At 32.7% G+C, this 205000-nt stretch overlaps 2 protein-coding genes across 2 annotated transcripts in view; both read left to right on the top strand.

The window, feature by feature from the left end:
- Window positions 1–29016: 29016 nt before the first annotated feature.
- LOC145256401 (N-acetylgalactosaminyltransferase 7-like) lies at window positions 29017–154029 on the top strand. The gene is made up of 12 exons (XM_080115264.1): window positions 29017–29299; window positions 61713–61902; window positions 76064–76202; window positions 87534–87706; window positions 96123–96333; window positions 98051–98224; window positions 103246–103363; window positions 110804–110923; window positions 117279–117500; window positions 126865–126966; window positions 130808–130930; window positions 153783–154029. Exons 1-12 carry the CDS (start codon window positions 29162–29164, stop codon window positions 153918–153920), a joined length of 1848 nt encoding a protein of 615 aa, XP_079971390.1. The 5' UTR covers window positions 29017–29161; the 3' UTR covers window positions 153921–154029.
- Window positions 154030–200518: 46489 nt separating this feature from the next.
- The window catches only part of LOC145256398 (uncharacterized), a 37890-nt gene continuing 33408 nt past the window's right edge, over window positions 200519–205000 (top strand). The window contains exon 1 of the mRNA XM_080115258.1: window positions 200519–200820. Within this exon, the coding sequence (XP_079971384.1) occupies window positions 200703–200820 (118 nt within the window). The 5' untranslated portion in view covers window positions 200519–200702. The remainder of the gene's footprint in view (window positions 200821–205000) is intronic.

The following is a 205000-nucleotide window of genomic DNA, read 5'->3' as shown; positions in this document are numbered from 1 at the left end:
ATATATATCCATATATATATATATATACATATATATATATCCATATATATATATCCATATATATATATATCCATATATATATATATATATCCATATATATATATATATCCATATATATATATATCCATATATATATATATATATATATATCCATATATATATATATATATATCCATATATATATATATATCCATATATATATCCATATATATATATGTATATATATATCCATATATATATATATATATATATATCCATATATATATCCATATATATATATATCCATATATATATCCATATATATATATATATCCATATATATATATGTATATATATATCCATATATATATATGTATATATATATATCCATATATATATATATATATATCCATATATATATCCATATATATATATATCCATATATATATATCCATATATATATATATCCATATATATATATATATCCATATATATATATAAAAATGTAAATGTTGGTTCGTTCGGAATGAATTGTCTAAAAAACCACTGGACGGATGGCTTCTACGTTTTGGTATAATATGTTTACTATATCCATGTGTGTTTTTATATATTTCTTTTTAATTATAACATTATACTTAATTTTTTTATGATAAAAAGATTGATTTCTTTTTACCGAGAGACCATTTTTTTTATTTAGGGACAATTATTTATTACCGCTTCCTGTCACGTGACCAGTGTTACAATTTAGCGTTTTTCCTGCTATATCTAGAGATTTTGGTTACAATCTAGCGGGAAATTCTAGAAAATCTGGAGGTATTTGGCACCCACACACCCGCATTAGCGCTTGAAAATATTCAATGTAAGTAAAAAAAAAAGTAGCATTTATTGCCTTTGGTAACAATTATTTATTGATTATTTGTTTTGTTTTTAACCTTTTTTTCCGACTAACCATTCTTAAATCTAACAATAAAATCGATTTTTCCAAGTACATTTATTGTGGGGGGGGGGGAGGATTCCAACCTCCGAAGTTTGGGTTCGTATTACTGTACACATAGATTCGAAAAAGTTGTCAAAAAACAAATATATAACAAATAAATGTTATCAAAGGCAAGATAAGCTACTTTTCTGCCAAACTGGATATTTAAATTAACCACACGTGGTCGCAAAATGAATGACGATGCTCAAAGTGTATACACATTTTGACTCCTCCCTTTACTTAAAAATTCACCAAAAATCAGGAAATTAACGAATTTTAATGAAAATTGCAATATTTTTTCAAATAATGATCGCAGAATATAATGAACTAATTATTTTTACTTAACTCTTAGTGAAAATATTTTATTTTGTTTAAACAAAAAATACCTTTACTAAAGTTATGGTTTTCAGTAGTAAATAAAAAACGCAAGAATTTATTTTTGCTTTTTTTAAAGCATCGTAATTTGTAACAATAAAAAATAATTTTTACAGTAACATTACGAAAAAAGCCCCTAAAGTCCGTATTAATGTATTCGATATAACTCGAAGAAAAATGAATTATTGGATACTATTCAGGAAATTAAAGATTCAATTAGATTCCTATTTTAGTCACCTAAATTAGTTAGGGTGAAATGAGCTTAGGAATTTATAGCCGAACCTAAATATTTTTTTTTTTGTAAATATCCACATACGCTACTACAGAACACCGACCACTCTAATTTAGTTTGGGGGGGGGACAAATATATAACAATGGATATATATATATGGATATATATATATATTGATATATATATATATGGATATATATATATATATATGGATATATATATATATATGGATATATATATATGGATATATATATATATATGGATATATATATATATATATGGATATATATATATATGGATATATATATATGGATATATATATATATATATGGATATATATATATGGATATATATATATGGATATATATATATATATGGATATATATATATATATGGATATATATATATATATATATAGTAGCTGTACCCCGCCACGCGTTGCTGTGGCTCAAATTGACGCAATGGAAACAATTCCAAAATTAGAAAAAGCATGTTTCTTATAGGTTTAAATTTCCATTTTGCATGGGTACACAGTTTTTGTTTTTCCATTTTCTTAGCTGATATAGACATTTTCCGGTTTGGTGACTCTTGAATATGTAACATAAATTATCCATTTGAAAAAACAGTCAGTGTGTAACTGTAAGGCCCACAATTGTAAAGATTGTTCCCTGTGCTTTGTTGATGGTTATTGCAAATGACAATAAAATTGGAAAGTGCAATTTGCTAAAGTGTAATGATGTATTCGGTGGAATCATAGGAATGCATGGAATGAAGATATATTCATCTGTGAAAGGTCCTGTTAAGATTGTTGTTTCTATTATATTGTTTGTTAATTTTTTTTTACTGCAAGCTATGTGCCATTGCAAAGTTTGGATTGGTTTATATTTCACAACATGATAATTAGTACACCAAATTTCAGTTGCAATACATGCGTTTGCATCCCTGGCAAATATAGCTGTTGGATAATTAACCACTTTATCTGCTTTCACAACAGTGTCGATGGATTTGTATTTGACTGCCTCACTTGGAATTTTACATTGAATAATAGCGTTAAGTTTATGGGCATCTTTGTATTGACCTGCAAGAATAGCTCATTCACTCAGTCAAATGGAATTCTTATAATTTGAATATCTGCAAAAACCTTTTAAACTAACTATTCTTTTGATGAAATAAAATTACAGAAATTACAGAAGTTAAAAGTCGAAGAATTTTGCCCTTAACTCTGATCAGCTGGCACTTTTTCGTACCCAATTTTCCACAAGTGATGTAAAAGTTTTTTCGCAGATCGAACAGTCGGCAACTGTACATGCATATTTTGAGTTAAGTTTAATAGCTTCACATGGAACAAAAAAGTAGAGTATTTGAGGCAAGCATTTATTTCATCTGCTGGTGTTGATTGAAGAATAACAGGTAACATTTGTCTGAAATCTCCTGCAAGCAATATTACTGCATTCCCAAATGGTCTGACATTGCCACGCAAATCTTGCAAGGATCGACCAAGAGCCTCAAGTGATTTTTTGCGTACCATTGTGCATTCATCCTAAACAATAAGTTTGCATTTTTGCAGTATTTTTCCCCATATTGGATGTTTTGGAGATGTCGAACATGAGATTTTTGAAAAATTGAATGTTTTAAAGTAGAATAAATAATTCTTCTACTTGGCAGCAAGGTCGCAGCAAGGGCTAAGGCTATGTCATTTTGTTACCAAATGGCTGCCAAAATCAATTTAATTAGAAAGGTTTTACCAGTTACTTCTGGTGCTGTTCAAGGTAGCAGTAATTTCCAAATAACTTCTATTCTCACAGTCAGTAAATTAGGTGACTAAAATAGGATTTATCCATGTTTTGACAATGCCTTATTCACTGTAATTAATTTAGGAGACTAAAATAGGATGAAGGATTAGAGATGGACAGATAGAGAGGAAGATATATAGATAGAAAAGAGAAAGTGAGAGGAAAATAGAGAAAGAGAAGGAGATAGAGAGATAAAGGGATTGATAGATAAACAGAGAGAGGGGGAGAGTTAGAAACAGAGAGGGAGGAAACAGAGGAAAGGAGAGAGATAGAGGGAGTTAGAGAGAGAAAGGGGCTCAAAGAGAGATGGAGAGGGTGATATAGAGAGAAAGATAGATTGAGAGAGGGAAAGGGAGAGATGGATAGAGAGAGAGATGTTAAGAGAGGAAGAGAGAGGGGGAGAGAAAAAGAAGGTGAACTACACTTCACCGTTTTTTTCCTCGTTCAGTAGAGAAGAAATCTTTCGAGACTGAGGCAATTTTAATGTTTTGTTATTATCCAGAGTACCCCTTTTTTGGGGGGGGGGGCTAGATTTTCATCACATGAGAAACCGACCGGGTTATCTGTACTTTCACCTAACAAATTAATAAAAGAAAAACATATTGTAAAATTTGAATTTAACATGAAAATACTATTTTAAAAAATAGCACGATAACATAAGTGCATAAGTGCCACTTTAGGTACTCCTTGGGCGTTGAGTTCCATGGCGACCAGCATAATTATTTAATGGTCGCTCCCTAGTCAAGGCTAATGCATGCGCACGTAACATTTTTTTATTTACTGACGTTGGCTTAGTAACTAAACGATTTATTGATAATTTTGTAACCCTTAAACGCATGCCAGAAGATTATATTATTAGATATGCCAATAAGAATATCAATGAATGATGTTTTATGATTTATGTTTAGTTTCAAGGTAAATTTAAGAACAGTTTTTTTTGGAGGGGGTAGTTATGTAGCTTGTGTATTTGGTCATCATTATTAACTAAAATAGAATATCATCGCTATAGCGTTCGTGAATATAGGGTTTTATAATGTTATTAAATATTTTTTTATGTTTGCCATACAGAATTTGCTAAACGCTGGCCCAATAACTCATTAAAAGTAATTTTTTAATATTAAAAAAAAAAAATTACCATGCCAGTCGGTCTAAATTAAAATTAGCTACTTCTTGTTATTTTTCGCATAAGAACCACAGGTTACTGGAATGACGTGCTTAAATATTATATGAATAGAGAATGAGCAAGAAGAGTTGCCATGTTTTTTTGTGCATTTGTCGAGCCTTAATTTGATGTTAATAATTGATAAGCCCATGTTAAGATGATTTGGAGTTCATTAGCGATTTTTTTTTTACACTGGATTGTTGTCTTGTAATATTTTCCATAACAAAATAAATGTCTTTTTGTGATACATCCTCTTCGTCAGTGGTAGACATCCTTGGTCAGTGGTCACACAAAATACGACATTTTTATGAGCGCCCCCACTGAAAATGTAGGATAAAAATTCTATCAATATCTTGCCATATTGAAGAGGTAAAAGGAGAGAAAGCCAAAGACGAGCTTGAAAAGAGGTATCATTTGCTGGTGGTGGGAAAATTAGAAACATTGTTGGGAAGTTACTTTTCAACAGAATCAACCTTAGTTACTTATAACCCTTAAAGACATGAAGGCTGGCATTCGAAGAATGTCGAATTCGAAGGCACCTGGTCCAGATTGAATGAGGGACTTCTGGTTCAAGCAGTTTCAATATCTTCATTTCCCAATAGCTGCTGCCCTGCATTCCTGATTGGCTTGTTAAGGGAAGGACGACATTGTTTTGGAAGGAGCCGGTGAGAGGAACAGTTGGTAAGAATTACAGGCCGATCGCATGTCTATCAGTGATGTGGAAGCTGTTAACTGGAATCTCTGCAGACAAGGTTTATAGCCATCATTTGAGCAATGGTGTCCTCCCTGATTAACAGAAAGGGTACCTGTGTGGATCTAGGAGTACCAAGTATCAACTAATGATTGATAAGACAGTGTTGCAGGATACAAAGAGAGAGGAGAGGAATTTGAGTGCAGCATGGATCGATTACAGATAAGCATATGGTCTCTTACTCCTGGATCCACAAAATACTGTTGATGATGAAGGTTGCTAGGAATGTTCCATGGCTTCTGGAGAACAGTATGAATCAATGGAAAACTGTTTTGACAATGAACAATGATGTGCTTAGTGAGGTTGGCATGAAATGCGGCATATTATCTCCTTTTCTTTTTGTAATGATGATGATGCAACTGAGCATCTTCTTGAAGAGAGAGATGGCTGGTGCCTCCACCACTTGCTGTTCACGGATGATTTAAATGTATTTTGTAGAATGAGAAGGAAAGGGAGACACTGGTGGAGCTCATCCGGACATACTCTGAAGACATAAGGATGGAATTTGGGATTTGCAGTGTTGGTAATGAAAGAGGGAATAAAGATGCATTCAAATGGAATTTTGTTGCTTGTTGAGAAGTTATGAAAGAAATAGAAGTATTAATGAGTGTTGGAGGGTGTAGATATCGTGAACAGGGAGATGAAAGAAAAAGTCAGAAGAGTGAAATTAATTATGAAGTTGTACGGAGGAAAAGCTAATCAAGGCAGTGAATGCTTGGGCTGTCAGTGTTTTGAGGTACAGTGCGAGAATTTTGGAATAGTCTGACAGGGAGTTGCATGCAATGAACATCAATATAAAAAAATGTTGCAATGTTTGGTAAGTGACGATAGCTATGTGGAGATATGGTGGGCCAAAAGTGTCATGACAACAAAGCGATTTGAACATAATCGTCTGGATTTGGTAGTCATTAACAATGTCTCAAGGAGGTGGCAAACTGTAGACTTTTTAGTGTGAAGACTTTTCAGGGACAAGAATGTGATTGAGAATAAGAACGAAAAGTGTCATGTTAGAGGTATAACGTATGCATGGAGTTAAAACCCAAGTAATCGCGGTGGTAGTAGGTAGACTACGTTGGTATCAAGGTGTCTGGAAGGACATTTGAAAAACCTATGAATCCTTGATATATTGGGAGCACCGCCAATATCCTTTGGAAAACCCTTGATCTTTGAAGCTCCTGGTTTGGAGCCAGGATTGCGGGAGAGTCCTCTGAGAATGAATTTCATCTCTTTTCAGGAAGACGTTATAAAGCGAAATCAGGATTATCTTTATTGTTATAATTGCGATTTCATAGTAATCCCAATTTTTGGATGTTTCTAGCGTTTTTTTGTTTACTTGAACATTGATACTTTCTATGCAAAAATATTGTATTATAAAAATAACAAACAGTAAATTATTTTAGCTTAAACTTCTTCAGAGTAAAACCACAAAAAATAATAAAATCATTTATTAAAATTAAGGCTTTTTTGTTGCTTTTTGTTTTTGTCACATTTTGGTTACACTTTGAATCATTATTGTTTTTAAGTTTCCCAGCATCTCTGATCACTGCTCGGCCTTTTCTGTCGGTTCTTGTCAATTGTTGGTTGCATCCACGCCAAAATCACAAAACCTCCGGGTCAAATAATGCATAAGTACCCAGGTTTGGAATGTTCAAAAAACTTATCAACTTTTTTTTTTTTACATGGGGGTCACCACTTATCAAGGCCCGGAGGCCACTCAGGGATAAGGGTTATTGCGTGTACAGTAATCAATGAGATAGTATTGTAGTAATCATTAGTATTGGAGATTTGATAGTGTGTCTTACTTAAGGGGGCGGTTTGTCAGGAGTTTGTTTATGTTGGACTTGAAGACGTCCAAGTTGTAGTCAGGTGGGAAACAGGCAAACGGAAGAGAGTTCCACAGGCGTGCACTTCTGAGAAAGAAGCTCTGCTCATGGAATCTACGTTTGGATTTAGGCAGAAATAATGATAAAACAAAGACAGACTCACAACGTCTCTTCTGTGGGAGAGAGACTGCAGGGAAGAGAAAAGGGCATCCCCCACTAAACCACAAAGTCTATTTTGTACTATGTCAAGGGAGGATAGGCTGTTTTTAGCAGCTCCTGTCTAGATATGGCAGCAGTACTCCATTCTTGGACGTACTTGGCTTTTATACAAATAGAGAATTGCATCAGGAGTGAGATATCTTCTGGATCGGTAGAAGGATCCCACCATTTTCCCAGCATCCTTGGCAACAGACCTGATGTATGTGTTCCATTTCAGATCAGGAGTAAAAGTCAACCCCAAAAGCTTGTCAAAGCATGGAGCCTCCCCAAGACGAGAGCCATCCATTTCAATTGATGCCAGATGGGGATCAGAGCGTTGATGATGTAAAGATAGAAGCTTGGTTTTGGATGCATTAAAAGTGACCAGCCACCTCTTCCCCCACTGTACCACACGCTCAAGATCAGAGGGGAGAGAATTAGAGAGAACTTTGTCATTTACGACCTTTGATGTGTTGCCATAGATGGTCGTGTCATCAGCATAGATGTCAACGAATGATTTAAGTATGTGTTTTGGGAGATCATTGATGTAGATCAGGAAGAGAGTTGGGCCCAGGATGGACCCCTGGGAGACTCCAGCATTAATACTGTGGGCCTCTGATTTTTGCCCATCAACCACTACTCTTATGACCTATTAGAGAGAAATGATTTAATGATTGAGAAAACATTTCCAGTGATACCGTAGCTGGAAATCTTGTGAAGTAGGCCCTTATGCCATACCTTATCAAAGGTCTTCGATATGTCAAGAGCAATTGCCCTAGAAAGGAAGCCTTTGTCAAGAGATTCACTAATCCTATGAGATATAACTGTTTGCACATCTACTGTAGATCTAGCAGAGCGGAAACCATATTGCATGTCACTAAGAAGGTTGTTTCTGTTGAGGTGGTTAACTACTTGCTTATTTAATATGGATTCCAACAACTTACTCATGGCACACAGGAGACTTATTGGTCTGTACTGAGAAGGAGATAACTTTTCACCTGAATTCTTAAATACAGGGCATACTGATGAGGCTTTCCAGGGTGTTGGAAAGCACTTCTTAAGGCAACGCTTAAACAGTTTTGTAAGTATGGGGGCAAGTTCTGGTTGGAGCTTTTTCAGCACTATAACTGGAATGCCGTCAGGGCCAGTTGCTTTACTGGAATCAAAGTTGATTAGCTTGGTGACCTCACGTACAGATATTTGTTTGTTGCATCGCATGTTGTCTGTTATAGGATGAAATACAGGGAGTTGATGGTCATTGTCGCATAGGGTAGAATTAGCTGCAAAGTTCTTGGCAAATAGTCTGGCCTTGTCTGATGCTGACGAGATGACCTCAGGTCCATTGATGATAGTTGGGATAGAACGCACGCTTCTGTTCAAGATCCTGTTTGCTATTTGCCAGAACTGGTGGGAACCAAGCCGCTGCTCAGCTACTTTGGATTTAATAGACTGAGCATATAGCTCTCTTGCATTTTTTATTACTCTTTTACAGTGGTTGCTGGAAGTCCTGAAAGCAGCTTTAGTCTCAGTACATCTATTACGTTGTTAGCTATGGAAAAAGTGATTTCTGTGCGCGATGGCAGCAGCACATTCAGGGGAGAACCATGGCTGGCTGTTAAGTTTTTGTTGGAATTTTTTGGATGGTATGAATCGGTCTATGCCTGCAATTAACCATTCGGTCAGGTCTGATACTATAGAGGACATATCCTTTTTAAACATGGAATGCAGAGGTAGGTCAGATATGCATGTACGGAAGCTATCCCAGTCAGCCATAGAGTATCGATATACGGTACAGTGGAGAGGTATGTCTGAAGACTTATTACATTTCATTTTTATCTTAACTACTACAACAGAGTGGTCAGAGGATCCCAGAGGAGATAGAACGGAACATAAACAAAGCTCAGGGGAAGTTGTGAGGAAAAGGTCTAGAAGGCTTGCATGTTGACAGGTAGTATCGGGCACCCGGGTAGGTTAGTGAACAATCTGAGTGAGGTCATAGGCAGTGGTAAAATCATGACAGAACCTCCCCTCATCATCGGTTTTATTTGAGTGGGTCAGGCATTCCACATTATGGACATTGAAGTCACCGCAAATGTGAATGTTAGCCGAGGGATGAGCAGACAGGATGTGGTCAATTTTCTCAGATATACTCTTAAAGATAGTAACTCCACTGTTGTGGGGGCGATAGAGGGCAAATATAAATGCAGTGGTGTAAGCTAGTGCAACCCGAAAGCACATATAAGGTAAATTAGGGTCTTTTTTGGAGATATCCCTACCACATGGAAAGTCATCTTTGATGTAGGCACATATTCCATGCCCATGGCGATCTTGGGGGTCAGATTTAGATGTTAAGTTAGAGTATCCTTTAATTATGAATCCATCTAGGGAAGTGGTTGGCCCTATGCCAGTTTCATTTAGAAAGAATATGTCCGGTTTCATCTGTAATTGTGTTTCAACCTCTGGAAGGTTGGAACGTAGACCCCTGATGTTGGAGAAGGAGACCTGGTAGTAGGAGTCTACGTTGGAGGATGGGGTTCTAGGTTTAATCGTGTTTTTTTTTTGAGATGTGTCATGTTGAGGTTTTGGGATTTGTGGAGCAGGTCGGTAGATTTGGTTGGAGTAGGACAGAGAGAGAAAGTAAGAGAGAAAAAGACAAGATTTTTTTTTTTGTAGCACATAAGGTAAAGCCGTAACAATTACCCACTAGTATGGCATTGAGAGGCCCTACCAGAAACTACTGTATGGTCCAGAATCCATTCACCAAATGGCAATACAGCAGACCCGGTACTTTGCACCTGCTGATAGGACAGCCTCCTTAGTGGTTAATCCAAGGTTCGGGTCCCTGACTATCAGGCAGGTAATGTCAGCCCAGATGAAACGTTTACCTCCAGCAGCCTTACTAGTGACATGGCCACAAGGATAGACATAGAAACAGAAAATTTCCGACATCTCAGGCTACTGTTCACGAAGTACTACCGATCTGGAAAGCAGCTTTTTCTTCACACTTTGTCAGAAAAATCACTCATTGGAAATGAGGACTGAAGGACAAAAAAGGAGAAGCGAGAGTTACTGGAGCTGCCGATAACACATCCACATGCATTATCTACTCTCCATTAAAAAAAATGGAAAAAAAAAAGGTGAGAAGGACTTATTAATATCTACTTAGTATAAGTCCGTTGACTCATTCTCAGCTTAGGATAGTACTTGAAGATAGTCTCCCTTCCCATGTTAATGCATGGATACTTTTTGCCTTTATCTACCTCAAGCTAGGATGTTCGACCGTTCCAGCTCCACCCCATAATAAATATGCTATAATGGAACTTTTATCAAATTGGAAAGTCTGGTTATTTTTAACTCGTTTAAAAATCTGGTTAAGAAGTGATACCTTTAGGGTTACTTATTAACTTTAGACTAGCTAGAAGTAATGCATACTTTAGAAGAAAAAAAAAAGCCGCCTGTTTTTGAGTTCAGATAATATGCAAATATAATTTGGGAAATGTTCAATTTCATGGGAGACTTTTTTTTTTCTCTCGTTTTAAATATAAGAAAAAGTATTCGTTAATAATAGTATATTTGACAAAAAAGATTTAGGAAAAAGATAAAAAGAAAACAAGACAGATATTCAGGATTAAAGTCAAACCTGGAATAAGGAAAAAGAGAGAAAAAAAGTAATACATGTTAGTGTTTTTTGATTAGTAGACTTCAACAGTTACGAACAGAAAAGTTTCTTAGCTTTTGGGACTGCGGAGTTCGACTTAGCTTGGACATATCCCAACAAAATTTGACATCGACGTTTTCCTGTACCACTTCTAGTTTATGTTCATACCACTTCTGGTTTATGTTCATACCACTTCTAGTTTATGTTCATACCACTTCTGGTTTATGTTCATTCCACTTCTAGTTTATGTTCATACCACTTCTGGTTTATGTTCATACCACTTCTAGTTTATGTTCATACCACTTCTGGTTTATGTTCATACCACTTCTGGTTTATGTTCATACCACTTCTGGTTTATGTTCATGCCACTTCTGGTTTATGTTCATACCACTTCTCATTGTCATGTAATTTATAAAGTTTACATATATTCCAATAAAACCTGAGCGACTTTGTTATGTTTCCATGTTTATATTGATGTTGAGCTGGCATATGGGCATTCTGATATAATATGCGTCAATGTTCCTTCCCTTTCATTACACAATCTGCATACTGATGATTCTGCACTTTTGTCGATGTAGTGATGCACTTGTTGCAAGTGGCTTGTTCTTGGGTTGCCATTAAAGTGCTTTCGGTAGATCTTGTAAGATTACCCTTGACCAACCATTTCTAGCTGTCGTTATCTCTAAATTTTATATTCCTAAAGAATATACTGTGTAGTTTCTTTTGAAATAGTTTTTATCCTTTCTCTTGCTGAATCTTTTCATCCTAAATCTTACTATCGTTTTCCTTTACACTTCATGAAGAAGATTTTCATTAATTTCAGCAATATATTTACTTAGACTTCCTTCCTCTATATATTTGACATCTTTAACACTAAGTAAACCTCGACCACCTTCTTTTCTTGGTAGAAAAATCAATGTACATCTCCTTTCTTATCAAAAACCCCATAAATTGTAAGTATTTACGTGTTTTGCATCCAAACATTTTAATTCATCTACATTCCAGTCAAGTATATCAGCAACTGCTTTGTCATTGATGGCATATATTGCATTCTGACTGTGGAGTTGCGATTTAAGAATAACCTGTTGTATTCGGCTGTTGTGACAGAAGATTAAGGGTTATTCTTAAATTGCATCTCCACAGTCAGAATGCAATATATACCACTGTCGTCGTCATCGTCATCATAAAAATTTAATATTATATCTGTTGTGCATAAATGACTACACAACAAACTAGATGAGATTCGAGATGGGAATTGCAATGGAATGTACAATATAACTTATACTTTGCATTTTAGCGATGCAAATATTCTCAAAGCAGCAAGAAACAATGCAAGCCCTAATACATTAAATGAAGAATGCTAAATGACACCATTAAAGGCTTTCATAGACGATACCACGCTCCTCACATCAAAAAGAGCTGAGACCTGCAAGTTACTCAGCATTATGGATGAAATGATGGTTTGGTCCAGAAGCCTCTGCTTCAAATAGGGAAAAGTGCATCAAGATATCTGCTTGGCAGTGGGTGGTTAGAAAATGCCTACTATCTCAGAAGAACCGATAATTGACAGTACCTTATGAGAGCCGGGTAGAAAAATATCAATACAAGATAGAGAAATATGAAGATCTAAAAAGAAAGCTGATCCATGAAGGTTACGTTACAATCCTTCAAGCTGTTGAGATTGGAGCAAGAGGTTTCTAACTTTTAAGTCAGCTTGAAATTAAAGGCCGAAATAGAATTGCAGCCAGTAAACGCCTTACAGAGGTAACTAAACGATGCATAATGTGGCTGTGGCTAAAAGAAATACCACATGAAATGGTAGCAAGTGTCCACAGTTATCTTTGTAATTAGATTTATTTATTCATTTATTTACTGATTTTATTCATTTGTTTATGTTTTTTTAAATTTATTTTTACTTGTTTTATTTTATTTTTTATTTATTTATATTTTTATTTTCATTTTTTCTATTCTTTTCAATATAAGCACATCTTAACTTAATGAATATGTTAGATGCAGCCTTTGAACAGTTAAATGGCACACGCAAAGCTGTTGCTTGTAACAGGAAATGCTAAGTTATTAAACAATTTTATTGTATCGAGCAGTTCATTCAAATGCAATTCAGATAATCAATACTATATCAATTCTTAAGCTTGGAATTAAAGGCTGAAAAGGAGTCGCGGTCAGATAGAGATAACTGAACAATATGCAGTGTAGCTTTGGTTGGAAATAAATACTGCATGAAATGGTAGCAAGTGTCTGAAGTGTAGTTATCTCTGTGAGTAGATTTATGCCTAGAAGACAGAAATCCTGCCAACGTGTCTCCAATTGATGCTCTCATCTTCACTGTCAACGGTATCCCTCTAAAGAATATCAGTAGCTTCACATACCTTGGCTCCAATCTCTCATTTTCCTGCACTCTTAGCAATGAAGTTCAGCGCTGTCTTAATCTCGCCTCTTCTGTTTTTGGCCGCCTGAATGACTGAGTGTTCGTCAACCACAATCTCAGGACCCATACAAGGGTTGCTGTACAATTCTGAGGCATGGGTTCCATATCGCCATCACATCACGCTGAATCATTTCACATCAGACGACTACAGCAGATCCTCGGCCTCCATTGATGGCACAAGGTGTCCCATTCAGAGATTCGCAGGAGAACTGGAGTTGCTAGACTAGAGTCACTACTTATCCGTCGTCAGCTTTGATGGTTGGGCCACATCATCAGGATACCCTCAAACAGACTACCTCAAAGAATTCTCTTTGGTCAACTCATTCACAGCCGATGAAATGGCTGCCCAAAGAAATGCTACATAGACTGCATCAAGCTCACCTTCAAGTGTTGCAATATCCCCTTCAATCTTTTGGAGAATTTGGCAGCAGATAGAGACACTTGGTGCTCCAAATGTAATAGTGGGATGGCCTTCTTCAACAACGAGCATGAGCGAGCAGCTATGGAGCATCACACACTGAGACACCGATGAGTGGCAGCCACTCACCATCAAAACCCAAATTCTGTCTTCCTGTGCTTTATATGTGCAAAGCAGTGTAGATCACGCATCGGGCTTCACAGTCATCAATAGAATCACAGAGTCAATCAATAAAAAAAAAATAAAGCGTCGTCATCCTCATGGATGAATTACCACAACTAATTTATTTATTTAATGATTTTATTAATTTATTTGTGTATCATTTTATTTTTTTACATTTTAAATATATATATATAGTTTATTTATTTTATTTTATTTATATATATATATATATATATATATATATATATATATATATATATATCAAATTTTATTATTATTATTATTATTATTATTATTATTCAATATTCGTAACTTAACGAATATGGTAGATGCAGTCTTTGAACATTTAAACGACACGCACAAAGCTGTTGCTCGTAACAGGAACCGCTAATCATCAAATGTCATTTTTTTATTGTATTGAGCAGTTTATTCAAATGCAATTCAGATAATTGGGCCTCACATCAGTAAACAAGCTGTAGAGAGGAAGGCCCTGAAATGTTGCGTATTCTCTCCTGATGACCCAATATTATCTGGAGGATGCTATGAGAAATACCCACAAAAAACATGATTATACACAAGAAAAAACAATGAACACCATTCTATACAAGTCTCCAGAAAAAAAAAATCTAAGAAGGGGAAGGCCTTGAAATGGCCTGTTTTCTTTCTTGACAATCGACATTTACTGTAAGCTAAAATGAATTACTTCACAAGTGAAAACAGCTGATAAGCATTAGTATATACAAGCCTATAAGGTAAGATGGTTCTTTCAAAACACTATATCTTCTGTTGTTCGCTTGCTTCATAGCGAGTTTCTGCTACTATTCTGGTAGTAATTTTTTTATCCTCTGTTCAGCGAATGAAAATATTTAGTATTTATTATATTATTCATTATTTAAAATTTATATCAGTCAATAATTTCTATCACTGGACATTTTTATACCTTTCATTGAATCATTCCTAATTGGTTTAATGTTATACAAATACCGAATTTTCTTAGTTGATTCCTATTTATATATATACGATTACTTGTATTTTGTTATAAATGTGAACATCAAGTGTAATCTTATTTGTATTCATGCAACAAATGTTAATATTTATAGTTTATGTTGATTTCAATTAATAATTTAATTTTATTCATTTTTCAATTATTTTTGCTAGTATTTTTATAAATTAACTTTTAATTTTAATAAAGGTATCAGTTATACATAGTTTGTTTATAAAACTGTATTTGTAGTAACTGTGCAGCAACAGCTTATGATTTTGTGATTTACAATTTGGAATCTCTGCTTAGTTTCTAAGCTCAGTGCTGATTAGTGCAAGTATTTAACTTTCTTTCTGGTTTACCCAATCCGAGATCATTTTTCAGGTGAGGTGAGAACACTATCGAAGTTGAGAAAAGCAACTACCATATAAAAACAACGACAGAAGTAAAAGAAAAGATAGAGGAAAACCACATGGAACCTAGAAAACTGAAACTGCAAAATTGTGAAACTGCAAAATGGTCCAAAAAATAAAAAAAATAAAGAATAAATTAAAACAAAATTGTAGTGTGGGCATCGACTGGTACCACACCGAATAGCCGAGAAGAGTCCAGGAATACGAAAAAAAAAAAAAAAACGATGAAAGAAAACATTAACCAAACCATAACTTGATGAGATTGAAGAGGACTGGGATTTTGAGAATATTATTTCCACCCAAATTTCAATAAAAACTAATGATTATTGGTTTATTGTCAACGAAAATCAATGACAAGTGGCTGCTGCACAAACGTAAATTTATTTGCAAAGGTTATCAAAAACAGTGGACAGTATTTGAAATCTGGAAGACTTATTTTCACCCAGACTCGAGGGAACACCACCGGTTGTTGTCAGTGAGTAATTTCTAGTGAAGTATGCACGATAAACATAAAACTATATTAGATATATCTATATCACTATACAATACTGATCGAACGAAAGATATGTACTGACCAAAGATTTGGGCCACAGAAGCAAGATTAATACTACCATTCCCTTTTGCATTATATTAAACCTTCCTTTCCCTACAATGAAAAAGAGACAATTCTGATTCTTTGGCCTTCCTCTCGCCGGGTGGTCCTGCTTGCTGACTCGTCCCCCACCGCCTGCTATCGTCCAGAGAGACGAGGGTAGGTGTGGGTGTCCTTTTTAACTGTAGGGGACTAGGATATATAAATACCCCAATCCCGTTACAAGAGAATAATGAAACGAATGAGGAATTGAAGGAAACAAAGGCTCAGTTAATGGATAAGATAAACGTGGTTTATTTGCTATTGAAAGAAATGAACGTTTTAGTTACAATATGTCCGCGCGTATGTGGCCAATGTTCGTTGCAGGACTGGTGTTGTTGCAAGAAAGGAAATGTATTTTCATCTCAAGTTCGGGTCACTATTGTTTGTTCGCGCGTGGGAACAGAAATAATTGTTGTAGGAAAATTGAGAATAGTAGTCCAGCGTGTGTATGCATTGATAAGGAATTAACTTCTGTGGGGGTAGTATAATTAAACAAAGCGTACTTATCTTTTCAGACGACGGGGGTGGTAAGTGGCGACCAGTCGCGCTACTTCGGTGATATGTGTCAGGCTTTTAACTGGAGAGCGATGACTACATTTATCAACCTAGCGGCGCGGCGTTTTTGCCTCCTGTGTTTTTCTTCTTTTTCTTTTTTGGTTTGTGTAAGATAGGCATTGTTAGAATTGAAGGCGTCTTGGCTCATAACGTGAGAGCGGAACTTCTTCTTCTTCTTCTTCTTCATCTCTTAAGGTCGGGTGGAAGAATGTCTGTGCGCTCACTGACGCAGCTGGGCGAATCTCCTTTTCTTTTCTTTTTCTTCTTCATTTCTTTAGGTCGGGTGGAAGACTGTCCGTGCGTTCACTGACGCAGCTAGGCGAATCTCTCCTCTTTTTTCTTTCTGGTCCCCTCCTTTTATAGTCGTAAACCGGCTTCCAGCGGCCGTGATAATTTAGGCCTTTATTTTCGGCGGGGAGCTCTGCCATTGGTTCATAATTCTTTTTATGGTTTCTTATTTTTCTTTTTCCAAACGGAAGCGATGCGTGGAGCCATGTGCAAACGACGATTTTTTATTTTATCTCTTATGCTGGAGACGTTAGCATCCGGTTGGCATGTTCCCACACACATCGCCACCCGAAATAGCGGAGCTATTCCGAGAGTGCCCGAGAGGATTTTGGTGGATTGGTTGGTTGGTTGGTTGGTTGGTTCGTTGGTTGGTTGGGTTGGTTTGTTGGTTGGTTGGTTGGTTTGTTGGTTGGTTGGTTGGTTGGTTGGTTGGTGGGTTGGTTCGTTGGTTGGTTCGTTGGTGGGTTTGTTCGTTGGTTGGTTGGTTGGTTTGTTTGTTGGTTCGTTGGTGGGTTAGTTCGTTAGTTGGTTCACCATTTATGACTCGGAGGGTTTTTTTTTTTTTTTTTTTTTTTTGGAGGTTGAGGAGGTTTTTTTTTTTTTTTTTTTTTTTTTTTTTTTGGATAGTTTCATTTAGAAGAGGTAAAGTGTTCCTAGAATGTTTGTAGGTGTGTATGCATGCTTCGTTCAACCTCATCCATCTCATTTAAATAAAGGGGCGGGGTCACCATATTTGTAGGGGACTAGGATATATATATACCCCAATCCCGTTACAAGAGAATAATGAAACGAATGAGGAATTGAAGGAAACAAAAGGCTCAGTTAATGGATAAGATAAACGTTGTTTATTTGCTATTGAAAGAAATGAACGTTTTAGTTACAATATGTCCGCGCGTATGTGGCCAATGTTCGTTACAGGACTGGTGTTGTTGCAAGAAGGGAAATGTGTTTTCATCTGAAGTTCGGGTCACTATTGTTTGTTCGCACGTGGGAAGAGGAATAATTGTTGTAGGAAAATTGAGAATAGTAGTCCAGCGTGTGTATGCATTGATAAGGAATTAACTTCTGTGGGGGTAGTATAATTAGACAAAGCGTACTTATCTTTTCAGACGACGGGGGTGGTAAGTGGCGACCAGTCGTGCTACTTCGGTGATATGTGTCAGGCTTTTAACTGGAGAGCGACGACTACATTTATCAACCTAGCGGCGCGGCGTTTTTGCCTCCTGTGTTTTTCTTCTTTTTCTTTTTTGGTTTGTGTAAGATAGGCATTGTTAGAATTGAAGGCGTCTTGGCTCATAACGTGAGAGCGGAACTTCTTCTTCTTCTTCTTCTTCTTCATCTCTTAAGGTCGGGTGGAAGAATGTCTGTGCGTTCACTGACGCAGCTGGGCGAATCTCCTTTTCTTTTCTTTTTCTTCTTCATTTCTTTAGGTCGGGTGGAAGACTGTCCGTGCGTTCACTGACGCAGCTAGGCGAATCTCTCCTCTTTTTTCTTTCTGGTCCCCTCCTTTTATAGTCGTAAACCGGCTTCCAGCGGCCGTGATAATTTAGGCCTTTATTTTCGGCGGGGAGCTCTGCCATTGGTTCATAATTCTTTTTATGGTTTCTTATTTTTCTTTTTCCAAACGGAAGCGATGCGTGGAGCCATGTGCAAACGACGATTTTTTATTTTATCTCTTATGCTGGAGACGTTAGCATCCGGTTGGCATGTTCCCACACAACTACTACAGTCAGAGAGTTCATGCGACTGTCCAGTACGCACGCGTTTATAAAAACTGCTACATAATGTATCTTACCAATGTTTCGCAGTGTTAACTTAAAAATAAAATAATCATTCAAGTCAGTATTTGTGTTGTGTCTTATTCATATGAGATAACAGCAACTATTTACAATGGTGACCCCGCCTAAAGAACACTGCACCTCATCAAAAGAACTTTACACTAAGAAATGAACAACGAAAACAGGACTCGTACCGAAAAGAAATGAAACACACTTTGGAATCTTCAGGAAAATACAAGTGATTACTCATTTTCGTCGCAAACGTTTCAAAGAAAACCTTCGACGTAAGTACAACAATACTATATTTCCCCCCCTCCTTCCTAGTCAACACACACACACACACACACACACACACACACACAAAAAGAAAAGAAAAGATACACACATATATATAAAAAAAAAAAAAGAAAGGAAGAAAATGGAAGAATCCAGTGTGCAAAAAATAAACATAAAAACTCCTGAATTTATGGAAACGGCAGTAAATGGCTGGTTTTCCATTCTGGAAGCCCAATTCCACCTACGCAACATAACAGCTTCAACAACCAAATTTTACGCTGTCATATCATCACTGCCTGCAGAAGTGGTAGCTAAAATACCGATAAATATTTTAGAAAGCAGGAAATATGAGGAACTAAAATGCTCCTTAATTGAGTCCCACGAAAGGACCAAGCCGGAATTGCTCGACAAACTAATATCAACTAACACTATAACTGGCCGTCCTTCCGCTTATCTTTAAGAGATGCTGTCTATTGCAAAAAGAATAGGTATTGGCGAAGAGATTGTTCTTCATAAATTTTTACAAGCCTTACCTGCAACAATTTCCTCGGTCATTGCCTCACAGAAAGAATTAAACCCATCTCAACTAGGAAAACTAGCGGACGAACTAATGCCCTTGTTAAATAATATAAATGCAACAGCGTTTACCACTCAGCAATCCCAACATATTGACAAAAACAAGAGCAACGTTCGGATACCGATAAGTGTTAAACCATTTTTCCCCGAACAAAGGACAAGGATATGTAGAGCACATATTTACTTCGCGGAACTAGCCAGAATCTGCAAACCCTGGTGCAAATGGCCAGGGAAGCGAAACATAAAAATGTTACCAAGCTCACGCCCACCCACACCCACACCCACACCAAGTGACTCGGAAAACTAGTTGCGCGAGCCATGTCCGTCCCCTTGAGTTCGCAACTACTGCAAGTCAAAGCAAGACTAGGGACAAAAACATTAAACTTTATTGTAGATACAGGCACAAGTATCTCGATAATACCAGCAGCCATGATAAACGGTGTCACATTACACCCAACACCAGTATCGCTAACCACTGCCAACGGTGAGAAAATAGAATGCCACGGCCAAGCTAACCTCGAAATTGGGATACCAAGTTTGAGAAGATCATTTTCCTGAACATTTGTTATCGCAAACATCACCAATCCCCTCCTCGGACTTGATTTTTTAAATAAATTTGGCCTTACAGTGGACTGCAAAAATAGAACAATTTACGACCCAGTTACTACCACCAAAAAAAAGTTACTGTTAAATTCTGCAGCACCAGTAAATGTGGTCATAAATGAAATAGAACTGCCGGTATTCATAAGAAAAAGCCTGGATAAACACCCAGAAATTATTTCTCCGCACACCAACAAAAACAGTGAGTACTGTGGTGTTTATCACAGAATCGACACAGGCAGCCACTCCCCAGTCTTCGCTAAATCCAGACAACTGTCCGCTGAAAAGCTGACGGCGACGAAAGAGGAATTCAAACGTTTGACAAACGAAGGTGTAATAACCCCTTCAGACAGCGAGTGGTCAAGCCCACTACATCTGGTACCCAAACAAAGTGGAGGCTATCGTTGTTGTGGAGACTACCGCGCCTTAAACAGCATCACTAAAAGTGATAGATACCCCATCCCCAATATAAACTCCTTTACGGCTAAACTCGCTGATAAACAGCGATTTTCGAAAATTGATTTGATTTCGCCATATCATCAAATTAAGATGCACCCCGATGATATTCCAAAAACTGCCATAATCTCGCCGATGGGACTCTATCAATATGAATACATGTCGTTTGGACTAAAAAACGCAGCGGCTACATTTCAAAGATTTATGGACAAAATTTTCCGAGATATCGACTGTGTTTTCATTTATATAGACGACATATTGATCTTCAGTGAAAACGAACAATCCCACAAACAAGATATCGACACAGTTTTTCAAATCTTAGAAAACAACAGCCTAAAAATATCTCTTTCCAAATCCATCTTCAATGTGACATCTCTTGACTTCCTAGGATTTAGAATCAATTCAAAAGGAATTACACCAACTGCAAATAAAATTAAAGAAATAGAATCTTTTCCGTGCCCTAAAGATGCAAAAAGCCTACGCAGATTTCTGGGTATGGTAGGATTTTATAGGAAATTAATACCAGGATTTGCGAAATTAGTCTTACCCCTATCTGAGAGAATGAGACTAACACCGAAAGGTTTAATCACCTTAAATACATCGGAAAAAGAAGCCTTCTCTACTATGACAAAAATACTTGGTAATCTAACAGAATTACCCCACCCTCAACCAACTTGTACCCAATATCAACTAGTAATGGACAGCAGCAAAGGTATATCAAGTCATCGATGGAACCCCAGTACCAATAGGGTTTTTCTCAAAAAAATTCACAGCAACACAGACGAGATATTCTACTTTCGACCGTGAACTTTTAGCAGCATATTTGGCCGTATTACACTTTCGCCACATAATAGAAAGTCGCGAAGTATTCCTTCTGACAGACCATAAACCTATTGGTTTATGGTCTGTGCATGTGCATTGGTTTATGGTCTGTGCGGTGCATTTCACAGTCTAAAACCTGCAAAATCAGATAGGCAACAAAGACAACTAGCCATCATCACAGAATTAATTTCAGATATTGCCCATGTGAAGGGTGACCAAAATATAGTTGCAGATTGTTTATCTCGCCCAACATTTGCTGTACAAATAGATATGTACGACCTCCCTGCACTCGCAGATGCACAGAAAAGAGACACCGAAATACAGTCCTATCCAGACTTAAAGAAATTCACATTATATGGAAAAGATCAATTTGTGTTATGTGATACATCAACGTCATACCCTAGACCTTTTGTACCATATACACTACGGAAATCTATCTTCGACAGCTTACATTCAGTATCACATCCTGGAATAAAATCATCTATCAAAATGATTAAGGCTAGATTTTACTGGCCACATATGGATAAAACAATTAAAGAATTATGTGCATCATTCATATCTTGTCAACAAGCAAAAATATACAGACATACTAAATCACCAATTCAAACGTTGGAAATACCATCATCAAGATTCCAGACCGTACACATTGATATAGTTGGACCATTACCCCCAGCAAAACGTGCCAACAATCCTTATACAAGCCCATGTCGGTATGTTTTAACATGTATAGATCGAACCAGTCGATGGATAGAAGCACAACCTATAGCAGAAGCTTTTGTTGACACATGGATTACTCGCTTTGGTGTTCCACTGCATGTCATAACTGACAGAGGCACACAATTTGAAAGCGAACTATTCCTTGAATTGTCAAAAATTATTGGATTCTATAGATTACGAACGACTTCTTATCATCCGCAATGCAACGGACTATAGAAAGAGCACATAGAACTATTAAAGCAGCTATAATGGCCCGAAAAAAATCTTGGATTTCAGCTCTACCAATAGTCCTCTTAGGAATTCGAAGTATGCCCAACGACTCTAATTTTTCCCCATTTTATGCGGTCACAGGTACACAAATGTTATTACCACAACTAATGATTGGTACAGAAAATAAAGAAATAATTACACAAAATTTTACAAGACACACAAAACTATGGAAAAATTTGATCTGACAGACTTTTCAAACAGAGATAAATCAACAAAGAAAACGTACGTACCAAATCAACTTCAAACCTGTGATAAAGTTTAGATTAGGATAGACCGCGTTCGAAAACCATTAGAAGCACCCTATGCAGGTCCTTACATTGTACTCGAACGAACACCGAAATATTTCCTAATAGAAACGAACCCAAACACGCATACACAAGTTTCAATAGACCGTTTGAAACCTTACATTGAAAACAAGCAAAAATGTACGCAAAATACAACTATCAACAAAAATAAAAACAACGACATTTTACTCCCCGAAAAAGTGCAGGAACATGAGATAAAAACAAGAACTTCAAGTAGGAGAGTTACATAGAAAAAAGATACTGAATACATTTATTATTAAAAATTTCTTTTTAAAATAAATAAATAAAAATATATATATATATATATATATATATATATATATATATATATATATATATATATATATATATATATATGAGCACTCCGTCTACTGGCAGGGTACCTCTCTGTACTGACCAAAGATTTGGGCCACAGAAGCAAGATTAATACTACCATTCCCTTTTGCATTATATTAAATCTTCCTTTCCCTACAATGAAAAAGAGACAATTCTGATTCTTTGGCCTTCCTCTCGCCGGGTGGTCCTGCTTGCTGACTCGTCCCCCACCGCCTGCTATCGTCCAGAGAGACGAGGGTAGGTGTGGGTGTCCTTTTTAACTACTACAGTCAGAGAGTTCATGCAACTAAGTCCAGTACGCACGCATTTATAAAAACTGCTACATAATGTATCTTACCAATGTTTCGCAGTGTAAACTTAAAAATAAAATAATCATTCAAGTCAGTATTTGTGTTGTGTCTTATTCATATGAGATAACAGCAACTATTTACAGATATTTCTAGTGAAATCAGTTATTTTATCCATTGAATGTGAATACCGCAAACGAGAAAGGAAAGCACAAAGCATAAACGCAATATATATATATATATATATATATATATATATATATATATATATATATAAAATGGGTAAATAAATTCCAACGAAAGAAAGATGTATATAAATAAATAAGGGAGTAGTCACCAACAATGTGTATTTTTTAACATTATTTTATTATTCCGTGTCTTGGTTTTTCATTGGGAATTATGTTTGGATCATTGTAATAATGTTTTTAAGTCATTGAAATCGTTTACGCGCGTTTCAGACGGTCTGTGATGCGTCCTCGTCAGAAATTATTTTCAAATGTGTAAAAATGGCGATTTTCTTGGTTAATTTGAAGTTTTTCCAAGGGGTGGAGGCTTGTAAGTGTTTATTATTCATTGGTATGCTGAATTTTTATTGCTTTTTTATTTGGCTTGTCCAGGGAGACGTTGACCTCGCTGTAGTAGCTATCTCTTTCTGCTAATGTTTTTTTTCTTTTCCTTTAGGGTGGGGTAGGGTGTGTGTGTGTGTGTGTTTATGTGTGTGCGTGCGCGTGTGTGTGCGTGAGTGTGTTTGCTTTTATTGGTTTGGGAATGTGTATATTGTTTTATAGTATTTTGGGGTTATTTGCTTCCTTAGGAAGGCGGCTGTGGCCCGAGGTCGTTACTAATGTGTATGTGTGGGGAGGGGGGATTGGCTCTTCTGAAATAAGGGTAGGGGTGCTTTCATTCTATTTTGATATTTATTTTTTGGATTCTTGGATTTTAGTATTGTGATTTTTCGTTTTAGTCTTATATTATGTTTGTTTAGAAAGAGGGGTGTATTTAAAATAGGGGATTTTTTAATGTTTCTATTTATTTGTCTTCCCATGTGGGTATGGCCAGACCCAGGATCGGTTCCTAGTGTGGGGAAGATTTTGTTCCCCAGAGGGGGGGCATTGGAACGGGTATAGGTATGGGAGGGGGATGATAGAAGGGATGATAGTCGTTTCAGTCATGAGGGGGTTCTCCTCCACTGACTGAGTAGGGAGCGAAGTGTTGGAACAGATATTATACTATGGTTCTAGGTGTCTCCTAGTGTTGTTGGTTTCGAGGTTAAGTAGGGTTGGTATTGTTCAGTGTGTTGTATTAGAGATAGGGGTGTTATGTCTGTGTGTGGTTGTATGCGCGCACGTGTGTGTGTTTTAATGTGTCGGTTCTGATTTATGTGTGGGTGTGTATATGTGTATGTGTATGGGTGTGCATGTGAGTGTTCCTTGCATTTCATGTTTTTGTGTGATGGTATTAGGTTCTGTTCAGTTCAGGAGTGAATCTGGTGATGAAGTTTTTTTCCTGTGTAAGTAAATAAAAATAATTGTCTGTTTGGAAGATTGGCATTATTTTGAAGCTGTTTCCACTGTATGTGTGTACGTGTTTTGAAACATAGGTGTCTGTTATCTGCAATTTTGATGTTGCTCTTATGTAAGCCCACTCTATTGCTGAAATTTTTGGTGGCGCCTATGTAGGATTTGTTGCATGTTGTGCATCTTAGTGCATATACTAAATTTCTGGAGGTGCAATTTAGATCCTTTTTTATTTTGAATGTTTGTGCTGGGTTTTTGAATGTGTATGTGTTACCTTCTATTATTATGTCACATACTTCACCTCGCGGTTTGTTGCATTTTGTAACTCCTTTTGTAGTATGTGGGACGAGTTTTGAGAAAGTTAGGATGTGTTTTAAGTTTTTGGGTTGGCGTTTGCTTTTTATTATTTTTGTTGTTTTAAGTATGTTGTTTAGTTTGTCGTTCTGATTGAGGAGGATAAGGGTTTTTGTTATCTGTGTGAATAGTTCTGGGTTGTTTGTGTTGTATGTAGAGACGTATGCTAGAATTTGTTCTTTGTTGTGTTCTTTTGGGGTTCTTAGTTGGTCTATTGGAATTTTTTCAGCCAGTTCAATACCTTTCAGTCCGTTCAACTAGACTGAATGAACTACAAATAACACTGCGGAAAAGAGGATACCGACTACCACTAATACAGAAATTCAGCATACCAATAAATAATAAACACTTGCAAGCCTCCACCCCTTGGAAAAACTTCAAATTAACCAAGAAAATCGCCATTTTTACACATTTGAAAATAATTTCTGACGAGGACGCATCACAGACCGTCTGAAACGCGCGTAAACGATTTCAATGACTTAAAAACATTATTACAATGATCCAAACATAATTCCCAATGAAAAACCAAGACACGGAATAATAAAATAATGTTAAAAAATACACATTGTTGGTGACTACTCCCTTATTTAAATATAATATAATATATATATATATATATATATATATATATATATATATATATATATATATATATATAATAAATGTCATCACAAATAAAAAATGATATATCTAAAACATATAATTTTCATGGGTGTAGGAGATTTATAGATGATCTTATATGTATATACGATAACGATGAATTCGAAAAAAAATAAACATCTTATATATCCAAACGAATTAGAATTGAATTATGAACATAGAGGACAGCATTTCTTGATTTAGAGATACAAATTGAGGATGTGATTTTTCTTTATAAAATATTCGATAAAAGAAACTCTTTCCCCTTTCAAATAGTTTGCATGCCGCATAAAGATAGTACCTGGCCTGTTTTTATATTTTATGAAACCATTATGTCAGAGTTTTTGAGAATAGCTCGCGTTACTTTAAAATTAATAGATTTTATACCCCCAGTTTCTAGCTTAGTAATAAGGATGACAAAAACAAGGTGGGGATAAAACTAAAATATTTAAACAGTTAAATAAAGCATTTGTTCATCATCCTGATGCTTTTGAATCGTATAAAATTTACCAGAATATATTAGTAAAGGAAATCCAAAACTATATTAGTAATGTGTAAAATGTATTAAAAATAAATAAATAAATAAAAAATGTATATATTTATAAATATTTTTAACCTTTATATATATATTTAATTTTCAATAAATAAGAATGTAAATATACAAAATACTAACCATAGTGGGGGTGATAAGTAGTCAAATGGATCAATCCTAATCTTATAAATACAAAACAAATATATCCATTTTGAATTTGGAAACAGATGAATCTCACAGGTAAGAAATTCATTTTTATAACATGAATAGGTTAGCTAAATTAATTAAGAATAGGAAACTAGATCTAATATCTGTAACATTTTTTCTTCTTAAGATTAAGGGAGGTGGTGTTTGATCAACACTGCTGAGGAGCTATGATATAATATACTGTTTTGTTTTTAAATTCCCGAAACAGTGCTTCATGGTAAACAACTGATGATCCTTTAAATTACCATATAGTGAATTCGAGAAAGCAAGTTGATGCAATAATTGCAGGTTATTAAATGGCTTACTGACTAAATAGTTTTCTAACGAATAATAAAAAATAAAAATAATTTTTTTTTTGTAAAGTTTTAAAGGTTAAAAAACTTCCAAGACTATATATATATATATATATATATATATATATATATATATATATATATATATATATATATATATATATATATAGTCTTGGAAGATATTTTGTAATTCATATGCAAAACTAGGAAAACAAATGACTATGATTAAAACATTTTATGGCTGTAAAAAAGTGACAAAAAAAGGCTCTGGAGAATGGATGATCCCCTTAATGTACGACCTTAAGGGGCCACTACACAATATCTTTCATTAGCTTTCCAACGAGCCTTCATTTGTTAACTTCTGATCTATAGTCGCTAAGATTTCGAACTTATAAAATTACTAATATATATATATATATATATAAAAGAATACTCATAGCCAAATTGAATATTGAAATATCTTTGGTTCTATTGAACGAAACTATATGAAAATTTACAGGCTTTTAGAAGATCATAATACTATTCTATGGTCAAAATTTTATGACAATTGGTAAAAAGAACCGCTATTTTCAAACCAATAAAATATGCACAAATTTGCCTACATTTGCATATATAGTGTCTTGGCAAGCAGCTTCTGTTTTGCTGTTTCAGTTGTCTCCTCTATGGCCGTGCTAGGCCGCTAATATAACCTTTAAAACTATACAAAAACTTTTTTTTATATAGGCGTCACCACTTATCAAGGCCGATAGGCCACTCAAGGAAAACTTATTCAATTTTTGATTTTTTATCATTCGTTGGAAAACTATTTAGTCAATAAGTCATTTAATCACCTGCAATCGCTGCATCAACTTGCTTTCTCGAATTCACAACAGTCCTAATGATATTCAGGAATCATCAGTTGTTTACCATTAAACACTGTTTCCGAGATTTAAAAACGAAACAGTATATTAAATCTTGGCTCCCCAGGCCCAGCAGTGTTGATCAAACATCACCTTCCTTAATCACAAGAACAAAAAAAATGTTCTGAATATTGGATCTAGTTTCTTTTTTTTTTATTAGCTTTCTTGTTCCAGATCAATTTGGCTAATCTATTCATGCTATCAATTAAATAAAAAATATGTTTTTCTTATATATATAATGTGCTGTAAGTTATATATATATATATATATATATATATATATATATATATATATATATATATATATATATATATATATATATATATATACGTGTAACCATTGATGGAAAATAATAAGCAAACAATTGTAAAATATGAACAAATAAATGTGTAGCTTACTATTTTGTACTGACTGTTTTGAAAGCAAGGGAAATCCCAATTTTTTCGTGATACACACGTCTGTGTGTATGAGAGAGAGAGAGAGAGAGAGAGAGAGAGAGAGAGAGAGAGAGAGAGAGAGAGAGAGAGAGAGAGAGAGAGAGCAAATCGTAATTTTTCAAGTTTATTTTTAACCTGGAAACACAACTACTTTATTTAAGCATTTGGCGGGTGCATATTATTTTTCGGTTCTCAGAACTGAGCTCACTTACCGAAACGCTTAGTATGAGAGTGCAATGCATAGTTTCGATATCGCTCGTGATATATATTATAGTTTTATATTATAGTTTTATATTATAGTTTTATATTATGAATCCTTATTTGAAACCTCTAAAAAATATAGAACTGTTTTTAACAGTAACAGTATAACTAATGATGCTGTATATTAATTTGACTTAAATCTTAAATTTCCACTCGTTTCAAAATCGTTTCAAAATCGTTTCAAAATCGTTTCAAAATCGTTTCAAAATCGTTTCAAAATATGCAATGTTAAAAAACGTTCAACACTAATTATTAAAATGTATACTTGATTGAATAAAGGTTGAAATTAATGTTTTTAAAATTGAATGATTCTCTGATTTTTGGTGATTAAAACAGTGCATTATTTACAGAGAGTTAAATTCCCATTTGTGCCATAGATTGGGAGGGTGGTGGTGACCACCAGCGGTTGCCCTTTGCAATGAACGAAACACACGTGTTGTATCGATCTGTCTGACCAGCTGTTTATCTTGTGTAAAATCCATGCGTTACTGACAAATGTCAATAATACCACATGCGTGAGGTGGATATAGAGTAAATGAATTGTATTCGTGTAAACTTCTTTAAAATGGCCATGTGACAGCAAATGTGAATATGATTAGTTAGCAGCACAACGGAAGAGATGACCCAGTTGCCCAATGCTATTACACAGGAGATAGCCACGGAGATATACATGTATTAAAAAGAGTTACATTTCATTCAAAGTTCTGTGAGTTCGAACAGAACGCATACGTGTGTGAAAAAAATTGTTGGTGAGATGATGAAGCGTCGGTATCTCATTAAACTGGCGACCATTGCGACCGGCTTTTTATTTGTCGTTCCTCTCATGCTTTATTATTTGGATGAAAATCAAAACAATTGGAAACAGCAGTCGTTTAACAGATTCTTGTCGAAGGTACGTCCTCCTTTCATTCAATCGAAACATTGTTTAAATGCGTATCTCGTCGCATCTCTAGCTGTTGGTCGGTCTGTCAGGCTTCACTTCAGTCTGTCAGTTTACAAGAATACTTTTATAAGTTACAAATGTCTCTTCTTCTTCTTCTTCTTCTTCTTCTTCTTCTTCTTCTTCTTCTTCTTCTTCTTCTTTCCAGAAACATCTAAAAGGTAAACCTTCCTAGGCATTACCTCCTTTTTTTAGGAAGGAGATATTACCAATCGCATGAGACGCTTTTAGTGTGATGTCGACGGGTCCGTTCACGGCTATTTTTTGTACCTGCTAGTACATTCCCTTTGAAGGAAGTGGTTTTCCACACTTTTCAAACTTGGCCTTCCGCCACATTTTGTTTTTATTCTCTTGCTCCTGACTGCCAGGAAGCAACTAAATAAAACCATTTGTAGTATTTGATCAATAAAGTTAAAGTATAAAAAAATGGAGAGTGATGAGGATATCTAATGTTCTGTCTTTTGGCCAGTGACCAGGTGTAGTATCCACGACGTAGCATCTGTTTTATCCTCGGTCAGAGAAAGATAAATCCTTCTAGACTGAGACATGTTTTCTTGTTTTGTTCTCAATCTAGAGTGTTCTATTTGGGGAGCTGGACTTTCCCACATTAAAAGCCAACCTTAAATCTAACTTTTCACTCGTGGGGAGGCAAGTAAATAAAACTAAATAGGGTGAAATAATTGCAATCACCAACAATTCGATAATTTTTAATATTTTCATGACATTTTTTTGTATAGAATTTTTAAATCTGAAATCATGATTTAGTTGGAATTAAAGTTTAGATCAACACAGTAACATTTAAAAAAAATATAATATATTTCCCAACAACAAAACATTTGTTGAAAAATAAAATACTCATTTTGATCGGTGCTAGTGAACTCCCCTCCTAATTCAGGAAGAGGTGGGGGCTAAGTGACGTTGGCACTGCCGCTGAATACACTGTCAACGTAAAACTTCCGCTGGACACAAAGTCAGTGACGAAAAAAAAAAAAAAAAAAGAAAAGACGTTTTGTTTGTATGTCGAATTATTGAAGGAAATGGTGTAAAGTCAGCAGTTTTTCTGTGTTTCTTTTTTTTTTTTTGTGTGTTTTTTGTGTGAAAAACGACGGTTTGCTTTTAGGGGAAAATATGCGAAAACGATGCTCTTTGATTGGTTTTGGGGTTATTGGGATGAAATAGAAAACAGAAAAGTATTCAAAATAAATCTATGTTTCTTTTCGATAACAGCAATCATTTATTATCTTGTACGTCCCCGCCCTCAGACACATGAACACAAAATGATAACCACATATACTACTCGCACGCTTGCTAAATGTTTGGGGATTTTTCATTCATTTTCCAAGTGTGTCCCTTTTTGTTCCTTCTGTTGGCTTCTTTTCAGCTCATTTTTTTTCTGGTTTCATGCAATTGTATGCAAAATTGTAATGATTGCAAAAATGACTTCAGAAACGCTCAGGTGTCTGTGCGTTGAGTAAAGTCCAGTTACGTAACAATAGAATAAAACAAAAGGGTGACATGCTCATTTTCGCTGTTTGTATGCAAATTAGATGATGTTAGATTGCATAAAAAAAAAAAAATTTAAAGCAGGCGACCCATGCATACATGCTGTGCTGAGACGTGACAGATTATTTACTTGAGTCAATGCAGAAGGCTAAAGGAGACGAAGAACAGTTGTTCACTGCTGAAGACAACTACAAGCTATTTCAGCTAGGAAGAATTATTCAATGTTAAAGGCGGTCTACTGGTGCAACAAGGATGATATGTCACCTTCCACAGCGCTAGCTGATGCATTACACAGATAGCATGTCTGAGTAAAAGACATTGAAGCTAATCCGCTGCACGAACGAAAGGTGACTAAAGAGAGATATAAAACAGGAGATGACAAAATCTAGCACTGCATGCGTTACTGGGATTATCAGACCATAATCTCTGCAAGTTGATGGGGTGCCTCGTCACATTAAAGACCAACTAGTGGTACGGATGCAACCATCATCAAGTGCAAAAAAGCGATTTTGAGGATAGTTAGTGTTTGATCTATTTGAAATATCAGTAGCTTTCCAGCTGATGCCGTATTTATTTGAAACTCAAGAGTATGTATGAGAATGAAGCCTGTGTGATTCCACTTCGAAAAAAGTACTCGATGAAGATGGCCACTGCTCCTGTACTATTTGATGCGACGATGCTGACTCAAAGGAGTTTTAGCTATGGTGTGTACACACACCTCAAATGATGCAACCTTGTAAAAACTTATATGCTTCTTCTGTTAGATATTTTATTTTTCTTTCTTGTGGGGATTTATGTTATTTTTTCCGTTTCTCCTGAACCCTAGTTTAGTTTAACAACAGTCACAAGGAATTATAAAAAAGGAAAAAGTTGGTTACTGTATGCAAAATTGTAGTGATTACGAAAATAACTTACCTCAGAAACGCCCACATGCATTTATTTATTTTTTCATTTATTTATTTTTCCATTTATTTATTTTTTCATTTATTTATTTTTCCATTTATTTTTTTTTCATTTATTTTTTTTTTCATTTATTTATTTTTTCATTTATTTTTTTTTCATTTATTTATTTTTTCATTTATTTATTTTTTCATTTATTTATTTTTCATTTGTTTATTTTTTCATTTATTTATTTTTTCATTTATTTATTTTTTTCATTTATTTATTTTTTCATTTATTTATTTTTTTCATTTATTTATTTTTTAATTTATTTATTTTTTCATTTATTTATTGCGGCCTATTACCCTCATCTTTTAGTTGTGGTTTCATGACGTTTCGGCCAACTATTCCTCTGGCCTTCGTCAGATGATTACTGTGACAGGATAGAACTCTGAATCTCCTAACTGCGTCCTCAGCAATTACTGCCTTTCATAGTTGTTGTATCACCACGTTTTAGTCAACTAAGCCTCTGACCGGCTTTGGGTAGGATTGAAACCGCTATCTTCAGACAATTCTCACCTGGAACCGTAGAGATTCAACGTCTCTATCCACTGTGCCATAGGCCTCTTTCAATTTCAGTTGTTCTTAGTATCTACAGAGTCAGATAAAAAACCGGAGAAGGTAAAGACATAACTTTTATTGACCTAGGAAGGAAAATCTACAATACTTTCAATTTTGAGAAAGAAAAGCAAAAATTTAATTTGGACAAAATAGTCCAAAAATTTTATACACACTGCAAACCGAGAAAAAAATCTAACTTTTTTCACATATCAATTCCTTAGATGCAGACAAAACAAAAACTAAAGGTTCGACGAATATGTCGCAAAAAGCTAACAAATGTGAGTTCGAACAACTCACAGACTGACTTATAAAAGATATTCTCATATGTGGCATTAATGATACCGTGCTACGAGAAGCAAATAGTAATCAGCGACAATGGCCGCAATACAGATCATTGGAATTTAAGCGACTTGCAAAGGAATGGGAATTCAAGCATATTATAAGTCTGAATTTTCCACAAGCAAATGGATTGGTAGAAAAAAATATACAAACAAAAAAAAAAGGGTACAAAAAATTTTTTTTCGAAAGCAACCAGGATCCATTTTTAGCAATGTTAGCATTAAAAAACACTCTATTAAAAGATAAATTGCCGTCACCGGCCCAACAGGTAATGATAAGAACTCTTAGGACAAATCTATAATGAAAAAGGCATGAAACAAACAAAAAATTTAACTACCAAGTCTTAACAAAAACGACAATGTCCGTATTTGTTTCCACAGAAAATGAAACCAGAAAGGAAAGGTAGTAAAAAAAATGGAACACTCTTGTTTGTATTTAATAAGAAGAAAACAAGGAAGCTATCTAAGATTCAATAGACGCCATCTTCCAAAAACAAAAGAAAATCTTTCTTGCGTCATCACAACTACATGATACAACTATGAAAATATATTTAATGGAAAAAATAGTCAAAGACAAAATGCCTCAGAAACACAAAACATAAAAATAATTACTCGCGTAAAGGAAGAACAATTAAACTTCTAGCTCATTGCTCATTGCCTATATCCATAGGCAATGAGCAAATACATTTAATAAATGAAAAAATTATTTTTTTAGTAAAAAAACCGGAAATTTTGAATATACATGAATTATTACTCATACTGAAACTCCTACCATGTAAGAGACAATGGACGTCGGTTGTCTACTATATTTTGAGTTCAATAAATATTTTGTTGGGTTCACACATGTCCGTTGTTCATCATGCTAATCCGCTACAAACCTAATGTAAAAGTTAATAAGAATTTGGTCATGAAACTCACAATTCTTTAGTTAGGGATGACCCAAATAACCTCTCTATCTGTATCTTTTCTGAATTCTAGCACTAATGGTTATAAGTATTGATGTATGAAAATTGTACTTTGATAATCATGGATGGCTAAAGGAATCTTACAAGCTTCTACACACTAGCCTAGTATGATGAGCGATGACACCATAAGGGTTATGAGCGATGACACCATAAGGGTTATGAGCGATGACACCATAAGGGTTATGAGCGATGACACCATAATGGTTATGAGCGATGACACCATAAGGGTTATGAGCGATGACACCATAAGGGTTATGAGCGATGACACCATAAGGGTTATGAGCGATGACACCATAAGGGTTATGAGCGATGACACCATAAGGGTTATGAGCGATGACACCATAAGGGTTATGAGCGATGATACCATAAGGGTTATGAGCGATGACACCATAAGGGTTATGAGCGATGACACCATAAGGGTTATGAGCGATGACACCATAAGGGTTATGAGCGATGATACCATAAGGGTTATGAGCGATGACACCATAAGGGTTATGAGCGATGATACCATAAGGGTTATGAGCGATGATACCATAAGGGTTATGAGCGATGATACCATAAGGGTTATGAGCGATGAATATAAAACAAAGAAAGCGAAAAAGAGTACAAAAACTCTTGTAAAAAGAGTTGTATATAAAATATGGAAGTTATCAGTTTATATGATGAGACTAGTTTGTTTAATGGAAAGTAAGAAATACATTTAACGTTATGAGTTTCTAGCAATTACGATGCCTAATTTTCATGAATATATGATTGTAGATGTGTTAGTTACACAAAGCAAAGCAATAACCTGCTGCCATAACAATTATGAAATGTTATGTGCTTTTTTTTTTTTAATGTATTGTGTTATATGTTATAAGACTGAAGTCATAATTAAAAAAAAACAAAAAAAAAAAACGAGTCAAGCATGTGTGGTTCCTCGGCGATCACTACTAATTGAATAATATAAATAACGGTCGCAGTGTTTGTGAAAAAAGTAATGAAGATATTTACAAAATGATTCATTTTATCATTTGGTGCTCATTTCCAGCACCTTGGTGGAAGAGAAAGGTGGTCTTCAGTGGGAAGAGAGGGATTAGACCTCAGTCGGCAAAGGAAGGAGCGGATCTTAGTAAGAAAAAGAAAGCAGCGGATTTTGGTTAGAATATGGAGAGGGCGAACCTTGGTGGGAATAGTGGGAAGGGGACCTTGGTGAGAAGAACAGGGAAAGGACCTCAGTAGGAAAAGTGGGGAGTGAGCCAGAGTTTTTGAATTTTGTAAATTTTACATATTTTATGTAAATAATTATTAATCTAACTTTTGAATGAACTTTATGTGAAATATAATGAATTGATTTTTTATTAATTTAAGAAAAAATTCAGTTTTTACCAATTTAAATAGCATTTTGTCCCTTTGTGGAAGGAGTACGAACCAATTTTTTCGAGTAAAAATCGGACTCAATCAGTTTTCTATATGAATTAGTCTTTATAAATCCATGCATTTTTGAAGCACAAAAAACGAATGGAATAAGGGAACAAGAGAATAACGAACAGTGACAAAAAGTCCTTTCTGGTGTAGGAATGGGATTGGGAAAAGGAAAGACACTTTTTTCACCACTTTTCACTTATTTTGATTGCTTTATGGCATATCAACCAATATTAACTCATTTGATGCAGAAACAATGTCTTTTTTGCAATGTTCCTAACCAGTGTTAAGGGTATTACTTTAAGGTGTTTTGTAATGAGAAATGCGTTTTTGTGATGAGCTGGAATCAGAGAAATATTTTCAGTGAAAAAGATTCACATGATTTATTATCAAATGTATGAAGACGAGAAACATGTTATGTGTGATAAACAAAACAAAACAATGAGTTCAGAAAACATATATTCACAAAAGAGATATTTTATATATGTTTAAGATGAAAGTTTACATAGAACGTGAATATTTTAGAGTTGTAAAAACAAAGAGGATTCATTAGATGAGGCATTGAAGAAGTCTTTGTGAATTAACTAAGAGCCGTGAGTACAGGGGACAGGAAAATCGTAATCAAAACTTCTCTGATCATTTAAATTAAGTAATAATTCATTGAAAGTTGTTTATAAGAACCAATGTTCATTTGATTTCGTATTAGGAAGAGAGTTCAGTGAGAAAGATTGAAAATACTTCAATTAATAAAGTTTATACAGATTGGCAGATGATAATGAGTCAATGAGCTGTGTGTGTCTGCGTGTTCGCTAATGTTTCTGTGTTTATGAGTGGAGAGAGATGTTGCAGAGATAAGCACTCAACAGAGGGGTGCCCAGCAACACCGATCTGTGGTCTTGGGTCAACTGTGCCACACTGGTTTATTGAAGAAAAAACTGTCTTTTTAAAAGAATTGAGGTGGTTCCAAGAAAGACTATTTCAAATAAATTCAGAATGTTTTCTGATTGGTTCAAAATATAATTATTCAGGACAGTGTATATGAAGACGATGTACAAACAAATTTATGCATTTTGATTTTGGATGTCAAGGTGTAAACATCGGCCACTACATATCTTTGAACAACATAAGATATTAGCTTATGGTGGAAATTATGGGTTCATACCTTTTCCCTAATTCATAATTGAACAAAATAGATTCCAAATGATTTGAACTTCAAAGTCTTATGGCAGGTTAGAATTATGCTAATGAAGCGCTACATTGGTAAGAAAATCATTGTAATCTATTGAATTTTCTATGAAAATTATTGAATGACTTTAGTTTAGAAATGGAAAATGCTATTTCGAACTCAAGCAATTCAGACTAATTAAAATAATATTTTGAACTTAAGCAATCAAGATCAATGAAAATGATATTTTGATCTTCAGCAATTCAAACCAATGAAAATGGTATTTTGAACTTGAGCAATTCAGACCAATGAAAATGATATTTTGAACTTGAGCAATTCAGACCAATGAAAATAGTATATTTAACATGAACTGGAAGTGCAAATCATCATAACACACAAAAACAATATTATTCAACATTTTTGAAAACACAATCGAAAAAATAAGTTTTAAATTTTGAGATTGTTCAGTAGAAACAAACCCCACAACATTATCGTACCATGTTTGGACAGAACAGATACTACACTTTTATTTATATATTTTTGACAACCAAGAGTTATACTAGTCTGAAGGTTAAGAAGGTTCTTTTAGTTTGAGTTTCATGTTTGATACAATTGCGACTTCAGATGAAATTTTCAAAATTGCTTTTTTGCATTTTGTTTTTGAGATTGAAGGCAATAACGTACGTACGAACATGAACATGCCTTAGCATATTATTTATAGAGACATTATTAATGTTATTATTATTTTTATTAATGTTGTTATTATTATTATTATTATTATTATTATTATTATTATTATTATTCGTATTATTATTATTATTCGTATTATTATTATTAATGTTATTATTATTATTAATGTTATTATTATTATTATTGTTATTATTATTATTATTATTAATGTTATTATTATTATTATTATTATTAATGTTATTATTATTTTTAATGTTATTATTATTAACATTATTATTATTGTTATTATTATTATTATGATTATTATTATTATTATTATTATTATTATTATTATTATTAATGTTATTATTATTATTAATGTTATTATTATTATTATTGTTATTATTATTATTAATGTTATTATTATTATTATTGTTATTATTATTATTAATGTTATTATTATTATTATTATTATTATTATTAATGTTATTATTATTAATGTTATTATTATTAACATTATTATTATTATTGTTATTATTATTATTATGATTATTATTATTATTATTATTCGTATTATTATTATTAATGTTATTATTATTAATGTTATTATTATTAGCATTATTATTATTAATGTTATTATTATTATTAATGTTATTATTATTATTATTATTATTATTATTATTATTATTATTATGTTTGATATATTTCACATTCGAAGTAGCATAGCAAGGCTGTATCAAAAGAGGAAACATGGTTGGAGAGGATTGAAAAGTGTAAAAGATTGTGTTAGAACCGAGGAGATGTCGTTGAAAGAGCATATGGTTAGAAGTGGGGAGTGGATGCTTAAGGTTGTGGCCAATGAAGTGGAGGTATGTGAGACCAAGGCTGATTATGTGAAACGTATGGATAGAGAAAGGGCAGAGGAACTGGCTAGGAATAAAATGCATGGAAGGTTCTTCCAAGATATACAGAAGTGGCTGATGAAAGATCATGCCAATGGCTTAGAGCTGGGTATCTGGTTAAGAATACTGAAGCTTTTGTTTGTGCAGCAGAAGCAGGCATTAGGAACACGATTGTTCAAAAAAGTGGTTCTAGGAGAGGAAGTTGCTGCAGAATGCCGGATTTGTGGTAAGACCTCAGAGTCAATTGCGCACCTTGCAGCAGGGTGTAGTGGACTGGCCCAGAGAGAGTACTGCAAAAGACACGATTGCATGGGACTCCGGATATATTGGGAGGTTTGTAAGAGGGTTGGGGTGAAGTGTGTTGGAAAATGGTTTGAGGAGGTGCCTAATGAAGTGAGAACAAGTGAGGATAGCAAGGTAGAGGTATGGTGGGACAAAAGTGTCATAACAACCAAGCAATTGGAACATAATCGTCCGGATTTGGTCGTCATTGACAAGGTTTCAAAAAACTGGCAGATTGTAGACTTCTCAGTACCCTGAGATAGGAATGTGAGAGAGAAGGAGAATGAGAAGTGGAGCAATTATGCTCCATTGGCCTTGGATATAAGGCGTATACACAAGGTTAAAATACAAATAATCCCGGTCGTAGTTGGTACACTAGGAGGTGTATCAAGTCGTCTGGAAGGACAATTGAAAAAACTGCAAATCCCCAATGTTTTAGACGGCCTTCAAACCTCTGCAATTATAGGTACCACCAACATCCTTAGGAAAACTCTTGATCTTTGAAGCTCCTGGTTTGAAGCCGGAATTAAGGGAAATCCTCTGGAAATGAATCCCATCCCTTTCCAGAGAGATGTTGATGAACGAAATCAGAATTATTATTATTATTATTATTATTATTATTATTATTATTATTATTATTATTATTATTACTATTATTATTATTATTATTATTATTATTATTATTATTATTATTATTATTATTATTATTAATGTTATTATTATTATAATTATTAATGTTATTATTATTAGTATTAATGTTATTATTATTAGTATTAATGTTATTATTATTAGTATTATTATTATCATTCTTCTTCTTCTTATTATTATTATTATTATTATTATTAATGTTATTATTATTATTGGTAATATTAGTACTATTTTTATTGTTGTTATTATTAATTTTATTATTATTAATATTATTATTATTATTATTATTATTATTATTATTACTAATATTAATATTGTTATTATTATTTGTAGTAGTAGTAGTAGTAGTAGTAGTAGTAGTAGTAGTAGTAGTACTAGTAGTGAAAACCCAACTCTCAATTCATGTGTTAAATACTTTGGTTTTAGTAACGAATAAATAAAGACAGCTAAATAAAAATAAAAGTATTTTTTTATATAAAGTAAAATTTTGTCAGCTATTAAAAAGTTATCACGTTTTTGGAGTTTGTCTGTTCGTATGCAAATAGAAACATGTGATTAGTTAACAAAATCAGAATAGGTAGAATACTACTAAGGTAATATGTTTTTAACATTGAATCTCACATGAGTTTAAAAATAATTATTTTTACTTTTTATAGATTTAAAGAAATTAATAAAACAAAATAACATGAAATACATATTGTAATAAATATTTTTAAAACTAAGCGATCTTTTTTATAATCTGCCGAAAAAGCAAACGTAAAGGATATTTGGTTCAAAGCGAATTAGCCTCACTTAAAATATTAATTTCTAATGTATTTTTTGTGACAATAAATACATTCATCGTAGTTATTGACTCTCTCATGCAAAAATTAAGTAGCATATTTTTGTCCACTAAATTTCACAATTATTTTTCTTTGTACTAGTGATACAGCGATAGAATCTAGGTAAGGATGAAAATTGGCATACCAAGTAACTGTATTAACACGACTCAATAATTTTGTTACCATGATCCAGTATGTTTTCGCATGGTGTGTTATGCATACAAAAATTCATCTTCAAATGATCAGGTGAAAATATTTCACTTCCACTAAAACAGGCAAAATTCAAATTCAATGCAAAATCTTGAATTTTGTTTAGTTCAGTTAGTTCTTCAAGATCAAGGGTTGCTTTCTTTATAATTTACATTTATATACAAAATCTTTTTTAAGCATTAATATTATTCTCTTTGAAGCTGCTATCTGGATTTTGCAACAGCTTGGTTTATCAGGGATTGTCTCTCAGCTTAATATTTCAATTTTATTTGGTTAAACCAGTTGCCTCTTCACAATCGACACATTGATCAAATCCATGCAGATGTCCTCTGTGAATTTATTTACAATTTCTATCACGTACGACTAGTTGTTTTTCAGGTTCAGCATGATTTTAAGTTATCCATGAAGAGTAGATGGTGTACAATTTTATTTTGTTTCTTTCTAAGGTTGCCATTACTAAACAACAAAATATCCAAGTATCCAAATGTGATATACCTTGCTAACTGCATGTCTGCACTCAATCCAAACCATCGACAGATTTCTATTTCTTCCACCAGTTATTCACAACAAGTGTTCCAGTTTTCCTCCTTGTTCATTTTTTGTTTTGCATATGTTGAATTAACTACAATTTGTATCAACAACTTGTAGGTTGTTCTAAAGCAGCAAATAAGCCAGGATTTATTGACCAAATGGGCCTTTGGTCTTTTGTGCAAAGTATATGCATTGTTGACATTCAGGTGATCTTCATCATCACTAGAGATTTTATTAAATATCTTCAGTTTTGAAGTTACTGAAATGAATTACTTTTCTGTGGACAGATTCTTTGGTATTTTCTAGAACTTTCATCTTTACTTTTTCCTTATTTCCTCTTTTAGGGTCTTTTGTGATCTTTATGCAATAGTTTCACTTTTTGCATGGCTGCAGATGTCAGCTGCTTTTGATGTTTAATAAAGTTCCTGTATAAGTGCAAGCTTTAGTGTTGGGGGACGCACACGTTAACAGTTTGAGTCTGACAATGTGGCTTGAATAATAATCTCTTCTGTAACTAAAACAATCATTGAAGAAAGAAAATATATATTTTACAAGCAGAAACCTCAACATTACCTGAAAATGTACGACGCGTTTTCTTGACTTCTGCTTCCAGCCCTTAGCTACATCATATTACCACTTTTATCCTTGGTTTTTGATGTTTATAATTTGCAACTGAAAAATACAATAAAATCAAATAAAACGTCATCTTTACTATTTATGCATATCATGTGTGAACAGAAACCTCACATTTCTGAATTTTTGAGATGAGGATTGGTTATTTTTATTATTTGGATTCATTGGACTACTGTTCTCATCTTGAGTGTGATTTTCACAACGTTTCGGTCGATGTAACCTCCGACCTTCTTCAGGTGTATCTTGTTGTACTCAGAAATGTTTCTGTCGAACTCGGGAATTTGAAGTGTGGGCGACTGAAAACTACGATTGCGACTTACTTAGGATGTCTATCCAGTCATGACTGACGGAACAAGAACATGATACCCCCATGATGTAAATAAAGGTTTCTGCTCGAAATTCCATCCAAATTCCCGAGTTCAACAGAAACACTTTCGAGTTTGACAAGATACACTTGAAGAAGGTCGGAGGTTACATCGACAAAACATTGCGAAAATTACACTCAAGATGTGAGAACAGTTGTTTGATGAATCCAAATAATACGAGAAACCTCACAATCTTATTGTAAAAAACGTCCTCATGCAAGTTACACCACAGGATTTATTGGAAAAAAATTATTTATAAAAAAGTTCTGTGCCATTTGAGTGAGGAGCTTTATTTTTATTGCGTTTAAAATAGATAGATAGATAGGTAAAGAGAGAGAGAGAGAGAGAGAGAGAGAGAGAGAGAGAGAGAGGGAGAGGGAGAGAGAAAGGAAAAGTGAGATAGCGACTAGAAATATAATGTAGATTATGGATTTATTTCCTGATCTAAAAGTTGCTTCTAACAGGATTGTCCCAACAGTGGTATGAGAGTCTCTAACCCAACTAAACCTTTCATTATTTGTTTTGTCACGACCTTACAAAGCTCCCTCTGTTAAATTCAAAGCCCACACGATCTTAAGTGATAAAATTAGAAACTAGCGAGGGCACCTGACGTTGGACAGTCATCTTATTTCTTCTGGTTCTTTTTTTATCAATATATATAATGGAGATAACAGAGGTGTGTGTGATAATTAGTTTATAGTGAAATAAAGATTACACAATCTCTAACCAAATTTTCTAACAGCCAGCATTGCTTAAATTCAGTGCAAGAGAAAAATCGAAGACGCATTATGCGATGACAAAGTAATTGAAATTATCAAAATTTGAATACTAAATCTAAAACAAATCAAAGTAAAACAAGAATAAAATCAATGAAATAAAAACTATTGATTTACAAGGTCTTTATAACACTAACGCTTTATACACACAATTGGATAAATAAATATGAGTTTTAGCCAGCAACAGCTGCAGACATTAAATCAGTTTTATTTACTAAATATATTTTCATTGCATTTTTCAAATGGCTAAAGACCCATTACTAGCTGAGCTACAATGTCTATGCAGAGTAATAATCTTATGAAAAGTAACATTTTCGCGCATTATTTTGACAACATTATTTCTATAAGTATTGCATAATTTTGAAAATAAAAACACGTATTTAAACAGCGTTTACATTCAAGGAGAAAAAAACTTCATTATTCATTTCATGTGCGAACTATGCGTTCCTCCTGATTTAGAATATATGAAAATATTGCCGTTGAATAAGTGACACCAAGTCACGAGGAAAGAAAAAGAAAAAAGCACACACACAAACTGATTCTATTCCTGATGATGATGTTATAATGCTGAAACTTAGTTGATTTTAAACAAATAAATGTTTATTTTAAAAAAATTTGTGTTGCACTGACTTTCAATTTAAATTTAAACAACACGTATATCAAGGAGAAAACGTCACAAAAACATGTATTCAATATCAGCATAAATTTACTTGACTTATTTTCATACTCGGAGGTGAAGGTAGTTCGGTGGTTAATAACACGAACTGACATCCTGGATGCCCCAAGTTCGAATCTAGTTCTTTCCACAAAAGTCACTTTCACTTAGGATGTTGGCAACTTCCACGTGGTCCTTTGTGTAAGTATCTGATGTCTTTCTAAAAATAATTCTGACTGAAAAGTATCAGGGAAACCAATGCTAATAACAGAATCTTCGGATTCAAATGATATAATGATGGTGATTTGCATACTTGATGGAGCTTCGGCACATGCTTGCAAACAAAATCCCATGAATTGTCACGATTTTGAATCAGTCTTTCAGGAACAGCACGACAGTCTCAACCTTGATTTGATTGGAGTTTGTCTTTCTGGTTCATCTTGAATTAAATCATCTTACATAGCTAAGAAACATGTCTTAACTACATGTGACGAAACAAAAAGCTCGTACAGAAGAGAAAACATTTTTTTAAGTAAGCAGGGAATATATAAAACTCAGGAAACTTCATAAGTGGCACTGAAAGCACTATATTAGTGCTTTCAGTAGCGCTCTAGAAGACTCCTAGTGTTTTTGTTTTCAGTGCTCACTTAAAAAAATAATTTCTCTTCTATTTGGGGTTATAAACTTGGTTTTAGTAGTTCTCTGGAGGCCTCCTTAATTTTATTTAGTGCTTTCAGTAGCGCTATGGCGACCTCTTGGTTTTTATTTTTTCAGTGCTCAGAATAAAGTAATTTCTCTTCTTGAGAGATGGTATAAAATCTTGGTTTTATTTGTTCCCTGGAGTCCTCTTTACTTTTATATAGTGCTTTCTATAGCGCTTATGCAGCCTCCTTTTATATTTTTTCACTGCTCACTTCAAAAAATGTTTTCTCTTCTGGGGATGCCACTTAGTAACACTTTTTAAACATTTTAGCTGAAAATTATATATCTATATATCTATATCATTAAGACTAAATAATAGATAAAGGCGTGAGTTCATATAGAAACGTTGATTTAATTTGAATAAAATAAAATATGCATCAAGTGCGCTTGAAAGTCAAATCACAACAAAATATTAGAAAAAGAAACAAATATTTTACTTGTTTGAAATTTATATTTTAAATATATTTTAGAGTCAAACTCCATCCTCAGTATGTTGTTTTCTTCCTTTTTTTCTTCTTCTTTCTTGTCATGTTGTAAAGTTGGAAAAAGAAAAGTCTGTAAAGATTTGTATGTTGTCTCTCAGCGATTGTATTTTCAAATGTTGGAATGTGGCGTTGGCTACGCGAGATTAACGTCAAAGGTTCTATTATAGAAACATACTTTTATTTCTCCAACTTTACAACATAGAAAGAAAGAAGAAGAAAAAAAGAAAAAAATGTACAAAATACTGAGGAGGGAGTTTGACTCTGAAATATATTTAATTTATAAATTTCAAGCAAGTACAATATTTGTTTATTTTCCTAATATTGCTTTGTGATTTGGCTTTCAAGCGCACTTGATGCATATTTTCTTTTAGATGAATTTATTTTTTTAAGGACAACAATATGTACATAACATTAAATAAAGCCATTTTTAGATTAAATTTAAATTTATAAATTTTATAAGAAAATTAATAAATTTCAAATTAAATCCTGTACCTTAATTTTTAAAGTTTAGAAAAAAACATTTAGTTAAATCATTTACATGCTTTGCAAGAAATTCTTTTCTAACTTGTATATGTGTGTGTGTATGTATTAATAATATTTAGTATTAAGTAATAATACATAGTATTAAGTAATAATATATAATATGAAGTAATAATTTGTAGTGTTAAGTAATAATATGTAGTATTAAGTAATAATGTGTAGTATTAAGTAATAACATGTAGTATTAAGTGATAATACATAGTATTAAGTAATAATATATAGTATGAAGTAATCATTTGTAGTATTAAGTAATAATATGTAATATTAAGTAATAATTTGTAGTATTAAGTAATAATACATAGTATTAAGTAATAATATATAGTATGAAGTAATCATTTGTAGTATTAAGTAATAATATGTAGTATTAAGTAATAATTTGTAGTATTAAGTAATAATTGGTAGTATTAAGTAATAATATGTAGTATTAAGTAATAATTTGTAGTATTAAGTAATAATACATTGTATTAAGTAATAATATATAGTATTAAGTAATGATTTTTAGTATTAAGTAATAATTTGTAGTATTAAGTAATAATTTGTTGTAATAAGTAACAATATGTAGCAATAAGTAATAATATGTAGTATTAGGTGATAATTTGTAATATTAAGTTATAATTTGTAGTAATTAGTAATAATATTTAGTATTAAGTAATGATATTTAGTATTAAGTAATGATATGTTGTATTCTGTAATAATTTGTAGTAATAAGTAATGTTTATGGCGATAAATGGTAATAAAACGAAAGGAACACAGGACTTTTAGAAACAAACGTGTATTCACATATCTTACAGGCAAAAGCAGGTTGAGCAATACCCTTCCTCAACGATAAGGCGTTTACACACAACCTCCTTGTCCACATGCCAATCTCTGACTCCGGGCACCGGTACTTGATACCAGAAATGACGTCACCAGAGGAAGTGACGTCATGAGATAGTCCATTAATCCCATGGAGGGACTTCTCCAACACCCCACTTTCAAGCTTTTTGTTCGTAAAAGCTGTCAGTTTCTCTTCCTTTTAGGGTTTACCACCAATGACTCGGTAAACTTCCTCTTACGGAATGACTGCCGTAGTTCAGGTATTGGTTGAGGAGGTTCAAGATCAAAAGTTTCGAAGACAGTGTCTATCGGCTCATCTTCCAATGCTGGACTGTCACAGGTTTGAACTGATCGACATCTTCTAAGTTGGTTCTGGTGACGTTTGTTGGTATATGTTGGTTCTTGGACGATATATACCATGTCACCGACTCTCTTTGTAATTGTACCCACCTCCCAGAATGATGTGTTGTTTTTATAACTTTTGAAAAACACTCTTTCACCTGATATGAAACGTTTACTGGCTACACAAGTGGTCACTAGTGGCCTTGACTGTTTGGGTAAGAGCTTGTCAAAACGGATCTCACTTTCCGTGCAAACATCATTTCTGGAGATGAGATTGCTGCTGGTGTGTTCGGGTTGGGTGTAATCTTATACACGTGTAGAAATTGTTGAAATTTTTTAATCTCCAGAAGAGACATCGGGAGTTCTCTGATTGTGTTGCCCATCATCGTTTTTATTTCCCTGTCCGTCCGAAGAGTGGCAATGATGGATCTTCAAACGGATCCCTTTTCAATAGTATCGGCCTAGATAGGCTATCCGCATGGCTAATTTGTTTCTTATCATTTTTGTCAGCCTCCTTAGGTTGCTTTGGCTTGGGGAATTCTTTTGGCGCGGGTTTTTTAGCTTCTGGCTTTGCAGTTTCAGTTTTTTTGCCTCCTTTGGCTGATTCCGTTGAAGCTTCCTTTTTCGAATTCTCTGTTGCTGCAAATGGGACGTTTCTTTTCTTCTTGAAAATGTGTAGAGTGTTTTCTTTTAGTTCGAATCTTGCTGTAGCCTTTGTACATTTTCCTAGTTCTGGTGAGAATACTTCTAGAAATTCCTCTTTTAACTCGTCCTTCAGTTGTTGCTCCTCCATAGATGAGTCTTCTACCTTATGACAGAATTTATTCATAGGTTGATTCCACAATTCGAATCGCTCCATCCAATCAGTACCGAACAGGTTTTCGAATGTCCTATGTACATACACATTCATTTTTTTAGTAACACCATTTAAGGTCACCGGGAGTGTGAGCTCTACCTCAAATTCCACTTTATCACCTGTCACAGCTAGAGCCGATTTGTTCGTCTTCCACATGGTTGGTTTCCTTAGCCCTTTCCACATCTTAAGGTCAATGATGGACAGGTCTGATACGGAATTCAATTGTAGATGCACAATTTTATTTGCAATGTTAACTGTGACATATTTGTGCTGGTTCTTATCTGAATCCAAGTCGAATCTAGTCTGCAGGACGCTGTTTTTGTCTTTGTTCTTCCTGCACTGGGTCGCTTTGTGGTCCTTCCTACCACATTCGTTGCAGTACTTATCTTTGTAAAAACATTGACTCAACCAATGTTTCCCACCGCAGCGATAGCACGGGCTTGTAAGGGATCTGGGTCTTGTGACTCGGTGGAACTTATTAGATTTAGCGTGAGTTTTCTTGCTTCCAGCTTTGCTTCTTCGAGATGAGTATTTTTCCGGTCTGAAGGTCGTCCTTCTAATGAATGTTGTGCCTGACTCCTCGACGTCTCAAGTTGTTTCTTAGGCAGACTACCCGTTGACAATCCTCGGAGGATGAGGCCCTGTTCGCTCTCAAGTCTAGAGAGAACACGTTGTCTAATCTCATCATTTTGAATGAGACCAGACTCTATGCAATATTAAACACTTGAAGTCATTTGCCGATAAGTCAGATAGATGGAAATCATCGCAGTGTTTATTTATCATGGACGTGAAGGTTAGGTAATCGTCATTGTCGCTTTTTGTAGGTTCAAGCACTTCCATCTTCTATGAAAGAGCATAGAATTCGGGCTGAAGAGTTCGGATAAAAGTTTGACTGCTTCAGAAAATTCCAATTCACCCATGTTACTGAGAATATAATCCACAAATTTGTTATGTTCTAGTTATTTTAAGGAACGATTTTAACCCATAGTTAACAAGTACTACCACTCCGGGTCAGAGTGGACCTGGGAGCAATGGCAATTAAAGGGTGGCTCCACACTCCCCAAGACCCGAAAGGTGAGGCCTCACCATCGGATATAGTTTCAAGTCATATCCATTTGACTGGAGAAGAGAGATAAAATAATAAAAAAAAGAACATGTCCTTTCCTGCGTATGAGGAGGGAGCAATGTATCCCTTGCTTATTGGTAAGAACCTTAAAGATAATCCAATATGATGGTGGACAAAAAAGATTTTTACTTGCTAAACAAAAAACAAAAAAAAAATTTACTGTGATATAATATAGTTGCAAAAGAATAAAAATAATTGTGGAATTGTCCGGTAGTTAACCAAAATGGCTAGTTTTTTTTATGTGTGTGTGTGTGTGTGTGGGCGAGGAAGAAAAAACTTATCACTTTAGAACCGACATAGAATATTTAAGAAAATTCCACTCAATGAAAAAAGTATTCCCTTTAATCCAAATAAAACGAAAGGGAAAAAAACATTTCTCTCCCGTTAAAATTAGCAGCAAAAAAACAAAGGCAAAAAAACAACAACTTTTCACTTCATTTGAAACATGTCCAAATTTGCATAAGAATAAACCGTCGACAAGTTACAATTAGAATTGTTCATGTGGTGAAATTGGGTCAACATTTTTCTCTTTTTTTCCTTCTTTCAATAAGCTACCAAATTAATTTTTACGGCCTTAACAAAAATGCGTTTAGTACAGTTCTTTTCAATTTAAATATAGAGACAAAAAGATTAATTTACAATTGGGTGGATAACTTTGCCTTGCGTTTGTTACTTTCTTGTTTTTAGAATTTTTTTTTAGAAACGTAATTGCCAGCCGAATTTTTAGCTTGTAAACCCGAAGTTCTTTTGAAGTCCAATTAATTTCATTCTTTTGTTTTTTTTGTGGAGTTAACCCGTGTGAAAGTCGAATCCGACGTCGCCAGTTGTTAAATGGTAATAAAACGAAGGAACACAGGACTTTTAAGAACGAACATTCAACCATCTCAACAAAAATAACCTTCTTAGTGACACTCAATATGGTTTCTGTTCTGCTAGATCTACAGCAGATGTGCTTACAGTTATATCTCATAGGATTAGCAAATCTCTCGACGGAGGCAACCTTTCTAGGACAATTGCTCTTGCCATATCTAAGGCATTTGATAGGGTATGACATAAAGGTTTACTTCATAAGATCTCTAGCTATGGTATAGTTGGAAATGTCTTCTCAATTATTAAATCATTTCTTTCTGATAGGTTCATAAGAGTAGTAGTTGAGGGGCAAAAAATCAGAAGCTCACAGTATTAATGCCGGTGTCCCTCAGGGGTCCATCCTGGCCCCAACTCTTTTCCTGATCTACATTAATGATCTTCCAAATCACATCCTTACATCATTTGTAGACATTTATGCTGACGACACTACCATTTATGATAGCACATCTAAGACAGTAAACGACCAAGTTCTCTCCAATTCTCTCTCCTCTGATCTTGAGCACGTAGTACAATGGGGTAAGGAGTGGCTGGTTACTTTTAATGCATCTAAAACCAAGCTTCTCTCTTTACATCATCAACATTCTGATCCACATTTGGCATCAATTGAAATGAATGGCTCTCGTCTTCAGGAGGCCTCAAGTTTTGACAAGCTTCTGGGCTTGACCATTACTCCTGATCTTAAATGGAACACGTACATCAAATCTGTTGCCAAGGCCGCTGGAAAAATGGTGGGATCTTTCTATCGATCCGGTAGATATCTCACTGCTGATGCAATTCTCTATCTATATAAGAGCCAGGTACGTCCAAGGATGGAATACCGTTGCCACATCTGGGAAGGAGCTGCTAGAAAGGACTTGTCCTGCCTTGATAGAGTTCAAAATAGACTTTGTAGCCTCGTAGGAGATGTCCTTTTCTCTTCCTTGCAACCTCTATCTCACAGAAGAGATATTGCGAGTTTGTCTCTGATGTATCGTTATTTTCATGGAAAGTGTTCGACTGAGCTTCAATCTATGGTCCCCCTCGCCAAACTTTCACAAGAAACACTCATCTAGCTGTAAACACTATCAATAATTCCCCCCACTCTTTATCTATGCCTAAACCTAAACGTAGATTCCATGAACAAAGCTTCTTTCTTAGAACTGCACGCCTGTGGAATTGTCTTCCGTTTTCCTGCTTTCCGGCTGACTACAATATGGTTGTCTTCAAGTCTAACGTAAATAAGTTCTTGATGAGCCGTTCCATATAAGTTCTCAAATTGACCAAATTTTCATTACTAATGATTACTATATTGTCCAATTTCTACTGTACACTCTTTAACCCTTATCCTTGAGTGGCCTCTTGGCCTTGATAATGTGGTGATGCCTATGTAAAAAAAAAAAAAATTCACATATGTTACAGGCAAAAGCAGGTTGACCAATATCATTCCTCAACTGTAGGGCGTTTAGACACAACCTCCTTGTCCACGTGCCAATCTCTGACTCCGGGCACCGATAGTTGATACCGGAAGTGACTTCACCAGAGGAAGTTACGTCATGAGATAATCCCATTGAGGGGCGTCACCAACAGTAATAATATGTAGTATTAAGTTATAATATGTATCTTAAGTAATAATTTGTAGTATTAAATAATAATATGTAGTATTTAGTAATAATATTTAGTATTAAGTAATAATATTTAGTATTTAGTAATAATATGTAGTATTAAGTAATAATATTTAGTATTAAGTAATAATTTGTAGTATTTAGTAATATGTAGTATTAAGTAATAATATTTAGTAATAATGTGTAGTATTAAGTAATACTATGTAGTATTAAGTAATAATATGAAGTATTAAGTAATGATATGTATCTTAAGTAATAATTTGTAGTAATAAGTAATAAAATGTAGTATTTAGTAATAATATCTACTATTAAGTATTAATTTGTAGTAATAAGTAATGATATTTAGTATTAAGTAATAATATTTAGTGTTAAGTAATAATATGTAGTATTAAGTAATAATTTGTAGTATTAAGTAGTAATTTTTAGTATTTAGTAATAATATTTAGTATTATGTAATATGTAGTATTGTGTAATAATATTTATATTACATAATAATATGCAGTATTAAGTAATTCTTTGTAGTATTAAGTAATAATATTTAGTATTAAATAATATATGCTGTGTTAAGTAATAATATTTAGTATCAAGTAATGATATGTATCTTAATAATTAGTAGTAGTAAGTATTAATATGTAGTATTTATTAATAATTTGTGGTATTAAGTAATAATTTGGGGTATTAAGTAATGATATGTAGTATTAAGTAATAATATGTAATATTAAGTAATAACATGTAATAATAAGTAATAATATGTAGTATTAAGTAATACTATTTAGTATTAAGTATTAATACTTAGTAATAAGTAATAACGTGTAGTATTAAGTAATTATATGTAGTATTAAGTGATAAATTTTAGTATCAAATTATTATGCGTAGTATTAAGTAATAATATTTAGTATTAAGTATTAAATAAAAACATTTAGTATTAAGTAATAATTTGTATCTTAAGTAATTGTATTAATAAGTAATAATATGTATTTTAAGTAATAATATGTAGTATTAAGTTATAATATATAGTATTAAGTAATAATTTGTAGTATTAATAAAAAATATGTAGCATTAAGTAATAATTTGTAGTATTAAGTAATAATATTGAGTGATAAGTAATAATTTGTAGTATTAAGTAATAATATGTAGTGTTATGTAATAATAGTTAGTAATAAGTAATAATATGTAGTGTTGAGTAATAATATTTAGTATTAAGTAATAATTTATAGTATTAAGTTTTAATATATAATAATAAGTAGAAGATTGTACATCTCGAAAACAAAATAGGCTTAATGACGCCTAAAATTCAGACTAGAATTGTCTGCATAATCCTATGGCACAGAGGATAAAGTACTTGGTAAAATTCACTTGTAAAGTTACACTATTCTCGAGGTTGGAGATTCAATCTTCAGTACAGGCGACACTCAAAATACAATTGTAAATTACTTAAGACTTCTACACAGTCATGGATATTGGAACAAAAGCATGCTACTCCTGTGGATTAAGTAAAGGTTCCGTTCAAAATTCCATGCATATTCTGAGTTCTATAGAAAGATCCCCAAGTTTAACAAGATTCACATGAGGAAGATCGGAGGTTACATCGACCGAAACGTTGTAAAAATAACACTTAAGCCCAAAAAATCCAAATAATACGAATAATTAATCCTCATCTCAAAAATTCGGAAACGTAATTGAAAAAACAAATTTCATTAAAACATTTATTACTTGATATTGTGTCGTGGAACAACAGTGAAAATAAGAACAATCAAGTTGAGGTTCGGTTAAAGAACAAGTGTGTTAACAATAATGTACAAAGATAGGAAAGCGTGTATATCTGCTGGGCACTCGACTAGCAGTTGAAGTACAGTCGTATCTTTCTCACCGGTGTGGGAATTACCAGCGCTATTTATAGTGCTAATCGGTAATAAATTCCTCTGTTCAAGGAAGCCGGTATAAAACTTGAAAAATTGATTTAAATTTGACACGTTAATCTAAGGAAAATGAGAATGTCAACTAAAACTGCCTTTTTCTCGCTTTAATTAAAAACTAAAATTGATTGTAAATAATATTTTATTCCATGACATTAAAAAAAAAGAAGCTTTTAACCTTTCACGTTTCGATGATAAACTAAACTTGTATTTATGTTTATTTATAGTTTCTTTGTCTGTATCACATCGCTTCATTCCTTCTCTATCTATCTCTCTTTCTTTCTCTCTCTCTCTCTCTTTCTTTCTTTCTCTCTCTCTCTCTCTCTCTCTCTCTCTCTCTCTCTCTATATATATATATATATATATATATATATGCACAAGCACGCACACACACGCATAGATAGATAGATAGATAGATAGATAGATAGATATAATATTCGGTTTTACATTCATTACACATGTTGACATTGGATGACTTTTAGAAATTTATTTTCAAATTAACCTTTCTCTGACCGCGTCTTTATTTATCCATCTTTTCCTCAAGTTAATTCTTATCACCATGTTATCCTTGACCTTAATCTGTGAACGGAAATTGCTACCTTAACCTTTCTACATCTACTAACCCAGGAACTCTCATCCATTCTTCTAAGGTGGCCATTGAAATCTACTTTTTTGCATCTCCGTATATCCACCAGATAGACTCTTCCTCTGAGACCACTAGATCTAAACTTGTTTTTATCATTCAAATTACACACCCATCGTATCATTATCATAGCATTTCTCTTCATGCAACGCATATCCTCAACTCTCACTGGCAAGGTTTATTCCTATACATCATCGGCAGTGGCAATACCCTGTTGTTGTATGGCAGAATATCCTTGAACATCTACTTGTAACTTTTGTAATCGCCTTTACCAACTGCTCCATCTTGTGCTCCAACAGTATCACCAAGGTGACAAAACCTCAGTAGGTCCGTCATCTAAACATACGTTCTCCACATCCGAGTTATCACATTTCCATTGTCTTAGCCTTCTTGTACACATACGTGTTAACTCTTTCAACCTAATAATAATACCATTGCATTTCTTGTGCATCCAATTCTCACAAGTACCACAAAACTGAATTGTACTCGAATCTGTTTCCACAAAACGATCAGAGAAACTTTTCTATTTCTGGAAGCAATACTACAAACACTAACCATCACTTTCGTTTCAGTAACATTCACTCACAGATCTTTACTTTCTATAGCATTCCTGCGAGTCTTTCATTTAACATGTATACTTTCCATAACATTCCACCATTAATTTAACATCTATGCCGTCGTCCATTGTTTCACGGGCGAGCACTAAATTATCAGCAGAAAGCAGCTTTTCAAAAAAACCCGTACAAAATATTTTGGACAATGCTTTTACGACACAAATGAAAAGCAAACGACATATCACTGATGTATTCCAGTTTTAATATTAAATCGTTGTGTATATAAAAAAAGTAGACTCAATTTTTCTCCTCTGGACGAAACTGTCGTAGGTTGACAACAGATGGCACATAGAAAATTATCATGTTTAGGTCATTAGCCATTACATTATGCAGCTATAGAACGCAATTACATACACATTACTTCGTAATATTAAAGCATTACTTTTATTCCGAAGAGTGCTATGAACATCATCGTCCTAACCTACAGAGAAAGTAGCTAGATTTTCACCCGCACTTACACAAGCCCTCTTACGCTCCCATTGTACACCACGTCCATTTATTCTATTATATATCTTCTTGGATTTTCTCCGTCATTAACTGCATCTCCGCATATTTTTACCACCTTTGACCTACATAAATAATGATTTCTCCCTTCCATAAATCTAGCCCATCTTATTGACTGAGAATTATACATTCTAAAATGCCTTTATTTGATTATTCAGCCATTAAATGAACAGTTTGAAACTAAATCACAACGCCATTTCTCTACGTACACGAGATTCTTACGTTTTACTTATATGATTCTGGACATTTTCCCGCTGAAAAAATCTTACATTACATTGTTTATTTGTGAAAATATTACACAACAAAACAAACAAAACAAAAGTTATCTTTTCCCTAACATGTAAGTTACATTTACCGTTGGCTTAATTGTGAATCCATTAACGCGTTTTCTAGCACAGTACCAAGTGAGAAAGAAAGATAGATACATAGATAGATAGACAGATTCTGAAAGCCGTTCTTAACATGGTAAAGTTGGGGGGTATTCCGAAGGCCGTTCTTAACATGAGTGAGTTGGGGTGTCTTTTTTAAAAGCCGTTCTTAACATGGGGAGGTTGGGGTGCATTGCGTGCGCGTGCATCTCCACTCACATCCATTCTTATCATATATTCTTTTAAGGATGATGCACTTCTCGCCCCAGTTTTTTTTTTTTTTTTTTCAGCAATTAATTTTTTTTTCTTGACAATATGAGACCGCTTGTTCCGGCGTCATCAAATATATTTGCAACTGGAGATATTATTTTTTTGTTTACACAGTTTTTTGAAAAATGCTGTTACATGTGTTAGCTGCTTAATGAATTTAATGATTTTTATTTCCTTCCAATTTTATTTCGAAAAGTTCATCTGCTACTTTGCAGTGCATTGATTGACTGACGACATTTTGCGTCACATTACAATCAAAACCAAAACGTCATGTTCCGAGCAAAGCCAATCGGACGCTGAGTTACGTCTGGTTCAAATTATGCGGACCAAATTCACAATGATTGAAATTTATCGTGTTGTGTAATTATTTCTAAAAAACAAATACAAAACAATTCCATTCCAAAGAAAAAAAAGTAATAATTAAAAAAATATATTATCTTTTATCTAACATGTAAGTTACATCATTGGCTTCATTGCGAATCCATTAACGCGTTTTCAAGCACGGTAACGAGAGAGAGAGAGAGAGAGAGAGAGAGAGAGAGAGAGAGAGAGAGAGAGAGAGAGATACTTATATATGTTTTTTTTCATTCGAATATGCTTTTCATTTATTTTAGATACACCTATCAATTTGATAAAAAAAACAAAGATATTGTAAAACTTGAATTTAACTTAAAATACTATTTTCAAAAATAGCATGGTATCATAAGCGCATAAGCACCACTTTATTTTACATATTTCATTTCCTAAGGACCGTTTAAATAAATTTACAATGATTGAAATTTAAAATGTGTGTAATTATTTAAATAAAAGAATACAATAAATACATGTTACCATGAATAAAATTTCATTATTGTTTAGTACTTATTTTTTTTTAAATCATTACTCAACACTTTAAATTGAAATCATTGTGAAGATTATTGAAAGGGTCCTTTGGAAGTGAAATATGTAAAATAAAGTGGTGCTTATTCACTTATGTTACCGCGCTATTTTTGAAAATAGTATTTGCAAGTCAAATTCTTTGCATTTTTAAAAATTAAATTGTTAGGTGAAAGTACGGAGTAGTTACAATACACCCGCCAGTTCGGTAACATAAGTGCACGCACGCTAAGTCAAGCCCCCCCTGTCAAGAATATATATACTAAAATGATTATATAAATTCAAATTTTACGATATCTTTTTTGTTTATTAAATTGTTAGATGAAAAGTACAGAATAGTTACATAACACCCGCCAGCCTGTTAACATAAGTCCATAAGAACTAAAACAGTGATTTTTAATATCGTATTCAGCTAAATCAGCACTGGATTAAATGGTTTCTTTTATTGTAGTAACACCGTAATCATGTGACTAAAATTTTACCAGACGAAAAATTGGGAGGCAAAAGAGTCATGAGAACCAAGATCGCATTTACATTGTCTGCAAATAAGTAGTTTTTCGAATAAAAAAAAAATATTATCGTTTACCTACGTTATTTGATAAATATTTGCGTTTACATAAAATAAAAACGCATTATCATTGTATTCTAATAGGTAGTTTTTAGAAATTTAATCAGTATAACTTTATTTTTTACTTTTTAGGAAAAAAAATTCCGTTGGGTTAAATCAAGATAAATAAGCATAAAGTTATTTCATAGAAACTACATTTTTATTAAAAAATTAAAACAAAATTTGGGCTTGCATACGTATTTGTGTGATAAAAAGACTAATATTTAATAAAAGGTTTCGGGCAATGTAGTTGCCGACGTTCCCTTTCCTTTCTTTTTTTACAAGTTTCTTTTTCTTGATCGACGCACACTCTATAACTAAAAGTGGATCTTAAAGGTCAACACGGATATCTTGCAAACACGGATTAGTTACAAAATACTCTCCGCTAACATGTTCAAAATGACTTTCAAAATAATAACATTATTATTTCAAAATAATAACATTATTATTTCAAAATAATAACATTATTATTTCAAAATAATAACATTATTATTTCAAAATAATAACATTATTATTTCAAAACGGTAATAAAAATTACATAAGAACCCAACATTTACATTTTTTCCGACCGACATTGCACACCCAAAATTACAAGGTTGGTTCATAGTATTTGCACGTGGGGATCATGATTATCAAGATTAAATTTGGGGCAGATACTTAGACAACCTGCCCTTCACAAAATGGTGTGTCTATTCCTACATTCATTCTTACCAGTGGTAAGTTGGGGAGTGTCCACCCCAAAAGCTATTCTTAGCATGAGGATGTTGGGAGTGTCTATTCCAAAGGCCGTTCTTAACATGAGCAGGTTAGGGTTTTCAAGTAGGGCGTAGGACATAAAATCCAACTGCATTTCATCCATGTCTGATTGGAATTCCATTTATCTACTTATCTTTATTTACTCTTGTAACAGTTCACAATCGTATTAAGATCACACTTTGGTAATAATCACACTAAGATCACACTTACAAGGTAATAATCCCTTCTTTTATGATCTGATTTGTCAAATCTATGATCATCTCCATGCTTGTTTCATCCACGGATTGAGGTTATTGCAACTTTCCTTTCTTCATCTTACTCACATACCATTTCTTTCCCAATTCTTATGGCTGATCAAGATACCAGTTCTGCAACTTCCAGATTTTCTCAGTCTTGTGTAAACTCAGTATTCAACAATCCATTATAATAGCATTTCCAAGCATTCTTCTTGTTATGTTCATTTGTTGCAAGCACCCTGCATTTATGCAGATGACACTACCATCTATGGCAACAATCCAAAGGCTTGCAATAACCAAGATCCCTCTGATTCTCTCTCTTTTGATTATGAGCATGTGGCGCACTGGGAAAAAGTGTCTGGTTAATTTTCATGCATCAAAAACCAATTTTCTATCTTTTCACCACCAACGCTCTGACCTCTACCTAGCCCCAATTGAGGAAGCACCCTGCGTTGATAAGTTTCTGGGATTGACATCACTCTTGATCTGAAGTGGAAACTGTTGTCAGAAAAATGCTTGGATCATTCCACTGCACCATGAAGCATCAAACATTCGTCTAACAACAACCCCCATCAGCACTTTCCCTTATTCTCTATCTGGGCCTAAAATTAGACAAAAATTTAATGAGAAAGCGTTTGTCCCAGAAATGCTCATCTCTGAAACACCATACTGTGAAGATGCTTCCCAGCTGACTATAACATGGCCATTTTCAAGTCCAATGTAAACAAGTTCTTGTTGAACTGTTCTTTTAAATAATTCATTTCTTTCCAATTTCCACTATCACCTGTCAGCATAGTGTTGTTTCACTTGACACTCATTAACCTTTATCCTTGAGTGGCATGCACACCTTGATAAGCGGTGCCTATAGTAAAAAGAAACTGCAGTAGGGAAATGAACTGTTTACAATATTCAATGTTTATTGGTTGAAATAATTAATGCTGATTGGTCAGTTCTATCAAATTACCTAATCGATAGGTTTCCAATGCTGAACTTCAACTGAAAATATTGAAATATTCTGCATCTGTTATTTAAGAACCCTAACCCACAACCCCCAGTTTGAGGCTCAACTTGCCCAATGAACCATTGTCACTACTACACCGATTTCTTGCAGACAAAGTGACTACTAGCATCTTAGCAAGTTTGCATCAAGTTTCAAGTCTGTAGACTAAAAATTGGCAGATTTGTTTAATAGAGACCGTTCCTCACACAGACAGACAAGGCCATTTTTAGTTTGGTAGAGATTGTTTCTTACATAGAAAAGAGTCAAAATTGGAAAAAATTGGAACTTGGTAGGCATAAGTCGAATAAACATGTTATATTGCATATCTCTTCAGATTTACGTATGCAAAACGTTAATAGCAGTACCAACAAAATACAGAATTAGCAGGAGCAGTGATAGTGACAGCAATTGCAGCACTGAAAACCTTGTTCTTTGACATAAACCAATCGGGCATAATTAACACATATGAGGACGTCAAAGACTGTTGTTTTTTTTTATGTGTCTAGTACAATTAACAATTCATTTTAGCAAGAGAGAGAGAGGACTGTAATAGACAAGCGTATGGTTGAAAGAAAAATACAAACAACTGAATAAAATTAAATATATTTTATTCTCACCAAATCAGAGATTTATAGCCGTAGAGGCGTCGTCGTTAGTAGCAACGAGTCTGGTTGATGTTGGCGAGTTACTCGCGATAAGTTAATGACGGTGTCAGCGAGCGACAACAGCGAAGTATACGCAGTAGGTTGGTGTCGGCGACGACGGAGATGGCATTCACAGTAAGTTGATGTCGTCGTTGTCGTCGTCAGTGATGTATTCGCAGTATGTTGGTGTGGGTGATGACGATGCCGAGACGATCCCCGAGGACGGTAAGACTGCCTCGTGGTCGACGGAGGGGTTCCTTTTATAATCGGTCTTTGGCTTGAATCGGATCAAAAATGTTTCATTTTTTGTGTCTCTGATTGGTCAGTAAGTCGCGTTTTCTGAACACGTGGTATGTCGCCTACTACGTCCGCATGGAGAACGCAGTTTTGTTTTTGTTCTTCGCATAGCGTGCGTAGGCGTAATCGACATACGTGACTGAAATTTTAATGTCTGGCGAAATGCGCACGCAATTGCAGTTTTTTTTTTAACAAAGTGGATCATACAGTAATTGAGTGAGATCTGTTATATAACAGGACTATTCAAAAACAATGAAATCATCACAAGGCGTGTAGTGGCACAAAAAAAGATAATTTAAAAGACACCGTAGAAGTATACTTTTTACTCGAATATATCCACAAGTTTATCAGAACTAATCGAAATGGACAAATGAACATACCTACTAAACAGAAAACTCCTTAGCCGTGAGTAAAAACACAGAAACTAACATAACCTGAGATAAAAAATAACTCCTTTCTGCACAAGGTTCGTGTGTCTTAAACTATGTCCGTGCACAAAGTATAAATTCGACTTGGTACCGACAGCAGCAGCAGCAGTGTGCCCAGGCTTCGAGGAGCATGGTCGTCATCGTCAGCATCACTGCATCGATCAGCAACAGCACCGTCACTACCATCATTTTCCACAACCAGCAGCACAACCACTGCCATCACCATCTTCTCAACAGCCGCAGTGTTTATGCCATCTTTCAATGATCAGCAGTACAACCACCGACATCGCAATTTTCTCTGTTGGCAGCAATTAGCAAAATATGATCAACAGCTCCAGGAACAAGAATTACTATTTACTTTAAACTGGCGACCTCTCTAGATTCCGCGAACAGTGCTATATCCTGACGATTAGTGGAGGACAATACCAATCTCATTAACCCATCTGAAAAAGTTTTAAATGAGACTTTTTCGTCTATCCTTCTTGCTTTCATACGCTCATTTATTTACAATAACTCATACCAGTGTTTAAGATACAACAATGGGTATCATTGTAATATAACAGTTTTATTTCTATGCATGCGCAAATATACATTTATATCTTTCACAGCGTTATTTTTTTATTTTTATATGCGTATGGACTTAGATCAGGAAAGATTGGAGAGCTACATGTTTTGGTTTTGATTCTAGCTGATGGCACTCAAGTCATTTTTTTGACTTTTGACGCTTGAAATCACTATTATGTATTGCGTACAATATAATAATCAATTATGAATTGACTCTATAATAGTAAATACGAAATCTTCATAAATTAAAATATATCTAAACGTATTTGTAGACTGGGAAGTGCCGAGCGGCATTCTAGCATATATATATATATATATATATATATATATATATATATATATATATATATATATATATATATATATATATATATATATATGTGTGTGTGTGTGTGTGTGTATGTGTGTGTGTATGTGTGTGTGTTAAAGAACAGCCGTCTATTCTTGTGAGTAAATATGAGATGGGATAGCCGAGGATTTGAACTTGCGAAGCTAGATTTGCAATTGAGAATTCCGATTATAAGTTAAAATAAACACAGAATGTTATTGAAAATGAAATGTGAATTACCATTGTTTAGTTCACATAAAATAGTTAGATATCTGTTTATTAAAAAAAGGAATGTAATGATGTAATTTTGTTTCTGTTAAGAAATGAAATTAAAATAAGGAATCTAGATCAGAACAATAGAAAATATTAAACATATGTATAAAAGTGGGTTATGAAAATTAGGAGACAAATCGGCTTTATAAAAACATGTGAAGAGCGATGCATGCTTGAAAACGTGAGGCGTGTCAAGACACAAGTCTGATATGCACGTGTTGGTCATACAATGACGTCATGAGTCTCAATATAGAGAGCTTTAGAAGTCAGTCAGAGAGTCAGTCAGTCAGTTAGGGGAGGAAGAGAGAAAAGGAGTCAGAGACAGAGCTGACATAGAACCTCGGAAGCGGAGGGGAGAAGAAAGAATCATGTAGAGACTTGAATTCCTTGATGCAAAGCCAGTGACCGGTCGAAATGGAATAAACAAACAACTTAATCTTTTTGTATCTGCGTCTTCGTGTTATGTATTCAACAGAAAAGGTATTGTCAATTTATATAAGAACTTTGTGAAAATCATCATCTCAAAAATAGGTAAAGAAATAATATGCGTCAATGTTATAGAAACACTCCCATTCACAGAACTTTCAAAAGTATAAATGTCAATATCACTATTAATATCTCGGTCTATCTATCTATATATCTAAATATCTTCCTCTCATTGTGTATTACATGTTATCGGCTCTCTTGTATTAACATGGAACCTGTCTCTTTATATATACAGAACTGTCTCTCTCTTGATTTATACGCGATATATCTGCACACAATATGAACACTCTAAGACTCTCTCTAACACGAACAACAAATATATAACATCAGTCCTCTTCTAATAAGAACTATACAACATATATATATATATGTGAAACGTAATGACAATAAAGTCTATCCATACATAAATTTTATAGAACAATCCAACGCAAAAAGGTTTAGAAGAAAAGAGTTCAAAGGGTGTAGACGAAGAAAGTGATGTTGTTCATATGTATGTGTGAACGTTTTAGACTTAAAAGTTAACAGAGCAACGAAAATGCTATTTCAAACTCAAACAAGTAAATCAAAGAACAAATGGTCAAAGCTTCAATTCCTTGAAATCAAAATACCATCCTTAAAAAGTAAATGAGTAAAAATAAATAAAAATAATTTTTTTTCTACATTTTAGATACATCGGTTGGTCGATCGGTCTGTTTTTTTGTTGGTTTATCATATTTAAATTTTAAATTGTCTTTTCATTTCTGTGAATGAACGCTGCCGTAGAATGTCGGTTCTTGTTTCTTCATCAAATATGATGCATTTTTGTTTTCTCAATACCTGACTCAAATATTTTCCTCTGATTATTCTTCAGCGTATCGTACAAGATGTCATTAAACTACACAAGAAAGATGACGAAGTGTTTGTGTTGAAAGCACCGGATATTTTTTTACACGATAATGTTAGTGTGCACCAAGAAACGAACAAGAAAGAGTTAGCTGTTCTTAAAGAAAACATTATTGGGAATTATGAACCACCGGAGAAGGAAGATGTCAACCGACCAGGTAAGAATATTCAGAATATTTTATGAAAAGTAAAGAAAAAAATCTTTGAAAAAAGTACACTTTTATTAATTTCATAATTATATGAAATTCCATATATAATAAAATGACTGCAGAAATTCTCATTTGGACAAGAAAATCGTAGGTCTGCAACAACAAATTCAATACAGCTTGGCTAATAGCCACTATCTTATGTAACTTTTGAACACCTTTGCAGACAAATTTAATCGTGATAATAAAATACTACATTACATCCTAGGAGCAACACCATCACAATCGCAACATTGTTAGAGAAAGAGATACCTATTTTTCTTTCTAAATATTAAGAACTACCACCGCCACCAGTTGATACCGGGAGGAAGTTTACATGTTCCACAGATACTATGCTTACATCGCCTCTAACTGGCTCATACAAACACAGATATACCATTAACTTTCCTGTGATAGAATGAAAAAATAATAAAGTCTCCCTCGGGAAAGTCCGCTGCCTCTGTTTGGTTGCCCACTAATTCTCTCGTTCCGGAATTAGATCATTCTAAATGAACACTTCAAAATATTACAATATGGCGCCGATAGAATAATATATATATATATATATATATATATATATATATATATATATATATATATATATATATATAGCTTTAAGTAAAAGAGAAAAGACAAAAGATCAATTCCACAAAAGGAGACTTATCCGGATAATGCCAAGCTCAACAATAATTATTGGAGCTTATACAATAGGACAACAAGAGAATGAAATGAAGACGCAACACTATATATTTGTAGATATAGAATGGATCATTTATTGAATAATGGAATACAGGCAAAATGTGGGGGATAGAAGGGACTATTTATGCCAGGGCATTTCGAAGCTTACGCTTCTCGTCAGAAGAGTAGAGAAGGTGCTAGGTAGCATGGTAAGGATGCGGCGTCTAGCGTAAGGTCCATTAGGGATGATAAAGATTAAGAGGAATTATAGACTGTTGGGGGAAGCTTTAATGAATTCTAAATAAATAAGAAGAAGCTTATTATATATAGTATGATATATAAGAATATAAATTGTCTTTAACATAGTATTGAGATTAAGGGGTAATGTGTTATGGTTGAATAGGGGGTGTATTGCTGCTGTGTGGTGATTTATTTTAACGGTTTATGGGGTGTCTATTTTCTATGGAGCGGGTAATTTTTGATTAATTTGGTGGGCGGGGAGGGTTATGTAATGTTGTAAAACTGGAAGGTAATATGCTGCAATATATTTATAAGTTTCTACTGTTATGATATAGGGAGTATGATCATAAGGGAGCGGTTGGAGATTAGGGTGGCAATTATTATGAGTGCGAATAACATGAAGTAAGAGGTTAAGTATACATATTGATGTTAAATGGGGGAGTAAGGGAACCATAGCTACTTATGAGAGTGGTAAAATATACCAAATAATAGTAGGGTAATTAGCATTTTTTTTGTTTTTTTTCATATTTAATTTTACATCTAATTTATGTCCAACTTTGTTATTACTACTATTATTATATTTGCCATTGCTATTATCTTCCGTACTATTATAATTACCCTACTATTATTTGGTATATTTTTACCACTCTCATAAGTAGCTATGGTATGTATACTTAACCTTTTACAGCAAGTTATACGCACTCATAGTCATTGCCACCCTAATCTCCAACCACCCCCTTATGATCATACTCCCTATATCATAACAGTAGAAACTTATAAATATATTGCAGCATATTACCTTCCAAGTTTACAACATTACATAACCCTCCCCCCACCAAATTAATCAAAAATTACCCGCTCCATAGAAAATAGACACCCCATAAACCGTTAAAATAAATCACCACACAGCAGCAATACACCCCCTATTCAACCATAACACATTTACCCCTTAATCTCAATACTATGTTAAAGTCAATTTATATTCTTATATATCATACTATATATAATAAGCTTCTTCTTATTTATTTAGAATTCATTAAAGCTTCCCCAACACTCTATAATACCTCTTAATCTTTATCATCCCTAACGAACCTTATGCTAGACGCCGCATCCTTACCATGCTACCTAGCACCTTCTCTACTCTTCTGACGAGAAGCGTAAGCTTCGAAATGCCCTGGCATAAATAGTCCCTTCTATCCCCCACATTTTGCCTGTATTCCATTATTCAATAAATGATCCATTCTATATCTACCTATATATAGTTTTGTGTCTTCATTTCATTCTTTTGTTGTCCTATTATATATATATATATATATATATATATATATATATATATATATATATATATATATATATATATATATATAATAATTTATTAAATATATATGGCGATTAAGCTACACTGAATATTCTGCGTTTCATCCACTATAGGATTCGTCAGTGGATGAAACGCAGAATATTCAGTGTAGCTTAATCGCCATATATATTTTATAAATTACTAACTAGCTCTACCTACGTATTGAGCACTTTTGAAGTAAATACTTAAAGTTTACGCATAAATCTATACGTTCGTATATCAAATTTATGTGAGTAAAAGAAGTAGTTATATATATATATATATATATATATATATATATATATATATATAACAATTCACACGGCATCAATTATAGTTATTAAACAATTAATTCTCAACATGACAACAGCGTACGAATGTTCCACTCCTTTTACGTATATAATGACTGTTTAACTTCTCTGCCAAGACCACAACATACATAAACATACGTATAGTATCTAGCACTAAATGTATGTTCTATATTCTTCTTTCTTTCTTTCTTTCTTTCTGTTCGTCAAAACAAACAACCTACCGTAATAAATTCATACATTTTAATTTTTATTTATTTTTTATTGGCAACTGTCTTTTCTGTTTTGTTTTGTTATAAAAGTTTTGGTTTTTTGAATTAGTGAACAAATATATTTTTTGTTTTGCTTGTGCATGGAAAGTTATTTTGGCATTTTTTACAATGTAACCCAGCATCGCTTAATCCGTAAAAAAGTAAAAATCTACTTTTTTTTTGCTTTATACGTTTAAGCGGTCTTTAAAAAGGTATTTTATACGACCTTACCCAGTGTAGTATAAACAACACTCCAACCTCCTCATGTTAAGAATGGCTTTTAGAATCAACACCCCCAACTTCCCCATGTTAGACCGGCTTCTGAGGTTGGGAGTGTTTATTCCAACAGCCGTTTTTAACACGGGGAGATTGGAGGTGTTTATACTTCGCTGGGATATGGCGAAAAAATACCCTCTTTCCTTCTTTTTTCACTCAATTTTTTGTAGTTTGTTTGCTCGTGTCTCTTTTTGCTCATTCGTTATAATCCATCGGTTTTCATCAGTCGCCGGGCGTTACCAAGCGAGACTCACAGAAAAACGGGATTAAAATGGCAGAAGTACCCATTAACTAATTTATTACGAAAACACTTTCTTTTCTCGTGCTGATCGCCTACAAGCGGAGGACGATATTTGCACAAAACATATATGCCGCGATTTAATGAATAATGTTCACTTTTTAAAAATTTATATATTCATACATTTCTTCTTTGGACATTCATTATATTCTTTTTGGACTTATGCATTTACTGGAGCACACTGAAATAATCATGTGATTAATTAGAAACCCATTACAAACATGAGGAGGGGATAGTGTTTTGCAGCTATTGCATACTTTCACTTTGTAAGATGTGGTGGTCGATGGAGTAACCAAATTATGATGGGGATTTATCAATTTTTAGGACCAAGATTGTGTGTGTCGCAATTTTATTGAAGTCAAAAACAGGAGTGTATCTACGGGACCATTAAAGATAAATTTAACGGAATTGCCGATTAAAAGAAAGGTTTCACCAATCCACCTCCCATAATAAAGAAATAAAAATGAAATCCAGAAAATAATGACACTCAACAAAGAACATGAAATCGCCGTATTAACATGGAATAAACAACATTTATTTACGTGTTAGAAATACTAGTTTAAATAAATTGTTCCAACATAAGTGTTTTCTTGTGTTGAACGTTCATAATGAAGGATTGGTAAAGTGAGGATTTTGTGAGAATCGAACAAAGCTTGAAATTAATGATTTTTTATGATGAGTACCACATGCGAGCTTAAGGTCCATGTGGCTATTTTTGAGAAGAACAAACCATAAATCCATATAACAGTCCATAAACCCATATAACAGTCCATAAATCCATATAACAGTTCATAAATCCATATAACAGTCCATAAATCCATATAACAGTTTATAAATCCATATAAGCAAATACATAGGTTTGTGAAGAAGAATAATTTGAAATAAAATTGTTTAAAGGAAAATTAAAGTCCTCACTCAATGTGGTAAGTTTCCACGAGGGTAATAATATTCATGCCTGTCTTGCGCAAAATCATGCTGGGTGTTTGTATGTCTCTCGAGACGAAGTTTAATTGACACGTGTTGAATTGGGGAAATTGAAGAGAAAAACTGATTTGATTTTTGGCGGACAAATCTTTAGATACAGGCATTCTCGAACGTTCCAGAACGTTCACTGTATTCATGCGTGAGGGAGTGTAACATAGCGGTGGTCGCATCGCAACATTCTTCATATGTGTGGATGTGTCAAAACGATGATCGCTGTGAAATGTTCCTGACAGTCATTTTTTCTGGCCGGGTATAGCGGTTGCTACAAAAAACAAAAAACAAAACAAAAAAAAAAGCACTTTACTATAAGACGCAAGAGTGCTAAAAAAAAAAAAAACAAATAAACATAATCGCTTAAAAACAGAAATTTAACTACTGGTAACCATAAAATTATCCTAATGTTTCATAAATACTCGAACTTGTTTTGAACAATTCAGCATGTTGACATACACAGATACGTAAAAATAATATATACATAGCGTTTTCTAACAATCAATAATCACACAAACATATAAAATTAAACCAACTTCTACACATGCTGCGATTTTGCTAAAAACATATATAGTCTCTTTGAAATCTTGATAATCGCTCAAAATTATTAAAATTAAATACTTGAACCTTAAAATTTGATTATGGTGAACTCGAACAAAAGTTTTAGAATTATTGGCATTTTAATGCGCATTGCTAACTCTTTCCTTGCGCACATAAAACTAACATACAGTGTAATCAAACACATATTGCACTTTCCTTGCTTGAATTGAACACTCTCAAAATGTAAACACAGCATTGGTTTGGGATGTAAATATGCACAAAATACCAACACACGACTACCTTTCCCAACTCCAAAACGGCCCTAAAAAAATTCCCGTTCACGGGTACCAATATTTGATTTTGAATTTTGGAGCGATTATCAAGACTTTGATGATGCTATACTTGTTTTTTTTTTTTTTTCATTTTTTATTCCTGTTGGCGATTAAATTTAATTTTCTATATTTGACCGATTACCTAGGTTACAAAGCTGTGACTTATCATGTCGGCATTTTCTTTTTAGAACTGATTAAACGCTTTCAAATAAGTTAAAACAAAAATATTATACAGGTAAGCTTCAACGTAAATTTTATTGGCTATGAAAACACTTTATTTGTTATATATATATTTTTATTACTTTTAATTTTTGTGGAATATTTTATTATTTAGAAGATGTGCTAGAGTTACTTTTAGAAAAAATATGTGCAGTATATCGAGAAGAAAAATGCTGTCTGACTTGAAAGATACCGTCATCGGTAGAAGGCAGTCATCTACTTGTTGTCGCTCAATCTAAAGAGTTAATGAATGCTTTCTTTATAATCACCCAGCACCTGCAGGTTATCGCCTCAAACTGACACTAATCGACAATAACCAACAGTACTGACAATCACAGACTGTGGCTTTCATTAGCTGTCACTTGAAACAAATGCCCGGTAGTGGGAGCCAGATTATTTTATTTGAACCATGACCGCTAGTGTCCACTATTTTCCAGGGATGGCAGTGGCCACCAACAACAAGCAAAGTTTAATTTGTTTTCGAGGGGGTCCTTTAACGATTCTGTTCTGGATCTGTCAAGTTTCCACTGGATCATGCTAGTTTATTAATAAATAGTTATGTTAGTTTGCTTGAAGTTTCGCTAGTAAATAAGTATAAATAAATTGTTTGCAATGCCGTGAAAGCAAGAACTGTGAAAAAGGAGATGAACAAAAGCATATGCCATATTTGCTTACAAAAACTTATCTATTTATCTTTTAGTAAATCTTTCATGTACTGTTAATAGAGTACTGGACAGCGAAATATATTTTTTATATTTTGATATTTCGCGAGCAACATTCTCCTTCTCAAAAGCTAAATATTCTCTTTATTTTTTATGCAAAAAAAAAAAGTCAAACATTGGTGTTACATGTAAATGCTTATATTGCAACAAAGATTTCATTCGACAGAAAGCAGTAATATTTTCATATTAAAGTTATTAAGTTATGTTTTGTCGTATTTACTTATGCCTTGTAAAATAATTGTGTTTTTACTGATGTATTTATTTATATACGACGGGCGTTCCAAAATTTTTAATTCTGCCCGAATGGATCAGAAGGGATTGCAAATTGCATTATTATGATGACTGAACTTATGCATTCAATATGATGATCTCCCTGTTGCAGGTATTGACGGTGTGAGACTCTAAGAAAATAACGTCTATCATGAATGTGCGTCAAAGGTGCAGAAATGTGTCATTGAATTTTTTCCATACAAAAAAATTGAACCGATCAACATTCACCGACGCCTGTTGAAACTTTACGAAACCGATGCAGTTGATGTCAGCAGTTAAGAGATGTGTTCGTCGATTTCAAAGTCGCAACCAATACGTGAGTGACAAATCACGTTCCAAACTTCATAAAAGCATCAAAATAAGTTGGCAAAATTGCATTGAGAATTGTAGTGATGATGTAGAAAAATATATTCTGGAGTACAAAAGGTCGTTCGTTTTAATGGTACCACTTCCATCTTCGTAGCTCTTCGGTGTTTTAGTTTTCAAATTAAAATATAAGGTTTTCTTTTTGGAACAACTCTTGTTGGGCGTCTTTTATTTCCTTCAATATAATCATTTCAACTTTTACAGAAAAATACTTTCTATATTGAATAGAGTTCTCTATTCAACCAGTAGAATTGAATGTCAAATAAAAGTTCTATAATCTCTCTTACTGTTAGAGTGATGTTCCACGGGATAATGGTTACAGTTTTGACTGTTGCAAGTGGTCTGATGATCGTGTTTCAAATCTCAGTATGAGAAAGATTGTCATGGTTAGCCAGACTGAGGAGTGCTTGTATAGCAAAAAAACAAAAAACAAAAAAAACAAAAACAAAGAAAACAAAACTGTCTGTGGGTCAATATATGTCTACTTAAATAAGTTAGGTATGTTTATATAGTTGTATTATAGGATTAATTCCCAAACTAATTAACAGATCATTATGAATTTTGGAATACAGCTGTTAGGCATAAGGGGTTGTAATATGAGCTAGATTTAGTTTAATTTACTTTTATGCAATGCTCTTTAGTACAATTTACAAACCTCAGATTTTTGTAAAGCTTTATGAGTACGTTCAGTAAGACATCAATTAAGAAAATTTCCAAATTTCAATTTTTTCCCATTTGAAAATTCAAATATGTATTTCAGATTTACATAAAATTTGATCTATCGTCAATAGATCAAATTTAAACAGGATTCCGTGAATTTCAATTTTTACTTAAAGATTTCATAAGCAAAATTTAGGCATTTTCTAAATTTTAAATCGATGGATTTTGATAAGATTTGAATAAGTATTCTAGATGCAAGGTTTAATATAATTATACCTAGTTAGAGGAATTCATTCCCCGAACTAGGTATAATTATGCTAAACCTTGTATCTAGAATAGTTATTAAAATTTTATCAAAATTCATTGGTTGACAATCCACAAAATAAAAAAGAAATATATCACATCAAAGACATTGGTGCTTAATTTTTTCAAGTGAAACAGAAGTGGTATTTCTGATAAAAAAAAACAAATTATGAGAATGTTATTATGTTTCGTTAGTTAAACCAATTTTCTGATTAACAGTCACCAATCGATTATGTTTCGTTAGTAAAACCAATTTTCTGATTAACAGTCACCAATCGATTATGTTTCGTTAGTTAAACCAATTTTCTGATTAACAATAACCAATCGATTATATTTCGTTAGTTAAACCAATTTTCTGATTAACAGTCACCAATCGATTATATTTCGTTAGTTAAACCAATTTTCTGATTAACAGTCACCAATCGATTATGTTTCGTTAGTTAAACCAATTTTCTGATTAACAATAACCAATCGATTATATTTCGTTAGTTAAACCAATTTTCTGATTAACAGTCACCAATCGATTATATTTCGTTAGTTAAACCAATTTTCTGATTAACAGTCACCAATCGATTATGTTTCGTTAGTTAAACCAATTCTCTGATTAACAGTCACCAATCGATTATATTTCGTAAGTTAAACCAATTCTCTGATTAACAATCACCAATCGATTATGTTTCGTTAGTTAAACCAATTTTCTGATTAACAATCACCAATCGATTATATTTCGTTAGTTAAACCAATTTTCTGATTAACAGTCACCAATCGATTATGTTTCGTTAGTTAAACCAATTTCCTGATTAACAATCACCAATCGATTATGTTTCGTTAGTAAAACCATTTTTTGATTAACAATCACCAATCGATTATGTTTCGTTAGTTAAACCATTTTTTTGATTAACAATCAAGAATCGATTATGTTTCGTTAGTTAAACCATTTCCTGATTAACAATCAAGAATCGATTATGTTTCGTTAGTTAAACCATTTCCTGATTAACAATCACCAATCGATTATGTTTCGTTAGTTAAACCATTTTTTTTATTAACAATCACCAATCGATTATGTTTCGTTAGTTAAACCAATTTTCTGATTAACAATCACGAATGGATTATGTTTCGTTAGTTAAACCAATTTTCTAATTAACAATCACCAATCGATTATGTTTCGTTAGTTAAACCATTTTCTGATTAACAATCACCAATCGATTATGTTTCGTAAGTTAAACCAATTTTTTGATTAACAATCACCAATCGATTATGTTTCGTTACTGAAACCAATTTTCTGATTAACAGTCACCAATCGATTATGCTTCGTTAGTTAAACTATTTTCTGATTAATAAAAACCAATCGATTATGTTTCATTAGTTAAACTAATTTTCCGATTAACAGTCACCAATTGATTAGCGTAATAGCACTGATCAATTATTTTTCTGTTTTTTTTTGTTATCGTGTTACTTACATTCATGTTAAAATATATTAATTTGATTTTGTCTCTCCGATGCCAGTCGTCAACGAGTTGAAGTGTCATAGCTGCAAACTACTTCGCTTGTTTTGCTGACAATCTTTGAAACTTAAAGAAATGTAACAACATTGTTATCTGAAATAAAAACAGCAAATTAGTCAGTGTTTTTATTGTCAATTTGTATATTATGTTACTGCTCGTATCGACACATGGTGACCATCAATCACAAAACTGATTTTGATATTTTCAGCTGTTGCTTCACAATCTTCATGATTGTCAAAGTCATCCTGTGTTTTGAGCAAGTGCATGTGGGTCATAACTAAGCTTATGCAACTGACGCTATGGTAAATTTTCCTTTGTGCTGCTGACTTTTGTATAGTTTTAAGAACGATGCTGACCAGCAATTAAAAATGTTAATTGGTTTCTATTTTTCTGCTACAGTTTGACTGTTATTGCTGTCCAAACTATGACTGCTATCCCACTTAGTGTCTGAAACTAATGCAAGCTATTCTGTCTCTGTGATCAGAAACATGCTTGGTTATCAGGGATATTTATGGCATGAGCAATATGATAATCGATCTCTTATGACAGAACAAAAATTTTATTTCAATTTCTGAGTTTCTGTTTATCTAGGAACAACTTTTAAAAAACCATGGAATTTCTTGTGATCACATTTGACTTTGTTAATAATATACTATTGCTGTTGTTTCTGTTGCTGTTGTTGTTGTTGTTGCTGTTGTTGTTTTTGTTGTTGCTACTGTTGCTGTTGTTGTTTCTGTTGTTGTTGCTGTTGTTGTTTTTGTTGTTGTTTCTGTTGTTGTTGCTGTTGTTGCTGTTGTTGTTGTTTTTGTTGTTTTTGTTGCTGCTGTTGCTGTTGTTGTTGCTGCTGTTGCTGTTGTTTTTGTTGTTGTTGCTGTTGTTGTTGTTGTTGTTGTTGTTGTTGCTGCTATTGCTGTTGCAAGAGAAATTTTTTCCTCAGAAATCATGAAAATTGTGCCTAAGAATTGTTTAATCTGCATGAAGTCTTTCTTGTTGGTTGCATTTGTTAACATGCAAGATAGCGAGAATTAAATAGAGCTATTAGCGTCTCCAACCTTGGAGAACAAGAAAATAGTTTTCTTTAGAATAAATCGCCCATATTTTTTGGATGTAAACAAGTAAACAAATATTATTTATTTATTATTTTACTTATAAAACAGCAATCAACAGACACACACACACATGTGTGTGTGTGTTTTTGGAAATTATTAAATGGCAAATTGGAAATTCAAAATTTAAATACTTCCAAAACTTATTAAACTATAGAAGTGAAATACTAAATAGCTGTATACACGGAATAAACATTACTTTAAAATGATTAAAATATAATATGAATAAAATAAAACAATATAAATAACGTAAAATTATTATTAACTAGCATGACCCGTTAACCAACGTTGCCTGGTGAAAGCACGCCTCCTCCTCATAAAAAATAAATTATGGATGCTGTTGGTGGTCAACCCCCAACGCCCTAATGTTATGAACGGCTTTTGGAATAGACACCCCTAACCTCTTCATGTTAAGGACGTCGTATGGAATAGACAAAACCAACCTCGCCATGGTAAGAACGGTTTTCGGAATAGACACCCCGTTTTATGAGTAGGGGAACTGTCAAAGTATTTAACCCAAGTTCAACCTTGATACATGTTTTTAGCATACCCACCCGCATAGCCTATAAACAAAAAAAAAAAAGCAGGGTGGCAGTGTCGATCAGAGAGAAGTACACTTTTTTATTGTGCATGCATAGAACAGTGTATAACAGTGCATAATGCATGCCATTATATCTCAAAAAGTTAAAATAGATTGTCTTATTCAGCAGAGTCTAAAACCTATAGAAGTCGTCAGTTTAAAGGAAATGGTGTAGTTGGTGCTAAGATAAAAAAAGCACCTTAAAAAAAGTGTATGTCTGAGCAGTGTGGAAACTTATTCCAAGAAAAAGAACTAAACAAAAAAACAACGATACCAAAAATCAAAACAAAAAACAACAAAAACCAATATATAGCAAATAATCCGTAGGCAATGTAATAAAAGGGGGATTTGTACTTTAGTGGCATAAATTATTTGACATACAAAGAAAGTAAAAAAACAAAACTGGCATAAATGTAGTCAAATACAAACTGAATGAAAAGTAATGAAAGTAATTCAGGCTTAGAGTGTAAAAATGTGTTTTATATAAAAAGAAATAGTTTTTATGATTTCGAAAGTAAAAAATAATGTTTTTGTTTTTTGCCTAATCACCCCAATGTAGCCTTTGATGCAGGGGGCTACTACAACTCTGTTTTATTAAGAGAATCGGCGGACCATTATGAAATTGACTCCCCTCTAAATTCCACTATTTACATTTTTTTTCTTTTTTCACGTTAATCTCATTGATTACAAACTTCAGTTTCAGACTAAAAAAAAAAAAAAATAAAGAAATAATAAAATAAAATTGAAGAAAAATGACTTATCGTTGGGGATCATTTTTCAATTATAATGTTGAGCAAAATATTGTCGCAATATTTTTTTTTTCGGTAATGGTAACAAAGTATGTGTTCAATTTAGAAGAACGTTATAATTGAAAACTGATCCCCGAAGATAAAGGCCATAAGAAATTTTTTAAATCTGCCAGGTAAGTTTGTAATCGATAAGATTAGCGTGAATAAAGTGTAAATTGTGGAATTTAGAGAGGGGGGGGTAATTTTCAAAACGTCCACCAGAGATTCGTTCATAAAAAAATTAAATTGTTGCTGCAGATTCGCCGCGTTTTGGGTAAAGATTTTCATGCTACGTAAGTATCGGTGGTTCGTTGTTTTTCTGTTAATACTCGGTTACAGAGAACAATTTCTAATCATTTTGTTTTCTTCATCAGTTTTGCTTTCGGTTTCGATTCAAGCTGATGCACCCAAATCATAGGGATATATGTTTTGTTTTTGGAAATCACAACTTTATAATATATGAATCGATACAAAAGTGACTCTATAATAATATATACGAAATCTGCATAAATTAAAATATCATATTTAAACGTATTTTATTACCAGGTTACGCTGGGTGTCCTGCTCGCTTAGATGAATACTTTTGCAGTTTTAACATAAGAGCTACAATAATGTTACGCTGAACATTCACAGAATGCCAACATCAACATATTACATATGAAAAAGTCCGCTGTGGAAATTCCTAGGTCTTATTATTTCTATTATATTTTTCTCAAGATTATTATTATCATTAACACCATTCTTACTATTATCAATGATGTTGTTTTTATAAGTAGTAATAATAGTAGTAATAATAGTAGTAACATTACGATTTTTGTTATTGATCTTCGTATTAACATTGCTAACATTACTATCAGGTAGCATTATTTATTGGTAATAAAGTATTACTATCAGGTAGCATTATTTATTATTAATAAAGTGCTTGTGCTTGCACTTGGATTTTCGTCACTTACACGGGCGACGGGCGGGCTAGTATAATATTATCATGAAGAAACATTAGATAACATTGAGATTGAAATCATCTATACTTGATGAGAATATAGAATTAAAATCATTTTATTCTTCAGAAGTCATACAGAGTTTGAGAGAGGAAGATCAAGTGAAAAGGAAAGAGATAGTGCGCGCATGCGCGTGTGTCTATCCGAAAGTATTTCTTCTAAACCTTAAATACATGTTTAACCGTCTCCGGTTCTCACATTATTGGAGTCTCCAGTGTCGGTAAAATTGGAAGCATTTTATGATTTGTAGTTGTTTTTCCCGTACTTCCGGGGTTTGATAATAGATGGCAGTGCCGAAAAGATATTTAAAAAAAAAATGTCAGCTAATGAGGAAGTAGTAGAGAAAGTATTTCGCAAACATTCAAATAACGAGGACATAAGTTATGTCCGACATAACTCCTTGAAATTAATACTTTTCTATTATTACGAAATGCGTAAGTGGATTTGAGCATTCCAGCCTAGCAGCATTGTGTCAGGCTGATGTAGGTAAAAAAGAAAAGAAATAATATAATATTGATAGTTTGCATTTTTAAATTCAACCTTGACGGGCCATGGCCTCACCATTCCCAACATTGACATAATTTTATTTCGTTTTTCAATGTGATTAAACCATATATATATATATATATATATATATATATATATATATATATATATATATATATATATATATATATATATCAGTAATTAAACACATTTTGATCATTATAAAAAATTAAAATTTTCTACGTTCATAACTTCAGTTGTGTGATCTTTTTTTTCATTTTTTATCGTAACATCATCTATTTGGATTGATTTTAAGATTTTTCTGAGGCCTGGCACCTTTCAAACGAAAGAATCCTTGAGGAAATATGAACTTCCCATATCGAATTATTTTAACCTCTGATTTTAATGAAATGGAAACCATGAGAATGTCAAACTTATTCGAATTTTTAAGGCCAAGGTTAATTGACAAGACCACTGATCAAGATCAAGGTCGTATACGACACTATGCTTCAAGTGGTGAGTCTTTAATTTTTAACGCCAAAAACTGTGACTTTTATCTTTTTCCTTGATTTTCAATTTTCCCAAATTAAATAAGTTCTCAATTAGACAATAACCGATATTTCAACCACATTTCGAAAGATTGATCAAGCGATGTGGACGCTAGACTATACACAAACAAACAGGCAAATTTTAAAATTACGCTGAATACATAACTTCCCTGGCAACAATTTGTACCATTGTAAAAAAAAATCACTAACTTAAAATATTTCTTCAGCTAGTGTAATCTGTTTTCACATTTTTAAAATATCTTTTTGATTGCAGTGAAATATTTTAATCATGCAATTATAAACTGTTCAATAACCGTGTTTCTGTGTCTCACGCTGTCTTTCTTTTCAGGAGAAAATGGTCGTCCAATCTATGCGAGCATGAATGAAAAGTTGGCAGCTGATGCTAGTATCCATGAATACGGCTTCAATATGGTGAACAGTGATAAAATAGCAATGGACAGAAAGATTCCTGATACACGGAGTGAAGAGTAAGTTGACCATTTGAAGTGACTTTTAATCAATAAAGTTTTATGTAAGTGTTAAGTCTGCGATATGTTTAATTTAGTTGTCACCTCCTTCCCAGAATTTAAAATGCATTAGAAAAACATTTTAATGCTATTATTTTAGTATCTTTTTTGTAGAATACTCAAAGCTTCTTTATAATATATATATATATATATATATATATATATATATATATATATAATTCTTGGTTCGTTCTAAATCGATAAAACCATATTTCTACATTACCAATTTAATTGAAATTTTCAGAAAATCTAGCTATAAAGTCAAGGAATGTTTGCATGTTATTAAAATAATTTAACATTGCGAATTATAAAAATATTAATCAAAATAAAATTATTTTTCGTAAGTCGTTTCTGCGAGACTGCCCGGTTTTATTTCCGGTAACTTCCGTTTCAACTACTCTCGAAGTACAAGATAAGTAAAAAAAAAGGTACTCATGCAGAGAGTGATCCATGCTGAAATAATAACGTTATTATTTAAAAAGCCATTCTTAACATGGTAAGGGGAGGGTGTTTTGTACCTATTCTGTACTTTAACCTTACAACTGAATAAAAAAAATATCATAAAACTGTAATTAAACGTGGAAATACGATTTAAAAAATAGAGCGTATGACACTCTGCATAAGTTTTTTAAATGATTAAAATAATTTCTCACTTTTACAAACATTTTTACATGCGCACATAAGCAACTATTTTTTTATTAACTTTTTAAAATTTTTTTATTTAAAAATTAGTAAATTTCAATGAATAGAATAATAAATCATTTATCATTATGTGTTTTTGGTTTTGTGTTGAATGAAACTTCTTTTTTTTCATTACAACAATAATGAACCAATTTAAATCTTCCGGCATGCGTTTAAGGGTTACGAAATTATTAATAAATCGTTTAGTTACTAAGCCAACGTCAGTAAATAAAAATATGTTACGTGCGCATGCATTAGCCTTCACTAGGGGAGGGGGGCTAAGGGAGCAACCATTAAATAATTATGCTAGTCACCATGGAACTCAACGCCCAAGGAGTGCCCAAAGTGGCACTTATGCACTTATGTTATCGTGCTATTTTTTAAAATAGTATTTTCGCACTAAATTCAAATTTTACAATATCTTTTTCTTTTATTAATTTGTTAGGTGAAAGTACAGATAACTCGGTCGGTTTCTAATGTGTGGAAAATCTAGCTCCCGAAAAAAAAGGGGGTACTCTGGATAGTAACAAAAAATTAAAATTGCCTCAGTCTCGAAAGATTTCTTCTCTACTGAACGAGGAAACAAACGGTGAAGTGTAGTTCACCTGTTTCTCTCCCCCTCTCTCTTCCTCTCTTAATATCTCTCTCTATCCATCTCTTCCTTTCCTTCTCTCAATCTATCTTTCTCTCTATATCACCCTCTCCATCTCTATTTGAGCCCCTTTCTCTCTCTAACTCCCTCTATCTCTCCTCTGTCTCGCCCTCTCTGTTTTTAACTCTCCATCTCTCTCTGTCTATCTATCAATCCCTTTATCTCTCTCTATCTCCTTCTCTTTCTCTATTTTCCTCTCACTTTCTCTGTTCTATCTATGTATCTTCCTCTCTATCTATCCATCTCTAATCCTTCATCCTATTTTAGTCTCCTAAATTAATTACAGTGAATAAAGCATTGTCAAAACATGGATAAATCCTATTTTAGTCACCTAATTTACTGACTGTGAGAATAGAAGTTATTTGGGAATTCTGCTACCTTTAACAGCACCAAAAGTAATTGGTGAAACCTTTCTAATTAAATTGATTTTAGCAGCCATTCGGTAACAAAATGGCATAGCTTTAGCCCTTGCTGCATGGGGAATACCTGCGACCTTGCTGCCAACTAGAAAATTATTTATTCTACTTTGAAACATTCAATTTTTCTAAAATCTCATGTTCGACATCTCCAAAACATCCAATATGGAGAAAAATATTGCAGAAATGCAAACTTATTGTTTAAGATGAATGCACAATGGTACGCAAAAAATCACTTGAGGCTCTTGGTCGATCCTTGCAAGATTTGCGTGGCAATGTCAGACCATTTGCTTGCAGGAGATTTCAGACAAATTTTACCTGCTATTCTTCAATTAACACTAGCAGATGAAATAAGTGCTTGCTTCAAATACTCTACTTTTTTTGTGCCCTGTGAAGACATTAAACTTAACTCAAAATATGCATGTCCAGTTGCAGACTGTTCGATCCACACATAAATGTTTGCATCACTTGTGGTTACGGAAAAGTGCCAGCTGATCAGAGATAAGGGCAAAATTCTTTGACTTTTAACTTTTGTAATTTTATTACATCAAAAGAAAAGTTAGTTTAAAAGGTTTTTGCAGATATTCAAATTATAAGAATTCAATTTGACTGAGTGAATGAGCTATTCTTGCAGGTCGATACAAAGATGCCCATGAACTTAACGCTATTATTCAATGTAAAATTCCAAGAGAGGCAGTCAAATACAAATCCATCGACACTGTTGTGAAAGCAGATAAAGTGGTTAATTATCCAACAGCTATATTTGCCAGGGATGCCAGCGCATGTATTGCAACTGGAATTTGGCGTACTAATTATCATGTTGTGAAATATAAACCAATCCAAGCGTTGCAAAGGCACAAAGCTTGCAGTAAAAAAAATTAACAAACAATATCATAGAAACAACAATCTTAACAGGACCTTTCACAGATGAATATATCTTCATTCCATGCATTCCTATGATTCAACCGGATACATCATTACACTTTAGGAAATTGAACTTTCCAATTTTATTCTCGTTTGCAATAACTATCAACAAAGCATAGGGAACAATCTTTACAATTTTGTGGCTTGCAGTTACACACTAAATGTTTTTCCACATGGACAATTTATGTTACGTATTCAAGAATCACAAAACCAGAAAATCTCTATATCAGCTAAGAAAATGGAACAAAAAAAAACTGTGTACCCATACGAAATGGAATATTAAACCTATAAGAAACATGCCTTTTCTCATTTTGGAACTTTTTTCATTGCGCCAATTTGAGCCACAGCAACGCGTGGCAGGGTACAGCTAGTATATATATATATATATATATATATATATATATATATATATATATATATATATATATATAAAAGTGAACGTGTCTGTGTGTGTGTCTGTGTGTGTCAATTTTCAGTCTACATACTCAAAATTTGATCTACGGGAAAATCTTTCTAATCTGTTTTCGGCCAGAAATTTGGCTGTCAAGGGGTCAAAGTTAAACGATTTGACCTTTGAGAACTCTACCAAGCTCCTCCATGTGTACATTTCCCTACCAAACAACTGTGTCAATTTTCAATCTACAGACTCCAGATTTGACATAAAGGGTATCGAGATTTGGGAAAATATTTTTCATCGGTTTTCGGGCAGAAATTTGGCTGTCAAGGGGTCAAAGTTCAACGATTTAACTTTGAAAACTCTACCAAACTCATCCGCCAATTTTGGGTCTAAACACTTTAAATTTTAGATGTAGGTTTTTGGCCGCAAATTTCACTACCAAGGGGTCAAAGTTCAAATGATTTGACTTTTGCGGTCTCTAGCAAACTATTCAGTAAATCTTGGGTCTAAACATTTGAAATTTTACATAAAGGGTATTTAGACATGCAGCAAGCTTTTTAATCGATTTTTGGGCGAAAATTTGGCTGCCAAAAGATCAAAGTTGAAAAAGTTAACCTTTGCAGACTCTACAAACTCCTTCGCCAATTTTGGGTCTAAACACTTGAAATTTTAGATGTAGTTTATCTGGACATGAGTCAAACTTTTTAATATATATATATATATATATATATATTAAAAATGTGCATATATATATATATATATATGCACATAAAGTTATGGACAGTACATAGGGCCAGAGCAAAGCCGGGCTAAACTGCTAGTATATATATATACACTTGTGCCCGATATTATTCATACCCCTCGGATCTTTGAGATTTCTATAAGAATATTGCTCAAACCAGAAGGTAGACAATATTAAAGGGATTTCAAACAATAAATCAAGCATAAGCATTTAATTTAAACTAAACAAATAAATAAATTATGCAAGTTTGAAACAGTATACAAAGAAAAACAATAATGGCACTAGTTCAAAATTATTCATACCTCTCTTACTAATAGTCAATAGCATGCCCTTTATTCTTAATAACTGCCTGTAACCGTTTTGGATATTTATCAACAAGGTTTTTACAAGCATCAACACTGATTTTTTACCATTCTTCAATGCAGTAGTTCTCCAAATCCCTCAAATTTCTAGGTTTCCGCTTTTTAACCTTAGTTTTCAGTATGTGCCAGAGGTTTTCGATAGGGTTCAGGTCGGGACTCTGGCTAGGCCATTCCAAAATATTAATTTGATTATCCTCAAACCATTTCTTGACTATTTTGGTAGTATGTTTTGGATCATTATCCTGTTGAAGGACCCAGTTTGGTCCTAAATGGAGCTTCTCCGCATCCTGTCTAATGTTTTTCTGGAGTATCTCCAAATATTGCTCCTTCTTCATGGTTCCATCTATCTTGACCAAACTACCTGGACCACTAGCCGAAAAGGAGCCCCAAAACATTAGGCTACCACCACCATGTTTCACCGTGGGTATGGTGTTCTTTGGGTTGTAAGCTTCTCCTTTCTTCCTCCAAACGTAAGAAGCATCTATATGGCCAAACAATTCAATTTTTGTTTCGTCAGTCCACAAAATACTTGAGAAAACGGACTCTGAAGAATTCACATGGGTCCTAGCAAACTTTAGACGTGCTGCAAGGTGTTTTCCGGTGTGCAATGGAGTCCTTCTTGGTCTTCTTCCTTTCAGACCATTTTCATGCAGAGTCCTTTGCAATGTTTGCCTTGATATTTTTATGCCAGAAGACTCCAGATTTTCTAAAATGTCCTTAGTAGTGGTGGTTGGATTTGCATTAACACTGCTTACAATATCCCTGGTGGCTCTAACAGACAGTTTCCTTTTCCTTCCTCTACCAATCAAGTTGTTTGTTGTGTGGTGGCTCTGGAATTTTTTGATGATGCTCTGTACTGTTGCTGTAGGGACCTCAAATTTCTTGGAAATTGACTTGTAACCTAAACCATCCTTATGTGAATTCACAATTTTAGTCCTAAGATCATTACTAAGCTCTTTTTTCTTCCCCATTCTAATAATTTTTATTCTTTTATTGGTTTTCAGTTGATATCATTTTAATTTCTGAAAAATGCAAAAAACGAAATGAAATTAATAAAAGGTTGTATAAAAGCATTCAAAATAAGAATCAAACAGGAAACAAACAGTCAGAAACTCGATTAATACTGAAAAAATAAGGGGGTATGATTATTTTTGAACATTGCAGATTTTATAAATAGCTGTATATTTCTTTTATTACAAGTATCCCGAGATTTTAAAATGACGAAAATGATCAGAAGAGGTTTATTAAGAATATGTATCAATATGGACGTAAACAATAAATTCTTACAAAGTTACACCTAATAAACTCAATTTTCAAGGAGGGGTATGAATAATATCGGGCACAAGTGTATATTAACTGATCCATAATGGGACATAATTGCTAAAATGTTCAATATATCTAGGTGTAGTAGTAAACGGAAAGACAGCCTTTGAGTACAACTGAACCATTTTCACACACACACACACACACACACACACGCACGCACGCACGCACGCACGCACGCACACACACACACACACACACACACACACACACACACACACACACACACACACACATATATATATCTCCTAGCAGGCCGCCTGGTATTTCCCTGTCATAAAATACACTTAAATATGATATTTTTATTAATATAGATTTCGTATTTATTATACATATATACATATAAATGTTATATATTATTTTCGTATTTATTATATATATATATATATATATATATATATATATATATATATATATATTACAAAATCCAAGGTTTTATTTATCTTAATAATTAGTTCTTTCCACATATCAAAACTTCCAGTACATTTTACAAGCCTGTTTCGTTTATGCAGAACAATCAATATATATATATTTTGTTTTTACAAAGGTGTCACCACTTATCAATATCCGAGGGCCACTCAAGGATAAAGGTAAATGAAAGTAGGAGAACATGTCAGTCATCGTTAGTAGTGCAAATTTGGTAAATTGGATTACTTAAGGGGATGGCTCACCAAGAATTTATTTATGTTGGACTTGAAGACAACCATATTGTAGTCAGTTGGAAAGCAGGAAAACGGAACAGAGTTCCACATGCGTGCAGTTCTAAGAAGAAACTTTGTTCATGGAATCTACGTTTAGGTTAAGGCACAGATAAAGAGTGGGAGAAATTATTGATAGTAGTTTTGGCTAGACCAATATTTTTCATGAAAGTCAGGTCAAGGGGGACCATAGATTGGAGTGCAGATGAGCACTTGCCATGAAAATAATGATAAAACAGACGGCTCACGATGTCTCTTCTGTGAGAAAGAGGTTCCAGGGGAGAGAAAACGGCATCCCCCACTAGGTTACGAAGTCTATTTTGAACTCAGTTAAAGCAGGATAAGCTGCTTCTAGCAGCTCCTGCCCAGATGTGGCAACAGTACTCTATTCTTGGACGCACTTGGCTCTTATATATATAAAGAATTGCATCAGTAGTGAGATTTACTGGAACAGTAGAATGATCCCACCACTTTCCAAGCAGCCCTGGCAACGGATTTGATGTACGTGTTCCATCTCAGATCAGGAGAAAAGGTTAAGCCTAGAAGCTTGTCAAAACATTGAACCTCCTCAAGATGTGAGCCATTCATTTTAATTGATGCAAGATGGGGATCAGAGCGTTGATGATGGAAAAATAAGTTTGGTTTTAGATGCAGCCACCTCTTTCTCCATTACACCACTTACTCAAGATTAGAGGAGAGGAAATCAGAGAGAACTTGGTCGTTTACAACCTTTGAAGTGTTGCCATAGATGGTAGTGTCCTCAGCATAAATGTCTACAAATGATCTTTGGATGTGATTTGGGAGATCATTGGTGTACATCAGAAAGAGAGTTGGGCTCAAGATGGATCCCTGAACGACTCCAGCATTAATTCTGTGAGCTTCAGATTCTTTCCCGTAAACCACTACTCTTATGGATCTATCAGAGAGAAATGATTTAATAATTGAAAAGACGTTTCCAGCTATACCATAGCTAGAGATTTTGTAGAGTAGACCTTTATGCTACACCCTATCAAAAGCGTTTGATATGTCAAGATCAATCCTTAGAAAGGAAGCCTCCATCGGCAGATTCGCTAATCCTATGAGATATAGCTGTAGATCTAGCTGAACGGAAACCATATTGCATTTCACTGAGGAAGTTATTTTTTGCTGACGGGGTTGACTACTTTTCTATTTAACACAGATTCTAGCAACTTACTCATGACACACGAGAGACTGATTGGTCGGTATTGAGAGGCAGATGAGCGATCACCTGAACTTTTATGTTAATAATGAATTTTTCATTACGTATACTAATCGGACAAAAAAAACAGAATTTTTTATAGAAAGAAATAAACATGACCATATCATATTGGAAATGAAGCATGTAGAGGAATCCACATCTCGTGTTTATTCCAAAAATGAGACAATTGTTTTCTCAGAGGAAACAAAAAACTTACACAGAATGGAAAAGGAAAAGAAAAAACAGCTAATATTAAACTCCATTGACCATAAATAGCAATTAGTGGAAAAAAGAACTTATAAAGCTATTAACCCAGAGGCCACAGAAATAGTTACAACATGAGGCATGGAATATAGAATTAATAGATGAGCAAAAAAAAAAAATGTATTCATAATTTTTCAAAGAATATAAAGACAATTTTAATAATAAGCCAACATATCTTTCAAAGACCATAAAGACAATTTTAATAATAAGCCAACATATCTTTCAAAGAATATAAAGACAATTTTAATAATAAGCCAACATATCTTTCAAAGACCATAAAGACAATTTTAATAATAAGCCAACATATCTTTCAAAGAATATAAAGACAATTTTAATAATAAGCCAACATATCTTTCAAAGAATATAAAGACAATTTTAATAATAAGCCAACATATCTTTCAAAGAATATAAAGACAATTTTAATAATAAGCCAACATATCTTTCAAAGAATATAAAGACAATTTTAATAATAAGCCAACATATCTTTCAAAGACCATAAAGACAATTTTAATAATAAGCCAACATATCTTTCAAAGAATATAAAGACAATTTTAATAATAAGCCAACATATCTTTCAAAGAATATAAAGACAATTTTAATAATAAGCCAACATATCTTTCAAAGACCATAAAGACAATTTTAATAATAAGCCAACATATCTTTCAAAGAATATAAAGACAATTTTAATAATAAGCCAACATATCTTTCAAAGACCATAAAGACAATTTTAATAATAAGCCAACATATCTTTCAAAGAATATAAAGACAATTTTAATAATAAGCCAACATATCTTTCAAAGAATATAAAGACAATTTTAATAATAAGCCAACATATCTTTCAAAGAATATAAAGACAATTTTAATAATAAGCCAACATATCTTTCAAAGACCATAAAGACAATTTTAATAATAAGCCAACATATCTTTCAAAGAATATAAAGACAATTTTAATAATAAGCCAACATATCTTTCAAAGACCATAAAGACAATTTTAATAATAAGCCAACATATCTTTCAAAGAATATAAAGACAATTTTAATAATAAGCCAACATATCTTTCAAAGAATATAAAGACAATTTTAATAATAAGCCAACATATCTTTCAAAGAATATAAAGACAATTTTAATAATAAGCCAACATATCTTTCAAAGAATATAAAGACAATTTTAATAATAAGCCAACATATCTTTCAAAGACCATAAAGACAATTTTAATAATAAGCCAACATATCTTTCAAAGAATATAAAGACAATTTTAATAATAAGCCAACATATCTTTCAAAGAATATAAAGACAATTTTAATAATAAGCCAACATATCTTTCAAAGAATATAAAGACAATTTTAATAATAAGCCAACATATCTTTCAAAGAATATAAAGACAATTTTAATAATAAGCCAACATATCTTTCAAAGAATATAAAGACAATTTTAATAATAAGCCAACATATCTTTCAAAGAATATAAAGACAATTTTAATAATAAGCCAACATATCTTTCAAAGAATATAAAGACAATTTTAATAATAAGCCAACATATCTTTCAAAGACCATAAAGACAATTTTAATAATAAGCCAACATATCTTTCAAAGACCATAAAGACAATTTTAATAATAAGCCAACATAAAGGTTAATAAACCCAGCTAAAAGCGAAATTAGTCTAGATAATAAGTCTTATCATCAAAGAATTAGTAAAAACTATGAAAAGAAAATCAAATCTTAGTTTGTGGGTAAATACAAGCTAAGTCCTGGACTGGTTAAAAAAACATAACCGAACTGCACAGATGCAAATTCACCCAATTAGACATTGTGGAGTTTTACCCTTCCATTACTAAAATTATTTTGGAAAAAAGCATTACATTTCGCACCAACATATAAATCAAATCCTGAAGACCCATTTGATGTTGCGATGAGGGCATATGACGGTGCGTATTTGTAATCTGGTTAGACTTTTCTTGCTAGACATCCTTAAAAACAAATTCTCAGGTTATTGTTTCGGTTTGTATAGATATATTGCAAGACTATAATAGATGCATATTAGACAGACTCAGAAAAGATTTAGTTAAGCTTTTCAAGGAGCTAGGTTTTTAAGATAACAATAATAACTAATTTATATAAAATAGACTTCTTAGATGCAACACTAGATCTTGAGAAAAAATATATAAACCTTTTCATAAACCAAATGAAAAACTCAGATACATAAATAAAGGTCCATGCCATCCACCCACAATGTTCAAAACTATGGAAGCAAAAGGATATCAAGACTTTCTTTGAATGACAAAGTATTCAAACAGGCAGCATCATATTATAACGATACACTGCATAAAAGTGGATTCAGCGAGAACATAAAGTTCCAACAGACTCATAATCAACAAGAAAATTAAATAGGAGGCGGAATATAATTTGATTCTTGCCTCCATTCCAATTTAATACTAAAACTAGAGTAGAACATTTTTTCTGGATAAACATTTCTCACAGAAACACAGACTACATAAAATATTTAATAGGAACACCGTGAAAGTTAATTACTCGACAACGTCATCGATTAAGGTCCATCATTTCTAGAGAATCAAAAAGATAGCAAACGCAGGCTGCTCTTGCAGGTCCAAAAATCAGGGCTAGATAAACATTTCCCCAAAATATAAATTTTTATATATAAATTTCTAATTTTGATTTTAAAATTGATTTAAAATTTTCAATTTTGAATTCAATTTTAATTTTGATTTTAAATTTGGAGTTAATATTAATTTTAATTTTAATTTTAAATTTAATAAATTTGGCCCTTCTGATGGATTAGTTTTTTATAATAAAATTTTGAGGAATATTAAAATTTATATAAGATACGTTGCTTCAAACTATTTAAAAGAAACTTACACTTGACCCATATTAAATAAGGCGGTTGAAGGAAAATATAAACATGTCTTAAATAGTACAATAGAAGAATAATAAAGATAAATAAAATAAAAATAAAAATAACGATTATACATTCGAATTAGGCTTCAAGCTTTTAAATAATTATCTCCCTAAGACTAGTGCAAAAATTGAGTTAGGATAAAAACAATTCTGTTTAAGATTGGAAAAAATTTTTAATTAATAAATTTAAGAAATCATATTTTTTCGTAGGTGACGCGATAAATAGTTTACATATATTAGAATAATATATAACAGAAACTTTTAAGTATATACAAGTTCTCCTTTTTTTTTCTTATTCCTTTTCTTTTTATCTTTTTTGTTTTCTTTAGTGTCCAAAATATTAAACGGACAATTTAAAAAAAATTATCATTTGAAATTCAAGGTTGTTTAAAAAAAACGAAATTTGCACGAGATCTTGTAATGTATGAGTATGTTTTAATTCCGGTTATAAAGCAGATGATTATCGGCTGAAGGGAGCTTGATATGGCGATCGAAAACGGTATCCTTTTATCAGGTTTGAAACCGACAGTACTGGTGACTTATCTCATGTAAACTTTCTGCAAATTATCTTGGCATTTTGCTCCATATAAAAATGTCTTGACTTTCGTAATAATACAAGACAATAAAACTCTCTCATAAACTATCATAATCAATATTTTTTGTTAGTTTTTAACCCCCGCCTTTTCTGTTTAAATTGATAGGTGTAAGTATTGGCATTATCCAGAAGCTTCTGAACTGCCAACTACCAGTGTGATCATCGTTTTTCATAACGAGGGTTTTTCTACTTTGGTGCGAACTATTCATAGTGTGATCAACACTTCACCAGTATCCCTCCTTCAAGAAATTGTCTTAGTTGATGACGCCAGCAATAAAAGTAAGTCTACCAAAATAACACTTTGTTTCTTTCATATGACAATATTTTATCAGATTGATATTCAAAAGTTTGGACATCCTATCAGAAAAAATTATTTTTATTTTATTTTTTTTAATTACATTTTCACTCCAAACAAGGCACATTGCCACTTTGGTGTAGGGGGCTACTATCAAGGGCAACAACTACTGGGGTACTATGTTGGGATTTGGACAGCAAGATGTCGGTTCATGTTACACTTGAACTTCTGCATGTCAGTACAGTTGGGGAATCAGGGACCTGGAATGAATATCCAGAGTCTTGCGGTTCTGGGGAAGAAACTACTGGAGTAGAAAGATCTTTTACTTCTAGGGATCTCTACTGTGTGGGGGTGGGATTTAGCTTCCTGTCGGGTTTGTCGAAGGTGTCTACGTCGTGGGGGCACAAGTGTCTGCAGTTTGCCAAAGCATTCACCATTAAAATACTTGTAGAACAGGCAGAGGGATGCAACATTTCGTCAATTAGACAGAGGCTGAAGCTTAGATGTCCGTTCAGGGCCTATCAGATTGGCGACTCTCTTTTGAACCTTGTCTAGGAGCGAGAGGCTAGTAGCAGATGCACCAGCTCAAATGTGACAGCAATACTCCATACATGGGCGAATGGTGGCCTTATAGAGTGTTAAGTTTGCAGGTTGAAACAAGTAACGTAGAAAGCAATACAAATGATGACTCAACAAAGGTAGATAAAATAAGAAGTGTATTAGGAAAAGGTATATTTACAGGATATTTACATAATGGTGTCAAATAAGAGAGTCTTTGCTGGAGAAACATATCTGCTCTCGGCGGCCTTCGGTGGCTTCTGGTGAACACATACTAACTGAGTCTTCCTATTTATGTGTAATTACTATCCACATATGCAAATGAATGTGTGCCACCACAGCATAGAGGTACAGAATACGTTCGGGTGTTAGTAGTTTTCTAGCACAGTAGAGAGAGCCTACTTTCTTCGCAGTGGCCCTGACAATGCTTTACAATGTAATTGTTCCAACTCATGTTTCCTGTGAACGTTAGGCCAAGCAGTTTGAAAGATGTACTCTCAGATAAAGAGTCACTGGCCATTGCTATTGGTGACAGAGAAGGTTTCTTGTAATTATTAAAGGGAACCAGTTTAGTCTTGGCAGCATTGAATGTAACCACCATTTTTGTCCCCATTCCACTCCAGATTGGAGGTCATCCTCTAGTGTTTTTGCCATTTCTTTAGACATGTGTTCATTTGTTTTCCTGTCATGCCTGTTATAGAGTGTGGTGTTATCAGCATATATACCCATCTCAGAGGCAATTTTGTCGAGGAGGTCATTTATGAATATCAAGAACAATAGAGGTCCAAGGATAGACCCCTGAGGCACTCCTACATTTATATCATATAGTTTAGATGTACGACCGTCGAGGACAACCTGGATTTTTCTCTTATCTAAAAAGGATTTAATCATGTTAAGTATTCTACCAGTGATACCGTATGATCTAATTTTCCTGAGGAGACCCTCATGCCATACCCTGTCAAAAGCTTTAGACATATCTAGAGCTACCGCTCTGCCCTCCCCTGCTTTGTCCAGTGAATGGTATATGCGTTCAGAGATTACAGTGAGGATGTCTGCTGTTGAACGGGCTTGTCTAAATCAATATTGTTTGTCAGTCAGAAGTTTAGCATCTGTAAGGTGATGGACTAGAGTATGGTTAATTATGGTCTCAAATATTTTGGCGAAAAGTGGGAGGAGGTTAATGGGGCGATAATTTGATGGGTTAGTTCTTTTGCCAGAATTCTTGAATACTGGTACAACAGAAGCAGTTTTCCAACAGCCCGGAATGCAAGATTCATTAAGGCATTTGTTGTAGAGTTTGGAGAGAACTGGAGCTACTTCGGCTGAGCATTTTTTAATAGCACAGCTGGGATGAGATCGGGTCCACATGCTTTTGAAGTGTCAAGGTTTTTTATGATAGCATGCACCTGAGCAAGGGTGAATTTTAGATCGTCTAACGTGGCGTCTGTCTGCAAAGGAAAGTCAGGCAGGGGTTGGTTGGAAGGGTCCAGTGTGGAGTTTGAGGCAAGCCAACTGGCAAGCATATTAGCCTTGTCGGTTGCTGAGCAAAGAACCTCGTGATTGTTGGTTAGTGGGGGAATTGTTGATTGCCCATTATTTACTAAACTGTTGTAGATTTTCCAGAACTCATGCGCTCCTAATTTTTGTTCTTCGATGCGTTTTTTAGTGGTTTCAGTAAATTCTCTCTTAGCTGTCGCCATTTCTCTCTTAACGTTACTTCTAGCTTCTATATACTTCTGTCTGTTGGAACTGGACTTATGTCGGTTAAATCTGCGGTAAGCATGCTGCCTTTGAGCAGTGGCAGTTGCGCAAGTAGAAGTAAACCATTGGGGAGAGTGGGGCTTGCTATAAAATTTCCGCATGTTTTTTTTTTATTAAATAATGTTTTATTGTTTTCATAATATACGACCCAAATCACTAGGTATTCGAGCTATAACAGACAAAACAAAAATATTTAAATCATTGTTAAACATTTTTTTTTTATTGATTTTTCATTTTTCATCTATTGTTGCTAGTTTATGCACTTTTAAAATTCCACATCTTTTGACTTGATTTGCAATCAACTGATTTTATTTTATTTATTAAATGAGTAAAGTATTTTGTACACTTTTTATGATTTTATAATTGGATAATTTACATACATTATTAGCGTATAAACGGAATTCTTCACTTTAAGTAGTAAACACGAATATTTTCTGTTGATTGTCAAAGTCAAACGTCAGTATTTTTGCCCATAGACTTTCGTAATTTATTTGTGGCTTATGCACTGACTTTAACAGTTAAGAAAACAGAAAAATATGCAATAAAATTATTGTTTTTAACAAATATTTGACTCAATAATGAAATACTATCGTTGAATTGTCTTTATTATTAATCTATACATTAAGGTAAATAATTTTAAAAATAGAATATCAGCACTTTTTTGTTATTCATCATGGAAAACCAATGCAGATAAACAAACGTGCTTCATTGTAAACTAACAAAACTCATACAAATTTTAATTTTGGAAATTTGTATTACGATACAAAATGAATTTCAGCATTTGACTCAGAAAATCAGTGGTATTTTATTTTCGTGTAGGTCTTCGTTTTCAGTTGTATTCCTGGAGAGAAACAGATGCTACACATATAATATAGACGATACAAAATTCTCAAAACCTGAGAATATTTCCATAATTTTAAGACTGCATGTGGATGATGGTGGTGGGGATCACTCCACAGCATTAAAACTTTATTAAACCAGCAAGGCAAACTCTATTTGTACACAGTTCGAACAATACCAGTATGCATTTGATTGTTTTTAAGTATTTTGTGTGTTTTACCTCTATTATTTATTAACATAATCTGTTATATTGTCGTTAATATAAATAGATTGAAAAGAGTAAGAAACAGAAAAAATACATACGTAACAAACGATTTGAAGTACAATATTATCCTCTTAACACAAAAGTTTTTCCCCATGAGTTTCTATGACCAAGCAAAACAAATGGAACAAAGGCTCAACCAAATATGGTCATTTGATCGTTAGCATATAACAAATTCCTCTTTTTTATTTTTTGCTTTTAAAATATTTTGATTATTCTATTGTTTTTACTTTTTGTAGTTCCGACCTTCTGAAATGTTGCATTTTGTAGCTGGGATGCTTATGATATTTAATCGTGTGTGTTTTATTAATTTGGGGAATATATTTTATAATATATCGATATACAGTGTATCGAGTCGTTCATTTTAAATATCTGTAGTATCGAGTCGTTCGTAGTGACTTTTTTTATACTCGTCGAGTTTGATATCGTTCATAGAGTAATTCTTTATTACTACATGTTTTTATGGCTTCATATCTGTGTTTGGTATTTAGAGTATTTTATTTGAGGTATCCACAAAAATAGAGGATCAGTAGCTATAAGTATTCATGTAGTGTAATTCATGTTGTAGTGTTAATAGAAATCTTTGAATTTTAGGGAGAATTCGAGTATTCTTTTTTTAAATATCGGTTTCAAAAGTTTATGATAGTTTTCGAATAGAAAATGAGTGCCATGTATGAAATTTCTTGCACACAAAACGATGGTAAAAGCTTTTATTTCTATAGGACAATAATTCTCTTCTATTGAAATTATTACTCGTAAGGCCAACGAAATAGGCCGCCATTTTTTCTTGTGTTTTTATTTCATGCTTATAGTTACATGTAGATCCAGGTTATAAAATTGTAGAACTAATTTTCTGATATCATTTCCATTTTTTATTACTTCGATTTGAGGTTTATCAATAACCATAAAATATCATTTTGTAGAAATTGATGTAATAATGTTGTAACTTCAGAGGACATTGAAAGTAATTTACATCGATAGTTTGTTATACCTTAGAACCATTGCAATTCGTTTTTGCATCTCGATAGTGGCATATTAATAATAACTTCTACTTTAGTTGGGTTGAACTAGTATTCTTTATTGCTTATTAGATACACGAGTTATTTGTAAAGTATTCAAGAAACATTTTGATTTAATTGCAATCCGTGCTTTAAAAATATGTTGTACTCTATTTGTGTGTTCTTCTAAAATGTTGAATCAGATTATGATGTCATCTTGAGAATTTTCCTGGATAAACAAAAAATTGCACTCAGCTCTAAATTCAAATTTTATAACAACAACGTCTTGTCCACACTGCTACGTGGAAGGGAAACTTTGCATCTCAAAATCAGACAAGAGAAGAAATGAGATGCGTTTAATTAACAACCAATCTCGTCATTAATCAGCAAACGATGTCTAGGCTAGCTCAGACATACCATATGATTGGCCCCAGATAGAATTGCCAATCAAGTGCTCCAATAGACCCCTGATGAAAAAAAAAGAAGAAAAAGGAACTGGAAACAGACAATCGAAAGATTTGATTGCAACAAGAAGAAATTGGAGGGACGCTGTGGATCTGACTTCAGATTGAAAACGATGGTATACTTTGACTGCCTCGTGCGTTACAGGATGCAGAAGTTCCTTAGTCTAAGTATATCCCTTCAATTACTTTTGCGATTTCAACTGGGGAAACGTCATCAGCACCGTGAATTCCACAAAGCAGTCATATGAAACAATATCTTTCAAATCGAGTTGAACGTTAGAAGACGAAAACTGCTTTCAACTGAAATTTGCCAATTCGAGGCATCAAGCTTACTGAAGTGTCCAAGATTATGTGTTTGTACAAAAATGTCTTCTGCTTTAGGGAGTTTTAAATGTCTCTTTTTATGGATTTGTTCAACAGTGGGAGAGTGTAACAGTGTATATTCAATGTTCACGTAATCGTGTGTATATAATCAAGTGTGCATATTTTGAAGTTTATTTCTACCGTCTAGTGGTTCCTAATTGTTCCTTGTGTGTGTGTGTGTGTGTGTGTGTGTGTGTGTGTGTGTGTGTGTGCGCGTGTGTGTGCGCGTGTGTGGCATACAATACATATAACATTTAATGCACAAATAGGGATAGGACACAGTCTTAGTGTTATTATCTTGCCAACAAAAAAATCATATCTCGTTCGTCCAGATCTTGGTTGATGAAGCTGCCAAAAGCTGAAATGAACATTTCTTTTAAAGAAACGACCAGGACTCTTGGGTTATATTTCAGATAGCTTTTATTCACCATGTTTCCTTGTTGGAAAATCGCCCACTGGTCTTAGTCGACTCCCCTAACGCAAGGCCCCAAAGGTCTGTCATTAGGGACTCCACTGTCCCACTGTTTCTCCTTGACTTTTCCCCACTTTGGACTTCTATCCCGGACTCTCTCTCTCTCTCTCTCTCTCTCTGGCTCTGTCACTAATTCGTATATATATATATATATATATATATATATATATATATATATATATATATATATATATATATATATATATATAAACTAACAGATCCTATTACGTCATTGACTTCCATAACCTGACACTTGACTTCCAAACACGTTTCCGATATTTGATTTAATCACATTAAATCCCATCAAGGCCAAATTCAAGGATTTCTTTGTTCTAAGTTAAATATTTTACTCGCATTCCTTTGTTTCATTAACATTCTTTGTGCATTCCGTTTTCTATATAACAGTTACAAAACAATAATAATGGTCATTATCTAACATTTTACTTTTTTAACAATAATAATAGTCGATTATATAAATCGACTATCCGCAAGGCAATCCGACATAATATAACAGAAAGGGTCCAAACAAACTGGAATTTTCCATTGACTATGAACAATAACTATGAAATTTTAACAATCTGTAGGTTTACTAACAGGTTTTATAATTCGAATTCTGTGATTTTCTGATTCCTTTTTAAGTTTTTCTTTTATCGAAAAAAACAAAACAAAACAAAAAACGTATTTCGGTGGATAAATGACAAGAATTATTGGGGGATTCATTGTACTTGAATGATTGCTGATTTCACCAAACCATTTTTCGTATTTTTCCAAGAGATTCTTTAGAAATTCTCGGAATTAATTGTAGATCGTGTGCTGAATTAATTGTAGATCCTTGACTGCAAGACGATTTCTACAAGAATACATTTTATTTCTTTGTTATTTCTTTGTGTTTTCTAGCTGTTAATCGATTGTCGTTGTGAAGTTTGGGTTGTGGGCTAATTTTATTAATAAATTTTGAATCTTATGTTCGGTTCGTTTATTTTTTGCTTTCATAATCCAAATATCTTTTTTATTTATGAGAGCTTCGATTTTGTCTACACTGAATTTATTTTAAGTGATTGTGCTGGGTACACCGTCATTCAAGTCATTATCCAATTATGCTCCTAGTCTATGTATAAATTTCCTTCATTTGCACATTTTTGCATAATATCAGTTTTCATGCATCTTCTGCATATTTTGTTAAATGCTGATTACTTATTTCTTTAGTGTGTATTACAAAAATGGTGACAGTTATTAACTTTGTGCTTAGATTTTCATGGGGGTTCTTTCACTTATGTCCTATTTATTATGACGTCTCGATTCAACATGGCGGCTTCTTTGAGCGTTGCCACCTTTTCCATTGTGCTAACATTATATCACTGAAATTTCACTTGCATTTCGGATATAGATCTTTGATTAACGTATTGTTTGTTCTGCACGCTGACCTACTTGTATTGTATGTAAATTTAATTTAATTGTTTATGAAATTTGAATGTAGGATGAATATCAGGGCCTTTAAAACCAATGCAAATCAAAGACAGTGAGGTTTCAGCTACATCTTCTTCTCTTGTCTTGTAGTAGCTATCATTCTGGTCAGATTAAGCTGGCTTCCTCCTGAGCATGAACTACATTTCAAACTATCACATTCCAGTTTTGATGATCCTGGGCCATGAAATGGCTAACCACCCCCGATTCCAACTACTTGTTGGTCCGATAATACTTGATTGATGTTGCCCAAGTCTTCAGCTACCCAATGATGAACGACTGTTGTGATAACACAAAATGATTTGTAATAGTTATCGAAAGAGGCATTGAATGTTGGAACTCTGGGGAAACATACTGTCATTTCTAGGGAACACCACTTGTTATTGCCAGTGAGAAATTGCCAATATGTCTTGTGTGAGAACTCCTGGTGAGTAAATAATAAAAATAACTAGTGGAACCTATCACGGAAATACCCAGGATAAATTGAACAGTCCCAAAACTCTTGCTCTCAGCCTTAAACTCCATATTATTATTGTAAGAACCAATGTTCAATTTTTTTAAAATAAAATAAAACAAATCGTTATCTTACATTCAAAACCACAGATGTTACTTTCTCGAACTTTCAAACCAAAACTATACTTATTTTCTTTGGTTATGTAAAATGCACAACAAATATAGCCACCGACAAAAAACAAAAATCGTTCATTTACAGATATTTCAAAACAATATTTTGATATAAAAACGGAAACAAAATTAACAAGCATAATTTTTTCTTGAATCTCGTTCTCAAAAATACTATGAAAAAAATAAATAAATAAAAAATCAGACATATGATTAATCGTTTGTGAAATATAATTGCACTTTTGTTTATTAAGGGTTTCTTACACACATTTGTGTACAACATCATTTCATGAATTTTATATCTTAATCAAAACAATTATACTTTTTATTATGCATAGCATCTATTGTTCTAGCAACTGTCTCCAAAATAAAACTATGTGTGAACACATACTTGCAAGGTTTTTATTTATTTCACACACAGTAAAACCTCCTGTTTCAGCCTTGAGTACTTAACCATTTAATTACCAATGGGTTTATGACCTGTTCATATTTTTTCAATTTCGTGGCGGTGTTGGTAGTGGGTTGTTAGTAGTATTACTAATATTATTACTATTAGTAGTAATATTTTATTTATTTTTTAGTTTCATTGAATTTCAGAAAATTTAAAACAGGAACTTGAGGATTACATTGCAAAACATTTTCCGAATAAAGTGAAGATGTACAGGAATAAAAAACGTGAAGGTTTGATTCGAACAAGGACGAATGGGGCAACATATGCCACGGCTGAGGTCATCGTATTTTTGGATGCCCATTGTGAATGCAATCGAAATTGGTTGGTGCCACTTTTGACCAGGATTGCATACGACAGGTAAGTACCGAATGTAAAGATGAATTAAAGGAAGGAGAGGAAATAGGAATATAAGCACGAGGGGCGGGGGAGACCAGGATCCATTTCCAATATTGGTTTTAGAATAATAAATTTAGTAAAAAAAGATAATGACAATTACCATACGTACACCCACCCCCGTTTTAAATGTTATTTTATTTGTTTGAAATAAATCTGATTATTGATTGTGCATCATCTTTTCAGATTATATTAAAAAAAACAAGCAAAAAAATATTCACCATGTAATAGCTATTTACTTAGTTATATGTATCTTTACATACAATATAAATTTAATATAATTCCATTGTAATTTTAAACACTAATTGTTTTCATTTAAATTACCTCCCTTGAAACTTGATGAGTACAATATATGAAGAAAGGGTTGAGTAATTTAAATTTTTTATTAAATTACTTTAATTAATTACCGTTAATTTGGAAAAATATAGTATGCATATAGAAAATATAACAATAAATTACAAATCAATACCAAACTGCAATTTATTATAAACTGTTTAAAATAATTATACAAATCAGGCATACAAATTTTGATTGGATAATTCATTTCTACTATATATATTTCCAGTATTTCAAAAGACTGTATTAATGATTTAAATGACAGTTTTGTGACGAATGATAAAAATTTTCACATTTAGAAGAATTGTTCAAGTACAAAAGGACCTATGACATTGTGGATACAGTATTTGGTAAAATTCAGTTGTAAGTTACCTTTGGAGGTTGAAGGTTCAACCCTCAGTGCGGGTGGCACTCCAAATACAATTGTGAATTACTTAGGACGTCTACCCATGACTGACTAAAGGAGAGCATGCTACCCCCAATAAAGGGCTCTGTTTAAAATTCCATTTGAAATTGCAGAGTTCAACAGAAAGATTTCCGAGTTCAACAAAACTCGCCCCAAGTTCGACAAGATACATTTGAAGAATGGTTGGAAGTTACATCAACTGAAACGTTATGCACTCAAGATGAGAACAATAGTTCAAATAATCCAAGTAAAAATCATTTCAGTTTTTTATTCTGTTAAAGGTTATATGTGGGCTTAGGTCATTTGAGTAAGTCATGTGAATGTAATTGCTAGTATGTCACATGACCTGCTTAGGAATTTAGTAAGGAATTAAGAGAACATAAAGGTGGCGTAAAATTGCTCTATTCATGGAATTCATTTTACCTGTCTGAGGAGGAGGAGGAGGAGGAGGAGGAAGAGGAGGAGGAGGGAGAAGAAGGAGGAGGAGGAGGAGGAGGAGGAGGAGGAGTATTCTCATAGATTCATAATAATGTTTTTGCAAAAGTTTTATCTGTCTACAATTTCCTTTAATAAAATTTAATCTTTACTTAAACTGAGTGAAAAAATGTTCTGATTTTTAAATTTCATTTAATATGAATCGCCAGGAAAAATTCTTGAATATCTGGAAATGTTGATAAATAATCAATACAATCTATCAATTTCTTTCAACAATATTGCATGTTTACAATGGTGATAAACTGTTTGGAATTCAATAAAATCAATATTAATGTGAGAATAAGACAATACTTTTTTCACTGTATAAAATAATTTCTTTGCGAATATGATGTAAATTTTTTTTAGAAATGTGATACACATATGATACGATATTTGGTTACTGCTAAACACTAAATTTCCATTTTTCTTTTTTCATACTTTGTAATAATAAAATCTCTTCTCTAGAACCATAATGGCCGTTCCTATCATTGAGAGTATCAACTGGGATGATTTCAGCTATCGAAATGTCTACTCATCCCGTCATTTCCGAGGAATATTTGAATGGGGATTTTTATACAAAGAAAGTTCCGTGCCTGAGTCAGAACTCAATCGGAGAGAACATGACAGTGAACCATACAGGTAATTTGGAAATATAAGATTTTTTGTTTGTTATTCTATGGTATTATTACCATACATTAACAGGGGTACTAATTAGAGGTCACCATTTCGGTAGGCTCCCACTTCGGGGTGCCTCCGATAACAGGGAGAACTGGAGCGCTGAAATAGAAAGAAATACTGGTAAAAAAAGACATTGTCTTCTTATAAAAATGAGGACGTGTAACGCGACTTTGTTATGAATTCATGAGGTTTTATATATCCAATATATATGTGTGTTTTCCCGAAACTCGGGTTACAAACAAAGACAGTGCATTTTGTAAAGTCTGTATTAATGTTCAATGCTCCTCTTGGCTACCTAACGGGAGCTGAGGAGTGAGGCGTGTGTTCTGTCTCTAGTCGCCGTGGAAGTGAGGACGTTTCCTTCACTCGAATGTCCCACGTAAACCGTTCTTGCTTTTCATTGGCTGGAACCTCTGATGACGTATAAGAAGAAAGGAAGGAAAAGAGAAAAAGAGTAGGGAGAAAGAGAGAACTAAGGTGAGAATACAGCCTAGTCTCGTAGTAGTAGCAGCTCGCTACAATTCCAAGGTTTTTAATAGATTGTTTATCAGCATATTCTCTAAGCATTATAATAAATTATTATCTTATAAACGGAAGTGTAAACTATATGAGCCAATAAAGAGGATCTTTTAATAACAAAAATAAAAAGGAAAACAAAGAATTAAAGAGGAAGTCATGAATGGAGGGTGTATGAATAGGGGACTGGAAGAGTTAGTTTTATTATACTGAGATCCTGTGGCATACATATTATAAGTGTGGGGGCTTTAGTCTCAACTATAACGACACAGAATAATACATATTACTGTGGTGAAAATTGCTTATTTTAACACAGAACTTAGATCTGATGATCTCAGAGAAAGATTAAATCTGGATAATATAGAGAAAATGTGAACAAGAAACCCCGTTGGTATTATGACATTGAAAGAATGGATGAGAGTTTTCTTGGATTAATAGATGCAGAACAATTAATTGGCAAAGGAACAGTGATAAGGATGGATTTAAAAGAAAGATAAATGAAAACCAAAGATAGGTTAGTTTGAAAGTCATTTTCTAAAAGTGATCCAATACATGGCGGCATGTAAAACGAATGTTAACATCAACATAAATTGGGCAAGTTTATGAAAAAATATCCAAAACAAAAAATTATTATTAGTGAAAATATGATGATACGTAGGTACATACAAATACAAAAGAATTAAAAATAGTTTGAAATCATTATTTTTGTGGAGTTAATTAAAATGTTTTTAAACAATCAAAATTTGCTGAGATTTTGAGAATCTGTTTTATGTGACGTACCGTTTGCTAGTTTAACAGACGTACACATTTGTTGAAACGATACAATTATTAACTAAATTGTTTAACTCCAAAACATATCTTTTTCACAAAAGTTGGAAATGTGTGAATCTCACAAAGAAAGAAGATGAAGACAACACTACTTTTGCTAGCATAGTTAATGACCACTTTGTTGAGCGCTAACAATTTTAAATGTGAATCTTTTCACAAGGCTTGGTATCAGAATGGATGACGAAATCAAAAGGAGCATCCTTAATAAACTAGAGAATTAATCTGGTTTAACGTTTCAACATATCACAGAAGACTACAAACGCTTAATTAACATTCGCCAAGATTAAAGAGACATTGATAAAATAGGAGTTGGAAAAATCTGCTACAATTAATTCACTAACTAAATTTAATAATGGAAAGAAAAATAATTTGCCTCCTAAACTGAAAAAGTGTTTTAATTACTATCGCATGAGACACAAAACTGCACATTGAAAAGTTTAAATAAAAATACATATCTTTATTTAAATTGCTAAAAGCGACAATGTTGAAAATATTAGAAAGTTTGTGCAAGAATTCTGAATTAAATTACAACTTTATCCCGACTCAGATATTACAATGATTTGTCAATCCTAAATCTTTAAACATAGACAACCAGCATTGATGAACAAATAAAAAAAATAGCTAAAAAAGTCATTGATGAACAAATAAATTTGAAGGTGAACTAATCGCTAACGTTTCATTAAAAGGAAAAACTTCAAAATTGAAGATGTTTGTAATAAACAACTCAAACTCTTGGACACAATTATTGAATATGTCTATAAACTCATTTTATCAAATGTCGAAGCAGAGAGACTAAATAAAGTATTAAAAGAAAGCTTTGCAGAAGTTTTTCTGAGAGACTGGCAAGATGTAAAAAATGACTGCTCTGTTCGAATTAAAACCAAATATTCATCCATTAAAAAATGTTTCGTTCATGTCAAATTGACAAGGAATTAAAAAAATGGGAATATTATCAAAATTAGAGATCAGTTAGTAGTCTTCACCTATAGCCTACTTAAAAAGTAAAGATATCCGTGTTTGTGCAGATTTCTCAACAGGATTGAACTATGCAGAAAATGACCACTATTCTCTGCTCACCCCCAAAACGATATTCACTAAACTCACTGTAGGAAAATCTTTTTCAAAGGTTGATTAAAGCAATGCATATCTATAAAAATATCTGTGGACGAACAGTGCTCAACATTAAAAATGTAAAACCCAAACGATTACCATTTTGGATTAAGTCATTTTTTAGTAAGTAATGGACATATTGCTTGACAGACTGGAATTTGCGACAGCCTACCTTGATGACATTTTAGTGATCAATAAATGCACTGATCGCATGTACACAAAATATTTAAAAGAATTGAGGATAATTCAAAGAGGAGAATGCAATTTTTTCATGAAAAAATTATCTTGATTAAATGATGCACAGATGTGTTAGAAGACCAGAGCGAGTGCAATAAACAATGCGTAGGTTCAAGAAAACTGATTGTCATTACAGAGTTTTCTTGATTTTGAAAATGATTACAATGTGGTTATTCAAAATATGCACGATTTATGAACGCCTTTTAATGATAAAAAACGAGGCATTCGGAAAAACAAAAACAAATAATATCTGCACAGCAGAATTATTTTTGAGACATAATCCAGATATTGGAATCATTGTGATTACTGATGCTAGCTCGTACAGCATTAAAGTTTGTATATTACACAGAATGGAAATTAGTTTGCTAAAACCTATGGCGCACACTTCCCGTACATTATTAGCCACAAATAAAATGCTAATGTATTGTCTAGATTTATACAAAATGTTTGGATCCGTTTAAAGACAAAACGATTGCTTCCCTGCAAACTGAAATTAAAAAATACATTGTATAATGCCATAAGGATGTAATAGTTAAAAAAATAAAAAAGAGAATGTGTTAGATAACAATTTCTTAAAGAACATAAAAATAAAATTAAAAAAAAAACACAGACAAAACTCGGAAGTGTATTCAATCTGTGATGTAGTTATGAACGTATTATGTATCTTCTTGCTCAAGCGTTTCATTAATATCACCTTCATTTAGTTCGCTTTTCAACTTGAATTCCTATTTCTTTGCAACTGGTTTTACTTATATTAATCAACTCTGATACCAAAGCATCTTTGCTTCTGTTAAAGAAAATTTTGGCTGCTTACATGTGAGTCACGTATTCAAATGCCGATTCATAGCTTTGTTTTATGTTAGACTTCTTCTCACAGTATTTTTTCCCAGAAATGCAAATGAAACACGAAGAAGGATGTTACACATTAGAAATAAATATCTAGAATAATTGAATCTTGCTAAAAAAATAATCGTAAAATACACATACTAAAAATGACGTCATTTTTTAACGTTTGAACCAAATAATTCTGCAAATCAAAAGTATATATTGCAATCTCAAGATTTCATATTTATCCTTGAGGCCTCGAAGTCGAGATTTCCACAAACTAGCAATTATTGATTGATTATGGAACTTTTTTTAAAATGTTTTTTTTTTCATCAAGATTGCATCTGTATTTTTTTTTTTTAGTGATGTAGAATAGTTGCCGATTTTTTTCTTTATTCAAGAAATATTGAGCCCCAATTTTTAAGCAGGGAAGACTATGATTGGTTAAAAGAAACAGAAAAACTTTTAGTAGGAAACTAAATATGGGTGCTGTTAATCCATATAATAAAATAAAGTCATGTTTCCCTTGGTGAGTCACAATCAATCAATAATTCTGGCTAAGATATATGAGGACAATGTTATGTTCAAGTTTATTCCCCCAAATTATTATTGTTTACATGTCATTATTATTGTTGTTAAATCATTTGTGTTAATTTTTTTTGCAATTAGTAATTTATATATAAGTAATTTATATATCAGTAATTTATATATCAATGTATTTTATATATCAATGTATTTTGGAATATTTTTAAAGTAAAGCACGTAAAAAAGTAACATTAATGGACATATGTCGAAGAATCAAACTGTATCGTTCCTTCAGTCAAGAAATGAAAGTTCCATTTCACCATAAACGACTGTGTAAGTCAATTGAGAACATGAGTTATGGACAAGATGTTTTACTTCCGCTCACCGGACAATGGTAAACATTTAATCAAACTTCAATTTGTGAAATGACATATTAATGAAGGTGCTGCTTAGTTGATATGTTAGTTTAAACTATGCGTATGCTTTGGAGGCTTGATCACAACAAGAAAGAACTTTGCGGTTTCTGATTGTGGCGCCTAAAATCTGAGACTCCATCACCTTCTCTTGTTTGCCATTAGAGCTGCTTTTCCATAACAAGCATTTTAAGAAAAGAAAAATGTCAAAAAAAAAAAAAAAAAAAAAAAAGAAAGAAAAAAAGTCTATAAGAGTTTAATTATAAACTCTTATAAATTTTACTCGACTCTAAATGGTTATAATATGTGATTAGTAACACTTGCTGATCCAGAAGTAGGTGATAATTCTACGTTAAATTTAAATATGAAAACTTACAATTTTCTAAAATTAAAATAATAGTTGTTTTTTTTTTATTAGGAAGCTAATTTACAGATATTTTTTTACTACGAAAATAATTAGATTATTTGTTTTAGGTAAAATTGAGTATCTGTGATTATTTACGAATTTATTGTTTTTATAAATTTCAGATCGCCAACACACGCGGGCGGATTGTTTGCCATGGATAAAAAATACTTTTTTGAACTTGGCGGCTACGATTCAGGATTACAAATATGGGGTGGGGAAAATTTTGAATTGTCTTTCAAGGTAAGTAAATACATAAAGGAAAAAAAAATCGTTGCCTTCTCCGCCTGTTGTCCTTCGCCTGAACATTATAAACTCAAGTAACGTTAAAATCACAATGGTCTGATTTTCTTTGAAACTGAAACATTAAATTCTGCTATAAAAATGTTTTACATTATCAGGCATAAGTGAGCAAAAAATTTCAATTTTTTTTCTTAGAAATGAATGAGACTGAACTGTATGGGCTTTAGTAAAACGAAGTTGTTTCCCTTTTCCAGTTAGCATTATCACATTCTTTTTTCTAAAACTGAACCCTGCTAACATCTAAATTAAAAAAAAATCAATCTAAAACAAATTGATGTGTCATCCAGTTTGTGTATGAATCAATCTGATGATTAACATGTGTTTTGTTTTTGTTTTATTTAAGTGTCTTAAAAGCCTTTCGTCGCGGTTTGCTTGATCTGTGTTGGTTAATAGAATTTATTTTTGTGCGGGGCGTTTGCTCACTTGGTAGAGTGCTTGATTAGCATGCAGGAGGCTCGGATTTCAAATCCCGGGTGCGGATATGTCTGACTGATGAGCCCAAATGAGGGCGAAACTCGAGTCAAACTTCCAGTTCGTTGGCTGGCATGGCTCTTGTGAGCTGCGGCATTCTTTGGACTGGAAATAATTATATATATATATATATATATATATATATATATTAGTTGTAATTTTATGTAACAAGCAAAATATTATATGCAATTTCATGTAACAAGCAAAATGTTATATGGTTGCCTCCCATGCATATCTGTAGTTCTTTTTTTGGTACTAGTTGGACATGTATTTTGACCTAACACACCTGCTGTAAAAGAAATCAAGAAGCAATTTGGAATCATTACAATCAAGAGCTTTTTAGAGAATGTCATTATCCGCTCATGAATGGAATGGGTGAGCATCAATAATATCATGTTTTAAATTGTTTTTTCCACGCACAAAAAGAGAATGCAAGCTGAAAACATTAGTGAACGAAATACTAAGGAAATATTTGCCCTATTATCAAATTGTGTTTTCGTCTGCTTTTACATGGTCCAAATCTAAGTCTTTTCATGAGTTTACTATTAAAACACAATATTAGTTTGATCTCTAATGTGCTATGAATCATAGTAAGACGATTTAATATGTTAACTGTTGAAATGAATCTTATAAGAACAGCCAAAGTTGTGCTTCCTTGTAATTTTTGCACATTTTTTTTTTAAAGTAATGCGATTTTGCTGAATGTATAGACTTGATCTCATAATTATTACTTGGATCATCATTAATTTTTATCAACAAAAAAATGACATCATACATTTGTAAAAATGTTTTACTTTGTTCAAAGCTTGCATTTTTAATTAAATGCTATGGAATTTGGCCTCTGGATCAATAGAACACAAGACGACAAATAAAAAAAAATCATAACAAATTTTGAATGATCATAATTAGGCATAATTGAGCTACCAAAATAAATTTGTTTATGCTTTGCAAAATCTATGTGGCCACATAAATTTCTTTTTTGTTTTAGTTGAGATACGAATATCAGCTTGTGTTTTTCATTGCATACTCTACCCACACATACTCAGATATGGTGGTGATTAAGTGATTTTATAGCACAGGCTGATGACTCGTTTTACCCTCTTCAAATTCTGTTGGTTCCATGGCACCACTGTCATTATTGATCTGGTGGTACCTCCTGTCAATACTTGCTTCTAATTGGTGGTATCAAATGCTAACAAAAAAGAATCAATAAAAAAAAATAGAATTAATAAAAACAGAATTAACATTAATTAATAAATAAAAAAGAATGAATAAAAAAGAATAAAAATGGAATCAATAAAGATATAAATAAATATAAACAGAAACAATTAAAAACAGAATTAATAAAAACTAAAAACAAAATTAATAAAAAAAAAAAGAATTGGCACAAACCGAATCAATAAAAACAGAATCAATAAAAAACAGAATTAATAAAAAACAGAATTAATAAAAAAAATAATGAAATACAGAATTAATAAAAACAGAATCAATAAAAAACAGAATTAATAAAAAACAGAATTAATAAAAAAAATAATGAAATACAGAATCAATAAAAACAGAATCAATAAAAAACAGATAAAATAATAGAATGAATAAAACAGAATTAATAAAAACAAAATTAATAAAAAACTGAATTAATAAAAACAGAATAATTAAAAAAGAATCGTGGAAAATAATTATTTTTAAAAATACAGAATAAAAATAGCATTAAAAACACAATCAATAAAAATAGAATTAATAAAAACCACAATTAATAAAATCTAAATTAATAAAACCGGAATCAAAAACGAATTAATAAAAATTAGAATTGATGAGACAATAATTAATAAAACCAGAATACATTAGGAGAAATAGAATTAATAGAAAACAGAATTCATAATAAAGAAAAAAGAATTAATAAAACAGTTTAAAAAAAAAAAAACGGAATTAAATACAATCCCTAAAACAATTAATAAAAACCGATTCCATAAAAATGGAATTTTTAAAAAAGACCAAACTATTAAAATAAAGAATAAATATAAGCAGAATTAATAAAATACAACATTGATAAAAACAGAATTAGTAGAAAAAAATTAATGAAAGCAGTGTTAACAAAAAAACAAAGTTAATAAATATGGAATTAAAACAGATTTAATTAAAAGCCAGTATAAATAAAAACAGAAGTAATAAAAGAGATATTTACTGAAAAACACAAATAGACCCACAATAAATAACGTTAGAATAAAAAAAAGAATTATTAAAAACAACATCAATAAAAACTAGACTTATTAAATCAGAATAAATAAAAACAATTGATAAAAAGAGAATCAATTAAAACATAATATGAAGAATATTTTATAAAAATCAGAATCAATAACAAACAGAATTAATAACAAACAGATTTAATAACAGACAAAATTAATAACAAACAGATTTAATAACAGAATTAATAACAAACAGAATTAATAACAAGCAGATTTAATAACAAACAAAATTAATAACAAACAGAATAATTAACAAACAGATTTAATAACAAAAAAATAATACTAAACAGAATTAATAACAAACAGATTTAATAACAAAAAATTAATAACAAACAGATTTAATAACAAACAAAATTGATAACAAAGAGATTTAATAACAAACAGAATAGATAACAAACAGATTTAATAACAAACAGATTTAATAACAAAAAGATTTAATAACAAACAGATTTAATAACAAGAAAAATTAATAACAAACAGATTTAATAACAGAATTAATAAAAAACAGATTTAATAAAAAACAAAATTAATAACAAACAGATTTAATAACAAACAGAATTAATAGCAAACAAATTTAATAAAAAACAGATTTAATAACAGATTTAATAACAAACAGATTTAATAACAAACAGAATTAATAAAAACAGATTTAATAAAAACAAAATTAATAACAAACATATTTAATAACAAACAGAATTAATAACAATCAGATTTAATAACAAACAGAGTTAATAAAAACAGATTTAATAACAAACAGAATTAATAAAAAACAGATTTAATAACAAAGAATATTAATAACAAACAGATTTAATAACAAACAAAATTAATAACAAACAGATTTAATAACAAACAGAATTAATAACAAACAAATTTAATAACAAACAAATTTAATAACAAACAAAATTAATAACAAACAGATTTAATAACAAACAGATTTAAAAACAAACAGAATTAATAACGAACAAAATTAATAACAAACAAAATTAATAACAAACAGAATTAATAAGAAACAAATTTAATAACAAAGGATTTAATAACAAACAGAATTAATACCAAAGAGATTTAATAACAAACAGATTTAATAACAACCAAAATTAATAAAAAACAGATTTAATAACAAACAGAATTAATAAAAAACAGATTTAATAACAAACAAAATTAATAAAAAACAGATTTAATCATAAACAGAATTAATAAAAAACAGATTTAATAACAAAAAAAATTAATAACAAACATAATTAATAACAAGCAGATTTAATAACAAACTGAATTAATAACAGACAGATTTAATAAAAAACAAAATTAATAACAAACAGAATTAATAACAAACAGAATTAATAACAAACAAATTTAATAACAAACAGATTTAATAACAAACAAAATTAATAACAAACAGATTTAATAACAAACAGAATTAATAGCAAACAAAATTAATAAGAAACAGAATTAATTACAAACAGAATTATAACAAACAGATTTAATAACCAACAGAATTAATAACAAACAGAATTGATAACAAACAGATTTAATAACAAACAGAATTAATAACAAACAGATTTTATAACAAACAGAATCAATAACAAACAGATTTAATAACAAACAAAATTAATAACAAACAGAATTGATAACAAACAGATATAATAAACAGAATTAATAACAAACAGAATTAATAACAAACAAAATTAATAACAAACAGATTTAATAAAAAACAGAATTTATAACAAACAGATTTAATAACAAACAAAATTAATAACAATCAGATTTAATAACAAACAGAATTAATAACAAACGAATTTAATAACAAACAAATTTAATAACAAACAAAATTAATAAAAAACAGATTTAATAACAAACAGATTTAAAACAAACAGAATTAATAACAAAAAAATTAATAACAAACAAAATTAATAACAAACAGAATTAATAACAAACAGATTTAATAACAAACAAAATTAATAACAAACAGATTTAATAACAAACAGAATTATTACCAAACAGAATTAATAACAAACAGATTTAATAACAACCAAAATAAATAACAAACAGATTTAATAACAAACAAAATTAATGAAAAAACAGATTTAATAACAAACAAAATTAATAACAAACAGATTTAATAACAAACAGAATTAATAAAAAACAGATTTAATAACAAACAAAATTAATAACAAACAGAATTAATTACAAGCAGATTTAATAACAAACTTAATTAATAACAAACAGAATTAATAACAAACAGAATTAATAAACAGAATTAATAAAAAACAGATTTAATAACAAACAAAATTAATAACAAACAGAATTGATAACAAACAGATTTAATAACAAACAGAATTAATAACAAACAGAATTAATAACAAACAGATTTAATAACAAACAGAATTAATAACAAACAGATTTAATAACAAACAGAATTAATAACAAACAGGATTAATAACAAACAGAATTGATAACAAACAGATTTAATAACAAACAGAATTAATAAAAAACAGATTTAATAACAAACAGAATTGATAACAAGCAGATATAATAAACAGAATTAATAACAAACAGAATTAATAACAAACAGTATTAATAACAAACAGATTTAATAACAAACAGAATTAATAACAAACAGATTTAATAACAAACAGAATTGATAACAAGCAGATATAATAAACAGAATTAATAACAAACAAAATTTATAAGAAACAGAATTAATAACAAACAGATTTAATAACAAACAGAATTGATAACAAGCAGATATAATAAACAGAATTAATAACAAACAAAATTTATAAGAAACAGAATTAATATTAAATAGATTTAATCACAAACAGAATTAACAGCAAACAGATTTAATGACAAACATAATTGATAACAAACAGATTTAATAACAGAGTTAATAACAAACAGAATTTATAACAGACAGAATCAATAACAAACAGATTTAATAACACACACAATTAATAACAAACAGAATTAATAACAAACAGATTTAATAACAAACACAATTAATAACAAACACAATTAATAAAAAACAGAATTAATAACAAACAGAATTAATAACAAACAGATTTAATAAAAAAACAGAATTTATAAAAAACAGATTTAATAACAGAATTAATAACAAACAGATTTAATTAAAAAAAACAGAATTAATAAAAAACAGATTTAATAACAGAATTAATAACAAACAGAATTAATAACAAACAGATTTAATAACACACAGAATTAATAACGAACAGAATTAATAACAAACAGAATTGATAACAAACAGATTTAATAAAAAACAGATTTAATAAAACACAGTTTACATAAAAACACAGAAGAAAATTGAATCACAAAAAAAAAACGATTAATAAAAATTGAATTAATAAAAATATAACTAAAAAAAAAGAAAATTATTAAATACTGAATAATTATCTTTTCCTTACCCATTACCTATTTTCTACTTGGAAGATGGAGAACTACTACTACTACTACTGTATTCATTAGACACTAATACCGTTGTGAAAAGTTTGAACTACAATTCCCCCTTCCATCTAGGGCAAAATAGTGATTTGTGTTCAACAAATCGTATCTGTCTTTATGAAAGCTTGAATCACTTCTCGCCTGTTGAAAGCAGATTTATTTATCACAAAGCTTAAAGTTCAACAGTGATGTGATTTGGAATGCATAGATCCCCACAAGGAAACACATAATCAAATAATTTGCTAACAGGTTTTGAGCTGAATTTTTTTTTTTTTACAATTCAAAAATCAAGTTTTATTAAGGAAATATGTGAAGTCTAAAAGCCACTACTAGTTAAGTTCCCCCTTTCTTTCTCTGTATGAATTCTGTATCTCGAAATTAATATAAATGCCTTTGTATTCAATTATGAAATCCAAAAATCCACCTCTATGAAAAATCTCCAACAAACAGTTTTCGGTCAGTAAAACTGAAGAAATCTTTATAAGATATTCACTTGTAACGAACCAACTTTACATTTTTATATATATAGATTCACTTAATTTTCTGAAGCGAAATCGAAATTAGTGAAACTGTGTAAAGCTTTTCGTTGTTTTGTTGATTCAAGTGCTAAAAAACAACGAAAAGCTTTACACAAAGCATTTGTGTCTGGTTTAACATAAACTTATTCGCCTGTCGATCCCTCTGTCTTTTGGTCCCCTTTTCTCTTTCTTGTTCTTCTGTCTATTTATCTATATAGATTACTCTGAGTTGCATAACGATTGACGTCATTTCTATATTTCATTCCAATATTTCAATCTTTAACATATTACTGGTCAGAATCCAGATTCCTTTTCTATTGTTACACTTTGATGCCATCCCAAATTCCTAATTCGACCGTATTTTTCTATCTTTTTGACAAAAGAATTGGTTCTGACTTGTATTATTTTTAATTTTGTATGCTTTAAACTTTAACCATAATTTTATTGTTTCAAGTTTCTCTTCTGCATTAGTAAAACTTTGGACTAAATTACAGTTACTGCTTTATTGTTTTATATTTTCACATAAGCGTAGAAATAATCAAGCGTCCTATTTATCATGTATACAATTGTATTTTGTCTCATCATTAAATTACCTAACGATTGGCATGTTTGATGATGATAATCAAGAGGAATAAACAGATAAATATGTCGGAAAATAGATCCACAAACTTAACATTTTCTTTTTTCCTTTCAAGATTTGGCAGTGTGGTGGCAGTATTGAATGGGTTCCCTGTTCTCACGTCGGCCATATTTATCGAAATCAAATGCCTTATAGCATTGGAGAAATCAAAGAAAAATTGCCTCTTATGTTAGTGGTAAGTGACATATAATCTTCTTGGAACCTTCAAGATTTATTAGTGGATCACATTGAAATTTCACCGTTAATTCATAAATTTTCATTTTATTTTTTATCTACTTTAGTAACTTTCATGTAGACATCATGAGATACTGAATGAGATATATTGATAGAACCAGTAAATATCTCATGAAATTTTTACTTGTGTTTGTTCTTTGTATAGAAATCTGTTTTCAATTACATGTTTGGACAAAGAGACTGGCAAAAACACAGATACCACATTTATTTAAAAGACTAGAGAACCCATTACTTCAAAAATGTTACATTTTCTGAACTTGCTGATGAAGTAGCCATACCAAGCATTGAAAAAGAAATAAGCAAACATTTTATATTACAAATAAATTTTATTTACATTCAAATAATAAACTAAACAGATTATATATATATATATATATATATATATATATATATATATATATATATATATATATATATATATATATATATATATATACACTCGCAGTTCAGTCCAGTTTTGCTCGGGCCCTATGTACTGTTCATAACTTTATGTGTGTATGAATATATATATTAAAAATTTGACTCATGTCCAGGTAACCTACATCTAAAATGTCAAGTGCTTGAACCAAAATCGGCAGAGAAGTTTGGTAGAGTCTGCAAAACTCAACTCTTTCAACTTTGACCTTTTAGCAGCAGAATTTTCATCCAAAAACTGATTAAAAAGCTTGCTGTATGTGTGAAATTTCAAATGTTTAGACCAAAAATTGGCTGAATAGTTTGCTAGAGACCGCAAGGGGCAAATCTTTTGAACGTTGTCCAATTGGCAGTCACATTTTCGGCCAAAAACCGATTAAAATACTTACCCGATATCTGAATACACTTTATATAAAATTTCAACGTTTAGACTAAAAATTGACTGAGTAATTTGGTAGAGACTGCAGAGGTCAAATTTTTTAAAAATTTGACCCCAATTTTGACCCCTTATCATTTACTGTTTTGGGCTCAAGTCGAATTAAAAAGTTAGATACAAGTAAATAACCTACATGTAAAATTTCAAGTGTTTAGACCAAAAATTGGCAGAGGAGTTTGGTAGAGTTTTCAAAGGTAAAAACGTTGAACTTTGACCCCTTGACAGCCAAATTTCTGGGCGAAACCGGATTAAAAATATTTTCCCAAATCTCAATACCCCTTATGACAAATCCGAGTCTGTAAACTGAAAATTGACAAAGTAGTTTGGTAGGGAAATGTACACACACAGATACACAGACAGACAATTTCATTTTTATATATGTACTAGCATTTCAGCCCGGCGTTACCAGAGTGTTTGGAGGCGTATGTTGAGCAAAAAAACAAAAAGCGGTCAATTTTTTTAACTTTGACGCCTATTATGACCCCTTAACATTTATTGTTTGGGACTCTAATCAAGTTATTAAGTTAGATCTATGTCCAAGAAACCTATATCTAAAATTTTAAGTGTTTAGACTCAAAATTGACGGGGGCGTTTGGTAGGGTTCTCAAAGGTCGAATCGTTGAACTTTGGCCCTTTAACAGCCAAATTTCTGGCCGAAAAAGGATTACAAAGATTTTCCAAATCTCAGTACCCTGTATATCAAATTTCAAGTCTGTAGACTGAAAATTTACAGAGTTATTGCGTAGGGAAATGTACACAGACACACACACAAACACACACACACAGACACGGTCACTTTTATAGATATACTAGCATTTCAGCCTGGCGTTGCCGGGGTGTTTGGAGGTGTATGTTGAGCAAAAAAAAAAAAAAGCGGTCAATTTTTTTTTAACTTTGACCCCTATTATGACCCCTTAACATTTATTGTTTTGGGCTCAAATCAAGTTATTAAGTTAGATCTATGTCCAAGAAACCTATATCTAAAATTTTAAGTGTTTAGACTCAAAATTGACGGGGGCGTTTGGTAGGGTTCTCAAAGGTCGAATCGTTGAACTTTGGCCCTTTAACAGCCAAATTTCTGGCCGAAAACGGATTACAAAGATTTTCCAAATCTCAGTACCCTGTATATCAAATTTCAAGTCTGTAGACTGAAAATTTACAGAGTTATTGCGTAGGGAAATGTACACAGACACACACACAAACACACACAGACACGGTCACTTTTATAGATATACTAGCATTTCAGTCTGGCGTTGCCGGGGTGTTTGGAGGTGTATGTTGAGCAAAAAAAAAAAAAAAAGCGGTCAATTTTTTTTTAACCTTGACCCCTATTATGACCCCTTAAAATTTATTGTTTTGGGCTCAAATCAAGTTATTAAGTTAGATCTATGTCCAAGTAACCTATATCTAAAATTTCAAATATTTAGACCCAAACTTGGTGGAGGCGTTTGGTAGGGTTCTCAAAGGTCAAATCGTTGAACTTTGACCCCCTTAATAGCCAAATTTCTGGCCGAAAACGGATTACAAAGATTTTCCCAAATCTCAGTACCCTGTATATCAAATTTCGAGTCTGTAAACTTAAAATTGACAAAGTTATTGCGTTGGAAAATGTACCCACACAGACACGTTCACTTTTATATCTCTCTGTCTTCTATCTTCTATAAATTTGTTTCTCTTTTTTGTGTATTGGTATTCATATTAAAAATCCTCTTTTCTATTTATTTAGAAAGAAAATACAATTTTCTTATATCTTGGTTGTGGAATTGCATTCACTAGCAAAAGATCTAGCTAATTTGTATTTTTCACACACACACACGTCCACTTTTATATCTATCTATACTCCTATAAATTCGTTTTTCTTTTGCGTTTATTGTTATTCATATTAAAAATCATCTTTTCTATTTATTTAAAAAGAAAATAAAACTTTGTTATATATGGTTTGTGGAATTGCATTCACAAGCAAAAGATCTAGTTAATTTGCATATTCTTTTAAACATTCATTTTAATTAATTCCCTATCAGTTTTTTCGGTTTTCTTATGGGATGATCATCTTTAGTTAACTATTACGTGCATTCATGCAGATATTCTACTTGACTTATTCTTGCATAATATTTGCATAAAAAGTTTATAGTAAACACAAAATTGTTTCCATATATATTTATGTATACGTATATATTTTTGTTTAGCAAATTTTGCCTACCAAACTTCTCCTAGAGTGTTTGGTCTACAGACATGAAACTTCATATATAAGGTATTTGAATCCATGTAAAACTTTAAATTTGGGGTTTAGCTCGAAAAAAATCGGTACAAATGTGTGAAAATTAAAAAAAAAAAAATGAAATTTGCTAGATGAAGGTCAAATGCTGGCATTACGAATGCATAAAGTAGTAGCTATTGGTTCATGTTTTAATTTTTAGCCTTACGGTAAATATGTTTTCATAGCCCAGTCATTGACGGCAGAAGCAAAATAAATTGTGAGCGTAACGTTTTGGTTTCGATTCTCGGTGGTGGCGCATGAATCTTTTTTTTTATATACTTTTTTAATCATTACTATATATTGCATCCAATCTATCTATCTATCTATCTATATCTATCTATCTATCTATCTCTCTCTCTCTCTCTCTCTATATATATATATATATATATATATATCTATATATATAGAAATAAACATGTCTGTGTGTGTCTGTGTCTGTGTCTGTGTCTGTGTACATTTCCCTACACAATAACTCTATCAATTTTCAGTCTACAGACTCGAAATTTGATATACAAGGTAATGAGATTTCGAAAATCTTTGTAATCCTTTTTCGGCCAGAAATTTGGCTGTGAAGAGGTCAAAGTTCAACGATTTGACTTTTAAGAACTCTACCAAACTCCTCCGCAAATTTTGGGTCTAAACACTTGAAATTTTAGATATAGGTTTCTTGGACATAGATCTAACTTAACTTGATTAGAGTCCCAAACAATTAATGTTAAGGGGTCATAATAGGCGTCAAAGTTTTAAAATTTTGACTGTTTTTTTTTCTTTGCTCAACACACCTCCAAACACCCTGGCAACGCCGGGTTGAAATGCTAGTATATATATATATATATATATATATATATATATATATATATATATATATATATATATATATATATAGTGTTGGAAGTTTTTAACTTTTAAAACAATACAAAAAAAAATTATCATTCGTTAGAAAACCATTTAGTCAGTAAGTCATTCAATCACCTGCAATCATTGCATAAACTTGCTCTCTCAAATTCACTATAGTACCATTTATTTTTTAAGGGATCATCAGTTGTTTACCATGAAGCATTGTTTCGGGGATTTAAAAAAAAAATAGTATATTACATCATGGCTCCTCAGCCGTGTTAATCAAACACCAACTCCCTCAATCTTAGGAAAAAAACATGTTACAAATATTAGATCTAGTTTCCTATTCTTAATTACTTTATCTAACCTATACATGTAATAAAAATGAATTTCTTACCTGTGAGATTCGTCTGTTTCCAAATATATATATATGCACTCTAGCGGGAATGTCCGACGTTGCCTAGGATTGAATGAGAATGTTCCACACTTACAATACTTTTATTGTCACTAAAATCCATGAAATCGCCCATTTTTCAATCAATTTTTAATTGCCTGCTGTAGCTGGGGAGCTTCACATACCTCCATGCAGTGACTTAGTCTACAATACCTTGTAGTCTACATTGCACTATAGAAAACCTACTGTTGATTTTATAAAATTAATTAAATCAAAGTTTAAATGAAAGTCAAGTACCATAGTTCAATTGTGTGTTTACATGTGATTTTATCCGCTTTGAAAGCATTTAAATATAAGTCAATCAGTAAGTTAGAAATTAATTTACAATGCAGGATTTTTTAAAATAAACTTTTTTTTTGTTTATGATCCAAAATTTCTGTGATATATCACCTTTATCAGAGATTTCCATTCCTTTCTTCCCCTAGTCATAGATGAAATATCTGACATGAAAATTACAATTTTTTACAAATATTTGTAACTAGCAAAGTTTTAATATAATTTAATGCTGCAAACATTTTTTAATTTATGGTTTACAGCCTATTTCATCATTTTGATTACTGGGGGGGGGGCATTTGGCTTTGCCCGGTCATAAAATGTGCTTAAATATGATATTTTAATTTGTCCAGATTTCATATATATTATCAAAGAGTCGTGATTTCCAAAGTAATTAAAAAAATATTTAGGTGCCATCAGCTAGAATTGAAACTGAAAGCAAAACTGGCATTCAAAGCTGGTGACGTTACCACTGTACAAACGTAACACGCATATGAACTGATTAAAAATAAACTAAAATGAATGTACAAATTTATAACGATTTTTTCAATTTTTACCCCTTTTTGTTCCTTAAAATCTATTTTAAACGGCTAAAGACCCATTAGAAAACGCTTCATAAAAAATCCAATCATTTGAGGCCCCTAGCGTTGCTCTGCGACTTTTAGTTTCGGAAGAGATAGAGTTTGAAAATGTGGAGACAGACAGACAGACATAGTGAGTTTTATAAATTAGATTTAACACTACTTTCCTAATATAGAATACGAAAAAATATCTTGCTATAATATAATAAAAACAAAACTAACTGAAAACAAATACTGGGCAACACCGGTTGAGGGCATCTAGTCTATAAAAAAATGTGTTGTCTCTGTATTTCTTTCTTTCTGCTCAATTTGAAGACAAGATCAAACACAACTTTCTTCAGTAAAATTTTCATGGAATCTTATTGTGGTACTAAATTTGTATGTTCTATTAGGGCTTTTCCAATAATATCATGAGAGTGGGAGGGGTTGCATTCAATCTGGACACACAATCAGCAAAGACGTTTTATTTTATTTTTGAACTGAAAAGGTCTGTCCCGCCATTTTTTTTTGTGTGTGTTTTATCTTTATTTACCCTAAACAAGGCATATTGCCATTAAAGTGTTAGCAGCTACTGTGATAGGAGTCAGATTTATGAGGAATCAACCTGGTTGGAAAGTTGGGCAACAAAATATTCACATTACATTCACATTTATATATATTAGCACAGGGAAAACAGGTAGCATGCAGGGAATTCCAAATACAAACAGTCCAAAGAAAGAAACTATCAGAGTAGAAAATCTTCTGGTGTCTAGGGAACTTTACAGTAAAGGGATGGAAGTTAACAGCTAGTCAGATGTGTCGAATGTCTATTTTCATTTATGGGGTACAAGTGCATTAAGTTCATCGGAGCTCATGGAAGTATATTGCTATGGAATTATTCATGAAGTAAACACAGTAATGCAGTGGAGCAATGTGACAGGGGCTGAAGCTTGGAAGACAGTGCGGGACCTATTAGGTTAAGTTTGAATTAGCATTTTTGTCAATATGAAATTTAGTTGAATGGCCCCAGCTGTTTATTTTTTGTTGTTGTTTTCGTTTTTACAGAATTACATGCGTGTTGTGGAGGTTTGGTTGGATCCAAAGCATAAAAAATACTTTTACACTCGGGAACCGTCAGCTGAAGGATATCCGATTGGAGACATCACTCAGCAGTTAAAATTTAAGAAGGATCATAAATGTAAAAGCTTCCAGTGGTTTATGGAAAATGTAGCAACAGAAGTGTATGAAAAGTTCCCAGCCCCACCGCCAAATAAATACTGGGGAGAGGTGAGTAATCTTTAATTAAAAGAACAAGAAATCATATGCACAAGGGTCGTTCTAAAAGTAAGGCCTCCTATGTTTTGCTAAAAACTAAAATGTTGATGGGCTACAAAGACGGGAGTGGTACTGTTAAAGCGGGCGACTTTTGTGCTCTAGAATTTATTTTTCTACATAATCACCACCATTCTCAATGCACTTTTACCAGACTTTTTTGATGCCTCAGTCATAAAATTAAGGTCATGCTTTTTTGATGCCTCAGTCATAAAATTAAGGTCATACTTTTTTGATACCTCAGTCATACAATTAAGGTCATGCTTTTTTGATGCCTCAGTCATACAATTAAGGTCATGCTTTTTTGATGCCTCAGTCATAAAATTAAGGTCATGCTTTTTTGATACCTCAGTCATAAAATTAAGGTCATGCTTTTTTGATGCCTCAGTAAAACAATTAAGGTCATACTTTTTTGATACCTCAATCATACAATTAAGGTCATGCTTTTTTGATGCCTCAGTCATACAATTAAGGTCATACTTTTTTGATGCCTCAGTCATACAATTAAGGTCATGCTTTTTTGATGCCTCAGTCATAAAATTAAGGTCATGCTTTTTTGATGCCTCAGTCATACAATTAAGGTCATGCTTTTTTGATGCCTCAGTCATACAATTAAGGTCATGCTTTTTTGATGCCTCAGTCATAAAATTAAGGTCATGCTTTTTTGATGCCTCAGTCATACAATTAAGGTCATGCTTTTTTGATACCTCAGTCATAAAATTAAGGTCATGCTTTTTTGATGCCTCAGTCATACAATTAAGGTCATGCTTTTTTGATGCCTCAGTCATAAAATTAAGGTCATGCTTTTTTGATGCCTCAGTCATACAATTAAGGTCATGCTTTTTTGATGCCTCAGTCATAAAATTAAGGTCATGCTTTTTTGATGCCTCAGTCATACAATTAAGGTCATGCTTTTTTGATACCTCAGTCATAAAATTAAGGTCATGCTTTTTTGATGCCTCAGTCATACAATTAAGGTCATGCTTTTTTGATGCCTCAGTCATACAATTAAGGTCATGCATTTTTGATGCCTCAATCATACAATTAAGGTCATGCTTTTTTGATGCCTCAGTCATACAATTAAGGTCATGCTTTTTTGATGCCTCAGTCATACAATTAAGGTCATGCTTTTTTGATGCCTCAGTCATACAATTAAGGTCATGCTTTGTCACTCAAATCTCTGTTGCCACTCTGAAATCGATGAACTCTGCTGACATCAAATGCATTGACTTCGTAAACGTTTAACAGGCAACGATAAACACTGATCGGTTCTATTTTTTCTGCAGGGAGGAATTCAATGGGGCATCTCTGTTTCTGATGCACGTCCATAATAATAATAACAATAATAATAATAGTAATAACAATAATAACAATAATAATAATAATAATAATAATAACTAGCGGGACCTGTGGAAATTCCACAGCAGCATTTTTCCTATGCAATATATTGTTGCTGGGCATGCTGTGAGCGTTCTATTCAGCATGAATGAAGGCACAATCATATTCTAGTTTTTTTTTTATTAAAACTGTACTGCCCCCTTACTAAAATAATAACTTTGATATATTTCATGGGCTGATTATTTCATTACAAACACACCGGTCAATTAACTTATATTTGATCCTTTTTCATAATTATTGAATATGTTACTATGTTCGACAATAATTTTGCATAATTTCAACCCATATTATCGCCTCTCCCTTTACTAAAATAGTAAATTTGATATATTGTATCGGCTGATTATTTTATAAAAAACACAACTATCAATTAACTCACATTTCATCATTTTTAATAATTCTTGGATATGGTACTAAATTTGACAATAATGTTTCATCATTTAAACTCACCATATCACACACCTTACTAAAATAATAACTTTGATATATTTTCTAGGCTGATTATTTCATTACAAACACACACATAAATCAACTTACATTTCATCATTTTTCGTAATTCTTGGATATGTTATTAATTTCGACAATATTTTTTTTATAATTTAAACCAACGTTGTTGCCCAACCTTACTAAAATAATAACTTTGATATATTTGCTGGGCTGATTATTTCATTACAAACACACTAATCAATTAACCTCCATTTCATCATTTTTCATAATTCTTGGGTATGTTACTAATTTCGACAATCATTTTTCATAATTTATACGCACATTATTGCCCCCTCTTAATAAAATAATAGCTATGAAATAATGTCTGGGCTTATTGTTTTATTACAAACACACTAATGCATGAAATCACATTTAATCATTTTTCATAATTCTTGGATATGTTACTTATTTCGACAATCATTTTTCATAATTTTAACCCACATTTTCGCCCTTCTCTCTTTACTAAATAATAACTTTGATATATTGTCTAGGCTGATTATTTCCTTACAAACACACCAATCAAATAATATTTCATCATTTTTTCGTAATTCATGGATATGTTACTAATTTCGACAATAATTTTTCATAATTTAAGCCCTCCTTATCTTCTTCCCCTTTACTTATATAATAACTTTGATATATTGTCTAGGCTGATTATTTTATTATAAACACACCAATCAATTAAATCACATTTCCTCATTTTTCGTAATTATTGGATATCTTACTAATTTCGACAATAATTTTTTATAATTTAAACCATCCTCGTCGCCCTCTCTTACTAAAAAATTACTTTGATATATTTCTGGGCTGATTATTTCATAAAAAACATAACTATCAATTAACTCGCACTTCATCATTTTTCTTAATTCTTTGATATGTTACTCATTTCAACAATTATTTTTAATATTTTAACCCACATTATCAACCACCCACTACAAACATAACAACTTTGATATATTATCTGGGATGATTATTTCATTTCAAACACACCAATCAATTAACTCACATTTTGTCATTTTTCATAATTCTTGGATATGTTACTTATGTCGACAATCATTTTTCATCATTTTAATCCACATCATCGCCCCACTAACTAAAATAATAACTTTGATATATTGTCTGGTCTGATAATTTCATTGCAAACACACTAATGCATTAAATAACATATTATCATTTTTCATAATTCTTGGATATATTACTAATTTTGACTATTATTTTTCATAATTTAAACCATCCTTATCGCCCTCTCTTACTTATATAATTACTTTGATATATTTCCTGGGCTGATTATTTTATGATAAACACACAATCGATTAACTCACATTTAATCTTTGTTCATAATCCTGGATATGTTACTAATTTCGACAATAATTTTTATAATTAAAAACCCACATTATGCCTCTCCCTCCTACTTATATAATATATTTGATATATTGTCTGGGCTTATTATATCATTACAAACACACCAGTCAAGTAACTCACATTTCAACAATTTTCATAATTCTTGGATATGTTACTAATTTCGACAATAATTTTCATAGCTTTAACCCACTATGTCGCTCCCCCTTACTTAAATTACTTCGATATATTGCCTGGACTGATTATTTCATTACAAACAAATCAATAAATTCTGGGTATTCTCATAGTATAAATGTTTCACCTATCTTATCCAATCCCGGGTGACACCGCATATTCTGCTAATATATATCGATCCTGTCAGAAGTGAGCCTGTTCATCCCAAAGTGTTCTGTCTAAGGCGATCTTCAGCCTCTCGAGAATAATCCCACTCAGTATTTTTCCTGGTATGGATAGTAGCATGATTCCTCTCTAGTTATTACAAGATGAGAGATCACCTTTCTTTGGCAGCTTTACGAGGTGTCCTTGCTTCCAGTCTATTGATACTCGTTCTTGCCTCCAGATCTTGGTGAGAAGGGGGTGCAGCATCTAAGTTGAGGTCTCGATATCTGCCTTGAGTGCTTCAGGGAGTATTCCGTCAGGACCTGCTGCCTTGCCTGACTTGATTGATTTTATGGCGCTGATGATCTCTGCCTTGCTGGGCGGGTTGGTGTTGATGTCTGGTGGGGTGGGTTGGTGGTGAAGTGTCTAGTCGGGTGGGTGCTGCTGGTCTGTTGAGTGTTTCCTTGAAATGCTCTGCCCATCTTGCTCTCTGCTCATCTTCTGTTGCGATGGCATTCCCATTCTTGTCTTTCACAGGGCGGCTTGGGTTGTTGTTCTTCCTGGAGAGTGTCCTGGTGATTTTATATAGTCTCTTAATGTTATGTTGGTCTGCTGCAGTTTGTACCTCCGTGGTGAGCTCCTCTATGAACCTTCCCTTGTCTCCATGTGCACTGCGTTTAACTTCCTTGTTTGTCTTCCAGTATCGCACATGTAGTTCTTGTTTCTCTACCAGGTCTTGCATCTGGTTGATAGTGTCTTTCAAGTTCTTTCTCTCCATAATGGGTGCCCAGGTGTCCATTGTCAGACATTCTTTGTGCTTCTTCGTCTTCTTGCTCAGGATTGTTTTGCATCAGACCACCACCTGGTTGTGGCAGTGGTGAGAACAAAGCTGACCTCCTACAAAGATAATAATAATAATAATAATAATAATAATAATAATAATAATAATAATACCAGGAATGCATTACACTCAAAGGCGATGTTGACCGACTCTATGTGAAAAGGAAAGACGGCGGGAGAGGACTAGTTTGTATAGGAGACTGTGTGAATGATAAAAAAGAACCAAAATACATAATGCAGAACACTGAAAGCATAATTATGGCAGCGAGAGACACTGAAAAAATCAACAAAACAGAAACAAAGGATAAGACAAGAAAAGAAAAATGGGAAGAGAAATAACTACATGGAAAGTTCATAAGAATGACAAAAGATGAGAATAACGAAAACTCTTGGACATGGATGTGAAAAGAACACATAAACAAAGAAACTGAATTCCTAATAACTGCAGCACAGGATAACTCGATAAGAACCAACCACATCAAAGCAAAGATCGACAAAACAAGAAAACAGCAAATGCAGACTCTATGGACAAAGTACACTGAGAATTATGCAAACAACTGCATCTCAAATGCACAGAAATGGTACAAGGGTAAGCCGGCAACAGTACTTGAAAACAGGAATCACAAAATCCTATAAGACATGGACATACAAACATAAACCCATCCAAGCAAGAAGACCAGATGTCATAATAATTAACAAGAAAGAAAAGTCCTGTCAAATCGTAGACTTTGCTGTTCCAGCTGATCACAAACTGAATATCAAGGAGAGGAAAAACAGAGCTAGCCAGAAAGCTCAGGTTCAATTTTCATAAGTTTAATGAATGTCTTTCTACCAGATTTTTATACCAATGTTTATTTCCACACCGCCAACATGGTCCAGGTGGATTTTTTCCCTGTTTCTTTCTCTGGTTATTTTTTGAAGTCGAATTTTTCTTTTGGTGGATCTTTTTAATATGCGACACTCCGCTTTCCTCTATGTCACGACTGTCTTGTTTCAACACAATAAACCGTTGCCAGTCTTCCAATACATTTTGTAGTTTTAAGTTCGGTTCGTTTTCAAGTTTATTTAAAACATGACGCCTGATTTCAGCGTCTTTATTTAAGACCAGTCCTTGCACAAATATTAAACATTTAAAATTATCTGCTGATAATTCGTCCAGTTTAAAATCGTTGCAATGTTTGTTCACTATACTTGCATAAGTAGTGTAGTCGTCTTCCTCTCTTCTAGTAACATTCATACATTTATATCGATTATAGAAAAGAAACGTTTTTGCAGAAAACAGTTCTGTAAGTAGCGTAACTGTTTCTTCGAAGCTCAACTTACTGGTCTTTTTTGGGAGAATAAAATTCACGAACTTTGTATGCTCGGCTGTTCCCAATTGCCTTAGCAAAAGCCTAACTTTTTTTTGCGTCTGACCAGGTGCTACAATCCAATATAAAAATATCCTCATATCGTCTATAGTACTGGACAAAAGTGACATCGTCTTCTGGATTATAATTGAAATTTTCAATAGCGGCCCACACAGCTGTTTGAGAAAATGTGTTATGATTATTGTCCACTTTAGTTAACTGTGTTGTCTCCAGAATTTTTCTTTGTTCCTCCTGTGTTTTCATCAACATTTCCTCGATGCGTTTCTGTTGTTGAAGCATTTTTTCTTCAAATGCTTGTTTAAATTTCTCTTCTCTTTCTACTTGTTGTTGAATTTGCAGCTTTTGCAACGCAAGATTTTGCTCTGCCTGGAAGTGGAACAATTTCAACCGTGAATCTTTGAATTTCGCATCCATCATATGAATTCAATTTACAATTTACGCTTGTATTAAAGAAATATTCCTTAGTAAAAAAAATCAACCAAGTTTTCTTTCCCAATTCTTTTTGTTTGAAGAACAACACTTTAGCAGTTCTTTTGTACCTTAATTTGTTAAACACTATCTTTCTAGAAATCCAGCAAAATAACATTTGTTTAAATTTTTTTTTATTTGCACGCGTTTTTATGTAGCAAAAATAAAATCTGTCGCTTTAAATATCTGACGAATTTGTATGGGAAACTTTTAGTTGCTTTGTTTTTTTTACCTTCTTTGCAAAAATGACTTGATTCTTTACGTGTTTGCTAAGCACAAATGACGTATGCGAATAATTATTTTTCACAGTCTGTCTCTTTTTCTCCTGACAAAGTCAAGCATGTTTTTTTTTTCAAATCCCAGATGTTATGGAAATAACGATAAGCTTACATGATATTTGCTAGTTGGTTTTGGACATTTAACCTTGCAGAAGAAAATTCTTACCATAGGAAAAAATGGCTTTTGGTGAAGAAAAAAATAACCCTTTTCCCTTTCTAAAACACTTGGTAAGTGTGTTCAGTTATTAAATAATTGACAACATTCGGGGTTTTCGCTGTAGATTCTGGTAGCAAGTTTTTTCCCGTCACCAAATTATATTGTAGTAATTAATTCGCTGTTAATCCTTGCGTATCTAAATATCTGTTGAAATGACAAAGGTGTTCTGCCATAAAGATTTTACGAATCTTTATTTCAATCATTTTTGGTGATTCTCTGCAGTGATGGTCGTTTCGATTCCTTGTCGCTAATCTGTTGTGTCGTGGAATAACAGTGAAAATAAGAACAATCAAGTTGAGGTTCGGTTAAGGAACAAGTGTATTAACAATAATGTACAAAGATAGGAAAGCGTGTATATCTGCTGGGCTCTCGGCTAGCAGTTGAAGTGCAGTCGCATCTCTCTCACCGGTGTTGGAATTACTAGCGCTATTTATAGTGCTAATCGGTGTAAATTCCTCTGTTCAAGGAAGGTTTGTATAGCAATAATAATAATAATAATAATAATAATAATAATAATAATAATATAATTAATAATTATTATAATCGTAGTTATAAAAATAATAATATAAAAAATAATAATAATTTAAAATATTAATATAATTAATAACAAAAAACTTATAATAATGATAACAATAATAATAGTAAAATAATAAAATAATATTAATATTAAAAATAATAATAAGAATAAAATAATAATAAGAATAAAATAATAATAAATATAAAATAATAATAATGACAAAATAATAATAATAATAATAATAATAATGATAATGATAATGATGATGATGATAATAATAATGATAATAAAATAACACAAATAATAAGATTAATAAAAGTAATAATAATAATAATAGAAATAAATAATATTTATAATAATAATGATGATGAAAATAATGATAATAAATATGAAAATAATAATAAAAAACAATAAAAATAATAAAATAATGATAATAATGATAACGAAAACATTAAAAAAGTTAATAATTATAAAAATAATAAATAATAATAATAACGATAGCAATATTAAAAATAAAACAAAAATGATATTAATAAATAATAATAATAGTAATAAAGAAAATTTTTTTTTTTTTTACACAGTGATCACCACTTATCAAGGCCCGGAAGCCACTCAGGGATAAGGGTTATGTAATGATAGTAATAAAATAATTATAAATATAATAATAATGATAATAATAAAATAATAATAATAACAATAATAACAATAAAATAACAATTTTAATAATAGCAGCATAATAATAATAATAATAATAATAATAATAATAATAATAATAATAATAATAATAATTATTATTATTATTATATTAATCAAAATAATTATAATAATAAAAATACTGAGAATAATGATAATAATAATAAAATAATAATAATAATAATAATAATAATAATAAAAGTAAAAATAATAATAATAATAAAAATCATAGTAATAATAATAAGAAATAGTAATAAGAAAAATTATAATAATAATAAAATAATAATAATAACAGCAACACAAATGATAATAATAATAAAAGTAATAATAATAAAGATAATAAAATAATAATATAAATAAAAAATAATAAGAAGAAGAAAAGAAAAATCATAGTAATAATAAAAGTAATAATAATAAGTAGAAAAGTAAAAGAAATAATAATAATAATAATAATAATAATAATAATAATAATAATAGTAACAATAATAATAACAAAAATGTAATAACAATAATAGTAATAATAATAATAATAATTATAATGAAAATAAATTAATAATAATAATAATAATAATCATAGTAATAAGAAAAAAAATAATAATAACAAAAGTAAAAGATATAATAATAATAATAATAATAATAATAATAATAATAATAATAATAATAATAATAATAATATTTGCTTTCCAGCTGACTGCAATATGATCGTCTGGTGTCATCTTCAAGGGTGAAATTTCAAATTTCTAAATTTTGTTAAACATTTTCTGCATCTTCTTTCGTTCAGACATTCTTTTACTTAAACAGTTGAGTGAATATGATAAGTATCTTCAGTTACGGAACTACAAATTTTTTAAACTCATAAACATGTGTGTCTCAAAAGACTTACTGTCATTTTTTACTGTGTTTTGGGAGAATTACACAGCATTAAAACGACATCCGTCCATAGCCTTGAGGCCCTGGGGGAGGGGCATAGGCCATCTACAACTTTTGTAGATGCTTTTGTAGCGAGGAATTCTTTTTACAGAGTGAGGGTGCTGGCCGCACGCCCAACCTTCCCAGAATGTACATACAACGCCTAGCCTTCCCAAATTGTCATCCATCTGGTACTGGCCAGGCTCAACGTTGCTTAACTTTGGTGATCTGGTGAGAACTGGTGTGTCAACGTGATTGTGCCGTATATTAAAACGACATGCATCATGCTAAATCAGTAATTTCACTTAAATAATAATCTTTTCAAAACGCTTAATTTCATTTTTAAGATGTGTTTTAATGAATAATTCTTCTGTATTATTCATTTTTGATTTTATGATCTCAGTTGTTTATGATCTCAGTTGTTTATGATCTCAAATGAATTAAAGGTTTTATTTAATTCTTTCTTTAGATTATATTGGTGAACACTTCCCAATGTTTTGACACTCATGGTCAAAGTGTCGGTGGTGGCCCGATTGGCATCAGTTCCTGTCATCACTTTGGCGGCAACCAGGTATGTTATGTATTTATCATGTTATTTCTAATCAGGTAATTTAATGTTGTGCCATTGTAGACAGAAGTGAATCCAGATGTCTGCCTGTCAGGTACGCATACTCAATTTTTTCTGTACAATGAATGTCTCCATATAGCTATAACTCACAACTTCCGATGGACATTGGCTTGTTATTACATTTGATAACTATCTGCTGTCGGGTTGTGTGAACATAGCACTTGAAACTTAATCAAATAATAATGAGAAGGAGGTAAATGCTTATCAAAAATCGTCTTGAATTTTTGTTGTGAACATCACTTCTGCTGCTGACATCTAAGACGATCATGCTATACCTTGCAGAAAATCATGCATGGTTTTCTGTGTAGGAGTACTCCCTTGCTTTTTTAATGCTTTCTTAAAAGTACCAACATAATGCTCTGCCTGATCGAGGTGTTCTACTAGAAACGACCGACAAAACCGTTTGAATTCACTGGGTGTGAATTGAGTACCGTTATGTGATACAACACAATCCCAAACTCCAAAACATGCAAATAAACCAATTGTTTTTTCTGTGATTTTGTTTTTACACTTACTTATCTGTCGTCATTGATGAAGCTAACCACTGCAAACAGAAAATCGAACCTGTCTAATGGCCCAGCAAAGTTAATATGGATTCTCGATCATCGTCAGTCTGTTTTAGGTTAAGGTTTGAATTTTTTGCTGTTAACATGCACCATTTACATGATTTAACTGTATTCTCAATATCTTGATCTATGTTCGTCTGTAAGTTTCACAAGTTTTATGCCTGTAGACCCAACACAAAATTATTTTAGAATACGTTTTAGCAATGTCGGCAGAATGATCACCCAATCACTGTTTCTCAAATTTCGGTATAAATCTAAACACTCCATCTGTATGACTGATCTTTGAAGAATGGGAGATATTCCACCTTGTAGTTATAATTTAGGAGAATAATTCCACATCTCTCATATATGTTAGCCGCATGTGTAGGCAAGCTTTTAATTCATAATTTGTTGATAATAAAGGTTTGTGATCAATTTGTAATATGAATATTCTTCCGTGCATGAAACGGTGAAACTTTGTTAACATAAAAATCATATCTATCATATCTTCTGTTTATATTTGTGAGAAGCTCTTCTCGGATGGTAAAAGTATATGAGAACCATCGTCCATTCTATGTAAAACACATATTTGTATGCATCACATTGTGGATGATAATAAGTTAAAAATATATCAGAAGTGAGAATAGTCTTCACTTTCTCAAATGCTTCTTGGCATTCTGCCATTCACATCCAGTCGTTATCCTTCCTTAATAATTTGTTTAAAGGCTTAGGTTGTTCATACTAAACATAAATATGATATGGTAATTTGCTAATAGAATTCAACCAAGAAAATATATTTTCTGGTGCCATATTCTTTGGGTTGGCTATTCTCTCATTCTTGTCTATTATTTGTCCCAGATGATTTGTTGCAAAACATTTTTTTTCTTTTAGTTTGAAACGAAATCTAGATTTCTTTGGAAAATGTGCATGTGCACTTTATGTTGCTGATTTTCCTTTGTGGACAGAAACCACACTAGATGATCTGAAAATCACCCTTTCTCAAGTACATGATATCATAAAAAACCTAAACACCTCAAAAGTATGTGGACCTGATCTCATCTCACCTGTGCTATTTCAAAAAAATGCTCTGCTGAGGTTGCTCCAGTTCTCTCCAAACTTTTCAACAAATGCCTTGAATCTTGCTTTCCTGACTGCTTACAAGAATTCTGGCGAAAGAACTGACCCATTAAATTATCACCTCATTAGCCTCCTCCTCTCTTCACCAAGATGATTCCATAATTAATTGCGCTCTAGTCGACCACCTTACAGCTGCTAAACTTCTGTCAGACCAACAATATGCATTTAGGCAAGTTCGTTCTACTGCAGATAAACTTCCTAATTTCGGTCATGGATATGACCTTAAACTATACCCAGTGGTGAGGCCCCAGCTTGCGGGCTTTGGGGAGTGTGGAGCCACCCTTTAATTGCCATTGCTCCCAGGTCCACTCTGACCCGGAGTGGTAGTACCTGTTAAGGTCCCAACTATGGGTTAAATAAAAACCAACTTGAAAACAAATATATTCTATTAAAAAATTTTTCTTAAATCTTTGGATTTGGCATTAAATAACCTGAAAAGGGTTGATATGCCGTAAAACAAAAACCAACCAACCTTCCTAATTTCTGAACATATATACCATGCATTCAGTAAAGCAGAAGAAAATAGGGCAGTAGCCCTAGATATATCTAAAGCTTTTGATAGGGTATGGCACGATGGTCTTCTAAAGAAAATCAGATCATATGGAAGAATACTTAACATAATTAAATTAAATAAAAGAAGAATCCAGGTTGTCCTCGATTGTCGTACGTCAAAACAATATGATATAAATGTGGGTGTACCTCAAGGGTCGATCCTTGCACCTTTATTTATTCCTGATACAATTGTTTCTGAGATGGGCATATTTGCTGATGACACCACGCTCTATAGCAGGCACATGGGGCAAACGAATGGGCACATATCTGAGGCAATAGCGGAAACCCTAGAGGAAGACCTCCAGTCAGTAGTAGAATGGGGACAAAAATGGATGGTGACATTCAATGCTGCTAAGATTAAGATTATTCCTTTAATAATTGCAAGAAACCTTCTAAACCATCAACAACTATGACTAACAATAAATTACCTGAAAGTACTTCGTTTAAACTCCTTGGCTTAACGTTCACAGGGAACATGAGTTGGAACAGATACATCGAGGACATTGCCACAGCTGTTGTGAGGAAAGTGGGTTCTCCTTACTGTACTAGAAAGTTACTTATGCCTAAAAGTATCCTGTACCTTTACAATGCCACAATTCGCCTATGTATAGAATATTGTTGTGATATTTGGGCTGGTGCATCTGCTATCAGTCTCTCGCTCCTAGACAGGGTTCAAAAGAGAATTGCCAACCTAATAGTTAGTTAGGCTTCAGCCTCTGTCCCATTGATGAAATATTGCATCCCTCTGCCTGTTTTACAAGTATTTTAATGGTAGATGCTCTGGCGAACTACAAGCCCTTGTACCTCCTTGACATAAATACCCCTGACAAACCTGGCAAGCAGCAAAATCCCACCCCTATACAGTAGAGATCGCCAGATTGCCAGAAAACCTTCTGCTGTAATAGTTTCTTCCCCAGAACTGCTAGATTTTGGAATTCCCTTCCAGTTTCCTGCTTCCCTGACTGTACTGACATGCAGAAGTTCAAGTGTAATGTAAATAGACATCTTGCTGCTCAACTCCCTACATTGTATCCCTGCAATTATGTCCCAAATTGTAGCCTCATACATGAAAGTGGCACTGTACCTTGTCTGGGGTGAAAATTCAATAAAAAAGAAAAAAAATAATAATTTACTGATTATTAAGGTATCATCCAAATATCATCCAGGTAGGCTCTTGCAAACTCTAGACTGCTTAGTAATACGTCCGTACCTGCTAAAATATAATCGGTGACATCTTTACTGAAAAGCAAATATATTTCAGTGTAACCTGCTAATCTATACATGTGTTGACACAACAAAAAAAAAAAAAAACGTGCCAAGCGCAAGTTCTGTACTCAATCATGTGGTGAAGCATTTCGTTCATTCGTTTGGATTATTTGGACTACTGTTCTCATCTTAAATGTTTTTCTTGCAAAGTTTAAAGTTTGACTTGATAATATTTGGTGGCCACTCCCAATTTGGGCAGCCCATGTGATAGCTTAGCATGCCAAGACTCTAAACATGTGTAGTAATTTGTTTTCTTGCTTTTATTCTCTCTTTTCAATTGGCAGATGTTCCGCTTCAACATAAAGGGTCAGCTTGCATTAGGGGAGAGATGCATCGAATCCCGTGGTGATACACTACAAATAAGTTTCTGTTCTGTTCAGCCATATGGCCCTTGGACATATTCGGAGGTAAGCAGACAACATGGACTTTTCATGATCTTTAATGCAAAACAAGAACACATCTATTCTTAACATTCAGTTGGTATATGTAGCGATAAAAATAATATTTAAAACTCACGTGACAGACAAACTGATGGACATAGATAAAGATAGAAATAGATATTTGATAAAGATGCTTGGACGCATAGCTGGTGCTAAGAATTGCAGCGTTAAAAAACTAATGGTGGCGCCCCTGACATAACAAAATTTATAGATATTTATTAGGGGTGTATCAATTAATCGGCAGGTAATCAGTAATCGGCTTAATCGGCAAATTTGCCAGTAATCGGCAAACTAGCTGATTAATCGGCTGCTTACTAACTTTTCTCCTTCCTATTAAATTTAAATCATTTCATCACTGCCAAGTAACTCATCAGATAGCTTTCACACATTAACATAGCAACTGCTAATTTAGCTTAATATTTAATTAATTGTCTGGTCACTGTTTTGGCTCTTTGCCTTTATAAACTAACATTAGAAAATGTAAAGTACAATTTCCAATTCTTAAATGTATATACTTAAATAATTCGATAAGAAAAAATAAATTACAAACCAATTACAAAGTACAAATTGTAATTCTTTAAGTGTATAAGCTGAAGTTCTGCAGCTGCTGCTGCTCTACTTATCTATTCTTGTTACTTGCCTCCTCTGCTCTCATAGTCTCCTCAATATTTAAAGTTGAATTCTTTTAAGTTGTAATGTAAAAACATTAGAGTTTCTCCATTTTAATGACACAGCTTGTTCCTCATAGGTTTATACACATTACCACCTGTATTAAAGAGCCTCTCACTCTCCACAGATGAAGGTGGTGCGCTTAAATATTTTGAAGTCAGTTTATTCAGCAGTGGTAAGGACTCCTGTCTTCTTCCACCACTGAAATGGATCATCACCTCTTGCAAGTAGTTGTGAAGCTGTGCAATGGTCAAGTTCTTTTGTGCACTTAACCATAAAGGATTTACTCCTTTTGAGTTTAGATCGTGATTCTTGTATTCCTGTTGTAGTTGCAGTCTCCAGGTTTAACTAACTTCTACTTGTTCTAAGTTTTCATTTGTTATTGTAGGTTTATTGTGATCTTCTTGACGCTCAACAGAGTTTGGCAAAGTGTATTCTACTGATTCTGCTTCATTATCATCAGTAGAAAGTAGAAGATGTAGACTCCAATTCTTAAGTGTTTTCCATGTCATTCTTTTGAAATTTACATTTGAATCTTGGATTTAAGAACGTAGACACACAAGCTTTTATCATTTAGGTAAGATGAAAATCTTGTTTCCATTGATTCATTGACAATAGTTAGGATTCTACTGAAGTCCGAAATATGGGAATTAGATTGGACAGCTTTTGAAAGAAATAACTTCAAAGCCAAAATTGTAGGCAATATCATTAATATGGTTGAAGTTCTATGACTTGCTTCTTTAGCGATTTCTTCAAATGGACTCAATAACTGGACAATTTTTTAAACAAGTCCCCATTGGTAAGTTGTTAAGGTAGGAATCTTATAGCATCCCTAATTCTTTATGAAAAAACTGAACGAATCTCTTATTAAAAATATTCAGTGTGCAAATCATTCAGCTTGAAATATATTCCATAAAAATGTCCTTTCTGATTAATGTTTGCCAGTTAAAAAATATTCTGTTATTCTGAAAAAAATATTCTGTTATTCTGAAAAACAGCCAAGTTTGTTTACTTATTTTAAAACTGGTAAACATTTATCAGAAGGGACTTTTTCTGAGCATAGAATGCAAAGCAGAACGGTCCACACGAACCAAAAATAAATCGTAAACAATCACAATGTTAACTTGAACAAAGCTAATACAAAAATAAAATAAAGATGTTAAAGCAATAAAAAAACAATCGGACTTGTGCAGAAAACTTTTTGGAAATCCATTTCTTAATATGTGGAGGAGAGGGTGTTTTTCTATCTAGTCAATACTTTCATCTAACAATTTAATAAGCAATACAAAACAAGTGATTTGTGCCACAAACATTGAAGAAGGAAAACTGAAGTTTTTTTTCTTTATGTGCTTGACTGGGAAAGGAGGTGAAGGAACCACTTTTAAATGGACGAATGTGATGAGTGCCAAGCAAAGAATTCAACAGAATCGCAAAGAAATACCAATTGTATAAAAGACTCTATCCTTGATAGCATGCAGTTCTCTCTTTTATTAAAGATAAATTAATGTTGAACATGTATGTTTACTTAATTACATCGCCATGATAAAAAAATGAAAAACACTACATAAAATTATTATATTTTCTTGAGGATACTATTTAAGAAGTACATGGTGACATTTTGGATATAGCATTCTACAATATGTATTGATTAAACATGTAATATTACAGATCTATATTTTAACAGTTTTTGTGATGTATGGTTTTGAAATTAGTATATGTTTGATATTTGGTACTTTATTTCCGCTACCAAAATTGAATATATCAACAGTTTTATCGACTTATAATGGAGTAAGTTGCGGTTGGAATTGTTTTTGTTTTTTTTAATAGTCATAATAATCATTATGTATAGAATTATATTGAATGTTCATATTTACTGTCATTTAATTCAGTTTTATTTGATGATACTTTAAAAATTGTCCATCAGTGTAATTTTGCTATTATAAATAATGTTCACTTTTCACACCTCAAAAATGAAAGCCGAAATTTAATTATAAATAATTGTACTTTTATTTCTTCTTATTATACTAGGAGTGATGAAAACATCTTTTGTGACATTTTTACTGCTTTTTTGTCAGTTGCTTTCAAAGTTGCCATATTGTAATTTACACTTGTTCGTGTTTCTTCACTCTCAGCAGGATATACTATCCTGCTTCATTATCATTAGTGGAAAGTAGATGTAGAATCCAATTCTAAATATGTTTTTTTATGCCAATCTTTTAAAATTAATATTTGAATCATGGGTCTAGGAAAGTAGATATACACAAGTTTTTAGCATTCAGATAAAATGAAAATCTTGATAATCTGAATTGTTCAACAATGGTAAGGATTCCACTAAAGTCAGAAATACTAGAATTAGATTGGACAGCTTTTGAGAGAAATAACCTCAGAGCGAAATTTGTAGGTATCATTGATATGGTTGATGTTCTGTGACTTGTTTCTTAGGTGATTTCTTCAAATGGACTCAGGAACGTGATATTTTTCCAAATTAAGCTAATGCTGTATTTCAGTTAATTTACTAATTGTTAATAGAAAGTGATTAAAATGAGAAACTGTATTTGTGTTTGATGAAATGGTTGTCTTCACAGCCTGAGTTACAATGTATGGTTGTCGTTCTAAATCACATTACCTGACACCAGCAACCATATTTGTTCCTGAATCCCACAAAAGTTTATTGAAGATTTTATACTCATCCAGAACATTGTGCAGTTCTTCACTTATTCTTGCACCCGTATGTGCAACAAGGAATGGGACAACTCTAAGCATGGCTCTGCACGGTTCAAAGTTATTTAAAAGCTAATTACCTGTTAAATACTGAAAGGGAGCATTATCTGTTGTAGCTGTCCAAATGTCTGTAGTTCAGCAAGAGATAGTTGAATTTTTATTTTACTTTTATAAATATATCGAAAATTATTTTGTAGCCAAGTACTTTTTAATGGAATGCTGTAATTTGAACAAAGTTTTGCAATAAACCTATTAAATCCAATGTCAGATGTTACAGAATATGATTGTATATCAACAGCATTTTTTTTTTATCAGATAATTGATCTCTTGTAACTTGTGGTTATTAATATCCCAAACTTTCTTTTTGGACAATATTGAATCTATATTCGTTTGGTGTTTTACTGGAGGCTCGTAGTTCTTGTTATTTGTTCTTGAAATGCCTATCCCTGAATATTCATTGTGCTTCCTTTTCTTATTTGCAACTTTTGCTTCTTTTGAATGAGCCTTTCTAAGATGGTTTAACATATTAGTTGTTGTAAAAGTTTTTACTGATTTGCCACCCTTTGATGTGATAGATTGACGTAACTTGCAAGCAGTTGTATTCTTATCTTGAGATTGACATCAAAATACTTCCAGCAGAAACTGGTTACCAGAATGGTTGAAGGTTGTTGTCAGTATTTTGTGAATTTTTTATGTATTTAAATTACTTATGTAGTAATTAGTAATTATCTTCATAAAATTTTGTTCCTATTCAAATTCATTAATTATGGATGTTGAATTAACAATAAATTCTGGTTAGTAATGTAGTGTAGTAATTAGTAATTATCTTCATAAAATTACTTATGTAGTAATTAGTAAATTATCTTCATAAAATATATATTATCTAAACCAGAAAAATAAAAATATGTAATGGTAGCAAGAGCCCGAAAATGAGGAACAAGAGTATGACTGATGAAGAATGCTTTATTTTTGGGTCGCACATCGTTGCAATTTACTGTACAATTCATCAACATCAAAATTGAAAGATGAAGTAATAATTTTCGTTGACAATGATTTAAAGTACAAAATAATAATGTTAATTCGACAGGACGAGAAAGGAGGGAAATTTTCCATATGTTTACATGTGTTTTCCTTAAATTCGGTGCAGTTGTAAAAGTCTACATGTTACCAACGCATCATGAATGTTATTTGATAACATGGTGTAGACGATGCATGTCTTCAACACATTTTCACTGGCAATCAAAAGAGGGAGTTAACCCGTCTTTGTTTACAATATAATTAATATTAGTATCATTTATTTGCTGATAAATCGGCATTAGAAAACATATTAATCGGCTGATTATCAAGGGCCGCTTAATCGGTAATCGGTCAATTTGATAATCGGTACATCCTTAATAATTTGATAATCGGTACATCCTTAATAATTTGATAATCGGTACTTAATCCTTAATATTTATATTTCATATAAAAAACCACATACAGACCAACAACAAAATGGAATGAATAAACATTAAATGCTTAGTAAAATAACATTTTGAAAATTTTGAAAGGAAATATGAAAAGTTTTATTGTTTTACTTTTAATATAAAGAAAAATAATTACAAGCATCTTCTAGAAAAATGCTTTTCTAGATTTTTTTAATTGAAAAATCTTTTCAAATTAGACTTTAGACATCTGTTTTTTCAAATTAGACTTTAGACATCTGTTTTTATATAAAGAGCCAAATTACCAAATTATTAAGTTTTAATTATGAGACCATAAACCTCAAGTATGTTTTAATTAGTCTGATATTTAATTTTTTTTCCCTGATGCGGTTATCATTAAATCATCGGAGCAATGAAAACTTAAAAATAATGCTATAAATCTATGGTTAAATCATTTATCTCTGATAGGTTCATAAGAGTAGTGGTTGATGGGCAGAATTCAGAGGCCCACAGTATTAATGCTGGAGTCCCCCAGGTGTCCAGCCTGGGCCCAACTCTCTTCCTGATCTACATCAATGATCTACCAAAGCACATACTTAAATCATTCGTTGATGACATGACCATCTATGGCAACATGTCAAAGGCCGTAAATGACAAAGTTCTCTCTCATTCTCGCTCCTCTGATCTTGAGCACATGGTACAATGGGGGAAGAGGTGGCTGGTCACTTTTAATTCATCCAAAACCAAGCTTCTATCTTTACATCATCAATGCTCTGATTCCCATCTGGCATCAATCGAAATGGATGGCTCTCGTCTTGGGGAGGCTCCATATTTTGACAAGCTTCTGGGTTTGACCTTTACTCCTGATCTGAAATGGAACACGTACATCAAATCTGTTGCCAGGGATGCTAGGAAAATGGTGGGATCCTTCTACCGCTCCAGAAGATATCTCACTACTGATGCAATTCTCTATCTGTATAAAAGCCAAGTACGTCCAAGGATGGAGTACTGCTGCCACATCTGGGCAGGAGCTGCTAAAATAGCCTATCCTGCCTTGATAGAGTACAAAATAGACTTTGTGGTTTAGTGGGGGATGTCCCTTTTTTCTTCCCTGCAACCTCTCTCCCACAGAAGAGACGTTGTGAGCCTGTCTTTGCTTCTTTCTTAGAACTGCACATCAGTGGAACTCTCTGCCACTTGCCTGTTTCCCACCTGACTACAACTTGGACGTCTTCAAGTCCAACATAAACAAACTCCTGACAAACCGCCCCCTTAAGTAAGACACTCTATCTAACCACCCAATACTAATAATTACTAAAATACTGTCTCATTGATTACTGTACACGCAACCCTTATCCCTGAGTGGCCTTCGGGCCTTGATAAGTGGTGAACCCTATGTAAAAAAAAAAAATGGTTTTCTATCGATATTGATAGAAGTGATCTAACGAGAATTTATTGTTAATTCAACTTCCATAATTAATGCATTTGAATAGGAACAAAAGTTTACGTTGTCAGTTGTAGATTGTATCTCAAATAATAAAAAGTGGTTCTGCTGGTGCTGGGCTCTTTCAGGTGTGTGATCTAATTTGATTAAATCGGTCAAATCGGCTTAAACCTATCAGTTTTGACACATCTAAAATAAAATTGTTAAGTTATCGATTGTGATCGACCATCGGACAGAGACTGTTATAGAGGATGACCAAGTATATCTCAAAATAAAATGAAAAAGTATATTAATTATTAAATATACAAAAGTTGTGAAATGTTAAGATTAACAAATAATCCGAAGAATTTAAAAAAAATGTTGTGAAGGTATATAGCATCAATATGCCTTCACAACATTTTTTAAAAACATCTTCGGATTATTGATTAGAATAATTACTTATCTATAAATATCTTCATGTCTATTTTATTTGTTTTTCGAATTGCCCCCCCCCCCTTTCTCTCTCTCACACACACACACACACACACACAATACTGTAATAATTTTTAAATACCAACAGATACTAGTGTTTCATCCTTTCAAGAATTATCAGTACAGAGTGACACAATTATTGCCGATCGGGAGATTCAAACCTACGATACCATTTCTGATTCCATTAGCAAGGAACTAACCTCAATTGCGAATGTAATTGTAAATGTTGTAACATCCGCCCAGAGTGATCTAATGATTATAACATGATGATCTGCACATGCGAGCTTTATATATATATATATATATATATATATATATATATATATATATAACTACTTCATTTACTCACATAAATTAATATACGAAAGTACAAATTTATGCGTAAACTTTAAGTACTTACTTCAACAGTGCTCAATACGTGGGTACAGCTAGTTAATAAGTTATAAAATATATATGGCGATTAAGCTACACTGAATAGAATATTCTTCGTTTCATCCATTCTAGGATTCTTCAGGCTTATCCTCCCATCATAATAATAATGTAATTTACAATTTGGAGTGTAGTTGTGATGCCAACTATGTGGGTCGAACATTGAAATTGGATGGAAGAGTCCTACAGCACGTACCTACGAACATCAGAAATGGGACATACCGAGCAACGGATGTACTTGCCAATAATAAGATAAGCCTAAAGAATCCTAGAGTGGATGGAACGCGGAATATTCAGTATCACTTAATCGTCATATATATTTTATAACTTATATATATATATATATATATATATATATATATATATATATATATATACTTGCCAACACATACGGGTTTTCAATAACTGACCATCTTACCAAAAAACCCATGATGTGCATCGAACTTCAGCACAAACTCATTTTCGATCATGAGTTGTGCTCACTCAACATTCCATCTAAAGATCTTGGAGACTATTCAAGCTCGTTTGAGGAGGCATTCTCTCTGTAAGCAGAGTGAATGTCTTAGAGTTGAACGTGATTAACCTCTAGAATCGTCGAAAAATATCATAATGGTGCTTTATTTTAATCACTCCCCCCCCTTTTTTTTTCACCCATTACGCAATGTAAGTTTATTTCAATAATGTAGATTTTTTCCGATTTTTCTTTTTTAAATCACTCCCACCTTTTATTTTTCTTTCCCCTTTTCGACCCTTTTTCTTTAATTTTTTTTACATATTTTATGATTTTTTTTACACATTTTGTTTAATTTTATGATTTTACACATTTTATGATTTTTTGTACATTTTATGATATTTTTTTACATTTTATGATTTTTTTTACATTTTATGATTTTTTTTTACACATTTTGTTTAATTTTATGATTTTACATTTTATGATTTTTTTACATTTCATTATTGTTTTTTACATTTTATGATTTTTGTTACATTTTATGATTTTTTTACATTTTATGATTACGCATTTTATGATCTTTTTACATTTTATGATCTTTTTACATTTATGATTTTATGATTTTTACACATTATATGATTTTTTAACACATTTTATGATGAAGACTTTTATGATTCATGATTAATTATGAATCATAAAAGTCTTCAATAACGGCTAATTCTCTATTGATTATTATATGCTATATTGTACCCTATATATAGTAATGATAGTAAGTATATAAATATAATCTATTATATACTAGCATTTCAGCCTGGCGTTGCCTAGGGGTTTAGAGGTGTATGTTGAGCAAAACAAAAAAGCGGTCAATTTTTTAAACTTTGACCCCTATTATGACCCTTTAATATTTATTGTTTTGGGCTCAAATCAAGTTATTAAGTTAGATACATGTCCAAGTAACCTATATCTAAAATTTCAAGTGTTTAGACCAAAAATTGTGGGAGGAGTTTTGTAGAGTTCTCAAAGGTCAAATCGTTGAACTTTGACCACTTAACAGACAAATTCCTGGCGAAAAACCGATCACAAAGATTTTCCCAAATTTCAATACCCTGTATATCAAATTTCGAGTCGGTAGACTTAAAATTGACAGAGTTATTGCGTAGGGAAATGTACACACACACACACACACACACACACACACACGTTTATTTTTATAGATATACAAGCATTTCAGCCCGGCGTTGCCCGGGTGTTTGGATGTGTATGTTGAGCAAAAAAAAAAAAAAGAAAGTTTTAGACAGCCATGCAAACATACATACATACATTTATTGGTAACAAAAACATTTTCGACCCAAACCGATTAAAAAGCTTGCCCTATCGCTGAATACCCTTTATGTAAAATTTCAAATGTTTATACCAGAAATTGTCTGAGTAATTTGGTAGAGACCACAGAAGTCAATTTTTTAAAAACTTTGACCCCTATTATGACCCCTTAATATTTATTATTTTGGACTCAAATCAAGTTATTAAGTTAGATCCATGTCCAAGGAACCTATATCTAAAATTTCAAGTGTTTAAACCCCAAATTGTTGGAGGAGTTTGGTAGAGTTCTCAAAGGTGAAATCATTGAACTTTGACCCAGTAAAAGCTAAATATTTGGCTGAAAACGAATCACAAAGATTTTCCCAAATCTCAGTACACTGTAATCAAACTTCGAATCGGTAGACTGAAAATTGACAGAGTTATTGCATTGGAAAATGTACATTACACACACACACACACACACACACACACACACACACACACACACACACACACACACGTTTACTTTTATAGATATAATAGCATTCAGCCCGGCGTTGCCCGGGTGTTTGGATGTGTATGTTGAGCAAAAAAAAAAAAATGGTAGTAGGAAGGCAGACTCGAACCCATACCGCGAAGGAGGAAAAGAATGGAGAAAAAATACCTGACGTTTTTGCTGTTACGACCACCGCCAAACCGGAAGTGACTTTAGACAATCGAAAGCAGAGAATACATTAAAAAAATATCGGCGAAAAAAGCGACCCCCACCCCCCGTAGAAAAGTGCCTAGTTGAAAGTGAAGATAATATTTTTAGTCAATTTTTCGATATTTGTCGACTGAAAGGTCGAACTTGAAAACGATACTGATCTTGGTAAAATCCGTCGCCTCTGTTGAAAGTTTTAGGTTGACATGCAAACATACATACAGATATTGGTAACTAAAAATTTTCGAAGCAAACCGATTAAAAAGCTTGCCCTATCTTTGAATACCCTATATGTAAAATTTCAAATGTTTAGACCAGAAATTGTCTGAGTAATTTGGTAGAGATCGCAGAGGTATAATTTCTTTAACTTTGCCCCATATTATGACCCTTAACAGACACACAGCGACACAGACGGACACACAGACACACAGACACGTTCACTTTTATAGATATACTAGTGGGGGTACCCGGTGTTGCCCGGATGTTTGGAGGTGTGTGTGCTCTTAAATAAAAAAGAAACCGGGGGGGGGGGGTAGGATCAAACCCGAAGCCCTGAGGCGAAGTTTGAAAATAAAATGGGGAAAAAACATGAACCGTTCGGCCAGCTAGAATGAGTTACTGAAAGATGTTTGAATTTATTTAAATAAGAACCAAATTGACAGGTGCCCGCACGGAAGTCGTAGAGTGTTACGACGACGACGACGATGATGACAACGACGTAAGCAATAGTTATTCAGCAAATGGGTCAATGACCAGGTTTGTTTGTTATAAGTGAAGTAAAAAAAAGAAAACATAAAAACGAACGTTAAAACTTAAGGCGGGGGGGGGGGGAGGTAATCAAAACATCGAAAAAAACACAAAAAAACTAACATAAGGCAAAAGAACGATGTTAAATGTAAAAATCGAAAAAAAGAAAGAAAACAGAAAAAGGCACGTTAAAACCAAAAAAAACCCCAAAAAACGTTAAAAATGGCTTAAATAAGCCTGTTTCGATATTAAAATTTAAAAAAATCACTGGGTACCCGGGTGTTTTTGGGTGTCGCTAAGAATAAGCGAAGTAAAAAAAAACAAAAAAAAAAACGAACGTTACGTGAAAAATGGCTTAAATAACACTGGTTCAATATTTAAATTTAAAAAATCGAAAAAAAAGAAGACATCTCACACCACGATTCGAACCCAAAACGTTTAGATAACGAACCAACGCGCTAACCAACTGAGCTAACGCGACGTACATGAAATTTAGTCAGTTCTTCAACTATTTAAAGTAAATCAGGTCATGACATAATCTGATGCATGCATAGAACCGGTCGTCGTCACGAGACGACCGTTTTTGTTGACCCCGCTGTCGAAAATTGTTGATTTCAGGGTGAAAAAATTAAGGTTTTTGGCTAATTTTTCGATATTTTTCGGGTGACGGATGGAGCTTTAATATGATACAGAGTTGTGAATTTTCGTCGTGCCTGTTGAAAGTTTTTAGCGGACACACAAACACACATACAAACATATAAAAATACATACATATATACATACACACATTTTCGCTTTTATATATATAGATATACTAGCATGGGTGCCCGGCGTTGCCCGGGTGTTTGGAGGTGTATGCTGAGCAAAAAAAAAAAAAGGTTCAATTTTTTTAACTTTGATCCCTATTATAACCCCTTAAAATTTATTGTTTTGGACTCAAATCGAGTTATAAGGTTAGATCCATGTCCAAAGAGCTATATCTAAAATTTCAAGTGTGTAGACCAAAAATTGTCGGAGGAGTTTGTAGAGTTCTCAAAGGTTGAATCGTTGTACTTTGACCCCTTAACAGCCAAATTTCTGGCCGAAAACCGATCACATAGATTTTCCTAAATCTCAGTACCCTGTATATCAAATTTCGAGTCTGTAGACTAAAAATATACAGAGCTATTGCATGGGGAAATGTACACAGGCACACAGACACACAGACAGGCACACAGACACGTTCACTTTCATATATATACTAGCATTTCAGCCCGGCATTGCCCGGGTGTTTGGAGGTGTATGCAGAGCAGAAACTACAAAAAAGGGTTAATTTTTTTTAACTTTGATCCCTATTATGACCTCTTAAAATTTATTGTGTTGGGGCGCAAATCAAGTTATTAAGTTAAATCCATGTCCAAGGAACCTATATGTAAAATTTCAAGTGTGTAGACCAAAAATTGTCGGAGGAGTTTGGTAGGGTTCTCAAAGGACAAACCCTTGAACTTTAAACCCTTAACAGCGAAATTTATGGCCGAAAACCGATCCCAAAGATTTTTCCAAATCTCAGTACCCTGTATATCAAATTTCGAGTCTATAGACTGAAAATTGACAGAGTTATTGCATAAGGAAATGTACACACACAGACAGACACACAGACAGACACACAGACACGTTCACTTTTATAGATACATAGATAGATATATATATAATTATATAGATAGATAGATAGATAGATAGATAGATTCGTTTAACAAAAATATATACGTATCTATATATATATATGGAAACAATTTTGCGTTTACTATAAACTTTTTTCGCAAATATTATGCAAGTATAAATCATGTAGAATATCAGCATAAATATAATTACAGGTAATAGTTAACTAAAGATGATTATCCCATAAAAAACCGAAGCAGCTAATAGGGAATTAATTAAAATTAATGTTTAAAAGAATATGCAAATCAGCTAGATCTTTTGCTAGTGAATGCAATTCCTCAACCAAGATATAAGAAAATTGTATTTTCTTTTTAAATAAATAGAAAAGAGGGGTTTTAATATGAATATCGATACACAAAAGAAAACCGAATTTATAGGAGTATACAGAGATAGATTAAACAAAAATATATATGAAAACAATTTTGTGTTTACTGTAATCTTTTTATGCAAATATTATCCAAGTATAAATAATGCAGAATAACTGCATGAATATAATACACGTAATCTATCCATTTATATATATATATATATATATAAAAGTGAGCGTGTGCGTGTGTCTATGTGTGTGTGTGTGTGTGTGTGTGTGTGTGTGTGTATATTTCCCTACGAAATAACTCTGTCAATTTTTAGTCTACAGACTCGATATTTGATATACAAGGTACTGAGATCGGTTTTCGGCCAGAAATTTGGCGATTAAGGGGTCAAAGTTCAACGATTTGGCCTTTGAGAACTCTACCAAACTCCTCCGACAACTTTGGGTCTACGCACTTGAAATTTTAGATATAGGTTCCTTGGATATGGATCTAACTTAATAACTTGATTTGAACCCAAAACAATAAATTTTAAGGGGTCATAAAAGGGTTCTAAATAAAAAAAAAATTGACCTCTGCGGTCTCTCCCAAATTACTCAGAAAATTTCTGGTCTAAATATTTGAAATTTTACATAAAGGGTATTCAGAGATAGAGCAAGCTTTTTCATCAGTTTGGGTCGAAAAATTTTTAGTTACCAATATATAAATGTATGTATGTTTGTCTGTTTGCATGTCTGCTTTAAACTTTCAATAGAGGCGACAGATTTTACCAAGATCAGTATCGTTTAAAGTTTGACCTTTCATACGACAAATATCGAAAAATTGGCTAAAAGCATTAATATCTTCCCCTTCAACAAGGCACTTTTCTACAGGGGGGGGGGCACTTTTTTCGCCGATATTTTTTAAAGTTATCCTCTCCTTTAGATTGTCTAGCCTTAATTTAAAAAAAAAATGTCGTTTCCGGTTTGGCAGTGGTCGTAACAGCATAATGTTAGGGTTTACCCGTTCTTTTCCTCCTTTGTGGTATGGGTTCGAGCCTGCCTTCCTGCTACCACTTTTTTTTATTTGCTCAACATGCACATCAAAACACCCGGGCAACGCCGGGCTGAAATGCTAGTATATCTATAAAAGTGAACGTATGTGTGTGTGTGTACATTTTCCTATGCAATAACTCTGTCAATTTTTAGTCTACAGACTCGAAATTTGACATACAAGGTACTGAGATTTGGGAAAATCGACGTGATCGGGTTTCGGCCAGAAATTCGGCCGTTAAGGGGTCAAAGTTCAACGAACTACCAACCTCCTCCGACAATTTCGGGTCTAAACACTTGATATTTTAGATATTGGTTCCTTGGACATGGATCTAACTTAATAACTTTATTTGAGCCCAAAACAATAAATATTAAGGGGTCATAATAGGGGCCAAAGTAAAAAAAAATTACCGTTTTTTTTTTTTTTTTTTTGCTAAGCTTACACCTCCAAACACCCGGCAAGCCCGGCCACCCATTGCTAGTATATTTATATATCTATAAAAGTGAACGTGTTTGTGTGTCTGTGTTACTGTCTGTTTGTCTGTATGTCTGTGTACATTTTCCTTCGCAATAACTCTGTTAATTTTCAGTCTACAGACTCGAAATTTGATATACAGGGTACTGAAATTTGGGAAAATCTATGTCATCAGTTTCTGCCAGAAATTTGGCTTTTAAGGGGTCAAAGTTCAATGATTTTACTTTTGAGAACTCTACCAAACTGCTCCGACAATTTTGGGTCTGAACACTGTAAATTTTAGATGTAGGTTCCTTGGACATGGATCTAACTTAATAACTTTATTTGAGCCCAAAACAATAAATTTTAAGAGGTCATAATAGAGGTCAAATTTAAAAAAATTGACCGTTTTTATTATTTTTTTTTTGCTAAACATACACCTCCAAATACCCAGGCAACGCCGGGCACCCATGCTAGTCTATCTATATATCTATAAAAGTGAACGTCTGTGTGTCTGTGTGTCTGTGTGTTTGTGTACATTTTCCTTCAGAATTAATCTGTTAATTTTAAGTCTATAGACACGAAATTTGACATACACGATACTGAGATTTGGGAAAATCTTTGTGATTTCTTTTCGGCCAGAAATTTGGCTGCTAAGTTGTCAAAGTTCAACGATTTGACCTTTGAGAACTCTACCAAACTCCTGTGACAATTTGGGGTTTAAACACTTGAAATTTTAAATATAGGTTCCTTGGACATGGATCTAACTTAATAACTCGATTTGAGTCCAAAACAATAAATTTTAAGGGGTCATAATAGGGATCAAATTTTAAAAAATTAAACGTTTTTTTTGTTTTTGTTTAGTTTTACTTTTTTTGCTCAGCATAAACATCCAAACACCCGGGCAACGCCGGGATGAAATGCTACTATATCTATAAAAGTGAACGTGTCTGTGTATCTGTGTGTCTGTGTGTCTGTCTGTCTGTCTGTGTGTCTGTGTACATTTCCCTATGCAATAACTTTGTCAATTTTAAGTCTACAGACTGGAAGTTTGATATACAGGGTACTGAGATTTGGGAAAATCTTTGGGATTCGTTTTCGGCCAGAAATTTGGCTGTTGAGGGGTCAAAGTTCAACGATTTTACTTTTGAGAACTCTACCAAACTCCTCCGACAATTTTGGGTCTAAACACTGGAAATTTTAGATATAGGTTCCTTGGACATGGCTCTAACTTAATAACTTTATTTGAGCCCAAAACAATACATTTTAAGAGGTCATAATAGGGGTCAAAGTTAAAAAAAATTGACCTTTTTTTTTGCTCAGCATACACCTCCCAAAACTCGGGCAACGCCGGGCACCCATGCTAGTATATCTATACAAAGTGAACGTGTCTGTGTATCTGTGTGTCTGTCCGTGTGTCTGTGTACATTTTCCTTCACAATAACTCTGTTAATTCTCAGTCTACAGACTCGAAATTTGATATACAGGATACTGAGATTTAGGAAAATCTATGTGATCGGTTTTCTGCCAGAAATTTGGCTGTTAACGGGTCAAAGTTTTTCGATTTGATCTTTGAGAACTCTACCAAACTCCTCCGGCAATTTGGGGTCTAAACACTTGGAATTTTAGATGTAGGTTCCTTGGACACGGATCTAACTTAATAACTCGATTTGAGCTTAAACCAATAAATTTTAAGGGGTCATAATTGTGGTCAAATTTTAAAAAATTGGCATATTTTTTTTTTTTTTTTGTTCAGCATACACCTCCAAACACCCGGGTACCGCCGGGCTGAAATGCTAGTTTATACTCCTATAAATTCGCTTTTCTTTTGTGTGTATTGATATTCATATTAAAAAGCCTCTTTTCTACCTATTTGAAAAGAAAATACATTCTTTTTTTTTTTTTTTATATATATGGATTATGGAATTACATTCACTAGCAAAAGATCTAGCTAATTTGCATATTCTTTTAAACATTCACTTTAATCAATTCCCTATTAGTTGTTTTGGTTTTCTAATGGGATAATCATTTTTAGTTAACTATTATATGTAATTATAGTCATGCAAGTGTTCTACATGATTTATACTTGCATAATATTTGCGTAAAAATTTATAGTAAACACAAAATTGTTTCCATATATATTTATGTATGTGTATATATTTTTTTTTGAACAAATTTTGCATACCAAACTCCTCCTAGAGTGTTTGGTCTACAGACATTAAACTTCATATGTAAGGTATTTGAATCCATGCAAAACTTTATATTTGGGTTTTAGCCCGGAAAAATCGGTGCAAATGTGTGAAAATTAAAAAAAAAATGAAATTTGCCAGGTGAAGGTCGAACGCCGGCATTACGAATGTATGACATAGTAGCTATTAGTTCATGTTTTAATTTTTAGCCTTGCAGTAAACATGTTTTGCAGAGGTCAGCTAACATTCACGTATGTGGTGACTTCAATGTTCACAACGTCGAATGGTTGACCCACTCTAACAAGACCGATGATGAGGGGAGGTTCTGTCATGATTTCTCCATTGCCTATGACCTCACTCAGATTGTTCAGGAACCCACCCGTGTGCCCGACAATGATGGCCAGTATGCGAGCCTACTAGACCTTTTTCTCACAACTTGCCCTGAACTATGTTCAGTTTCTGTTCTGACGCCTCTTGGCTCTTCCGACCACTCTGTTGTATCAATTAAGATAAAAATGAAATGTAATAAGTCCCCAGACGTACCTCTCCATCGTACAGTATATCGATACACTAAGGCTGACTGGGATAGCTTCCGTACATTTATATCTGATCTACCTCTGCATTCCATGTTTAAAAAGGATGTGTCCTCTATAGTATTAGACCTGACGGAATGGTTAATTGTAGGTATTGACCGTTTCATACCCTCTAAAAAGTTTCAGCAAAAACCTAACAGCCAGCTATGGTTCTCTCCGGAATGTGCTGCTGCCATTGCGCACAGAAATCACTTTTTCCACTGTTTCCAACGTAATAGATGTATGGAAACTAAAGCCGCTTTCAGGACTGCCAGCAATCATTGTAAGAAAGTAATAAAGAATGCAAGAGAGTTGTATGCTCAATCTGTTAAGTCCAAAGTAGCTGAGCAGTGGCTTGGTTCCCACCAGTTTTGGCAAATAGCAAACAGAATCCTGAACAGAAGCGTGTGCTCCATCCCAACTATTATCAATGGACCTGAGGTAATCTCGTCAGCATCAGACAAAGCCAAACTCTTTGTCAAGAACTTTGCAGCTAATTCTACCCTTTGCGATCAAGGCCGCCAACCTCCAATATTTCCTCCTGTATCAGAAAACACGCTATGTGATATACATATATCTGTACGTGATGTTGCCAAGCTAATCAAAAACCTTGATTCCAGTAAAGCAACTGGCCCTGACGGTATTCCAATTATAGTACTCAAAAAACTTCAACCTGAACTAGCGCCCATACTTACAAAACTGTTTAAACGTTGTCTTAAGGAGAATAGTTTCCCATCTTCCTGGAAAATTTCATCAGTGTGCCCTGTATTTAAGAATTCAGGTGATCGCTCATCCCCCCCTCAGTACAGGCCAATAAGTCTCCTGTGCGTCATGAGTAAGTTGCTGGAATCTGTGTTAAATAGAGAAGTAATCAACCATCTCAACAAAATTAACCTTTTTAGTGACACTCAATATGGTTTCCGTTCTGCTAGATCTACAGCAGATGTGCTTACAGTTATATCTCATAGGATTAGCAAATCTCTCGACGGAGGCAACCTTTCTAGGGCAATTGCTCTTGACATATCTAAGGCCTTTGATAGGGTATGGCATAAAGGTTTACTTCATAAGATCTCTAGCTATGGTATTGCTGGAAATGTCTTCTCAATTATTAAATCATTTCTTTCTGATAGGTTCATAAGAATAGTTGTTGAGGGGCAAAAATCAGAAGCTCACAGTATTAATGCCGGTGTCCCTCAGGGGTCCATCCTGGGCCCAACTCTTTTCCTGATCTACATTAATGATCTTCCAAATCACATCCTTACATCATTTGTAGACATTTATGCTGACGACACTACCATTTATGGTAGCGCATCTAAGACAGTAAATGACCAAGTTCTCTCCAATTCTCTCTCCTCTGATCTTGAGCACGTAGTACAATGGGGTAAGGAGTGGCTGGTTACTTTTAATGCATCTAAAACCAAGCTTCTCTCTTTACATCATCAACATTCTGATCCACATCTGGCATCAATTGAAATGAATGGCTCTCGTCTTCAGGAGGCCTCAAGTTTTGACAAGCTTCTGGGCTTGATCATTACTCTTGATCTTAAATGGAACACGTACATCAAATCTGTTGCCAAGGCCGCTGGAAAAATGGTGGGATCTTTCTATCGATCCGGTAGATATCTCACTGCTGATGCTATTCTCTATCTATATAAGAGCCAGGTACGTCCAAGGATAGAATACTGTTGCCACATCTGGGCAGGAGCTGCTAGAAAGGACTTGTCCTGCCTTGATAGAGTTCAAAATAGACTTCGTAGCCTCGTAGGAGATGTCCTTTTCTCTTCCTTGCAACCTCTATCTCACAGAAAAGATGTTGCGAGTTTGTCTCTGATGTATCGTTATTTTCATGGAAAGTGTTCGACTGAGCTTCAATCTATGGTCCCCCCTCGCCAAACTTTCACAAGAAACACTCGTCTAGCTGTAAACACTATCAATAATTCCCCCCACTCTTTATCTGTGCCTAAACCTAAACGTAGATTCCATGAACAAAGCTTCTTTCTTAGAACTGCACACCCGTGGAATTGTCTTCCGTTTTCCTGCTTTCCGGCTGACTACAATATGGTTGTGTTCAAGTCTAACGTAAATAAGTTCTTGATGAACCGTTCCATATAAGTTATCAAATTTACCAAATTTTCATTACTAATGATTACTATATTGTCCAATTTCTGCTGTACACACTTTAACCCTTATCCTTGAGTGGCCTCTTGGCCTTGATAATGTTGTGATGCCTATGTAAAAAAAAAAAGAAAAAAAAAGGTCAAATAAAACGTGAGCTGAACGTTTTGGTTTCGATTCTTGGTGGTGGTGCATTAGTCTTTTTTTAAATACTTTTTAAATCATTAGTATATATTGCATCCAATCTATCTATCTGTCTATCTATCTATACATATATCTATAAAAGTGAAAATGTCTGTCTTTCTTTTCTCTATGGTAGTTAAGGAAGACTATTATAGAGAAAGGCATTACTTTACATATTCACAATTTTTAATATATACATATGCACATAACCTTATGAACAGTACATAGGACCCAAGCAAAGCCAGGCGGAACTGCTAGTATATCTATAAAAGTGAACGTGTCCATGTGTCTGTCTGTCTATGTACATTTCCCTACGCAATAATTCTGTCAATTTTTAGTCTACAGACTCGAAATTTGATATACAGGGTACTGAGATTTGGGAAAGTCTATGTAATAGGTTTTTGGCCAGAAATTTGCCTGTTAAGGGGTCAAAAGTCAACGAGTTGACCTTTGAGAACCCTACCAAGCTCCTCCGACAATTTTGGGCCTAAACACTTGAAATTTTAGATATAGATTCCTTGGACATGGATTTAACTTAATAACTTGATTTGAACCCAAAACACAAAACAATAAATTTTAAGGGGTCATAAAAGGGGTCAAAGTTTAAAAAAATTGACCGTTTTTTTTTTGTCTTTTTTTTGCTCCAAACACCCGGGCAACGCCGGGCACCCACGCTAGTAGTAAACTAAAGATGATTATTCCATTAGAAAACCGAAAAAAAACTAATAGGGAATTAATTAAAATGAATGTTTAAAAGAATATGCAAATTAGCTAGATCTTTTGCTTGTGAATGCAATTCCACAAACAAGTTTTATTTTCTTTTTAAATAAATAGAAAAGATAATTTTTAATATGAATAACAATAAACATAAAAGAAAAACGAATTTATAGGAGTATAAATATAAAAGTGAACGTGTGTGTGTGTGTTGTGTACATTTTCCTACGCAATAACTCTGTCAATTTTCAGTCTACAGACTCGAAATTTGATATACAGGGTACTGAGATTTGGGAAAATCTTTGTGATCCATTTTCGGCCAGGGATTTGGCTGTTAAGGGGTCAAAGTTAAGGGGTCAAAGTTCAACGATTTGACCTTTGAGGACGCTATCAAACTTCTCCGACAATGTAAATTTTAGATGTAGGTTCCTTGGACATGGATCTAACTTAATAACTTGATTTGAGTCCCAAACAATAAATGTTAAGGGGTTTGAATAGGGGTCAAAGTTTAAAAAAATTGGACCTCTGCGGTCTCTCCCAAATTACTCAGACAATTTCTGGTCTAAACATTTGAAATTTTATATAAAGGGTATTCAGAGATAGGGCAAACTTTTTAATCGGTTTGGGTCAAAAATGTTTAGTTACCAATATATAAATGTATGTATGTAAGTATTTTTGCATGTCTGTCTAAAACTTTCGACAAAGGCGACGGATTTTACCAAAATCAGTATCGTTTTGAAGTTCGACCTTTCAGATGACAAATATAAAAAAATTGGCTAAAAATATTAATATCTTCATCTTCAACTGGGCACTTTTCAACAGGGGGATCGCTTTTTCGCCGATATTTTTGAAAATCATCTTCTCCTTTCGATTGTCTAGCCCTAATTTAAACATACGTCACTTCCGGTTTGGTGATGGTCGTAACCGCAAAGATGTCAGGTTTTTTTCCCATTCTTTTCCTCCTTCGCGGTATGGGTTCGAGCCTGCCTTCCTACTACCACTTTTTTTTTTTTTTCTCAACATACACATCCAAACATCCGGGCCACACTGGGCTGAAATGCTAGTATATATATATATATATATATATATATATATATATATATATATATATATATATATATATATATACATACATATATATATATTTACTTTTGAAATCATTACTATATATCGGATACAGTATAATCAGTATAACATTGACACTATAATAATGAATACGAAATCTGCATGAATTAAAATAACATATTTAAACTTCAATCTCTTTATATCTATGTACAATCAATCTGTTCAGATATTTACTTTAAAGTAAACCTTGCTTTTTAAAGGATACCCGTGTTCCTATTAACTTGCCTCCTCACGAGGGCTAAGTCAGGCACAAGATGGATATTTAATGTGGGGGAATCCAGCTTCCACAAAGAGGGCACTCTGGATTGGAACAAAAATAAAAAATTGCTTCAGTCTATAAAGATTTTTCCTTCACTGACTGAACACAAAATGGACTAGGTGTAGCATCAGAACAGATACTACACTTTTTCTTTTGATGTTAATGCCTGAGCTATGAAAGCATGTTTGCTGCAAGGCTAAAAATTAAACTATGAACCAACAGCTATTATATTGCGTGTCGCAGTTTCAAAATAACCGCCACCATTCCCCCCCCCCGTTGTCTCTTCGCCTTCCCTTTCCTTAAACAAAGTGATAGGCTAACACAGGCTAAACGTATGAACATATCCGTGTTCAGTGAATACATTCACCTTCCCTTTCTTTTCATCATCAACTCCTCCTACACATGTCAGAATTCAAATATATCAAACAAAACGCCAATAATTCAGGCAATTGACTTTTTACTTTTTAGACGAAATTAATTTAAATGGAATCAACAAACTCCCAAGCTACTATGATTGCATAAATTTCGTTCTGGAATTAATTAGAGTCGTTTGTTTGTCTTATTGGGAGCGGCCCCTCTAACATCATGCTGGCCAAACGAATACAGCCAGTCTCGGCCCAACCAGGCACTTTCGGCTGGGCACCAGACCCGGCTAGGGAGTGGGAGGAGGCTCCCGAAGCGACGACTGACATTACCAGTCATATCAACTAAATCCACCAGCTGAAGGATTGCCAGCAGCAGCAGCAGCGGCAGGCGTCTCAGCAGCAGTTCAAACAGCCCTTATCAGGGCTAAACAGCCAGCCCTTATCAGGGCCAATAAGTTTTTCTACTAATGCGATTCACTACTGCTTGCCCCCTGAGATCCACCAGCAGCGAACTTCACTCTCGGCATTTCCATTGCTTTCAGTTCACTCCAGCCGCTTCCTGCTCATTTCCACAGCCTTTCCAGCCTTTGGTACCTTCCAGCTCCTGCTGCAGCTTTCCAGCGCCTCCAGCCGGCAACGTCATCTGCACCTCGCTCTTTCAGCCGGCAACCTTTATTGCAACTTGTTCCTCCGGCCTGCAACCTCGCTTGCACCCTGCTCCTCCAGCCTACAACCTCGCTCCTCCAGCTTGCAACTACACTTGCACCTCGCTCCTCCGGCCTGCACCCTCACTTGCACCTTGCTTGCACATTGCTTTTCTAGCCTGCAACCTTGCTCCTCCGACCTGCGACCTTGCATGCACCTTGCTTCTTCTGTCTGTGATCTCGCTTGCACCTGGCCCCCTACCGACTGTCAATTCCTTAACACTGACCCCACGCTCTGTATCGTTTGTTCCTTAACACTGACCCTACGGTCTCAGTGTCCACCATCTGTTCTTGATCGCCCTGACGTCCAGCCGATCATTCCAGATCCAGCGAGCAACCCTAAACCACAAGCCCGGCCCCACAACATGCACATGCATATTTGTGATGTTGTCGAAAAGCCGAAACGATACCCCCTTTTTTTTTTTTGAAAGACAAATTTCGTATTATATAAACCGATGCTAATTACCTAATTATCAAAAGATGTTTATTAATAAAGATGACTGTTGCTTAAATGCTCCTCTATGCTCGAATCCTGTTTGATTTTTGTGCATTTTTCTTTCTTTTTAATTACTATTCAGTTAAGGAAAAACACTCGTATCTTTTAAAAGCAGCGTTCGCTCCAAAAATATTTTTTCCATTTGAAATATGTTATTTATTACCGATTTATTAATTCTTATCTACTTTCAATCGTTTTATATCTATCTACATATTTCTTATTTATTTTAATATTTTTCCTATTTTTAGACATCAAAGGCGATCTACCACAAAAGGTTAAAGAAATGTATTGAAGCCGGCACAAACACAAAACTCTATCTACGGAAATGTGATCCGAGAAACAAAATGCAACGGTGGATTTTCAAGAAAATATGGTCCTGGAAATAACCTTTCCGCCATTGAAACTTCATAACTTGCACATCAGAGAAACTGAATTTAACTTTCTTTCGCGCCACACAGAGAAAGAGAGAGAGAGAGAGAGAGAGAGAAAGAAAGAAGGGGGTGATATATATATATGTATATATATATCTATATATATATATATACAAAATACACATATATGCACATATATATGAATACAAAATATGTTTTATTATACAAAAATATACAATATATATAAAATATTTTTATTATACAAATATGGTTTATTTCAAACATTAGTCTTTGGTGTTTATAACCGATAGTTGCCAAATCTGCAATTAAAGAAAATAGTATTGTCAATTTAAAGTTCGCTGTGTCTAAACACACACTGTATATATCTTTCAATTAGTTTTGTAGCAACAAATTCAACATAATACTGAGTTATTTAAAATTATATACAGATTTAAAAATAGAATAAAAAATGAGAACATAATATTTATTAATGGTGTTAGAAAATCAATTCAATTCAGCATATGATGTCGGCTTGAAATGTAAGATATAATCTGTTGAGCTGACTTGATCTCCTGCAATATATATATATATATATATATATATATAAAGTAATAGGGTTCGTGTGTTTCTGTCTGTGTACAGCTCTCCATCATCAACGAAATATAAAGGAGGTAAGAGGGTAGATCTCTCCTGGTAGAGAAACATTAGAACCCATTTTAGGATGTTTCTGTTATAGGAGACATAAGAATATATGCCTAATTTCTTTATATACTAGTCTACAAACCACCCCCATATCGAATGACTTATGCTCATTTGCATATCACATTATATTAAATCTCTTTAACTAATTACCTCGACCTTATTACATATTGGAAATATTCTAATCATTTCAACTGTACTATTTACAAAATCTATTTAACATTTAATTATTTAATATATTTTCATTTAATTTTATATTCGATTTATTTCACTTTACGTATATTATCAAAACAATTCATTGGCGAGGAAAGCTTTATGTTTTGGGATTGTATTGAAAATGTAATGGAAATTTCAATTTCGTTCCGTTTTAATCTTTTATATTTTACTTGCCAATATAATTGAAAGAATACAATTCAACTATCGTAATTTTATATAAATAAACAAAAACAAATATTTTAAAATAAAACTTTATTAAAAAAGAAATAATTTTATTTTTAAATGAAAAAAATCAATTTAGTAAAATAATTGTATTAAACACCCCCAGCCTTGTCAGCAAACCTGTAAACCTATAAAAGTTAACATTTCGAATGTAAACAGTGATTTTTCGATTTTGTTAGCGCTTGCCGCAATTAAAGACAATTAAAACGGAACTAACTTTATTTCCATTCTATTTTTTAAACAACCCCCAAAACATAACGCTCTCTTCCAGTTATAGCCAATTTTTTTTAAATTAAATAAAACAGGTCAAAATAAACAGAAGCGCATTTTCTTTTACATTTTTCTTACAACCATTGTCATTTAACCAACTGCAGGAGCAGAATACCGTTACTTTTGTGGGGTTGTTTTGAAAATGGCACGGAGATTATAATTTCGTTCCAATTTAATCTTTCTGGTCGAGCCTATTTCGAAAGCCTGTCTTATCATAGATTTGAACTACAAATAATTTATTACATTTTGATTATTACTATCTTAAGACTTAAAGCTTATATTTATTTCATTTTTCTATTTATATATTGAATTAGTTATTTCCAGTCTTATTTAAACTTAGTGCTTTCTTTAAACCGGATGAACCGTTTATAAAAATATGAGTTTAACGTAAAGAACACGAACAAGGTTTTATTCAACTGAATTTCTTCCAGTTTACTAACAAAATATATAGATTTAAAAGAGATATAAATAATAAAATAAAAAGGTTATGTAATTTAAAAGAAATACACGTACTCACAAAAGCAGAACTTTTTTTACACATTTTTTTCTTTAAAACCATAACAATGAGACTAACAATTACCTAGATCTTAGTAATTATTTGTTTTAATAGAACTGTTTTAATTGTACTGTTTACTTAGTTAACCTAAGTTGGTATTACATTTATTTTACGTTTACTTTTTTTTTTTAATTATTACTTTTAGACTGTGACGTTTACACCCGGAAGTAATGAGTCACACGTAGGTCGCTTTTATTCATTCCTTTTGGTCAAGATCAAAGTGTAGTATCTGTTCTTCAGATGCTGCACTTCATTTTCTTGTTCTCTTTCGGTGGAGGAGAAATCCTTCACGACTGAGACAATTTTTATTTTTGTACCTTTTCTCCACGTTAAAAAACGACCCTGGTGTCTAACTCTGTCCCGTGGGGAAGCATAGTAAATAGGTACAATATAATTGTTTATAATTGTACTATTCAGAAATATTATTTATAGTTCGTCCATTTCAGTTAGTATACATTTCCTTTACGCTTAATTAATTTACAATCATTAATATCGTTAAACAATTCCGTTTAAAACCGAAATTATGCCACCCAAACGAAGTAGAAACGAAAGTGAGGAAGAAAGAATGGAAAGATTGGAAGCTAATAGACTAAGAGTTGCTGCAATTCGCTCCAATGAAAACAATTCAGATAGAGAAAGACGTCTAGAACTTAACAGGATATGTCAAAGAGAAAGGAGAGCAAGACTGTCAGATTTGGAAAGAGAAACCCAACGTGAAGCTGACAGAACTAGACATGCTGTAAGGCGGTTAAATTCATCACAAGATGAAATTCAAGAAAGGCAAAGATATGCACTGGAAAGAGAAGCAATATTACGATCGAATGAATTATATGAGGTAAGTAGACGTACACAAGGTCAGTTGAGAGTGGCTCAACGACATCAGAATGAATCGGAAACCCAACGAAGCTTTCGCCTATACCAAGGGCAACAACGAGAGGCTGCATGGAGAGAGAGTATGACTTTGCCCCAGCAATTGACAGAAAACGAGGCAGCTAGACAACGAATGACTGCTTTGAGACACCATGAAATAGAACACTGCAATAGAAAAGGATTGCTCTACAACAAAAATGACTCTCTCACTACAGCTGATATAGGAAAAATGGACAAAGTATGTCAACATTGCTCAGCTGTAAAATTTAAAGGAGAAACCCCTGGTTGTTGTTGTTCTTCTGGCAAAGTTGTGCTTGATAGCTTTCCACCACTGCCTCAGTTGCTTCAAGATTTGCTCTCCGGCAATGGTCCCATCTCTAAAGATTTTCTGCAAAATCTACGCAGTTATAACAATTGTTTTGCAATGACATCATTTGGTCACAAAATTGCGGCAGTACATGGGTGGAATCCTTCTTTTAGAATTCGAGGCCAGGTTTGCCACCAGATTGGGAGTCTTTTACCACCTGAAGATGAAACAGCAAAGTTTATTCAAGTCTACTTCTTGGATAGTCTGGAAGAGGAACTACATAATCGGGGACGTGACAGTAGACTCAATAGAGACATTCTCCAAAGTCTGACTGAATTTTTACATGAGAACAACAGCTTCATTTGTCAGCTGAAAACAACAAAGGAGAGGATTGAAGAAGAACACTTGGTAGAACATAAAGTTGTCATAAGGGAAGACCGAAGGCCGCAAGAAGAGAATCCACGGCGATTCAATGCTCCAACAACAACGTATGAGATTGGAATATTAATGGAGAATGAACCAACAGCTAACCGGGATATTGTCTTGCGTTTTAGAAATGATACATTAAAATGGATCTCCGAACTACATCCCCTCTACGATACTTTAATGTACCCGTTAATGTACCCCTATGGTTCTCCATCTTACAACATCTACATGAAGGCATCCAATGGGCGAAAAGTTACCCAACAGCAATTTTATTCGTACCATTTAATGACTCGGCCTGGAAACTATTTTCTCTGGTACCGAAGGCTATTTCAACAATGGCTGGTGGATGTGTACTGCAAGATTGAAACAGAACGTTTACAGTTCCTGAGGCGTGAGCAACAGACCCTGAGAGCTGACAATTATAGCAACTTGAGAGATTCAATTCTTAGGGAGGATGGGAATCCAGAACAGTTTGGTCAACGAGTTGTACTTCCGGCAACTTATACAGGAGGCCCTCGATACATGTTTGAGCGTCAAAGTGATGCCATGGCATATGTTCGGCGAATGGGCCGAGCCGACCTCTTCATCACGTTCACAACAAATCCAAAGTGGACAGAAATTACAGAAAATTGTCTTCAAGGGCAAGACCCTCAGGATCGTCCAGATATTGTTGCCAGGGTTTTCAGGCAGAAGCTAAAAAAGTTACTTGAATTTATTAAAAAGGGAGGATTTGGCAGGTTGAGGGCTTTCCTGTACAGTATTGAATATCAAAAAAGAGGACTGCCGCATGCACACATCCTCACCTGGTAGGCCCCAGAGGACAAACTTCTACCAGAAAAAATGGATCTCTGCATATCTGCAGAGATCCCTGACAAAGAGGAAGATCCTGATCTTCATGCTAAAGTGATGGCACATATGGTGCATGGACCTTGTGGACCATTTAATCCAAATTGTCCATGTATGATTGACAACAAATGTTCCAAAAAATACCCAAAAGAATTTCTTCAGTGTACCGAGCAAGGCCAAGACTCTTACCCCAAGTACAGGCGAAGAAAACCAGAAGATGGAGGCCAGACTGGTACAATAAGGATGAAGAGAAATGGTCGGTATGTTAATCAAGAAATAACAAACCAGTGGATTGTTCCGTACAACAAGGTCCTCCTTCAGCAGTTCAACGCTCACATTAACGTAGAAATTTGCAGCTCGATCCAAAGCATCAAATATGTCCTCAAATACGTGAATAAAGGATGTGATCAAGCAGTGTTTGAACTACAAAGAACTGATGGAGCAGCTAACCAACAAGGCCAAGTACAAAGTCACATTGTGGATGAGATCCAGCAGTTCCAGAATGCAAGGTATGTCGGCAGTTCAGAGGCGGCCTGGAGGATATTGGAACATCCCATCCATGAATATTTCCCCCAAATTGTACAACTTTCTGTTCATCTTGAAAATGGGCAGCGTGTCATGTTCTCAGCTGATACTGCTCTGGAACGAGCCCAAGGTCCACCGCCTGCCACAACTTTGACAGCATTTTTTCAACTCTGCCATAAGGATGACTTTGCAAGGGGTCTCAAATACGTAGAAGTCCCTGAGTTTTACACTTGGAACAAATCGACAAAGAAATGGATGAGAAGAATGCGTGGGGTACAAGATAACACAGCTGCAGCAGACTTCTCAAAATTGCTTCTCCAAATCGGTAATGGTCAGTTTCCTATCACTTCTTCACCTGACACAATTAAGATTCCAACTGCGCTTGGTAAATGTGTCGGTAATCAGAAGCAACTGAAAGACAAAGTGTACCCAGACCTGCAAAACAATGGAAAATCACCGGATTGGCTTGCTGAGAGGGCTATTATTTCGCCATTAAACAGCAATGTGAATCATTTGAACAATTCAATAATGGATGAATTTCCAGGAGACACAAAGCAATACAAGTCAGTTGATTCGGCTACTAATGAATATGAAGCTGTTCACTACCCTGTGGAGTTTTTAAACTCTTTGGAGATATCTGGAATGCCTCCACACATTTTAAATCTCAAAATTGGATCGCCAATCATGATTCTTCGATCCTTGGAACCGCCAAAAACAACAAACGGAACCAGATGTGTTATCACCAGATTGCACACCAATGTACTTGAGGCCACCATTTCCTGTGGTCCCTACAAAGGCGAAACCGTTCTACTGCCAAGGATCCCCTTAGTTCCATCGGACTCAGAACTTCCATTTAAATTCCAGAGACTCCAATTTCCTGTGAAGGTGTGTTTTGCAATGAGCATAAACAAAAGTCAATTTAACACCATTGGCGTAGACTTGACATCAGACTGCTTCAGTCACGGTATGTTCTACGTCTCCATCAGCCGGACAGGAAGTTCAGAAAAACTCTACATTCTGGCTCCAAATCAAAGCAGCAGAAATGTAGTTTACCCTGAGGCTCTTCAGTGAAAAGTTCGAGAAATGGATATGAGGAAAAACTGACATGATCTGATTGTGGTAAGTTTTTAGTATTGAATGTGCAAGATAAAATTTAAGCAAGAGTTGAAAATTACTTCAATGAAAAATTTACTATGTAACATCAAGTAACCTTCCTTTTTGATGAAAATGTTTTGTGAAGTTCCTGATTGAATTTCAGTCACTACAAGAGGTAGTTAAAATGTTAATCACCTTATGCAATCGTTGCTCTTACAACATCAACTTACTGGAAAGGTGCCCACAGATTTTGGTACCCGAGTGCGCAACAAAGCTCCGTGCGAAGCACGGGTATCTTTGCTAGTATATATATATATATATATATATATATATATATATATATATATATATATATATATATAATTATTTATATATATTGTATATATATATATAATTACTATAATTATTATATATATATAATTACTTGCTATAATAATTATTAAATACCTACAGACACTAGTGTTAGCATCAGTCGATAGAGTCGAACCCGGCAACAGAAGCCATTTCTGGTTTCATTAGCAAGGACCTAATCCATTCGGCTACTGTTAACCACGAGGAATACTGTTGAAATTTAAACATTTATTCTTTTAAATGTTTTTAACGTCTGTCAGAGTGATCTAATCATTATATGATATGAGTAAAAATTGATCGACTTTTTATTTCAACTGAAAATGCTCAATGATAAGAAACGAGTTTCTTAAATGGGCTAACATAATTATTTGATATAATAATTATTAAATACCTACATAAAAAATATAGGAGTACACACACACACACACACACACACACACACACACACACACACATACACACGTACATATATATATATATATATATATATATATATATATATATATATATATATATATATATGTATATATATTGTGTGTATTGATATTCATTCATATTAAATTATCTATTATTTAAAAAGAAAATACAACTTTGTTATATATAGGTCGGGGAATTGCATTCATCTGCAAAAGATCTCGCTAATCTGCATATTCTTGTAAACATTCATTTTAATTAATTCCCTATCAGTTTTTTCGGTTTCTTATGGGATGATCGTCTTTAGTTAACTATTATGTGTAACTATATTCATGCAGATATTCTACATGATCTATACTTCGTAATATTTGCGTATAAAGGTTATAATAAACACAAACCTCTTTCTATATATATTTATGTATGCATAAATATATATTTGTTTAAAAAATGTTACCTACCAAACTCCTCTGTCAGTTTTTAATCTACAGACATGAAAATTAATGCGTATGGTACTCGAACCCATGCAAAACTTCATATTTGGGTTTTAGCTGGGAAAAATCGATAAACAGTGTGAAAAGTAAAGAAATACGATTTGTCAGGTGGAGGTTGAACGAAGAGTATTTTACGAACAGGCAATGCTAGTATGTATATATATATATATATATATATATATATATATATATATATATATATATATATATATACGAGGTTCCTTAAATAAGTTTCCAAACTTTTTTGTATGGACACATTTATTGATAGTACACACATAAAACTCTAGTCCTCTTCGAAGTAATCTTCTCCAACTACAATGCACTTGTTGTTCCAACAACTTCGAGAAGGCCTTATCGACATCCTCTTGTGTGAGCATGTCAATTACCCTCGTCACAATCTTTTTCATTTCCTCAATTGTCTAATAATGACAGGTTTTCCTTGAGCTATATAGCAAAATAGATTGAAAAGACAAACAAAATAAATTGAAACGCAAATACACAAAATAGATTGAAAAGACAAACAAAAATTAGATTGAAAAGACAAATAAACAAAATAGATTGAAAAAACAAATAGAACAAAATAGATTGAAACACAAACAAAATAGATTGAAAAGACAAACAAAATAGATTGAAAAGACAAACAAAATACATTGAAAAGACCAACAAAATACATTGAAAAGACAAATAAACAAAATAGATTGAAAAGACAAACAAAAATTAGGTTGAAAAGACAAATAAACAAAATAGATTGAAAAAACAAACAAAATAGACTGAAAAGACAAAAAAATAGATTGAAAAGAAAAACAAAATAGATTGAAAAGACAAACAAAATAGATTAAAAAGACAAAAAAAAAATACATTGAAAAGACAAACAAAATAGATTGAAAAGACAAACAAAGTAGATTGAATAGACAAATACAAAACAATAGATTGAAAAGACAAATAAAACAAAATAGATTGAAAAGACAAATACGACAAAATAGATTGAAAAGACAAACACAACAAATTAGATTGAAAAGACAAACAACATAGATTGAAAAGAGACTGAAAAGACAAATACTACAAAATAGATTGAAAAGACAAACACAACAAAACAGACTGAAAAGACAAACAATATGGACTGAAACGACAAATAATATAGATTGAAAAGACAAATAACCAAAATAGATTGAAAAGACAAACAATAAAGATTGAAAAGACAAATACAACAAAATAGATTGAAAAGACAAATACAACAAAATAGATTGAGAAGAAAAATAAACAAAATAGATTGAAAAGACAAATAAACAAAATAGATTGAAAAGACAAATACAACAAAATAGATTGAAAAGACAAATACAACAAAATAGATTGAAAAGACAAATACAACAAAATAGATTGAAAAGACAAATACAACAAAATAGATTGAGAAGAAAAATAAACAAAATAGATTGAAAAGACAAACACAACAAAATAGACTGTACAGACAAACAATATAGATTGAAAAGACAAACAATATAGATTGAAAAGGCAAACAATACAGATTGAAAATATCAATAAAAAATATAGATTGAAAAGACATATACAACAATATAGATTGAAAAGACAAACACACCAAAATAGACTGAAAAGACAAACAATATAGATTGAAAAGACAAAGAGAACAAAATAGATTGAAAAGACACATAAAATACATTGAAAAGACAAACAAAATAGATTGAAAAGAAAAATACAACAAAATAGATTGAAAAGACAAATACAACAAAATAGATTGAAAAGACAAATAAAAAAAATAGATTGAAAAGACAAATAGAACAAAATAGATTGAAAAGACAAATAGAACAAAACAGATTGAAATAACAAATAAAAAAATAAAAAAATAGATTGAAAAGACAAACACAACAAATTAGATTGAAAAGACAAACAACATAGATTGAAAAGACAAATACAACCAAACAGACTGAAAAGACAAATACTACAAAATAGATTGAAAAGACAAACACAACAAAACAGACTGAAAAGACAAACAATATGGACTGAAACGACAAATAATATAGATTGAAAAGACAAATAACCAAAATAGATTGAAAAGACAAACAATATAGATTGAAAAGACAAATACAACAAAATAGATTGAGAAGAAAAATAAACAAAATAGATTGAAAAGACAAACACAACAAAATAGAGTGAACAGACAAACAATATAGATTAAATAGACAAACAATATAGATTGAAAAGGCAAACAATACAGATTGAAAATACCAATAAAAAATATAGATTGAAAAGACATATACAACAATATAGATTGAAAAGACAAACACACCAAAATAGACTGAAAAGACAAACAATATAGATTGAAAAGACAAAGAGAACAAAATAGATTGAAAAGACACATAAAATACATTGAAAAGACAAACAAAATAGATTGAAAAGAAAAATACAACAAAATAGATTGAAAAGACAAATACAACAAAATAGATTGAAAAGACAAATAAACAAAATAGATTGAAAAGACAAATAGAACAAAATAGATCGAAAAGACAAATAAACAAAATAGATTGAAATAACAAATAAAAAAATAAAAAAATAGATTGAAAAGACAAATAAACAATATAGATTGAAAAGACAAAAAAAATAGATTGAAAAGAAAAACAAAATAGATTGAAAAGACAAATAAACAAAATAGATTGGACAGACCAATAAACAATATAGATTTAAAGACTATTACAATAAAATAGATGGAAAAGAAAAATAAAATAGATTGAAAAGACAAACAAAATAGATTGAAAAGACAAATAAACAAAATAGATTGAAAAGACAAATACAGAAAAATAGATTGAAAAGACACACAATATAGATTGAAAAGACAAATACCACACAATAGATTGAAAAGAAAAATACAACAAAATAGACTGAAAAGACAAACAAAATAGATTGAAAAGAAAAACAAACTAGATTGAAAAGACAAATAAACAAAAAAGATTGAAAAGACAAATAAACAATATAGATTGAAAAGCCAAATACAACAAAATAGATTTAAAATACAAACAAAATAGATTTAAAAGACAAAAAATATAGATTGAAAAGACAAACACAACAAAATAGATTGAAAAGCCAAAAAAAAAATATATTGAAAAGACAAACAATATAGATTGAAAGGCAAATAAACAAAATAGATTGAAAAGACAAATACAACAAAATAGATTGAAAAGACAAACACAACAAAACAGACTGAAAAGACAAATAATATACATTGAAAAGACAAATAAAACAAAATAGATTGAAAAGACAAACAAAATAGATTGAAAAGACAAACAAAATAGATTGAAAAGACAAATAAAATAGATTTAAAAGACAAACAAAATAAATTGAAAAGACAAATAAAAAATAGATTGAAAAGATAAACAAAATCGACTGAAAAGACAAACAAAATAGATTGAAAAGACAAACAAAATAGATTGAAAAGACAAACAAAATAGATTGAATAGACAAATACAAAACAATAGATTGAAAAGACAAATACAACAAAATAGATAGAAAAGATAAACAAAATAGATTGAAAAGACAAACAAAATAGATTGAAAATAAAATAAAATAGATTGAAAAGACAAACAAAATAAATTTAAAAGACAAATAAAAAAATAGATTGAAAAGACAAATACAACAAATAGATTGAAAAGACAAATACAACAAAAAAGATTGAAAAGACAAATACAAGAAAATAGATTGAAAAGACAAATACAACAAAATAGATTGAAAAGACAAAAAAAATATATTGAACAGACAAACAAAACAGATTGAAAAGACAAACAAAATAGATTGAAAAGACAAATACAACAAAATAGATTGAAAAGACAAAAAAAAAATAGATTGAAAAGACAAACACAACAAAATAGACTGAAAAGACACACAATATAGATTGAAAAGACAAACAAAAAAGATTGAAAAGACAAATCCAACAAAATAGATTTAAAAGACAAATAAACAAAATAGATTGAAAAGACAAATACAACAAAATAGATTGAAAAGACAAATACAACAAAATAGATTGAAAAGACAAAAAAAATATATTGAACAGACAAACAAAACAGATTGAAAAGACAAACAAAATAGATTGAAAAGACAAATACAACAAAATAGATTGAAAAGACAAAAAAAAAATAGATTGAAAAGACAAACACAACAAAATAGACTGAAAAGACACACAATATAGATTGAAAAGACAAACAAAAAAGATTGAAAAGACAAATCCAACAAAATAGATTTAAAAGACAAATAAACAAAATAGATTGAAAAGACAAATACAACAAAATAGATTGAAAAGACAAATACAACAAAATAGATTGAAAAGACAAACAAAATAGATTGGAAAGTAAAACAAAATAGATTGAAAAGACAAACAAAATAGATTGAAAAGACAAATACAACAATATAGATTGAAAAAATAAATACGACAAAATAGATTGAAAAGAAAAACAATATGGATTGAAAAGAAAAATACAGCAAAATAGATAGAAAAGACAAATACAACAAAATAGATTGAAAAGATAAACAAAATAGATTGAAAAGACAAACAAAATAGATTGAAAAGAAACACAATATGGATTGAACAGAAAAATACAAGAAAATAGATTGAAAAGACAAATACAACAAAATAGATTGAAAAGATAAACAAAATAGATTGAAAAGACAAACAAAATAGATTGAAAAGACAAACAAAATAGATTGAAAAGAAAAACTAAATAGATTGAAAAGACAAATAAACAAAATAGATTGAAAAGACAAATAGAACAAAATAGATTGAAAAGACAAATACAACAAAATAGAGTAAAAAGACAAATAAAGAAAATAGATTGAAAAGACAAAAAAACAAAATAGATTGAAAAGATAAACAAAACAGATTGAAAAGAAAAACAATATGGATTGAACAGAAAAATACAATAAAATAGATTGAAAAGACAAATACAACAAAATAGATTGAAAAGATAAACAAAATAGATTGAAAAGACAAACAAAATAGATTGAAAAGACAAACAAAATAGATTGAAAAGACAAACTAAATAAATTGAAAAGACAAATAGAACAAAATAGATTGAAAAGACAAATACAACTAAATAGAGTAAAAAGACAAATAAAGAAAATAGATTCAAAAGACAAATAAACAAAATAGATTGAAAAGATAAACAAAATAGATTGAAAAGAAAAACAATATGGATTGAACAGAAAAATACAAGAAAATAGATTGAAAAGACAAATACAACAAAATAGATTGAAAAGATAAACAAAATAGATTGAAAAGACAAACAAAATAGATTGAAAAGATAAACAAAATAGATTGAAAAGATAAACAAAATAGATTGAAAAGACAAATAGAACAAAATAGATTGAAAAGACAAACAAAATAGATTGAAAAGACAAACTAAATAGATTGAAAAGACAAATAGAACAAAATAGATTGAAAAGACAAATAGAACAAAATAGATTGAAAAGACAAATACAACAAAATAGATTTAAAAGACAAATAAACAAAACAGATTGAAAAGACAAATAAACAAAAAAGATTAAAAAGACAAATAAACAAAATAGATTGATAAGACAAACAAAATAGATTGAAAAGACAAATAAACAAAATAGATTGAAAAGACAAATAGAACAAAATAGATTGAAAAGACAAATACAACAAAATAGATTGAAAAGACAAATAAACAAAATAGATTGAAAAGACAAATAAACAAAAAAGATTAAAAAGACAAATAAACAAAACAGATTGAAAGACAAACAAAATAGATTGAAAAAACAAACAAAATAGATTGAAAAGACAAATAAACAAAATAGATAAATAGGACAAATACAACAAAATAGATTTATAAGACAAACAAAATAGATTGAAAAGACAAAGAAACAAAATAGATTGAAAAGACAAATAAACAAAATAGATTGAAAAGACAAATACAACAAAATAGATTGAAAAGACAAATACAACAAAATAGATTGAAAAGACAAATACAACAAAATAGATTGAAAAGACAAATACAACAAAATAGATTGAGAAGAAAAATAAACAAAATAGATTGAAAAGACAAACACAACAAAATAGAGTGAACAGACAAACAATATAGATTGAAAAGACAAACAATATAGATTGAAAAGGCAAACAATACAGATTGAAAATACAAATAAAAAATATAGATTGAAAAGACATATACAACAATATAGATTGAAAAGACAAACACACCAAAATAGACTGAAAAGACAAACAATATAGATTGAAAAGACAAAGAGAACAAAATAGATTGAAAAGACACATAAAATACATTGAAAAGACAAACAAAATAGATTGAAAAGAAAAATACAACAAAATAGATTGAAAAGACAAATACAACAAAATAGATTGAAAAGACAAATAAACAAAATAGATTGAAAAGACAAATAGAACAAAATAGATTGAAAAGACAAATAGAACAAAATAGATTGAAATAACAAATAAAAAAATAAAAAAATAGATTGAAAAGACAAACACAACAAATTAGATTGAAAAGACAAACAACATAGATTGAAAAGACAAATACAACCAAACAGACTGAAAAGACAAATACTACAAAATAGATTGAAAAGACAAACACAACAAAACAGACTGAAAAGACAAACAATATGGACTGAAACGACAAATAATATAGATTGAAAAGACAAATAACCAAAATAGATTGAAAAGACAAACAATATAGATTGAAAAGACAAATACAACAAAATAGATTGAAAAGACAAATACAACAAAATAGATTGAGAAGAAAAATAAACAAAATAGATTGAAAAGACAAACACAACAAAATAGAGTGAACAGACAAACAATATAGATTAAATAGACAAACAATATAGATTGAAAAGGCAAACAATACAGATTGAAAATACCAATAAAAAATATAGATTGAAAAGACATATACAACAATATAGATTGAAAAGACAAACACACCAAAATAGACTGAAAAGACAAACAATATAGATTGAAAAGACAAATTGAACAAAATAGATTGAAAAGACACATAAAATACATTGAAAAGACAAACAAAATAGATTGAAAAGAAAAATACAACAAAATAGATTGAAAAGATAAATACAACAAAATAGATTGAAAAGACAAATAAACAAAATAGATTGAAAAGACAAATAGAACAAAATAGATCGAACAGACAAATAAACAAAATAGATTGAAATAACAAATAAAAAAATAAAAAAATAGATTGAAAAGACAAATAAACAATATAGATTGAAAAGACAAAAAAAATAGATTGAAAAGAAAAACAAAATAGATTGAAAAGACAAATACACAAAATAGATTAAACAGACCAATAAACAATATAGATTTAAAGACTATTACAATAAAATAGATTGAAAAGACAAATAAAATAGATTGAAAAGACAAACAAAATAGATTGAAAAGACAAATAAAAAAAATAGATTGAAAAGACAAATACAGAAAAATAGATTGAAAAGACACACAATATAGATTGAAAAGACAAATACCACACAATAGATTGAAAAGAAAAATACAACAAAATAGACTGAAAAGACAAACAAAATAGATTGAAAAGAAAAACAAACTAGATTGAAAAGACAAATAAACAAAAAAGATTGAAAAGACAAATAAACAATATAGATTGAAAAGCCAAATACAACAAAATAGATTTAAAACACAAACAAAATAGATTTAAAAGACAAAAAATATAGATTGAAAAGACAAACACAACAAAATAGATTGAAAAGCCAAAAAAAAATATATTGAAAAGACAAACAATATAGATTGAAAGGCAAATAAACAAAATAGATTGAAAAGACAAATACAACAAAATAGATTGAAAAGACAAACACAACAAAACAGACTGAAAAGACAAATAATATACATTGAAAAGACAAATAAAACAAAATAGATTGAAAAGACAAACAAAATAGATTGAAAAGACAACCAAAATAGATTGAAAAGACAAATAAAATAGATTTAAAAGACAAACAAAATAAATTGAAAAGACAAATAAAAAATAGATTGAAAAGATAAACAAAATCGACTGAAAAGAGAAACAAAATAGATTGAAAAGACAAACAAAATAGATTGAAAAGACAAACAAAATAGATTGAATAGACAAATACAAAACAATAGATTGAAAGGACAAATACAACAAAATAGATAGAAAAGATAAACAAAATAGATTGAAAAGACAAACAAAATAGATTGAAAATAAAATAAAATAGATTGAAAAGACAAACAAAATAAATTGAAAAGACAAATAAAAAAATAGATTGAAAAGACAAATACAACAAATAGATTGAAAAGACAAATACAACAAAAAAGATTGAAAAGACAAATACAAGAAAATAGATTGAAAAGACAAATACAACAAAATAGATTGAAAAGACAAAAAAAATATATTGAACAGACAAACAAAACAGATTGAAAAGACAAACAAAATAGATTGAAAAGACAAATACAACAAAATAGATTGAAAAGACAAAAAAAAAAATAGATTGAAAAGACAAACACAACAAAATAGACTGAAAAGACACACAATATAGATTGAAAAGACAAACAAAAAAGATTGAAAAGACAAATCCAACAAAATAGATTTAAAAGACAAACAAAATAGATTGGAAAGTCAAACAAAATAGATTGAAAAGACAAACAAAATAGATTGAAAAGACAAATACAACAATATAGATTGAAAAAATAAATACGACAAAATAGGTTGAAAAGAAAAACAATATGGATTGAAAAGAAAAATACAGCAAAATAGATAGAAAAGACAAATACAACAAAATAGATTGAAAAGATAAACAAAATAGATTGAAAAGACAAACAAAATAGATTGAAAAGAAAAACAATATAGATTGAAAAGACAAATACAACAAAATAGATTGAAAAGATAAACAAAATAGATTGAAAAGACAAACAAAATAGATTGAAAAGACAAACAAAATAGATTGAAAAGACAAACTAAATAGATTGAAAAGACAAATAAACAAAATAGATTGAAAAGACAAATAGAACAAAATAGATTGAAAAGACAAATACAACAAAATAGAGTAAAAAGACAAATAAAGAAAATAGATTGAAAAGACAAATAAACAAAATAGATTGAAAAGATAAACAAAATAGATTGAAAAGAAAAACAATATGGATTGAACAGAAAAATACAAGAAAATAGATTAAAAAGACAAATACAACAAAATAGATTGAAAAGATAAACAAAATAGATTGAAAAGACAAACAAAATAGATTGAAAAGACAAACAAAATAGATTGAAAAGACAAACTAAATAAATTGAAAAGACAAATAAACAAAATAGATTGAAAAGACAAATAGAACAAAATAGATTGAAAAGACAAATACAACAAAATAGAGTAAAAAGACAAATAAAGAAAATAGATTGAAAAGACAAATAAACAAAATAGATTGAAAAGATAAACAAAATAGATTGAAAAGAAAAACAATATGGATTGAACAGAAAAATACAAGAAAATAGATTGAAAAGACAAATACAACAAAATAGATTGAAAAGATAAACAAAATAGATTGAAAAGACAAACAAAATAAATTGAAAAGATAAACAAAATAGATTGAAAAGATAAACAAAATAGATTGAAAAGACAAATAGAACAAAATAGATTGAAAAGACAAACAAAATAGATTGAAAAGACAAACTAAATAGATTGAAAAGACAAATAAACAAAATAGATTGAAAAGACAAATAGAACAAAATAGATTGAAAAGACAAATACAACAAAATAGATTTAAAAGACAAATAAACAAAACAGATTGAAAAGACAAATAAACAAAAAAGATTAAAAAGACAAATAAACAAAATAGATTGATAAGACAAACAAAATAGATTGAAAAGACAAATAAACAAAATAGATTGAAAAGACAAATAGAACAAAATAGATTGAAAAGACAAATACAACAAAATAGATTGAAAAGACAAATAAACAAAATAGATTGAAAAGACAAACACAACAAAATAGACTGAAAAGACAAATAAACAAAATAGATTGAAAAGACAAATACAACAAAATAGATTGAAAAGACAAATAAACAAAATAGATTGAAAAGACAAATAAACCAAATAGATTGAAAAGACAGATACAACAAAATAGATTGAAAAGACAAATAAAATAGATTGAAAAGACAAATACAACAAAATAGATTGAAAAGACAAACAATATAGATTGAAAAGACAAATACAAAAAAATAGATTGAAAAGACCAAAAAAATAGATTGAAAAGACAAATACAACAAAATAGATTGAAAAGACAAACAAAATAGATTGAAGAGACAAATAAACAAAATAGATTAAAAAGACAAATACAACAATATAGATTGAAAAGACAAACAAAATAGATTGAAGAGACAAATAAAAAAAAATAGATTGAAAAGACAAATAAAGAAAATAGATTGAAAAGACAAATAAAATAGATTGAAAAGACAAATAGAACAAAATAGATTGAAAAGACAAAAAAAAATAAATTGAAAAGACAAACAAAATAGATTGAAAAGATAAACAAAATAGATTGAAAAGACAAATACAACAAAATAGATTGAAAAGACAAACAAAATAGATTGAAAAGACAAATAGAACAAAATAGATTGAAAAGACAAATAGAACAAAATAGAATGAAAAGACAAACAATATTAATTTAAAAGACAAATAAAACAAAATAGATTGAAAAGACAAACAAAATAGATTGAAAAGACAAATAAACAAAATAGATTGAAAAGACAAATAAACAAAATAGATTGAAAAGACAAACAATATTGATTTAAAAGACAAATAAAACAAAATAGATTTAAAAGCCTAATTCTACAAAATAGATTGAAATGACAAACAAAATAGATTGAAAAGACAAATACAACAAAATAGATTGAAAAGACTAATAGAACAAAATAGATTGAAAAGACAAATAAACAAAATAGATTGAAAAGACAAATAAACAAAATAGATTGAAAAGACAAACAATATTGATTTAAAAGACAAATAAAACAAAATAGATTTAAAAGCCTAATTCTACAAAATAGATTGAAATGACAAACAAAATAGATTGAAAAGACAAACAAAATGGATTGAAAAGACAAATAAACAAAATAGATTGAAAAGACAAATACAACAAAATAGATTGAAAAGACAAACAATATAGATTGAAAAGACAAACACAACAAAATAGATTGAAAAGACAAACAATATAGATTGAAAATACAAACAATATAGATTGACAAGACAAATACAACAAAATAGATTGAAAAGACAAATAGAACAAAATAGATTGAAGAGACAAACACAACAAAATAGACTGAAAAGACGAACAATATAGATTGAAAAGACAAAAAAACAAAAAACATTGAAAAGACAAACATAATAGATTGAAAAGACAAACAAAACAGATTGAAAAGACAAATAAACAAAATAGATAGAAAAGACAAATACAACAAAATAGATTTAAAAGAAAATAAACAATATAGATTGAAAAGACAAATACAACAACATAGATTGAAAAGATAAACAAAATAGATTGGGAAGACAAATAAAATAGATTGAAAAGACAAATAAAATAAATTGAAAAGACAAACAAAATAGTTTAAAAAGACTAATAAACAATATAGATTGAAAAGGCAAATAAACAAAATAGATTGAAAAGACAAAAAATATTGATTGAAAAGACAAACAAAATAGATTAAAAAGACAAATACAACAAAATAGATTGAAAAGACAAACAATATAGATTGAAAAGACAAACAAAATAGATTGAAGAGACAAATAAACAAAATAGATTGAAAAGTCAAATAAGGAAAATAGATTTAAAAGACAAATAAAATAGATTAAAAAGACGAATATAACAAACTGGATTGAAAAGACAAATAAAATAGTTTGAAAAGAAAAATAAAATAGATTGAAAAGACAAATAAACAAAATAGATTGAAAAGACAAATAAACAAAATAGATTGAAAAGACAAATAAAGAAATTCGATTGAATAGACAAATAAAATAGATTGAAAGGACAAACAATATAGATTGAAAAGAGAAATAATATAGAATGAAAAATACAAACAATAGAGATTGAAAAGACAAATAAAACAAAATAGATTGAAAAGACAAAAAAGAAAGATTGAAAAGACTAATAAAATAGATTGAAAAGACAAATAAACAAAATAGATTGAAAAGACAAACAAAATAGATTTAAAAGACAAATAAACAAAATAGATTGAACAGACAAATACAACAACATAGATTTAAAAGACAAAAAAATAGATTGAAAAGGCAAATAAACAAAATAGATTGAAAAGACAAATACAATAAAATAGATTGAAAAGACAAACAAAATAGATTGAAAAGACAAATAAACAAAATAGATTGAAAAGACAAATACAACAAAATAGATTGAAACGACAAATATAACAAAATAGATTGAAAAGACAAATAAACAAAATTGATTAAAAAGACAAATAAACAAAATTGATTAAAACGACAAATAAACAAAATAGATTGAAAAGACAAACAAAATAGATTGAACTGACAAACAAAATAGATTGAAAAGACAAATAAAATAAAATAGATTGAAAAGCCAAATACAACAAAATAGATTGAAAAGACAAACAATATAGATTGAAAAGACTAATAAAATAGATTGAAAAGACAAATAAACAAAATAGATTGAAAAGACAAATAAACAAAATAGATTGAAAAGACAAATACAACAAAATAGATGTAAATGAGAAATACAACAAAATAGATTGAAAAGACAAATAAACAATATAGATTTAAAAGACAAATACAATAATATAGATTTAAAAGACAAACAAAATAGATTGAAAAGACAAATAAACAAAATAGATTGAAAAGACAAACAATATAGATTCAAAAGACAAATACAACAGAATAGATTGAAATGACAAACAAATAGATTGAAAAGACAAACAATATAGATTGAAAAGACAAATACCACATAATAGATTTAAAAGACAAATACAACAAAATATACTGAAAAGACAAACAACATAGATTGAAAAGACAAACAATATAGATTGAAAAGACAAACAAAATAGATTGAAAAGACAAACAATATGGATTGAAAAGACAAACAAAATAGATTGAAAAGACAAATAAACAAATTAGATTGAAAAGACAAACAAAATAGATTGAAAAGACAAATAAACAAAATAGATTGAAAAGACAAATAAAATAGATTAAAAAGACATATAACAAAATAGATTGAAAAGGCAAATAAAATAGATTAAAAAGACAAATAAAGAAAATAGATTGAAAAGACAAATAAAATAGATTGAAAAGACAAATAAAATAGATTGAAAAGACAAATAAAATAGATTAAAAAGACGAATATAACAAAATAGATTGAAAAGACAAATAAAATAGATTGAAAAGACAAATAAAGAAAATAGATTGAAAAGACAAATAAACAAAATAGATTGAAAAGACAAATAAAGAAAATAGATTGAAAAGACAAATAAACAAAATAGATGGAAAAGACAAATAAACAAAATAGATTGAAAAGACAAATAAAGAAAATCGATTGAAAAGACAAATAAAATAGATTAAAGGACAAATAAACAAAATAGATTGAAAAGACAAATACAACAAAATAAAGAGAGTTGTTGCATGTCAGTCTGCCAAGTACAATTAATGTATGCAATGGTACAGAGAGACATATTCTCCCATCTTTATTGTAAGAAGAGTTCATTTTAATCCGTAAAGTGAGCTACCCCTTTTCGTTTTCTTTTAAAGTGTCGCTGTTCTTGACTGTTTCGGTATCTCCAGGTTATAGGTATCCATTACTATATCTTCCTGTGACGTACTGTCAGTGTCATCCGACAGCCATTTCCTGACTTAATGAAGATGCCTCTTGTGCAAAAACTGGGGGTCTTGAATTTTGAAGATCATATTTCCATCCCTCTTCTCTTTAGTACTATATTTTGAAGAGGATTCTTTTTCTTCAACATCTTGATAAACATATTCTCACCTGAGATGTAATGTTTTCCATGTATTTGTTGCAGGGCTGGTCGTCCAGGGACAATCGACCCAACAACTAACAAGGTAGACACTGGCAAAAAGTAAACAGCAAAAAGGCAAAGAAGAATGACAGACACAGGTTGTTTGATTAAAGCCGAGGGGTCGCATTTTATTTGCAAAGGAAGCGAAAAGTCGTATGATCTGGATGCTGGTCGCCTGGCAGGTCGAAAGTCACTGAAGGCTAAGGTCTGGAGGTCTGGAACAGGTACTCTAGACGTAGCATGGTTTAGCGTTGCTCGCTGGGTCTGGAATGATTGGCTGGACGTCAGGGCGATCCGGAATGGACAGTGGACACTGAGAACGTCAGGGCGATCCGGAACAGACGGAGGTCACTGACAACAGAGGCTCAGTATTAAGGAATGAACGACACTGAGGACGGAAGATCAGTGTTAAGGAATGGATGGTCGGTAGGGAGCCAGGTACAAGCGAGGTTGCAGACTGGAGGGACAAGGTGTAGGCGAGGTAGCAGACCAGATGTGCAAGGTACAAGAGAGGTTGCAGGCCGAATGAGAGAGGTGCAGCCGAGGTTGTTAGGAAAGCTGCAGGAGGAAGCTGGAAGTGCTGGAGGCACCAAAGGCTGAAAAGCTGTGGGAATGAGCAGGAAGCCACTCGAGAGTGAGGTTCGCTGCTGATGGGTCTCAGGAGGCAAGCAGTAGTGAATTGTATTAGTGAAAAAACTTATTAGCCCTGATAATGGCTGGTTGTTTAGCCCTGATAAGGACTGTTTGAACTGCTGCTGAGATGGTTGCTGTCGCTGCTGGAATCCTTTGACTGGTGGATTCAGTCAACGTGACTGGTAGTGTCAGTCGTCGCTTTAGGAGCGTCCTCCTACTCCCCAGCCGAGCTGCCTGACTAGGCTGAAACAAGCTGTATTCATTTGGCCAGCGTGATGTTAGTGGTGTCGCTCTCAATAAGACAAACAAATGACTCTAATTAATTCCAAAACGAAATTTATGCAATCCAAAGTAGATTGGGAGTTTGTTGATTTCATGTAAATTAATTTCGTCTAAAAACTAAAAAAGTCAATTGCCTGTTTTGTTTGATATATTTGAATTCTAACGTGTATAGCGAAATCGATGATGAAAAGAGAAAGGGAAGGTGAATGTATTCATTGAACCTGGATATTGTTCATACGTTAGCTCACATTAGCCAATCGAGTCCTTTGATAAGGGATGGCGAAGAGAACAGCAGGGGCAAAGAAAGAAAGAAAAAAATGGAGGCGGTTATTTTGAAACCGTGACATACTATAAATATTTGCCCATATTTTGTTTGTGTTGGAAACAATTTGTCAAACATAGATCTTATTTTTCACACAAACATCATTTCTGCTGGAGACAATGAGGATGTTTGGCATGATAGTGCATACTTGTAAAAAAACTGCTGTAGAGCATTTTCCACATCAGTGATGCAAACTTTTTTTTCCTGACTATTTGTAGGGTGTAAACAAAGCATTCTTCTTAATTGTTTGATCTCAGATGGTATGGGAGAGGGGGATCGTGATGAATGTATTTGGAAGGTTTCACAAAACACTTTAAATTGAGTTTTGTTATCACTAACCAAACAATCGACGAGTGAACAATTCATGAAGGAAGTTTATCAGTACCTTGATATTCAGCTTTTTACATCAAACCCCACATCTGGCCATTTTTAAAACTATCTATTAGATAAGTAGAAACACTTGAACTGACCTACAAAGTTCACATATATTTTTGACAGTGTTTTTAGTCATGCATTACGTTTTAAAATCCGGAAATAGAAAAATAATTATTTTCTTTCTCACCAGATTTTCGTTTTTTCTCTAATTAAATTTGTAAGTTTTTTTTTCCAGAAAAAAAGATTGGAATTAACCCTTTCAATCTGATATTATCGCCACAAGTTCAACAAGTTTGAAGTCATCACAGTGTTTATTAACAATTGACGTGAAAGTTGAGTAGACTTTGCTATCTTTTCTGGTTAAGTTTAGCATTTCCACTTTTTCTAAAACAGGGAAGTTTTAGAGTTAAATAATTCTGTTAGAAGTTTAGCAAAAGTCAAATTGCTAGTTTTTCAGGGTAATGAATATGTTATATTTTGTGATTCCTATTTTTTGAAGCAGCGAGCTTTCTTGGAGTCTACCTATTTTTCACACTTTATTTTATATAGATTTCATACCTTCTGAAATATGAAGTAAAAATTTATCCTTTTCTAGGGATTGAAATGCACTCCAAATAATAGTTTATGAAAAAGCATTTTGACCTCTATTCAACAATGTTTGTAGCAATAATTCTTCCAACTTTTGCTGTTTTTCTTTGTTTTATTCTTTGCTGTCGTTTTTCCGAATCCAGAGGGTCATTTAGAGGGAGGGAGGATAGTTGAGTTTGTGATCTTCTAAACCAAAAAGGAAAAATTTTCTTATGCGCCCCTGTTATATAAAAATTTTTAAAATGCTATCACAAAAATTCAGCTGTAAAACTTATTGGATTATGATAAAAACAAAAACAAAGCATCATTGCATATTTGGAACTGTTTTGATTAAAAAGAGCAATTCATCCCACCAAGAAAAAGAGATGTAATGTTTACAATTAAAGGGACTTAATCCCAAAGAGTTATCTACCTTACATAAGCATGCACAGTAAATAAATAAGGCTTGCTAATCAAATTAATGGCGACTAAGCTGTAGTCAACACATATCTGTGTCTCGTCTATTTTTCACAACTTGACTCCCATGAGCCGGAACACCCGCAATATCATAACCGCCGTTGACTGGAAAGTCACTGGAAGCCTCTCCATCATCTATGACCCTTCTCCTCTGCTAAATGCTAATGAGACCAAAACTGATGATAGAGTGTGGCAATATTTTAAACAGATGGGATGAGCACTTCAACTCCTTACTGAACAAGTCTTCTTCAATCAGTGATGAGGCAATTGCATAACTTTCACAAATCGAAACAAATCAAACTTTGATGAGTTGCCCACCATCCAAGAAGTTGAGAAAGATGTAAAACAACTTTCTTGGGGCAAAGCTCCAGGCTCTGATGGTATATCCTCAGATATATAAGACTGGTGATCCCACATTGTCAAACAAATCTACATGAGGTATTTCTTTCTTTTTTCTTTACATAGGAGTCACTTATCAAGGCCCGGAGGCCACTCAAAGATAAGGGTTAAAGAGCGTACAGTAGTCAAAGGGACAATATCATAGGAATCGTTAGAAGTGTAAATTTGGTAAATTGGATTACTTAAGAGGAATGGCTCATCAAGAACTTGTTTACGTTGGACTTGAAGACGACCATATTGCAATCAGCTGGAAAGCAGGCAAATGAAAGACAGTTCCACAGGTGTGTAGTTCTAAGAAAGAAACTTTGTTCATGGAATTTATATTTAGGTTTAGGCATAGATAAAAAATAGGGGAAATTTAGCCAAATTAGTGTTTCTCGTGAAACTGTGGCAAGGGGGGACCATAGATTGGAGCTCAAACGAGCACTTGCCAAGAAAATAATGATAAAGCAAAGAGAGGCTCGCAATGTCTCTTCTGTGAAAAAGAGATTGCAGGGAAGAAAAAAGGCATCTCTTACTAGATTACAAAGTCTATTTTGAAATCTGTCAAGGCAGGATAAGGTCTTTCTAGCAGCTCCTGCCCAGATGTGGCAACAGTACTCCATTCTTGGATATATCTGGCTTTTATATAGGTAGAGAATTGCATCAGCAGTGAAATATCTACTGGATCGATAGAAAGATCCCACTATTTTTCCAGCGACCTTGGAATCTGATTTGATGTACATGTTCCATTTCAGATTTGGAGTAATGGTCAAGCCCAGAAACTTGTCAAAACATGAAGCCTCCCCAAGATGAAAGCCATTCATTTCAGTTGATGCCAGTTGAGGATCAGAGCGTTGATGATGTAAAGATAGAAGCTTGGTTTTAGATGCATTAAAATAAACCAGCCACCTCTTTCCCCATTTTACCGCATGCTCAAGATCAGAAGAGAGAGCATCAGAGAGAACTTGGTCATTCATGGCCATTGATGTGCTGCTATAGATAGTAGTGTCGTCAGTCAACACGCGTCTGTGTCTTGTCTTTTTTTCACAACTTGCCCTTCAACTACTACTCTTATGAACCTATCAGAGAGAAATGATTTAATAACTGAGAAAACATTTCCAGTTATACCATAGTTGGATATCTTGTAAAGTAGACCTTTATGCCATACCCTATCAAAGGCCTTTGATATGTTAGAAAGGAAGCCACTGTCGAAAGATTTGCTAATTCTATGAGATATAACCGTAAGCACATCTGCTGTAGATCTAGCATGTCACTGAGGAAGTTATTTTTGCTTAGGTGGTTGACTATTTCTCTATTTAACACAGATTCAAGTAACTTACTTATGATGCACAAAAAACATTGGTCCGTATTGAGAGAGAGGTGACTGATCACCTGAATTCTTAAATACAGGACAGGACATACTGATAAGATTTTCCAGGGTGTTGGGAAGTAATTCTCCTTAAGACAACGCTTAAACAGCTTTGTAAATATGGGAGCTAGTTCTGGTTGAAGCTTTTTCAGCAGTATAATTGGAATGCCATCAGGGCCAGTTGCTTTACTGGTATCAAGGTTTTTAATAAGCTTGGCAACATCATGCACAGATATTTGTGTGCTGCATAGCATGCTTTCTGATACAGGAGGAAATATGGTAGAATTAGCTGCAACTTTTTTAACAAAGAGTTTGGCTTTGTTTGATGCTGACGAGATTACCTCAGGTCCATTGATGATAGTTGGGGTAGAGCACACGCTTTTGTTTAGGATCCTGTTTGCTATTTGCCAAAACTGGTGGGAACCAAGCTGCTGCTCAACTACTTTGGACTTGACGGACAGAATATACAATTCTCTTGCGTTCTTCATTACTCTTTTATAGTTGTTGCTGGCAGTCCTGAAAGCGGCCTTAGTCTCAGTACATCTGTTACATTGGAAACAATGGAAAAAGTGATTTTTGTGTGCAATGGCAGCAGCAAATTCTAGAGAGAACCATGGCTGGCTGTTAGGTTTTTGTTGGAATTTTTTCAAGGGTATGAAACAGTTTATACCTAGAATTAACCATTCCATCAGGTCTGATAATATAGAGGACACATCCTTTTTAAACATGAAATACAAAGGTAGATCTGATATAAATGTATGGAAGCTATCCCAGTCAGCCATAGAGTATCAATATACTATATGATGGAGAGGACTTATTACATTTATTTTTATCTTAACTGATACAACAGAGTGGTTGGAAAGTCTCAGTGGAGACAGAACGGAAGATGAACATAGCTCAGGCCAAGTTGTAAGGAAAAGGTCTAAAAGACTTGCATACTAAACAACAGAGTCAGACACACGGGTGGGTTCGTGAACAATCTGAGTGAGCAATGAAGCAATGAAGCATGAAGAAATCGTGACGGAACCTCATTATCCATCTTGTCTGACAGATTGAAGTCTCCAAAGATGTGAATGTTAGCCTAGTGGCGTAGCATCAGTTTTTACCACCTGTGGCGGTCAGAAAATATGCCCCTCCCCCTGGCATATAATTACCTGTTTTGCCCCTCCCACCGTTGCCATATAAATACATGCCCCCTCCCCGCTGGCATATGATTACCTGTTTTGCTCCCCACCGCCTACTGCTGGCATATAACAACCTGTTAAAACCTTCAAAATTCCAAAAAGCCCTCAAAATATTTATTTTCATTGAACTAATGTTTACACAATTCCCTTTACATTAATGTTTACCAAATTGCCCTTTTTAAAAATTTAATTTAATTTAACAATTTCTTTTCAATAATTTGAATAATAATAAGTATGTAAACATTAATCTGAAAGGAATTATGTAAATGTTAATATGAAACAAAAGAAACCAAATATTTTTTTTTAAATAACGTATAATTATATAAAAAAAATGTTAAATGAAATGAATTGGCTACACAAACAAATATAATAATAAATTTAAATGAGAACATTTGGACACCTGAAATTGTTATGAAATGATAAAATCATTTTTATTTACTTTGTTGTTGTTGTTGTTGTTGTGTAAGTCCGAAATTTCGCAAAAAACATGGCTGCACCAAAGAGAGGATAATCTGATGTGGTTTTCTTTTCTTTTTCTTCATAATGTTATTATTAAGAGGTCGAGTCTCATGTAGAGAAAAAAATGTCTTCTATCGACGCTTTTTGAAATCCTTGTATGTAATCGCTTGGTTTAAGCGCAAAATTTAAGAAATGGAAAGTCACACATTTTAGAAAACATTTTTTTTATAAATTTAAATGAGAAAATTTGAAAACATGTGTTGCGATTTCAAAATAACTGCCTCTATTTTTTCCTTTTTTCTTCGCTCCCGCTGTTCCCTTCACCTTTCCCTTACCTTAAACAAAGGATGCGATTGGCCAAGGCAAGCAAACATATGAACAATTTCCGGGTTCAGTGAATTCATTCACCTTCCCTTTCTCTTTTCATCATCGATTTTGCTACGCATGTCAGAATTCAAATATATCAACAAAACGCCAACAAAACAGGCAATCGACTTTTTTACTTTTAGACAAAATTAATTTAAATGGAATCAACAAGCTCACAATCTACTTTTGATTGCATAAATTTTGTTCTGGAATTAATTAGAGTCGTTTGTTTGCCTTATTGGGAGCGACACCACTTACATCATGCTGACCAAATGAATACAGCCAGCCTCGGCCCAACCAAGACAAGTTTTGCCAGATCCCTGCAGGGGGCTGGGCATGAATCTCAAAGACCAGATGTGGGGGCAACCCCACATATCTGACCTTACTTGTCAAGGATTCGTCACTTGACACTCAGCCCAACAGGTGAGGGGCCGGGAACCGGCCCAGCACCTGTTGGACTGAGGTACACCGCCTGGGTAATACCTAGGAGGTCCACCCTCCCAGGCCTTGCCACCGGGCTTTCCGGTGGGGAAAGTTTATTGCTTGCTGCCTGAGGCGCCCCGACCGGGGAATGCCGACGGGGTTACTCAGGCAATTTTTAAAATTGCAGGAGTGCCCCTCCTTTAGGGGAGCCTGCAGGGTTCCCACTTTCCGGCCTTGTGCCACATTTTGCTGATGTGGGCAGCAAATAAATATCAACCCCACATATGTCCATTGCTCTTGTAGCAATTAGTTATTAGTCAATGTAGCGGAAACCCTTCATACCAATTTTCACTATCCAGCTCCCCTACTCCCCGGGGAGTTGGTCCCCATTTCCCCTTCGCTCTCCACATTAAAAAACGGCCTTGTGCCTAATTTGCTCAGTAGGGAAGCAAATAAATACTGATAAGTTTGGGCACGAATCTCAAAGTGTAGTATCTGTTCCGGTAGATACTGCAATCAAAGACCATATGTGGGGGCAACCCCACATATAAGACCATTGCTCTTAAGCACTGGTCACTGTAGGGAAATTCTTCATACCAATTTTCACTATCCAGTTCTCTCTCAGAGGAACTGGTACCCCTCCCCTTCACTCTCTACATTAAAAAACGGCCTTGTGCCTAATTTGCTGAGTGGGGAAGCAAATAAATACCGAAAAGTTTCGGCTGTGCGCCAGACACAGCCGGGAGAGTAGGATGAGGCTCCCAAAATGGCGACGTTGATGCTACCAGTCATGTCAACCGAACCCACCAGCTGAATGATTCCCAGCAACACCAGTTGTCTCAGCATCAGTGCAACCAGCCCTCATCACAGCTAATAAGTTTTTCACTAATGCGATTCACTACTGCTTGCTTGCTGAGACCCACCAGCAGCAAATTTCACTCCAGTGACTTCCTGCTCCTTCCCGCAGCCTTCCAGCCATTGGTGCCTCCAGCTCGCTCCAGTGCCTCCAGCTTCCTCCTGCAGCTTTTCTGCAACCTCGCTTGCACCTCACTCCTCCGGCCTGCAACCTCTTTTGCACTTTGCACATCTGGTCTGCTACCTTGCTTGCACCTTGTTCCTCTGGTCTGCAACCTCGCTTGCACCTGGCTCCCTACCGAGCATCCGTTCCTTAACACTGATCCTCTGTTCTTAGTATCGTCTGTTCCTTAACACTGACCCTACCCTCTCAGTGTCGTCCGTTCCTTAACACTGACCACCTCATTCTCAGTGTCTACCGTACGTTTCCGGATCTTCCTGACATCCAGCCCATCGTTCCAGACCCAGCGAGCAATCCTGAACCACTCTAAGTCTAGACCTTAGCCTCCAGTGACGTGTGGCCTTCCAGGCGACCAGCATCCAGATCATTCCATTTTTCGCTTCCTTCCCAAATAAAAGGCGAACCTTTTTTGCCTTTTTGCTGTTTACTTTTTGCCCGTGTCTACATTTTTAGTTGTTGGGTCGATTGTTTCTGGACAACTGGCCCCGCAAAAGGTTAAGAAATGATAAAATCATTTTTATTTACTTTTTATTGTTGTTATTTCCGAATTTTGACAAAAAAAAACAAAAAAAACACGGCTGTATCAAGGAGGGGATAGTCCGATGTAGTTTACTTTTCTTTTTCTTCATGATGTTATTATTAAGAGGTAAAGCCTCCCAAAGAGAAAAAACATCTTGTATCTGTGGTTTTTGATATCTGTGTGTATAATCATTCGGTTTAAGTACGAAATTTAAGAAATTTTTTGTTGTTAATAATGTTTCAATCCTTTATAAAATAGTTCAAAAATTTTTTTTAAATTAATGTATTTATGAATTGAAAATAAGACTATAAATTTATTTTTTGTGAGAGAACTATCGCAAGGCATCAAGTCGGTTGAAAATTTACAAACATACTTTTCACGCTTTTTTTCCGACAAAGTTATCAATCGCTATCAAAATTCACTCTATCGAGTTCCTTCTCTATGGAGAGGATTGCCAAGTTTGTAAGCCTTGTCTGGCTCATTTTTCATCGAAAGTAGATTTTTATGAGTTTCAGTTTCGAGAAAGAGCGCTCACAGCTGGCAACGTTAATAGCTTGGTTAAGTAAAATGTGCAGCAAGATCACAATATTAGGGATGGAATCCTCACAATGATATCTATATATATAAAAGCCAAACGTCTGTGTGTATGTATGTATGTTTGTTTGTAACGCTAAAACCTTTGAAAGACGGAACCAAACTTGACAAATTTGGTATCATACCGAAGCCCCATCACCCGGATGACAAATATCGAAATTTCACGTCAAACGGACAACTAGAAGTTGGTCAACTGATCAGTTATCTTCGAGGGGGCCCCCAAAAAACCTGTCATTATCTATATATATAAAAGACAAATGTTTGTTTGTAACGCTAAAACTTGAGATGAAAGATTCCTCTCCCCTAAGAATAAAACATATGTTCAATACCTCTTTTTGTTTTTTCATTGTTTATACGGTCCCGAGCAACGCCGGGTAGCCCTGCTAGTATCTGTATAAAGTCCAAAAGTTCAAGAGGTCCATTGATTTTGTCTTTTCCTGAAGCTTTCACAAAATACTGTAATCTCTTCCTTTTGGCAACAAATTTATCTTTTTCTATATCTTCGTCAACTTCACCAAGCTGACAATCATAATTATCATCAAGCAGATTTAACAGTGTAAGAAAAGCGTATTTACTTGCAAGATTGTGAACTTGTTGAATTCTGCAAGATATTTCTTCGGTCAACCTGTCTATGACAGACAGCATTTCCCGTCTCAACTCAGTATCAACCCCAATGCTGCATCATTCAATCATTCATCACCCATGCATTTCTTTTTGCGGATACGATGCTCCATGCTTATCCCCATTTCAGAGCAGAGTTTTTTTGACTCGTCTATTGCAGTGTCCACCATCTTTTCTCTATTTCGAAGAAGGCAATCTATCAATGCCGTCAGCCTGACAGAACTTTGTTGCAGATCCAGCATCTTTTCTTGAAGATACTCCTGGGCATTATTGATTTCTGGGAGAATAGTTTTCCAAAAGCTGAGAAATAAAAGAAACGAAAACGATAATACCGAGTTGAGAATTAAAGATGCATCTGATCTTGTGGTTGCATTTTCCCCTTCTCCTGTGAGCTGTTCCAGGGCAATGACGACTTCCAATAATTTTTTTACCACATCATTTACAGCATTTGCTTGACTACTCCATCTAGTTTCCACAGTCCGCTTGATACTTAGACCAGTCAACTGAATCAAGACGTCTCAGCGATGTGTAGATGCAGGAACGAACAAGAATAACCGGTTCAGTATGCCAAAAATTGTAACAGAGTGAACCACTACAGACACGGCATATACACAAGCCAGATTTAATTAATTGTTAGTGCATGGCACAAACAGAGCTTTTGGTTGATTTCGGAGATTTGTTTCTGTACACCGGATCGGTGGTGTGCCATAATAGCAGCATTGTCAAACTCCTGGCAAATACAGTCACCAATGTGAATCCCATCATTCTCCAGTTCTCTCAAAGTCAGTTTAGAAATGTTCTCTGCTCTTTTACCTTGTCTCGATAGAGCGGAAAAATGACTCCTCCACTGTCACTTTATTTTCGTCAATTTTTATGTAGCGCAACACCTCATTCATCTGGTCCTTGTGAGATATATCAGGAGTGCCATAAAAAATTATGCAAAAATATTTGCTTTCTTTGATCTGAGCGATGATTTCTTTCTCATCTGCTTTGCCAAAATGCTCCCAAATTCATTTTGAATTTGTGGTGACAGATAAGAAGTAGCGATTTTCTTTCCCATGTTAACTTTCACCAAATGTTCACGGATCACACGGTCATACTTGACCAATAAATTTACCAATTCTAAAAAATTCCCTTTGTTTTCTTGATCTCTTTCATCATTATGGATGTTTTTTCCGGTGACCCTGTTGTGCCAGATTCTGTTTGGCGAGAAACCTGATGATGTTTAACAATCTAGCTAGAATTTCCCGCCATTGCTTGGTTTCCTTCTCAATAAGATGTTGCTCTACTTTGTCAACTATGTTTCCTTCAGCAAGTCGGATCCCTAGATCCTTCCAGTTGAGAAACGCTTGAGCAATATTAATTGGACGTAAAATGATTTTTCATTTCAGAGACATTGTAGCATTTTAGAACACTAACCAAAAATTATTTTCCTCATAGAAATAAATTCTGGAAGCATCTTTTTTTTTTTTTTGGGGGGGGGGGGGTCTAAGCGATTACGCATAATTTTACCTTTCCAGTCAGACTTCGGCTTAGTGAACATTTCTACAATGTTAGAGTAGCCTAGAAATGATGATTATTCACCATTTTATGTTAAATTAATGTACGAAAGTTTAAATTTAAAAATAATTGTGCTTTTTTCCGGCAAGATTTTCAAGATGTCCATATGCAATCGCATAAAACAAAATGAAAGTCGAATAAAACAAAAGGAAAATATCATTTTTAGCAAAGGGTGTTTATTTAGTCTAAAATTCTCACAATATTAGTAAAAAGTATTTCTATTATAATTATCTGTATCTTGTTTTTGTTTTTTTTTTGTATTAAAAAAAATCAGTCTACAACATATCTATGTCATTGTCAGTAGTAATAACAAAGCAAATGTTGATGATTAGGATAAACACATGAACATTCTTTGGTAGAGAGAACGTATAGAATAGTTAAGAATACATTCATATCCGTTCTTAAGTTAAGAATTGTTTTCTATATAGTAACTTTGTTATTTAGAAACTCATATTTAAAATGGAGATGGACTTTGTTAACTATACTGTTCCTTTACTGTTTTATTTTGCATAACAATCGTTTTTTCTAATTGTTTTTGAAATATTCAAATAGCATTTTGCCAACTAATGATAAATCGGCTTTGTTTTAAAAGAGAAAATGCTTCTTTGGCTGTTTCATTATTTTCAATCAATTAAAAGGAAAACATTCGAGAAAAATATTTACCCCCCCCCCACGCGTATATTTAATGTATGTCCCTCCCATACACACACTAAGTGCATTTTTTGTTTGCGAAAATATATGCAGACATGAGATGGTTTTAGAGTAATTCGACAAAAAAAAAAAAAGACAAAAACAAATCACTAATTAAGTATTTAGAAATTTAAAAAGAATCGGAATCGGGAATTGTATCGGATCGGGAATTTAAGACAGAGTCGGTAATTGAATTGGAATCGGGGAAAAATATGGAATCATCCCATCACTAGTATATACACATATATACATATATATACATATATATATATATATATATATATATATATATATATATATATATATACACACACACACACACACACACACACACACACACATATATATATATATATATATATATATATATATATATATATATATATATGTATACACACATGTATGGATATATACATATATACACCTAGGGGATCGGACAAAAGGACCCCAGACAAAACCCACCAGCTTAATGAAAGCAAAAACAGATAAAATTCCAAATGAATCAAAAACATTAAAAATTACTTTTTATATTTTTATTTTAATTAATAGACACCGGGGAACTAATTTTGGCAAGGTATGAAAATTAAGAATCTACGGAATAAATATCAATTTAAGATAGAGTTTAAGACGATATATTTTTAAAAAGGAGTCAAGTGCCTCTCACAGACAGAAATATACATATTTTTAAATATTTACTCTTCTTTGAAAGCAAGGAGATTTTTCTTGTATTAGCTTTTACAATTATTATATTAATAAAAAACAGTAAAAAATTAAAATCCTATTAACAGAATTAATTCATCATAATAAATTTCGGTTTAATCATAAATACGTCAGTGATTATAAATTTTTGTTAATAGTTTGAAAAAAATCATTTACTCCACGATTGTTCGAAACTTGACAGAAATTCAACAGTATTTAAACTATCAAATAGAAAGCCACTTAAATAGTATTTGAGGTATGGCGCTTCGTTCCCATATAAAATGATATTCCCTGATATGACGATCATAAAATCTGTTTACAGTCGATTTTTATTCCGTACTTGCTTAATGTTTCTACAATTCCAAGTTGCTTATTTTCCATTGTATCATTTAATTATCAGTGATGTTTGAAAGTATTTTTCTTGACAAAAATATTTTGTTTAATTTTTCAACATTTTTTTGGAACATTTCTTTGAAAGGTTACCTAGAAAATTTATGCAACATTTTAAAACTTTGTTTTACGAATAAAACAAACTTACATCATATTTTGATGTTACTATCATTTTAGTTTTAGTGATAATTTAAAAACGATAAATATTTATCGTTAGTAACAATGATGAAAAATTAAATTAAAAATTAAAACAATCGGTTTTGGAATCGTAAATTAGGGACACATTTTTCCAATTCCGATACCTCCAAAAGTTCCGATTTTTTACAACCTTTTCGGTAAAAATTTCAATTTTTTTGTTAGCTTTTATTTATTTTTTATTCTCTGTTTTTATCCTCATAAAATGGCGCCCCTTGATATGTGTCGTTCGTAAAATAGAGGCATATTTTTCCGATTCCAATACCTCCAAAAGTTCCGATTTTTTACAACTTTTTCTGTATAAAATTTAAGAAATTTTGTTAGCTTTTATTTATTTTCATATATTTTTTCTATTTTCTATTTTTACCCCCTCAAAATTGCTTATAAAATTTCAAATTTTTTGTTAGCTTTCATTTATTGTTATTTATTTTTTTTTACCTTCTCAAAATGCCGTTCCCTGGAACGTTGACACCCGGGGCGGACCGCCCCCCAGCCCCACCCTTGCTATGCCACTGTGTTAGCCAAATGATGAGCAGACAGGATGTGATCCATTTTCTCAGATATTCTCTTAAAGACAGTAATTCTGCTGTTGTTCTTTCATTCTGGGCAAAGAACCCAATTCCCCATGAATTCACATACACATCCATAGTGCATATATACAAAAGGAAGGGAAACAGAGGAATATCTTTTCTCAACATAACTGGTAACATTTTTGCAAGGCTGCTACTCAATCGTTTAACCAAACATCTGGAAGATGGCCTCCTCCTGGAAAGTCGATGTGATTTCCGTGTGGGGCATGATACAGTTGACATGGTATTTGCTTCTCATCAACTCTAGGAAAAATGTCAGTAACAATACCAAGATGTATACATTTGTTGTTTTAGTTAAGGCCTTTGACACTTTGGCAGGTCTATAGAAGATCATGGCCAAATTTGGATGTCCTGACAAATTCATTTTACATGATTTGGAATAAAATGAATCATCAGCTTAAAAATATTGGGTAATATTTGTAAGGGTACAAGTGAAGAAAAAAAAAATGGCACAAAAGTAGACTTGGTCACGATTTTTACTTTTCAATGTAGATAAAATTTTGTTTATAATTTGACAGTTTTTTTCCAAAAACTTTTTTAGTGTTCACACATAATCACTGATGTGGCCCCAAGGTAGGGACCATGGAAATAAAGCAGGAAACACAAATTAGGTGTAAGGAAGATATATTAACCAAAAAAGTTACAAGGGTTGAATAAAGGGCAAGCGGAGCTGACTATTCAGTGGTGTCCAATATGGGAAGTCGTACATGGGGCATGCTACTAGTACTTCTGCTGATTATACAGTATTACGATACTGCTCCTTGAGAGTGTTAACTTACATCATAATATAGTCTTGGAAGAGTCCATAATGCAGGTAAGTTTCAGCCCCCCCCCTCACGCCCTCTTCCCAGAATTCTTTTTTACAAAATAAAAGAAAAAAAGAGGGGGACAAAATAAATACAATTCATACTTCTTCCTCTTGGGATTTACATCGAGCTATTACATAAATTTTCTTTTTCGCTCTGAGCATCACACTTCTGGAGAGACTTGAGATGTGTCAAGATCAAAGTGATCGAATATTACATCGATCATCTCTTTGCATGTATTTTGTGGTGATTTCTCCAATTCATTCAAACAGTATTTCCTGAGTTCATATGGCATTTGTGGATCTGTTTCACTCCTTTGCCAATTCTTTGTTTGATGGCGCTTCTCAGAATGCAATGTTGTTTTTGTAGGTCTTGAAAAAGACTTATTGCCAGGACAGAAATATTTCTTATGGGGCGAAATGGTTCGCTTGCCATGGAATGAGTTTATCGAAGATGGACTTGAAATCTTTTGCAAATATTGTTTCTGCAGGTAAGCGTCTCATAGGCATGTTTGGATTAGAGGTTATCCTATACACCTGCAGAAACTGTTGCAATGCTCTTTCCATCGGTGTACCTAATGCCTTTTGGAAATCCCTCTTTAGAATGTCCACAGACCTCTCAACTTGATCATTTGACCTAAGGTGATACTGAGCGGTTGTAATGTGGTCCACTTCATATGACTTGCTCAATTCACTTGATGTGAATTGAGTGCCGTTATATGTCACCACACAATTTACTATGCCAAAATGCGCAAATAGCTTGTGTAAAAACCTGATTGCGCAGTCAGCATTGTAGGACCTCAGGCAATTTTGAGTGGCTACAACAATAATGAGATAGTACATGTTGTTTAAGGGCCTTGCAAAATTAACATAAATTCTCTGCCATCAGTGGCCTGTATTTGGCCTGTATTTGGCCAGGGTTTGGACTTCATAGTTGGAGATTTTGCTGCAAGTGCACATCTTGTGCAAGATTCTATTATGTCTGCTTTGTCTTTGTCTATGTTTGGCCAATTTTTCTCCAAAGCAGTGGTTCTCAACCTTTTTTTACTCATGGAACCCTTTTCCGTTTTCTTTTAACTTGGTGGACCCCTTCATAACTATTGGTCATAAGACAATCTTCTATTTTTCACTAATATAAATTTTGAGGTTTTAATAATCAAAGAAATATTATATAATTAAGCTTTATTTTTAAATGAAAACTAATTTAATGCAAATAAAGTATTTTACAACAACTATAATAATTATGATAATTTTGTTATGTTTTGCCTGTGGACCCCCAGAAATATTCCATGGACCCTTAGGGTCTATGTGGACCTCGGTTAAGAACCACTGCTCTAAAGGATTTTGAAATTACTTCATGGTCATTATACAGTAGAACATCATCACAGAGGAAGAAAACTTCAGGCACATTCGAGTCTTTATTATGAATTTTGTTTTTAATGGATTATATGAAGTCATCTTCTCAATACTATTTTTAATGTTGTCCAAAGTCACTGGGAGCTCTTGAACTGTATTCGCGATCATGTTTTTGATTTTGCAATTCTTCCTTAGTGTAATGTAATGGTAATGATGGCATCTTCAAAAACTTCCGTATTTTTTGGCATGAGTCGAGATAAGCTGCCCGCATGGCAAATATTTTTAGATGTTAAAAACTCAATCTTGAAGTTGTAGTTTAAGAGAATCATTCTCCAAGGAAGCAATTTAGCAGACTTTTCTTGGACTCAAAGATTGCTATCAAGGGCTTATAGTCTGTTTGTAGTATAAACTGTCTTTCGTGTAGGTAACTGTAGAACTTTGTGACAGCGAATATTATTCCTAGAGCCTCTTTCTCTATTAGAGAATATTACTTCTCAGCTCGTAGTAGGGATCTAGAAGTGTGTGTTACAGCTTTTTTCAAACCATCTGGCAGTTTATAGAGAATGCAAGCACTGATGCCATATGAGCTTGCATCACTTGTGATTATGATGTCAAAACTAGGGTCAGTGTGGGTGATTAGCTGTAGCATTGAAAAAATATTTTAGATCTAAAACATAATTTCGATTGATTAGATGTATTTCAAATAAATTATTACATGTATGGTCATCCATAATTTTTTCACCAAAAATTAATCAATCTATAAATGGTACTTTTTCTTTGCACTAATCGCTTTTATTTCTAATTTTTAGGTATTTGTCTTACATTTTATCAATTTTAAATGTTAAAAAATATTTTCTTACATTGAAATGTTTTTTATATCTTGAAATCAAATTGTAACTTACGTTTAATAAAATTGAACTTTCATTCCAAGCTTTTCGAATGATTTGGTGCCTTTAACTAAAGATTTGATGAAATGATCAATTTTTGACTCTTGATGCTAACATATTTCAAATGTTTATTGCGTGAATGCAAATGATTTTTGCAAATAAAAGATTAGAAAAAAGGTTACTTCTGCAAAAGAGGATCCATATTGACACAAATATTTCTGATTGATATTTATGAAATAAATCAAAAATGGATGAGTCGTCGCCGAACAGTCAATCAGTACAAATATTGAATAAAATGATGTTTTCATTTTTTTCTCTGTTTTAAGGTTAGAATATTAAAAATGGGTTTAATAATTTTCTCTAACTTTTAGAGATTGTTGTTAATTTCAGGACTAAAAGATAAAAAAACTTAAAAAGTTTTCCCTACCACTAACCATAAGTTTGGAAGTGTTTGCTAGACTGATTAGAATAAGACTTTTGTTTTACTAACGAACCAGAAATTAGCAACCATCTAAAAAATAATTGATTTTGATTGATTTGTGTTTAATTAAGTCAAAGTAACAAAACAGGTTCAAAGATAATAAATTTGCAATCAGAGTTTTTCTTTTTTTGTGTAAAATTTCACTAGAAAATTGTTTTTTTTTCTTTTTTAAATATTTTTCAAATATTTTATATTTTAGAAGAGGAAATTAGTTTTCTACATTAATTAAACTTAAACTGATTATCCAATTTATAACTTTCACTAATTGAACCAATTTATTTCCGTATATACTTACTGAGTTGCTAAAGATTTCTTTTATTTATTAACCATTTTTTAGATTTAAGAGTGAGGGATCACTTTCCTAGATAAACTTAATGTGAAATGATTATCCATTTCTTGGCATTACCAGTTTCATCATGTAGAAAACAGAGCAATTTTTAATTTTGTTTTTTTTTGACAAACGTAACAATGAGGTGTTCGTTTTTACTGGCATTTAAAAAAAAATTCAGTAATTGTGTAGTACAGCATGCTATTGATATAGTTTTTTTTTTAATAGATTTTTAAATTTTTTGTGATTTGGAAACACTCATGATCTGAATTTATATGTTTTGCCATGCATTTGGCTCTATTTTTGAGCCCCATCAGAAATGATACCTTGAGCACACTAGTTTACCCATGCAGCAGAAACTGGCTAATGAGCACAGCTTGTGAACTTATACAGTCTCTATAGGAAATCTCTTGATTAAAAAAAAAACAATGTGGAAAGAAAAATGTGTATGTAGTTTTGTTGTTTATTTTTTAAACGATATTAAGGTTATTGTCTCCACCTTCAGATCCGGTGTTTTCTTAGAAAGTCGCCCTCTTTTTATTTGGACATATTTATTTATTTATTATTTTTTAAAGTCAGTAATCTACATACACACATGTTTCGGGGCCCTACCTCTCTTCAGTGTAGCTTGACTGTTGTTAGGACTCAAATCCTGGACTTTATGTATTTCAGTCAGCGTCTTAATCCATCACGCTATGATGCCATAGACAATTTACTGCTTAGTTTTTATCGTTTATCTATTTACGTAGTTTTGTTGTTTATTTTTGAAACGATATTAAGGTTATAATCTCCATCTTCCCACCGGATCTCCAAGGTTGAGACGATAACCTTAATATCATTTCAAAAATAAACAACAAAACTACGTAAATAGATAAACGATAAAAACTAAGCAGTGAATTGTCTATGCCATCATAGCGTGATGGATTAAGACGCTGTACTGAAATAACAATAACAACACAAGGATGGACTTCTTACTTTCAAGGAAAAAAAAGAGAGGGATTTTAAATCCTTCCAGATTAATTGAAAAAAATAAAATTCTTTTTATTTACATCTAAAAGCATATTTTAAAACGGTTTGTCTGTTTATTCTATATTTTTCATTTTCAAGACACAACGATTTAATTTTCATTAGCAGCCCTTTGTGCCAGACTTTGTCAAAGGCCTTGGCTATATCAAGGGCTACAGCTGTGGCTTCGCCTGCTTTACCCAGTACATGGTAAATGCGTTCACAGATGACTGCTAAAATATATGCAGTAGAACAACATTGCCTGAATCCATAATTTTTGTCAGAGAGAAGATTTGCTTTTGCGAGGCGGTGGACTAGTGCTTGATTAATTAAGGTTTCAAAGATTTTAGTGAAAAAGAGGAAGAGACTAATTGGCGATAATTGAGAGGGTCTGTTCTTTCACCAGAATTCTTATACACTGATACCACAGAGGCCATCTTCCAACTATTAGGGAAGCAAGATTCAGTAAGGCATTTAGTGTAGAGCTTGGAAAGTATGGGGGATAGCTCAGTTAAACATTTCTTAATTAGTATAGAGATCAGGCCCACACACCTTAGAGGTGTCCAAGTTTTTTAAGATATCACTGATATAAGAGATGATTTTTACATTATCTAATGAGGTTTTTGCTCTTGACATATCTAAGGCCTGTGATAGGGTATGGCATAAAGGTCTACTTCACAAGATCTCCTGCTACATTATAGCTGGAAATGTTTTCTCAATTATTAAACCATTTCTCTCTGATAGGTTCATATGAGTAGTGGTTGATGGCCAGAAATCAGAAGCTCACAGTATTAATCCTGGGCCCAACTTTCTTCCTGATCTACATAATGATCATCCAAATCACATCCTAAGATCATTCGTAGACATTTATCCTGATGACACTACCATCTATGGCAACCCACCAAAGGCTGTAAATTACCAAGTTCTTTCTGATTCTCACTCCTCTGATCTGGAGCATGTGCCACATTGGAGAAAGGGGTGGCTGGTTAATTTTAATGCATCTAAAACCAAGCTGATTTGAGATGGAACATGTACATCAAAATCCGTTGCCAAGGCTGCTGGAAAAATGATGCGGTCCTTCTAGCGCTCTAGTAAATATCTCATTGTTGATGCAATTCTCTATCTATCGGCCTAGATAAAGACTGACTCTTATGGGAAAAAAAGGAAAAAGCTATAAAGAGTTATAGTACCATGGGTTGCTTCATATTGATTTATGCCCATTATTTTTTTGGAGGGGGAGACAAGATTGTAATTCCGGATCGATCCCGGATCAATCCAATTGCCAAATTCCATTTGATTCAGGAATTGGATAACTTTCAGATTACAATCCTATTGTTATCCAATGTAATCCACAGTGATCCCACTCAAAGACAGAACTTTCATCACAACCAAAACCAAAACAGGATTTGTAGTGATCTGAGAGATCGAAATATCTTGATGAAGTGGAAGCATTACAGTACAATACAAAATATATCTCCAAAAATAAAAGCAAAGCCATACAAAAACTGTTAAATTGTGCAAACCACTGCTTATGAAGCAATTAAGTTATTGCTTATTCACAAAACCTGTTTTCCTGCTTTTATTTACTTATACTGCTTCCCTGTTTTTGGAAATCATAATTTATCATTCTATGACTAAGTGTAATGATTAAATATAAGGCCTATACTGGCCACATGTGTATTGTTACTGATGTATGTTACTAAAATAACTCGCACAAATGTTATTTCTAAATGTCTGCTTTAAAGGGAAAATGCTTTGCCTCCAAGACACCTTCCTGTCTGTTTTGCATTATAAACATTAAATCCCTGTCTGCCTATAATGTATATTAATGCTGTATTCTTGAATTTATATCATCTTTCCTGTTCCAACTGGACAAAAACCAATTGGTCTTCTCCCCAAGCTTATATGAAATCACATATTTTGCACGTACCTTGGGAGGGGGGGGGGTTAGCTTCCAGTCCTAAACTTTAGTAGGCTGACCTTTTAAAAATCGATAAATACTAAACATCTATAGATTTCTATTGCTAAGACATGCATTAGATAAACCTATATTTATACTCTATAGAATATCTATAAACTATTAGCTACATTTTGTGCCCAGATTATAAGTGATCTATATTAACTAGCAACTATATCTTTCTTTCACTTAGATGGGATAAAGTACTGAGGATTATCTTTACTTGAAAACTAACACCTAAAGCACATTTCAAAATGCACCTTAACCCTTATACTATAATTTTCCAATTAGTCACTAATCCACAAACCCTATTTGATCATTTCTTAACCCTAGTAGATATTAACCTTTAATCTACACCCCATACTCATACATACCTCCTTTAAAAACGTAACCACATTTTTCAATCTTAATCCTATTCTGAGGAGTGTAACTTCAAAGCAGATACTAATTCTTTGATACTAACTCTATTAATCCTAACTATCCATGAGGGAGCATAGAAATATCTGGCTTTGAAACCAGGCACGGGGAAAACCCTCTCAGTGCTGATGGACCCATAGATCTGGTCAGGTAATCCATCTAGAATAAGGAAAACTCCGATTTGTAAACCTGTGCCACTGACCTCATACGTCTTGGCACCAAATGGGAAAGGGAGGCCGCCTCAGTTCTGGATGACAACCTCTCTAGAGCTGGTGACGATCAAATTTCTGGTTTGCAAACCTAAGCTGTTTAAGGAGTAGATAGGCTCTGTCTATCACCCGGCTTCCATACTCCTTCTTTGCCTATAATCCAAGAGCAGAGGTGCGTCCGCAAGAACTCATTAGAAATGCCCAGTGCTTAGCATTGTTTCCTGACTAAGGCAATGAATGCCACTCCCTACATTTGCCTTATTCCCTTCCCCTATACCTGGGCATCTTGAAAGTGCTTGTTTACCATATATGCTAACATAATTGAACTGGGCCACTCCTGTCGGACAGGTTTAAGGGTACCGGTTTGACAGTTGCTGATTGCTGTTCCGACTGACAGTACAGGAACCCTAACTCTTTGGTAGTGCTTAGAGTGGCTGTTCTATCATCAGTTGTATAACATCGGGATATTTGTAGTGCCATGTCACACATGGAAAGGGACCCTGCACTCATCTCTGGTCGACATTCCTGAGGCCACATTCCTGTGGATGAGGAGGTGGCTGATAGTCTACGTGTGTTGCATGATGGTGGCTATGCACATCCATTTTACCTAGCACTTCACTCTAGATCTGAAACTATGAATTAAAATGAATGCCAGCTCAATCCCCCCCCCAAAAAAAAAGCGTTAAAAATAATTCAAATAATTCACCTCCTCCCTTGAGAGCTAACTTAGATTATGTAGAATCATTTCCAAGAACCAACTTAGATGATATAAAATCAGTTTTCCTAGCAAACTCCCCGGATATCTTAGCACTAAGTGAAACTAATTTGCACTCCTCCATCCCCTCTAACATCTTTAACATGTCTAGTTATCTCCCCTTTGTCGTAAGAACTCTGACAGACACATGCACAGACTTGGAGTCGATATTCATAACACCCTCCCCATGTCTAGGGAATCTAAACTAGAATCATAAAAATCCTAGACACCTCAAAAACATGTGGACCTGATCTCATCCCGGCTGTGCTACTGAAAAAATGCTCTGCTGAGGTTGCTCTAGTTCTTTCTAAACTCTTTAACAAATGCCTTAATGAATCTTACTTTTCTGACAGCTGGAAAACTGCTTCTGTGGTACCAGTTTACAAAATCTCTGGCAAAAGAAATAACCCATTAAATTAATGCCCAATTAGCCTCCTCCCGCTTTTCACCAAAATATTTGAGTTTTTAATTAATCAAGCTCTAGTCCACCACCTTACAGCTGCTAAACTTCTGTTTGACCATCAATATGGATTTAGGCAAGCCATTCTCAATCAGATATTCTAACTGTAATCTGAACGTATATACCAAGCACTGGAGAAGGCAGAGGAGGTGACAGCAGTAGTCTTACATATATCTAAGGCTTTTGACAAGGTATGGCACAATGGTCTTCTCATGAAAATAAAATCCTATGGTATTACTGGACAAATGCTTAACATAATTAAATCCTTCTTAAATGAGAGAAGAATCCAAGTTGTCCTTGATGGGCGTATGTCCAAACAATATGATATAAATGCGGGTGTACCTCAGGGATTGATCCTTGATCCTTTCTGATATTCATAAATGACTTACCTGATAAAATTTTCTCTGGCGTGGGTATATATACTGACGACACCACACACTATAGCAGGCACGTGGGGAAAACTAACGGGCACATATCTAAGGTAATGGAGAAACCCTAAAGGAAGAACTTCAGTCTGTAGTGGAATGGGGTCAAAAATGGATGGTAACATTCCAAGTTGCCAAGACAAAGCTTGTTTCCTTTAATAATTACAAGAAACCTTCTCAACCACCAATAGCTATGGCTACCTGAAAGTACTTTGTTCAAACTCCTTGGCTTAATGTTCACAGGGAACACGAGTTGGAATAAATACATTGAGATCATTGCCAAGGCTGCTGCGAAGAAGGTGGGCTCCCTCTACCATGCTTGAAAGTGTCCTATATCTCTACAAAGCCACCATTCGTTTACGTATGGAGTATTGTTGTCACATTTGTGCTAGTGCATCTGTTACTAGTCTCTCCCTCCTGAACAGGGTTCTAAAGAGAGTCTCCAACCTGAAAGGTCATGAACTGTCATCTAAGCTTCAGCCCCTGTCCCATCGATGATATGTCGCATCCTTCTGCTTGTTGTATTTTAATGGTATAAGCTCTGATGAACTACACGTGCTTGTACTCCCTCAATGAAAATATCCCCAACAAACCCGACAAGCAGCAAAGTCCCACCCCTACACAGTAGAGATCCGTAGATGTAAGAAAGCTTTTCACTTTAATAGCTTCTTCCCCAGAACTGCTAGACTTTGGAATTCTCTTCCGGGTTCTTCCCCAACTGTACTGACATGCAGAAGTTCAAGTGTAATGTGAACAGACATCTTGCTGCTAAACTCCCTACATAGTACCCTGTAACTTAGCTCCCTGATAGTAGTCCCCTACATCACAGTGGCAATATGCCTTGTTTGGTGTGAAAATGTAATAATAAAAAAACTGGTAAAACCAAACAGGAAAACTATGTAAAAAAATAAATTTATTGCACTTAAGGAGTTGGAATCGGCTAAAAAATTCTGACTCTGACTCCAACTCCTAGTATTTTTAGAAATTCGACTCTGACTCCTACTCCTTCCGACTCCGATTCGGACTCCGCGACACTGATTAAAACAATAAAAAAAATTTAATTAAAACAATCAAAAATTAAATTTTAATTCCAAAAATTTTTTTTAAGGAGGTTTAAATTTAACTTGTAGAATTTACGGATGGAGCGACATCTTGCACAAATGTGGAAAAAGTAACGAATGTTCATTACTTTTTTGCTCCTTTTTGTTGCGTGTTGGAATTCACATCATCTGGGACACTTCCGTTGTTGCATTTTGGTAGTTGTTTTTGAACGCTTTTTTCCTTTTTTATATGCATACATTACACGCATTGTTTCATTTCGAAAAGGTGCTTCAAGTCAAACGTAAATAAGTTCTTGATGAGCCGTTCCATATAAGTTATCAAATTTACCAAATTTTCATTACTAATGATTACTATATTGTTCAATTTCTACTGTACACTCTTTAACCCTTATCCTTGAGTGGCCTCTTGGCCTTGATAATGTGGTGATGCCTATGTAAAAAAAAAAAAAAAAAAAATCAATTCCGAGTCATGTTTCGACGTGAAAGGACATGTTACATTCGTCTCTAATTCAAGGGAGCTTTTCCTGCCTTATGCCTGCAGAAAGCATTCTCAGAAACTCATTCTATCTGTGGATGAATCCGCATTGTGGAGAATTTTAATTAATTCCCAGTTGGGAACTTATAAAAGAAATTACAGATTCGACTGAATTCCTGTCATGGACTTATAAAAACTTTTCTTGTTTGGAGTGAAAAATAAAAAAATAAAATAAAAATAAAAATAAAAATATAAAAGAAACATAGCTTTAAATAAATTGTATAACTCCGTAAAATATTAAACTTTTTTCGCTTAGACTTTACCAGTATCCATTCCAACTTTTTAGATCAACTAAGATAATGTTCACTTTTCCCATTTTTACTGTGTATCGGCTAAGTTTTAAAAATGTTTTTTTGGTTTCCACTTCATACTAACTCGATTCTACCATTACATGTAAAAATCTTGAAAAAAATTACAATGTTTGTGTTATTGAATATCGTTTTGGCAATAAAATTACTTGTGTCGGAAAAGCAATGATTACCAAAAGTTAAAATGCTTACTCTTTTCTCTCATTGCTATTTAATTAATATTTGTGAAGTAAAATCATTTTTAATTTAAATAAAAACATGCTACTTTGCTCTATCATTAAATGTGGTTTCATAAAAATTGCAACGGGTGTTGTTCGATTTAATGTGGAGTTATCCGACTCCGTTACTATGACTCCTAGGTCCACTGTGACCAGGAGGACACTATCAATCGATTCTTTTACAACAAAAGACATTGATCTACTAATCTATTAACCAATTGTATACAAAATACATCGAATAAAATCACCCAACTATGTTTGACATGTTGTAAAATCTTAACAACAATCACCGAATTAAAAAAAAAAAAGAAAAGTTATTTATTTGTGGCGCGACGAGCGAACATTTCAACTTTTACATACAACCAAGTTTCGTATAAAATGCTTAACATTCGCTGTTTGTGTGAAATCTGGATTACATTGCCACACTATTCAAGCCAGAAATATATGAAGTTTCATGTTTATTATTCAATCCACAATTTCTTAAACGACTCGTTTACATTCGTACTTTGACAGAATAATAAGCGGTCGACGAATATTTCCAACGATGTCTTGCGATTCCAGTGTTTGTTCTTGTTACAGTTCTGATGAATTAAAATATGAAATGTTTGTCCAAGAATGTCTTCAAGTTGAGAGAGAACCAACTTCAATAAGGCCAATTCCAAGTAAGTGACTCTTATTCTGGTTTTAGTATTATATTGGAATTAGATAAACTTTGGGCAGCAAACAAACGAGGTATTTAAAACCAACGTTTCATCGGCATATTCCGGCAAGTTATGTAAACGGCCGGAAGAGTCCGAAACGCTTATAATGGAATCGCATCAGCCGACAATTAACAAACGCGATAAAAACATTGCAGACATTTCAATAAATTTGTAAATGCTTCGGTCTTATTTTATTTTTTTGCACAAACAAGGTGTTTTATTTTTAATTCAATATCTTAGAACTTTACTTACTAATTATCTTTGAAATAAACCCACGAAGAAAACTATTTATTTTTTAAATGATTTTTACAATGAATTTATTTAGCTGAATTGGTTAGCTCGGCGTGAAAACATTTTTCATAACTTTTTTTTTTTTTTTTTTTTTTTCATGTGTACAATGGTAAAACTATACAAACACCGTGACAGCGAATTAACCCTAACCCTAACCCTAATCCTAACCCTAACGCTGTCACGGTGTTTGTATAATAATACCCAAATATTTTTTCCTTCAGGAAATTAACTTTGGTCTCTAATAAAAAAATAATACAATCAAAATGTGGGTTTGTATTACTGTACACATAGATTCGAAAAAGTTGTCAAAAAACAAATATATAACAAATAAATGTTATCAAAGCCAAGATAAGTTACTTTTCTACCTAACTGGATATATTTTTTGTTTTTATTCAATGTAACATATTTATTCAGCTCGAAAAACATAGTGTTTACCGATGTATTGGAAAATTCAAGATGGCGTCTCACACCCTCTTTAACACCGTAAGTTTGGGAAAAACGTTATAAATAAAAAAACTATACAAAATACTATTAAAAACCCGCCGAATATGTCAACCTATGTCACGGTAACATATATTGAGCGAGTTTTTAACAGTATTTTAACCGGTTTTTTATTTATTACATCTTTTTCCAAACTTACCGTGTTAAAGAGAGAATCGGCCGCCATCTTGAATTTTCCAATACATCGGTAAACACTGTTTTTCGAGCTGAATAAACATGCTAAATTGAATAAAAACACGAAAAATATATCCAGTTTGGTAGAAAAGTAAAATCTGGTAGTTTGGTAGAAAAGTAGAATCTGTGTACAGTAATACAAACCCAAATGGGTTTGTATTACTGTACACAGATTCGAAAAAGTTATCAAAAAATAAAATATACAACAAAGAAATATTAACAGTAGCTATAAAAGTTACTTTGCAACCTACCTGAATCATTTATTAGTGTTTTTAAGTAGTTTTAAATGCTCTTTATTTCATACCAAATATTAACTTTTTACGAGTTGTAAGAATTCAAGATGGCCAAAATTACTACCCCCCCCTTCTTCTTCGAAAAGAGAAATTTTTTTACGTGCGCATGTGTTAGCTTTGACTAAGGGGTGGGGGCTAAGGGAGTGACCATTACTTAAATAATTCTGCTGGTCGCCATGGACCTCAACGCCCAAGGAGTACCAAAAATTCTTCCGGGTTATCCTTTACGGAGATGGTCCCGACGTCCGCCTCATTCTGAGTTCGGGGAGCGGCCGTCTGACGTAGGCGGTGTCGAGGCAGAAAATTACCCTAACCCTAAAATATGCGATTTGTCCCAGACAGATGCTTTTACAAATATTGTGAAACAAATCAGAATTTTACAGGGTTAACTAACCACGTGGAACTATTCTAATCATGTTGACTTTTTTTTTCTTAATTCCAATTATTTGAACTGTTGAATTATCAAAAATTCTAATTATTTGAACTGTTAAAAAAAAAAAAAAATTCTAATTATTGGAACGGGTTTTTTTCTTCAACTGGCCACTTTAGGCACTTTTTACTGAGTGTGGACCCAAGCAAAAATTTTTTTTTTGCTTAAGTACGCATGCGCGCAATCGTAAGTCTGCGGCCAAAAAAAAAGTCAAATACACATTGAACACATTGACCTCAACAGCGATTTTATCTCTCGGAACTCGCCAAATACTGCTAAAGCTATAAATTAAAAGTTTATTTTCTGTTGTGTCACAAAGTTTACTTTTGTGTTATTTAACATGAGGTAGGTGGGGATTTCACATTTCTTTCACTTTTTGGATAAAAAAAAATCTCAACTTGTTGGTACATCTACAGAAAATCGCTGTTGAGGTCAATGTGTATTTGACTTTTTTTTTTTTTTTTTTTTGGCCGCAGACTTACGATTGCGCGCATGCGTACTTAAGCAAAAAAAAAAAATTTTTGCTTGGGTCCACACTCAGTAAAAAGTGCCGCGTAATTTTCTGCCTGGACACCGCCTACGTCAGATGGCCTCTCCCCGAACTCAGAACGAGGCGGACGTTGGGACCATCTCCGTAAAGGTTATCCTTCTTCCGCGATGTGACAAGTCACTTTACTACGCGCGAACGCATCATGTAAGATGTGCGAACGCATCGCATCATGTAAGAATAGCATAAATGGTGACTGGTGAGATGGCACAAAATGGTGCGAGGGTTCAGGGGGTTAATACCATGCAAACGGTAAATTTGCGACTGGTTTGAATATCCGATTCATTCAGCGACCTCGAAAACCTATAAAAAGTAAATTTTTAGTTTATCGACCCCTCGGCATTTACCTTTTCGAGGGTTTCAGATACGCTGAGAATGAATACCGCATTTATTTTTTGCGCAAACACGCAGTTATCCATGTTTGAAGACACTCAGTATCCAACGTAATCACTATTGTTTTGCTGGCGGCCATCTTGTTTTCCAATAACGAAAAAAACGCCAAAAACAAGCTAAATATGTCACATCTAACTGACATTCCCCCTCCCCACCGTCGGCATTTTTGTAAAAAAAAAGAAAAAAAAAGTTTATTGGGGTGTGGTAAATTCCAAGAAATCATGAGCGAAAGAAAAGACCACAAATTAAAAACAATATTTAGAGTAATATTTATTAAAATAAATTAAAAGGTAAATATTACCTTTAGCTATACCGACTATTAATTTGCTGTTTAGGGATATTCGATGTTGCTGGCCACAAATCTAAAATCCGTCGCAAATTTACGGTTTGCATGGTATTAACACACCCGCCCCATTCATGAAAAAACGGTTAAATTAAGCACCTGTTAAATGACACAAGTTCTATAATTGACTACCCCCTCCCCCAAAAAAAGAACGAAGAACCTAAAATATGCTCATGAAAACTTACTGGCAGCAATATTTTTACTGTTGTGAAAATTTTATTTTATGAAAAATATTTCTTGTCATTTAAAATGTCCATGTATTCATGGCACCTTGTGAAACGGCAAGTGACTACGCGCGTGCGCGCATTTTAGTAAGACAGTGAAAAAATTAATGTAATTAAGAAAGTGAAAAAAAGATTGCCCGTTTCGATATCGGGGTAATCTCCAAAAATACCGTTAGGGCTTACAACATGGCCGCCAGAAGAGTCAACAAAAAACTGCGAATAAAATATATAAAACTCGTAATTTCTGTTTTTAAAGTGGGTTGTCAATTTTCTTTATGAAATATACTTCCAAAATAAATTATTACAGTCGTTTAAAACATAATAGAAGTATTATTTTTTATTTTTTAAAAACAATGTTTACAAAATGTCTACGAACGTGCGTAGACATTTTCGGCTAAGATCGTGAAATCGGTGGGTAAAATACTGCAGGAGTACCAATAAGTTTATTTTGTTACTTAACATTGTTATATTAAGTTTGTTGATTAACTTCGCTAACTTGTTCCCTTTTCAAACTGCTTTAGCAATTTCCGGAACTCGGCTACAGTAATCGTGTAATCTTTTTTTTTTTTTTTTTTTTTTTCATTTAACTTTCATAATTTCAGCGTCCCAAATTATATCTGGCAAAATATGCTTATTTTTGCTATGTTTATGCTGGTTATCTCACCAAATGTAAATAGATATTTGGAAAATATTAAACAGTTCTTCTGCTTGGTTAATGTCGGCGCGTTACTTACGTTAAAACGGTTAATTAAACTGCATAAGCACATGTTAAAAAAACTACAAATTCTATAATTGAATATCCCCCTCCGAGAAGAAAAAAAGCGAAAAACAAACCGGCAGCCCCCTTCCTTAAAAAAAGTGACCATAAAGTGAGTGACTGCATCACGTGATGCACTCGCTTTATGGTCACTTTTTTTGCAGTGATGCAAAAAAGTGAGTGCATCA

Source organism: Euprymna scolopes, chromosome 32, assembly GCF_053919585.1.
Source record: "Euprymna scolopes isolate OS-2025 chromosome 32, ASM5391958v1, whole genome shotgun sequence".
Lineage (NCBI taxonomy): Eukaryota > Metazoa > Mollusca > Cephalopoda > Sepiida > Sepiolidae > Euprymna > Euprymna scolopes.
This window is presented reverse-complemented; position numbering and strand designations above follow the sequence as displayed.

Excerpts from the sequence above, each read along its gene's own strand:
- LOC145256401 (XM_080115264.1), top strand. The coding sequence starts at position 29,162 with ATGATGAAGCGTCGGTATCTCATTAAACTGGCGACCATTGCGACCGGC. Across the intron at positions 96,334-98,050 it reads ACCAGGATTGCATACGACAG|AACCATAATGGCCGTTCCTA; the intron begins GTAAGTACCGAA and ends TCTCTTCTCTAG. Across the intron at positions 103,364-110,803 it reads ATTTTGAATTGTCTTTCAAG|ATTTGGCAGTGTGGTGGCAG; the intron begins GTAAGTAAATAC and ends TTTCCTTTCAAG.